The sequence below is a fragment of the Pleurodeles waltl genome, chromosome 10 (assembly GCF_031143425.1).
Source record: "Pleurodeles waltl isolate 20211129_DDA chromosome 10, aPleWal1.hap1.20221129, whole genome shotgun sequence".
NCBI lineage: Eukaryota > Metazoa > Chordata > Amphibia > Caudata > Salamandridae > Pleurodeles > Pleurodeles waltl.
In genome coordinates this window covers 856270756-856542086 of record NC_090449.1, presented here as the reverse complement: position 1 = coordinate 856542086, position 271331 = coordinate 856270756, and the positions used below count along the sequence as shown (strand labels likewise).

General features: G+C 45.5%; 1 protein-coding gene across 4 annotated transcripts; it reads right to left on the bottom strand.

The window, feature by feature from the left end:
* Positions 1-32857: 32857 nt before the first annotated feature.
* Positions 32858-160810, bottom strand: STEAP1 (STEAP family member 1). Of its 4 annotated transcripts, none has more exons than XM_069211554.1 (5): positions 160214-160810; positions 159505-159645; positions 138800-139312; positions 46149-46313; positions 32858-33179 (listed from the first exon to the last, which is right to left on the bottom strand). In XM_069211554.1, the coding sequence occupies exons 2-5, from the start codon at positions 159529-159531 to the stop codon at positions 32922-32924; spliced, it is 963 nt and encodes a 320-aa protein (XP_069067655.1). In that variant the 5' UTR covers positions 159532-159645; positions 160214-160810; the 3' UTR covers positions 32858-32921. The 4 variants fall into 4 exon arrangements, with proteins under 4 accessions (XP_069067655.1, XP_069067654.1, XP_069067657.1 ...); XM_069211553.1 differs by having other exon boundaries at positions 160209-160809; XM_069211556.1 differs by lacking the exon at positions 159505-159645 and having other exon boundaries at positions 160214-160809.
* Positions 160811-271331: the final 110521 nt, after the last annotated feature.

The following is a 271331-nucleotide window of genomic DNA, read 5'->3' as shown; positions in this document are numbered from 1 at the left end:
TGCTTATATCAATGCTTAGCGATGCTGCATAGAAAACAACAATAATTAGTAATTTGCTTAACGCGCATTTGAATTATGACTATGATATGTGAAGTTACCATTGTGTATACGAACTAATGACAATTATGAGTAATGATTGTTTGCATTATGACTAATCAAGCTTATATTAAGTATTTACGATATTGCATTAAAAATCCAAAAGGCCTTAAGTTAGCGTGGATTTAGCTGCCTGGCTCTCATATTAAAAGTATTTTCTTGTTTTTCAGTGTGCCGACTCGCAAAGGGCCATGACCCTGCAAATGTTCTTTTTCTTCATTCTATGTATCAACACAGATTCTGTTCTTATCCGCATGCTAGCTGCTTTAGTATGAATTCTAATACAATATTGAAACAAAAGTAGATTAATGTAATGTACAAGGACGTTAGACCATGGACAAAGGAACTCATGACCCGAGAAGACGTGCCAAGTGGTGAAGAAACCCCCCGGATGTGCCACCTCCGAAGGCGTCAATTATGAAGACCAATCAAAGTGTTATAAATTATCGTGGGGTGACAATTGGAATTACCTAATGTATAATTTGATAGGTTAAAGATAGTGGGGTATAGTGAATTTCCAATAGAATTTTGGGGGAAAGTATTACGAAAAAGGGATAAAAACCCATGTCACAGAAAGGACGTTAGAACTAGGTAGGGAATGCTATCGATTTTATCCAGAAACTTTGTCACTCTGTTTGGTGACTTAAGACTTATTAAATCATCCTCTCCCATAGACTGCCCTCTGCACTTCTCCTCCTTATGAGGGAAGTGTACCCTGTCCTTTAGTTGTGTTTATACCGATGGTGTTTGACTGATGTCCTGAAGACAAAGACTGATCCTGTGTGCTGATCTAAACCTTGGAGGGTAATTATGACAATGCAATTTGTAATTTGTCTGTTTGCTTTTCCTTTCTAGGCACCAACTGCTCTTTTGATAGGGACCATAGCTAGATGTTTTCTAAATTGGTGTTCTAAATTGTTTTGCATGAAGCTCAACATGCTGATGCTAATTTGCGGTTAGGATAGGAAATTCACTCTGACTGACGCAAATAGACAAATGACTGACGTTATGCTTTGCTGAACTAAGACATATATGATTTTGCTGTAATCTAATCTATGTTCACGCCATGTTATGTTCTTATGTTTGTGATTCTTGCATTAATGAAATCTTATCACAGTTGTCATATCGTGACTATGCTCTTATGCTTTTTGGTATTGAGATTAACTCTTCTGCTCGTAGATTGTAATCAATAGGGAATAAAATTCCTAAAAATCCTATCAAGAGGTGTGGTTATTCATGACTGAAAGGTCATGGGTGCGTCGACAATTCGATTAACGTCTTTATTTAAAGTAAAGTACATTGTGGTGATAAATATTGATGATATTATTGATATATTGTTTGACATATTGATCAGTTATCTCGTCCTACGGTGTCTCTCCACTGGGTCACAAGATTCATTGGCCTAAAACGAGTCCTAATGTGTAATAAATTAACATAAAGGGACGCGTTAGCAGTTCTGATAGCAGAGCGACGGTTTGGCCTTTGGGGGCCCTAGGACGGAGAATCATTGTTTATTTTGTTTTTCTGTGACAATGCAAACCGGAGGTATGATGGGTTTCTAAGTTCACCATGACTTTTCCGGGATCTCGGAACCTGCCTAAGTGAGTTGGGGATGTTATCGGCACCATAATGTGTGTGGTTTAGGGTTTTTGCGCTTGCTTAGCTTATGCCTTTTTGCAGGAGATTGTGAGATTTGCGTGCATTTAGGTTAACTATGTGTTATTTAGCAGGAGTAGGCGTACTCCACAGTATGAGACTGGGGAAGTCGGCGTACTTCATATGAGTGTGGCGCTTAATGTTCAAAATTATCCACGTGGTTGGTTGTTTATTTACGGCCCTGTTGTGGTCTAAGACTCCGGAGTATGTTGACAAGTGTAGGAGACACTTGGGTTTATGTTGTAATCGGTGCGGTTTAATAGGTCAATCGGGCGTGGTTGACAAGTCAAGTTTGAGTAGATGCATGTGTGAAACCTTCGATGGAGATTTGGTAAATTCTAAAGTGCACTAGAATAAGCCATTGACAAGTCGAGAGTAGAATTTGCGGGTCGAATTCTGCTTGCGTATGCGGGAACTGATAAGGAGAAAGTAGCGGCTGAGGCTTTAAGTGAAATCTCTGTAAAGTTCTGAAGCAAATGTGTTACCCTTCCTGTAGTAAACCGGCAGATTTGTGTTGTCATTTAAGGTGCTCGCAATAATTTGCATTAGTTTGTGTGGGGTCAGTGAGGAGCGGACAAGCGCAAGACTTTGTCAGCTGCAGTGTGTGTGAGTGTGACGTCAGTGGTGCCGCGCTGAGATAGGCCAGTTGTCGAGAGGGGTCGCGCACAGATTGGCTGCCGTCCGTGAGAGGCAATAGGTGGAGAAAGGTGGGTGAAGGGTGTCCTGGGAACTAAGTCACTTCTGATTAAATACAAGAGAAAATCGCAAAATGAATTTTGTTAAAGCATTTAAAAGTGCTCTGAAGGGAGACACATATATCGTAGCAACTGATGGGGAGCCTACACCACCCGAGGGTACCCCGGCTTACATGGTTATGGAAGAGAAGGGTGTCCCGCCTTGTTTATGGATGAAACAGTGGCGCAAACTAACAGAGAAGGAGGGATGTTTAGCGTTTCCGGAGCATGGGACGTTCAATCCAAAGGTGCTGGAAAACTTAAGGTGGATGTTAAGTATACAGAAACCACCTCCGAGGCCAGCTGAATATTAGGCTCTAGCAATTTGGGATCTGGTGGCTCTTAAACATAGACAAGAAAGGTTCCATAGGAGGCTGAGAAGTGCAGAAAAATCCTATGCTGAGGCTAGATGGGATAACGAGAATAAAATGTGGAGAAGGGGAATTGTTGACGGACTAAAACTGTTCCCAGCAATAACACAGGGAGAAGAAACACAGGGAAAGAAAGCCTCTTGTAAAACAGATAAAGACTCAGGCAAATCTAAAGAAAATAAAAGACCTTGGGAAGAAGAAGATGATTCAGACGATGAGGAGTTTATGGACAGGTTATTACATGACCGTCCACCGCCTTATGCGGTAAGCGATAGTGCTCCAAGCACTAGCACGGATCCTGGGAACCAGACGCAGGAAAAGGGAGTTGCTGATACAGCACAGACTAGTGATACGGCTCTGATACAGAATGGTGTCAGTGTACCCACTGCTCCAGACATACCGATACAGTTGCAACCTCCACCACAGATACAGAGAATCTATCCAGATGTCCCTGTACTTGAGACTACTACAAATTTGATAGTGCCGCCAGACCCGATATACACAAAATCAAAATTAGTGCAGATTGAGTCAACTCCAAAATTACTGTCACAACCGCAACCACAGCTGATACCAGGATACAACCCAATAGCTGGCCCACCATTAGTACCTCTCTCGGGTACATTGGAACAGACCTACGGAGTTGCTGCTCCACGGAGTCTGGGTCCAGGTCAGACACCTGCTGCCATATTGTTCCCAATTACTGTCGGCCCACCAGTGCCATTGTATGCACAGGGCAAAACTGGCATATGTGACCAGGGGGTGATGACTCAAGATGTGACAAGAGGAAGGTCCATGGGAACTCCCCAGATAATGGCTCCAGGAGAGCAAGCAGGGTTTAACTCCCCAGACAATGAGTACAAACACCTCACGTTCTCCGATGATGCATGCAGGGAACATTTCACTGCAGGGTTTCACAGTCCAACAGTTAAATAAATGGCTATAAAAGACTTACACTTCCCAAAAGGCTGCAGTAATTCCAGTCGACTCAGAGAAAGAAAAGAAAGACGAGTACCTAAACCTTGTGAGATTAGGGGCAGAAGCTGCTGAGTTGGTAGAAGGTACAATGGGAGTGAACAGATTGGAATCCTACACGGAGGCAGAATTAAGATTCCTGTGCCCTAAGATTACCAAGGAAGTAGGCAAGGTGCATCAGAGATTAGCGAACCTGGCAGATAAATACAATGTTGATATCAGAAATACTAAACACCTGAAAAGAAGTTACAGATTAGACTTCGACTCCAAAGATTTTGAGCACATGAGGTCTGCGGGGATGAAGGCACATTTGAAAGAGTTGTTGCAAAGTGCGCAAATCTGGGGTGCACTGGAAAAATGGGAAGGCAGGTGGGCAAAGAAAAGAGACAAGGAAAAGAGTGACAGTCCAGGGTCTAACCAAGCCAAGGCCTCCCCTGATGTGGATTCAGTAAAAATATTACCTATGAGAGAGACAGCTGGTGGTGTCTTAGTCCATGTACCGTGGTCCAGAGGAGACATCCTATCTTTTACCAATGATTATCCTAGACTGAGAGAGAAATCGATCGAGTGGTATCACCAAACGGATAGGTTTGTGAAACTTGCAAAGTGTCTCTGGGAAGACTTGAATACCTTGTTTGAGATTATTGTTCCTCCTGATTTGTGGCTCGAATGCAAGAAAGGGGTAGATTGGCCGACCAAGGAGCCGGCAAGGGATAAGGTGACCGGGGCACCCTCTGAAGAAGTGATGAAGTATTATCATAAGGTGATTGAGTTTTTGAAACAAAAGGTGTCGCCGAAAGAGACAGATTGGCAGAAAATCGACGTACCTCTCAAGAGGTTAAAGAATCAATACATGCTTACTATGAAAGGTTGTTAAAGGCATTCAAACACTACAGCGGTACTGAGACTATTGAACCGAAGGACATGAATCATCTTGTGTTTAGATTCATCGAAGGGTTGAGACCAGAAGTTAGCCAGATGATTAAGAATCATTTGATTTGTTGGCAAGCAAAACCGATTGATGAAGTGTTGCAGTATGTGAAATACTGTAGTGATGAGATTGAGTTAAAACAGAAAAAGCTGAAAGAGAAAGTGATGGTGATGCAGATAAGGGCTGCACAGGCAGGAATACAGGGAAACGGAGTTCAACAGATGATACAGCAACAACCACAAATGAATGGTGTGTTTCAGACACAACCGAGAGGTCGAGGCCGAGGGTTTGTGAATCGCGGTCCAGACTTGAATACTGTTGTGATTCAAAATGACATACAAGGGGCGAAAAAGATGTCACCATGTCATGCGTGCGGGGGCGTGGGGCACTGGAAACGGGAGTGCCTGAATATGGTGCAAGATGGTGTTGTTCAGCAAGGTGCTAATGTTGGTACATTACAAAATGTACGGGGCCCGAAAATGAGACATCAAAACCCGAATTTTCAGAACAATCTGGTACAAATGCAAGGGGTACAGCCCATGCAGCAGATGCAAATGCCGCGTTTTCAGTCAGTACAAACGCAACCAGTACAACAGCAGATTCCTGTGGTACCTAGACAGCAAATGCAATTACCAATGGCTCTGATGGGACAGCAACAGGTGATGCTTCCTCAACAGGTCACAGGTCAGGTAATGAGTCAAAATAATACAGTAGAACAGTTCCCATTACGAGGTGAAAATGGCATGAATGGGGAATGGTCAGACGATAGCTCAGACATTGAAGAGTACAGGCTTGCAGCATCCTTAGAGGTGGATCAATGGGGCCCATATGTGGAAGGAAAAGTAATGGGCAATAAGGTCTCATTTGTGGTTGATACTGGAGCTACACGCTCTACAGTCAGGAGTGTAGAGGTTCCAAAATTGCCACTTTCAGGGCGTACCATAAGAGTGGTCGCAGTTGCAAACCAGTATCTGACAAACCCGATTACAGATCCCGTGCAGGTTGAGATCGGCAACTTTCAGGGACTACATAGGTTTGTAGTCTGCGACTCGAGTCCGGTATCCCTACTGGGAAGGGACTTACTGTGCAAGACGAAGTGTTCAATTACCTGTTCCAATGATGGAATCGAAGTGCAGACAAATAGTGATGATGAGGGTGATGAAGGACAGTTCTCAGAAGAAGACGCAGGGACGGCTAATGAGGATTACCCTTTGATTACCCTGTTCCCGATGCTTACCTTGATTGATCTACCCGTTGAATTGCAGGGGACGGTAACAGAGAAGGTGTGGGATCTGACCGGAAAGGAAGTAGGGCTAATAAAAGGAGTAGAACCAGTTAAAGTCCAGATAAAACCAAATGCGGCATTCCTTCGTGCCACAGTATCACATGACCCAAGACGTTCTCATCGAAGTGTCACAAATATTCGCAGATCTTCTCAGACAGGGAGTCCTGAAAGAGGTTTTGAGCAGTCTGTGTAACTCTCCCATAATGGGTTTGAAGAAGCCTTGTGGGAAAGTTCGAATTGTGCAGGACTTGAGAAAAATAAACAAAATTGTGGTAAAATGTTGCCCTGTGGTGCCCAACCAAGCAGTAATCATGTTCCAGGTTCCCTGTGATGCTGAATGGTTTACTGTTGTAGACTTGTCACAAGCCTTCTTTTCGATACCTCTTCATGAGGATAGTCAATTTTTGTTCAGTTTCAAATTCCTGGATAAGGTGTACAGTTGGTGCAGAATTCCTCAAGGGTTTTCTGAATCACCGTCCATCTTCAGTCAGATATTGAAAAAGGATTTGGAGTCCCTGGTACTGCCTTTTAATTCGACCCTTGTGCAGTACATTGACGATTTGCTGATTGCATCCAAAACAAGGGACAGCTGTAAATACGATACCATTGCTTTACTGAATCATTTGGTAAAGAATGGGCATAAGGCGTCGCCTAAGAAGCTGCAATACTGTTAGAAAGAGGTGAAATAACTAGGGCACCTAATCGAAAAAGGGCCCAGGAGAATATCAAAAGAAAGGATAACAGCCATTTTGCAAATGAACCCTCCAACAACAAAAAGAGATGTTGGGATGTTTCTGGGAATGGTGGGCTACTGTCGCCAGTGGATACCCAACTTCTCGATCATCTCAAAACCTTTGATAAAACTGACAGGCAAAGAGATCAAGGATGAGCCATATACCATAACCTTGTCCAAAGAAGAGCTTGAGTCATTTATGGAGTTAAGAGAGTGCATGTGCAAAGCACCAGCTTTAGGAATTCCTGATTGTACTAAACCTTTTCTGTTGTTCTGTCATGAACGTGATGCATGTTCTTTGTCTGTCTTAACACAGGTCCATGGAGGTGCAAATTGCCCTGTAGCAGCCTTACCGGGTTGGTCAAAGTCTTATACAATGCGAAGGCATAGTCAAGGGATACCCCCTAACAGTAATGGTTCCAAATTCAGTTGAAATCCTGTTGCCCCGAACTAAAACTCAGCACATGACAAATGCGCGTCTCACTAAGTATGAGACAATCATACTGGGGTCACGAAATGTTTCGCTTAAACGGTGCACTATATTGAACCCGGCAACTTTACTTCCTGTTGAAAATACTGAAATCAACAATGAAGAAGAATTTGAACATGACTGTCTTGAGGTAACTGAATTATGTACCAAACCACGTGCAGACATACAGGACACACAATTGAAGGAGAATGATTGTATCATGTTTGTTGATGGGTCCTATTTAAGAGATTCCGTTGGAATACTGAGAGCTGGTTATGCGGTGTGTACTATAGCTGGTATCATTGAAGCTTCCTGGCTCGAGAAAGTGTTCTCCGCTCAAATGGCAGAATTAATTGCCCTTACCAAAGCATGCCACGCAGCAGTAAACTTGAGAGTCGCTATCTATACTGACAGTAGATACGGATTCGGAATTGCACATGATTTTGGTCACAGAGAGGTTTCATGACCTCTTCTGGTTCCCCTGTGAAAAATGGTGAACAAATAAAGGACTTGTTACATGCGATTCAGTTACCTCTTGAAATTGCCGTGGTGAAATGCAGTGCTCATGTTAGATCACAAGATTTTGTATTCATGGGAAACGGTTATGCAGATCAAGTCGCAAGGTTTTGTGCATTGAACTGTATATCGTTTAAGGAGCAATGGGAATTGTTACCACAAACTGAGAATGACCCATGTTTGAACCTTGCACTAAGGGTGGTTGACACATTAGATGAGTTAAAGACATTAAAAAGTTGTGCAAGTAAGGAAGAAAAACGCTCTTGGCAAAGGATGCAATGTGTACAAAGAGCTGATGATATGTGGGTCTCAGAGGAAGGAAAACTAGTCCTACCAAATAGCCTTTTATCCCAGTTTGCCAGACTGTACCATGGACAGGCTCACCTTGGGAGGGACGCAATGATCAGGTCATTTAAAATCGATCGGTTCAATCCAAAATTCAGACATGCTGCTGAAGTCATTTGCCACAGGTGCATCATCTGTCAACAGATGAATGCGGGGAAAGGAACAGTGGTAACTTTGAGCCACATTGGGAGAGCCGGCGGTCCATTCAGCAAAATGCAGATGGACTTCATTGAAATGCCTGTTTGTGGAGGATTGAAGTACGTGTTGGTAATTGTGTGTATTTTCAGCCACTGGACTGAAGCCTACCCCACACGTAGGAATGACAGCCTCACAGTTGCAAAATTACTACTTAGGGAGCTGATACCAAGGTTCGGGTTTCCGGTCTCTATAGAGTCAGATAGGGGCAGACACTTCGACAATGAGGTGATTAAACTCCTGTGTGCCGCACTTGATATCGAACAAAAGCTGCATTGTAGCTACCACCCTGAAGCATCAGGACTAGTGGAGCAAATGAACGATACTTTAAAATTGAGAATGGCAAAAATGTTTGCAGCTACCGGTATGAAATGGCCAGACGCATTACCCTTAGTGCTGATGACAATGAGAAACACCCCAGACAAGAAAACGGGACTATCCCCCCATGAAATCCTCATGGGTAGAGCTATGAGGTTGCCAGCAGTACCTGCAAATGCTCTAGTGAATATCACTGATGATATGGTGTTGGACTACTGCAAAGGTTTGGCTGATGTGATTTGCTCTTTCTCTCACCAGTTGGAAGCTAACACATTGCCACCGATTGTCGATCCAGGCCACTCTCTACAAGCCGGTGACTGGGTGGTTGTCAAGAAGCACGTGAGAAAGTTGTGTCTGGAACCACGTTGGAAAGGGCCATATCAAGTAATCTTGACAACCACTACTGGTGTAAAGTGTGCCGGAGTTCCAAACTGGATACATGCCAGTCACACAAAGAAGGTAACGTGTCCTGTTGAAGAGGAACTTGAAGTTTCCGGCACAATAGTTTCAGAAAGAGAAGTCTCAGGGCCAGAAAACAGTCAAGAAGGAACTGAGACTGCCGGAGGGCCCACTGAGAACAGCCTCCTCCCTCAAACAGTGAATGAGTTTGAGAGAGGTGACGGAGTGCCTATCTCAGTAGAGGCAGCAGAAGAACTAAATCAAGTAGAGATCCTCCCAGAAGTAGACAGATACGGGTTAGAACTCGAACCCGGTACAGACCCAGAAGAAGAAGGAGAAATAGTGGAGAGAAATCTGAGTGTGCCAAAATCTCCTGAGCCAATTGCAGGTCCATCAAGTGAAAACACCATAGTACAAGAGGAGGGTACTGTCCAGCAACCTGATAAGACACATCAAAAGAAGACGCATAAGGGTGATAACTGGCCAGAGAAACCACTCTTCAAGATAAAAGACGTACCAAGAGACACAATAATAGAGGAGAACGATACATCCCAAGTGGAAGACCTAAGTGAAGGAGAACAGCAAGGTGAACGAAGACTGAAAAGAAAGAGAGTCGCAAACCGAAGATATACAGGTCCCGAATGGGCGTATGCTACAACATCTGAATGGCAACAAGAATTCCTAGCGTTCTGTTTTGACCAAGAAGTACTGGGCCAGTATTACAGTACCTGAACTGAAACAAAGAAAGACTTGGCTAAAATTTAGAAATTCTGAAAACTGAAAAGAGACTTTATAAATTACCGAATGTAACAGTAGAACCGGATTGACTTTGAGAAACCTGATTATGACAAGCTGCTAACCTGATTTGACAAAGGGGACCCTGGAGCGAGAGAAAACGCTGTAAATACACGCAGAAGAGCAAGAGAAAAAGAATTCTAAATCATCCTCGAGTTGATTGTTATTCTGCTATCTGATTCTGTACAGCCATGGCTTATAATAGAGGTACTAACAAGGGAAGTAAGGTGTGTGGTTGGTTAAGCCTTATAATAGGTATTGTGTGTGCAATAATATTTGTGGGTGTGATTGTGGGAATGCCGTGGTTGGAGAAAAAGACTATTAATGCTACTTCAAAACCTGAAACTACAACACTAACACCGTGGGAAAGATTTGAGCAGGATGCAAGACACTTGCATGAGGGAACTAATTCAAAGGGGAAACTTTCTACTAATGTCTTTTATCGCTTGCTAAATGAGTATGTGGAGACCATGGATGCGAAAGACTGTTATGTGTGCACTAAGATCCCTTCATCTGTGCAGGAGGGAGTTACTTATCATAGCCTCCCTCTAACTTACGGAATTAGCTGCAGCTTGTTACTAACAAGATTTTATAATCAAGAGCATGTGCAATACTTTTATTCAAATCTGGATGTTGTGTTTTCTTTTGTGCCTGTGATTGAATTCTTGAACAAATTAGCTAAGGAACATGATATAAAATTGCATTTTTCAGAACATTTAATTTTTTTAAAGCAAAGAATCATCACTCTTGCTTACAAGCTTCTGCAAATATTTGCATCAAATTAGAGAGCATTCTGAGAGTATTATACTTAGCCTCATATTGTTAAACCTTTCAAACGTGTACACTTTTTTTTTTTTTTTCACTGGAACAACTGTCAGTAGTGCAGTGTGATCTTAAAATTGTATTCACAGCGCACACCCTAACAATGAAAGCTTTTATTTACTGAACCATAAATAGAAGTTCGAACAGTGTTAACATATGGACACATATTACCCAACTGCAGACAGTTCCCTTCTCTGTAAACTCACAACCAAATGGTTTCTGTTGCAGGAGGTTGGGCCTAATTGTGCCAAGGACAAAATAAACATAAAAACTTGTTGCCCTTGACCCAAAACAATATGTCCCGGGCGTTAGGCGACAGGAATTCAACATCCCTATCATTTAACTTGTCTGTAATTTCCTGTTAGATAAGGTAAACACCTTGTTCCAGGTCAGTAAAGACACTGTAATTGATGAGAGATCCCACGCAACCTGTTTTTCTTCTTTATTTACCTCAAGTACGAGATTCAGAACCAAACCCAACAATTTAGTTTTGTATTTACATTTTTTAAAATATTTCATCAACACATATATTTATTTCTTTTTTCTTTTCTACAAGTATTCAAAACATTCTATAAAACAGCAAATCATTACTTTCCCTTTTGTCCTAGATATGTGTACATTAATTACATTCAACTTTTAGATAGGCATGTTTACAATATAAAAAAAACCAAAGACATAACCTATATACATAAACCTTCATTAACTCCCATCTCATCAATAAACTAATTTCCTTTCACAACACATCCTCTGTTATTCCACATTTATACAATTCTGAGTCACATCTCACATACACCACAAATAATAGGAAAAGAGCGTCAGCCTCAACCGCTGTTGTGTTGCGGACTAGGATCACTCTTAAAAGCAGGCAACGCATGTTTCTGTGAGTATAACACTGCTTCTGCATCCACCTTCTTCAGTACCCACTAATAATTGTTGATTTTGTTCTTGGTGACAAATGGGAGAGTTCTTTAAAACTGTTTTTTTAAAATATATTCAGATGGTGACAAATTATCCTCTTCTCTGTCATCGTAATCCTAATGGAGGAAGGAGCAGGCAGGAATGGCTTTATTTCATCCACAACCAACAAAATAATCCTGTCAATTTATCTTACGTCCTCACAAACCTTTCAAACTTTAGACTGTCTGTATACTCCTTACTATTACTTTGTAGGAGCGATACCCTTGCATGCTTGTAACTACATTAAACGGGGATGCTCTTAGATGTTTTCCATTGTACCATGACCCACACCGAAGTGCTCTGTCCATTTAACAGAAGAATGGGTTCCTCTGTTAACTGGACAGAGCACTATGGTGCGGGTCGTGGTATAATGGAAAAAATCTAAGCGTACCCCCGTTTGATGTAGGAATTGCTGCTACAAACATGGCCATGGGCAGTGCAGGGGCCTCCGCCATGGAAAGGCTGGCGAGAAGTGAAGCAGTGATCAGCACAGCAGCATCGGGCTGCCCTGGGCTTACCTTAGGGGTGACTTACATGTAGAAAAAGGGACATTTTGGGCCAGGCAAGTGTGCACACTTGCCAGGTCGACATGACAATTTAAAAATGCACACACAGACATTGTACATAGTGCACTTTACTAGGGACTTAGTAGTACATCAAATATGCCAATCATGGATAAACCATTCACCAATACAATTTAGACAGACAGCATAGGCACGTTAGCAGTGGTAAAGTGCCCAGAGTCCTAAAGCCAACAAACACAAGTAAGAAACAATAGGAGCAAGAAGGCAAAAAGTTTGGGGATAACCCTGCAAAAAGGCCAGGCCCAGTTTCCTGTAATCCACTGTATAAATGTAGAAGGAATAGTAAATTTATGCAGTTCTGCAAACGTACTCCCAATCTAGGGAGTCAAACACCTGTTGTTAATCTAAGGAGAGACATCCCGCATTGGCGAAGGTGTCCCCGGCCGTTTCTATGACTTGGTATAGTCAACATATATTTAGTGAGGTGTTTCTTCGGGGTACAAATCTGCATTGGTCATTGTTTATTAATTCCAGGAGGAGGGGAAGCAATCTCTGAGCCAGCAGTTTAGTGAGTATTTTGTATTCTGAAGTTAAAAGTGAAAGTGGTCTTTTGGGGGCTGGTGAGGTTTAAGCAGAGAGGCAACAAATGCTTGACTTGTAGTAGGTGGTAATGTCACCTACTACAAGTCAATCCCCTGACATTCCAGGTTAGTAGTTTGAAATGATGTTGTGATAGACACAATTTTGGTAAGACAGAGACACATTCAATCAGTAGAACACTATACATATGATGAAGAACATGTATAGCACAAAAATGCTTCTGGTGCAGCAATGAGCATTTCCCCAATCCCAGGTCCAACAGGAAACACCTATTCAACTAAACTAAAGGTAACAAATATAACCTATTAAACCAATAATTGTGCAATCGCTTATGGGGATTGTAAGCACAACTTAATTATCACCCCATTATCCAGGGGTTTGGTATATCCTAATACTGTACAGGGGAGCCTAGGAGTCGCTACAAGGAGTGAAAGGAGGAGGAGAAACAGCAGGTATTTAGGAAGTGTTAAGTGCAGCGCAATAAGAGAACCCAAAAGACAGGGGCCGAAGTACAGTCCTCTGTGGAAAGAGGAAAATTGCCTCATCCCCACGCAGCCCCCACAACATAGCCATAGCAACTTAATCTCTGGGGGTGGAAGTAAAGGCGTCCGCAAATTAGAAAAAAAGGAAAAGAGAATAGACGGACGAGAGGCAGCGTAGGCAAGCATTAATTGAGGGTGAAAACGTTTGGGCTAATCTTCCAGTATTTATTCCAAAAGTACTCTGAAAGTTTAACACCGTATTGAAGTCAGATAACTGTTGTCAATCTGTGGTGTTACAGTTGAAACAACAGCCATACTAGCATTTGCCTCTGAATCAGTGCCAGTGGAAGGGCTGGACGGAAGCTTATGTGTTAGCAGAAAACATAGTTGCCAGCAGTGGTTGCCTGCTCTCTCGGGCCCGTTCCAGGGCATCAGGTTAGTCTGTGCATTCTTTTCTGGTCTGTGTCAGAATGGGGGGCTGCCAAGCAGTAGGGTATTGCCTTTTCAGCAAGTCCCACGCCACCTCCGGAGAGAACAAGGATCGCTGCTCATGTAGGATATTCAGACATACTGGAACATCAGGGTATAGGTGAGGCCCTCAATACGTATCTGTTTTTTAATTGTCTGAAAGGAGGTGCATTTCCTGTGCACCTCCAAGGTGTAGCCTGGAAGGAGAGACACTGTGACATTGTCCACTATTAAGGGTGCTATTTCCCTGGCCCTTTGGAGTAAATGGTCATGGCCCCTTTAGTTGAGGGTCCTTGCTAGCAGAGGATGCGGTTGGGCGCCCAGTGGAAGTTTAGGACTTGGCACTCTATAGGCACTTTCCACTGTGAATAGGGGTGACAGACTGTAGGGGTCTAGCATCATCCAAAACCACTGTTCGATAAACAATGTAGCATTAGAAACCTCTGTACCTTCTGGGTAATCTTATAATGCATATATTATTTTGGCATGCCCAACCGTCGGCATCTTCCACTCTCTTGTGTAACGCTACTATCTGTTTACTAAGATCCACTAGGGAAGTTGCGTGGGCTGCCGGTTGCGGAGCCAGCTCCGAGATCTCGGCCTTTGCTGTTTTCAACCTATCACTCACCTTGTAATGTTCCTTCTATGTATACCAAGATCTGTTGCCAGGGAATCAATGTGATGTTCAATGGATGCCCTCGAATTTCTGTTTTCCTGAAGTATCATATCTAGTTTATCTGATGGAGGAGCCAGGCTCGTGGAAGGGATGCAGTCTTTTTGAGTGCGTGTGGGAGAACCACCAGAGCAACTTTTCTAAGGCAGCTCGTGGGTGCGTTGGGAGGACGATTGTGCATTTTTGGTGCAGCCCATGGTGGCTCGACAATGCTCAGTGTCACAGTGTCACAGGGGTGTTACTTGTCCAGAAATACAGCATGGGTGGCACCAGTGAGGACAATATAAAGAGAGCATGGCGGCATTCAAGCGCACAATTTCTGACAGCGGCAATACTAGTTGTGACGGACCACTACCTGGTGCCTACCTGGCCCAGACTGTGCCCATGTTCACTTTAGTAGTTAGTGCATGTACCATTTGGACCATATGCATCTTAGTGAACAGAGGTCCATTTATGGTGGTTACAGTGCTCCGTCAGGCAGGTAAGGTAGAGGGCGCCCCCACCCTGAAGCTTGAGCCCTATCCCCAGGGGGCCGTCCTCTCAGTGTTACTGGTCCCACAAATGTACATGTGGCAACTCGTACGTCAAATTCCCTTTTCAAACACTCTCTCACTCGCACTTAAGACAACTTCCAATATTTATCTCCCCCAAAGCTCCAAGGAGAAATCAACAAAACAAACTTCGACCCATACAAGCTTCTGTTAATTGAGCCAGTTCTTAAAAGTGGCTCTGAATAACATATGCAAAGACCCTAAACGGCTTCCCAGTTCCCCTGACATTATTGAAAAGAAATGCTTCATTGTTCTTCTTACAGGAACATCGGTATTGACAAGCGATTCACCCCTTTTGAAGATGCGATTCAACCTAAATACAACCTCACCAACAAAAACACCAGTGTGGGGGAAAAGTGTATTTTGTCGCTCACCACTTATTTTGTGAAACAATAGGTTCCGGGCTCAAATTTGTCTCAGAAACTCACAGGTGCTGCTTTCGAATGTCGGGATTTCTGAATCCCAATGCTTTCTAGTCTTGATTTGACCTCATGCCTCCATCATTCACTGATATACTCTTCTAGCCCCTATATTTTACTCTAATAAGTTAATTTTCATCCCCAATGTCTCCCTTTGTCACTGTTTTTAGACTCTTTAGTTTGCCTTCTTCCCTCCTTTCTCGCTGTTTTGCCCTGGGTGAAAATTCAAATGATTAAAGCTAAGTCTTGGTCCCCAAAAAATAGTGCCTGCACCCAGCGGTGCAAATTAAGCACTGCTGCCCTGCATCCATCTCCGCCACTGCATGTCCCAAGCCGGTTGCAAAAGGAGGGTTATATGTGGGGCTAGCTACCCCATTGTGTAAAAAAAAACATCCTAGCTACAGAAACATCAGCTAAAAGGCCAAAAGACATACCGGCCTTGGAGAGAGTGTAATCTCCTTCGAGGAACTCTATGATGTCTTGTGGTGAAGGCCAGAGATCCTGGGAAGCCACAAAGCTGATCCCATCAGCTTCGGACTGAGACCATCGCCATCAAGACATGAAAGCTGAGGGCCATGCATGAGAGAGGCAAGACAGCCCAAGTGGCAGTGGAGATGAAAACTTACAACCTTGCCCTGCTTGTTATCAGTGAGACCAGATGCACACATAGTCCGGACAGAAAAGACTGACTCCAGGAGGAATGCTGATGTATTTTGGGCATGAGGAGGAGAACGCCCCACACAATTCAAAGAATAGCACTTATGCTGTTGCCAGCAGAGCTCTGATTAGCTGGGAAGGCCATGATACCAGAATCATCACTGCGACCTTCTGCACAAAGAAACAAGAGAAAAGAGGATCAACATGAATGTTATCCAGTGCTATGCACCTACAAATGACACTGGAGAACAGGAAAAAAAACTGTTTTTAAATCAGACTCCAGTCCATTCTAGAGAAATGCCCTGAGAGAGACCTTCACCTTACTCATGGGACCTCAATGCCAAAACTGGAGTTACATGAATGCACGTGAAAGGCTTACAGATCTCTTCACCCTGAACAGCCTGGTAAAAGGCAGCAGTGTATTCCCACACAAAAGAATACACAAGGCAACGTCGGTGTCACCAGACCATTCAACAGAGTATCAGATTGATCATGTCTGCATTGCCAAAAAATTCCTGAGGTCCTTGCATAATGTAAGAGTGATGAGAGACGTGGCATCAGCCCATAACCTTGCTGTAGCTAGGCTAAAGCTAAAGTTGAAGAAAGCATGGATAAAACCAACAAACAATGCCTGCGTTATAACACTATCCTCCTCCAAGATGCAAGGAAACAGAGTGACTACTCAGTCACCCCCTGCAACAACTATCAAGTACTGCAAGAAAATCAAAGAAAAAGTGACTTCAAAATGCCAGGAAGTACTGGGTCCAAGGAAACGTCAGCATAAAATATGGATCTCCACTAAGACTCTCTGCAAGATCCAAGCGAGAAAGGGAAAGGGAGCTGCAGTCATCACTAGCCAAACAAGAGAAGAAAAAGCGAAAGTTTAGGGCGAGTACACCAAAACCAACAAGGTTGCAAAGAGATGCTTAAGGGCAGGCAAATGAAGATTAATCAATGGTCTTGCCAAAGAAGCCCAGAAAGCAGCAAGGCATGAAAACATGAAAGCACTCTATGACATAATGAGGAAACTTTCTGGCAGATACAGAGAGACTTGTTAAGGATGAAACTGGGAAGATAATCATGGGTAACAAAGTCCAGCAATGAAGACGGGTGCAGAATTTTGAAGAACTGCTGAACCAGCTGATGCTGCAGTCTTCACCAGAAATACAGCCGTCCGTCAAGGGCTTGCCAATTTCTGTTACAGACCAACCAAGGAAGAAATACAGCAAGCCATCAAATGTCTTAGAAATGGGAAGGGATCTGGGAAGAGGAAAAGGTGCCATCGGACTGGACAGAGGGATATCTCATCAAGATCTCAAAGGAAGGTGACCTGATTACCTGCACAAACTACAGAGGGATAACTCTTTAATCAACCCAGGCAAAGTTTTCAGCAGTCACCCTGAACAGAATGAAGGAACTAGTCAATGCTTGTGAGTAAGTAGCCTCTTAGTAGCACGGTTACCCCCATTTTTGGCCAGTATGTAAGTGTGTTTTTACTGTCTCACTGGGATCCTGCTATCAGGACCCCAGTGTTCATAGTTTGTGGCCTACTTGTTAGTATGTTTTACTGTTTTGTCAGTTTGCTTGACTGTGTTACTGGAGTCCTGCTAACCAGAACTCCACTGCTTATGCTCTGTCTCATTCCATACTGGACCCCTCTTATAAGTCCCTAGTATATGGTACCTAAGTACCATATACCCAAGGGCATTGGGGTTTCAGGAGATCCTTATGGGCTGCAGCATTTCTTTTGCCACCCATAAGGAGCTCATACAAACACTTCTTCAGGACTGCCATTGCAGACTGAATGAAATAATGCAAGCACTATTTCACAGCCATTTTCACTGCACCAGCTAACTTATAAGTCACCTATATGTCTAACCTTCAGTTCCTGAAGGCTAGGTGCAAAGTTACTGTGTGTGAGGGCACCCCTGCACTAGCAGAGGTGCCTCCACGTTGTCCAGGACCAATTTCCCGGATTTCGTGAGTGCAGGGACACCATTATATAGGTCAATACATATATGTAGCTTCACAATGGTAACTCTGAATATGGCCATGTGAGGTGTCTAGGATTGAGAAATTGTACCCCCAATCTGATTCTGGTATTGGTAGGGGGCAATTCCATGCCCCCTGGGGGCTCCACCATGGACTGCCAGTACTGCCATACCCACTTTCTGAGGTTTTCACTGCAGCCCCAGCTGCTGCCACCTCACAGACAGGCTTCTGCCCTCCTGTGGTTTGAACAGCTCAATCCCAGGAAGGTAGAACAATGCATTTCCTTCAGGAGGGTTGTTAAACCCTCTCCCTTTGGAAATAGGTGTTACAGGCATGGGAGGGGTTTCCTCCCAGAGCCTGTGAAAGTGCTTTGAAGGGCACAGATGGTGCCCTCCTTGCATAATCCAGTCTACACCAGTTCATGCTCTGGCACAAAACTGGACAAAGGAAGGGGGAGTGACCACTCCCATGCCCATCAGCACCCCAGGGGAGGTGCCCAGAGCTCCTCCAGAGTGTCCCTTGGTTCTGCCATCTTGTTTTCAGGATGGTCAGGAAACTCTGGAAGCATCTGAGTGGTCAGTGCCAGCAGGTGACGTCAGAGACCCCTCCTGATAGGTCCATACCTGGTTAGTTGACCAATCTCCCTCTGAGGGCTATTTAGGGTCTCTCCTGTGGGTGTTTCCTCAGATTCGATTGCAAGACTCCACCAGGGATCCTCTGCATCCTTTACCTCATCTTCTGCCGTCCGATCAACTGCAACAAAGTATCCAAGAAGGCTACTGCACCTCTGTAACTTCAGCTGCTGCCAGGAACTGCAACAGTTTCCAGGTTGTGCACTTTCTGAGGACTGCATGTCTTCATCCTGCTCCAGAAGAACCAAAGGAATCTCACGTGGACTGACGGAGTCACTTCCCTGCTTCAGCAGACACCTCACTGCTGCGACGACCAGTACTCTGGGTCCCCTCTCCTGATGACGAACGTGGATCCTGGAACACAGGTGGTGGACTGAAGTGACCTTGACTTTCCAAAGGTGGAGGTAAGAGCTTGCCTCCCCGTGCCAGACAGTACCCCTGTGCACTGAGTGTTTTGCAGCTCTTAGGGCTTCTGAGCGTTTCTCCAAGAAATTCTTTGTGCCCAGCGTAGCCCAGGTCTCCAGCACTCTATCCTGTGACGCTCAGCTCCGTGAGTTGTTCCCCGGGGGCATGGGATCCCTTTGTGTAGCGCTGCAATGACTACCATTTGCAACTCCTCTGTTACCGTGCTGTGGGACTCCTGTGCATGCTGCCTGGTCTTCTGAGGGCTCTCTGAGTTGCTGAGAGGCCCCTCTGTTTTCCCCTCCTGGGTAGAGGCATCCTGGTCCTTCCTGGGCTTGGGCAGCACCATTTTTCACAAAACGCATGTTTTTCATTTACCAAGGCTTGATGGTGGAATCCCGCAGCGCAAACATGACTGCATTCATCCATCCGGTGTGGGACATCTGCACCAACCAGGAACCCGTATCTGTCTTCTTTGGTGCAATACTGACTGTCTTCTCACCAGTGGTTCCTCTTTTGCACCTTCATCCGGGTTAGCAGGGGCTCCTGTTCTTTCTGGACTAATCAGTGCTTCTTGGACTTGGTACCCCTCTTCCACAGGTCTTCAGGTCCAGGAATCCATCATTGGTATCTCACAGTCTCATCTGGTTCTTGCATTATCTTCTGTCACGACTTCTAGTGTGTTGTTGGAAACTTGCTGTGTGTTTTACGTCTACTTTCCTGGGCTCTGGGGTGGGGTATTTTACTTACCTTTGGTGTTTTCTTACACTCCCAACGACCCTCTACACTTGCCTAGGTGGGAAACCGACTTTCACATTCCACTATTTTAGTAAATGGTTTGTGTTCCCCCTGGGCCCATTGCAACCGTCTGTGATTTTCACTGCACTATTTTCTGACTGTTTACTTACCTGTTTTTGGTTACTAGTGTATATTTTGTGTATGATACTTACCCCCTGAGGGAGTATAGCCTCTAAGATATGTTTGGCCTTGTGTCACTAAAATAAAGTACCTTTATTTTTGGTAACACTGAGTATTGTCTTTCATGTGTGTGAGTACTGTGTGACTACAGTGGTATTGCAAGAGCTTTGCTGTCTCCTGGTTCAGCCTTGGCTGCTCTGCCTACAGCTACCTCTAGACAGCCTGGCTTCTCAACACTGACTACATTTCACTAATAAGGGATAACTGGACCTGGTATAAGTGTAAGTACATTAGGTACCCACTACAAACCAGGCCAGACTCCTACAATGCTTAGTTAGGAGAACAGCAAGCTAGCTTCCGCAAAGATAGATCCTGCACAGACCATATTGCAACACTGCAGATCATCACTGATCATTTGATGGAAGGGAACTCCCCCTTTTGTGTAAATTTCATCAACTTTTAGAAGCCATTCAACACCATAGACAGAGAGACCCTTTGGAAACTCTTCTTGCCACTACGATGTGCCAGATAAACTTGTAAGAATCATCAGGAACTCTTACAAGGGAATGTCCTGCAAGATACTCTATGGAAGACAACTCTGCGAAGTCTTCCAAGTGAGGACCGGAATCTGCCAGGGTTGTTTGCTCTTGTCTTTTCTCTTCCTGCTGGCCATTTATTGGATCATGAAGACGTCCACAGCAGGGAGAAGCAATTGCATCCAGTGGATTCCTTTGGTGAAGCTCGATTACCTGGTCTTTGCAAATGACCTGTCCTTACTCTCCCATACCCATCAGCGGATGTTGGAAAAGGCCAACAATGTAGCAGCCACATCAGCAAAACTTGGGCTCAGAATTCACAGGGGAAAAGCCAAGATTTTGAAGGCTGACACGGCAAGCACAGCTGTAGTCACTCTCAACCTCAACCTACCTGGGCAGTGTCATAGTCAAGCAGGGCTGCACAGACATTGATGTCAAGGCAAGAATCAGTAAAGCAAGGGCTGCCTTCATTCACTAAAGCAGATCTGGTGTTTCAAGGACCTAATACGGCAATCCAGGATCAGGTTTTTTAACAGCAATGTAAAATTGGTCCTTTTCTACAAAACAGAAAACTGGAGCCCAACAGTGACCACCACCAACAAAGTCCAAACCATCATCAACACTGTCTGAGGAAAATCCTCCAAATCTAGCAGGAAAACACCATCAGCAACAATCACTTATTGTAGCAGGCATTCCAACTCCCTGCCGCTGAAGGATCCATAAATAGACACTGGGGTGAGATAGATTTCACCCTCTGCAAGTCTGTGTCAAACACCACCATGCAAGCCCTATCCTGGAAAAGAGAAAGTCCAAGAAACACTTGACACTGAGGCTTCAAGGCTGACTGCAAGGCGATAGGTTACACCTAGAGTCAAATTGAAAGAAAAGACCAAGACAGAAATGGCTAGAGAGTCCTGGTTGACGGCCTATACCTCAGGAAGGGTAGTAGGCATAAGTAAGTATGCCACTGCATCCAAATGGGTATTTTTCCACCACCCTACACTCCCTAAGTTTATCCTTGCTTTTTCTTTTTGTCACTTTTTTCTTATGCCTCTCTTCATCATTTTTTCCTAACTTTTCTTTCTCTTGCATTGACACAAAGCCTGCTGATGGAAAATTAGTCCTGGACAGTGCCTAGTTTGTAAAAGAATGAGTGCTGGTGCCCGAAGCTTCCCTTAGAAACTTGCTACCAGTGCACTTACATCTCAGCCCACCCAATATTAATGCTGCTACTCTGGACTCCACCTCATGCCTCTGTAATCCTCTACCAGACACTCTTTTCCCGTTTATGTTATGGTGCAGGTGTTCCTCCTTTCTCCCTTTGTGACTGTTTTACTCCTGCTCTCAGGAAATGCCAGATGAGGAATAATAAGTGCAGGCCCCCAAAAAAAGAGTGCTTGTGGCCACCACCAGTAACCACCGTCTTAAATGAAGTACTGGTCTTGGACACTAGAAATGAGTGCTGGTGCCCACTATCTGCATCCACTGGCATACATTTGGCGCTGCTGTCAAGATATTTCATTTAAAGAAATTGTTGTGTGGTGCATATATGATTTTAACATCTCTTTCTCATTAGACAAGTGACCTACCAACCCTGCAAAAAAAGGCACTTCCTATATGAAAACTTAAAATAGCATTAAACGTACACTTTTTGACAACACATGATTTTGTTTCAGTCAGTGGGTACACATCAGTGGCAGCTGGTGATCTTTGATAGTACTGGGGCATACTTCGAGCCCAAATACCACTGAGCGAAGAGAGTGAGCCTATTTCCTCCAAGGGGGGGGGGGGCACTCATTAAATATGAAAGTGCCTTTATGGTGTACCAAGCCAATGAAGCCCAATACTTCCCATGAGCTGAGCCCAACGTTTTAAAACATGTGCAGTGTGCCCCCTTATACGTCAGTAATTACCTCTATTGTGCTGTAACTAGCATTGAGTCATGCGACCCACCTTGTATGCCAATTGCACTCTCTTATGGCAAGGACTCTGCAATATGCTATTGCTAGAATGTTGCCATTGATGTTGCCCATATGCCATGGGTGTACCATATGTTGGAAATTCATTCTAGTAGGTCAGGGCAAGCATTTTGTCATGTTACCAGCCACCTGCCCCTGTATGCCTATGCCTTAGCTGCTGTCCCTTATCTCAAGATTTAGCTCACTCTTTATGATCGGTGCTCCATATGCAAAGAATTACATCCAGTGTGTCAATGTCAGAAATTTGCTATGGCTGTCCCATATGACAAGAATATCTACTGTACTAGTGGGTTGCCACCTGTACCCCTTCTGCCCAGAGTTACCATCAATATGCCAGCAACAGCATTTTTCCAACTGTGTCCCTTATTCCACGAATTATATCCAGTATGTCAGCACCAATATTTTGTTCTGGCTGCCTCTGTAGGCCTCCTGTAAATCAGAGCCAGTAGCAAAACCACAAGCGTAATACATTCACACTCACACTCACTTGCATACACTCATGCCCACTCATTCTTGCAAAACTTCACACTTATTTCGACTCCCCCACTCTCGCTTCCTCAGATGGTCTCCCACTCATTCTCACTCATTTTCTTTCACTTACTATCACCCAGACTCACTTGCATATACTCTTACTAATTCTCAGTCTTATTTATTCTCACTCATTTGACCCACTCATTCTAACTCATCATACTCACTGTTACTGTAATTCATTCCCCATCACTCACCCTCACTCATTCATTTTTACTTACATACACATGCAAACTGATACACACCCTCATACCTGTGCATGCTGTCACACAAACAACACTCACACTCTCACCCATACACACAACATTATTAGAGATATTTTATTTACTTACCTTTAGCTGCCCAGTGCTGTTTGGACCAGTGGGGGCACACAGCTCCGTAACTGCCTCAGGCACTGAAGCAGGAAACTGAAAGCTTGAGCCTGCCCAGTGCCTACAGCATGCTGATGCATTGAGCAAGCACCATCTTATAGCTAGCTGTCCTGTGGCCTCTTGGTTTTTCGTTCCACATTCTTTCAACTTATCACACGGTGGTGTGGGATCAGTGAGGCTCCTGGTTCCAACTCGCACTAGGATACTATTGGGGGAGGGAGGTGACAGCTTAACTGACATGTATCTGCAAGCGCTATAAGGTTGGAGAGTGCAAAGTTATAGCCTAACCTTACAAGTGATGCTGCAGAATGTCATAACTTTTCGAGACTCCGATGCATGTCAGGCCCTAGACGTCGCTGACAATCTGACTGATGGCTGACACAGGTGCCTCTATGCACCTGCCACTGGACAGATCACTGCCTCACACTGACCCTTGACCTTCACTCGCAGCGATGGGCAGCAATTTTTCAATTCTGCTAATACAGAATAATAATGTGTTATTCACAATGTTTTATGGTTGAAAAGGGGCAAACAAAAGGGAGGGCACAGTCCGGACTCCTATAAGGAGGTCGGTTTTCACTACTGGTAAACAGACCTTATAATAGAACAGCAATATAATGTGTTAAAAACTGAAAACCCTGCAAATAAAACAATATGTTACAGGGTTCGTGCACAGAACTGGTCATGTTGTGGCCCATATTCCAAGAATTACCTCCAGTATGTCAGCACCAATAATAATAAAGCAACCCCAGATACGGTGGGGCCTTGCGCTGACTTTTCTTCCATCCGAAAGACATACAAAATGGGCAGCTCGGTCAAAATGTGAGTTTAAACAAACTAAACAGATCAAGAAAGTGAATAAAGAGGAATTCCGAAAGACCTTAACGCTGATGAGTAAAGAACCACAACAATAAATAAATCCAGAGGATACTCCAGAGGTCCTTATCCCTTATGGGCCGTGGGGGTTCCATCCTTCCGTTTTCTGGTGAGCAGAACAGGCACGGGACTGACAATAACCATGGAGGGGTTATCTGAGAACGGGGCAAGTGCTTGAGGACTTTCGGTTCAAGCTTGTTTTCATCTAGTGTGGTATAATTCTGCTGCGTGGAACTGGGCCACGCAGTATCACGTTTCCCACTCCCTTCTCCATTAGTATAGTAAAACAAGAATTGGCAAAGCCAGTATGTCTTGTTTTTTAAGGGAATTAGCCAAACCTTTAGCTTCGGCAAAATGGAAAAAAAAAAGTTTAATCAGAACTTGCTTCGTTCTTGTCACGATTACAGTGCCACTGCCTCATGTCATCATTATCAAGTTCAGGGTAAATGGGCATTAACTTCATTCTTGCCGCGATTACAATGTCACTGCCTCATGTCATCATCATCAGTTTCAGGGTGAATGGGCATTCATGACATCGTTATGGCTGGGTGAGTTTTTTGTGGATCGGTTGAGGAATTTGCCGATTTGTGCTAGTTAGGAAATTCTGTACTTAATTATTAACTACTTAGAATGGCTGTGCGATGTTACCTTTGTATTCTGTAAATGGTTACTTTTAAAGTGATGCACTCTTCAATGCATGCGTAGCAAACCAATGGACAGCCTGTGTACCTTCAGAGGCATTTGAGACACCAATTCGCTCTGAAATGAAAGCCTTAAATCTTTACTTAAACATGCTGGACGGTCATTCGGCTCTAAAATACTGTGCCTCCACTGCTGAAACCGCAGACTTCAGTTTATTGATGTTCTGTACATACCTGTTTTTTTATGGAATTATACCTTTCCCAATTCAGGAATCAAAACTGTGTAGATAACCCAATAGCTTGCCAGAAGCCTCTTTTCTCTGCCACACCACAATATATTGAGGAGATCTGTTGGACCTGGCCGTTTTTGCAGGGTCATCCCCAAACTTTTTGCCTCCTTCCTCCTATTTTTTCTGACCTGTTTTTGTTGGCTTTAGGACTGTGGGCACTTCACTACTGCTAACCAGTGCTAAAGCGCATATGTTCCCTGTGTAAATTGTATTGTTGATTGGTTTATCCATGATTAGCATATTTGATTTATTAGTAAGTCCCTAGTAATGTGCGCAGGAGGTGCCCAGGGCCTGTAAATCAAATGCTACTAGTGGGCCTGCAGCACTGATGATGCCATCCAGATGAGTAGCCCTGTAAACATGGCTCAGACCTGCCACCGCAGTGTCTGTGTGCAGTTTTAAAACTGCCAATTCGACCTCGCAAGTCTACCCACTTGCCAGGCCCAAACCTTCCCTTTTTGTACATGTAAAGGCACTCTAAGGTAGGCCCTAGATAGCCCCACGGGTAGGGTGCAGTGTATGTTAAAGGTAGGGCATGTACTGATATGTTTTACAGGTCCTGACAGTTAAATACTGCCAAATTCGTTTTTCACTGTTGCAAGGCCTATTGCTCTCATTGGTTAACATGGGGACTGCCTTTTTTTTATATCTTTTAAGTGCAGTTTCCCATTGGGAACAGATAGAGATATGGGGTTTCGGTCTCTGAACTCACAAGTTAAAAATACATCTTTCGGTAAAGTTGGTTTTTAGATTGTCAGTTTGAAAATGCTACTTTTAGAAAGTGGGCATTTTCTTCCTTTACTGTTCTGTGCCTCTGCCTTATGTATCCCATGTCTGGGTCAGATTGGCAGTTGGGCTGTTACAAATTTCATCTAGACAGTAACACAAAGGGAGCTGAAGTGTAGCCTGCATATCCTGATGAGTCTCCTGGGCTAGAGTGGGGAGGGAGGAGCTGACACTTACACCTGAAAGGGCTGTGCCTGTCGTCACACAATGGTCAGGCCTGGGCAAGGCAGGATCTTGTCAACAACAGAGACTTTCTACTTGAAGTTTGCGTACTTCAAAGGCAGACTTTGAACACGTCTGGATCAAGAAGAACCCCTGTCAAGGAGAAGAACTGAAGAGCTGGAGGAGTACTGCCCCTTTGCTGTGTGTGCTTTGCTGGGTTGGCCTGCAGTTGCTGCTTCTGCCTTAGAGAGGGCAAAGACTGGACTTTGCTGTGTATTCTGCTTGAATAGATTATCCAAGGGCTTGAACTGAGCTTGCCTCCTGGTAAGAAGTCTCAGGGAGAGCAAAGATTTCACCTACCAGCCTCTGGGTTCACTTGCTGTGGACTCTAACTCGCCAGGTGGGGCCTATTCCAGTTTCTAGGCCCTTGGGAGTGAAAGCTGGTGAAAAAACAAGAAAAACCAAGTGCACCGACTTAGGACAACGCCCGGACTGATGCCGCCGCCGGATCCTGCGACACCGCCTACAACTGAAGCCGTGTTCCCCACTGGAGTGCGATGACCCCTCAGGCCCAACGCCACCTAAACCCTGCCCAAGTCCACGACTATGTGAGTTTCAAAGTGCCGTGTCACCGACGTCCGTGACACCTGACTCTGCTGTGGCACCTGCAGCCTTGTGACGTGACCGTGACCCCATGAGGTAGTCGCACCACGTTATGACCACCGGATAGCGACCTCGCCGGAAGTGCAAGGATCCGATGCTTCACACCGACACCGCCTCACCTCCACAGCAAGGACCCGACACCTTGCACCGATGCCTCCACTCCTTTGCTCTGCAGCACCAGAACCGGTGCAGCTCTGGATCCAGCAGCCCCCGATTCCCAACTCCGTGCACCAGCTTGTATCCTCAATTTCACAAGGTACTGTACCTGGGGGTTCCTGGAACTCCTTGACCGGCGCCATTGGCGTCGGTTTGTTGGGAACGACTCCGTTGTGATGCTGTATTATCACCAAATTTAAGCATTTGTGTTTCTAAGTGCTAAATTGAACTTTAATTGTTACAAATTCATAACTTTGCTTGTGTATGTTGGATTTTTGTCATTTTGGTCTTGTTTTACTCAGATAAATATCGGCCATTTTTTTTTACCATGGTATTGCGTCCTTTCATGCTGTTTTCACTATGTTACTGTGTGTGATTGTACAAATACTTTACACATTGCCTCTGAGATAATCCTGACTGTTTTGCCAAGCTACCAAGGGGGTAAGCAGGGGTTATCATAGGTGTGTATCTCCCTTACCCTAACTAGAGTGAGGGTCCCTGCTTGGACAGAGTGCAAACTGACTGCCAACCAGAGACCCCATTTCTAACAAGATCTTACTCTTAGGACAGGGCAAGACTGTCTGTGTGTCTTTTTGTGTCTATATGCTAATTTGGGGAGGTTAAGGGTGAGTCTGGTGGCTGAGTTCTGACTAGTCTGGAGTCTCCTCAGGAGTTGGGTGGTAATTCCTACGTAGAGCGTGTTGCGGTAGTCCAGGTGGCTGGTAACCACGGCTTGACTGATGTGTTTCCTGGCGTTGATGGGGGGCCATTTAAATATCTTTTGGAGCAGGCGGAGGGTGTGGAAGCATGAAAAGGTGACTGTGTTGATCTGGTGTTTCATGGCGATTTGCTGGCCAGAATGATGCTGAGGCTGACAGCGCGGTCTTTCAGTGTGAGTGTGGGTTCAAGTTTGAAAGGCCATCAGGTGTCATTCCATGGATATGTGTTGTTCGCAAAGATCAGTACATCAGTCTTGTCAGTTTTGAGCTCCAGGTAGTTGGTCTTCATCAGGCTGGCAACACTAGTCATGCATTTGTGTAAGTTGGAGCTCTTGCTGGTGGGTCTTCTGAGAATGAGAGGATGAGCTGAGTGTCATTTTCATATGGAATGGTGTTGAGGCCGAGGGTTCTGACTGTGTTGGCTAGGGCCGTCATGTAGGTGTTGGACAGAGCGGGACTGAGTGATCACCCTTGAGGGATGCTGCAGATGGTGCTCTTGGGTTCTGAGGTGAAGGGTGGTAGGAGGCTTCTTTGGGTTTGGCTTGTGAGAAAACATGCGATCAACTTGAGGGTGTCTCCCTAGAGTCCCTAGGGAGGGACTCTTCCTACCGCTTGGGGACCTAATATAGGTATGGGGTTGTAATATGAAGATATATACACCCATTTGCCTTTAAACCATGAAATGCTAATTTCTGTGCATGTGTTTGTTACATGTTTGTATGTTTGTGTATATGTCTGTGTGTGAGGTTGTGCATGTGTCTGTATGTGTGTTGGTACACATGCAGAGGCTTAGCTTCAATGTGTATTTTTCGGATGTGACACCCCACGAATTAATATATTCTTGACTTAGCACTTGAGTCTGCGGGTCCTCAGTCCTTTCTACTGTCTGTGTTGGTTTTTCTTGTTATTCTGATTTCACTAAGAGATTTTAACTTGTTCATTTTTTGGATTGGGTACTTAAATATATTTATACTCAAGATTTACAAAGATCTTCTGTTGACTCCGACATAAGCTTTTTTGGTATTTAGAAAGCCACGCAAATGTCAATTTACATGGCTTTCTAAGAAAAAACAATGTGCCGCCTAGCATTCCTTTGCACCAGGTAGGTGTTCTATGGGTGGTGCATGAGCATTCCTGTGCATCTACCCAAGGATTTTGACGCAATCCCATATTAAAGATTTGTAAACATGCGTTTGTGCCAAAATTGTGTACCTGCCTGAGGCTGGTGTAACAAGGACAAATATCTTTATTTCTCCTCGTTCTTACCCCTTTGCATGTGTGCTGCATTCTGCAGCATCAATACAAAGAGGAAAAATTCCCGAAGGATAGTTTTTGTGCAGGAAAGTAACCCTTCCTCCCTTGCACTATGAGGCAAAGATGCCTGCATTGATACTAGGCAGCCCAAAGAGTGCCAGCTCATAGAGAGAGCAGAACTGTATCATTTCTTCGAACATATGGCTCAGTTCTGCTCTCTTCAGACAACACAACCCAGGGCAGCACCTTTGGTTGCAGCACTGCATTGCGCCACTTCTTTGTAAATATGCCCCTTAGTGACTGGGTTACCAGAAAAGTAGCATATCTGCACTTAGCGAAGTACACATTGAATGGCTGAACATTTGCTAATTTTTAGAAATTAAAAAAAAATGGCAGTAGTTGACTTGGAAAGCTACGCCAGTCTCAGGATTCCAGGCATACTAGGGACAATCAAACACCCTAACAGTGAAGGGTGAATGCTTGCAAATAGGCTAACAATAGGCAATCCTGAGGACTAACATTCCAAACCATTGTCTTTTGACCACTGTGCCACTCCAGATAGAGTGCCTGATTTAGGATTTAACAGAAGGAGTGAAGGTAGACAGGGTGGTGGAGGACATTACTGCCTGTACTTCGCCTGCCAAATTTAGAGATGTCTGCCAGGTCGATGGTCATCTCTACACATTGACAGGAACTGCTATCATGTCAGTTCCCATCAACATAGGAAAAGTATAATGGATCCCTCTGTCACACATGATGGCTGTCCATCAAACATTTCTGACATTTTTATTTTTAAAACACAAACTCCAAAAGTGGGAGTTTTTTGGGAAAAACAAAAAAACTAGTGATCCCGATGCCAGTTTTTTCTCCTGGTGTGGGTCTAAATTTCTGTTTTTTACAATCCCTCACCTCTAGGATATACCTGTTGGTGATGGACGTTAATAACAAAGCCGTCTGACTGTGTGCTGTAAATAGAGTGGACAGCCTGATGGCTAACTTCTGATGGCACCAACTAAATCAGGCCATCAAAGGAGGTTTTGTACTGACAGAGTAAATTAGAATCTGTCTGTGCAAGACTTGCGGTCCACCTGACTCCAAATCTGCTGTATTGGGCTGGTGGACCCTGAGTTTGGTGGACACTACTTGTTTGCAACAGAGTACCTGTCTGCCAAACTCTTAATCAGCCTCGGAGGCCCACCTAATACAAATCAGTATTCTCCTCATTAGCTAAGTCCATCCTGTGCTTTGGTCACCTCACACATTCACTCTGACTCACTGCTTTTTTAGTTGGGAAATTTGAGTTTCACACCCACCGAATCTCAATGCCCAAGCTTCACCCCTATTCACATGTGTAAATATCTGGCTGAACAATTGTGTTTCTGTGTATATCTGTGCTAATACCTGTGTCTATAGTTATTTTTGTATTTGCTTTCCGATATCTGTGCTAAAGTATACACAAAAGTGATACATGAAATGTGTGAATTAATCACAGCCACTGGTAATTACTCATGCCACACCCCAATCCATTGTTATTTTACACACCATGCCACCTCAGTTTGGACCCAGCTATATGCAAATCAGACTTGACCCTGCTTCAATGGGAACAGTCCAGCGCCGAACTGCCACGTCAGGTCCTCCCTGAACCGGAACACAAGCAACTAAGGACCAGATTCTCCCTACTTAGGGCTCAACAGCCTAATATAGCTTGCTTCCAGTGACACAGTGTTCATGGAACCCACTTCTGGGTGTACCTGCCTCACTTAGGGTGACACACTAAAGTATACAAATGTGATGGATGGAATGCTTGAATTTAAAATCTGTCACTGGTAATTACTCTGGCCACATCCCTATCTGTTGTTATTTTGCACACCATGGGGGTTATTACAACTTTGGAGGAGGCGTTAATCCGTCCCAAAAGTGACGGATTTACCACCAGCCGTATTACGAGTTCCGTAGGATATAATGGACTCGTAATACGGCTGGTGGTATATCCGTCACTTTACCGTCACTTTTGGGACGGATTAACACCTCCTCCAAAGTTGTAATAACTCCCCATGTCTCCTAAGGTTGAACTCAGCCATATGGCAATCAGTCTTGACCCAGCTCCAAGGGATACTCCAGTGCAAAACTGCCAGACCTCCTGGAACTGAAACACAAGCATCCCAGGAAAATGTTTCATCATAATTAGGGCTCATCATCCTGGTATAGCTTGGTTCCAATGGCACAGTTTGCACATGACCCATGTCTGGGCATACCTGTCCCACTTAGAGCAACACAGTAAAGTATACAAAAAAGTGAAGAATGGAATGCTTGAATTAATCACAGCCACTGGTAATTACTCAGGTCAGAACCCAGTCAATTGTTATTTTGCAACCATGCTACATCAGTTTGGACCCAGCCATATGCAAATCAGTCTTGACCTTGCTCCAATGAAAAGAGTCCAGCCTGACCTTCCAGGTCCTCTCCGAACAGGAACACAAACAACCTAGGAACGCTTTTCTCCTACTCAGGGCTTTTCAGCCAGGTATAGCTTGGTTCCAGTGACACAATGTACACAGGGCCCAAGTCTGGTCATACCTGTCTCACTAAGGGCAACTCATTAAAGTATAAAAAAAAGTGATGGATGGAATGGTTGAATTAATCTCTGCCCCTAATAATTACTCAGGGTCCGAACCAAATCCATTGTTATTTTGCACATCATGCTATTTCGGAAAAAATATATAATTTCTTTTGTAGCTAGCTTTGAGGGCAGCTGTGTTCGGTTTGCAGTCACTCTTGCAATAAAACCAAGGTCTTTTTTTTCTGTTCCTGTTGATGACTCAGAAAGGTTCCAATGGATTGAAAACGTATGAAGATGTAGTGTCATTGTCTTGTTTTTAAGCTAAGGGTTGACAATAATTATGAAGAAATCTCTAGCAGTCTTCAAGATAATGTATCATGTGGTTGTTGTCATTCTCACCATGTCGAAAATGTTTTTCACTGTCTAAAAACACATAAAATGTGCCCTTTTTGGGATGTGTCCCAGACGCTTTCTAGGTTTCATACCAAACAGTCCCTATGTCGGACTGTTATTTGATTTTGTACTATTTTTGGTTTTAGCTATTCATTTATTCTGGAGGTTTAGCTTGTGTTGAAACCTCTCACTTAGTATGAATTATTGATTTACTGGATCAACTAACCATCTTTTGCCTTCTGTAATGATTCTAAATTTTAATAAACCTTTATGGTTTGGTATTGATTCCTGTCTCGTGGAGATTGATTTAGAATTTGAGTTCTAGGGCCAATGTCTGTAGTACTCACATGACACTGGGCCTGCAAACTAGGCACTGGTAAATAATGTGTTTTCTCTGACAAGCCTCTACAGCAACATTCTTGCTAAACAGTTATTCTTATGCAATTACACTTATTATCAGCCTCTTGGGAACTCACTGATGCTAGAAATTCAAATAGGCCTTGGCAAAATAATGTATTACACTCCCACACTTGACTCAACACTGCAAACGGTCTTCTTGAAGGAATGCCCTGCTTTCTAGGATTCCCAACATTGTTACCAATAAAAAAAAAATGGGAGTCAGTGAGAGACACTTTTTGTGAACTGGCAAGCCACTCCCATTTTCAGCCATTACCAGAGCATACAGCGGACAGCTGGGATAGCATTTCTTTGTTGGTTGTATTTTAATGATCTTGTGATGAACTACAAATAATAAGTCATGCACCACAGAACAAAACATATTTCAAAACATCTAATACTAAAATGTATCTGTACAACCTGGACAGTGTCTCATGTTTGAGCACTCTGACCAGATTGCAAAGATTTTGCTGTGACGTACTCCTGAGGGAGTAAGTTAGCGCGGGTCTAGTCTTGAAATATAAAGCCATTAGTACCACAAGAGTACGTGACGTCGTGACACTTACTCAAAAATCTATCTTTCGGAATTAGGTCCAATTAGACATAAGACAATATACAAAAGTGATACAAACAAGTCAGCAAACTATTATACATTTATTGACTTCTACAACATTGGAACATCAAGTGAGGTGACACGCATCACAATTTAAAAGTGCTCTGTTGGTTGGTTGTCTCTTTCTTCGTTTCCCATCCAGTTCGGATCTTCAATAATCGCTTGTTGAGACAGGGAAAAAGAAAGATCCCTTTACAAAGAAGTACTAGAAGGGGGAGAAGAACTGCTAACATGAACGTGGGAGGTGTGTACCAGATAAATTGATTCACATCCGCCCATTTATTCCAGGCAAACACGAGTGCATGGGCGGTACCCAACAGAAGTGCAAAATATCCCATCTTGCTCTGAAAGAGAAAATATGGATATATGAGATTTTTCCGAAAGCGTCATTTTCTTCATCGTCCTACATCAAATGTCAATTTATATCTAAACAAAATTATTCGATTTTAAGGTTGCTTAACTGTGTTGGTGATATGAAATGACAAAATGAAAGTGGGGTGAAGCTGAAAAGGAATTTGCATAAACCAGTAAAATGGGTCACTCCAGTTTGAATGGACAGTTTACCACCACCACAGCCTAACATATTGCATGTAGTTTTCTTCATCCGGGAGGAGAGTGAAACCCAATGATCACTATTGGCGGTGCATTATTTCCTGATTACATAGATTGCACTAGTGCTGATTAAATTTTACACCAACGTTTTCAGATCACACAGACACAGATCACACCCACAAGTGCAGTTTTGTACCGCCATTTGCACTGTCATTTGGGGGCCTCGATACGTAATCTTCCCAGCTGATGTCAATTGCATCCATTTGTTGTTTAACACTGTGCAATGTCTTCTTCGACTGTGTTTAATTTTTGGACAAAGTAACAGAGAAAACAACCACACTAATTAGCACCTCAGTGCATATTAGCACAAACTAAGTAATCATCTGGCCTCTCGAAAGGCTGACTGACATTTGCTCGGTGAATGTCATTTTCATGATGTACATAGACTGGTGCAATATTAAAATTACACAATTGCAATACATGTAATCTAGAAATGTAGTTGCTAAATTGCACCTGCCACCGTGCAATTAATATAATCAGCCCCCTCTCTTTATCACGGTGTGGTATGTGTGGATGTAAATTGGTAACACCTACACTAGAGAGATTAACAGCTACAAAAACATAATGGTGCAATTCTAAATTGGTAAACATTGAATAAAACTAAGGAGGAGATCTGCTTGAAATCAACTAGACTCCCAAACAAAGCAAACATTGCAAGATTTATCCCCAAACCTCATTTAGACATAAACTGGAACCTGCACAATAACTTTATTCATTTCCAAACCAGGACCTGGTTCTGCATGAAAAATCAACCAATCCCTTCTATCCAGAGGACAGGGGTGTAATGCAGGCCCCTGCAGGTCCTGCTGGGAAGGGTTGGGGGGAGGAGTGCAGGGGGTGTGAAGGGGGAACACCAGGGGGACCACCACTTTCAAGGGGGCCCCATTCTGCCCAGGGTCAATGAGCAGCTGTGAGATATGGAAGACTTAGGCCCTCATTTCGACCTCGGCGGTCTTTAAAAAAGACCGCCGAGGTACCGCTGTGCTGAAGACCGCCAGTGCAAGCGGTTTTCCGTGCAGCGTATTATGACTGCTGGCAGCCCTCTGTCCTTTTTCGGACGGAGAGCCGCCAGCAGCCATACTGGTGGTCGGTGGGGAAGTGGAGGCTGCTCCACCTCCACCGCCCCGTCATCAGAACACCGCCCACCGAATCACGTCCCATGATTCGGAGTGGTGGTGTTCTGGTGACGGGGTGCTGGTGGCGGAGCAGCCCCCATGCATCCCGTCCCCTCCCGGAGGATCAACGGACAAGGTAAGTTGATCGTCCGTTAGGGGAGGAGGGTGGGAGGGTGTTGTGTGTTGTGTGCGCGCATGGGGGTGTGCGTGTGAGTATGTAGAGGAGGTGTGTGAGTGCGTGTATGCATGCAGGGGGTGTTGTGTGTATGGGAAATGTGTGCGGGTCGGTCTGTGTGCGGGTATGTGTTGTAGTGTATGTGTGCGTGTAGGGGTGTGTGTATGTGCATGTTGGGAGTGGGGGTAGGGAGGGGGTGTGTGTATGTGCATGTTGGGGGTGGGGGTGAGGAGGGGGTCCTGCCACCTTTGGGGGGTGGCAGAGAGGTGGAGGAGGTGGGTGGGGGGAGACCCCTATCAGTGCCAGGGGAGGAATTCCCTGGCACTGATAGTGCCTAACGCCATGGATTTCGTGGCGGTTCCAAACCATCTGAAATCCATGGCGGTATGCAGGGTCCTGATACCGCTAGCGGTCTGGTGATGGCCGCCTGGCTGGAGAATGAAGTCTCTAGCCCATTGGTCATCACCGCCCTGGCGCTCGGAGTGGAGAAGTGGTGGATGACCATGGTGGTAACCGCCATGGTCATAATTCTATTTTGTTTCCAGCCGGCCTGTTGGCGGTATTACCGTCACTTCTCCCCCGTCAGCCAGGGTCGTAATGAGGGCCTTAGTGGCCACTTATAACATTTTGCAGAGCGGCCACATAATTTCAAGTGACGCCACTGTCAGAGGATAGAACTATGCTAAAACTGCGTGTACCGGTACCCAGATCATCCACATCCTTTCTTCAACCATTATCACAGGCCAGATAAAGATGTCTAGTCCTATTCTCACTCAGCAAGTAACTTCATGCTCTCCCACTGCTTACAAATAGAGGGCAGAGGAATTCACAGCTGACTGAGGGAATAGGACTCAGAGTAATGAAAGTACTAGTAAGAAATTTAGATAGTGCCTCCTCGTCCATTCCCTCACTTGCAGCCATAACATGTGAGACGTAGCAAGCAATAAAAACAGACAACTGACACATCGGTAATACAATGGACTTCAGCCAGCCTGGAATGCTTAGCAAATGTGGAGTAATCATCCCAGGTTACTGCCTGGCAAATTTCCCCAATGGATGCTCCCTGCAGCTGCACCACAGTAGAAGCCATACTTTGGGTAGACCTACCCTGAATTGAAAGAGGAGAAACCTGATTCTGAACCTCATAAGCTTTAGAAACCAACAACCTGACCCATCTGCTCAAAGTTGAAGTTGCAGGCTTCACCCTCTTCGTAGCAGAACTAAACGTAATAAACAGTGACTCCACCTTATGAAAGGGCTGAACCCTCTATAAACAGACCAAGATCATGCATTTGACGTCAAGGCAATGCAACCTCTCCTCTTCTAGAGAACCAGGGGAAGGGAAAAATTCTGGAAGAACCCCTTCCTGCTGCAAATGAAAAGAAGAGTTAACCTTAGGGGTAAAAGCCGGAAACAGCACTAACACAACCCCGTCTGGAAACACCTTGCAAAAGGAAAACTTAGAGGACTAGGGTCCAGACGTACAAAGCATTTTTACAGTTGCAAACAGCCCATTGCTTTTTACAATGAATCAAAGGCAAAATGAGACTTGGTAACTTGTTACCGAATCTCATTTTGCGATTCAGTATTAGGAAGGGGCATGTTTAGGATGTCCCTTCCTAATACAGAATCACACTTGTATGTGTGAATGTTTTATGACCAAATAGAGGTGGTAACCCATTCGCAAATGAGAAGTGGTCCCATGGACCACTGCCTACTCTTAAAAAATGCAAAGAACCTTTCAGTTTTCTTTTTGAAAGGCATCCCGTTTTCCTTTAAGGAAAACAGGCTGCATTTTTTAAAAATGTTGCTTTCTTCAGAAAGCAAACACAGACATGGTGGTCTGCTGATTCCCAATGTGTCCCAAATTGCGACCTACCTCATGAATATTAATAAGGTAGGTCATTTGCGACCCACTGGGAATCACAAACAGTGTAAAGCACACCACTGTACATAGCTGTTTGTGATTTCCTAACAGCGAATCGAAAAAAATCGCTATTAGGAAATCACAAAGGGAAGTTTATGTACATCTGACCCAAAGCCCCTAATTCCCCTGATCTCCTGGCAGACATAATAGCCACCAAAAAAAGGTTTTAAACGTAGAGCGTAGAGAAAATCAAATAAATCTCCTCCAATGGCTCAAACAGAGTATCCATCAAAGTCTCCAACACCAAGGACAAATCCCGAGACGAAACTGATTTCTTTGACTTTAGACAGGAATTTGACAGACCCTTCAAAAGACGTGGTGGAAGGCCGATCCCATCCAACAAATTCTTTCAGGGACCCCTGAATGGATTGCTGCCTAGTACGCTCAAAGTGGCCACTGTCAAACCCAGTTCCCAACCATCCTGTAAGAATTCCATCACCATCAGCAAACTCACAGTAGTAGGATCAAGGCCTCTGACAGTACACCATTTAGAAAAATACTTCAAATGCCAATTATAAGAGCATCACGAATACCACTTCCTAGATGCCTGTAAAGTTGCCAGCAAGGCATCTGAAGCCCTCTGACCTTTCAATCCCCTCTTTTCAACCTCCAAGCCATCAAATACAGCTTCCGTAGACTCTCCACACTCAAAATGGGGAACTCCAGAGGTGGATGGAACTATTGTGAGAAGCCAATCCGGAGCTGTCTGCATGCACAACAACAGGGGAAACCAATTGGCACATGGTCACCGGGGAGCTACCAGAATTACCTCTGCTATCAACTTCCATACTCTCACCAACAAGGCCAGGAAAGCCAGGAAAGGCATACACTAGGCCCTCTGGCCACAGGCATGACAGAGCGTCGACTTCCCAAGCCTGGAGCTCTCTCTCCCTGGCACAGAAGCTCAGCAGTTTGGCACTGCCATGTGCTGCAAAAAGATCTACCACTGGAAAACCCCACAGGTGAACCAATTGAGCAAATACCCTCTGATCCAGAGAAAACTCCTTTCAGAAGAGACTGTCCCTGCTGAGCCAATCGGGCATCACATAGGAAAACCCCTGAATATGAATGGCCCTCAATAAGAGCAGAGCCTCCTCAGCCCATGAACACATCTTGAGAGAAATCTTGCCCAGAATACTGGAATGAGTCTCCCTTATCTGTTCACATAAGCCTTTGCAGTGACTTTGTCCGTTCTCAAAAACACAGCCCTCCCTAGGAACTAAACAATAGGAGAGCCCTTCGTTTGACCTCGAGTAACTCCAATTTGAGGAATGGCTTGCTTCGGAGCAAGTCGAACAACCTTGGGCATGCAACCTGGCTCCCCAGGTGCCCCAGAGGGACAAACTGGCACCTGTGGTAAGAATCACAGGAATGAGAGGGTCCAGCTGTAATCCCTTCCCCAGGTTTGCAGGGTATAACCACCATTCTAGATCACTCCTCACCTCTTGAGACAGAAGAATTGGGCTCGCCAGTTTCTGTGACCCTAGATCCCAATCGCCCAGAATCCAAGTTACCAACTTGTGAAGGTGGAACCAAGCCCATGGAACTGGGAAGACCATAGAAGCAATGGCTCCCTGGACCATGAGACAAAACTCCACCTTTGGATTGTCAACAGACCCCTGATGTGACCCTAGAGCTTGGCCACCTCACCTTCTGGAAAAACAAACTCAACCCTGTGGAGTCCGAAACTCTTCCCCTAATATATACCAGATCTTGGGATGGAGTTAAGGAAGATTTTTCTCAATTGATGAGGAACCCATGAGAAAGCAGAACTTCCGACACCCTTTTGGTACAACAAAACCTCTGCTGAGGAAGCCTGAACCATCCAGTCTTCTAAATACCGATGCACAAAGATGCCTTCTGAATATGGAAGCACCACCAACGGGGCCAGGACTTTGGTGAACACCCTTGGAAAAGGAAGGACACAAAACTGATAATCGGCCTCCCCCAGGGCAAATCACATGAAAGTTTGTTGAGCGGGCCTGGTGGGAACGTGGAGATAAGCATCCTCCAAGTCTAAGGATGCTAACCAATCTGCTGTCTTTGTCAGAGGAATAATTTACTGCAATGTCACCATCCGAAAATGCAAAGTCTGGATCCAAGTCAGCCCCCAATATCTTCTAGACTATGAAAATAATGGAATAAGCCCCCATACCGCTCTCTTCTGGAAGAACCGGAATGATTGCATCCTTCTGGAGCAGCAGATCTACCCCTGAAGAAGAGCCAGACGTTTCTGACCCCGTTCAGACAGATGAGTCACTCTGGGCCCAGTGCATGGAGGAAGCCTTAGGTACTCCACTACATAGCCCTTGCTGACTACCTTGAGAAGCCACTTGTCAGTGACATTGTGATGTCAAATCTCCACAAAATGAAGCAGTCTTCATTCTACTGGTAAACCACTGCAATAGTCAGCAGATCTTTTGCACTGGTCCCTGCTTTCTGAAATCCTTTTTGGGAGAAAAAATGATGCGGCTGATACTTCTGTTTGGGCCAGAATACTCGCAAGAAGAAGACCTGGATCTCTTATCCCAGAACCCTTTATAGTCAGCCTTACCCTTATAAAGGAGGGTATGCTTTCTGTCTTTGGAAGCCTTGGAAATAATGGAATCCAGATGTTCACCAAACAACATAGTCCCCTGAAATGGAATCTTCATCAAGGCAGATTTCTCCGCCGCCTCAGTCTTCTAATCCCTCATTCAGAGGTGCTGTCTGGCTGTAGCCTTGACTATATCTGAAGAAATATCAGCCAGCAAGCAGGATTGCTGTTCCGAGCCAAATAACGGCTCTGAACACTCATAACCCTCCTGAATTCCTACAGTTAATCGATCAAAATCCTTAATTACAGATTGTGCTGTGTACGCCGCATACAGGCTAGCCGTCAATGCCAGATATTCAGCTGCAAAAGCTTTCTTTTACCCCACTTCGATCTTCTTGTCTGAAGGGTCAGTAGGAGTACAGTCCTCAGGGTTAATAGACATCTTACTGGCATGGTCGCAAAGGAAAAACAAAACAAACAATGAGAAGTAACTGGTAGTCATGCAAATCGCTCCGATCGCAGATCGATAAAAAAAGTATTCCAGAAACCATGCCTAAAACATGGATGCTGCGTATGTTAACAGTAGTTGGCCGGTGCTTTCAAGGATGGCTAAACACCGGAATAGGCCTGAAAAATGCATGCCTTTAACAAATAAAATCAAGGGAATTCTGAAATGCAAGCCCACAAACAAATTAAAGTGATGGGCGTGAGATGGGTGTGGTTAAAGCCCACAGATTAGATGGCAACAGGTTTGAAGCACTGGAGTGCTCAACCTAAAAATGACAGACTCTGGTGTTGGTAACGTGGAGGTGAAGGACGCTTCCACTCAAAAGGCTTAATATTGGAGTGCATGAATTGTGTATCTTTCAACTCAATGGGGTTGGGGCTGTGGAATTTCTCGAGTCTTCCTCTACAAAAGATCACAGCTTGAGAAGCTGAGAGGCTTTTTATTTGAATGTTTATTTGTATAATGCTCAAACTTGATGGTTTCCAAGAAATGTAAGCCAGATCACGTATGACAGCTCCCAGCTACAAATTTTCCTTATGTTACGTTAGGTTATGACATTTTAACATAGTCATGTGACTGAATATCTGCCATGTGGGGTTGTCTCACCAGTATCTGATGAAAATAGCAAGCTGTTTTTGAGACCTTATTTACTCCTTTCTAAAAATGTAAGTCGATATTTGTGAAAATAAATATATAACAATAAGTACTTCTAGAGCATTACTCACCATATTTGTTATAATTTAAGGTACTTCTCTCTCCTTCTACTAATACGAATTCCGTAACCTCCTAACCTAGCCTACTGCCTCAGAAAATACAACTAGGAATCTCAATATATGTTATACAAATGTAAAGACACTCAATAGTTAGACTAAATGGGAAAAAACATACTTACATATTTGGCCATTTAAAAAACAGATGTGGCACTGTTCCTAGAAACTCACCTCTCAAAATTAGAATCTGCAAAGCTCCAAAGGGACTAGGTGGGAAAAATAGTATATGTGACTGGGTCACCATATAGGAAAGTGGGTGTGCAATATTGATTCATAACCTTGATGGACCCTAACTGTGAGTAAGCCTTTACAAAACGTTGTTTATAGTCTGCATATATGATAATCGGTTTAGTCTATGCTCCTAAGGGAAGCTATGCATAAACAGGTTATTGGTAGAAATGAACCTTCTAAAATTATAACCTAATAATTTACTGTTCAGGACCAAAAGAAGTGGGTTGCAATGGAGACAGAATGATATTACTATATCTACAGAGAGACCATACTCTAATGGATCCATGCCACCTACTCCATCCACGAGACAAACAGTTCTCACTGAACAAAGAATTGATTTCTTGCCTTATCTAATGATTTGCCTACGAACTACAACCCTGTAAAATGATTGACAATGGACTTTCCGATCATCCAATGGTATTGCTGAAGATTGGGCTTGGTATTTTAAGTCTTGGGTATCAGTGCAGGAAAATGCCCAAGTAGACACAGAGGGAAAGAAAACTACAATCTCACCTACAAGACTATATGGCTCATACTGAGCATGCAGTCAATTCTACATACTCTGTAGGTAGCATGTAAAATATACATATGAGGACGACTGATGAAAGAATCAGTGTTAGAAACCCAGTCTATTCTCTCTCACTCACTTTGTTCAACAGCTTATGCATTTGCTGCACTAGTAGTGAAAACTGTGCATCCACTGAATCTAGTGTGTCCTCAGCAGAATGCCTAGAGGTTACTATTACCTTTCCACTGAGCCTATTGTGTCCTCAGCAGAATGACTGGAGGTTGCTTTTACATTTAAGTGGTCAGATATTGAGAGACTAGCCTGTGTATCATCTTGTATCGATGATATTTGGTTGACATCAGTTTGAGTTGCCCCATTACATGTGCTCTGTAGATGTCATGTTTCCCTTGCAGGGTTTGTCTTGATCACACACTTTTCCTAACAAAGCAAATATTCAGTAATAGAGTTAATCCTCTAAGCTACCCTTGCAGGGGTTGGTGACATCAATAGACATGTGAGCAAACCCACCCACTATGTACAGCAAGCCATTTCACTCTTTTCTCCGTGGTACTTAAATCTATTTTTGACCATTGTCAATCGTGCCTTCAAAATTACTATCTTCAGCAAATGTGTCATAATCGGTGTTCTCCTGTGCAGCCTCTGACCTGGTCCATTACAGTACTGGTTAGACTTGTACAGATAAGGCCCTTCAGTAGGTGATTCATATAAATAGAAATGCTGAAGGTCAGCGTCTGCTAAGTTCATCCACTCTAGATTCAATAAATTGGGCTAACAGGCACACAGTAGCGGTGGTTCGCTGTTGATGGTATATGGATTGCTGTCCCACATGCGGCTATTAGGAACAAGCTATTCATCACTCAGTTACAACCCCTGATCTCATACTATGGTGCTCCTGTGCATGACTAGGTCCAAGTTTATTACTCCACTTGACAATCCCTCTTCTCTTCTACCTCTTGGGGTCCATGGTTCTGCTTTGTGCCTCTCGCTGGTCACTCAGCCCATCTATCCTTTCTGTCTTCATTTAGGGGTGGGCAGCCATCAGCAGCTAGAGCCACAACGCTGGTGAATGTTGAACAGCTTCTGTCTGACCCTAATCAATAACTTTGGTCGTTGTCTTGCATCCAAATGTTCCCATCTGCCTTTGGGTCAGAGCAACTGTATTCGGATTCCACCATTCACCAAGCTCTATCACAGCAGCTCTAATCGAATGCATGTTTCTCAGTTCCATCCAGGTAATTTTATTGTGAACTACCAGGGTTAATTGGTGTCCTTAAGATCAGAACATTGTACTCTTAGCCACGCAATAATTCTCACGTTTCATGAATGCTGCAAGATCAAACCTTGTGCACAGGGAGTGTTTATTTGCATACATTTTATTGAGACAATTCAAAAAGATCATTTTATGTTTAAAAAATCTCAAGTGCAGTCCTCGTGACTGACTATCCTCCTGTGAACATGAAATCCAAAGAACAACACTCTTTTTCAAAAAAGACTTGACTTGTTTTATGACATTCTTAAAAGTAATCAATTTGTATAGATTTCTAGCTCCACTCGATAAAATTATAGGGGTGGGGGACTGTAATACTGTCAATTATTTCATCACTACTCCTCAAAATGTACAGTAACTTTGGTTCACTCGGTTTGTCTATTACATAGGAAAGAGGCGGTACTGTCCTTTTAAATGGAGGCTAGGTGGAAGGCCCGTAGAGGTGGTAACAACATATATATACTGGGAAGAGTCTTCTCCCACACTTTAGAAAGTACCTTCCATTTCTCTCGCATAGGTCTTAAGGCAACAGCTCATATAGGCATTTTTTTTTTTTTACTGTTCTATGGGCAGGCGACATTTTAAAATTCTCTTAGATAGCTACTGGGCAAAGCTAGCTTCTATTTTATCTTATGCCCTCAAATATGTCCCCAAAAGTAAATTGTCTGTCTTAAATGTATTTGAAGGGGAGCTTCTGTGAAAGATAGTATCCCTGAGTCAAGCTATTCCCATCCAAGCATTATGCCAAGAGCTTCCCCTCTCTAGTGCCCACACAAGATACCTGGCTAACGTGGTTAGAGGGGCCTATAATTTACTTCACGCATCATAAGGCTCATTAAGAGATCTCTTAAGGAATTCAACTTTTAAGAATAAAGTAGGAACTAATACTTTTAATAATAATCTTGAGATTGCACGAAATTTTAATGTTCTATTGCCCATATGCAGTTATGGACACTTACACAACTAAAACTGATAGGTAGACTGAGATACACACAGGACATTGCACACTGTTCTCAGTTAGTAACTTACAAATCTTATTCCAATAGCCAATCTTTTAAGCAGATCCAAAAATATTTGTTGTTCACTCTGGAACATAACATTCAGCTATTCTGTATCATGCTAAGACTGGGTATTTTACTTTAAATACTTTTAAAATGCATTGGTTCAATAAAGGAGCTAAGACTGTAACTTCTGAATTCTGTATGGGTGGGATTCAAGATATTAAGCGTGTTTTCTTCGTCTGCCCTTGCAAGATAGTGACGGAAGCTCAGAATAATTTTTTTAAACCCTTGTGTTTTAAATATAATATAGTGTTGTAGAGGGCTGTTATGCAAACTCTGACTGAGAGTCTAAAAACTGTTACATAATCCAACAAAATCAAACTTTTGTTTGCACTGGAGATTTCTCTGCGTTTTAGGTGATTTTCTCCTGACTGAAGTGAGGGAGTGGAGGCAATATATGATAAAAGCTACCAAATACATAAATGTATGCCTTAGCAGCATAAATAATGCACTACTTGTGAAATAAGCATATTTAAGAAGTATTCTTGGTTCCCTCTACTTTACTTGACCTATATATCGTGGTTTTAAAACCACAGCATGTCTATCATGTATAATTTTTTTTATAAGGAGTTTGACTTAACATTTATATGTCACTGTTAGGTAGGAGATTGTACTCCTTTTGCCATTGTATTCAAGCATTAACATATCAGATTCTCCACTAGATCAACCATGTATTCATTTATATATTGGTTTTGTAACGCACATAGCTACCCCAAGGGATTTCCCAGCACATAACACAAGACAGGTTGGGTGGAAGAAGGGGCTACAGCCAAGTTTTCAGGCCTTTATGGAAGGCTAGCAATGCGCCGCAATTTTTTAGAGCTTCTGGGAGAGCATTCCACAACTTAGGGCCGAGGTATGAAAATGAACGTCCTTTCAAACCTCAGTCTGTAAATATAGAAAGATTGGAGAAACGAAGAGACCGTGTGGGTTGCTAAATGCTTACCAATTCCTGGATATAACGTGGTCCCATACCTTGTTTTATTTTAAACATGTAGCATAATGCCTTGAATTCAAAGTGTTTCGAGCCCTTAAGCCAGTGCAGTTCACAGAGCCAAAGGGAGTCGGATGCAGATTTAGGCAGATGGGAAAGCAATCTGGTGGCATCATTTTGAACAATTTGTAGACGATGGATGGTTTTCTTGTTGGCACCTAAACAATGTATGTTACAATAATCTAATCTGGATAAAATTAGGGCTTGGACTACAGTTCTTGGGCAGAGGCCAGAATTAACCACATTATCTTTCTCAGCCTTCTGAGAACAGCAAGACAAGTTTCCCTGATCTTGGTTGCCTGTTGTTTCATGGACGTGCCATCGATCACAAAACCCACATTTTTCACCTTTCTGGATGGAGAGGGAAAGGTACCTAAATCAGATGGCCAATGTCTGGGGCCCCAAAGAGCAGGGTTCTTGCCCAAGATCATGACCTCCGTTTTATTCCCATTTAGTTTAAGGGAATTTTTATTCATCCAACTGGAGATTATGCTCAAACCACAATTCAAAGAAGACGAATCTTGTCATTGATATGAAGAAAGGGAAGACAATCTGAGTATCATCCGCATAGAAAGAGAGAGTGAGCCCACGACTCTGGATTAAACTTGCCAGAGGGCAAACTTAAATATTAAATAGAATCAGACTTAAAACTGAACCTTGGGGGACTCCTGAAGTCAAGGTCCGAAGAGTGGATTTGTTCTCTGCCGAAAAGACCTGGATTGTTCTATTGATCGAGAAAGAAATCAGCCATCTCAGAGTTGAGCCTTTCAGACCGAGGGCCTCAAGTCTGTCTTTTAAAAAGTAGTGGTATTTTGTAAACAAAGTCGCACTGCGATCTAATAAAAAGAGTGCAGCAGTACCACCACAGTCCAGATGTTGTCTCAGGTTTTCTGTAACACACAGCAAGGCAGATTCAGTGCCGTGGCCGGCCCTAAAGCCAAACTGTGATGGATGAAGAAAATTGTTAGACTCAATTAAGCTTTTATTTATTCTCTTGTGGTATTTTTCCCAGGGCTAAGTAATGAAACTAACACAGGTACACACACAAACACGTACAATGTGATATTTTTAAAAGCATGTGTTTATTTTATTTTATTTGAAGTAGAATAACACAGAAATACTGGCACAGTGACTATAACCGAGGACTGTTTGATATACGTGTGGAACTCATGCTGCTTGTCAGGTGTTTTCTTATGTTATGGGTTTTAATATATTTTGCGTCTTCTGTTTACAAAAAATACACTTGTCTTTGATTAAGTTAGCCATTTATGCCATTTATTTTTGTTAAACGATTAAGAGATAGTTTGATTTCTGTGCTTACTACTTGTGACAAAGGCATACGTTCACTTAAAACTAAAAATATTTATCTTTTGAATAGTACATCAGATTAACATTACTGCTGTTTCTGAGCATTGCAAAATAAGAGAAGTTACTATTTCCCAGTTTATGGCATTCAATCTACTAACTTCTAAACCCTCATCACACATACCAGCGAAGAGCATTTCCCTCACTGTGACATCCCACTGTCTTTTCTGCGCTTACCATTGTTAAATAAATCTACAGACTAACAATAAATACCACACATTACCTGGATGAACTGAAACTCTCTCCAAGACAACGAGTTGCTCACTGAGGGGATGGAAGCCACAGCTTGAATTGCCAAAATGGCAAGTGCTAAGATTCCCAGGCAGACATAAATTTCCATTCTCCAGACGTCGTGCTCAATCCAGGCATTCTCTTTCTGTTGCTTGACCTGTAAAATACAATGGATTCATTATATCTTTCTCAACAAGTTGACAGTATCATTAAGGAATGCAAACAACGAGGTATATGTCCAATTTATGGTATTTTTGTCGTTATATTACCTTGGGTAACAATTTGTAATTGGCCTGCTCAGTTACAGGCTGTCTACTGGTCTTCCTTGTCAGTCCTTATGAAATGGTGGGTTTTCCCGGTTGTACATACAGCTTGTTTATCCAAGTTATAACATCCAACGAAAAATACTATAGTTTACCTTTTATCCCTCCCAATAAAGCTCCTCTTTTCCTGCTCTTCTGTCTTCCTCGTCCAAGTTCTTATGGTGTGAGGGTGCATCTAATCCCATATTTGAAGTGGCTGGCCCTAATAAATAACCCCTAAATAATAAAATATTTTTACACCCAGTGGAAAATGCAATTCCTCAAATGATGTACAGTCTTCAAGACTTCACAGAAGCTAGCGTTTGAGCTCCAAAGTTTGAAGTAACTACATCATCAACCTACGGTCTATATAGAATTAGGCATTAATTCGTGTACACAAGACCGAGTAAATACCTTTATTGAAGCACTTTTAAGGAATGCCCAAGAAGAGGCTAGAAATGGCAACTCCTTATTAGACTTACCTTAAAATGGGTCTGTAGAGTCCTTCCTGCTTCAGAATATGCCCTGAGGGTTGTGAAGTATTACCATTGACTTAGCATTGGCATAGCTGGCAGCAGACCTTGGTTAGGTATACCATATTAGCCAAATGAACAAGTTGCTTACCTTTGGTAACACTCTTCTGGTGGATACTCTAACCGCAGATACCTCACTTTAAGATATCTCCCATGTTTCAGACCGGATCTGAAGATTTTTTTAATAGGACTCTTCTGAGTGCCACTAGGTCGTGTTGTAATGTGTTGTGGATGTGACAGTGCAGGACTTATTGGATGTGACAGAGCAGAGTTGCATATAGGCACCACCATTGCATGATGATGTTAACTTCTTATTACCCTATTATGCTCTGAGACGCGGAGTCTGAATGATTGTTTATAACAGTGTGCTGAATGTTTCTGATGTAAAAAAGCAGCCACACCACAGAACAGGAAGGTAGGAAGGCAGTGAAGAATCTGCAGCTAGATGGAGTACACACTTGAAAGAGTGTTCCTTAAGGTAAGTAATTTGCTCGTCTGATGGATGCCTCTACTCACAGATTCTACATCTTGAAATGTATATCAAAGTACTACCTTCCTAAATTGTAGAGTCTGTGGAGTGAGCTCAGACCAAAATGTCTTGCAGGACTGGGTTGGTGAAATGTCCATTCTGCTGACCTGGCTGTCAGCAGATTTTAATGCAGAAAAATATTCAACTGAACAAGGATGTCCTTTGTAAGCTTACAGCTCTTTTAGGGTCCAAATGATGGGGCCTCTCCTCCTCTTTTGATGGGAGAGCAAAGAATGTTGGTAAGCAATGGATTGGCCAATGTGGAAGGAAGTCACAAACATTAGTAAGGATGCGCCTAAGTTCTCAGCACTAATTTGTCTGGGACAAAGGTGGAGTAAGGCAGTTACTTACAATGAAAGTGGCTGTAGTTCACTCACATGGTGAGCTGATGTAATCGAAATGAGGAAGACAGTATTCAAGGATAGGCGATGGAGTGAACAGCAATGCATGGGCTCACAGGGCGTACACATAAGAAATGCCAGGCAAAGGCATGGGAGTAAGCGTGTGTCAAACATTTAATAAACCTCATAACAACAGGTGATTTAAACAAGGACAGTTGGTTGGGGAAACATAGAAAGGCCTAAGGGACCAGCATATAATCTTTTGTAATGCCCGCTGCTAGGCTTCACTCTGCTAAAGACAAAACAAACAAAAGGACGCCTGACACCTTTGCCTGTAAGGGATCAATGCTGCAAACACCCCACCAGATTATAAATGTGTTCCATAAATAGAAATTGATTTTGTAGAAGGGCATCTGGTGGCAAGGATGACACAACCACTTCAGGCAGCAATTCAAATGCAGTCAAAGTCCACCGCTCATTCTCCATTCATGTAGATTGTGCAGATATTGGTGGTGGACTCTGCCCTCTTGATGTGACAGGAGATCCTCGCAAAGTCGCTGTCTGATCGAAGGACAGATATTCATGTCCAGGAGTATTGAGTGCACCACTCTTTTGTCCCAATCCGAGGCCATTAAGATGACTTGGATCCAGTAGTTCTAGATCTTTTTCTGGCCTCTGAGCAGGAGAGGAAGAAGTCGAAAGGCATACAGGAGTATATTTTTCTACTCCAGCCAGAAAACGTACCAAACATACAAAATTGTTGGCACTGCAAGTTCTTGATTGTGGCAAAAAGTTCTAGGTAGGGTGCTCCCATTGTCAGAAGATGCTCTGCACCACATTGGGATGCAGATGCCACTTTTTATCACCCAGACTATGGCTGGTCAGCTCGTCTACTCTGCCATTCAGGGACCCTGCAAGGAGATTTGCAATCAGGAATATGCTCTGCTGCTCTGGCCACCACCAAGGATGGAAACCCACTTAGTCCTGCTTGTGGCAGTACCAAATGGTGGTAGTATTGTCCCTGAGAACCTGTACTAGGCTTCCCTTGATGGGTTGGAGGACCGAGTCTGAAATGTCAGGATTACAGCCCAAATCTCCATGCTGATATGGAGGAAAAACCCCAAACTTCACCATGTCCAGGACAACCTCAATCAATGGAAGCCTCTGTGAAGGAATTAGTGAACCCCAATGGGGTTAAAGGTTCTGCTGTTTATGGAGGTGGTCTACAAGTAACTGAGACAAACCAGCCATCACAAGCCAGTCAACGATGTATCAGAATACAAGGTCTCCTGACCTCTGAAGAGGGACAGTGACCACTGTCGTCACTTTTGTGAACACTAGAGGGACACTGATGATTGAGAAGGGGAGCGCAGCATACTGAAAATGCTCCTGGTCTATCTTGAACCACAGATAATGTCTGTGGGACTGCAGGAGAGGTATGAGAAAATATGCGATCTGCAAGTCCAAGAAATAACTTGATCATCTGAGTCCAGAGTAGACAGGATTTGGCCCAGGGTGAGCATTTTGGATTTAACCTTTTGCAGGAAGGCATAAAGGGCTTCGAAGGTCCAGGATATGCTTGAGGCCCCTTGTCATTTTTTGAGGTGAGAAAATAGTGAGAGTGACAGATTCTTCTGAAATTCGTTGTGGTGTGGGAGGGACAGCGAGCAGAGGGACAGAAAAGGCTTGGCATAGCTGCTTTTAACATTCTGTAGGACCCATCTGTTGGATGTGATGCAGGGGTGTGGAATTTATTAAAATATCTACTTGTCCAGGGGACAGGTTGCTTCTCAAATCTACTTGTCCTGTAAAAAGATCTACTTGTCCCTTTGGTGCCATGTAGTGTGGCGACAAATTATGGCAGCAATCTCATTATGTAAGAGCTCTGATAATAGCCTCTCTGATTATGCCAGGGCTTCTACCATAGTAGGGCTTGAATACTTGCAGTTTCAATCCCTACTGTAGCAATTTCCTTATTTTGCCACCTTTCTGCAGATCTGCATACTGGGGCTGGAGGAAGCAGTAAGCAATAGTTCCAGGGCTGGAATGCCTTTGAGTCTGCAAACCTACTAACCTGCATGTTTTAAAGATTTTCACCAGCTTCTCTCTAATATTTTCCCATAATAAGAAAGGTTGGACATTTACTCCTGACAATGGCAGAATTAGAACTTCTTCCAGGGTTGGGAAGAAAGTGGCCGGAGGGAAAATGAACTTGCAAATGCTCAATAGATTTTCACATGAGCAAATCTACACATGCGTATTTACCCATGCTAAAATACAGTTCACAAATATTTTATAGGGGTACGACATGTACCATGGGTGCACTTTTGTGACTTTCTTTAAGAATTTGGGGCCACATGTAGGTAGGTTCAGATTTGCGACCCGCAAATTGCGAGTTGCAAATCCACATCTGTGATGCGCAAGGGCTTCGCAAATGCCCACCTAATGAATAATCATGAGGTGGGTCGCAATTTGCGTCCCCCTTGCGAATAGCGGCCCTCACAGGGACAGCAGACCACCATGTCTGTGACTGCTTTTCAATAAAGCAGTTTTTTTTTTTGTAATGCAGCCCGTTTTCCTTAAAGGAAAACGAGATGCATTACAAAAATGAAAAAATGTTTATAGTGTCATTCACAATGGGGGAGGGGTCCCATTTTGTGAAAGTGTTAGCACCCATTTGAAATGGGTGCAAACTGCAATTGGTTTGCGCCCGCGTTCGCGGTCACAAAACAATCCTACATTGCACTGCGAGTCGCAATTAGGAAGGGAACACCCCTTCCTAATTGCGATTCGCAAACCCGTTTTGCGATTCGGTAACCAGATTACTGAATCGCAAAACTGGGTTTGTGCATCGCAATGTGCTTTTTGCACGTCGCAAACAGCGAAAGTCGCTGTTTGCGAAAAGCAAAAAGCTACCTACATGTGGGTCTTGGTCCCTAATTAGGTCTGGTGTTAACAAAGACATTTTGTTTTTATTAAACTTCTATTTCTCTCTCTTTCTGCTGGCTTTACTGTGAGTGATCGCATTCTGCTCTTCCACAAGGAGCATATTGGCAAACAAAGTAATTTTGTTCAGTGTCAGGAACTACAGTGACGTAACGAAACTGGAGGGTGCCCCTTTGCAAAGAACATGGAGCAGCCCCCTCTCCAGACTCACTCAGGGCAGTTGCTGTGCTGAAGGGGCCCTCTGGAGGGCGGCTGCGGGGCCTTTGTTATGCCACTGGTGGCAACGTGGGCTTTTAGAGTTCAAAAACTTTTTGGGGTTTTTTTGCCAGTGTTTGTTACTATGTTGAGGGCCTGGTAGCTCCCACAACAATAAAGTGTTACAAAAGCCATGTCAAAACAAGACACGCATTGATGAAACTAAAAGACTTATAAAAATATGTCAGATCAGTTGGCTTTGTCAGTGTTTGTTTATTTTCATGCTTCCCATATTCGTTTTGAAAATGGTTACACTGATTTTCCATTAGAAATATTTTTGGGAAATACTAGCATGCATCAACACATTTTACTAAATGACACTTCATTTGCATCTAATCAGAGAGCATTCTGGGAGCATTATTCTTAGCCTCATAGCCTAAACTTTTCAAACATGTGTATACATGTTTTTTTATTTTTTTTTGTACTGGAACCAACGTCAGTAGTGAAGTGTGACCTTAAAACATTTATTTACAGCACTCACCCTAATAATGAAGGCTTTCAAATAATGAACCATAAATACAAGTTCGAACAGCATTATCTTTTGGAAACACATTACCTCAACTGCAGAGAGTTCCACTCTCTGTAAACAGGCAGCCAAAGGGTTTGTGCTGCAGAGGGTTGGGCCTACTTGTCCCAAGGACAAAGTAAACATACAAACTTGTTGCCCTTGACCCCAAACAAGATGTCCCGGGGCTGCCCAATAGGAATTCCACATCCCTGAGCCTGATGAATCACCATCTCAGGAGGAAATGCTGAATCCTGTTCCCGTTAGCTGTGAAAGCATCACAAAAGTCAAACTAAAGTAGATTGTTGACTACTGTAACAGAGGAGGAAGAGTTGGAAGATGGATGCCTCGAAAGGAATGGGTTGTATGCTGCATCACTGGTTAGGTAGGCTGTCTGAGGGAATAGACTCTGTACATTTGGAACTGAGGCAGAAATTTGCAAGGTTTTCAAGGTACACTCAGTAGCTCTGCTGTCTTTAAAACATTCTATCTGAAGAGGCGGGACCTATCAGAGGGCATGGAATGGCCATTAGGGTGGCCTGTATGTCACCAGAGAATCCAGTGACCCACATCCAGAAGTGTCTACAAAGGACAACACTGGTATTGACTGCCCTGCCCAGACAATCCCTGATATCCAGACCTGCATAGATTACATACATGGCAGCTTCTTGCCCATTATGTATCATCTGGGTTAAAAAGGCCCTGCGATCTTAGGATACCACTGGTAAGATTTTGCTGGCATGGTCAAAAATGGCAAGAGAGCCCAGCAGGCAGACTGTGTTGACAAATAACAGTGCTAGAATGGTAGAAGAAAATGTGCACTAGCCGAAACCATCAATCATGTTCAAGTCTCTATCTGGAGGAGTGGCTGAAAAAGAGTTTGGATTCACTTTTGAAGCCTGCAGAAGAAGGCTTTCTGGTGTGGGTCGCTTGTTTAGGAAATTTGGGTTACCAGGAGCCAGATATGATGCCTGGCTACTTGCCTGTTCATAGGCAGGAAAGAATAAGGATTCAAACAAGTAGACAAAGTATTTGTGAGGACGCCAATATATGGAACTAGGGGCTTAAATGTTGCTGGCCCAGGCTGCAGAATTTCAGTCAAAACATTTGTTTTGGTGTCAGTGGAGGGCAGCTGTAATTCTAGTACCCAAATTGCCTTCTAAATAACCACTGCAAATGAGGCACTCTCCTCTATTGGGGGCCCACATGGTGAGTCAGGCTGTATCTCAGGAGAGGTATCAAACCCACTGGCCTTCTGTAAATCTAGGTAGCAATATAATCAAGGGAAAGCAAGAAACCCCCTTTGTCATCGTCATCATCATCATCATCATCAAAATGCTCATGCATACCCTTCTCTCCAACAGGATCAGAGTCAAAACCAAAAAGATAGTGCACCCTCTGCTGGTAGTTGCAACGTGATAGAAGTATAGAGGGTTAGAGTCAGGCTGCATGATGACTTCTAGTGCCTGTGTAATTTAGTAGTGCGAAATTGGTCAAGCACGGTCTGACATTGGTTTAGGGTCAAACACTGGTGTTGGCAAAGGAATAGACTTCAACACCTGTTTAGTCTGCACCAGCACTGGGGTTGAAAGAAACAGTGTGAAGCCTCGAGAAATCTACCCACTATGGTGACTAAGATTTTATTGGGGAGATATATTTTAGGGCCTAATCACCCAGCCTGGGAAGAGAGCTCCAGATGGCAAAGAACAAGTGATTTGTTCATTCTGAAAGTGAACGAGCAGTAAAGATGTTGTTAAATCTTGTTTTTGTCAAGTCACATTTGCTGTGCATTCAAAGGCAGAAATCAAATGTCAGCTTTTGTCTTCTTACAAATTGCTGCTTATTTTATCCTGACAGAAAGTTAGAGGATTTTGTGAAGTGAATTGTCTGACTATTCTGCTGGGCACACAACATTTAGATAGCTTGTAAAGGAACTGTACACATATTTCAAAATATATTTCAGTAAATAAGAAAGCTCTTTTTTCTAAAGTTAGATGGAAAAGATAGGATAAAAATCAATCAGAAAAGTTTACTTGGTGATGTGCAAATGATATTTGCTTAGACCCAATTTCCAAACATTGGCATTTGTAAGCTATATAGTTTTACCAGTAAAACTGTATGTAAGTGGGCAAGTATGTGACCAGTACAATGGAAAATGTCTGTCTGTAAATGACAGTGAACTACCACATCATGCTTTAGTAATTGTTTATTAAAAGCGAGAGTTTGTGAATATGAACCCCGCCTTGATGACAATACCATCAGTAAACTTAGAGGCAAGCCATCAGTCATATGCACCAGGTATGTTTACTAGACGTTTATTGCACATGGGGCAAAGGTTTAGTCTATTAAATCAAACAGAAGAAGTTTTTGTACAGCAGAATGCTCAACTCACATATTTGAAGGTGCTCTCATGTGTGACAATTAAGAAAAATGTGACTCTGAAATAAAATATTTGCCCAGGATCACATAATTTGACACACGTTTAAGGGTCAAGTACATTACAGTTATATCGGGTAGATTATTAAAGTCACTGGACCTGAAGTTTGGTAACATATTTCTGTTTATCGAGGCCTGGTATGGATTGTGGGGCTGTTGTATAAGTCTGTACCAGAGTTGGTATGGGCCCGGTAACAGGTCACAAGGAGACAGACAGTGCAGCGGAGGAACCAGCCGGCAGTAACCCAACTGCAGATTCCTGCACTTCTATGTGGCCTGAAGGCACGCCAGAGGGAGCCGGAAGCACACTGATGATTTGTGGCATGGCATCTTTGAAGGCCTCAATATGCTGTGGGGTCTATGACGACCTGGGAAATACAAATTGGGGGATCCCAGTCTCAGATTTCCTTCAGCTGCATGAGGGATCACTTATTACAATTCTGGACATCAGAAACCAAAGATACACCTTTTGTGGGTATGTGACCTGCATCTGCTGGCTGCAGTCACAATATGACTTGAAACCTGCCAAATCAAATATCATTTTTCCAAAACTAGAAGGCATGGGAAGAAAGAAAATGATCGGCAAGGCACTGGCCAAGAAACAGTCTCCCTCAGGTCCAAGAGCCCATGCCACCTGGGCTATCACTACGTTAGCACATGGAGTGTCTGTCCTTGACATCTGCTAGGCTGCGATGTGGGCATTGGTGCATATGTTCACAAAACACTACTTCCTTGACTACCAGGTCGATGGAAAGGATATTTCACACACTTGGTCCTGAAAAACATTTTAGTCTGATCCTACTACACGGGCCCTCTACCATGGGGCGGTACTGCTTTGGTATCTATCTATTCAAAGATGTGGAATGTGAAGCTAGATGTATCCATTAGAAGAAAAAGTTACTTACATTCAGTAACACTATTTCTGGTGGATACTCTATGTAACTGCAGATTCTACACTGCCCTCTCACTTCCCCGTTCTGTGAGTGCCCTCAATATCTAAAAAGGTCCCTGGTTAGTAATCTGCACACTGCTACGTCTCAGGATGCAGAAAGGGTAAAAATGAGAAACATATATATATTAGCACGCACAGGGGTGGGGCATATATGGAACTCTGCTGTTCCACTTCTACGGTGGAGTGGATCCAATGTGGAGCTGCACAATTGCACCTAGGGACACATGGCAGCACTGCTATAAAAAATATCTGGAACCCGTCTGGTGCCTGTGGGATAGTCTATAGCAGTGGTTCCCAACCTGTGGGCCGGGGACCCCTGGGGGTCCGCGAAGCTCCCTCAGGGGGTCCGCGACTGCTTTGAAAATGAAATAATATTAACAGATTAGGTCCCCAGCTCCACTAACGACTCAGTGGGGGGGTCCCCAGATTCCAATAATGATTCTGTAGGGGTCCCCGGGTTCAAGTAATGATAAAGTGGGGGTCCACAAAAGTCAAAAGGTTGGGAACCACTGGTCTATAGTAAGGAATCTGCAGATAGAAATATCTGTCAGAAAAAGAGTCTACTTTTCTAAAGGATCCTGCATGCTCCAAATAAATAGAAAAGGGTCTATGCAAATAAAGAAAATTCAGACATTCTTTTCTTTCTGTAGTGAGAGATAGGAAGGAGACCAATAGAACCATATATTGTTTACAATGAAAAGTGGAAGGAATCTTAGATTTAAAAAAAAGTTGGATCTGATCTCTGGACAACTTTGTCTTAAAAAAAAAAGAAAAAAAAAGGCAGAAACAATTGAATGGCTCCTTACTCCACAATCCATCCACCTAAACAAATTGCCCTTTCACCAGAAGAGAAAAACAGGATTTGTTTATTCTCATCCTGGTTTTTGAACAAACAAGAAACAGCTTTATTAAAAGGGATCGATGGTAACGAATAGAATTTTTGATGAGTTATTATTATTGAATAAGCACACAATGTCTGTATCATGAAGAAAACGTCTCAGTTTGTAAGAAAACCTCTCAGATCTAAAGTAATGAGAGAGCCTGAAGATGAGGTATTGTGTGTTTAATCATAATTGTGTTTTAAGGAGTGTTGTTGGTTCTCAAATCCCAGCTTTGAACCTCTATTGCCGAAATACTTATTCTGATTAAGCACCCAGAAATTATTTTTGAAGTCCTTGATATGTATATCCTGTGCAAGGACTGAGAACCCAGTACTTTATTTCTAGATCCATCGAAAAACCAACCTTCAACTCTCATCTGGGCACTGAAACACACAACTCAAACTCACCACTGAGTCTTTGGTTACGCAGACAAGCTAGGGTTCTCAGCCTCACCGTCTGTGTTTTGATTTGAGAAGTTAAAGCTCGCTCTTTCAACTAAAAATTCTCTTTGTAATCTCTGTTTTCAAGGCTTAGCCACTGAGCACAACCTCAGTTGGATGGTCCATTTTTCTCTTCAAAGGGCCATTCTCCAAATACAAACCATATACCTGCATGTACTGAACACAGCATGTTCGAGGAAACACAATCCCTACTCTCAAGACTCCTGACCCCAAGCTAAAACGCCCAACAAGTGGTAGCATTTCATATTCAGAGGATGAGTCTTGTTTTTATATTTGCAGGTCCCAAGCTGAAAACATAGCAAATTCATAATACACACCAGACTATTCAAGTCATATTTTTGTTTGCACACTTTCAACAGTTTCGTAACCCAGGTTGAGCATTAGCTTTCATGGTGCTGTTTGAAGAAGCTTAACCAATTATATTTGACTCTCATTATTTCAGGAGATATTTAGACAAAACAGGGTCTTAATGGCCATACAGAAGAATGAGAGATTACGAATGTTACAATAGGAGGCGGTATGGTGTTCCATAAAATAGGAACTTGTGCTGAGACGGAGCAGCCACATAGGACCAATATATTGTAGTGAAGTACAGAGAGAAGGTCTGAGGTGCTACAGCACAATACCCTCATAGGCCAACCTGTGTAATCCGCTTCTTCGGGAAAGACGGAGCTTTTGCCACACATCAATGAACTCTAGGCAGAACTTTTTTTTAAACTGTTTTTATTAATTTTGAACAAATAATTACATAGAATGCGTGTCAACAGCATTGCTCAGGATACATTGTCAATTAAAGGTCAGAGGCAGGTACAATCAGGCAGAGCTTTAAATGCAATCCTAGCTCCAAGTGGGAGCCGGTGTCGTTTCGGGAAAAGCAGGTTAGCATGACAGAATTAAGGAGAGTTTAAGATGATCTGGCAGTGCATTTGAAATCGACTGGCGAAATGTTGGTAACGTTTTGGTATCTCCAAGGAAATCAAGCTTCCAGCATACACTTGCAGGATCCATCTGCCATATTCAGTGTTATTGGCTCCGGGAGCAGTTTACGTAAAAGACACACTCACTCACTCTACAACTACAAGCCACACACATCAAAGTACCAAACCGAGACATGTGCACAAGCAGGTGCTGTCCATATTCCAAACAACCATCTAGCAAAAACAACATCCATCCTCATATTCTAAGATAAACACAATGTTTTGATCTTGTACAAAAATACAAAAGCTACAACGAGACCGATTTTAGTCAACTTCTGGAAAACATGCCACTGTATATACACCCATCAATGAAGTGCATCCATTTGCAGGACTTCTTCCTGGCTCAGGAATATGTTACCTATTTTCCTAAGGGGACTTTGAATGCTAAGGCAAGGAGGTTCTCAAACCGAAGACTCGTTTTGTAAGCAAATGTTAGCATGCAATTTGTTTTCAATTTGTAGAGATGCTGAACACACAATACGTCTTGTGCACCCCTCATATTTTTTATAAGGACAGCAGTGTCTGGTTTTGTAGACCATATTTACCGTATTTGTGTGGTACACACAGTCAGTGTTTGCATGGCTAAGTTCCTCCATGCTTTGCCTGCAGCCTCCAAATGTTCACCACAATATTTCGCTTCAGTCCCCATTGAGGGGTGGAACAGGGTTCACAGTGCATGCCCGTGGGGTGTGTTGTGTGGGTAGCACTCATACACAACACAAGGACAGAGCACTCTGCTACAAGACCTGTTCAGCACACGTGTGCGGTGTGCTAACTGTCAATCAATCAATCAATCACAGTATTTATAGAGGGCACTACGTACCCGTTAGAGTTTCAAGGCGCTGAAAAGGGGGGGAGAGGGGTGCTGCTACTGGTCGAAGAGCCAGGTCTTAAGGAGTCTCCTGAAGGTGAGAAGGTCCTGGGTCTGCCGCAGGGAGGTCGGGAGGGTGTTCCAGGTCTTGGCGGCAAGGTAGGAGAAGGATCTGCCACCGGAGGTCTTGCGTTGGATGCGGGGAACGATGGCGAGGGCGAGGTTGGCGGAGCGGAGTTGGCGGGAGGGGACGTAGAAGTTGAGTCTGTTGTTCAGGTAGGCTGGTCCGGCGTTGTGGAGTGCCTTGTGAGCGTGGGTGAGGAGCTTGAAGGTGATCCTCTTGTCCACGGGGAGCCAGTGGAGGTCTTTCAGGTGGTGGGAGATGTGGCATCGGTGGGGTACGTCGAGGACCAGTCGGGCGGACGCGTTTTGGATGCGTTAGAGGCGTCGGATGTCTTTTGCTGGGATGCCTGTGTAGAGTGCGTTGCCGTAGTCTAGTCTACTGCTGACGAGAGCCTGGGTCACGTTCTTCTGGTTTCCGTCGGGATCCATTTGTAGATTCTACGGAGCATGCGGAGGGTGTTGTAGCAGGAGGAGGAAACTGCGTTGACCTGCTTGGACATGGTGAGGGCGGAGTCGAGGACGAAACCCAGGTTGCGTGCGTGGTTGGCTGGCGTTGGTGGGGGTCCCAGCGCGGTGGGCCACCAGAAGTCGTCCCAGGCCGAGGGGGTGCGTCCGAGGATGAGGACCTCCGTCTTGTCGGAGTTCAACTTCAGGCGGCTATTTCTCATCCACTCGGTGATAGACTTCATTCCCTCGTGGAGGTTGGCTTTGGCGGTGTGTGGGTCTTTGGTGAGGGAGAGGATGAGCTGGGTGTCGTCGGCGTAAGAGAGAATGTTGAGGTTGTGCTGACGGGCCAGTTGTGCGAGGGGGGCCATGTAAACGTTGAACAACGTCAGGCTTAGAGAGGAGCCTTGGGGTACGCCGCAGATGATGTTGGTGGCTTCGGAACGGAAGGGTGGGAGTCGGACTCTCTGGGTTCTGCCGGAGAGGAAAGAGGAGATCCAGTTGAGGGCTTTTTCTTGTATTCCGGCTTCGTGGAGGCGTGTTAATAGGGTGCGGTGGCAAACCGTGTCGAAGGCTGCGGAAAGGTCCAGGAGGATGAGGGCTGATGTTTCGCCGTGGTCCATTTGCTGTCTGATGTCATCTGTGGCGGCGAGGAGAGCAGTCTCGGTGCTGTGGTTATGTCCGAAACCGGACTGGGAGGGGTCCAGGATGCAGTTGTCCTCGAGGTGGTGGGTAAGCTGAGCGTTGACGATCTTCTCGGTGACCTTCGCCGGGAAGGGGAGAAGGGAGATCGGACGGAAGTTTTTGAGGTCGTTGGGGTCTGCCCTGGGTTTCTTTAGGAGGGCGTGGATTTCGGCGTGCTGCCAGCTTTACGGGAAAGTTGCGGTTTCGAAGGATAAGTTGATGACCTTTCGAAGTTGGGGGGGCGATGGTAGAGTCGGCTTTGTTGTAAACGTTGTGGGGGCATGGGTCTGAAGGGGATCCTGAGTGGATGGAGTTCATGATCTTGCAAGTTTCACTGTCGTCTACGTGGGTCCAGGCGGTCAGGCGGTTGGTGCAGGTGGAGTTGTCGGGGGTGGGGTCTGACGGAGGCGTGGTGTTGAGGCTGTCGTGGATGTCGGCGATCTTCTGATAGAAGAAGGTGGACAAGGCGTCGCAGAGTTCTTGGGATGGTGGGATGTCGTTGACGTTGGCGCTGGGGTTGGAGAGCTCTTTCACGATGCGGAAGAGTTCTTTGCTGTCGTGTGCGTTGTTGTTCAGGCGTTCTGTGAAGTGGGATTGTTTGGCGAGTCGGATTAACTGGTGGTGCTTGCGGGTGGCCTCCTTGTGGGCTGCAAGGCTGTCGGGTGTGTGTTCGAGGAGCCATTTCTTCTTTAGTTTCTGGCAGGCACGTTTGGAGGTGAGGAGTTTGTCAGTGAACCAGGCGGCTTTTTTCTTTCCTTGGTTGTCGGTGGACCTCTTGAGTGGAGCGAGGGTGTTGGCGCAGTCATTGATCCACTGTCGTAGGTTGAGTGCGGTGGTGTCTGAGTCGGTGGGCGGGTTCTGGGCGAGGGTGCTGGTCAGCTGGTCTTCGGTGACTTTGCTCCAGCGGCGGTGTGGTGGTAGTTGGGTGCGGTGGTGTTTGATGTGCTTCTTGAATGTGAAGTGGATGCAGTGGTGGTCGGTCCAGTGAAGTTCGGGGGTATGGTTAAAGGTGACGTGGTTGCTTGCGGAGAAGATCGGATCAAGTGTGTGGCCGGCGATGTGGGTGGGTGTGTTGACCAGTTGTCTGAGGCCGAGGTTGGAGAGGCTGTCGATCAGAGATGTGGTGTTGGCGTCGTTGTTGTTCTCCAAGTGGAAATTGAGGTCTCCAAGGAGGATGTAGTCCGTAGAGGTGAGCGCGTGGGTGCTCGTGAGGTCGGCGATGGAGTCGCAGAAGGGTGCTCGTGGTCCTGGGGGTCGGTAGATGAGCGTTCCCCTGAGAGTGGTGTTGGGGTCAGTGTAGATCCGGAAGTGCAGGTGTTCGGCGGTCTTGAGGGTGTCGTCCGTGTGGGTGTGGATTTTGAGGGTGGATTTGTCTGTGTCACAATGATGCCTCAAAAACAGCCATCAAACTCCATATGCGCTCCATGCTTTGTCCATTCATTGGTGCTGAAAGTGCAGCGTTGTTCTCTGTGTACTACCCAGCAGAAACAAGCAGAGCCATGCATCCGTGAATGGTTCAGGCTTTGCTTTGTAACCATAACATTCTTTCAACTGATTTTTTTTTATAAATTAATTTCAGTGTTTTTCCAATGCAAAACAATATTTATGTTTTGTGCTAATAAAATCGTAGCATAGGAGTTGTTTGCTTTGGCAAAGGGTTAAACCATATTGTTGCAGATCTTCAAAAATCATTGAAAAAAACTGTATTAAACTGGAAATATGGTTAAGTCAGGAAACAGATGTTTGTTAATGCAAATGACAGAATCCCTCTCAAAAGTTCCAGTTGAAAATATGTAATGGTTTTGATGCAATACCTAAAAATAATTTAAATTCTCCAGTTAAGGTGTACAACGCAACTATGACTCCCACCCTTGCCATGCACTGTTCACAACATCATATGTGACATTGGAAGGCCAGGTCCTGCATACAAAATGTGACTGATGGGATGAAAGGCTTTGCGCAGCTGGTTCTTTGCATCCTTAAATGATGTGTTAAATCAGTCGCCTAGCCTGTTTTGAATGTGGTGGATGTGCCTGGGACACAAAAAAAGGCCGGGTACAAAAAATAAAAGTGCCCCCAATTAGTTAATAAAATATGTAAAACATTGGCCCACATCTGCAAAACAGGGCAGTTTTGATCTTTATAAAGACCCGCCTTGGTATTTTGCAAGGTAGCAGAGACTACATGCATTTGTGTTCCTGGAGGCAATGTTTGTAGCAATAGCAGGGAAATCAACAGTCAAAATCAGCACACAAGACCATAAAACAGATCCACAACAGCCGATTAAACGTCCACCCCACACTGACCTGTAAGACCAGCCCACCAGGCAGTGCCTGCTTGCCACTGTGGATGTGTGTAGCAGGAGTATTTGGGGTTGACATCAGTGATTCAAATAAAGCAGTTGGTAGAAGCTATGGAAGTTGGGAAGAGGCAAGGGCAATATTTTTTTCAAAGTTTCTGAGAACCGAGGGTGCTTAAGATTTCCCTTAGTGGTAGTCCTTTTATTTTGGGTTATCTGTGAATCTTTCCGTTGCGTCTTGGACTCTGAGGCACCATACAATTATCATTATTACAGGGAGGCTGTAGGATTCTGGTAAGTTTTTAATGAAAATTGGGAGACATGTAATCACCCTTCAATAAGTGCTTGGTTATGGCAGAGCAAAGCGGTGGAGAGAGAGCATACAATGACTGCTAATAGGAATTAATGCTTCCTATCCACCCATATCATTGTGCAGATAAGCTTTATAGCAGGGGAGTTACAATCTATCTTTATGGCTCACATATATTTCATACAATAAGCATCGGAGTAAATATTGCATATTTTCCTGATTGGTGTCGAATTTCAAATTCATCACTTACAACAGGGTTCAGAGTTCTGAGGGTAAAAAGAAGTATGTCATATCACTGGAATTAGTCATTTTATGTGATTAATACAGTAAAATTCGAAATAAAGCCAACAAAACACCAGGTTATATAAGATTTATAGCATTATCCCTCAATAAGCTCAAAAGCAGCTGTCACTGTTGCAATAAATGTGAGAATTAAATATCGCCTTCTTAAATCTTTTAACATTCGGCAAACATTGTGCATCCTGGAGAGTGCAGTAGGCATAGGCCACACAACTAAGTTGAAATATATTAAAAGTTTTGCCGCACACGTTCTCTTGTAGTGGTAAGCCTCCCAGCTTTGAGGTTCAAATAAAGTTTTCTGCCCTCTGGTGTCATACTTGCCTAGAGGTAAAACTGTTTTCCAATGGACGTTTTTCTACACACCGAGGTCGACCCCCTAATTTTCGTTCAATCGGCTGTATGGTAATCAAAGCTCTTTTCATTTGTTGTGTGTTAGGAACGAATCAGGCGATAAATTCAGTTTGTTCCAGTATTTTCAATACAAGTGAAGCAAGTACCTTAAGGCTGTGATTCACCTGAGTGACCAAAGTTAACTCTTTGAACAGAAAGTTTCCGAGAGACTCGACGTAAGTAGATGGAAGATTATGCTAATAAGGTGCACTCTGGGTAAGGCTCAATATCAAAGCCAGCCAGGTTGAGGTCCAGTCGGATCGCCTCAATAGATAAACTCTGTCTTATGCTTAGACGTAATTTCCATTGCTACCCTTCTGATTTCTCCATGATGCCTAAAGTTTTTTCATCAAGTAGCTCTACCACTTATAGAAAATTAGTTAGGATTTTAGAATTGCACTTTTTGCATAAGGGTTTGAGATTGCCTTTTTCAAAGGAGTTAAAAAAAGTGAAAGACCAGCCATCCCGAGGTCACTTTGGCTAACTTATGGTATTGCGGCATGTTGTTTGAAAACTACATGTCTAAATAGCAATATACTTGTACAGGCACCAGTATCACATTATATGATTTCAAATTGAACGGAATGTTAGCACAGCAACACAAAAAAGTCATCACCTTAGCTTTTGTCAACTTTATCTTTAGACTGTGATATAGAAAATTAAGTCATCTTTGAAATCCTATGGGTGTCAAATCCAGTAAAACAATGTATAAGTCAACGAAGTAAGCTTGCCAGCTGGATTCACTGGAGTATGGACTTCTTTGGATCTTTAGTGGCTGTGACCTGAGGTACACATGCCCAGACCACTGCCAATTTCCTTTCTTGAAGGCATTATTAATAGTATGTAAGCATTGAGAAGATTCAATTTCCTTAGTCAAACGTACATCAGTAATAAACATGGAACCTTTGGCTCTTAATTGCTTCATGTCCATGAGGCGTTGACACTAGGTGCTACATTTCAATTCCATGTTATAAAATGAGTACTAACCATATTTGTTAAAGCTTCATAGGATGATAAACTTGCCCAGTCATTTGGAGAGAGGGACCTTAAAAGGTCCTCAGCTATTCAGAAGTTAAAGACAGACCTTTGGAGACCTTTATAGGGCTTTGTTTATGAACAGTGTATCGATCGTTCACATATCAAAAGTTACATGCATAAAAGAGACTAACTTAGTAGACACTAGAATTTGTTGATGATCGTTTAACATGGTGTATAGCCGTTAAATTTTCTGTATTACAGGCGTTACTTCATAACTACACATAAAGTAGTCAACTGTTCATTGTGACCCTCTAGTTTTCTAGGTATGTTTACCTCGTATGACTATCCATCATTCACCCACGTAGAATGGATAGATTCAATCTGTCAGTCAGTTGGGTAGAAAATTGGCTGCACCTGTCACAATGAAGGTTGTGTATTGAAGATTTTCAAGATTCCAACATTCTTCCAAGCTTGAAACTGCAAACTTTGGAGAAGTAATCTGGGCATTAAAGTAACACATAATCATAATCATATAAAACCCATGAGAAGGAGCAGTTATATTGAAAATAGTGAAAGCCAAACACAAAGTTTCCATTATAGAAAATGACACAAATAGAAGTGTGACCTTCATTGTAAAGGAAGCAGAGTGGCTCATATATTGTTTCTGTCACGTATCAGTAGAGAAGTAGCAGGCAATAAACCAACTAAGCCAATAGGTTTTCTGCATGATTCAGTTGGACTCTGTAATTATTCCTCGATGTGATGCACTAAGTGCCACAGGTGTGCTCTGATATCCTGTGCTATCTGTGCCATAGGAACCAAGCTATACTTCCTGGGAGTAACCTAAAAAGCCAAAATCAGTCTGTAGTCGTTTTGTGTTCCCACTCATAGAGAACCTGGTCTGGCAGTTGACCAGAATCATAGCTATTTTGTTTTAGCATATGCCAGGTGCTGGGCAGAAAACCCACAATGGACTGAGATGAGGCCAGAGTAATTACCAGTGGATGACAGATATTCCACCCATCACGTTTTTTGTTTTCCTTGGTGGGCATGCGGCTCATCCGATAGCCTCTCTCCATATATCCCTCTCAAATAGTCATGAGAACCAAAAGCATGCCTATCCACTACCACAGATGGCTGCTGCAGTTGTAAAGTGCCCTATTAGTTAGTACCATCAACTGCAACACCCTGATCTAGGAGGCCACACCTTCATCATAAAAACAGTGTACAATGTTGGTAAGGATTCCCTGGGTGTGACTCCTTCCCATAAAAATGTACAAAGAACAGTTTACACTTTGAGAAAATAATAGGCTGTAACTCGGTAAGGTGTGTTCTGTAATACATATAACTTTAAATAATAAATCACGTTCTAATTGGGAAAAATTTAGTTTCCTCCAGCAGTGACACATTCATCCCTGAACAGTGCGATGCCCTGCAGCAAGTTAATTATTAAAGATCATCTCCGCATTCATTGATGCATCAATTCACAGAAATTGGAGCCTCTCCTAGATACCTGAAAGTAAAAAATGGAGGTGCTCAGTCTTCTAATGAGATCAGAGCTGATTTTCCCAAATATTCTTGCAAAGCAACATAATCAATATATCCTGAAAATGAAAATGAGTGTCAGTGAAATTTACTACGTCCACGTTACATTCTGTCTTCCCATTCATGATTCCATCTAGAGCACTTCACTAAAGTATCCATCCTATTCACTTACCTATAATTCCATGGCCTTTGCAAAAAGCAATGGGAAAGGGGCGCCCCTGTCTAGTACCCATCTCTAGACGGCATCCAATTAAACTTTATGTAGCCAAAGACTCTAGGTAGAGTAATGTTATAAAGGAACGAGGGTAGAGGCCAATCCCAATACTTTTTGGGTAACAAGCAAAAACAGTCATTCAACCGAGCTAAAGACATTCTCATCGTCAAAAGAACACCTCCACTGGCTGATCCAGTATAGAAGAATACTTTAGGAAACACTTTGGGGGTCATTCTGACCTCGGCGGTAAAAGGCCCTTACCGACGGTCAGAAGACCGCCATAACACCGCCGCGGCCGCGGTTAACCGCCACGGTCATTCTGACCCACAACGGCCAAACCTCCAAAATTCCGTCCTCCACTGCAGCCCGCCACATCAGCGGGCAGCGATAAACTGGAGATGACCAAACCTCCACCGTCACGCCAACAGAAATACGCCCATGCCATTACGACCCACGAATCCACACGGCGGTCATTCAAACGCGGTATTCCATTGGCGGTACACACCGCGGCGGTCAGAATACACACACATCACCAAAACACAGCCACATTGGACAATTTGAAATACACACACCTGATACACATACACACACCACTCCCACACAATCAACCAACTATAAAACACACACCCACATCACCCACAAACCCCTGCGACCATAATTACTGAGAGAAGGAGAGAGAGACACAGCAGACAATCCAAAGCAAGACACACTGAGGCACACTACACCATCACACACACCACATAGTAGCACAAAGCACTACTCACCAACATACTCATCATCACATACACCACCCCACACCTCACCCACACCACCCCATGGCACCCCAAAGGCACCCACGCTTTTCGGACCAAGAACTCCGGGTCATGGTGGAGGAAATCCTAAGAGTGGAACCCCAGCTCTTCGGCTCGCAGGTGCAGCACACCAGTATAGCTAGGAAGGCGGAGCTATGGCAGCGGATCGTGGACAGGGTCAACGCGGTGGGACAGCATCCCAGGAATAGGGAGGACATACGCAAAAGATGGAACGACCTACGGGGGAAGGTCCGATCGATGGTCTCCAGGCACAACATCGCGGTCCAGAAGACTGGCGGCGGACCCCCACCCACCCCTCCCGAATTCACATCGTGGGAGCAAGACGTCTTGAACATCCTGCATCCTCAGGGCCTCGCAGGAGTAGCCGGAGGAATGGACTCTGGTAAGTCCAATCTCAACTACTATATCCCCCCCACCCCACCAGCATGCCAACCCACACCCCCACCCTCACCCCCAACCCCCCAGCACACATCCTCCCTGACAATGTCTCACCAGCACAACCCACCCATCCCAACACCAACTCCTGCATGCCAACACAAATCATGGGCACCCATCACCTAAGCATGACCACTGCACTAACCCCCCCCCCCCCCCACTAACTACCCTCACAACACCTCCCTCAAGGGAATGCCTGCACTGGGGACAAGGGCACCCATAACACGCACGCTATTGTACACACAGAAACAATAACCAAACTCTCTTACCCCATGCAGGACCCGAACGACAACACACCAGCCAGGAGGGTCCAGAAGTGTCCATCCCACCACCGGAACAGGCCCACACTGAGGATAGCAGCTCTGTCGACAGTGAACCTGATGACCAGCCCGGACCATCGGGGACCTCTGGGCAGTCGGTTCCCCTCAGGCAGCCACAGGCCACACCAGACCCGACCCCCTCTGCCAACACCAGCACAGCTCCCACCCAGCGGGCCCATGCCTCTGTCTCTAGGACAGCTCAATCAGCGGTGTGTCTGCCACTACAGGGCACCCAGGCTAACCCAACACCCCAACAACAACAGGGACCTGGGGGCAGTGGTAGCGGGCACACCGTCCAGGGGACAGAGGCCGGGGGAAACCGGGCAGCTCGGAGGGCTGCTGTGCGACAGGGGGGGGAGGAGAGGCCCAGGGAACCCACTCTCCAAGAGGCCCTCACCACCATCATGGGGGCATACCACCACTCCCAAGAAACAATGGCGACGGTACTGGCCAGGTTCACTGAGATCCAAGCACAGCAGGAGGAACGCTACATGGGGTTCAGGGAGGAGCTGAGAATCATCGGGACTGCAATGGGGACCATCGTCCTGGCCCTCCACAGGATAGAGGACGCGTTGCGGGACCATGGTGCACCACACAGGGCCCCTGTCACTAGCCCGGACCAGGAACAGCCTACCACCTCCGCCGGCGCTAGTGGACAGGAGGTCCCAACACCTCGACAGCCCCCCAGAACCCCACCTCCTGCTGAAGAACAACCACCCCGTAAGAGGAGCCTGAGACCAAAAAAAAAGACAGAGTAGGATGTCAAGACCCCCGCCAGCAGGACATACCCCCTCAAGTCTTCCCACTGTCCCACATTGTCACCCTGTCCAACCATGAACTGCCTATGCTCCATCCTTCCACAGGCAAAAGGACAATGCACCTGTGAGACTGAGAACTGGACTCTGCCATGGATATTCCTCCACCCCCACCCATCACCCTTAGAATCACATGTACCGATATCTAGCACTGTAAATAAATCACATTTTGCACACAAATCTGTTTTGAGTCATGCTGTATTATTAACAAATGTATTACATATTACTGTTCAATTTCTGTTCTGTCAATTAGTCATGACAACATACCAATGTCAATACGCTGTATTTCATGGGCGAACCAAGCAGAAGTCAGGTACTGAGTCAGACAGCACTGAGAAGGGAAGGGAAAGGCAAAAATTAATGAAAAACATCTGTGGGAAACTACAGAAAGTACAGATGCAGGAGGCTATAAGCAATTGTGAAATGGCGTGGGTGATTCTTACCTGTGTGTTACTGGAAATACTGTTGTATCACTCTGTCCCTATTGTCTGTGTCGTCCTCAGAGTCTTCCTCCTCTTCACTCTCCACAGGCTCCACGGCTTCTACAACACCACTATCTGGACCATCCTCCTGCAGGAAAGGCACCTGGCGTCGCAAAGCCAGGTTGTGGAGCATACAGCACGCCACGATGATATGGCACACCTTCTTTGGTGAGTACATTAGGGATCCACCTGTCATATGCAGGCACCTAAACCTGGCCTTCAGGAGCCCAAAGGTTCGCTCAATCACCCTCCTAGTACGCCCATGGGCCTCATTGTACCGTTCCTCTGCCCTGGTCCTGGGATTCCTCACTGGGGTCAATAGCCACGGCAGGTTGGGGTAACCAGAGTCACCTATTAGCCACACACGCTGTCTCTGTAGCTGTTCCATCACATAGGGAATGCTGCTATTTCGCATAACATACGCATCATGCACTGACCCTGGGAACTTGGCATTTACATGGGAGATGTACTGGTCAGCCAAACAGACCACCTGGATATTCATTGAATGGTAATTCTTCCTGTTCCTGTACACCTGTTCATCGTCATTTGGGGGGACTAAAGCCACATGGGTCCCATCAATTGCACCAATGATGTTGGGGATGTGTCCAAGGGCATAGAAATCAGCTTTCACTGTAGGCAAATCACCCTCCTCTGGGAAAATGATGTAGCTCCGCATGAGTTTCATCAGGGCAGACAACACTCTGGATAAGATCTTGGAAAACATAGGCTGAGACATCCCAGATGACATGGCCACTGTTGTCTGGAATGAGCCAGTTGCAAAGAAATGGAGGACAGACAGAACCTGCACTAGAGGGGGAATTCCTGTGGGTTGGCGGATGGGGGACATCAGGGCTGGCTCCAGCTGGGCACACAGTTCATGGATGGAGGCTCGGTCAAGTCGGTATTGTAGTATTATGTTGCGTTCTTCCATTGTGGACAGGTCCACCAGCGGCCGGTACACGCGAGGATTCCTCCTTCTCATCGCTAGTCCCAGCGGACGGTGCCTAGGAAGGAGAATATGGAGTACAGAGTCAATCCACTCACAGGTACGTACAACACAGCTTGCACAGTACAGGTAAATGTATGGTTTGATATGTTTGTATGTGTGCCATTGCAAGGCCTAGGCCTGTGTGACGCATTAGAAATTAAGCCATGTGGGCCCTTGAAATGGCCGATGCCTGACCTGTGAAGTGGGACAATGGGATGTGAGGTCACTGCGCTGGCGGGGCGCACCGTGGCGGTAGGCGGTCGAAGACCGCTGTGCGAAGACGCATTGGTTAACATTGAAGCCTATGGGTTTCAGGAGCCAATGACGATGTGCGCCGGCGGTCGCGGGACGCACCGCCGCGGTACGCACCGCCGCGGGCTTGACCGCCATTTTCTATCTGCTCAATCATTCGAGACCTGATCATCCACAGGAGAGGACCTATACTGCAAGTGCTGCTGTGAACTCGGTCTGGAAGTGACAATGGCTGCTGCTACTGGTGAAAGGGCCCCCGCCTTCAGTTCAGAAGAGTTGGAGAAGCTCGTGGACGGGGTCCTCCCCCAGTATGCGCAACTCTACGGTCCTCCAGACCAACAGGTGAGTACACTCAGTGCACATTGAATGGGTTATGCCTGTGTGGAGGGGGGGGATGTAAGTTGGTGGGGTGTGGAGGGAATGGGGAGTGCAACGCACGACAGATGAGAGAATGGGAACCATGACAAGGTTGGGGAGGGGGGGCATGTACTCCAAACATGCAGATATGTGACGGTTTCTCTTTCCCACCCTGTACATGTCAAACAGGTGAGCGCCCACCAGAAAATCGATATTTGGCGTGCCATCGCCGAGGAAGTCCGGAACTTGGGGGTCCACAACAGACGGGGCACCCACTGCCGCAAGAGGTGGGAGGACATCCGCCGCGGAACGAGGAAGACCGCAGAAACACTGCTGGGGATGGCCTCCCGACCTAGGAGGGGTGCCAGTCGCACCATGACCCCCCTGATGTCCCGGATCCTGGCGGTGGCCTACCCTAATTTGGATGGGCGCTTGAGGACAGCACAGCAGACACAAGGGGGTGAGTATCCGCACATTCTCCTATCTGTATGCGCATTGGAGGCGTCTGGGTGGGGGAGGAGGGCTGTGGGTGACATTAGGCCCGGACGCTCTCTGTAGTGTAGTCCGCTCCCTTAGGCATGGCCCTGTGCCCCCGCCCCCACCTCTGTAGGGTGCCAAGTGCAGCTACCCATGCTCCAGCATCACACATGTGCGCGTGTGTTGTCCCTAGACCTGTTTGCCTAGTCAGAAGTACTGAGTAGTGTACCCCAAGTTCGCGACTTAGTGCACGAGGCACCTGTGTCTGTCCTCTCCGCAAAGGGTATTGCTAAGGCATGCACTCAACTTTGTTTAATTTCTCCCCCCACCCTAAATCTTTGTCTTCTTGTGTTTTAGCATCATCAGGCGGAGGAGATTTGGCGTCGGAGCAGGAGGGAGCTGCAGGTCACCAGGCCCCGGTGGGCACTGACACAGACACCGAGGGCACCAGTGATCCGGAGGGCGAGGGGAGCACCACAACGGGGGCCGGTGGAGACACCAGCGACACGGACACGTCCTCGTTTGGGAGCTCCCTAGCGGGGGCGGCACCATCTGTGCCCCCCGCAACAACAGGTACAGCCGCCACCCAGCGCACCAGCACCGCCCTCCCAGCAGCCCCTCAGTCTTCGCTCCGTGGCCGCTCGGCCAGGAAGGCGCGCGTCTCCTTCGCCCCAGGCACCTCAGCCCCTGCCTCTGTTACCCCTGCTGCCCTCAGTGCGGAGCTCATTGACCTGGTGAGGACGGTCATTGTTGGGCAGACTACCCTTCTGAATGCCATCCAGGGGGTGGAAAGGGAGGTGCATCGGAGCAATGCCTACCTGGAGGGCATTCATTCGGGTCAGGCTGCCCATCAACGAGCGTTCACTGCTCTGGCCTCAGCACTGACGGCAGCCATTGTCCCTGTCTCCAGTCTCCCTCTTCTATCTGCCTCCACCCTTTCTCTGTCTCCTGTACCTCAACCTATCCCATCCACACCATCAGACCAGCCTGCACACACCTCAACACCCAAGGCCAGCTCATCCAAACATAAGCACCACAGAAAACACAAGCATTCACCCAAGCAACACACAGATGCAGACATATCAACAGTCACTACCACCTCTGTGTCCCCGTCCTCCTCGTCTCCCTCCTCCCTCCCTGTGACGTCTACACTCACACCTGCATGCACCCCAACATCAGCCAGTTCTTCCACCACCAGCAAATCCTCCACTACAGTCCGCACACCTGCAGTCACCACCCCCACTGGCATTTACACGTCCCCTGTGTCCTCTCCCACTGTGTCTGTCACCCCCTCTTCCAAGACACATAAACGCAGGCAGACACCCAAACAACAGCCAACCACCTCACCACAGCCTACGTCCCAGTCACCTGCACCCAAGGACAGCACACCTGGCTCTCATACAACCACATCCTCTTCCTCCACTTCTCTCACCACTACTCCTACCCCTTACCTTGGTCCCAAGAAAAATTACCTCTCCAGTTTTGACCTCTTTCCCTCCCCCGACCCACCCCCTCCAACTGGGAAAAGTCCCAAGGGCACCTCAGCCACCACCAGCCCAACTACTACAGTGCAAGTGGTGCATGGCATGTGGAGTCCACCCTTTGGCGGCAGTAACACTTCGGTGAGCAGCAAGGGGACAGCCAGCCCCCCCCAGGCAAGAGGACCCGGAAATTGAAGGGCCGCCGTGAGCGGACAGAGACGGCTGCCCCCAAGGAGGTGACTCCGGCCACTTCACCAGCCACAGCAGCCAGGGGAGGCAAGGGCCCGAGAGCCCCATCTAAGGAGCGGAAGGACAGCAGGGCAGAGAGGACAACCACCAGGAGCGCGGAGCAGGAGGGCCCCACAAGCCCCATCCCGGCTGCAAGGGACGACACCAAAGGGCCCAGGACTCACTCCCCGAAGGGGCCTGACACAGCACGGTCGGAGGGGGACTGAGCAGGGTGTCCAGGCCAGGTATGACTCCCTTGACATACTGCAAGAGCACCGCTGAACAGGGCCCCGCCGTGAAGACAGGTACCGCTGAACAGGGCCCCGCCGTGAAGACAGGTACCGCTGAACAGGGCCCCGCCGTGCAGAGGAGCACCGCTGAACAGGGCCCCGCAGTGAAGACAGGTACCGCTGAACAGGGCCCCGCCGTGCAGAAGAGCACCGCTGAACAGGGCCCCGCCGTGAAGACAGGTACCGCTGAACAGGGCCCCGCCGTGCAGAAGAGCACCGCTGAACAGGGCCCCGCCGTGAAGACAGGTACCGCTGAACAGGGCCCCGCCGTGCAGAAGAGCACCGCTGAACAGGGCCCCGCCGTGAAGACAGGTACCGCTGAACAGGGCCCCGCCGTGCAGATGAGCACCGCTGAACAGGGCCCCGCCGTGAAGACAGGTACCGCTGAACAGGGCCCCGCCGTGAAGACAGGTACCGCTGAACAGGGCCCCGCCGTGCAGAGGAGCACCGCTGAACAGGGCCCCGCCGTGAAGACAGGTACCGCTGAACAGGGCCCCGCCGTGCAGAAGAGCACCGCTGAACAGGGCCCCGCCGTGAAGACAGGTACCGCTGAACAGGGCCCCGCCGTGCAGATGAGCACCGCTGAACAGGGCCCCGCCGTGAAGACAGGTACCGCTGAACAGGGCCCCGCCGTGAAGACAGGTACCGCTGAACAGGGCCCCGCCGTGCAGAGGAGCACCGCTGAACAGGGCCCCGCCGTGAAGACAGGTACCGCTGAACAGGGCCCCGCCGTGCAGAAGAGCACTGCTGAACAGGGCCCCGCCGTGAAGACAGGTACCGCTGAACAGGGCCCCGCCGTGCAGAAGAGCACCGCTGAACAGGGCCCCGCCGTGAAGACAGGTACCGCTGAACAGGGCCCCGCCGTGCAGAAGAGCACCGCTGAACAGGGCCCCGCCGTGAAGACAGGTACCGCTGAACAGGGCCCCGCCGTGAAGACAGGTACCGCTGAACAGGGCCCCGCCGTGCAGAGGAGCACCGCTGAACAGGGCCCCGCCGTGAAGACAGGTACCGCTGAACAGGGCCCCGCCGTGCAGAGGAGCACCGCTGAACAGGGCCCCGCCGTGAAGACAGGTAACGCTGAACAGGGCCCCGCCGTGCAGAAGAGCACCGCTGAACAGGGCCCCGCCGTGAAGACAGGTACCGCTGAACAGGGCCCCGCCGTGCAGAAGAGCACCGCTGAACAGGGCCCCGCCGTGAAGACAGGTACCGCTGAACAGGGCCCCGCCGTGAAGACAGGTACCGCTGAACAGGGCCCCGCTGTCTCAAGCACCGCTCCGCTGGGCCCTTCCTGTCAAGCACCGCTCCGCTGGGCCCTTCCTGTCAAGCACCGCTCCGCTGGGCCCCGCCGTCTCAAGCACCGCTCCGCTGGGCCCCGCCGTCTCAAGCACCGCTCCGCTGGGCCCTTCCTGTCAAGCACCGCTCCGCTGGGCCCTTCCTGTCAAGCACCGCTCCGCTGGGCCCCGCCGTCTCAAGCACCGCTCCGCTGGGCCCTTCCTGTCAAGCACCGCTCCGCTGGGCCCCGCCGTCTCAAGCACCGCTCCACTGGGCCCTTCCTGTCAAGCACCGCTCCGCTGGGCCCCGCCGTCTCAAGCACCGCTCCGCTGGGCCGCGCCGTCTCAAGCACCTCTCCGCTGGGCCCTTCCTGTCAAGCACCGCTCCGCTGGGCCCTTCCTGTCAAGCACCGCTCCGCTGGGCCCTTCCTGTCAAGCACCGCTCCGCTGGGCCCCGCCGTCTCAAGCACCGCTCCGCTGGGCCCTTCCTGTCAAGCACCGCTCTGCTGGGCCCCGCCGTCTCAAGCACCGCTCCGCTGGGCCCTTCCTGTCAAGCACCGCTCCGCTGGGCCCTTCCTGTCAAGCACCGCTCCGCTGGGCCCTTCCTGTCAAGCACCGCTCCGCTGGGCCCCGCCGTCTCAAGCACCGCTCCGCTGGGCCCTTCCTGTCAAGCACCGCTCCGCTGGGCCCCGCCGTCTCAAGCACCGCTCCGCTGGGCCCTTCCTGTCAAGCACCGCTCCGCTGGGCCCCGCCGTCTCAAGCACCGCTCCGCTGGGCCCCGCCGTCTCAAGCACCGCTCCGCTGGGCCCTTCCTGTCAAGCACCGCTCCGCTGGGCCCTTCCTGTCAAGCACCGCTCCGCTGGGCCCCGCCGTCTCAAGCACCGCTCCGCTGGGCCCTTCCTGTCAAGCACCGCTCCGCTGGGCCCTTCCTGTCAAGCACCGCTCCGCTGGGCCCCGCCGTCTCAAGCACCGCTCCGCTGGGCCCCGCCGTCTCAAGCACCGCTCCGCTGGGCCCTTCCTGTCAAGCACCGCTCCGCTGGGCCCTTCCTGTCAAGCACCGCTCCGCTGGGCCCCGCCGTCTCAAGCACCGCTCCGCTGGGCCCCGCCGTCTCAAGCACCGCTCCGCTGGACATCGCCATGTCATGCACCGCTGCGCTGGGTCCCGCCGTCTCAAGCACCGCTCCGCTGGGCCCCGCCGTCTCAAGCACCGCTCCGCTGGACATCGCAATGTCATGCACCGCTGCGCTGGGTCCCGCCGTCTCAGGCACTGTTTATGGTTCACTGTGCCCACCATGCCTCCTCCTTGACCAGTGGACTCTGTAATCCACCTGAGAGACTGTGGCTTTGCACTCCCCAGGATGGTCCAGTGGGCAATCCACCCACTGTAGAGACTTGAGAGACTGTGGCTTTGCACTCCCCAGGATGGTCCAGTGGGCAACCCACCCACTGCAGAGACTTGAGAGACTGTGGCTTTGCACTCCCCAGGATGGCACAGTGGGCAACCCACCCACTGCAGAGACTTGAGAGACTGTGGCTTTGCACTCCCCAGGATGGTACAGTGGGCATGGTGGCTCCTCGTGGATCTGGCGTCGTGGACTCATGTGGCTGTGGTGGCCCCCCCCTTCACTTCCCCCTGAGGTGCCTGTAGTTTTGACATCGGATGCCCCTGCAGTGTTCTCTCCAAAGGACTCAGGTCTTGTGTGTGGGCTTTGCCCTTGTTTCGCAGAACCTTGGCCCACGGACATGTTAGATTCGTAGGATGTGCAGGACTTGTTACTTCAGTGATACACTGATGTGTATATCTTTTTGGTTTTTGTAAATATTTTTCACGGTTGCTCAATTATTTCCAGGTGCTTTTTTTGTACATGAAAATTTATTCCAAATTTGGTTGTGTCATTGTATTTTTAAAGGGTGTTTGTGTGGTGTCACTATAACTTCCTGCTCTGCATTGGTGTGTACATATTGGGGGGGTGGGGGGGTCGCATATGTGTATGCCCATAACCTTTCTTCCTCCCCCCTCCCGTGTGTCGTAGGTGCAGTACTCACCGTTGACGTCTGCGCCGGAGTTCGTACTCGTGGTAGATGAGCAGGTAGACGAGAGCAGGTATGATGTTCAATTCGGGTTCCATGCTGTCCGGATTCCGCGTGGAGTGTGTCGAGGTGAGCGTTTTCCATTGAAAATGTCTGTTTCCGCCGTGTTTTTATCGGCGGGGCTCCCGCCCCGGAAAAGGTGGCGGATTGGTGGGTCGTGATAGGGTGGGCGGTACATTGTCTGCCGCCTGGCTGTTGGCGGTGACCGCCGCGCTGTTTGTTTGTTCCGCCGTGGCGGTCGGAGTGTTAATGCGGCGGGCTGTGTTGGCGGTTCCCGCCAGGGTCAGAATTGCATTTTTTTTACCGCCGGCCTGTTGGCGGGTTGGCCGCCGCTTTATCACCGACTGCCAGGGTCAGAATGACCCCCTTTGTCACAGGTTTAGGGCCTGATTCAGAGTTTGATGGACGGCTTACTCCGTCACAAACGTGATGGATATCCCGTCTGCCTTATTACAATCTCCATAGGCTATTATGGGATCATAATACAGCAGACGGGATATCCGTCACGTTTGTGATGGAGTAACCCTCTCCACCAAACTCTAAATCAGGCTCTTAGTCTTGTGGACACTCATGGCAAACATCCTCATTGAACCAGAGCTCCTACTACAGTACTCAGCTTATCTGCCAAGACGTTAGCTAGATTCTTCATTCCAGTATGTTATAATCAGAAAGGGTAAGAGGCGCAATCCTCATGGAGGTTTCTTGCCTTGTGAATCATCACTTTCATAGCTGCCTGGAGGTAGGTGACCCACCAGTCTTCAGGATAATCTTTTATATAGTTTGACCATAATTGAAAATAATTAGATATTTTTAGTCTAATGTAGTTTCTTTGTATTTTTTTAAATATGTTTATTTCAATTTTCATGAAAATACATAAACCAACAAAGGCGGTGCAGTCATATACGTTATGCAATATTTTCCAAGTATAGTTGCCAATAGTATTAAATATTACACTAGAATCTTTATTGTGGTTCTTAAGACTCACAGGCATACTGGGCATAGGGGATGGTGCACAGTAGATTATGTGAGAGACCTTGTAATATTTACCTCTGGCTAATGATCTGTTCCACTGTTGTTACAAGGTCTCCCTCTAAGGACCCCAGCTCATAGTAAATTCTCCACCACCTCCATATCTTGTCAAACTTGCGGGGACACCCTCTACTTCTATATGTCATCTTTTCTTCCCCCATATATAGGTCCACCCCACCGCTGCCATTCCTGTAGGTAGGGCACTTCTGACGCCCCCCCAGTATTAGGCAACGTCCCTCTTGGCCACAACCAAAGCCAGTGAACTAAATACCAATTTGGAATGCATGACATCTACATCACCTGGGATCCCCAGCAAAACAAACCACGGGTCTAGTGGGAGCGTTACCTCCAGGATGGCTAAGAGCTCCGTGATGATTGCTGTCTGGTATAATTTTATACGGGGGCATTCCGAAATCGTGTGAATAAAGGTCGCTATAGCCTTTCCACAGTGCAAGCAGCTCAGATCAGACGCCCTTCCAATGACGTGTAGCTTACTGTGATTAAAGTAAACCCTGTGGCAGATTTTGAACTGTATCAGACGTAAGTGTGATTTGATAGCTACCTTACACAGTGGCGGAAATCGCTCCCCTGTGTAGTTAGTCTATTAGTATTGAACCCTCTAGAGGGGCGCACTCGGGTAGCCCTTCAGCCTGCCAGGCATGTCTCAATTATGCATATTTTAGAAATTGGGTCAGGTGAATATTGAATTCCTTTTGCATAATATAGAAGGGCATAATGTCTCCCTGTTCTAGAATGGCCCCAACCCAAGAGATACCAATGGTATCCCACAGTTCTAATCCTCGCAATTTCACAATTTCTCACAGCCAGGTCCCCTTCCAAAGGGGTGATTCTTTGTGATCTTATGGTCCCAGCTTAATGTCTTTGTGGCTTTGCCCCATGCTTCTAGTGTAACCTGTGTTGCTGGCAGCATCGTCTCTGAGCCCTTCCCCCCCCATATAAATGTTACTTCGTATTTTGACCCTTGCATGGGGCACAATCTCCTATTAGTATAGAGTTTGATTCAATTTAATTACATTCAGTTACATTAAGTGTAAACGGCAGTGGTGGAGCTTACATTTAGCGTTAGGGTCAATGTAAATGTTGAGTATGTCTTTGGGGTGTCACCGTTTTGGAAAATATTTTTTTTCATACCATGGCAAAGTGGTGATACTGTAAGTAGCCGCTATATAGTATTAGAATACGTAGTGAAAATGAAGTAGTAACATACAATCATGTGGCAACTTCAAGATGCATTTGGTAATAATTTGTAGGTCAGTTTTTATCGATGGATATCTATATAGAGAGTTCAATGCAGAGACGCCTCCTGCTACCCCTATCTGATCCCAGCAAGTTTGCCACTCTAGGCCGACATTTCACAACCTATTGTTGATCAATAACTTGTGTGTAAACTTTGGTGTAGACTGATAAAGAGAAGTCTGCATTACAGCAATCAAAAAGTTAATTTACAGTGGAAGGAAAGAGTGGAGTGATTCTTAAGAAATCAGGTGGCATGAGAGATAAATAAGGGGTTGAGAGGAAGACAGAGAAACAGTGAGACAACAGATATAAGGAGAGGGAGTGAGAGTCAAGGGGAAAAAGAGAGAGAGATAGAGCAAACTCCAAGAAAGAGAGTGGTAAGAAGGAGAGTGAGTGAGATAGAAGCCCTCATGACAAGGGGTCAGTTATTCCCAATTTGGCCAGTCATCTTGTAACCAGTACAGTCTGAAATCCTACGGTCTGTAGGGTTACCGCAGACCTCTCATGTTTAGCCCATGGATTTTTGGCTGTTCAAAAGAGAGGATATCTCTGGGGGGACTACTTAGCAAGAATGAATGAGAAATTAATAAGAAAAAAGTCATGAAGTTACCAATTACCCCAGAAATTTCTCATTCCTCTGGTGAGTCTAAATGTTCAACTCGGAATCCCCAATAAGTCCAGCCCCTGGAGTTAACTTGACCTCCAATGTTGGTAACTTTGGGGGGGTGGAATTAACACCCCGCATACAGGTATACTGTAATGAGACTAGGAGTGTGGTGTGAGAGAGAGAGGGAGGGAAAGCAAGTATGAAAAAGGAAAGTGATACATTGTGTGCGTGTGGTGTCAGAAAGACTAAAAGAGAAGAGAAAATATTGTGCTGGAAAACAGAGAGGGTTCTTATTATCTCTGATGTGTTGTGCATTGCACATGGCTTTAAAATTACTTGAATTGATGATTTTTCTATGTGGTGAAACTAATACTTCTAACATCGTTTTACTGAAGTAGTAGTGTGTCTTCATTTATATTTCTGCACCAAGCATAACTTGTTCTATCTTACAAACAAGGTTATAAATATTAATGAAAGGTGAAAGAAGGTCAGAATCTTAGATGTAGAAGTAAGAGTTATTTACTTTTCCATCTGCATTTGATGAAAATGATGCTGGACAAGTATTTCATCAGCCTGCCGTTTCCTTATTCCCAGTAATGAGAAGGAACTGGGCCAGCTGATGGTACGCATCTCTGAGTCATCTAACGCAGCTTACACAACCTTTCCTGATTTCGATAACTAAAACTAAACAAGGGCATATGGCAACACAATACAACAAATGATAAAAGGATCTCCTGGCAGCAATTCACTTCGTCACTACTCACTTTGGTGAAGAGATGGGATGAACTTCCATCTCTTCACCAATGCCTACTAACTACTTTGACTTTTGTTCTCTTGCTACTGTCTCCCGACGCTATTCGCCGGACTGCTTATTGATGCTAGGCAAATAATAATTATCTAAATGAATGTTCTCAATTTTCAGAAGAAGAAGGCTGCAATCAGAAATAGCATTGCATAACAATATCCCACTGATGGAAGAGTTCCTTCACCTAAAATCCAATATCCCATGGTTAGTATTTTTTCTCTGTGTTTCAATGATATGCTACTCGAATTATAAACGCCCCTCCTATTTTAATCTTTTATAATGCAGACCCTTTTCCAATTTTGGTCGTTCAGATACAATGCATTACCTGAAGGAACATCTAAAATACTTGCCTCATTTGAGAATGTTTTTTCAGTCACGTTTTAAACAGAAGGTAGTATGCCAAAAACACGCACTGTCCCTAACATCTGAACATTTTATCTTTATTACTAATGCATTTCCTACAGGAAGAAAAGAAAGAGGAAATGTAGTTTTAACGCATCCTCAAAATTTAGAACATAATATGCAAAAACAGTTTTGTGGCAACAAACCCTGTGGTTCACAAAATCGCCAAGTCTTCAAACCCAAAACAGTTTTTTGCAGTTTTCAAGACCTCTTTTGTGAGTCACAAAGACTGTTCTCACTCGGAAAAGGTCTTGTGCGACTGATTCTGAATTGCAGTTAGGAGGGGTGTGAAGAAAAAGTGTTCCATCCTAACTGCAATTCGCAATTGGGATCGATCTGATACTGACTCTAAAGTTGAAGAGGTCTCTCAATCTCAAAGTGGCAGATGTCTGTGCAGGTCAGTTTTCTAGAGAACTAGAAATCTTTTGTTTAAAAAAAGAGTAGCTGTTCCTTTTATTAACTTACTTTTATTACGTTTTATCATGAGAAAGAAACAGTATATTATACAGACAACTCTTAGCACTTTATGTTTATCACTCATAGGAAGATTATACAAAAGGATAATAAAATAGAAACTATGATGTTAGCATCAGATTGACCACCCCATTCTTCTGCAGACTGTGCCCTAGAGAATTTGCCCCAGCCATTTCTCCCATACACTACTATGCTTTCAGGGGCAACTCCTGGCCTCATACACCGACCTTTCTTGTTGGGCACACCACTCAACTCTCCGGCACCATTGGGAGAGAGTAGGAGGTGTATGACCTTTCCAGTGGATAATAATGTCTCGTTTAGCAACCATGAGGGACATTACTATGCATGCTCTGTTGGCTCTCGTGCCCCCTACACACTCCAAAACCCCCAACAAGAAAATGAGGGCACTATTTTGGTGATAGAAGCAGTGTCCTGGGGAATCGGGACCCATATAACATAGGATTCGAAGAAAGCACAGGAGGGATCATTCCAAGCAATAAGGAGGGTCGTTGAACCAGTCGTGGATCACAAGAAGGTTTGAAGCCAGATGATATGGGTACAGGTTTGTCATTCCCAGACCATCCTCGTACACTTTACATTGGCATGTTTCAGTGAAAGCCGGGGCCAGGTGCCAAGCCATAGGAAGGAGGTCACATTCCTGTCTTGGATTTGAAACCACCTCCGTGACATAGTAAGTAGAGTATTCTGGAACATGTAAAGGAACGGTGGCAAGACCATCATTTTATAGAGAGCTACTCAGCCCATTACATTTAATGATAGAGAGTGCCATTCATTGAGGTCCTGCTTGGTTCTCTTCACCAGAGGTTCCTGGGTGAGACTCCAAGCAAGGTCTGAGTGCAGAGATATACAGATACGCAGGTACTTAATGCTAAGGTGGCGGATGGGAATGTCATTTCGCCAAGGGCATGAGCACCGACTATGAGTGGTTCAGTCGGAGACTTGAGGATGCCTCAAAGCATTGAAGGATGTGAAGGCAGCGGGGGCCTGTAAGGGCAGGGTTAGCCAAGCAAAAGCGGACATCATCCATGTATGAAGTGATGCGATCTTCTCTTCCCCCAGCTACAACTCAATGCGGATCAGATGTGCCAGTGGTTCAATCGCGAGAACAAATAGGAGAGGGTCAGGGGGCACCCCTACCAAGTTCCCCATCTGATAGGACGGGCATCAGATAAGACCCCATTAATTTGTACTTGTGCTACTGGGGTGGAGTAAAGGGCCCGGACCAGTTTACAAAAGCGGGGTCACAGCCTGATGCGCATCAAATCCACTGTATAAAATGCCTTTTCAAAATCAAGGAAAAGCAGTGCTCGGTCAATTAGGAGGTAATGCAAGTGGCCAAGGGCCATGTGGAGGTGTCAGATGCAGTGCCTCGTGCTTTGCTTTGGCATAAAGCTGCATTGATCTGGGTAGATCAGGGTGGGGAGGCCACGCTGCAGCCTGGGAGGCTGGTATGGTGGCATATATTTTGACCTCACAGTTGATAAGAGATATGGGCCGGTAAGCCGCGCAAGATGTAGACGGAGGTTGAGTTTTCAGTATCACCACAATTATTGTTGTGTCTAGTTCGGGTAGAAAGGCGCCAGCATGCTCTACCTCTTTATAGAAGGCCACAATTTAGGGACTACAGTTTCTCAAAAGGTAGTGTAATATTCAGACGGAAAACCATCTGGGCCAGAAGTTTTCTCAGAGGCCATCACTGAAAGAGCAGCATTTACTTCTAGATCTGTAGAAGGTTCATCCAATGTTTTAGGCCTCTGTTTGAGATAAGCAGGGGAGGGTCAATCCTGTCTGGAACTGCATGGAGTGTTCCGGGTCGTGCTTAAGTGGAGCAGCAAATACTTTATGGTAATATTGGGCAAAGGTTTCAGCCACGTCAGCAAGCATATGTACTTAATTGCCCTCATTGTCAACAAGCTCAGGAACGATCCTAGAAGTTTGATGGTGGGAGACGAGCCAGTAGAGAAGTTTACCATTTTTGTCACCACAGCTGTATACATTGGCCTAAGTCACGGTTCTGTAAAGTCGGTCCTGGAGAGCCGGGTCCATGCCAGATTTTTAGCATATCCACATTTAGAAACAAGATGTTTCAGAATTCTACATTTTTCTAAATGTGGATATGCTAAAAATCTGGCATCGACCCATCTCTCCTGGACCGACTTTGAAGAACCATGGCCTAAGTAGCTTGCCAGAGATGCTTGGCTGCCTCAGGAGACTGCAGGCGTATTTCACCTCTCTTCGCCTGAGTCTTTTGCAATACTGGCTTCCAACTGAAGGTCACAAGCCTCCAACTGGGTAATTTGGAGCAAACATACTTGTTCACGTGTCCGAAGACAACCCCTGGCGAATCCCCACAGAGTCGCCTTGTTGGCAGCTCATAGGGTGCCCGCAGAGGAGACTGAGCCTTCACTGTCGCTAAAGTAGTGCTGGAGCTCCACCCCCCAGGCACGGACATATGATTTATCCTGCAAATACAGGTGTTAAGGTGCCATACCGGACGTATACCATCTTTGGGGGGCCCAAGATGAAAAAGGATTTGGGAGTGATCGGAAATTTGGATCTGGGTGATGCAGTGGCAATCCAATTGCAGCATAAATATCAAGTCTATGCATGAGTGAGTCTGATGTGCTATAAAGGTATGCATAAATTGCTGTTGTCTCAGATGCCAAACATTACACAAGCCAAGCGAGGTAGTCCAATCAGCTAGGTGACAAGCACTTGTCTGTCAGGGTATGGAAGAAGGCCCGGAGGTATCAAATCAAACTCGGGCCAGAACTGCATTAAAATTGCCCCCTATCTAGGTCAACCCTTGTGGGAGATCTAGTAAGTGGGAGGAAAAGTCTCAGAGGAAGGTATGGAGAGCTACTAGCCGGGCATATATACTCACTAGGTTAGAGGCGCATCCCTCAATTGTGCCAGTAAGGATTAAGAAGCGGCCCGGGGGGTGGGGGGGCGCTTATCTGGTGGGAAACCACCATGGGAAAGGATCTTTGGAGTAATATGGCCACTCCTCTGGATCCCCTGGTATGTCTTGCATGATATAACCTATCATACCCTTTACGGGCCAAGAAAGGACAGCGGTTGCCCAGATGGTGAGTCTCATGAAGTAATAATACATCTGAGGAATGGCGGTGTTCAAAGGTGAGGACTGCTACACATTTCACTCAGTCTAACTGACCGTTAATATTCCATGAACAGGCACGCTAGGGTGTCACGGCAGGGGTGTTGCAAGGTGTTCGACCGCAGGGAGGGGAGACCTCTAATATTGCTGCTCAACTAGCAAATAGCTGAAAGAGCTGTTGTGTGTTTCATCTGGTGCCAGTCAGAGTGCATCCTGTGAACTGAGTTGAAAAGAAACTGTCCGTGTGAGGACCTCTTGAAGAAACAGTTGTTATACAAGGCTTGGCGAATAACAAATCGAACTGAAAAACTTTACTGAATCCCAGCCCCCCAACACCCTCCCCTCCCCATACTTTCATCCCAGAAGCATCTGTCACCCCTTCAATTAATAAAAACTTAGAAAAACAAGCTAGAAACTCAACAGTAGGAACGTGATGTAGTGGACCCCTCCTCTACGAAGGATAAATGTTAGCCATCAACTTATAACTCAATAAACATTTTCAGGTAGATATTGCTCTCACATTCACAGTCAAGGATTGTTGCAGGTTAATGACAATGTAGGGCTACGAGAAAGATCAGAGTCAACATCGCAGTGCGGCTGAGCATGTGGTGGTTTCTCAGGATCGTTTGTATTCCGTGGGTGGGAACTGTCCGCTTCAGAAAGTTGTTGCATCACTGACAAGGATGAAGGGTCTCCTCGAGCCTGGGGATACATGGAGCAGGAATCAGAGGTAGAGCATGGTGTTGCCGTCACAAGCAGGTCAGACTGTGTTGGGGTTTAGGCCTCGGTACAGCGGCAGACATTCCCGAGTCACCAGAGGCGCATGTAGGGGTGTCGGCGGGGACAGTCACTGGCATGCCGCTTCTGTGGAGTCAAAGAAGTGCGTTCTATTTGCGTGGACCATTTGAAGCCTAGCTGGGAAGAGGAGGCGGTATTGGAGACCAATGGCTCTCAGTTTTTGCTTGACCTCTGTATAGGAGTGTCTTCGCAGAAGGACATTGACATCTCTGCAGCGAAGGTCTGGACAACTGCGGTCCTCTGGGAGAACAGCTTCTCTGTTGCAGACGTTTAGGATGTGTACTAATATTGGCCTAGGAGGTGCACCAGGTGACGTTTAGAAGTTAGGACACAGTAAGCGTCTTTGAACGCAAACCAGGGTGATCCAATTTGAATCCAGGCCTCCAGGAAGTCCGCAGCCTGTTGTGGTTCATCTCCTTCTGGTACTCCTATCACTGGTATGTTATTGCATCTAGATCTGTTTTCTGCATTCTCAGCGCGGCAGTGGAGTGCTGCCATATGGGTGAGCAGCTCTGACATTTGGGTTTTAAGAGTTACGACATCATCCTCCACTGTAGAGAGCCGTGATTCCAGTTCAGTAATTTGTGTTGCATCGTTGCGTAGATCTTGTCTGAGTAGGGTGACATCTTTGCTTACTTTGCCTATCTTAGTTTCCACAGCCGACTGAGAGGCTTGAATAGCTTGGAGGATAGTGGTAAGGTCACTGGTGGCAGCAGAGTCTTTCTCCACTGTGTCCTTTCCAACTGCCCCATGCGGACTTGGGCTGATGTTGAACGTGCCGGCTTACCTTTGCCCATGTGTCTATTGTCACCCTCAAGGTGTCAGCCTACTTGCCACTCTAGTTCGGCAACACGAGCAACCGAACTACAAGGGATGGGAGGGACAGTTCTCAACCAGCGAGGTGCATATCTGACGAGCCACACAGTTCTGTCCCCCTCATTGTGGGGTAGAGGGGACTTTGGAAAGAAGAGACGCTGGTCTCACCGACCCACTGTTGACACATATGTGGCAGTCAGGTGGCAGCGAAGGGTCAAGGGGTCCTTATCAGGCCTCAAGGAGGTGGTTGACCTAAGATTAGTAACCTACACTGTGATGGAATGTGTGGTGGTCATCGGATGGGCTTGTGAGATTGGTAGCGTCAGGTTGCACCCATGAGTTGCCGCGTTCACATATATGTTACAGGTCAGGTAGTCCCCAGCCTCACTAAGGGGGTCCTTGGAGCGAGTTGTGGCCGTTAATAAGCAAGTCTGTGTCTCTGCTGTGTGTAATCGGAATTGGCGCAGGAAAGTTAAGGGAGATTACACCATCTCGGAATCAGGCTGCCTACTAGGCAAAGTTGATGGATTAGAGGCGGTCACCGTGTCCGGCTAGAGACGGTGAGGTGATTGAATCTATTCATCACAGTAGGAGCAGAACCTCTGACTAGGGCGCGATCCTGATTTCGGCTGCATGAAACCGGCTTAGGTAATTGCTATGCGAGGCCCTGGGATTGTCTCTGGGGCCCTTCAGCACTCCATGAGCCACTCTAGGTCCAGGTGTCCTCCGCTACAACCACGGGTGTGCAGCATGCCTGCTGGTGGCCCAAATGGTTCCTATTCCCAAGCCGCGTGGATTTATGGCCAGCGATGGCCTACGCTCCAGGCATGTCGTGGGATGCATGCAGGGGGTGGCCAGAGGCCACTTAAAATGCCAGTAGTATTTCAGAAGGGGGAGAGGCACACAATGAATTCAGGGCCTCCTCACCTCCGCCGCACCAGAAGGGAAGCAGCAACACCATGCTGGAGGAAGGCAAGCATCAACAGCCGCACTCACCAATATCTGGAATCGGTCCACGGACCGGGAGCAGCAGGCAGCAGTGTAGGTGGATGGTGAGAGAGGAGAAACTCCCCCGAGGAGCCGCCACACAGAGACCATGTCAGAACTCAGGCTCCCCCAGCCAGCAATGTGCCTCCCCCGGGGCCCTCTACATCTCAGAGAGCCATCAGTCTGTGCCGGCCTCCATCTTGTTGCGTCCTTGCTGTCATCCATCACAGGTCTTTAGCCGGAGCAGTGCCATAGATAAAGCCCACTACAGTTCAGGTACCAGGCAGGGAATGACATGGGAGACCAGTCGGGCATTTTGTTGGGGTTGATGGCTATATGGTGGGAAGGATGACGGGGTGGTCCAGGAGCACTCCTAGAGTGCGACACTCATCTTCGAAATAGGCTCTTTTTCAGAGCACCTGTTTCTTAAAAAAAAATGTTTCCTATATGGGAATGTGAACAAAGGGATAGAGGTCAGCTGTCACCTTAGGGTCACCAACCCTATGTTCATAACAAATTGCAGGGGGGCCCGAGTAGCCACTCTCTCTGAATGAGCATTTTGTAATATGACCTATTAGTATATATGATGCATCACCAAATCCATACTCATTCTCAAGCCAGCAGATTGCAAACTGCACATCCTGGTTTGCAACTGAGCTTTAGTACATGGGACCCTTCATTTCTAACAATTGTCTCCTCATCGATTAAATATTGTGAATGTCTGCAAGCTTGACTTGACTTGGGTCATTGTGGTGAGTTGTTGGTACATTTGGGGACAGTCTGGCACCAATGACCATCAAGTATTCAGAAAAATTTACTAGTTAGGATGTACATTACTCACACAGATCTGCCAAGCGTCATGCCATTGTTTTCCAACTTTTGGAAGTCACAGATAAATATTGTTCCAATTTGTTGCAAGATATTTACCATTAACGTATTTAAATTCATGTTATCATACCTACTTTCCATTCCTTTCTTTAAGCCTAAAGCACTCTAGGAGTTTTTACATGTTTTGAAAAGAATCTCCGAGCAGACTTTGAATACTCTTCATAGTTCTTTATCTACCAAATGCAAGTCCTAGGAGCAAGCTCCTTTAGAAAACCTTCCACATTCCCCCTGATATTCTCTCTCAACTTCAATTTCTATTTAAAAAAAATATAAGCCAAACTGGTTGACTATGTCATCATAACTCAAGTCTTCCATGCTTTTGTTAATTTAGTGAACTGTCTTTGAACAGTTTTCAAGTTAGTATTCTTTTTGTGGGCATATGGTATCCAAAAATGAACAAGCCAGCTGTACTTTTGCCCCTCATGATGTGCCTCTTAAAATTAAAGATGACATAGGCCCTCATTCTGACCTTGGCGGGCGGCGGAGGCCGCCCGCCAAAGTCCCGCCGTCAGGTTACCGTTCCGCGGTCGAAAGACCGCGGCGGTAATTCTGACTTTCCCGCTGGGCTGGCGGGCGGTCGCCTTCAGACCGCCAGCCAGCCCAGCGGGAAAGAGGCTTCCACGAGGAAGCCGGCTCGGAATCGAGCCGGCGGAGTGGAAGCTGTGCGACGGGTGCAGTTGCACCCGTCGCGTATTTCACTGTCTGCGCAGCAGACAGTGAAATACTTGTAGGGGCCCTCTTACGGGGGCCCCTGCAATGCCCATGCCAGTGGCATGGGCACTGCAGGGGCCCCCAGGGGCCCCGCGACCCCCCCTACCGCCATCCGGATCTCGGCGGTCCGACCGCCGGGATCTGGATGGCGGTAGGGGGGGTCGGAATCCCCGCGGCGGTGCAGCAAGCTGCGCCGCCGCGGAGGATTCAATGGGGCCGCGGTACACTGGCGGGACCCCGCCAGTGGTGCCGGTCCGACCGCGGCTTTACCGCCGCGGTCGGAATCCCCATTGGAGCACCGCCGGCCTGTCGGCGGTGCTCCCGCGGTCCTCCGCCCTGGCGGTCAAAGACCGCCAGGGTCAGAATGACCACCATAATCTTTTAAGATAAAGGTCCTTATTGAGGGTTTGGTGAAAAGTGAATTTCATCCCAAACAATGGTGGATGTCTGTATTAAGAGTGCATTTTAGTCAAAGGCACTTGTAATACATTGGATAGGGCATCAGCCAAGTTTAAGGCAGAGTATCCTGTCAACTAAGCTCTAAGAAGGTGCATAGGTAGAATGAAAACATTACTTGTTTCAGTCTCAAAGAAGAACCAAAAGAACCATAAGACCGGTCATCATACTTAGCAAGACCAAACACTTATGGATTCATTTTCCAGTCTTAACCTGTAGCAGTACACCTTTATGTTTAGTTTAGCAGAAGAAATTCAAAGCACCCCTGGCCTCTATTACCCATGTCAAATGTACAATTATGTTTTCAACTTCATTTGATGAGAAATAGACTGAGACACAATTTCCTTGGATCTGATATATAGAAAGCAGATGCGTTTCACAACAGTGGCTGTGGTCGCATCTTACAAACAAAAAAATATATGTATATATATATATATATATACTTTACAGGTCAAGGTAAATTGTGTTTTGCCTTTTTCCCACCTTTGGCAAATTAGATGATGAAGATAAGAGACTGAGGGGCTTACTTTGAAGGTACTCTGCAATGGAAAATTCCCATTATAAATGAGGATAACCCTTTCTCTAGAAGCTCTAATTCCAACCTTAAGAGAAATACCTTTAAACCCCAGTTTGTGAAGTCTGTCTATAAATAGGTCATGACTGAAGTGATTGAATGCTACAGACTAGCATCATATTCACTGTCTAGATGATATTTAAAGAGGAGAGAGAAATTCTAATTTTCATTTGATTAAAGAAACAGTATAATTTTTCTTGCCAGAAGTGGACATTATTTCACCTACCCTGCCCCTCCACTAGACTATGTGGGAGGAACTTCATTCAGGGAGCTCTAACCAACGTTGTTCTATTTAGATTAAATGGAGCATAGCCCAATGACTTAAAAGACTGAGGCCCTTCAACAGGGAAGTGGACAGTTCTGTAACTCATGACTCAATGTCAGATATCTAGGCCCCCTTCTTCAAGCTGTAAATGAGTATGTACTTCCACCACCAGCAAGTCCTACTATATCTCAACCTAATTGTGAGAGAGAGCTTCAATAGCCTCTAGTCTGGACTTTAGGGTGAGTTTTGCATCATTAAAGCTTGCTATGTCCTTCTCCACAATTTGGGGGTTGAATGCCAAAATAGTTAACCTTCCTGATGACTCTACTTTTGAGACCATTTATTTACTGGCACCACTATTTTGCCCCAGATGTTTTTTAAATACTGCAACACACCTGCTTATTGGGCTGAGTTGCATTACCATATGTATAGTAAATCTGACAAGGGCATCATGGTGCTCTGTAATCTTCCTGCTCAGTCCACTAAGTTTTACCTGTCCCTTGTCAACAGAAATGAGCTTGGTAGTGCCCTGTTAATTATTATCTTTCTTTCTGGTTTGGAGCACTGGATGACATCTATGTCAACTCAAGCTCTTGTGAGCCTTAAAATCTTCAATTACTGATGTACATAATTACTGGTTAGTACTGTCAATGAAATCAACAGCACACCCTTCTCCATGGTCATCGTAAAACGTGACTTCATAACGTTCTATTGAAAGCCCAACAAACCCTAAACAAGGACTATTCCTTTTTAAGCTATATCAATTGACCTAGACTCAGGCTGTTAAGTGGAAACTCAATTTTGGAAAAGCCAGGTCTTGATTTTTTCCTGAATAGAGAGTGATCAGAGATATGAACCTGATGTATGAAAGAAGGAAATTACACTCTTTCTCCAAAAGGTGCAGGGATAAGGGGATAACTGGAACAGAAGCTAAGAGCAGCATCAAGGAGAGTAGGGAATGACATGGAGGGTAATAAGGGGATCTGTGTCTGATTTAGGAAGTGCCCTTGTTGCTGAGTGCTCAATGGGTAATTCTTAGGGCCTTGAAGATAGAACATTTCTGAATTGGAAGCCAGTGAAGTGATTGCAAATGCTGTTTGATAGAATCACAAGCTGAAATATTTAACAGGAGCCTGGTGGTTGTGTTCTGAAAAATCTGAAGCTGATCACCAAATAGCAAGAAAGGCCAAAGAGTAAGGAATTATGTTAGAAATTGGTTCTATAGTTGGCAGAGGTTTGTACATGGTCCAAGTAGGGACCACAATCCTAGTCAGGGCAAGTAAGATACACACTAAAAGTTTACCTGGACTCACTGTCTGGTTGCTTGGCACAGAGCAGTCAAGCTAAACACAAGAGGCAATTTGTAAAGTATTTATGCACACACACACAGTAACACAGTGAAAACGCACAAAAGGACTCCACACCAGTTTAGACAAATAGCCTATAGTTATTTATCTGATCTAATTAAGACCGAAACGATAAAAATCCAACATACATAAGGCAAATTATGAATTTTCAAAGATTAAATCAAAATGCAGTGCTTAGAAGACAATAGCTACAACCGGAACTATGTGATCTCGCAAATTCAAAAGTGCAGTCCGGCCACAATAGAGTGAGGGTTGGGTACAGGAGTCACGCAGACCAGCTGACAGTACCTTTGTTGCATTGAGTTGCTGCTCAGTGACTATGCACTGATCCAGAGGAGGGGATTTGTTGCGCTTGCAGGCAATGCATCGTTTCCTGATCAGGCAACATTGCTGATGTGTCAATGTCCAGAAGCGATGAGTACTGGCTCTGATGTGTCGGCCAAGGCCGGGCCGGGCTGCGGTGTAAGTTTGGGTCGTTGCGAATGCGCAGTTGCCGAGCGGTGTCCGCAGCTTCGGTGCAGGCAGCAACAAAGCAGCATTTCTGCAGTGGGATGAGTCAGTTCCAAGTGACGCACCGGTGTTGTTGCATCAGTTCTTGTGTTGCGGCACCACACTCACCTCCAAGGGCCCAGGACTGGATTTGGCAACACTTGGCACCACTTGAGCAGGATTCACAGCAGAGGAGCCCAGGTGCTGGTAGCAAGATGCACATGAAGTCTTTGATTCCTGAGACTTCAGAAACAGGAGGCAAGCTCAGTCAGGCCCTTGGAGAAACTTTAGATTGCAGGATGTAGAGAGTTAGATCCAGTCCTCTCAGTCTCAGGCAAGAAGTAGCAGACAGCAGGCCAACACAGCAGAGCAAGCAGCAAAGTAGCAGTCCCTCCTGACAGCCCACGGTCCTTCTTCCTGGTAGAATGTTCTCAGTCCAGAAGTATTACAAATATATGGTTTAAGAGGCCCAGTACTTGTACCCAAATATGCCTTTAAGTGGGGGAGACTTCAAAGAGTGGTTTTGAAGTGCCCCAGTTCCCTTTCAGCTCAGTTCTGTTTGCCAGGAAGTCTGTGGGGTGTTATCAGTCCTTTGTGTGGGGTCAGCAACTACCCTTTGAAGTGTAAGTGAGAGTCCCTCTACCCTTGCTACCCAGGAAGATCCATCAGTATGCAGCTGGAATGCAGGGGCAGTTGAGTGTCCTTTGTTTATGCCTTTCTGGATGGGATGCACAAAAGGTAGCTGTCACCTAACCTTACACAGACCAGACCTGGATTAGAGGCAGGCTAAGGCACAGGATGGGTAAAGTAAGAAAATACCAACTTTCTAAAAGTGGCATTTTTGGACCTGCAATTTTGACAACCACCTTTACCAAAAGATTTGTTATTAAATTGTGAGTCAAGAGACACCAAACTCCATTTCTCTATCTTTTCCCAATTGGAAAGTACACTTAAAATATGTTTTAAGGCAATCCCCATACTAGCCTGTGAGAGAGATAATCTTTGCAATAGTGAAAAGTGAATTAAAGACTTTTTCACTACCTGGACATGTTAAGCTTAAAAGTACATGTCCAACCTTTAAACACACTGCTCCCTGCCCTTTGGGCTAACCAGGGCCTACCCTGGGGGTGTCCTACATGTAATAAAAAGAAAGGTTTGGGCCTGGGAAGTGGGTACACTTGCCTCGTCGAAATGCTGGGCACACATAGTCCACTTTACTAGGGACTTACTAGTAAATCAAATATGCCAATCATGGAGAAGCCACTGTTACCATGTTTTAGACACAGGGCACATGCACTTTAGCACTAGATAGCAGTGGTAAAGTGAGCAGATTCATAAAGCCAACAAAAACATGGTCAGAAAAAGAGAAGGAGGAAGACAAAAAGTCTGGGGATGACCCTGCAGAAAGGGCCATTTCCAACAAAGTAGCACAGTCGAGATGGGAAGTGGCATGAGTCTGGACCACCATCTTTTGAAAACTATTTGAAGTGAAAGAATGTTTCTCACTAGACAAAGAATGAAAAAGTAGACAGTGGCACTATTGGGAATGTGGGCAGCAAAGGTGAGTTTGTGGTTGAACAGGACACCTAGGTTCCGCGCAGAGCTGACTGGGACTGGTAAAAAGCCAAGTTCCATGGGCCAGCTGCTGGGAGATCAAAACAAGCTGTTGACTGCAGAAAATCAAAACCTCTGTTTTCTGGCCATTCAATTTAAGGAAATGTAAATGCATCTCATCCATCACTGACGCCAAACAGGTGATACCATTAATGATGGAGACAATAAGTATCGTTTGCATAGTAAGTGATACTGAACCCAAGGAATGATAACAGTTCAGCTAGTGGGGACACATAGATATTAGATAAGGCAGGGCTTAATGATGATAGCATGTTGCCCTCTGCATTGCATACATGAGTTGTGTGACTGTTGAAGTGGGCAAACCACACCTTGTCACTAAGGTAGGATTGGGGCCATTTTAAGGCTTGCTTTCCTATAACAAATTCTGTCAGTTTTGATAGTAATATGGAGTAGGACAACGTATCGAAAGCTGTGGAATGGAAGAAGGCAGTGGTGCTTCCCTGGTCCAAGTTGCCTTTTGCATCATCAGTCGCAGTCAGCAAGGCTGTTTCTGTGCTGTGTCCACTAGGGCTAAAGCCAGACTGTGAACTGTCCAAGAGGCCATTGTTTTATAGGTATCCAGATAGCCTGGCATGCACTGCCTTCTTCAAGATTTTAATTGGATGAGGGAAAAGTGAAATCGGTCCAAAGTTGTAAACAAGGATAGGCAGTAGATTTGTTTAGCAGTAGTATGACTATTGCTTTTTTTAATCCATAGGAACAGGTTTGGTGACCATGGATTTATTACATAGTGTGGTTAGACTTGGATCGATTAGGCTGAGAACAAGGTAAATACATTTTGAGAGGGGGAGCAGGGATCCAACAGGAAGCCAGCTTTGATGCTGTTTATCAACTGAATAGCTTGTGCCTCAGATTAAGGAGGAAATTAACATGGAAAGGATCTGGATTATAAAATCTGTTAGAAATGTATTAACAATTGTGAGACATTAGGTTGTTGGTTGAATAGTGGGTGATCTACGTTCAAGCAACAACCACAATCCATATCAGGGTGAACCAGAAAAGTCCCTAAATTAACCTGTGCCTAACTCTCTGGTAGCCTGGCATTAAAGCAGCTAGACGTAACTTGGAGGCAATGTGTACAGTATTTATGCAGTACACAAACAGTAATGATGTGAAAGCATAATTTAAGAAAAATCTCACACCAATTTAAAAATAATAGAGCAAATTTGAGTAAATTATTTGACAACAAAGCGTCAAAAATCCATTCAATAGAAACGGAGACATGAATTTTTAAAGTTAATAAAGACTATAGTACTGTTACTATTATTCTTGTAATCTCTGTTCCATTGTAGTTTCAGCTTTTTGCCTTGTTGCGCCTGTTTTCGCCGTATTTTTGTGCCCCCCAGCGCCTCGGCTCCCCCGAGCCGTCTCCTCTTCCCAGCCGCTGCGTCCCTGTGGCCCTGCCCCCCTCGAGCCACCATTCGTTCCCGCCTCCTGCCTCCCAGCTGCTCCTCCCTCCCACCTCCCCCTCTTAATGGCGGTCGCTGCGCCAGAGGCAAGCCCAGCGCCACCCCCCCGGTCCGCGGGACCCCAGCACCTCCAGACGCCGCTACACTGTCAGCGACCTCAGCGCCCTCAATCCTGGCCGCACCGCAGCATGCTTCCAGTCCTCACCGAGAAGCACCAACGGGCCCTTCTTCACCTGCGACAGAGCCACCCAATCTCCAAAGACCGGAACCAACCACATCCACTGCATACTCCTCAATACCCGCTCTGCACGCAAACACGCCTTCGAGCTCTGGGACTTGCTTGACACCACCGCCCCAGACGTAGCCTTCCTTACCGAAACCTGGTGGAACGACTCTTCGGCGCCTGACATCGCCATAGCCATCCTAGACTGCTACAAGATCTCCTGCAGGGACCGCGCCAACGGAATCGGAGGACGAATAGCCATCGCCCACAAGTCCACCCTCAAAGTCCACACCCACACGGATGACACCCTCAAGACCGCTGAACACCTGAACTTCCGAATACACACTGACCCCCACACCACCCTCAGAGGTACGCTCGTCTACAGACCCCCGGACCTCGGGCACCTTTCAGCGACTCCATTGACAACCTCGCCAACCTCGGCCTCAGACAACTCGTCACCACACCTACCCACGCTGCCGGCCACACGCTCGATCCCATCTTCTCCACAAGCACCCACGTCGTCTTCAACCACACCACCGAACTCAACTTGACCGAAAACCACTGCATCCATTTCACCTTCAAGAAACAGACCAAGCACCACCGCACCCAACAACCACCCCGTCACTGCTGGAGCAAAGTTACCAAAGACCAGCTGACCAGCACCCTTGCCCAGAACCCACCTACCGACCCTACCGAACCAGACACCGCCACCCACAATCTCAGACAGTGGATCAACGACTGTGGCAACTCCCTCACACCACTCAAGAAGACCACCAACAACCAAGCCAGCAGAAAAACCACCTGGTTTACCGACGAGCTCCAAACCTCCAAGCGTGACTGCCGGAAACTAAAGAAGAAATGGCTCCACGAATGCACACCTGACAGCCACGCAGCCCACAAGGACGCCACCCCAAAGGCATCACCAACTCATCAGACTAGCCAAGAGATCCTCCTTCAAAGACCGCCAGGACAAAAACGCACACAACAGCAAAGAGCTCTTCAGCATTGTGAAAGAACTCTCCAACCCCAGCGCCAACGTCAACGACATCCCACCATCCCAAGAACTTTGAGACTCATTGGCCACCTTCTTCCACCAGAAGATCACCGACATCCACAACAGCTTCAACACCATGACCACCCGACCACGCCAGACCCCACCCCCCACAAACACCACCAGTGCCAACCGCCTGACCTCCTGGACCAACATCAACGACACCGAGACACGCAAGATCATGAACTCCATCCACTCAGGATCTCCGTCAGACCCATGCCCACACCATGTGTACAACAAAGCCAACGCAGCCATCGCCCCCCAACTACGGAAAGTCATCAACATCTTCTTCAAAACAGCGACTTACCCGGAAAGCTGGAAGCACGCCGAAATCAACGCCCTCCTCAAGAAGCCCAAGACGGACCCCAAGGACCTCAGAAATTTCCGACCCATCTCCCTACTCCCATTCCCGGCGAAGGTCATCAAGAAAATCATCAACACGCAGCTGACCCGCCACCTCGAAGACAACGACATCCTGGATTCAGACGAAACCACAGCACCAAGACCGCCCTTCTCGCCGCCACAGACAACATCAGGCGCCAACTGGACAATGGCGAAACATCACCCCTCAGCCGCCTTTGACACGGTCTGCCACCGCACTCTAAAAACATGCCTCCACGAAGCCGGAATACAAGAAAAGGCCCTCGACTGGACCACAGCCTTCCTCTCTGGCAGAACCCAGAGAGTCTGCCTCCCTCCCTTCCGATCCGAAGCCACCGACACCCAGCTCATCCTTTCCCTCACCAAGGACCCGCACACCACCAAAACCAACCTTCACGAGGGAATGAAGGCCGTCGCCGACTGGATGAGAAGCAGCCATCTGAAACTGAACTCGGACAAGACAGAGGTCCTCATCCTCGGAACCACCCCCTCCGCCTGGGACGACTCATGGTGGCCAACCTCACTGGGAACCCCACCGACGCCGACCGACCATGCACGCAACCTGGGTTTCGTCCTCGACTACTCCCTTTTCATGTCAAAACAGGTCAACGCAGTCACCTCCTCCTGCTACAACACCCTCTGCATGCTCCGCAGGATCTACAAGTGGATCCCGACCGAAACAAGAAGAACAGTGACACAGGCCCTCGTCAGCAGCAGGCTAGACTACGGCAACGCTCTCTACACAGGTATCCCGGCCATACACCTGCGACGCCTCCAACGCATCCAAAACGCCTCCGCTCGTTTGATCCTCAACGTACCCCGCCGCAACCACATCTCTCCCCACCTGAGAGGCCTTCACTGGCTCCCCGTAGACAAGAGGATCACATTCAAGCTCCTCAACCACGTACACAAAGCACTTCACAACACCGGACCAGCCTACCTTAACAACAGACTCAGCTTCTACACCCCCACCCGACATCTCCGCTCCGCAAAACTCGCCCTCGCTCCCCGCATCCAACGAAAGACCTCTGGCGGCAGATCCTTCTCCTACCTCGCCGCCTGGAACACCCTCCCGACCAACCTGCGGCTGACCCAGGACCTATTCACCTTCAGAAGACTCCTCAAGACATGGCTCTTCGACCAGTAGCAGCCCCCCCCCACCTCAGTGCCTTGAGACCCTCACGGGTATGTAGAGAGCTCTATAAATAGATTGATTGATTGATTGATTGGGCCCAGTCAGAGCTTACCTTCGGACTTAGAGGAAGTTTTGAAGAAAAGTGATCTGATAAGGTTAAGTTAAGCAGGGCAAGGCTGCAGGTGGTGTTTAAGGAGGAGGCGGTGTGAGGAGGAAGAGTTGTTGTCAAGAAGCCCCTGGACGAAGCTTCGGTGAAGATTTCTACATTCAAACGTAATCTCTTTTTTTGGAAGTTGGAAATTTCCATGAGGATGAAGATGGAGGCAGTAGCAGGTGATAGTTCAACGAGGACAGATACCCCTTGGGTAAAGGCCATTAAACAGGATTTGCTGCTTTGGAGAAGGACGTAGAGGGGGCGACGTTTTGTCAGGCTGACCGGCGATGCACCTTGGGTGCATGGAAGAGTAGGTTGGTCCTGGTCTCTTCTCAGTTCTCAGACCATTTTTTTAGCCAACATGTTTTCAAAGTCCCAGGTTTTGGATTTTGCCACCTTTAGCCCACCACCAAGGTTCCAGGACTGAAGGGGAACCACTTGGGGGTTAGGACTCACTCAAACTGGGTCCAGGTGCAGGTTCAAGATAGTTGGAGGGTCTTCTGTCCATGAGGCTCTGATCCGGAGGCCAGCCATTTAGGCCTTGGAGTGACTCTGGTAGTCCTGGTCTCGGGTGATGAAACATGGTTCAAGCAGCAGGACAGGCCTCTGAGGATTTAAGGTAGGCATCAGACAACAAAGCAGTGCTTCCATGTGCAGCAAAGCAGTCTTGTGGAGTACACAGTCGGCCACAGCAGTAGGCAGTCCTCTGGGAGTCCTTCTGCAGGTCCAGAAAGTGAACTGAAGAATGGGTTGGGGAGGGTTCCCTTTTTAATACATGGTGCCTTCTTTAAAGTAGAAGGTTCCAGAGAATTTCCTTCGAAGAGCTTGAAGTTTTCTGCTTCAACCTGCCCTAGCTATTGGAAAATAAAACGAAGTAGAAAATGGAAAAAAGTAACATACAAAGCCAATATAATCTATAGCCCTATAAAGATGGCAACCATGAAGTGGAAGAGGAGACAGGCACTTCCACCAGAGATTGTGCTCTTACAAGCAAAGGAAACAGGTAATGATTTAGAATGGACTATAAGTGTTTCCGTATTCAAACATTTCCATTGTAAATCATTCTGTCCCAGGTGGACTCAAGGTGTCATGTCTCAGTGTTGTGTAAAAGAGGTGGTGCTTTATTTTAAAGACTCTTCAACCAGACCAAATACTGTGGCTCCTCATCTCCTATTAAATGAAATGTTCTGTTGCTCTAATTATTGCAAAAAAAACAAAAAAACAAAAACGGGCCACCGTCTTCCCTACCAGTCAGATCGAGGCATAAAGTCAAAGGTGTTTTCAAGAGATGAGGACATGTGCCTCTCATCTCTGAAATGGTGAATCTCGGTTCAGTTGCAGCAGCAGGATTCCTCACAAGTCATTTGGTAAAATCTGTTTAGCTGCTGATGGTGAAAATTCCCAGACGCGATGGAATAGCATTGGGAGCTTCCTTTTGGGACCCACTTTCAAGTCATAGTACATCTCCCACTCACATAAATCTATTAAGTTTGTGACGCTAAAATTAATTCTATTTCCATCTGGGAGAGGAAGGTGAATTCAAGCACCCTACATTCTTTATACACCTTTACAAGCTACACAAAAAACCTGGCAATACCAACCAGATATGGGAAGTATCATTTTGTTATTCATTAGTATCCATTATTTAATCTCACCTGCCCACAGTTAATTTGATGAACATCAGGAAGAGTGTTAGTATTCACAAACTGTGTCTTCTCTGATTATTTTCCAATGAATTATCTGCCAAGGTTTTTACATCCTTGACTACATCCTCCAAAATGGCATTTCTATTAGCTAAATCACCTATTTTCTCTTCCAATTTATCACAAACTTCCAGAATCTCTCTTTGATTGAGTTCATACACTTTAAATCTGCTCCTAATCTCTAGGGTGAGGGTCTCAATCAACAACTCAACTGGTTGACCCCTCTATGCCTCCGGTGGGGGTGGGTGAGTAGCCACTGGGCCTAAAGTACTTGGGTGGGAGTATCCACCAGACAAGGTCTCCTTTTCCACAAGGAGTTTTACTGTTACCATCAAGGGTTGTTGAATGGCCGTATCGCCTTCGTCTACCTCTTCCACTTGTAGAGCTTGATATTTGCCAGAGCTGGCAAGATTTAATGGAACTCCAGCGGCCATATGAACTGTCAAGGGTGAATTATGAGAGCTCAAGACATTTTCCTGTAGCTCCTCTCGTGGCCCATCCTATTGTGCGTCCTCGCTTAAAATTAATGTCTTAGCTACTACTTTAAAGTAAGTTGAAAGTGAAGGAGTAATCTTTACTTTACGTTCCAGTTTCTCAGACTTTCCTTGACTCTCTCTCAGAATAGACTCTCTTACTGGGGGCCGATTCCTAATAGAGGAAGGATTTAAAGAGGAAACACTAGACTCCCTCTCAGCACTTATTACCTTCACCCAAGCTGGATTCTTTGAGTCAACAATCATGACCCCTTTGTGGACACTTTTCAGCACGTATCTTGTGTTTCTGCCAGTCTCACTCTGATCTCTATGACCCTTTGGCACAGCACTTTTAGTTTTAAATCCCACACTGCCTTTTGCCAATAGCGAACCTCCCCTGGAGCTTGATTCCTCTTCATTGTAGTGCTCCAAACTTTCCTGCTTCTGGACTTAGTTGGCATACCACTAACAGTTCAGTGGACAATTCAACTCCACGTACTCCACAGCTTCTGGGGCTGCCATGGCTTCTGTGACTGCCTTCTCTCCCCCCGGAATGGAATTCTTGCTGCAGCTCTCCAACACCTGGAGGGCTTGTGCGCAGCCCTAATTCAGCGCTCCCCCCTCTTGTTCTCTCCTGGACCCGCTGTATTCGCCATGACTACTCTGCGGCTCTTCCGAGCTCACGAGTGCCTGATACCAAGTACAGCAGTAAGCACAAGCGATGGATAATTTTAACAAAAATGGAACTCTCCTCCCCCTTAAATCTCATGATTTTAAGAAACAGCCTTCCTTGATCTAAAACGCATGCACCTCCGTTTGTGGTATTAGCTCCTGTGACCTGCCACTAGGTGGTCGCCATGTCCTCCCCCACTACTACACCCTCTCTCGCCCTCTCTTTCTCTCTAAAATGTCCCAGAGAGGGCAGAGGGGGACAGCCTTGAATTATTTGTGGCAAAGCTGATTAAGGTAGGAACACAGATAGACAATTCTGGGATATTCTTAAGGGCATTCAAAGGGTACATAGGAACCCCTTGAGGATGAATCCCAAAAAAAGTAAGCCAAGATTCTAGTAAATTTTCATACCTACACCTTAAAATAGCACATTCTCTAAAGTGGATGATTGAAATTGAAGTCATCGAAGGCCGAAGGCATAACCTTCAAAATCAAATTGGGCATTTTACATATTACTTTAAATGAGCAGTGAGAGCTGGGGAAAAGGATGGACCTATTAAGAAAGTTAGGGGCTACAGTCCAGCTGAAATTCACTGCCACTCTTAGAGCGATGTTTAATAATAAAATGCCTAATTTCAGATGCTACAAGGAAGTGGATGACTTTATTAAACCATCTCTCACATCCACAGTAGTTAGAGGCAAAGGAAGGTGATCTTTAAATCCTCGCCTGTTGCTACATTGCTATGAGTATTCCTCTTTTTGGCTTTTCTGGTTTTCTTTCACATTGTCTGCTTATTATTTTATATTGCTATAAAGGTGCACTTTGGTGGGAGTGCTCCCTAATGCCACAGGCCATGAGGAAGCTAGGGTGAGTTCTCCTTAGGAGACGGGTGGGGTGGAGGTAGAAGTGGGGTCTCTGGTGGGGAGCATTTGGGAAAAAAGAAAAAACAATACAATCTCAGATTCCTTAGGTATTTTAATTACCCTTTGGTCTACTCTATACCCTATTTGAGGGTGTTGTTGTCTTCTGGTCCAAGGATGTTGGTTCGGAATATGGTAGCCCTGGTAAACATCCTATCTTGGAATGTGAATGGTTTACAGGTGAAAGGGAGAAGAGTGAGGCAACTGCAATACATAAAAGATTCCGTAGCTCACATTATCATTTTGCAAGAGACCCACTTGACTGAAAGTGAGTGCATTGATTTGTTCAAATGGAGACAATGGGTGCAGCAAGTGGTATACAGACGTCATAATACCATTATAAAGGGGGTGGCTATATTTTTAAAGAATAAACATAACATCTATGTGGCTATATTTTTAAAGAATAAACATAAAATCTATCTTAAAGAAAGTGCTGTTGATAAAGCAGGAAGATGGGTTATCGTCACATTAGTCGGATATGATCAGATGTATACCTTGGCCGGGTACAATCATCCAAATATAGACGATGTAGATTCTCTTAGGGAAATGCTAGCTAACCTACTAGAGTTTTCTGACTCTATTATCGTGGTAGGTGATTTTAATGTAGATTTAAATAGCACTCTGGATAGATCGGCAAAGAGTAGATCATTAACTAAAATGCTATCCCAAATCAAATTAATCATGACTCAGCTTGGGCTGTGTGATATCTGGAGGGAGAGGGTGGGGTCCAAAAGAGGATTTACTTACCACAATAAAAAATACAGTCATCAATCTGGAAATTATTATTTTCTAGTGGATCAAAGAATAAAGAGCAAGGTTCAAGGGATCAAACACTTAAGGGTTCACATTTCGTACCACTCATCAGTGCTATTGGATTTAACCCTAGTAAGTAAAGAAGAAAACAAGAGATGGACATTAGACCGCACCCTCTTGTTGGACAGGAAGGGTGTAGAAGCACTCCATACTGAGCCAGAGGAATTTTTATCATATAAACCTGGGCTTAACCTCTCCATGGATAGTGTGGGATGCTTATAAAGGATTTTTAAGAGGGAAAATTATCAATAAAGCGGCCTTCAAAAGGAAAGCCTATATTAATGAGGTTAAATGTTTGAAGTCTCAAATACAGAAGTTGGAGGAAACATTGCATTAAATGGCTTTCGAGCATAATGAGAGTGGAGTTTTACAGATCTCCTGCAAAATATAAAAAGAAAATTAGCGGGAGTAATCAATGACAGAGTTAAAAAAAAGGTTAGACTCCAGCAGGTTAGCTCAACTTGAATGTGGAGAAAACTGTAGCAGGTTGTTGGCTTGGAAAACCAGATTGGACAAAGTAAGAAAGTTGATTAAGTAAGTTAAATGTAATAATACTGGAGCATTGTTGAGAGATAGTGAGGAGATTGAAAAGGTGTTTCTAGACTTTTTTGAAAAATCGTATCACGAAAATCTAGTGACTTCAGAGGTGGGATGAAGTCCTGATTGAAACAAGAAGGCCTAGAAGACCTAAACATATTAAACAAGGAAACAAATATTCTTCTTAATAGTGTAATAGTGTTATAACTCCACTGGAGGTCAAGCAAGCTATACAGTCTGGTAAACTAGGTAAGGCAACAGGCCCAGATGGCCTACCACATGAGGTCTATAAAGTCTTGAACGACTCCCTGTTGCTGGTTTTGACTAACTTATTCCAGGAGGTATTTGAGAAAGGGTCATCAATACCGCCATCATTGAATGAATTCACAGCTAGACTAATTTTGAAGCCTGGAAAGTGTCCTAGAATTTGCGAGTAGTACAGGCTAATCTCACTCCTAAATTGTGATTTTGAAATCTTTGCTAAGCTATTGACAGGGAGGCGTAATGGAGTGATTGGGGTTGTCTTGCATGAGGACCAGAAAGGGAAGGGCTCCATGAGCTAATCTGTGGTTTAATTGGATCTGTAAATCTGGCCTCTGCATATAAGGTACCCTTTGCGGCAGTAACCCTAGATGCTACAAAAGCTTTTGATCGAGTCAATTGGGTCTACTTGCAGTCTATGTTGAAGCTGTACAACCTAGGTTAGAACTTTTGTAGGTCTCTGGCTTTGATATATCAAACCCCCTGTGCCAAAGTTTTAGTGAATGGGAATCTGACCCCTTCGTTCAGGATAATTAGACAGGGGTGTCCGTTATCCCCATTACTTTTTAATCTTTATATTGAACTGTTGGCCAACAAAAATCACAAATTAAGAAGTTATTTCTCCCTTTAGATGCAATGATTGGGAAAAAAGGTCACTCTTTATGCGGACGACCTCATGGTCTACACATTCGACCTTCAGGGGGCACTACCGGTAATTGAGAGACTGACCCTAAGATTTGGAAAGGTCACTGGATATTATGTCAATAATTTAAAGAGAGAAATAATGGCCCGGAATATGCTGAAGGCAAGCATTTAGGTTAAGAAAGCAATTAGGTATTTAGGAGTTAAAATCACACAAGGTATTAGGATACTACCTGAAGAAAATCTTCTAAGAGTTAGAAAAGAGATGTGTAATCTGATGACGAGTTGGGCTCACTTACCGCTTACTATATACAGGAGAATAAATCTGGTTTAGATGTATATTTTGCCTAAACATACCTTCTTATTTAATGCAACCCCACTCCCTTTTAAGATTGAAGGGTTAGAGAAGTTGCACGGCAGGATTAACAGTTTTATTTGGGCTTCACAAGGGGCATGTATAGCCTGGAAGAAACTGCAGAGGAAGAGGGAAAAGGGTGGCTGGATTCTCTCTGATCTGTGATACTATGCCTACGCTTTTATGCTAAAAAATGGAAGGATGCTCTTAGGCTGCCCAGACAGTTCAGAGATAAGCACTATGTTCAAAGCTATGTTAAGGAATATTTGGGGTGGAGATTTATGTTTTATGTATAAGAATGCTCACCCTAAGTATTACAAAAATGTCAGGCTTAAGATATTACAGGGAATGGCTGAAGTATGGTACCGTATTAGGAAGGCCACCAAACGTGTTTACCATAGCAAGCTTGCACCTCTCTGGGACTCACCAGGTGCTCCTGACTGGCCTAATGATAGATCAGCACTTCCCTTAAAAGAGGCAGGTATCGTAAAGTGGGACCAATTGTTTAAGGAGGGTAGGCTTATATCTTTGGACATGTTCTGTGAACGGGTGGATAATACAGTCTCAAAATTTAAATACCTATAATTTAAGAGCTGGCTTCAAGCGTCAGCAATGGAGATAGGTGGGTCAAATGAACTGGAAGAGACTCTAAATCTGGGGGTATCAAAGAACAAGGAAGTTTGAAGATGGTACTGGCTAATGATCAACATGGCAGAAGGAGACTTCACATTGCTGGAGGAGCTCTGGAAAGAACACTTGCCGGAGCGCCAGTTAGATTCCTTATGGCAAGTATCCTTGAGTCTTCTTTATAGGATTGTCAAGCCTGCCAATTTAAGGAGGAACCACCTTTTCTCCCTTCAAACAGTTTATTGGACCCCCACTCAGGATATCACAGTTGGGAAAAGGCGGAATGGTGAAATGTGAAACGTGTGGATTAGAAAAAGCAGACAATATTCATATGTTTGTGGAATGTCCTGGAATCAAAAATGTTGGGAGGACTTAAGGCTTTAACTGATATTCTTGGCATAAAGGTTCAAGTAAGCCTTTCTCTCATTATCTTTGTCGTTTTGGAAGAGCAGACCAGAATGAATAAAGATGATTTGAAACTGATCTTTTACATGATCCTCTGAGCTCTTAGGGAGATATGTAGGAAATGGTTAAATAATCTCCCCCTGACATCGGCGGACTGGCTGAGATCTATTGAGTACAATCTTAAAATGGGCACAGCAGCTTGGAAAATAGGAAGTTGTAGGCACCTTTGGCAAAGTGGCTGGAACGAGATGGGCACAAGATGGACATTTTATGAGGCGAAGCTGTGAGTACTATCGAGGGTCTTTCAGAGATTTATCCTATGATTACACCCACTTGCTGTATTTTAACTTCGCTACCTGGCCTGGTTTGCCCTGGTATCAAGAAGAAAATAGCAAATATACCTTTGGCATAGTGACTCCTCTAAGACAAGAGTGTTATCGGTATCAGACAAAGAGTTTAAAGGGTAACCTGAGGTGAATGAGGACCAAAAAAAGAAGACTGTTAATTGGTGACTTTTAGGAATATGTATTATTGTGCCATGAAAGACACCACAATTTGAATCCTCCTAGGACCCATATGCACATACCAAACCTAAACCAAATAGCTTTGCAAGAGCGAGGCAGAGCTCAAGCTGTACAGTTGCATCACAGCAATACTTCGTCTTTATGTAGATGGTGGGTGCAACCAGGACATTTAGAGCAGTGGTTGCCATCCTCATGTGGTTGCACCAAGTCAAGATGTGCGTGTCAAGAAGCCCTTTCTCAAGGCTTCCTGAATCCCTGACTTGCAACTTCTAGTTTGAACCAGGAAGTGGACAGTAGCACCAGCTGTTCCCAGCATCTGAATGAACTGCAATAATTTTATGCCAATTACTGTGGGAAGTTTTGTCATTTTGGCAACACAGCCCATTCACAAAGGTAAATTACAATTGTACATGTACTCACATATTGATCTACTCCTGCCCCTAGGTGTAACATACCACATTTTGGCCATTCACCATTTACGTGTAAAGATTTATGCCTATGTGTACAATTACATGCTTTCGTCCCTTTCAATTAGGGGGCAGAACCTCCTACAACTGAATTTATGAGTGTAAAGTTATTATTAGTAACTTTCTGGCTATTGGTTGAGAGAAAGTAAGTATTGGAAAATGTAATACAGTTTACTTTTTTTAAATTCATCAAAAATATTAAAATATAAATGTAAACATTTTTTAAACAATAATTATTAACCTAGACCAATTAAAATACACATTTACATCTCCTTACCTCATTAAATTAAACTTGTATTACATTATAAAATATTTTAAATATATTAATTTATAAATATGAAATTATAAATAATTTTACCTCTTAGTTGCTGGGCCTCAACACACCCCCCTCAAGTGCTGAGCCCTTTTGGCTATTTGGGGTAGTTTGCTCTTAGGCCTTAATAACTTTTTGTCCACATAAGCTATCCACACCAAGTTTGCATCCTTTTTTTCCAACATCTAGGGATTCTAAAGGTACCCAGAGTTTGTGGGTTCCCCTGGGGGAGACCAAGACATTAGCCAAAATACAGCGAAAATTTCCTTTTTTCCCAACAAATTTGAAAAAAGGGCTGCAGAAGGTGGCTTGTGTTTTTTTTTTTTACCTAAAATGGCATCAACAAAAGTTCTACGGTGCTAAAATCACCATCTTCCCAGCTTTCCGGAATAGGCAGACTTGAATCAGAAAACCCAATTTTTCAACACAATTTTGGCATTTTACTGGGACATACCCCATTTTTACTATTTTTTGTGCTTTAAGCCACCTTCTAGTTAGTAACAGAAATGGGTGTGAAACCAAAGCTGGATCCCAAAAAGCTAAACATTTGTGAAAAGTAGACAAAATTCTGAATTCAGCAAGGGGTCATTTGTGTAGATCCTACAAGGTTTTTCTACAGAAAATAACATCTGAAATAAAAAAATATTGAAACTGAGGTGAAAAAAACAGCCATTTTTTCCACGGTTTACTCTGTAATTTTTTCCTGCGATGTCAGATTTTTGAAAACAATATACCGTTACGTCTGCTGGACTCTTCTGGTTGCGGGGCTATAGAGGGCTTGTACGTTTAGCAAGAACCTAGGTATCCAGATCCAATAAATGAGCTGCACCTTGCAATGGGTTTTCATTCTATACTTGGTATACAGCAATTCATTTGCTGAAATATTAAGAGTGAAAATTAGGTATTAAGAAAACCTTTGTATTTCCAAAATGAGCACTAGATAAGATATTGAGAAGCAGTGGTTATTTGCACATCTCTGAATGTGAATTACAGGGCATTTCTCAAACAGACGTCTTTTTTACACACTGTCTTACATATGGAAGGAAAAAATGTAGTGAAAGACAAAGGGCAATAACACTTGTTTTGCTATTGTGGGTTACCCCACGTCTCCCAATACAAATGGTACCTCACTTACATGGGTAGGCCTAATGCTCGCGACAGGAAACGCAACATGGACACATCACTTTTTTATATTGAAATCTGACTTGTTTTTTGCAAAGTGCCTAGCTGTAGATTTTGGCCTCTCGCTCAGCCGGCACCTACGGAAACCTACCAAACCTACGCATTTTTGAAAACTAGACACCTAGGGGAATCCAAGATGGGGTGACTTGTGGGGCTCTCACCAGGTTCTGTTACCCAGAATCCTTTGCAAACCTCAAACTTTGGCCAAAAAAACACTTTTTCCTCACATTTCGTTGACGGAACGTTCTGGAATCTGAGAGGAGCCACACACTTCCTTTCACCCAGCGTTCCCCTAAGTCTCCCGATAAAAATGGAACCTCACTTGTGTGAGTAGGCCTAGTGCCCGCGACAACAATAGATCACACAATGGTCAATGTTGGTCCTTCCATGAGGCAACTGTTGACCCTGGGGTGATCAATTCCTGACGCAGTCACTAGGTACAGGCACTCAAGTGGGATAGTGTTTTTATCAAGACAGGTGAGGAATCACTGGGTGGTAGGAATTTTGTGGATCCCAGCATATTACTGTAGTTTGTGTGACAGAAATGCAAGAAAAAATAGAGATTTTATTCAACATTTCAACTTTGCAGGGTATTCTGGGTAAGAAAAACTTGGTGAATCCACACAAGTCACACCTCTGTGGACTCCCCGGATGTTTAGTTTCAAGTAATGTCTGGGTTTAGTATGTTTTCCTATGTGGCCGCCGAGCCCAGGACCAAAAACATAGGTGCCTGCCTTACAAAACCAGTTTGTTTTATGATATATAATTTTGATGTCTCCACAATACGATTTGGGCGGTGGAATTTGGGGCTGAACTAAATTGGGGCGCTCCCATGAGAGCACTCTCTCTCTGTGTTAGCAGCTGCATTCACCTGTTCTCTGGGTTGAGCTAACCTGCTATTGTCCCACTGCACAGACTGTGCTTGCGAAGGGACAGCAGGACTGTCCTCATCACCTCCCTCATAATTAGTGGAAGAGGAGTTATCGAATGGGACTCCCCCGACTGAAAAATCACCCCCAGAGTCTGTGCCATTGTCTTATTCCTCAGATGCTGTCCCAGTATCTGCTGTCTCAGTCTCTGATCCTATGTCAGAGCTGTCCTCTATAACCCGGGTGAGGGCGTGAGCAGCAGTCATCCAACGAGATGCCATCTCTGCTACTGGCTAAATTGTTGCTCTAAAACACTAGCCTATTTGGACAGTCACAAAATTGCTGGAGTGTGTGTGTGATACGTGCAACAGTAGAGGTCACCTTACCTGCGCTTCTTCCCTCAATCAGCACGTTCTTTCAAGACACTCAAAAAACACCTTGTCACATACCAATCGTCACAGTCTTTAGCACCTCTGGCGCCCAGTCCAACAATCATTATTGGTGCTCCCACTCCCATGTCCTCCTCCTCGGAGTTCCTGACTACCACCCAACAAATGTGCCCTTCATCTCTCCATTGCCGCCCCCTGCATAAACATTTAATTTGTATTATAGCGCAGGTAATGGCTGACTTTACTAATGTACTCAGCTATTTACATAAAATACATATTTGCTCTTTGCAGTAGGCATATAAACCTTCTGCACTTCTTTATGGCATCAAAACTGCCTTGTGTATGCTGCACAAGCAGAATCAAGAAAAACTGTTGACTGCTTCACATCAACAACTAACACTTAGAACAAATCCTGACAACGGAATGAGACATTCTTTCACTTTCTCTCCATTTGCAGAAGTCTTCAGTAGGAAATATTTTATACGGTGATATTTGACTTGCGTATGTTGTTAGTAACACAAAAATACCTGGATTGTGTAATAAATATTACATGGCCGAGTGGTATGAAGAAACATCTGCACATGTTCTTGTAATATTAAAGGAAATATGGATAAGGAAGAATGGTGCAATCAGAAAAAAAAGGTTTCATCATACATTGGTAAGTGCAAAAATACCATTGGATGCCACCTGCCAGCACCTGGGAAATTCCTTTTCCCTCTTCTGAGTCACATCTACAGGTTATAGTGTAGAAATATACACTATCAACATTAATTAGAGATCCCTGCTATGGCATACATATCAGTCATAAGACAATTGGGCTGGTGTAATTTGTTGATCTTCATTAACAATGAAAACATTCTCTGTTAAATCCAGTTGTGTTTTTTTAGTATAGCTGGCTCACATTCAAAGACTTGAAAACTGCACTCTAAATAATGCTTTAAGAAACGAAATCAACAAATCCAGTAGTAACAAAGATCTCTCCCTAGTTATACAATGAAGGTCATTTGCAAGTAAATCAAGATGGGCACTTGAAAACTAACTGAAACAGGCAAATTCAGCATTTCAGATATGTCTTATCATACAGCGGGTAGGCCACATTCTAGTACATACAACCTTTCCCTCTAAGCAGCTGAAATACTAACAAAGAAATTTAAAGACATTTTCTCACGTAATGCATGCTGCATAACATGGAATCTAGTTGAGCAGATAATTCTTTCTATGTTGCTCATGGTTCTTCTTGCACACTACAGCACGATTTCCTACACAGCAAAGTTAACTCAAATCAGTCAGATCCATAAGTGGAACAGACACCATACAGGCTAACAGAAAAGAAGACATTTTCATTCTTTCAACAAAGATGTGCCCACTTTGGGTAATACCACTCATTAACATTGCAGAAAAAATGTTTGCTACTCACATGGCTGGTTTGAATCAGCGGTAGATTGCACTAAAATCAGACAGGTTCTATCAAAGAACAGCTACAAAAAGCTAATGCTCAATATTTATAGGCAGAGTCAGATGAGGCAGCCATAAAAAATAGCTGCTTGCCTGTGCAGTTTCTCGGCATAGAGAAGGAGTTTGATCTGATGAACTGGATTTAGCTTTAACAGAGTATATTTAGAATGAGATATCCAGGTCAATTTGTTGGGACATTAAGAACTGTCTGCAGAGGCACTCATGTGGATTAAATAATAGGTGGAAGGGACTGGCTAAGAGTTAGAGTGGGACATCCAACAGAGGCTATACCCTTATTTCACTTTTATTTGCAATATTTATTGATCCTCTCAATTTCAAGAGAGGAACATATTAAATGTAGTCCCCACATCCTGGGGTCTAAGATGATATTTTTGTACACAAATGTGGTTGCTTTTTTTTGGCCACTGAACAGCAAAACATTTCAAATGTATTTAGGTAACTGATAAATTCTAAAAATAAACTCTCTGAATCTACAATCAATAAATCCAAAAAGGAAGTGATATTTACTATGTGCGCTATTTCATTGATGGGATTATGGGTCAATTTTTGATAACTCTCTACATCAGTGGTTCCCAATCTGTGGTCTGGGGACCCCTGGGGGTCTGCGAAGCCTCCTCAGGGGGTCCGTGACTGCTTAGAAAATTAAATAATATTAGCAGATTAGGTCCACAGCTTTTAGTAATCACTCAGTGGGGGGTCCCCGGATTCCAATAATGATTCAGTGGGGGTCCCCAGGATCCAGTAATGATAAAGTGGGGGTCCACAGAAGTCAAAAGATTGGGAATCACTGCTCTACATCATTTCAGTTGCCTCCTTGCTTCTTTCTCATAGTCCTCGCAAGTTAATATTACAACATTGCCTCCTTTTTCCGCTGGCTTAACGATTATCTTCTCATTATTGCTCAATTGTTGTAATGCCTTTCTCTCTTCTCTCGTTAGATTTTCTTGTTTTTTAAATGCCTTTTTACATCCTAAGGTTTCTAAATCCGCTGTGATCATATCATTAAAATAAATCAATTACATAAATCAATTTTGTTTCCTGGTGTCAAAATAGAACAAAATTTGGATTTGGGTTTATAATTACTATACATGTCGTCATTCGTCTGGAATAATGCAGAGAATTACTTGTGACAGTCAGTATGTGGTTTACTTGACTGAATGTGAATGGGGCTAACAGTATATAGGCAGCACTATCAATCCTTTGAAGAAAAGAATACTCAAACATGTAAGAGAGATACAACATAAAGATCAGAGTTATGCTATTGCAAGACACTATGGGGGTCATTCTGACCGTGGCGGTCATTGACCCCCAGGGTCAACGACCACGAGAGCACCGCCAACAGGCTGGCGGTGCTCTTAAGGGCATTCTGACCGCGGCGGTTTGGCCGCGGTCAGAAAGGGAAAACCGGTTTTCCGCTGCCCTCAGGAATCCTCCATGGCGGTGCAGCTTGCTGCGCCGCCATGGGGATTCCGACACCCCATACCGCCATCCTGTTCCTGGCGGTTCGCCCGCCAGGAACAGGATGGCGGTATGGGGTGTCGTGGGGCCACTGGGGGCCCCTGCAGTGCCCATGCCAATGGCATGGGCACTGCAGGGGCCCCCGTAAGAGGGCCCCACAAAGAATTTCAGTGTCTGCTTAGCAGACACTGAAATTCGCGACGGGTGCAACTGCACCCATCGCACCTTCCCACTCCGCCGGCTCCATTCGGAGCTGGCTTCCTCGTGGGAAGGGGTTTCCCGCTGGGCTGGCGGGCGGCCTTCTGGCGGTCGCCCGCCAGCCCAGCGGGAAAGCCAGAATGGCCTCCGCGGTCGATATGGCGGTGCCCGCCGGCCTCAGAATGAGGCCCTATATGACACAACACACAAAAGATTGGAAAAGTATCAGTTTTTTTTGGTCTGGCACAAATAAAGAAAAATGAACGTGGGGGTGATAGGTCTCTCAAATTGAGACAACTGGAAAGTAAATATATCATCCGATTACCAATAAAGACACCTTAGAGACCGAACATGGATGATGAATTATTTGCCACTTATAAATTGAAGAAGTTTTTAGTTTGATAAGGACACAATTGAGGAGGTATATCAAGTAATATACGTTAGATGTTAATTTGAAGGTCATATGTATGAGTTTCGATAGATAGGCAGTTGCACATTCTTTTAAGAAATGTGAAATGCAAATTTAAAGGACTGCAATTTAGATTATTATCTGAATATCAATAGTAAAAAGTATTCTATATATATGAACTCCAGTAGTGAATTGCACTAGACAAAGAAGGAAGAATGGAAAATGTGATGAGGTGATTATAATAGATTTATATGATAAATCATGAATTTGAGGGTTAATTTTAAATTATATAAGTTCTTTTGAGAATGTTTGACTAGCACTTAGCTGTAATTAATCAAGAAATTCCCTCCATATTTATGCCACTTGCATGTAGTGGAATATATATATATATATACTACTCGCTCGCTCGCTCTCTCTCTCTCTCTCTATATATATATATATATATATATATATATATGTATATATATATATATATATATAAACTATATGTAAATTATATTTTGCCATTATTAGTGGATTATGAACCACAGCATTTATGTTTGTGTTTGCTTTTATTCTGTATTTATTTTAACACTACACCATCCAGAATGCGTCATGGTCAGCGGTATGGAGTGATTATATATAAGGGAAAGGAAAGAGGGACTTACTGACCGTAAGCAAGACTCTATACGAATTGAAACACGTTGGTGGCTGTTAGACTTCAAATAAAGACGCTTTAATTGGATATTGTGGAGTGCTGTGAATACTTTCCGGAATTACTAAATGCGTAGGTGTTCTCCTTTGTCACCGGCACCAGCATTGTTATAGTTAGGACCTAGTTTATATATAAAAAGCGTTTTTGTACCTGCCTATATCTTTGTCGCTGCTTGAAGAATGTTTACAAAAAAACGTTCCAGAAAAAATTGACAGTCCCGTCAGCTGCTGTCTGGAAAGTTGCAGGATCGTCCATCCAGGGGGGCCCCAAAACACTTTTTCCCCATTCATTTTTCCATAGGACAGATTGAACAGCAATAGTGCCAAAACTACTGGACATAATTACACCAAATTTGGCAGAAAGGTAAGTCCTGGTCCAGAAAGCGACCTTATTTATTTTGGAGTAAATCCATTCAGTAGTTTTAGAGAAATTAAAGAAAATCCAAATTTGGATTGGCAACCTCTCCTGATCTTGTGCTGAGAGCTGACTGGCAGACAACACTTCAACGAGGAAGACGTTGAAGAGTTGTCAGCTATCTTGAGATTCGGTTGAAGCTGAGTCCCAGAAAAAACATAATACAAAAGTGGCCAGGGTACGAACACCCTGACCCTTTAGCTCTGGTACTGGGGTCCCATAGAGACCCCCGAGGACTAACTAGCATTTTTTTATAAATTGCCACAATTTGCGGCAGATCCAGGGAAAATCTTTTTTTTTAAATGAAGTGCTAACTCCACGCTTAATCCTTATCAAGCCCCTGTGGATCAAGTTTCAGGGGCATTATTTAATTGTGGGGGGCCCCTCAGCCCCTTTTCGCAGCACCATAGACCACCACATTCCCAGGGCATTAATGAAAGTAAATGCGGGGCACCTAGCCCCCCTACATCCCCGGGGACCACCACCTCCCTGGGCACTTATGTCATTGTTTGCAGGGGGGCACGTGCCTCCCCACAGCCCCGGGGGCCACACCTCCCCAGGACTTTGTAAATCTTCAGTGTCATGGGGTGGCGGGTGCGTGGCCACCCGCTGCCCGAGGGATCACCACCTCCCCGGGGCTATAATAAAAAAGGTGATGGTGGTCCGTTTTGAACCCCCAAGCCCTGAGGACCACCTGGACTATTCTCGCTGGAGGGGGAATCACTGCTATGTCCCGGGGTGCCCACCCCTGGGAAATAGCTGTTGCTGCAGCTTTGAAGCTGCAGCCAAGTCACAGAAAACAAAGTCCAATTTTTTACATCGGGACCTGTCAGATAGGCGCCGCTGTCAAAAAGGAGACTTTTCATCTCTTTTCTCTGCACGCAGGTCAGCGTGCAGGGAACAGAGATGAAGCTTTGCTCCAGCAACCAGGCAAGCAGATGCCTGCTTGCTGGAGCAATGGGAATGCATGGGAGGCCTTGAGTCTTCCCCTGCGGTTCCAGATAGCCTGTAAAGGACTTAGTATAAAAACAAATTGAGAGACCACTAGGTAGGCCTTGAGGCTTCCCCCACAGTCCCTGATAGCCCCTAAGTGCATATTACAAATAACATTTTTTTTAAAGTAAGGGACCGCAGGGGAGGCCTTGAGGCTTCCCCCATGGTCCCTGATAGCCCGTAAGGGCATATTACACAATAAATTAAAAAATAGTGAGGGACCGCAGGGAGGCTGTGAGGATTCCCCCACGGTCCTTGAGAACCCAAAAAGGGCTAAAAAATATATTTTTCAAATTACACGGGTCAAATGTAAAGGTCGCAGACCTTCACAATGAGCGTTTAAATCCAGGTGTGTCCCTGGTCGTTTCCCTCTTTTTTTTTTTTATTCAAATGTTTAAGGCTCATATTGAATAGTGAATTCACTCTTTTTAATTGACAAATACGTTTGTCTTTTCAATTTGTGCAGAAATATCTTATTCTAAGTATATCATTCTTCAAAGCCTAAAAAACTCTCTAGCTCTCTCTTTCCCCCTCTCACTCTCTTTTTCTCACTCACACATCTACTCACAAACGTAAGTAGCCACTCACAGACCCACTCAGAAACTCATGCACCAAATCACAGACCCATTCAAACCCTAATGCACCCACTCACTCCCCACTCAGATCCTCTGCACCCACTCACAGATCCACTGACACCCTCATGCACCCTCTCACAGACCCACACACACATTGACGCACCCACTAAAACACTGATGTACGCACTTTCACACCCAAATGTACACTCTCACAGCAACTCTCACCCCTAGATACACCCTCTCACACCTATTCTCACACCCAGAGAGGCTGCGGCCTACTCCTGCTGGGCACAGCCAAAGTGAGTGCACAGCATCAGGTTGGGTGGTTAGAGGGGGTTGTACCGCAGGGTATGGCTACAGGCCAGATATTGTGGGCAACCTCTGCTGCGCACAGGCGAAGGCTGTGCACGGTTGTGTGCTTATAGTGGGTTGGCCTCAGGGTCAAAGGCCGAGCACGGCAGTGGTTGGAATAAAGTATAGTAATGAAAATTACTATACGTTAAAAAAAGCCAAAGAAATTCACTGAAAAAAAACAAAGGTTACAGGAACGTTATAGTTAGGAAATAGAATTAAAAAAGCCAAAGACATTCATGTAAAAAACAAAGGTTACAGGGACATTATAGTTAGGATCACATTTTAAACGTATGAAACCATAGAAATTCACCAGTTATAGTTGGCATTACTGCAGGTAACTATAACTGTAGCCATCAGGGACCTGCTTGCAGGTAGACAGGCAGTGTTTGAATACTCATATTGGATCTCCAGTGGTGAGGGTAAGAGTCTCCAGCTGTTGGACTGTTGTTGTAAACGTACCTGGGGACTGGTTGGAGCAGAGACCGTGAGTTGAATGCCAGACATTAAACATCGGAGGGGGTCCCTGTTGGCCACAGAGGTTCATCATCTGAGGGGGTCTGCAAAACTGCCTGCATATTGACAATAGCAACCTTCCTCGGTGGGATGGCACGTGAAACAAGCCATGGACTGTGACATGGACTGTGCACTAGGTGGAGGACAAAGGTCAGAAGACGGGGAAAAGGGCTGTCACAGGACTGGCAGGCGAATGGCTTGCCACCCGCAACTGTGTGAGGCACCTAGTAAATGGTAGAAGGCTGGGCACAGAGTCAGGATGTATGGGGTGTGGTGAAGGATCCTGAGAGGATCTCCCAGTCTGTAATGTCAGGGAATGAACTCCAGAGAAGTAAGACTGGCTGGTATCGCTGTGTGCCCGTGGTGAAGCCCATCACCTATAAGGATTGGGATAGAATACATGAGTACTGTGACTTAATGAAAATTATTTTAATAAAAGCCCTGAGAGTGAACACAAGTACTTTGGAGGTATTTGAATATTGTTGGAGACTGGTGTACAAGAGTTGAAGCCACCACAGAGAAAGGAAAGAGAACTAAAGAGTACCCCTAACAAGCTGGATCAAAACTGTGAGTAAATGTGTGGAAGCTTTGCCTGTGTGTTCATATCATTTTTTTAAACCACCATTTAAAATACATTGATGCATTGTTTCAGAAGGAACTCTTGCTGAAACTGTAGCTGAGAACGATAGAGTCATACATTGAAAATAAAAAATAAAAAATGTAAGTGCTAGCACATTACAATACAGTGCATCTTCCACCCACAGACAAAGGGTTATTGTGACTGGAATGTGGAAGTCTGTAATGCATAAATTAATGGAAAGGAGGGTGTAGCTGAGGAAGGATCTGAGGTATTCAGAAAAGAAAGCCTTTAACTTGTGGTGTAACTTTGGATTCTTTTGATCCTTGTTGGGCTCTTCCTTTTATACCATAGTCTCTAATGGTGGAACAAAAGCTAGAAATAGTCACAACCATTGAAATGTGTTTGGATGGTGAGGCAGAGGTTAAAGATTCATATCCAGAACTAGTAACAACCTTAGTGAGATTTTAAAGCAAGAAACTTTGAGAACTGCCAAAATAAGAAAATGCAAAAAATCACTGGATGGTAGGACTTTTGCCATTTGGTTGAAGTCCGAGAGTTTTCTGTCACAGAAAAGGGAAAAAATTGTGGTTTTATTTCACCCAAACTTTGGCATCTGCTGAGGACTGTGGGTAGTAAAGCATGTTTGAATTTATACAGCCCACGTCATTGTGGATGTTCTAGTTTGCAGAAATGTTTGAGGATGGTAGCTACCCTTGGGCGCCCACTGCCCTTGTGCTCAAATACTGCAGACATCCACAATGGAATTTCCTCTATCAAAAGTATTCTTTGGTATGTATTGTGTGGACTTCTGATTAAACCCTTAGAAAACCTGCGCTTCCGATACATTCCACATTCATAAGACCTAGGGGAACATATATTTGAGACAAGCCTTGGACAGAATATCTTCCTGTGTGAGGAAGACTGAAGGAAACTCCATGTTTGTTGAAGAAAAATGATGACAATCTAACAAATGTCTTGTTCAGTGTGTTGTCCTAGCCATCCACTGAGGCCAAGGGTGGTCTGGAACCCAGTGATAAAAATCTTAGTATACATAGATATTAAATTATATATACTTTTGGCATGTTTCCATGCAGTTTAAAGGAGATAATTGTGACCATGATAGAGGTACCCTAAACCAGCATTTTGGGTACATACAAAAGCATTCTTTGGTATGCATCGTGTGGACCTATGTTTAAACCTTTGGAAAACCCGCACTTCTGATTAATTCCTCATTCATAAGACCAAGGGGAACATAGATTTGCATCAAGCCTTGGACTGAATATCTTCCTGTGTGAGGAAGACTGAAGGAAACTCCATGTTTGTTGAAAATAAATGATGACAATCTAACAAATGTCATGTTCAGTGTGTTGACCCAGCCATCCAGTGAGGCCAAGGGTGGTCTGGAACCCAGTGATAAAAATCTTAGGATACATAGATATTACATTTTATATACTTTTGGCATGTTTCCATGTAGTTTAAGGGAGATAGTTGTGACCATGATAGAGGTACCCTAAACCAGCATTTTGGGTACATTCGAAAGCATTCTTTGGTATGTATAGTGTGGACCTATGTTTAAACCTTTAGAAAACCCGCACGTCTGAAAAATTCAACATTCATAAGACCTAGGGGAACACAGATTTGGCTCAAGCCTTGAACAGAATATCTGCCTGTGTGAGGAAGACTGGAGGAAACCTCATGTGTGTTGAACAAATTATGAAAATCTAACATGTCTTGTTCAGTGTGTTGTCCCAGCCATCCAGTGAGGCCAAGGGTGGTCTGGCACCCAGTGATAAAAATCCTAGGATGCGTAGATATTAAAATACATATAGTTTTGGCATGTTCCCATGCAGTTAAGGGAGATAGTTGCGACCTCAATGGAGGTACCCTAAACCAGCATTTTGTCCAATAGACACAAGAAAGTCCCCCCCCCAGACATCAAGAAGTAGACTTGTAGGAACACTTTTAAAGGTGTGGCACGTGTACTGGTATAAGGAAAATTATATGGGGCTTCTTTGTGAATGTTACAAAATGAGGGGATTCAGAAAGAATTCAAAAGAAAGGGGCATTCACAGAGCAAAATAAGCAGGATAACTTAACAATGTAAAAACATATGGTATGTGTTTCTATTTTTATAGCACAGCTGGGAGCAACAGAATGTTGTATATTATGGTGATTGATGGAGACAAAGCAAGATTGCGTACATTTAGTGGGGGCCTACATCCTTGAAATACACACAGTTGCACACAATTACCCACATCATCACATATTAAGTGGCCTGCTCAGAACTGCACAGTTTTCACTCAAGGTCCATGCTGGATTCAAAGTCAGGCCCCCAGGTTGACTTAGTGACTACACCATATCTTTTTCCTTAGTTGATGTAATAGCACATTTAAACAAGCCATTTGCAATTTTATAGGTCTCACATTTGCTTGCGTTAGAGCTATTGGTGTTGTAAATTAACAACTGGACATTTCTTGCCACATAACTTGGTCAACACTACCTCATACTTTGGCCTTTTCCTGCCACATAATTCCAGTGGCCCTGCATAGAACTAAACCACTTCCATTTACATTCCTCCTCTATCTGCATTTTGCATCCTAATTTAAATCTGCAAAGCTTATTCAAATAGATACCACTTTCAACTCCCGACACAAAACACCCACTTAGGAGTAAAAAGAGAAATAAACTAAAAGAGTCACCCAAACATATCAAGATTGTTCAAACAGTCATCATGTAATAAGGATGATAAGTTGGCCTGAATCATGGTCATAATTTCAACAAGGACAGGTTAATAAAACATATACAATTATCATATAAACCCAATAAAAACCTTTTTCAGAAACAAACCTTTGGCATTAGACTGCAATTATAAATTAAGCACTGCAAGCTAAAGGGGTTAAAAGTGATTGTACATATATTAAAAATGCCTGAGATGGCTTTAGAAAAATGGTGCCTCAGTATTCACATTGAACTGCAACAGCGGCATGTTGGAAAGGAAAGCTTTAGGCACCTGCACGTGATTATTTACAAATTAAGCTCTAAGTGAGCTAAAGGCGTTAAAAGTGGCTGTACATGTATAAAAAATGCCTGAGATGGCTTTAGAATAATAGTGCTTTAGTAGCCACATTGAACTGCAACAGACGCACATTGCAAAGAAAAGCTTAAGCCACACGCATGTGATTATTTACAAACTAAGCACTGCAAGAGTGAGCTAAAGGGGTTAAAGGTCGCTGTTCATACATTACAAATGTGTGAGATGGCTTTAGAATCATGGTGCCTTACTATTCACATTGAACTGCAACAGCTGCGCACTGGAAAGTAAAACTTTAGGCACGAGCCACTTGATTATTTACAAATTAAGCACTGCTTTAAAGGGGTTAAAAGTTGTTGTACATATATTAAAAATGTCCGAGATGGCTTTAGAATAACGCTGCCTCAGTATTCACATTGAAATACAGCAGCTGTGTTGCAAATGAAAGCTTTAGGCACCAGCACATGATTGTTTACAAAATAAGCACTGCAAGCTAAAAGGGGTTAAAAGTGGCTGTGCATATATTAAAATGGCTGAGATGGCTTTAGAATCATGGTGCCTCACTATTCACATTGAACTGAAACAGCCACACATTGGAAAGGAAAGCTTTAGGCACCATCACTTGATTATTTACAAATTAAGCACTGCGCTAAAGGGGTTAGATGTGACTGTACATATATTAAAAATGCCTGAGATGACTTTAGAATAAAGCTGCTTCAATTTTCACATTGAACTACAGCAGCAGCACGTTGCACAGGAAAGCTTTAGGCACCTGCACATGATTATTTTCAATTAGGCACTGCAAGATTGAGCTAAAGGGGTTAAAAGTGGCTGTACATGTATTAAAAATGCTTGAGATGGCTTTAGAATGATGGTGCCTTAGTATTCACATTGAACTGCAGCAGCCGTGCGTTGCAAAGGAAAGCCTTAGGCACCGGCACATGATTATTTCCAAATGAAACACTGTGCTAAAGGGGTTAAAAGTGGCTGTACATATATTAAGAATGGCTGAGATGGCTTTAGAATAACACTGCCTCAGTAGTCACATTGAAATGTAGCAACAGCGAGTTGCAAAGGAAAGATTTAGGCACCAGCACTTGGTTGTGTACACAATAAGCACTGCGAGCTAAAGGGTTTAAAAGTGGCTGTACATATATTAAAAATACACAAGATGGCTTTAGAATAATGGTGCCTCAGTATTCACATTGAACTGAAACAGCTGCACGTTGCCAAGGAAAGCTTTAGGCATCAGCACATGATTATTTACAAATTAAGAACTCCGCTAAAAGGCTTAAAAGTGGCTGTACATGTATTAAAAATGCCAGAGATGGCTTTAGAATAATGGTGCCTCAGTAGTCACATTGAACTGCAAAAGCCACGCATAGTAAAGGAAAGGAAAGCTTTAGGCACCGGCACATGATTATTTACAATTAGGCACTCCGCTAAAGGGTCTAAAAGTGGCTGTACATATACTAAAAATGGCCAAGATAGGTTTAGAATAATGGTGCCTTAGTATTTGCATTGAACTGCAACAGCCGCACGTTGCAAAGGAAAGCTTTAAGCACCGGCACATGATTATTTACAAATTAAGTGCTGAGAACTAAAGAGGTTAAAGTGGCTGTACATATATAGAAAATGCCAGAGATAGCTTTAGAATAATGGTGCCCCAGTATTCACATTGAACTGCAACAGCCACACTTTGCAAAGGAAAGCTTTAGGCACTGGCACATGATTATTTACAAATTAAGTACTGCAAGAGTGAGATAAAGGGGTTAAAAATGGCTGTACATATATTAAAAATGCTCGCAATGGCTTTAGAATAATGGTGCCTTAGTATTCACATTGAACTGCAAATGCTGCAGGGGTGTGGAATTTATTAAAATATCTACTTGTCCAGGGGACAGGTTGCTTCTCAAATCTACTTGTCCTGTAAAAAGATCTACTTGTCCCTTTGGTGCCATGTAGTGTGGCGACACATTATCGCAGCAATCTCATTATGTAAGAGCTCTGATAATAGCCTCTCTGATTATGCCAGGGCTACTACCATAGTAGGGCTTGAATACTTGCAGTTTCAATCCCTACTGTAGCAATTTCCTTATTTTGCCACCTTTCTGCAGATCTGCATACTGGGGCTGGAGGAAGCAGTAAGCAATAGTTCCAGGGCTGGAATGCCTTTGAGTCTGCAAACCTACTAACCTGCATGTTTTAAAGATTTTCACCAGCTTCGCTCTAATATTTTCCCATAATAAGAAAGGTTGGACATTTACTCCTGACAATGGCAGAATTAGAACTTCTTCCAGGGTTGGGAAGAAAGTGGCTGGAGGGAAAATGAACTTGCAAATGCTCAATAGATTTTCACATGAGCAAATCTACACATCATATTTACCCATGCTAAAATACAGTTCACAAATATTTTATAGGGGTACGACATATACCATGGGTGCACTTTTGTGACTTTCTTTAAGAATTTGGGGCCACATGTAGGTAGGTTCAGATTTGCGACCTGCAAATTGCGAGTCGCAAATCCAAATGTAGGATGGTGTCCCTGACACCATCTGTGATTCGCAAGGGCTTCGCAAATGCCCACCTCATGAATAATCATGAGGTGGGTCGCAATTTGTGACCCCCTTGCGAATGGCGGCCCTCACAGGGATGGTGGCCTGCTGGAGACAGCAGACCACCATGTCTGTGACTGCTTTTCAATAAAGCAGTTTTTTTTTGTAATGCAGCCCGTTTTCCTTAAAGGAAAACGAGATGCATTACAAAAACGAAAGCAGAGCAGGCAGTGGGCCGCGGGACCACTGCCTGCTCTGAAAAAATGTTTACAGTGACATTCACAATGGGACCCCTTCCCTTTTGCGAAAATGTTAGCACCCATTTGAAATGGGTGCAAACTGCGATTGGTTTGCACCCGCGTTCGCGGTCACAAAACAATCCTATATTGCACTGCGAACTGCAATTAGGAAGGGAACACCCCTTTCTAATTGCGAGTCGCAAACCCACTTTGCGATTTGGTAACCAGGTTACCGAATCCCAAAACTGGGTTTGTGCATCGCAATGTGCTTTTTGCACGTCGCAAACAGCGAAAGTCTCTGTTTGAGACATGCAAAAAGATACCTACATGTGGGGGTTGGTCCCTAATTAGGTCTGGTGTTAACAAAGACATTTTGTGTTTATTAAACTTCTATTTCTCTCTTTCGGCTGGCTTTACTGTGAGTGATCGCATTCTGCTCTTCCACAAGGAGCATATTGGCACACAAAGTAGTTTTGTTCAGTGTCAGGAACTACAGTGGCAATCAGTGACGTAACGAAACTGGAGGGTGCCACTTTGCAAAGAACATGGAGGAGCCCCCTCTCCAGACTCACTCAGGGCAGGTGCTGTGCTGAAGGGGCCCCCTGGAGGGCAGCTGAGGGGCCTTTGTTATGCCACTGGCGGCAGCGTGTGCTTTTAGAGTTCCAAAACTTTTTTTTTTTTTTTGCCAGTGTTTGTTACAATGTTGAGGGCCTGGTAGCTCCCACAACAATAAAGTGTTACAAAAGCCATGTCAAAACAAGACACACATTGATGAAACTAAAAGACTTATAAAAATATGTCAGATCAGTTGGCTTTGTCAGTGTTTGTTTATTTTCATGCTTCCCATAATCGTGTTGAAAATGGTTACACTGATTTTCCATTAGAAATATTTTGGGGAAAAACTAGCATGCATCAACACAGTTTACTAAATGACACTTCATTTGCATCTAATCAGAGAGCATTCTGGGAGCATTATAATTAGCCTCATAGCCTAAACTTTTCAAACATGTGTATACACGTTTTTTTTTTTGTACTGGAACCAACGTCAGTAGTGAAGTGTGACCTTAAAACATTTATTTACAGCACTCACCCTAATAATGAAGGCTTTCAAATAATGAACCATAAATACAAGTTCGAACAGCATGTTCTTTGAAAACACATTACCTCAACTGCAGAGCGTTCCACTCTCTATAAAAAAGGCGGCCAAGGGGTGCTGCAGAGGGTGGGGCCTACTTGTCCCAAGGACAAAGTAAACATAAAAACTTGTTGCCCTTGACCCCAAACAAGATGTCCATTAAGCACTCTGCTGTACACATATTAAAATTTGCTCAAGTGCCTTGGTATTCACATTGAACATGCAACAGCCACAATTTGCAAAGGAAAGCTTTAGGTGCCTGCACGTGACTATTTTAAAGGGGTTAAAAGTGGTCTGAGATGGCTTTAGAATAATGGTGCCTAAGTATTCACAATGAACTACAACAGCTACATATTGCAAAGGAAAGCTTTAGGCACCGGCATGTGATTGTTTACGAATTAAGCACTGCGAGTTTAAGGGATTAAAAGTGGCTGTACATATATTAAAAATGTCCAAGATCGATTTAGAATAATGGTGCCTCAGTATTCACATTGAACTGCAAAAGCCGCACATTGTAAAGGGAAGGAAAAGTTTAGGCACCAGCATGTGATTATTTACAAATTAGGCACTCCGCTAAAGAGGTTAAAATTGGCTGTACATATATATTTAAAATGCCAGAGATGGCTTTAAAATAATAATGCCTCAGTATTCACATTGAACTGCAATAGCTGCGCGTTGCAAAGGAAAGCTTTAGGCACCGCCATGTGATTTTTTATAAATTAAGCTCTACTGTCACATATCATGGACAAGGAGTAAGATGAAAAAAAAGCATTAATGGTAATAATTTGAATTATAATAAAAATAAAATCAATTAACACAGGTGAAATCTTTTAAACTAGAACTGAATCAATAAGATTTATTTTGCGTAAATGTGTTAATTCAAAGATCGCTGTTAAAACAAGCTATACCAAACCACTATCACAAAATTACTCACCAACTGGAAAACTAACTATGCTGCCACAAAATGCCAGCCCAACAGAGCATAAAGTGCTATAATGTAGTAGCACTTTCTTGCACGTACAAAACCAATCTCAAAAGAAAGCACTGCTACATTACAGCTGTTTACTACGATTGCGACAATGTAACATAATATATGTTGTTTGTCACATTCCATGTAAATGAATTTTTAAAAGCAACCTTTAAAGTGTTTATCTGCTTATTTTTTCACCACCCAGTTCCAATTACCGTATAAACACACAGAAATGTGTTGTTAATAATTTATTTATACACCACCGCGAAATGTAGTGCCTTATTACTTGTGCTACCACCTGGACTAAAGTGTTTATATTCAGCAACATGAGTGCAAAACATGGACAAGTACATGTTCCAAAGTAATCTCAAAAGAAAGAGCTGCTACTTTATTGCAGTTCCTATGTGTTATATTATATTTTTTTGTTATAAAGCGCTATAATATAGCAGAACTTTTGTTTTGAGATTGTCTTTGGAACATGTACCCATCTATGGTGTGCACTTATGTTGTTGGATAAAAACTGTGGTTTTATTCCAGGTGGTAGCACAAGTGAAAAGTGCATATAGCGCTATAATGTAGAAGAGCTTTCTTTTGTTACAAAGGCAATCACAAAAGAAAGCGCTGCTACATTATAGCGATTTATTATAGTTGCTACATTATAACATTATATTTTGTTTTTGTAGTTCCGCATAAATGTATTTTTAAAAGCAACCTTTTGTGTGTTTATCTGCTTATTTTGTCACTACGCAGCTCCGTTTACCATATAAACACACTAAAAGTTGTTTTTTAAAATACATTTACACACAACTGCAACATAAACAAACAACCGTATCATAAACAAAAAAACCAAACACTACCTAAATACAATGTAAAAACAACAACAAACACGAGGGAAGACACACGAGCAATCATATGCTTTTAAGAATGCATTTACGTTCATCTGTGACAGAAAGAACAAAAAACAGGAATAAACAATGGAAGTAAACTGGTCTGCATGCAAATAGCTCCAATACTGCTGAGCACAATCGTGCTTTGTAGAGGATAAAAGGAAAAAGTAATCCAGAAAACCTGCTGAAAACATGGAGTTGCGTAGGTTTTCAGTAGTCGGCCAGTGCTCTAGAGGAGGTCAAAATACCTAAAAAGGCATGACGTTTGCATGCCTTTCGCAAATGAAATCAAGAAGATTTTAAAAGGCAAGCCCGCAAACTAATAAAAGTGATGGGCGTGACATGGGTGTGGTTAAAAGCGCACATAGATACCAACACGTTGGAAAAGCATGCTATGTTGAACCTAAAAAGGTTGAGCTGAAAATGCTCCACATGTTCACCTCCATCATTCCTTGTGAACACTTATATTCTTTCGATATTTTCCCATAGGCATTTTGCTGTGTTCCCCATACTGTGTAGTGAGTAGACCGAATGCAAAGTATTGTGGTACGTAGGAAAGATACAGGGGATGAAGGTATTATACAGAGGTGGCACCTTAATTACATTGTCTGTTGTTTAAGGTTCAGGTTTTTCTATGTGCAGGGTTAAAGTGTAATATGATATATAACTTAAATATGTTTGTATTTCTCAACAATGTAATTATTTATTATGGTAAGTCATTGAGGCTCCCAGTTTTCCGTTTTTACTGATTTTTCCAGATAAATGCAGAGAGAAAACAGTGTGTTTCCTGCCTGTGTTTATTTTTGAAAGGTGAAAAGTACTGAAAATTGTGCATTTTGGGAGAGACTCTCAATGCTGTATTTCATGAATTCCAGGTAAAAGCTGCACAGATATACAGCATGGGGAGTTAAAAACCAGTATGAGAATTCCTTAAATACAGGCATAAGTTAGCATACATTTGTAGTACAATGCTAATATGCACTGGGTGTCATGTTTTGTTTCATGTGACTGCTTTATTTGCTAAAACAGGCATCCATGTATGAGTGTGCGTCTAAAAATTAAATAAATGTGGAAATGTACCATTTTACGACTCCTTTTATTCTCAAAACACAAAATAAATATAGATAAATACCAATAAGGTGGCCAAAAAATAATGTGGATAAGTATAGACAAACAAAAGTATTGGGTACACTGTTCCAGAAAAAAGAAGAAGACAGAGGGCAATCCTATAGTTAGGAGCAAGAACCCTCACACATCCCATTGGATGCCATGCTTCATCATTGGGCATGCTCCTCGTCAGACTTGCGCTGGAATGTCTGACGGGGCCCCCATAGAGGAGGCTCTTTGCTGGAGATCTTATTCACTCCTTATGTCCCTTTAGAAAATGATGAGGCAGGAGATGCCACCTTATGAGATTTAACAAATAAAGGAGAGCAGGAAAAAATAAATAAAATTGGCTCAAAACCAAGTTTATCGTCATAAATTTATTGAATCAGCAATATGCTTGGAGCCTGAGGCTGCTGAAAGCAATCCCTCCTCCTTTACCCTTGACCTGCTCTCACAGGCTTTATACTTCACACATTGAGGGTTTCCCCGCTGCAATGAAGCGTGGGAAGGCAAAGCAGAAGGACTGACATCTGGATCAGCAGTGGGTGACAGATTTTGCATGATGGCCTGAAGAAGCAGGGTACTGATTTGAGTTATATCCATTGACAGCAGTATTCAGAGTGACAGCAGCATAGGCTGACAGTATATAATAGCAGCAGCACTCACTTGCAGTGACAAGCATTGGATGCAGTGCATGGCAGCATTCAGACCTGCAGGCACTGAAAGCAAGACTCAGTGAAAGCAGCAAAGCTCCAGGATGTGAAAAAGTAGTAGTAGGACTCAATGTGACAGGTTCAGATGTTTCAGAATATGTCATAAACATCTCTAACAGCGTCTTAAGTAAATGAGTGTGACTACACAACTATGTCAGAGTGGCATTGCAGTGAGAGGGGCATTAGCACACTGTTTTTGCTGGTTTTAAGACTGCGAAATTAACCACTGCGCACTGAACCACTGCTACACAGTGCTAATGTGCATTTGCTCTCTCCTTTTAAACATGATAACATTAGATCATACCTAATAGGATTATTTTATTTACTTATAAATCCCTAGTAAAGTGCACTATATGTTCCCTGGGCCTGTAGATTAAATGCTACTAGTGGGCCTCCAGCACTGATTGTGCCACCCACTTCAGTAGCCCCTTAACCATGTCTCAGGCCTGCCATTGCAGGGCCTGTGTGTGCAGTTTGACTGCCAATTCGACTTGGCATTTAAAAGTACTTGCCAAGTCTAAAACTCCCCTTTTTCTACCTATAAATCACCCTAAGGTCTGCACTAGGTAACCCATAGGGCAGGGTGCTGTGTAGGCAACAGGCAGGACATGTACCTGTGTAGTTTACATGTCCTGGTAGTGTAAAGCTTCTAAATTCGTTTTTACACTGCTGTGAGGCCTGCTCCTTTCATAGGCTAATATTGGGGCTACCCTCATATACTGTTTGAGTGGTAGCTGCTAATCTGAAAGGAGTAGGGAGGTCATATTTAGTATGGCCAGAATGGTATTACAAAATCCTGCTGACTGGTGAAGTTGGTTTTAATATTACTATTTTAGAAATTCCACTTTTAGAAAGTGAGCATTTCTCTGCCTTACAATCAACGTCTGGCTGGGTTCAGTTGACAGCTCCCTTGTGCATTCACTCAGACAAACCCCAAACACAGGATGCTCAGCCTCACTTGCATACATATGCATTTTGAATGGGTCTTCCTGGGCTGGGAGTATGGAGGCCCTGACAGTAGCCTGCCCTTACACAAAGGACTGCCACACCCCCTACTGGGACCCTGGCACACAGGATTGAACTGAAAGGGGACCTTGTACACTTCTAAGCCACTCTTTGAAGTCTCCCCCACTTCAAAGGTACATTTTGGTATTTAAACAGGGCCTCTGCCCCTACCAACTCAGACACTTCCTGGAGAAGAGAACCTGAACCAGACCCTGCATCCTGCCAAGAAGAACTGCCTGGCTGCCCAAAGGACCCACCTGACTGCTTTCTGTGGAGGACTGCTGCCTTGCTGTTGCCCTGCTGCCTTGCTGCTCTCTGGCTGTGGTGAGAAGTGCTCTCCAAGGGCTTGGATTTGTCATTATACAGCACATTTCTGCTCTCTGCCTGCACTGATGCACAAACCGCTACCCAGCGCTAACACTGGCACCCTTGCAACATTGTACAAGGGTGCCTGCTGTGTAGGCCAGATTATTTTTGTGCAAGAAGGGACACCTACATGCAGCACACACAGAGAAAACAAACAAGGAGAAATAGGTATATTTCTCCTCGTAGCATTGTCACTCATTCCCACATCTACCACTAATGGTAAATCTGTGAATGCGCTAACATTCATGGGTGGATGTATAAGAACACCCTTGCTCCAGCCATAGAACACCTCCCTGGGGCAGAGTAACGCAGGGCAGCAACTTGTGCTTCTTGTGTTAGTCCACATTTACCAAGCCAAACGTGGCCATGAGTGGCTTGGTAAATGTTGTTCTCAGTTTTGCATTGCTCTTGCATCCCCTTGCGTATTGCAAGGGATACGTAAATCCATGATAAATATGCCCAAAATCTCCTGTGCCTAAAAGAATAATGTGACCTTGTTTAATGATGCTCCTGTAAGGCACCCTATTTGTGCCATATAAAACTCTGAGAAAAAACAACCCATAAACAAAAAACACTCGATGTGAGAATGAGCTCTACTTGACAAGCAGATGGGGTCTGTTTATGACAGTGCAGGAATTTATTTTATCTGTGCAGGAACTCACTTAAATCTTCTCGCTATTTAGTGGTATTTTTAGAAGCGCAACCAACTTCAGTTTAGGGGTCCTCTACTTAATCGAACAAGCACTGAAATGTTGTTCTCTATCCCAAGCAGTCTTGACCATTTCATTGTTATTTTCCGCAGCAACACTCTAGATACGTCATGCTTTGGCTTAGTTCACATTGTTAAGTACTATGTAGGGGTCCTAGTGGAAATCTATGGGAACCACACCACATTTTCATGCGATGTGCTTGAAGGGATAGCCCAATGGGAAACCATGATTTTGAGAAATTTCAGACAGAAAATGTTTGTCTTTTGGAAAATAAACATGACCCAAGAACGTTTAACCCAGAAAACCATGTCTAGTGGTTTCAGGCTACCTCACTGATTTGCTGCTGGGGTGTGGAAGGGAGGTGTAATATATTCACCCAGATGTCATCCCCACTCAACCTCTGTGAGATTTTAACTCTTGTCTCTGACACAAAGCTTGAGATTTAAAATTCCCCATTCAGGCAGACATTTAAAAGAGGGGAGGCATTTGGACTGTGTCTTTGTGTTTCAGAAGAAGGTGCATTAATTCACAAAAATACAGTTGCCAGATTGAAGTTGGCATAGAACAGAACAAGGCAAGGCCAGCACCAGCTGACTAAAAATTTTGGTCAGCCTAAGAGACAGCAAGGCACAGAAGTTGTGCACCCAGGGTGTGTTTCAGTTGCGGCTTTGAAATGTGTCTGTTTCTTGGATTCTGAGCTAGGCCCCCCCTTTTCACTATGTTTTCCAACCTCCAACAATCACTTGCAGAGATAGTAAGGAGGCACAATAAGTAAACCACACAAGGGCAGAGCAGTCTGGGGCACACTATGCTTTTGCGGAACAAAGCTTTAGTGAGCCCAGTGCCAGGTGCTGCCCATGCACAGTGACGTCCTGCTCCTCTCGGTTAGCCTATTACATGTTCAGCTACCAAATACCCAAAGAAAGAGGCACCCGCAGCATTTTGCGAGGTGGATTGTGAGAGTTCAGGACCCATCAGCCTGCGACAAGGCACAGTGGAATACTTCACCCTATGTGTGTCCCTACTGTGGGGTACATGTCCAGCCTTACCCAAACTGAGCTACATAGCAAAGGTTGAGGAACAAAATGATGCGCGACTCACCTCCGCTGCATGTCTACGGACTGTTAGAGTAAATGCATGACTGTTAAAGTAACTGTGTGACATGATGTTATTGTGAAGCCGTCATCCTGATGCAAATACTGCCTGACAGCCCATGGCTGGCCCATGGCTGGCAAAACAGACAGCCACGAGCATTTTACTTGGAGACTGCCTGAAAGACCATCTTTTGAAAGTCTCTGCCCACACTGATAAGTGCTGGTGCCACGTACCACCAACCACCGAAATAAACTAACTGCTGCCCATACTTCTATTTGCCACTATCACTTTGCACATACTTAGGGCCTGATTTACTAAGGACTTGCACTGCCCTTGAGTGACACAAGTCGTCACAAGGCAACGCAAGTCCTTTAATGGGAGTAACTCTGCGTGGCTTAATAATTCCAAGGGAAAGAAAGGCAGCGCACATCACTGCCTTGCAATACCTAGAGCCAGGGAGGTGTTCCATGGTTGAAATGTGGGTGTTCCCACGCATCCATCAAGGAATTTTGCACAATTCCAGATTTACAAATCGGGATTGCGCCAAAATGGCGCCGCTCCCTGACCTAGGCATAACAAGGCGAAATATCTTTATTTCCTCGTCATTTCCCCCTTGTATGTTCTTTGAATGTATGCTGCATCGTGCAGCACACATACAAAGAGGAAAATGCCTTGAAGGACTGGTTTTGTGCAGGAAGGTATCCCTGCACCATGTGGGAATACAACAAGGGGCAGTGCGGGTGCATAGGGATTAGTAGTGCCTGTGCTCCTAAGGGCTCTACGCCACACATCTAGGGCTGTGGATACCAATGTGTTCGGTCTGGGTTGTGCTTGTTTCTCCCAGAGCAGTCGTACTGTGAATTCCTCCCCTTGCCCAGCTTCGCCCTCCAGTGTTGTCTCTCATAAGTCTAACCCATTTAGCCATCGCTCCGGCCACAGTAGTTGACCCAGCAGATAGTATAGCTCAAAGTCAGGGGCTCCAAGTCCCCCCCTCTCAGGCAGCAGACAGAGAGTCCCTAGTGCCACCCGGTGACATCCCCTATCCCATATCAGTTCACACAGTAGTGTGTCTAGTGTCCGGAGCCAGGATGCTTGGTGAAATAGTAAAGGAGTCCAGGAAGCATCACCATCTTGGAAAGTGTGACCCTGGCCATGACTGGTAGCTTTAAGGAGCGCTAGAAAGACACCTCTGTTTTCGGAGCCCAGTATGCCCTCCTCAGGTTGCCCTCCCAAAGTTCCCTTCTATTCTGAGAAATCTGAATTCCCAGATATCGAAACATTCGGGAGCCAACTGTACATCCTCCGGGCACGAGAGGGGATGCACCACTCCATCAAGCATCGGGAATATATGCATCTTCTGTCTGTTGAGCCGTGAGCCCGAGTGTTTACCAAAATCTTCCAGTATTTCGAGCACCTTCAAGAGCACGACATTCCCATTTAGTACATAAATAAGGAGGTCGTCTGCATAAAGAGAGATGATGTGTGAGATCCTCCCACCTCCTCCCCCCGAGTACACCCCACTCCTGTCCCCTGTTCTTGGAACTCGGCGCCAGCGGCTCTATGGCCAAGGCAAACAGCATGGCCGAGAGAGGGCAGCCCTGTCTTGTCCTCCTGTAGACATTGTTACTGGCGGATATCGTGCACCCAGTTTTGATCCTAGCTGTAGGGTGGGTGTGGAACAAGTTAACCCATCTCCCACACTCTGGTCCCAGGCCCATGTGCCACATCACTGCCTCCAGGAAGTCCCACTGTACCCTGTCAAAGGCCTTTTCCAGATCTACGGACACTATCATAGTTGTGGGGTCAGGTGGGTGTCCCTCATCACAGAGTAGCATGTAGAGCCGCTGCAAATTATTTGATGTGTTCCGCTCAGGGATGAACCTGTTTCGGTCTTCATGAATGAGGTTCCTCATATTTGGGAGTAACTGATTCACCAGCACTTTGCTAAGTATCTTGAAGGCGGTGTTTAGCATTGAGAGTGGGCGGTAGTCAGCAACTGTCACCCCGTCTTGTTTCCCCTTGGGTAGAGGTATCACCAACGCCCCCTTAGTGTAGAGAGGTAATTCCCCCCTCCCATAGGCCTCCGTGTGCATCTCCACCAGTCTCTTCCACGAACCTCTGGTAAAATTTAGGAGGGAGACTGTCAGTCCTGGGAGTTTTCCCCATCGCCAGGTCTCTCATAGCACTCTGCACCTCTTACACCTCTACTGATGCCCCCAATTGTTTACTTTCTGGCACCAGCAGAGTTCGCAGGCGCACACCTCCAGATAGGTGTGCAGCGCATCCCCCTCTGCCGGCAGCTGTTTGCTGTATAGGGTCATGTAGTAAGATCTAAACTCATCATTAATGTGTGTCGGTGCATACAGTATAGTCCTGTCCCGAGCTGTCAGGTGAGTAATTGGCATGCCCCTACTTTCTGGTTTAACCAGCCAGGCCAGTAGCCTCCCCGCTCTCTTCGTAGATCCTGTTCATGTGTGTTTTATAGTCGTCGCAAAGGCGCTCCAACGCCTCATTATGTGCTCCCCGCGTTTCAAAGTGCTGTCGAGGAGCTTCCAGGTCGGCACCTTCTTCCGATTCCCACCTACGTAGGGCTGCTTCTATATGAAGGACTTCGGCTGTCCGTTCTCTTCTGATTCCCATTGTTTGACCCAGACAATAACCCTGGACCACCACCTTCAGAGCCTCCCATTCCACCCTCCTACTGGAGGCCGTCCCCTTGTTTAGTGTAAAGTATTCCGTCTGGCCGTAAGGGCGTCGCAGAAGACCTCGTCTTCCAAGGCTCTGGGGTACAGGCACCACGTCGGAATTGGTGGTAATTTCTCAGCTGTCTGCATCGTTACTAGCAACGGACTGTGATCAGACTGTGCAGCCCAGGTACTCCAAGTGTTTGAAAGTACTGCTGATGCCAGCCGTACAGAACATATGATCAATCCTAATATGTACTTGATAAATGTGGGAGTAGTGAGAATTCCCTGCAGTGTGGGTGCTGTAGCCTCCATATGTCTTCCAGTTCCCACCCAGATCTCCACCTTGTCAAGCCCTTTGCCACTCAGATTGCCGCCGCCCCCTGCACAGGTGGAGTAGAGCGATCCACGTCTGGGTTGGGGACACCACTGAAGTCTCCCCCCCATGAGATAGCGGCCATCCGGGTATCTGGCCAGCCGAGCAGACAACGTGCGAAGGAAGGGGACCTGATCTTGGTTGGAAGCATATAAGCTCCCCAGCACTATAAGTCGTCCGTACAGTCGGCCTTCTACCAATACATACCGGCCCTCCTTGTCTGCGTCTGCCGAGACAGGCTCAAATGGCACTCCCGCCCTCACCCAGACCAGTGCTCCCCGTGCGTATGGGGAGTATGTGGTAGCAAACAGTTGCCCCGGCCAGCGTTTATAGAGGCGATCAGCTTCCACCCTAGTGAGGTGTGACTCCAGTAACATAGCAATGTAGACTCCTCTTCTCTTCATGTATGTCAGGATGCTATGACGCTTTGACACTTTGCCCATCCCCTGAATGTTCCAATTTAAGAGTAGTTGCAGCATGCATGAGGGATTTAGTGTGCCTCCCAACATGGGACCCCCGCAATCCCCCAAAATATCTCCCCGGACCAAACACACCAATCATTGCTTTGGGCATCAGCAACAACAATAACAGGACTATTCCATCCCCAACCCCACAACCCCAGGGCAGTGTGGCAACGGCGGACCGCCTAAACCTGTGTTAACAGTATGTGATAAGCCATAGTCTTCACCCCTCTGGAGAAGTCCAGGGGGAGGTGGGGAGTATGCTCGTCCTATGTCATCGTGATGGTGTCAGTTGTTAGTGATGTCCGAACCACCCCAGATCTGCATACTGGGTGTCGCTCCAATATAAGGAGTTCTGTGCAATGGTGGAAGGTGGCAGCTACTAAATAATGTATTCAGCTGTCTTAGGTGTCACATGAGGAAGATCGCCAAGAGGGTCCACAACCGACTCATGATCTGATGAGTCCTCCGTCTCACCGGCATCCATGTGGCTTGTTGTGTCTCTGTCAGATGTGGGCGACTCTGTCAGGAATGCGGCTGCCCTGATTGCCGCCCGTTTTCCTTTACTTCCTTGCATTGGCTTTTGCCAGAGCACTCTGTCCCTGTGAGGCCGATCCCTGGGGCGGCTTCTCTTTCTCCGGCTTCTAGTAGTGGGGGGCTCGTGCGAGTTATGGTCATCCCTTCCGGTTCTGTACGTTTCAAGCCAGGACCATGCCTCCTCTGGGCGTCCCAGAGATGGGTGTGGCCATCCCATATAATTTTCAGTTTCAAGGGAAATAACAGAGCGTACCGAATTCCTTCAGTCCTTAGGGCCTTCTTCACTTCAGTATAGGACGCCCTTTTGGCCTGTACCGCTGCCGTATAGTCTGGGTACATATTGACCCTGCTGCTCTCCACTGCACAGGGGCCTGTTTTGCGTGCTCTCTGAAGTAGCGAGCCCTGATCCCTATAACGCAGCAGCTTGGCCACAACAGGTCTGTGGGGTCTCCCCGGCACGGGGGGCTTAGCCGGGACCCTATGTGCCCTCTCCAAGGCGCAGAACGGTGTGAGTTGTTGGTTGCCCATAAGGTCTTTTATCCAGGGTTCCAGGTAGGCCACTATATCACTGCCCTCCACTCCTTCTGATAGTCCTACGATTCGGACATTATTGCGCCGATTGCGGCCCTCTGCATCTTCAGCCCTGTGTTCCACTCTCTGCACTCTGTCTGTGAGGTGGGCGAGTTGGGCGTGTTGCACCCGGTGCGAGGTGCCCATCTCATTCAGTTCTCCCTCTGCATTGTCCACTCTTTCCACCAACTTCCGGTGGTCAGTTCTCAGAAGGCCCAACTCAGTCGACACCTTCCCTGTTTCTTGCTGGAGGATGTTCTTAGAGTCCTCAATCGCCTCCAAAATCTTTTGTAAGGTGTCTTGCATTTGGGGGGGGCTGGGGTGACTTCTGTGGTCTCATTGTCTTAGCCCTTTGCTCGATGTGTGTGCTAGCCGCTTGTGATTCCTGCAGTTTAGGACGTTGCTTCCCCATTAGGATTGCTCGGTCGCGGTAGTCAGGCTCTGATCTATGTATTCCCATTCGGGGGGAGGAGGGGGCTTCTTGCCACCCATGTTGGCCCCCTTTCCACCGCCAGGGGTTCCTGGTGTCTCAACGGATCCCACAAAGCACAAGGCTGCCGGGGCTCTGAGCCGCCTTCCTGGCAAACCCCACAGCAGGCGCTAGGTGCTATTACCAGGCTCCCGGAGTCTCAGAAACTGGCGAGCCTTCGCTTACCAGGTTGTCGTCGCCTCTCCCGGGCTCCAGTGTCCATAAGGGGGGTTCTGTTCCTGTTATGCCCACTCTCGCCTTGGCTTTCATCCGCTTTGAGGCTGCAGTCCTCGTCCAGTAGGATCACAGCAGATTGGCCCCGCAGTGCCCTGTATTCTTTGCCGAATGTGTGAGGGGCTTGAGGGCACCTGGGCCAGAGCAGCAGCCTGAGTGGCAGCACGCGGCAACGCTCTGTCGCGGAGTATCAGTGGCCACAGACCCTGTAATGCGTGCCACTAACACACTTGTTTGCTAAGGTTCCAGTTAATAGGCACGCGTGCTAGCCCCCAGGATCACCACACACAAGGCACTCTGTCCAAACATGGTCCGGACTCCTAGCGGCATCCCCTGCGCTCTCCCCCAGTCTGGGCCCGTTGAGGGAGCCCACCGTGTAGCGCCCTCCTCGTCTGCAGGGCCACTCCTGGGATGCCTCCGGCCGTGCCCCCACTCTGGCCCATCTCCCCTCCTGTATGTTAAGGGTCCTCCACTCCCACGCAGGGCCCCGTCAGCCCACCGCTCCATGAGGCAGAGTGGGGAGGAGGCGAAAGGTCTGTCATTCCGCGGGACCTTCCCACTGTCCGCTTCACCTTTCCACCTCTAACTGCAACATTGGAAGCGCCCAGAGCTCCGGTGCGGTCTGCTTCCTTCACAGCTCCGGGCACCAGAGCGCCATTACCGCCAGCAGAGTCACCGGCGATGTTCGCCATTTGCCATTCTAGGGCCATCTCACGCCAGCCATTTTGTGCAGCTGCTCTGTCGTGGCCTGACCCGTCTTCGTTGCGGCTGTCCGCCCCACTGGAGGGCCGTAACCTTCTGTCCTCAGGCAGCTTCGTTCTCCGGTTGCTGCCTTCACTCCCAGTGTGTCACTGAACCAGGGGCAGCACCAGGATCTACAGGAAAGATTGTGGCCCAGTCTGGTCCTACTCCGTTATGCTGCTGCAATCTTCGGCAGTAAGCTCCGTCCCCACAGTCCATCGTTTATATAGTTATAGTATCTTGACCTTCGCCCCAATAGCATACTGGTCCTGAATGGTTCCAGATGCTTGATTCTTGACGTTTGATTGTACATTGGAATTTATTAGAAGAGCACACTAAACTCTGTAAATGATTCTGCGCTTTGCACATCCCTTTGAACTAATGTATACTGGATGCGCTTCTTTAACTACGTTAACCCTGTTAAATTTCCCCACATTTGAATAAACTTTCTGACAGGGCAGCTTCCAGTTTTCATGAAGCAAGGATAATGTCTGAATAGTCTGAAAAATGACCACATTTGCAGACACTCTCTAAGCTTCAGAACCTGTGGAACGTAATTTTTGAAGTGCCTGTGATTTAAATCCCTACAAATCGAAGTACACATTTTCATTTGGTGAAGAGATTAGATCTGAGTATAGTAAATTATGTCTAGTAGAAGAAAGGCCAGGTACTAAGATAAGGAAAGGTGTGATCTATTTTTTTTTAACCATAACAGGAATTATATTTTTAGTTTAATACTTCTTACTAACAATAGCTTGTTTTTCACATAGCTATTCATATCACACTTCTGCCATTTATAAGTGCAGTAAATAAACAGGTATTACTATTACTCAATTTAATTATACTGCATTCACCACCTCAATCAAGTAATTGAGGCTTCATGCTGGCTCTTGTAAACAGACAAAAAACTGATAAGAAACTAAATTTAATGTACAAAAAGTTTCCATCGATTTCTATTGGTCAAGCCTAGCAGAGGCTACTTTCTGTGTTATATATTGTCATTTGGATGAATACCTCATTGTAAATGTGATTATTCACTGCTATGACATACCAAACAGTGATAAACACTGGCTGTCTGCTCCGATGGGGAGCACAAAGAACAGCTTTGGATTGTGCACTGGAAGAAACAGAGGGTTGTGGGTGGCAGAATACCAGGTATTCGTTTTATATTTTTCGGCTGATGAAGAGTTGGTTGAAGAGAAAGTGGTGTGGCAGGACATAAAGGTTGGTTTTTCCAGTTAGGTGGAGAGGGGAAGAGTGATGGGAGTGAGTTGTAGGGGGCCAGGTATTATGTTTTATATTTTTGTGGGGGTGTAATGGTGAAGGCTGTGTGGCAGGTTGGCAGTCCCATTTTTAAAACGTGGGTCGTGGAGTGGAGGGATGGGCAGAGGACGTTGGGTATGGGAAGTGAGAAACCAGGTTCTATTTTGGGCAGAGACAGGTGGGCCCATATAAGGGATGACTCCACATAACTGCACAGATGATGGCAGTAGTAGGAGATTAAATAATGGGGCCACATGTTGGGGGGGGGGGGCTCCTCCGTTAGGGCGTCACCCCCCCCCCACCAGCAGCAGAAGCTGCAAAACATTTACAACATTTACAAACGTTTACAACCTATGTTTAGCATCTGGGGTGAGGAGCTGTGAGGGTGAGTGCTCAACACTCCCCCTAACTGCACATGTATGTTTGGCTGGCTGGCTCGGGCCAGCCAAGCACACATGCACAGTAGGCTCTCTCCAGCCAGGCAACACAGTTTCCGGGCTGGAGGTAGCCTGCAAAGGCTCCCAGTCTGCCTGGAAGCGCCAAGCTAGGGCGTTCCAAGCTAATCCAGGATTGGCCGCAGGGCAGGCTCTGAGCCTGTGCCTGTGTGCAGCCAGCAGGGAACAGAAGCGCGGCGTGGGATCGCACCGAAAAGGGAATTCTTTTTGTTTGTTTAATTTTATTACATTTTAGGCCGTCCCCCCACCCCACCCCTTCCTCCTCCTCCTTTTGAGCGAAGCAAGCCACAACTAGCCACATGTAACATCAAATAAAAGCCTGGTAACTCTGAATAATGGCGATGCTTTTCCCCCGATGTTCTGAGTGACATCAAACACAATTCAAGCTTTGCTCTTCTTGTCTATTTAATGCAAATATCCCAGTTATCCACAGTTACACACAAATAATTGTATATTTCAGGGATGCTGAGAGCAAAGGTCGTCTTAGAAAGCACTGATAATCAACAGCACCTTATGAAAGCACTGTTCTTCACAAAGTGGTACTTGGGCGAGAGAGGGGAAGGTTTTTGGTAGATTATGGGCTTCACACTAGAGGCAATTCTATATTAAAGTGTGAGAGGACACTGTCATGCTCAGGAGATATGTGCCTATTAGTAGCACTTTGTGAAGGAAAATATATCATTCTGAAATGTTTTTCTGAAGCGTAATGGCATTATCTGCAGACAAAATATAAATGTAATCATGACCATCAGGCAAGGACAATTTGAAATTAATATTTAGTCTACTAAATTAATCCTAAGACATTTTTGAACCATAAATCATAACCTAATATCACCACTCTTAAGAGGTATTGCATTCAATCCCCGTGAATAAACAGACTGACTTCAGCTTGTTCTGCCCAAATCATAATCAGTGAATTATTCGAGACCTTTTGTCTTGCAAAATCGTATTCCACCTATTAAGGAGACGTCTTCAGTTTGATTCCTACAGCACCATTCTATATGTGCAACACTTCTATGCACACGTACGGCTCCAAACTCTGCAACTCCCAGCATATCTGGATCTGATTTTATAATTAAGAAAGAGATGGCATACTACTATAGCCTTATAACCTGCTGCCAAGGGCTGTTCCAACCCTAAAACTGACAAAAGGGAGAGAGGACCTCTAACAAATGGTATAGCACGAGGCAGAAGAGCTATGAGGTTATTATAAAATTCTATCCACAGAAGGTAGAATGTTCAAAGTTAAAAAGGGAGAAACAGAAAGGAAACATTGAAATGCTGGAGTAGGAGGCTTATACCTGCCTTTATGAGCCCTGAGCCCTTTCATTGTCTTCAACAGAGCTCCCAACACAAATGTTCTATTTATCTGTAATGTGTAGGAAAAGAAACCTAATTCTTGGCATAAGGGCCCTGAAATGTCACTGTATGGATAATCCTGTCTGTCCAACTTCGATCCTTCTCTCCCTTTTGAGAGATCACTCTGAAGTAGCCATGTTCCTTAATGAATGCTTTACAAAAAGTTAAATAAAAAATAATGAATCACAAAGGTTAATTTATTTTCTATTACATAAGAAGTACATGTTGCCGGTTGGTAGAACTGGTGCATTTTGAGCAAACTGTAGGAGACTTCTTAAATATGTTTTGCGTACATACCTGTTGATACGCCCAGTTTAGCAGTTTGTACCTGTAGGATCGCCTCATTGGGTAGCACAAGCTGTAGATTGCGTGCATTGCAGCAAAGAAAAAGCTGAGCAGGCCAAACTGTTTCCTTGCCAACATCCACTTATCCAACCACTGGGGGAACCTTCGATATTTTGTACCATGTTGAAGCTGCAAACATGCTGCAAACAGTCCCGGTAAGAAAACCAATGCCAAGAGAGTGACAGCAACAACTGGTAATACCTTGTTGATGACCAGGATTGGAATTCTATAAAATTCATTTTTGTTGGCAGTTAGGAAGGGGTGCAGCACCTCCCTAAAAAAAGTGTAGATAAAAGTCAACAGGGACAAAGTAGCTGCAATCTTCACTGGTAAATGCCATTTTGGGAATAGGTGAAACTGGCTGGTTAGGTGAGAAGGGAATTCATAAATGTCAATGTGGGAATCAGTATGGCAGGTCAAACATTCAGGTTCATTTGGAGTTTCCCTCATTTCCATATCCAAATCCTAAAAAAGAAATAAAAATGTAAATCATCATCATCAAAAAATGTTCAGTTTTAGAGTATGACTCAAAACACATATGACATTAAACAAATGGAAATAGTTTAAAGGTGATCTTTCCTCAATTTTAGAGAGGTGTTCTTCAAGGAGTTGGGGCTTGGATATTTAGTCCCAAGTAGCTGCTTCCACAAAAACAAGGCAATGCTACCTCTGAATTGGATGAGTTGGGAGCTTGGACTAGTTACCCTGGACTTCAATAAGCACCATTGTTTCAGGTACACCTAGTGGGTACAAAGTAATTTATGTACCAGGACAGAGAGAAGAGAACAATACTTCTTGAGTATGATTTGTTAGGTGAGTACAGATCGAAGCAAACTCTACTTCTGAAATTTGTAAGGTTTTGTTTAGATAAGCTAGACATTATGCTGTTAATTGTGTTCGCCATTGTTTGGGAAGAAACCTCTTGTAGTGAAATACAGTCTTATTGTAGCAGAATGCTAAGAAGCTAGACAACTGACCCATGGTTGACAACCAGTGCTCTCATAATAAACATGTCTAGCCTCACAAATTAAAGAACTTGTTCAACAGCTGGGGTAAAGGTGCTCCTGGGCACTGCCATGACGCCCATGCTCCAAAGTTATCAAACCTCCTGGATATGGAATTGCCGCTGAAGGTCTGAGGAAGGATGAGGCGAGTATTCAACAATGTTTAAGATTTATTTTTCTTCTGGCAGTGTAACCTTGGACGCTATTTGGGGGGAACAAAGTGACAATTTGCCCAATAAATCATCCTGGGAGGAATGAGATTCAAAAGCAAACTGTGGAAAATCACCCCAAAACTATAGAGCGTTACAGGCAAGCTGGTACAGCACTCTTCTGAGGGAGTAAGTCTGCACAAAAGTTTTTCGTTGGAGACAGGGGGCCTACTGCACAATGAAAAATTTTCTAGTGAAGTACCAGGACTCCTGCCCCAGTATGTCTTCCGTTTACCATCTTCTTTTAAGTGTGTTGGTCTGTAGGAGTCATTGAACATCTTCATTCAAAGAGAAGATAAAAGACTTTGTGGGAAACGTCTTTAAGAGGTGCTGTTGCTTATAGTGACGTCAGAGAATCAAAACTGACATCCAAAACACAACTAGAAATTTAAGATGCTCCACTCCTTAGCATTTTCAGAAGGTGGCTCTGTTAGTGATCACATTACCTAAGCAGTGTATTCAGTGTCTATGCTTTTCTCAATGGTGGTGAAGCCTTGCGAGTAAGAGGGACATCAGTCTTAGCATTCAGGCTGTTGCCATTGTACACCGACAGCAAACATCTCCTTGGTTTTTGCAGCAAGTAGTAGTTGCTATTAAAGCCAGTGCCTTCCCATTGGGGGCATGGGTTCAGTGCCATCTCAGCTTGATTATATAGTAAGAATGCATGAACTCAACCTGTAACTGTTAAGTTTCTGATTATAATGGATATTGGACCTGGGCCTGAAATACGGATGTGGGATTTATTAGTGCTGACTGTCAGTCATGGCCTTCACATGCCTGGTGACAATTATGAAGGGGGCGGAGTGTCACAATGTACCATGTGTTTTTGGTGCAGGAGCAGATTCAATTGGAATTGAGAAGCTGAGACGTTTGACAACAAAATGAGACTTTAGTTTGTTGTGATGTATGTAACTCAAGCAGACCTTTTACAAGACACTGCTAGATGTAGCTCCCATATTGGTGACAGGTGGCGACAGAAAACACAAAAAAAAAAATCACCATATTATTTCCCTTTCATTTAGGGCATGGCCAGGTAGAGTACTTAAAAAAGGTTAAATAGTTATTAATTCATGAATCTTATCATTTCAAGCTCCTTGCTGAATTTAATTGTATGTTGTCCCACAGACACTGTCCACCCTCTATTTCATGATAGTGCTCCATCTCTGTACTGCTTCTTCTGTCCCAGATGGATGGGGTGCAGGCACTGAACTTGAACAGTTCCACAGGTCAGTCGCTTGTAATGTCACCATGTTATATTCATGATGTATTTGTCATTGGGATAGCCTAATTAAGTGGGTATGGCTGCAGCAGCAACCCTCTGCATCCTTCAGTGATCAATATAAAACTAAGGTTTGCTAGGCTTACCAATAACCTCTTAACAATTTGTTGAAACCATATAAGGGCAGGGCAGTGCTAGAAGATTCACCTAGTTATAACACACTTCAGCATCCTTCTTATCCTTCTTTTAGGACCCATGAGTGGTATTCAGAATGGAGAGGTGCAAGGCGATTGCCACAGGATTGATATACTCCAGGAGCAGTTGGTGCTATTTGTGAGTCTCCAACCAAAGGAAGGGCATGAGATACTTTGGTGTGCAACCAAATGAAAGGGTTGCTCCCTTAAAATACTGTACATAAATGGCTACCACTCTGGTTGCAACAGACACCACAATCTCGGCAAATTCAGTCAGGTGAGCTCAAGGACCCTTTGACTCAGCCCCTTAAGTAAATGCTAATAGAGTGCCAAGTAAATAAGGCTACTGTATAGCAATCAAGTTGTTTCATAATTATTCTCCTGAGTCCAGTTAGCAATAGTGTTATAGTTGCATCAATGGTCTTGAGTGACATCCCTGTTTGTCTTACCATCACAGTGGCTTATATTGCAGCCAATAGAGTTGTTTGTGGATAGGGATGGTACAAACGTTTGTTGCATATTTTATTCACCTCGTGGGAGCAATGCAAAGCACATCCTCTTATTTACGATGGTGCAAATAAAGAAGCGCTCTCTTTTTAAAGAGTTGGTCCTTTACAGCAGCCACTCATCTACAATCGGGGAATGGGCCTTGCTGTTTTTTTTACCCAAATTGCACCTACAGCTGTGACAATGACATAAGTATCATAAGAAATACTTCCAGGCAGTATTCAACTCTGTTAAAGGGCCACATAAAGTCCTTTTCTAGCTAATAAGTAATCTCCCTGGTGAAATATGAGTGAGTACTCCAAAACGACAAAGTGGGAGTGAAAGGAATATGGGTGCAAGGTGGTCTGGTTGAGGAAAGTTGAAATGAGTAACCAGAATACAGAATGTGAAAATGTTAAGGCCCATCTGTCTTCAGCTAATCATGCTGAAACAAAGTTCTACCTGGAAGGAGTGTTTGCCTAATAAAAAGCTGTGCAGAGAATCATTAGTGTATCCCGCACAAGGATGTAATTTGAAATATCAGTTATGCATTGATGATGCCATTTAACAGGCCATGAGTGATGTAATGTGTGAAGTCAAAAGCAGGACACGGTGTTGGCGCAAGTTATAGTTAGGTCAATAAAGTATCACTGGTGAATTTCAGTGATTTTTTGGGTTTAAAACATTCTGATATGGGTGACTTGTTACCGAATTGTAAAGTCTCTTTAACCGTTTTTTCAGGATATGCATACGTACACACACACACACATCAAAACAATACCCTTTCAGGCTAAATAATACAAAAAAGTAAGCTGGGAACTCTGGGTAGTCCCAAGGTTCAAGTGAAAGCAGACCCTTTAAATGGAGCACCCTACAACACCATTGACACTCAAAATCTGCCTAACTCAAATGTTTATTTTCTAGCAGCTTTTAGGCATAGGACTAGCACAGTGGCGTCCATGCCAAGCAAGCTGGAGACAAAGCCTTTTGACATTTTTACAGCAAAGTAAAGCATAGGATTAGCTAGTGGCATCCACACCAAGCTGAAAAATGATAAAAGCCTTTTATCACTCCTTTCAGGCTTAGAGTGCTGCGTAAATTATGCAAAAAAAGGAAACTGGGAATTCTGGGTAGTTCCCCAGGTTTAGGCGGAGAGTCCAGAGTTTCTTTTATGGACTAGGAAAGCTATAGATACCAGCACAACATCAATTATAGATATAACACAAAGTTTGAATTCACAACAAATTTGAATCTGATGATTTTAAGCAGTGTAGATTGGTGCACAGATAACAGATCCCATAAAAGAGATCACTCTATCATGGCATTTGTCACCAGCAGAATAAATCTTTAAAGAGCCGATTTTTCAAATATCAGGACTTTTAATCCTAATAGTAGTAACCTTCAGAATAAATGGATTGGCACAATTAGGAGGTAATATTCTTTGAAACCCCGTTGTGGAATGATCCATCAAGAGAAGATCATCCAAGTAATACAATCCTGGAATTCTGGAGTGGGCTCAAATTTGGGTTGCATTTTCTAATATCCTTAAATTGGGAGTCAAGATCTTTGCTATAAATGCTAAAGAAGCATGGCACCAAAAAATCTCCTTGTTTGAAGCCCGAATGGCAGGAATACATCTAGCCTGGGGCACTTAATAAGGGCCCTATTTCAAGCTTGGCGGACGGGAAAGCCCGTCCGTCAAACTCCCAACAGGGTGGCCGCCGCCTATGCTGTGACCTCCATGCCGGAGTTATTAAGAGATTCCTGCTTGGTCGGAGGGCAGAAACCTGAGCAGAAACAGGCTACAGCATTGTCTCCATCTCATAATCGCCGGTGGCAATGCTGTAGCCTGCAGGGTGCACCAGCACCCTTGCAGTGTTCACTGTGGCCATGCCAAGTGCATGGGCAGTGCAGAGGCCCCCCAGGACTCCCTGCACCGGTTCTCCGTGAGCCTTTTCATTGCGTAGAAGGGGGTTGTAAACCCCAGGGCAATGCTGCTTACACTGCGCTGGCGGATTAGGACCGCCACCATCATCAGCGTAACCAATGAACAATCATTTTTAGGAACAGAATTATAGCCCTACTTTATGAGCAAAATCCAACTAGCTCATTTCCAAAAACCAGTGTACACAATTGGGTTTTTAGTTGCAAAGGATGTCTGCAATTGTCTTATTACTGGGAACCCAGTACTCCAGTGTAGCAATTGACTCTCTCATGGTAGAGACTCAGAGCAGTTTAAAGCCTACTCAGGGGAGATGGCGTGGACTAGCAAACCCAATTCAATGGCACTCAACAACACTTATTAAATGATTGTCTAGCTAATGCTTTTACTTTTAGAAAATAAATGTATTTTTATTACACACACTCTAATAAATACAGCACATTAAATGACAAATATGTACACTGAGGTAAATGGAAGTACCCTCATATCACATTACACCCTCAGTGGATGCTGAAACTTATATCCACAATACTCCAACACATAATAAATGAAACACTATGATTTATGGATGTCATCACTCTTATTGCAGTAACCACATGTTATATATAGTTAATTGGTATAGTGGTGTCAATATATGACAATTGAGTAAAATCAGCCACATGTTGTGTTTCATCCTGATAGTACAATTAAAATTAGTAAGCATAGTATTAATAATCAATAACGTTCAGTATTGTGGTAAACATTCATTGTTTACGATCAATGCTGTCAATAACACATGTTCATTTAAAAACCGCAGGTCAGAGTTTTTCTTACACCACTACATGCAGCCATGGGACCAACTACAAGGGGTCCCTGCTCTCCAGAGCCCAATAACAAAACCTCCAGCTCTGTGAGTGTCTGAAACAGAAGAAACCTCTACCATTGTCAATGATTCAATCCCTTGTGGGAGGTAGGGTTACTTTTTAAAACCTTTCTGCAGGCAGGCCCTACAACACATTCTGAAAGTATTGGTGCTGCCCCTGGCCCTCTCTTGGGCACTACAAGCACAAAGAACATTCAAATTAGTCCTAGTGGAGCGTTATGAAGGTGCTCCTCGCCCATTACGCTGCACATTTGAGCCATTGTTCTAATTTTTTAATGTAGCTTTATGCTGTAGTCTTTTTCTTTTTTGGGTGTCCCAGATCCAACCAGGCCACCCACAAGCACACTGCACTTGTGGGGGCTGCAGAGGCCGCCCAAGGCCCATGCAGCCACAGTGAGACCCCTGCACTCTGCAAGAGCTGGCATTATAATATTGCTGCTCTCCCCCGTGCTGGTCGAAGTGAGCGGAAACATGGGCGGGTGCTCCTCTTGCCACACAGACCACACGTGAGGGGTCCGAGAGCAGGGTACACCCCCTTACACCAGCATGGGGAGGGTGAGCACCCCTCATTTGTGCAACTCAGTTGCCTTCCCTTGTTCAGTTGGTGGGGGTCCTGGAAATCTTGACTCTCGGTGAGCCTTCTGTGTTTCTTTGTGCCAGCCCCCATGGGAGATAGAGAAACCGTGTGGTATAAATAAGTATGTGGAGGGGGCCTCATGCATGCCCCCTCCTCAAAGGTAGTACTAGGAGTATTTTAAAAAATAACTGCAGAGTGCCACATGCTCAGTTTTTGGGTTTCTCTTCTCTCACCAATGCCAATTTTTAAAGTACAATATCTCTGGCATTATTGGGCTGGGTTTCTCCATCTTTGGCTTACTTTGCTCCTCCTGTCGTGCCCTAGCGACCAGGTGCATATTCTACCCTTAAGGCCTCCTGCCTCTAAAGGGTGCGTTGCGTGAGTATATGGATTTCTACTGCTCCCTGCTACAGACCTTTCTTCACTCCGAGTGATATTCTCCTCTCATAACATTGCAGGCAGTGTGCCCATCTTCAGTGCCTCATCATAGATCTGCAGGAGGTAGGGAGCTAAGAAATGTCTAAACACCTTGTACAACTCTGAAATGGCCCAATCCAGGGGCTTTGCTCCCATCCAAATTGTCAATGGTGGCTAGGATTTTATTTAAAGTGAGGAGAGATAGAGGAACATCATATGGTCATGATCCAACCATACCAAAGCAATTAATCAAGGTAGCTCTCGTTATGGTTAGCGATAATGGTAATAAATGACCTATATAGGTCTGCGTAGTAAGCAACTAAAGTGGCAAGTATCTCCTTGCCAGAAGTTCACTCAGTCCCATCCCATGTGGTAACTTTAAAAATATGGTTGCAATGGTGTTCCTCCTGAGGACCATGGCTAGAATATGCTCCTCTTGCTCCCTGTACCTACGAGTCTGCATGAATTAGCTCGAATAACGGACAACCCTATCTCCCACTTGTAGCATTGATGGAGGAGTGAAGTGTTTCTCCATTGTTAATAAAATTATATATTTTGGATTGGCATTAGAGGTCCCAGTCCTCTTCAAATTAGTTGGAGTGGCATTCTCACAACTGGTAAACAAATCAGCAGCCTCTTACGGCAATTGGCAGTTTCACTCCTCCTAGACTTCAGACACTATAGAATTAAAGTAAGACAGTGATCAGTAATGTAGTGGTACTTTCCATTGTTGGTTCAAATATCCACATAGACCATGTCAGAAAAATGACCCCACCACCAGTTTGTAGAATCATGTCACGGAGAGAAAAGATTCAGACAAAAGTAGAAATAGTTCTTCAAATGTTTTTTTGGCAGGCAGGGATTTTTCTAACACAGTGGGATGGTATTTATTCCAGGGCTTTAAAAGGATGCCATTGGCAGGTGATCCTAATTTCCCAAATTATTCATTCATACTTTTATTATAGGCTGATGTTGTTCCTGTTCTTTGAGAGTGTGTGGAGGCAACAAATGGCGTCTAGTGGGGTCACATGACTGAGGATACATTTGTGACTAAAGAACAGTTTTCTGGAGTTTATCTCTAGCCAACACAAACCAGAAAAGCCCAGTTCACTTCAACGGACTTCCAACACCTTCTGCTGGAACTTACTCAGGAAATCCCACAGAGCACAAAGGGCATCTTTTTTTGTGGACTCATTTCTGACAAGAAGGCAGCCACATTCACTAGCAAATGTTAGGACTGCAAAAACAAGTCAGTGTATTTCTACTCCTCCTGGCTCTGGTTTAGGTCACTTGAATTTCTGCTACTGCAGATGCTCAGCCAGAGTTTGATGTGAAAAAGTTTAAAGTCCTCAATTCACAATTGTTAATATAATATTAATTCACTTAAGCTGGCTGGTATGCAAAATTTTCCATATATATATATTTTTAACAAATTATATTGACTTTTTCGAAAATATGCGGCCTTCCGGCCAATGACACAGATAACAGTACATGTATACAAGAGAATAAACAACATAAGCATACATCTGCATTATGCATCATAACCCTGCACCCTTTCCCATAGTCACAATACATGATATGATATATAAAAGCCTGTAAACCAATTTACCCACTCTCTGTCCTTCACGTCCCATCCTATCTTTTAAACTGACAAATCTGTAATTTACAGCATGTTGCATAGGTATGAAAGGTTCCAGCACTATACCCCTATAATTTGCCCATGCCTGCCTGACCTTTGAATGTTTCTGGGGACACCCCCGAGCTTTATACACTGCTACTTGCAGGCCCATGCAATAACTTAGGCAACCCTCCCATACTGTCAGGGCCCCAGGGACAGGAGAGTCGCTGCATGCCATCACTGCACTATATCTCGCTTTGCCAGGGTCAGACCAAGGAATAACAGAGACAGGCTGTAGCGATTTAAAGAAGAATGAGATTAGGGTCCATTGTGCATGTCCAGCCCATGACTGTGCCTAGGCATGAAGTCACACCTCTCCAAAAGCAATATAATGCGGGACAGTCCTACATCGTGTGCAGAAATGTGCCCTTCTCCACCCCACACTTAGGACAAACTGGGTAGGGAATCACCTCCATCCACCTCAGCCTGTGGCACATATAATATATAAAATGTAGGTAGTTAAGCTGAATTTGCAAGAGCCGGGTTGCAATAGCCATTGACCTGAGGTAGACCCCGAGGGTCTGTCTGGTCCTCATCCTCCAGCTTGTCCACATCGGCCTCCCATGCTTGTCGAACAGCCTCTACAGGATCTGGGTGATTAGAGACGAGCGTCTGGTGATATTGTGCAACCTTACGGTCACCCAGATCTCCCATGAGGAGTCTGCCCTCTAAAAGGTTAAATCTGGGGAGGTCTGATAAATCAGTTATATAGGGGCTCAATATGTGGCAGAGCTGCAAATAGTGGTGAAACTGGCACTGCTGGAGTTGACAGTCTGCCTGGAAAGTATGAACTTATTTGAGGATCATCCCACTTATGATGTCACCCAATGTAGAAATACTATCAAATCCCATCTTTGAAATCTCTCAAGTGTGGCCACTGGCAATAGCCAACGACTATGCCATAGCAGTGTCCATTGGGTCAGTCTCCCCCACCACCTCACTGGTCGGCGGGATTGCTGCCATTACGTAATGACCACTCGAGTTGCCGGTGGGAGACTCCTGCACTCACCTTCACTATATAAATATGAGGTGACCAGAGTGCCCCCCATTGCCCACTTCTCGGATGTATATGCAGGGTCCTCCTGTATGCCATACCACCAGTCATTAATGACCATAAGGTGCAACACCAAATAATAGTATTCAATGTCCACCGCAACCATACCCCCACAGTACATGAATGAAAACACTTTCCAAGAGTGATGCAGGGGGTGCTGCCCTCCCATAAGAAGATAATAAGGATGGAATTGACAGATCAAAACTGTTGTCACGGGATTGCATATGGACAGTTCATTCTGTAGTAGGTATAGGAACTAAGGTAATGACACCATTTTAAATATTCCAGACCTGCCTGCCAGGGAAAGAGGCAGAACTGCCCACACACATACATCTTCTTTGGGGTGGGCCAGGACAGGACTTAGATTAGGTGAAGTCTTTAATGGCCCTGAGACTTCTTAACAGTAGGTAAACTGACAAGCCTTCGGAGATCACTTGTAGGGGAAGGCAAAGTCCTTCCAGCGGAGTCAGGAAGCAGCAAGCAGCAGGACAACAAGCAGGAGAGCAGTCCTTCCAGAAAAGCAGTCCAGATGAGTCCTTTGGGCAGCGCTGCAGTCCTTCTGACATAGTTCAGTTGTAGGTCCAGAAGTGTCTGATTTTAGAGAGTCACAGACCCAGTATATATACCGAAATGTGGCTTTGAAGTGCAGGAGACTTCAAAGAGTGGTTTTGAAGTGCACCAGTTCCCCTTTCAAACCAGCCCTGTCTGCCGGCAGATCTGTGGGGGTTATCAGTCCTTTGTGTGGGGACAGGCCACTAGCCTTTGAAGTGTGAGAGCCCCTCTACCCTTCTTGCCCAAGAAGACCCATCAGTATGCAGATGAATGCATATGCAGCTTAGTGTCCTGTGTTTAGGGCTGTTGGGGTGGAATGCACAAGGGAAGCTGTCAACCAGCACAGACCAGGCATACATTAGACAGGCTGTAAGGCACAGAGAGCAGTAAGTGCAGAGAAATGCCTACTTTCTAAAAGTGTCATTTCTAAAATATTAATGTTAAATCCAAATTCACCAGTAAGCAGGATTTCTCAATACCATTCCAACCATACCAAACATGACAATGCCATTCATTTCAGACCAAAAATTACCACTTAAAAAGTACATAAGGGAAATTCTAAGCTTATGAGAGGAGCAGGCTTCACAGTAATGAAAAATGACTTTGGGAGCTTTTTACTACCAGGACATGTAAAACTTACAAGTATATGTTCTGACATTTATTCGCAGAGCACCTGTGCCTACCTATCTGCAGTTTTGGCATAAAGGTCTTAAAGAACTGACAAGGGAATCCGTTTGGCACAGGGGCCTTCCTTGAATGCATCCCCGCGAAGTCTGATGAAAGCTCCTTCCCTGTAAGAGCACTATCTGAATGGTTGCGGTCTGCAACGGAGTGAGTCTTAAGGAGGATCTCCATCACAAACTTCTCCACCTGTTCCTCAGGCAGTGTCACCTGCAGAGCATTGACATCCTGGAAGTAGGGTGCAAAGCTCTATGCCACCTCTCTATGGTCAGTGAGTAGTGAGCCTGCCGAGTCGCACATGAGAAGGATAGATGGGGGGAGCCTAGAACCCTGGCACAGCCTATGTAGCAGTTTACTGGACTTATTGCCTCACTGGTAGTTGTGGCTGAGGGCTGCCAGCTAAGACAGTCTAGCCTCCTCTAGGAGGGTCTGTTGATATTGTTGCTGTAAGAGGCTCAGCTGGCTACATGCTTGCTGCCCATCTGCCAGGCATCCCCGCACCTCTAGGCCCGCCATCCGAGACTCCAGATCTTCTATATCCCGTGCCTGACGTTGTCACAGGCCAGTAGTAAAACTAATATCCACCCCCTGCAAGGTGGGCTTCAGGGCCTCCAACAGTGTTGTCAGTGATGCTACCATGCCAGTACTGACTGCAAAATATTCCTTAATGGAGAACTCCAAAGTCAGTTGATATTCTGGGTTCTGTAGATGCCAAGGTGACAAGGGCCACCAGAACACTGGGCACAGAAGACCCAGAAATATCTGAAACTCTATGTAGATATATATTTGTAACAAGGGAGAAGGTGAGGCAGGAGAAGGAGTTCTGTGCCTAGGAGAAAAAGGTGTGGCCCACCCCTATAGGGATAGAGCGCCCTCCAGACATCCACCAGGTCTACAGCTGACACAAATGAAGAGAAATTAGTTTTACTTTGGCCAGGGATGGGCTGCGTGGATGCCATATATCAACACTGCAGTTGCCCCAGTCACTGCAAGTCTCTCTGGAAGGGCTCTCCACACCTCAGTGACCAATTGTATGAAAGACTGATTGGGGGTGAGCAGCATACACACACAGAAATGTGGGGGCTTCACCAAATAATGTCCCTGTCACTGCTGTAAACCGACCATGATGAACCACCCAGGTCCTTAAAGGTTGGAATGGGCTATCGTTCCCGATTAAGATACAAGTACACCTGGATCCACATGCGAAACCAGAGTGGTACACTTGTGTCCAGGCAGGTAAGGCAAGGGACTTTGTTACCCATAGGTAATAAAAAGGCAGCTAAAGGACATCTGCCCCATCCTTTTAGCATGTTTCAGGACAGTGCCCTGCTTGACCTTATGTAATAAGCTGTTTACGTTTGATTACATTATTTGGTCCAGGGTGTCAGTTATGTTAGTGACACTCATAGTATGTTTGAGAAGTAGCTTCAACAGGCAAAAGTGATATAGGGAGATGGCAGGTGAACAAAACATCAAACAACAATATGTTCATCGACAGAAATGACTGAACCAAACCCCAACAAACCTCCCCACCTCCATCCTTCAAGGACCATGTCGCGGAACTGGCCACGACTGGGACCCAATGGGGACTCTGCCGAGCCAGCCCCAGTGGATCCCCAAACCCAACGAGGTAATTTAGCAGGAGTAGCTAAGATACCACTCTCACAGTTCAGCAGTTGCTAATCATTGGAGCGACATCAGTGGGCACCACAGGCTCCATACAGTCTTCCATCGGATACAGAATTCAGGCGGTAAGCAGAGAAGCCTCCCTCTGAGTCTCAGGCCCTCTCCATCTGCTGGGGCCTCTCCAGCCTTTCTGGAGCTTCTCCAGGAGGAACACAACCAATTGTGCTTCTTCAACAGGGTTTTGGTAGATCTATTCAGTCAGTCTGCCTGTGAGGAGTCAACATCCGCATGCAGGGGAGTATGTGGCTTCAGATGGATCAATCATCAGTCCACTGGAAGACCTCCTCAGGTGTTTCAAAAAACAGCAATGGTATATGACCTTCAGCTTAGCTGGGTAAGGCAACATGTACTGAATGATGAGCTCATGGAGGCATTGTTTCGCAGCCAAAAATTAGTTCCGTTGTTGTTGAACCATCCTGGTAAATTCAGGGAATATCACAATGGTATGTGATTGGTAGGTAATCTTATCCTGGAGCCTGGCTTGTCTGAGAATAGCAACCCAGTCTTGATAGTTTAAGAGCCTTGCGATAACTGGGTGAAGCACAGCCCCAGGTGGGGGGTGCTGTACTAGCGTCCTCGCTCAATGACAAAGAATGCCGATAGAGCCTCCAAGGCCATGAGGGAGTGAAGTCAGTCGGCAAGAAAATGTTCCAACGAGGGGCCCTCACAGCCCTCCAGAAAGCCTACAAACTGCAGGTTGTTTTGGTGAGCTCTACCCTCAGTGTCCTCCACTCTCGCTGCCAACTCCCTGGTCATTGCAGTACGCTTGGTCACCACCTGCTGCCTGGTGTCAGCATTGGTAATCGGCTTGACCGCCTCTTGCAAGTCCTTGGTGAAGTAGATTGACATCTGTGTCAAATGTGTCAATCCGAGCATCCAACATATCCCTTGATTGGGTGTCAGCTGCAAAGAGGGCAGCATTATCTGGAGTTGTATACGGTAGTCCATATGCCCCTGTAGTGGAAGACAACTCCCCAGGCACCAGGCTGTGGGAAGCACCACTTCTTAGCTTACGGAGTGCATGAGCCACCACTGACCCGCCTAAACCCTACCATGATCTGACGTGTGGAGTGGCACACGCACCTCCCAGGCAGCAGCCATGTAAACTCACTGTGGAGGCCTCAGTACACTGACCACAGACTCCTTGGGTGATGTAGGAGGGAGAAACTGCTGCAAGCTGCACCAAGGACTAACCTTACTGCTTCTGCAACAGATGCCCCCTGCCCACATAGGGGCCGCCTATTGGGTCTACCCTCCAATGGCTGTGGGCTGCCTAGCAGCCCCACAGATAAGTGTGACAGTACCTAAGCAATATTTCAGATGGCAGCCTAGAGGCAGGGGCAATGAGAGCCCCGCCCGAGGTGAGATGGCCCCAGGAAAGGATCGCTCTCAGCATTTCTGTCTTTGGAGGTAGTTTTGTCTCCCCACAGCAGTAGCAGCAGCTCTCTCCTGGCAACACAAGGGAAGGGAGAAGGGAGGAATGTGATGATGAAATGGGTGGGCCCCTCTTCTTTGTAGCACGCCCTGCAGCTCTGCCCCCCGGCCCTACCACATCTAATCTCCGCTGCCTCTAGCTCCCCAAGCACGCACCCAAATTCCAGTTGCTATGACAGGGTCCACTCACCCTTTGGCTCTGTCGTCCAGCCCTCTGAGCACTATGTGTGTTCCCTGCCACCCACCCTGGTCCGCCTCAGCTTCAGGCCAGCTTCCTCCACTTGGCCTCATCAGGGCCGTGGAGTATGCTCCGGCCCCTTGCTTTTAAACTGCACAACCACTGCCCACTCCTGCCGCCTCAAGTGGTATTGCTGGCACTGCTTCTACGACCAGGGTTCAGTGCAAAGTTCTATGTCACATGACAATCTGAATTGTATGGAAAAGAATCAGGTCCCCAAGTCCATTAGTGGCGTAGATGCAACAATAACAATAATTTGAAATTTTACTATCGCTTCAGAATAGGCTACTTGTTAATATTTTAGTATCTTCCTTTGCCTGCTAAAGGCCATTAAAAGCAGTCTGGTGAGTTCTACAAATCTTATGTCTGCATTTGTAAATCAAAGATCTTTAAAGACACTTTTTTGTAGGTCTGGTGTTAGTCATGACTTTTTGATTTAAATAAAAGTATCTGCATAACATACATACTTATAGGGGCTTTCAACCAGCTCGCTTCATCCACTGGTCTGTCAGAGTACCATTCATATGCATAGGCCACAGGACTGGCCCACTTTAGCCATTGACCTCCATCTCAATTAGTGATCTCATTTTGCTGTTGAACAATCTGCACCAATACAAACTTTTTTACAAAACACTTTCACAAGGCAAATCTAAAATGTGTTAGCCAATGCCAGATCAACTGGCGTTCTCAGTACTTTTTGGTTAACCCTGATGTATTATTTTCAGCTATCTCCAGATAACTTGTTAATACTGCCTGGGTTGAAGCCTAAGGCTGGCTTCTCCTTTTCACCAAGACTCTCAGGACACTTGGTCTTTCAAAACTTTGTCCACTTACTGGCTCACCTAGAGTACTGTCCATTGCTGCTGACAATTGAAGATTGACTTGTTACCAACCGTGTACAATAATACATTCCTTTTCAACCCTCATTTCTATCCTTTACCCCAAAGAATCAAACATACGACCGCAAAATAGCTGTTAGCATTTTACAAAAACCCCACATAAATAAATACATTTTAGCAACTCATAAGTGGTTCTTCAGGCCTTGGTCCACAGCAAAGTTAAAGAAGCATTGGCAAAACCAATGCGTCCCGACTTGGCAAACTGGTTCAATTTATTTTTTTAATAGCACAGTCTATGCCACAAAATGAAGAGAATAAATGAATAGAAAACATGCTACAAAAGTGGCAGCCACATCCTTGTTTTAAGAACTTGTAAATTTAAACGAAAATTAACCACTGCATATCAATTTAATGCAACAGTATGAGTGCTTCCAAACAGGCAGGTTAACTTAGAATAGTTGCAGAAACCTGTTTTAGCTTTAATAACCATTACAGGAAAATCTGTAATCTTGTAATTTGCAAAAAGAAAAGGTAACATTGGACTTGAATTATTGCTACATGCGGACACAGTTTAAACACACAAGGGTGAATAAAAGAAATGAAAAAAGGATAACAAATTTAAAGAAAAAAGCACTGGGAAAGTAAAAGTATTGCCCACCATCCCCGACAATGAAATGTACATTTTGTAAGCAGAAGTGCTCATGTGTTTGGGCAAAATGCTGTCACTCGTAGGGTAAGAGAGCCAATGGCTGAAGATAGGCTGACCCACTACCCCGTGATGCATGCTGCAGTGGGTAAATCAAGATGTAAACAAAGGAGAAGACCAAAAGTAGGTCGCTATGCACTTAGGACATGAAAAAAACATCCTTTCACAGATCAAAATAACACCTTCTCCATAACTTTAGAAAGGAGCCTGAAGCTAATCTAGTTTAATTTGGTTTATTAATTTATTCTATAATTTATACTGCTAAAACAATTCTAATGAGAGACAGGCTCCAGGGTGCATTATAAGCTTGAAGTTGCATCTCTTCACAGAGCCTCACATTTGCTACTAATATGAACTAATTTCTAGGGTGAGATGTACATACCAGAATTGGGCCGTTTGAAACAAGAAAAAAGCATTTTGGTATGTACCGACCCTATTTTGCGATTCGGTAATCTATTTACCGAACCGCAAAATAAGTTTGCAAGTCGCTATTAGAAAGGGGCGCTGCCTTCCTAATTGCGAGTAGCAGTGCGATGTAGGATTGCTTTGTGACGGTAAATGCGGTCACAAAACAATCGCAGTTAACACCAATTTCAAATTGGTGCTAACCCATTTGTAAACGGGAAGGGGTCTCCATGGGACCCTTTCCCCTTCGTGAATGGTAGCGATAATATTTTTTTAGAGCAGGCAGTGGTCCCAGGGACCACTGCCTGTTCTGAATAAATTAAAAGAAAACTTTTCATTTTTGTTTTTGTAATGCATCCTGTTTTCTTTAGGAAGGGTCCTTGCCACGGACGTAGTAGTTACGTCCGGTGGTGCGCGCTGAGGCACCACAGATGTAACCACTACGTCCTGGTATAGGCCCAGGGGGAAGCGCTGGCGCTCCCACTGAGGGCCTCCCCCCACCCCCTAGGGCAGGGCTGGAAGGGGAATCGATTCCCCTTCCACCCCAACCCCCTACGACATCTGATGACGTCAGCACGCCAACGTGCGCTGACCTCATCAGAGGTCAACTCCCGTCGTGCTGGAAGCAATGCTTCCAGCGCGACCCGACGAGAAACTGATTGGTTTCTCCTCGGTACGGGGGTGCAGGGGAGGCAGAGAGGCATGAAAAGGGAAGGAAAGGCTGTTCCCTTCCCTTTTCATGTCTCTCTGTGCATTCCTGGAATGCCCACTAGATACCAGGGATTTTGCTCACTTTGTGTAAACAAAGAAGGGGAGCGACACCTTGGGCAAGGGTCGCTCCCCAAGGGGGGGCATCCATTTCTGCCCCTCGAGGGCAGATCGGCCTAAATTAATTAGGCCGTTCTGCCCCCGGGGGGGAGGCAGAAGCCATTAGACACCAAGGATGTTTTTCTTTTTATTTATATTGATAAGAGGAGCGACCCCTAAGGCAAGGGTCGCTCCCTGGGGGGCAATTTTTTATTAGGCCTTTTCTGCCCCCCTGGGGGCATATCGGTCTATATGAATTAGGCCAATCTTCCCCCAGGGGGGCAGAATCCACTAGAAAAAAGGGGATTTTATTTTTATTTATATTGATAAGAGGAGCGACCCCTTAGGCAAGGGTCGCTCCCCGGTGGGGGGGTGGGCAATTTTTCATTAGGCCTTTTAGCCACTAGACACCAGGGATTTTTTATTTTATTTATATTGATAAGGGGAGTGACCCCTTAGGGAAGGGTCGCTCCCCAAGGGGCAAATTGTTTTTAGGCCTTTGGGGCAGAAACCACTTAGGCACCAGGGATTGGTGTGTGTGTGTATGTGTGTGTTTTGTTTGGGGGGCAGCCGCTTGGGCAAGGGTTGCTCCCCATGGGGGCACATTACTGTTAGCCAGATCAGCCTATTTTTGGAAGGCCCATCTGCCCACAAGGGGGGCAGAAAGCCCACTAGAGACGAGGGATGTTTTTTTTTTTTTTAAATAAGAGGGTGGGGGTATGTCCTCCCCCAAATAAATGGGACCAAAGTTGTTCTGCCTACCAGTGGGCAGATGGGGCAATTACCTCCGATCCACACTCAGGGGCGGAAAGTTTACTAGATGCCAGTGAATTTAAAAAATAAAAAAAATAGTGTGGTGGTGGCTACCAACCAGTATGGGCATGGTCCTGCCCCCACCCCAACTGACGGGGGTAACAGTCTTTGAGCTGTCCCCGCGCACACTAAAACATCTTATCCCACGGTAAGCAAGAGGACATTTGATTATTTTGGGTTTTGGTTTTACATTTGGGCCATGAGAGCTTGGCTATCTCTCAAAATCGTCCCACTTGGAATGGTGAGGGCTGCACTTTTTTGGATTTTGGGATGCTGCCGTGTAGAAAAATCCACAAGACCTAGACACATCTGAAAACTAAACATCTGGGTGAGTCCCGGGTGGTGTGCGCACCATTTTCTTACCCACAATGCCCTGCAAACCTCCAACTTTGCTGGAAATCACACATTTTTGTGATGGAACCTTCCAGAATCTGCAGGAATCCACAAAACTCCTACCACCCAGCATTGTCTCATCTATACTGATAAAAATTCTGCCCCCCTTGTCCGCATAAAAATGTTTTTTTTCAAACTGCCCATTTGGACCCGCTTTGGTTCCCCCTCAATTTCGACATGTTTTTGGCTCTTCCCTGTCACAGAGTCTTGGCACCCCTACACAAGTGAGGTATCATTTTTACTGGGAGACAGAGGGGAACGTTGGGTAGTAGGAAATGTGTCCCGGTGCGGTGATCCCACAGGAAATGTGGGATTTTTTAGCTAAATTAGAGGTTTGCTGAGGATTCTGGGTAGGAAAACATTGGGGGATCCACGCTAGTCACACCTCTCTGGATTCCCTTGGGTGTCTAGTTTTCAGAAATGTTTCGGTTTGGTAGGTTTCCCTATATGGCTGCTGAGCCCAGGACCAAAAACGCAGGCCCCTCCCCACCCCTGTAAAAACTGGTAGTTTAGTAATTGATAATTTTGATGTGTCCACATAGTGTTTTTGGGCATTTCCTTTTGTGGGCACTAGGCCAGATTTTGAGGTTTGCAAAGGATTCTGGGTAACAGAACCTGGTGAGAGTCCCACAAGTCAACCCATCCTGAATTCCCCTAGGTGTCTAGTTTTAAAAAATGCACAGGTTTGGTTGGTTTCCCTAGGTGCCGGCTGAGCTAGAGGCCAAAATCCACAGCTAGGCACTTTGCAAAAAACACGTCAGATTTCAATGTAAAAATGTGATGTGTCCATGTTGCGTTTCCTGTCGCAAGCATTAGGCCTACCGACGCAAGTGAGGTACCATTTTTATCGGGACACTTGGGGGAACAAAGAATAGCAAAACAAGTGTTATTTCCCTTGTCTTTCTCTACATTTTTTCCTTCCAAATGTAAGACAGTGTGTAAAAAGGACGTCTATTTGAGAAATGCCCTTTAATTCACATGCTAGTATGGGCACCCCGAAATTCAGAGATGTGCAAATAACCACTGCTTCTCAAAACCTTATCTTGTGCTCATTTTGGAAATACAAAGGTTTTCTTAATGCCTAGTTTTCACTCTTTATATTTCAGCAAATTAATTGCTGTATACCCAGTACAGAATAAAAACCCATTGCAAGGTGCAGCTCTTTTATTGGATCTCGATACCTAGGGTTCTTGATAAACCTACAAGCCCTCTATAGCCGTGCAACCAGAAGAGTCTAGCAGACGTAACAGTATATTGTTTTAAAAAATCTGACATTGCAGGAAAAAGTTACAGAGTAAAACGTGGAGAAAAATGGCTGTTTTTTTCACCTTAGTTTCAATATTTTTTTATTTCAGCTGTTATTTTCTGTAGGAACACCTTGTAGGATCTGCACAAATTACCCCTTGCTGAATTAAGAATGTTATCTACTTTTAAAAAATGTTTAGCTTTCTGGGATCCAGCTTTGGTTTCATGCCCATTTCTTTCACTAACTGGAAGGAGGCTGAAAGCACAAAAAATTGTTAAAATGGGATATGTCCCAGTAAAATGCCAAAATTATGTTGAAAATGTGTTTTTTTTAATTTAAGTCTGCCTGTTCCTGAAAGCTGGGAAGATGGTAATTTTAGCACTGCAAACCTTTTGTTGATGCCATTTTCAGGGAAAAAACACAAGCTGCCTTCTTCAGCCCTTTTTTCCCATTTAAAAAAAAATTTCAATGTATTTTGGCTAATTTCTTGGTCTCCTTCTGGGGAACCCACAACGTCTCGGTACCTCTAGAATCCGTAGGATGTTGGAAAAAAAGGACACAAATATGGCATGGGTAGCTTATGTGGACAAAATGTTATGAGGGCCTAAGCGTGAACTGCCCCAAATAGCCAAAAAAAAGGCTTGGCACCTGAGGGGGAAAAGGCCTGGCAGCGAAGGGGTTAAGAAAAACGGGCTACATATAAAATAAAAAATTAAAAAATCTGCTTTATTTAAAAGCAGTCACAGACATGGTGGCTGCTGGCCCTAGCAGGCCCCCATACCTGTGAGGGTGGCCATTCCCAATGGGGTCACAAATTACGACCTACCTAATGAATATTTATAAGGTAGGTCATTTGTGACCCCATTGGGAATCGCAAACAGTGTCATTGACACTGTTGTACATCAGCTTTTGCAAGTCGCAAATTGCGAGTCGCTAAGACTCGCTATTTGCGAGTCGCAATGCCTAATATTCGTACTTGTGGCCCCTAGTTCTTGCTAACTCCCACAGTGCATTGCAAAAAGAATGGCCACAAGCTTTTTTGAATCTTGAATGGCTCCTTACCCATTACTATGTAGCGCTCCTGACTACCCAGGGTACATTAGACTGTACGAGTACCTATAGATACAATACCAGCACAAATGTTAGCATTTACAGGATGGCAGGGCTCAAAATGACAAAAAATAGTTGTATAATTATATCAGCATTCCTACTTACTACAGAATTAAGCTCTTTTTTGTCCATAATGTTCTTTTTAAAAAATCCTTTTATATCATCCCAAACTCCACTGTTACTTTTGAACTCCACTGCAGAACACGGTATCTTTTGTTTTCAAACAGATTTCATGAAAGGCCAATCCTAGGTAAATAAACACATCAGAGGACTGTAAGCACAGAGAGTAACAGGGCAGGTTATTTATCAACTAGCTTTCACCCAAACGCCATTTTGGCAAAGAGTTATACCGTTTCACAACTAGAGCGACATAATAAAATCCATGTTTTTTAAACAAGGTTGAACGATATACTTCTGTCAGTTCCACTTTAGGAAGAAACTACAAGTATGGAGTCCCCATTTCACAGCTAGCACGTACTAGTCTACCAAAGGTAGTCTAGTTTAAAGTCACATTCTGACAGTATTTTCAGTACTGAAAAATATACCAATATATATATTTTGGATGGGGGGGTGGGGAGAAAGGTTAAATTAAAAGTCTTACTTCTACCAAAAACTATGAATTATTGAGTTACTTCATAGTGATGTTTGTAATGAAAATAAAATGTAAACATTTTACTTTCCTAAAACACCCTCTAAAGGAGAGAACAACTTTATTTTGTTGTTACGAGGAAACAGTTTTTACGTTTTTTAACAAGCTAAATAAATGGCGCGTCATAAAGCGTGTATCTATTCGAGCCCTCGTTTCATACCTTACATCGTAATGAATGAAGTCTTCTCTGTAAACCAAATACGAAATCCCAACTCTTGCCTGGTAAGCCACACGGTCCAACTGTAGATCCTTGTTCCCTTTTTCACTGCTCTACTATGATCCAGTCACGTGGGTGTCCGGCAGGGTGCTCTCTCCAGACAGGAGGAAGTTGTCGCTTGAGTCACCTTTTTAAGTGGGTTAATGTGGCGGCGAGAACACGATGGAGCTCATTTAAAGGCAGTCAGACCTGTAAGGCACCCCCAGGAGCTTTGCAACAGAACAGGACACACGATAAGAGACGAGTTTCACAACTTCACGAGAACTCGTTCCAGGGTCAGCTGTAACAATTCAAATATTTGGTCTTTATGTAGAGCGGCGGTCTGGGGTTACATTTAGAAGACACCAATGTTTGTGGTAAACACTTACAAAATTTTAAGTGTAAAAGCATGTCTGAATCGGAAACTTGCTTAAATCAACTTTGCGCATATAACTGCCCTTTAAGGCTTTTCCATTATAACCCCGATTCCTGTATAGTTACTGACTCGGCCCGTCCGTGCCACAAAACCGCCCCTTTAGCCTGCTCCGCAAACTAAACTCCCCGATATTTACTTCGAACAGATTTCAACATTGACATTTACTGTAAAATCAAGGACAGCCCACACTTCTTCCAGGAAAAAAACAATGTCACAGGGACACCTAGTGGAATTACAGAGAATTGTCGCTATTTTGCTCAATATGTTAGGAGAAGAATGCTGAATAATAAATATACTAGCTTTTGCTGCTGTTTGAAACCTTGCTTATTTTGTAAACATAAATAAGTATATAAAAAAAGCCATAACGTTAAGTGCCCAAAATTTTTCTTAGGAGGCTACAGCTGACTTCCCTTACTCGCATCACCCAAGTCCCATGGAGGCCTTGCATGCTATAGAGGGAACCACCCGGGCCGTCCTGAGGTGAGCTGTTGCCCCGGATATGCATCTTGCACATACTCTGGCAGGCGTGGCCACAGGCCATATAATATAGGTGTCGTAGACCACATGAGGTCTTACGCCCATACTCTGTCGCCTGTCACAGTGTCGTCTTTGGGCTACCACTATGCCACATGGTATGCTCAGCTTCTCCAGACCTACCCTCCAGCACCGCATTGGGGACGAGGATCTCACCCCACTGTCCTGCTGCTCAGAGTGAGTGCAACCCCTGTAGTGGATCCTATTTAGTTTTAATGGGAATCAGGAGTTTAGTTTAGCCTTTGACTTGCAGGCCTGTGTCCCTGTCACCCAATGACTTTTAACCTACTTAGCTTTCTCTGTTTTAGCACATTTATTTAATTATATGACAAGATTGGAGGCTCCTATTATGCGTTTATTTTCTTACTTTTAATAAACAGCAGCAGTCAAGAAACGTACTATGATTCCCAGAAGGCAAAAGAACAAGAGCCAATGGGAATAAAACATTTTCTAGCATTCGCATTAAGAATTTTTCAATTCTATTAAGGACACGGAGGCGAGGATTATGCTTCTCTTTCCATGCTTTATTTTTAACAGCAGCCAATGAAAACATGGAAAAACAAAAACTACATATCCCAACACTCGCAATATCACGTGATGATCATAGAGGAGGAAGCCTATAAAGTGTTGAACCACACCCAGCCACTCCTCTTTCTTTGTCCAAAAACTCGCAACAGATAAGTCAAAGTCTTAACATGAAACTTGAAAACGAAATCCTGAAAAAACAGAAGAACTGGAATCCACCTTGACTGGAATTAGAATGATACCAGAATGGGCCGAAATTACTTCTCGTCATTTCCTAGGAAAAAGGAAAATTTCAGGCCATAAAAACTGAATACCATAAGGAGATACTTATATCTACTACTAAACAGGGTGGGTTAGCACTGAAATACAGTAACTTGTACATGAACTTCAACAATAAAATGTACCACAATAAAACATATATATAACAGTGCGGAGGGATAATCCTCGCCTCCGTGTCCTTAATAGAATTGAAAAATTCTTAACGCGAATGCTAGAATTATTTTATTCTATGTCAGGACCGGAGGCTCAGATTATGCTTGTTCAAAGCTGATTCACAACCACCAATGCAATATCCACAATAGGTTTACAGTAGAAAGTTTTAAAAGTCGAAGGAGAAGACCAGTCTGCTGCCCTTAAAATGTCCTCTAAACGAGAACCCAAAGCTAAAGACTTAGAAGCCATAGCGCCTCTGGCAGAATGAGCACCAAATCTAGAAATCTCAATGCCTGCTTCATTCAGTAACCAACGCATCCATCTAGCGAGGGTGGCTGACGAAACAGGATGATAAGGCTTAACTAATGAAATGAGCAATTGTCCTCCCATATCAGAACAAACCTCTTCTGTACTCACCTCGTAAGCTCGAAGGCACTGCACCACACAAAGTTTGGGGTTGTCCACAAAACAGGGATAAGAAACGCTCTCCAGATTGCATTTAGTTCTACGCGAAATAGAAAAGGAAACCCCTTCCGGGGAAAAAACTCTCCCAGCCAAATCCAGAGCCCTGACATCTGAGACTCTTGCAAGAAATCAAACATAACAACATAGTGAGTTTAGCAGACAGCTGTTTCCTAGACAAAACTCTATTAGACGGCCAAGATTCTAAAAAACGAAGGACAATATTAACATCCCAAAGGGAAGAATAACGAGGACGAGGGGGGTTTGCCAATCTGATACCCCTCATTAATTTACACACAATTGGAGACTCCCCGATGGGTTTACCCTCCACTGGTGAATGACCTGCCAAAATAGCAGCCCGATTATTATTGATAGAGCGATAAGCTAGACCTGACGCCGCTAGAGAAGATAGGAAATTTAGAACCAGACAGCAACCTGCTGAAGAAGGATCCGCACTCCGAGAACTACACCAAGAACTCCATCGCTTCCAAGCCGAAGCGCATCTCTTGTGAGTACCGGAGGACCAGGAACCTGCAATGAACTCGGAAGACTCTTGCGAAAGCCCTGGGATGCTCCATCTTTCCCTGAAAGACGCCAAGCCACCAGGGATAGCTGACCCGACAGGATTAATGGATGCAACAGACCCAGAGGGTCCTGGAGAAGATTTTCCCGGAAGGGAAGAAGGATCGGATGATCGCAACTCAACTCCATTGCCAACAGAAACCATGCCTGGGATCTCCAAAGAGGAGTCACCAGGACCAACTCCACTTGCTGACCTCTGATCTGAGCCAAGACCCTGGGTATCATTAAGAAGGGAGGAAAAGCATAACCCTGTTCTTGAGACCAGTCCTGAAGAAAGGCATCCGTCTTCGATGCTTCCGGATCTGGTCTCCAACTGAAAAAACATTTTATCTGCCGGTTGAGGCGAGATGCAAACAGGTCTATTGAAAAAGGACCCCACCGTGCAGAAAGAGTTCTGAAAACTCTGGGATGTAACCTCCAATCGCTGAAGTCTCTCAGGTGACGAGAGTTCCAGTCCGCCACCAAGTTGCTGGCCCCTGGAAGGTATTCCGCCACAACTGAAATCCTGTGTTGAAGGCAAAAGTGCCAAAACTGCTTGGCTATCTCCGCTAAAATGCGGGAATGAGTTCCCCCCAACTTGTTGACACATCTCACTGCTGAGATATTGTCCATGCGAAGGAGAATACAACAGTTAGCCCTGATGGGAGAGAGACTCTTGATTGCAAATGAACCGGCTAGGAGTTCCAAACAATTGATGTGGAGGTTTAACTCCGTGCTGGACCATCTGCCTCCCATGGACAATGATCCGCACCGGGCTCCCCAGCCCCAACGACTGGCGTCGGACTCTATTACTACGTCTGGGTTAGAGCTGAAGATGGCTCTGCTGTTCCAGGCTTCCATATGATCCAACCACCAATTCATCACTACACGACACTCCTCTGATAGGGGAACCTGATCCGCATAACTGAGACCTTTCTGAAGATGAGATATCTTCATACATTGAAGGGCTTGGTAATGCAAGGGACCCGGAAAAATCACCTGAATCGAAGAAGAAAGCAGGCCCACCATGCGGGCAATCACCCTCAATGATACAGTCTGTTTGGTTAATAGAGACCTCAACTCTCTCTTGATTGAATGAATCTTCCCGGGAGGAAGAATCAATAGAGATTGTATTGAGTCTATCTGGAAACCCAGAAAGTCTATCCGTTGAGAGGGAACCAGAATGGATTTCTGGGCATTGATTATAAAACCCAGACTCTGAAGTAGAGACACTGATCATTCCAGATGAGACAACAGAAGGTCTCGATCCTGGGCCATGATCAGAATGTCGTCTAGATAAATTATTAACCGGACGCCTTGGGAGCGAAGGAATTCCACGACTGGACGCATTACCTTTGTGAAACCCCAAGGGGCAGAAGACAGACCAAAGGGGAGAACTTTGTACTCGTAATACTCAGTCTCCCAACAGAACTGGAGAAATCTCCGATGCGGAGGAAAAATAGGAATGGTCAGGTAAGTGTCCTTTAGATCTAAGCGGACCAGCCAGTCTCCCTCTTGGAGAACGTCTCTCAGCAAATGGATGCCCTCCATCTTGAAATGACGATATAGTAAAAAAACGTTGAAGTCTTTTAAGTTTAGAACCAGGGGAGAACCGCCACCTTTCTTGTCCACTAGAAACACTGGGCTGACAAAACCTGAAGGGTGACGAGGAACCCTGACAACGGCGTCCTTCTTTACTAGAGCAGAAATTTCTGCGGAAATGAGACTGTGTTCTTGAAGGAAAAAATATACTTGCCTGGGAAGGCATTGTTGATACAGGGACTCGTAAAATTCTACCTTGAAACCCTGCACGGTCTCTAAGACCCAAGCATCTGAAGAAATCAGACGCCAAGCCTCCAAAAAACTCTGAGTTCTGCCCCCCAACATTACCTCTGAACTTACAATCAAGCTCACCTGTGCCTCCCGACTCCTGGGAGAAAGATTGATGGCCTTTTGATCTCCCCCTGTGGAATCTACCTCAACCAGATCTTGGTCTCGACGGGTAGAAGGTAGAAGAGGAGGAGTCGTACTCCTGAAAACCTCCTCTTCCTTGCTGGTAGAAGCCACGTTGAGGGCCTTGTTGGTTGAAGCGTCCGAAGGCACGCCCTCTGTAGCGTCTGGCCCCTCTAAAAAGTGGATGCAGCACTCTCCTGATGGATCCTTGTGCCTTGTCCAAACTGGCATAAGTGGACACAAACTTGGAAAGTTCTTTCATAAAGGGGGACCCAAACAGTAAACCCTGGGCCACGGGCCAGATTCAGATGCAGCGAGGTCTGCCAACTTGGGGTTTAGCTTCATCAGCACAGATCTGCGACATTCAGAAGATATGGCGCAATTGGCATTGCCCAAGAAGCAAAGAGCTCTCTGAGCCCAACCTACCAAAAAGTCCGGGTTGATCGGTTCACCCGACTCCTTCGCCTGAAAGGCCAACTCTAAGATTTTAGTTAAGGGACCGGAAATGTCCAACAGCTTATCCAGGCATCCGCGCCAGGCACGATCTATACCCTTCTTTGGGTCCTTTGCGGATTTCTTGAGGAAAGTGACCAGAGTAGGATCTAGTTCGGGGGTCTCAGTAACTTTGGAGGGAAAATCTGGCCTGGGGCACTCAGATCTCAGCCTAGAGCGAATATCCTTATCGAAGCTGTGTCTAATGTGGGCTTCCAAATAATCCGCCACCTCAGGGGGTGGTATCCAAAGTGAAGATCTGGGGTGCACGATGTCCTCTGGTTCGAATGTCAGAACCTTGGGGGTAGGTGCCTCCTGGTGATGAACTTTCTTCTTGTGCTTACGAGGGGGATCATCTCCCTGTTCGGAGGAGTGCTCAGAAGAAGAGGAAGCTGGGTCACTAACAGCTTTCTTTGGCGATCCTGCATTATAGTCATGCTCCCTTGCCATATTTCTCAGAAGGGATTCAAAGTCTGCAGCATGCGGGTTAGTAACCTGCTTAGAAGCCTGGGTGTTCGTTGAAAGGGAAGATTCCCCAATGGGTTGGGGGCCCGGAGGGGCTACCCAGCCCTGTTGTTCCACCAAACCCAAGAGATGGTGTTTGATGGGTTGAATGGCTTGAGCTAAAGCCTGATTGACCGAGTGACGCACTCCTGCGTCAAGAGCATATAATAAATCTTGGTCAAAAGAACCAGTTGTATCATCCAGATAATACAATTCCTCGGCTTGGTCATCGTAGCCAGCTTAAACAGGAAAAAAGGCAGAACCTCTGTAGAAAAAATGCTCAAACGAGCGTGAAATCGCCTTGAAAAGGCTTGAATATGGGAATCCACGCACTCCGGCACGAGCGCTAAAGGCAGGGGACCCCCTGCGGCAAAGCAAACAAAGAGAATCGGCCCGGCTGACTAAGCGCTCGGGGACTCGAGTGAATTCCAGGCCTCCCGGGGCAGAGTAAACAACACGCGGCTTAGCGCTGAAATATCCGAGGCAGAATGAAACTCCGGAGAGAAGCGTGCACATGGGCTGCACAGCTCTGGATAACGCGCTCACGTAGAGCGCGTGCCATAAAATAATATAATTAATAAAAGGCACCAACACCGGCTATAAAGAGAGGACTGCGCTCCCCTGCTCCCACTCCCCAGAAATAAAAAACGATCCAAACGGACGCTTTATAAGGAGGGAAAAACCGCTCCAATATACAATAACAATTATATATACGTAAAATAGGAAAAAGGGAAAAACCACTTAACTGGCTGCGAAGCTGCAAAGAAAATGGAGTGGCTGGGTGTGGTTCAACACTTTGTAGGCTTCCTCCTCTATGATCATCACGTGATATTGCGAGTGCTGGGATATGTAGTTTTTGTTTTTCCATGTTTTTATTGGCTGCTGTTAAAAATAACGCATGGAAAGAGAAGCATAATCTGAGCCTCCGGTCCTGACATAGAATAAAAACGTAGTCAGAACAGTGTACACCAATCACAATGCATACAAGGGTATTATGACATCACTTGACTGCGAACAGCCCTCTTTTCTTGCTGCTCGCAGTCAAGTTAAGTACCCTTTATGCTTACATGTTCACTTTATATTCGTTATTTCCTCTAATATACGCTTATGTGTTATATTTTTCTCATATTTTATTGTATATTTTGCTTTTCACGTCTTATTACCCTCTTTGCCTAAGTCGGCAAATTGCTGCATGTTTAACTAACGTGCGCGGCCTCGCATGTTTCTCTCCATGTAACCCATAGTTTCCTCACGCGGCTGCCATTCTCGCTGCGTCTGAGGAAACGTCGAGTTGTTTTTCTCCTTCAGCGCTTATGCGTGTTCGCTACCTTCACTCCAACACGCTCCCGGACCGAGTGCTCCTTTTTTCCAACACACATTTGTGTTTCTGCCTTTTCTCCTGTACGCTCTACGGCCGTCTGCCACACACAGTTTCCTGATCTCAGGTGACGCCCATAGGCGGGGCTTGGGCTGTTCAAGCCCTGTTACTTCTTTTAACCCATTCCTAACCTGGTTTATCATTTATTATGGAAACAAATAACTCTCCCTTGCAACATAATGCTGCTGAGGATATCAGGCAGGAGCTCACTGCCTTTACTAAATCTTCTGTTCAGCAGGCAGTATCCTCTTCAATCCAAAAGTTTTCTAAAATTCTGGAATCATCATTTTTGGACATGATTTCCAGATCGATGTTGGCCCAGGCTGCGGCGAATGCAGCCAGCGCCTATCTCCCCATAAAAACCCCACAAAACTAAGAAAACTGGTGCAAAAGAAAAGTGAGGTTGCCTCACATGTGGCAGAGGACGCGGTTCCTCGTAAGGCTCCCACTGAGGAGTATAAAAATTTGGACAATGGGAAACCTAGTTTAAAACATAAATCTAAATTAAAAAATATTATCTCCCCTTTGATTATCTTGTCCATCCCTGACACGGATGACGACATTCCTGATTTGGACTCTGATTCCAATTTATCTGACAACGAAGACGATAGTTCTTTTCCTCCCCCTCCTTTAAAGAAACCCTGGATATCTTCCTTGGACGTTTCAAATTCTATTCCTCTTCTTGACCCTGAAGGTTTCCCGATGTTTGACCCTTCCCACATCCTTCATCCCAACTCTACTGAGTGGGTGCCTGCTGACCATGTTGCTCAATATGTTTCAGCCAAAATTAACTGTCCTTTGGACAAACAAACCAGGGGTAAATTAAAGTCGGAATGTCCTCGCTCCTCTCTCTCCCATAAAAGTTCTGTTACTCCCTCTATTGACCAACCTCTGCTGACATTCTTTAAACTGGGCAAGGATCCACTCAAAGGAGTGGATAAAGCGTGGTCTGCTTGTCAGGACAAATTGCTTGATGTTCTTGGGCCTCTCCCCCGCATTTTTGACCTCGCCGAGGCAGCCAGAATCGATGGCTCTTTCATTGACCCAGAAGAACTCACTTTATGGGTACAGCGCACCTTCTGTCTTCTGGGAAATGCTAATTCCGCGCTTACTCATGAGAGACGAAAGGGTTTACTTCTGAAACTTGATCCTAAGTTGGTCAACTTGGCTACTGTCCTGCCCAATGCACAGACTGATGGTGTACTGTTTGGTGAGTCTTTTATTAAAGACTTAAGCAAATATGTGGCAACATTTACATCTTACATTACAAGACAAAGCTCAGCAATCGCTGAAAAAGATGTTTTCCCAACGTGTTTTTGCAAGGGCTGGCAGAGGAAGGAACCGCTTTGCCGGCAGTCCATACCACAACCAAGGTTCCCGAGGATACCACAATGCGTCCTACCAGGAGTATAGGCTGCAATTCTATCCTCAGAGAAGCAGAGGTTTCCATTCCCGAGGGTTCAGGAATTCAAGATCCTCCTCGCAACCAAGTAAGTCTTCCTTTTCCTTCCATACCTATATGAGGGCGTCTCAGTTTTTTCCTGTCAAAATGGTTGGAAATCACTGCAGACCCTTGGGTTCTGAACACTGCCAAGGCTACTCCATAGAACTCTATTCAATTCCCGTTCAATCTCACCAACCCCCTCTTCCACGTTTTTCCACAGACATGGCACACCTTATTTCTGAAGAAGTACACTCTCTCTTGCAAAAACAAGCCATTGCTCCTACCCATCCCGATCGATCAGGTTTTACCAGCTCCATTTTCTTGGTGCAGAAATAAAACAAAAAGATGCGCCCTGTAATAAACCTCTAGAGTTTCAATCACTTTGTAGTCTATCACCATTTCAAGATGGAAACCATACTCTATCTCAGAGATATGCTCCTCCAACAGGATTGGATGGTCCGCTTGGATCTCCAAGATGCGTATCTAGTTGTCCCTATCCACCCCCACTTCAGGAAGTTTCTCCAATTTCAGTGGTCAAACCAGTATTTTCATTTTACCTCTCTACCCTTCGGTCTATCATCGGCCCCAAGGTGTTTCACCAAACTCATGAAACCAGTAGTAGCCTTTCTCAGGGCTCAAGGAGTAAGACTTATCATTTACCTCAACGACATTCTCATAATGAGCCAACCTCCACAATCTCTTTTATCTCATCTATCCCTCGCATGCTCCCTTCTGTCAAGTCTAGGGTTCATCATCAACAACAGAGACAAATCCATTCTAATCCCATCTCAAACCATAGAATTCTTAGGTTTCCAAATAAATTAAATTTCAGCCACTCTCATGCTTCCTTCAGCAAAGATCAAGACTATAAAGTCAGAAGTTCTGCAAATTCTATGCAGTTCTCAAATTTCTCTCAGAACTTTAGCGAGAATGTTTGGTCTCCTTTCCTCATCTATCCAAGCGATATTTCCGGGCCCCCTTCATTACAGAGCACTTCAGAAATTGAAAATTCATCATTTAAGGAAAGGCCTTTCCTACTCAGACAATATTCCTTTAGACGTCGATTCACGCACAGAGCTTCAATGGTGGATAAACCATTTAGACGCTTTGAACGGAAGGACTATCTTTGCATCAGCCCCAGATCTAGTATTAGAATCAGATGCAAGCCGGTCCGGCTGGGGGGCCCGATGTGGACCATTCTCGACTGGAGGCACATGGTCGTTAGAGAAGTCCAAAATGCATATCAACTGTTAAGAGATGCTTGCCGGCTCCTTTGCGATCAGAAGCCTTGCAAAAAACAAGGTTCGCTGTGCCATCCTACTCAGAATGGACAACATCTCGGCGGTTAGTTATATAAACCATCTCGGGGGCACAAAATCCAAACCCATGGCGGAATTAGCCAAGGCCTTTTGGGAATTTTGCCTTATGAACCACATTTCGGTTCATGCAGAGTACCTTCCAGGATCTCTCAATTCGATTGCGGATTGGCATTCTCGCTATCTTCGAGATTCTAGCGATTGGAAACTTCACACTTCAATCTTTGAAGACATTCAGAGCAAATGGGGCCCTCTAGTAATCAACCTTTTTGCATCACACCTCAATACTCAGCTTCCACAATTCTACAGTTGGCGTCTTGATCCATTGACCTTAGCATCCAATACTTTCTTACAGGAATGGTCCCCTTCCCTCAGTTATGCATTTCCCCCTTTCCTCATGATCAACAGAGTACTTGCTCAACTCAGACGACAACAAGCCTCTTTAGTACTCATAACCCCCTTTTGGCAATCCCAAGCCTGGTTCCTAACTCTATTAGAACTCTCGATAGACTTCCCTGTTCTCATTCCTTCTTTCCCAAATCTGTTGCTAGACCCTCTAGGTCGTCCTCATCCCCTCATTTTGGACAACTTACTAACTCTATCTGCATGGAAAATATCGGGCAGTCCCAATCTCTCCCTTGCATTTCGGCAGAAGCTTCACAATACATTTCACAGTCCTGGGCCCCAGGCACAAAGAAAGCTTACAAATCAGCCTGGTCTATTTGGCACAGCTGGTGTTTGGGATAACACATTGATTCCTTTTCAGCGGATGTGACTTTTATAGTCAATTTTTTAGCGGCAGAAGCCAGCAAAGGTAAGGCTTTCCGTACTATCAATTTATACAGATCAGCTATTTCTTCCAATCATTCTCCCGTTAATGGGAAACCAGTTGGAGAGCATCCTCTAATTTGCCACTTACTAAAGGGAGTAAAGTTTTCTAATCCTCCTTTGCCTAAATACAGTCAGCTATGGGTTGTTAATATTGTTTTGAAATTTCTGCTGTCATGGCCTGATAAACTAATGCTTTCTCTAAAAATGTTATCTGCAAAATTAACCATGTTATTGTGCCTTGTTTCTATCAAACGTCTCTCAGATGTTAAAGCATTGGATATTTCTAACCGTCAATTTACACCATCTGGAGTTTTGTTTACTGTGGTTCGTCGAACCAAAACCAATTTATCCTCTGTCTTCTATACATACTTTCCTGATCATCCAAAACTATGGCCCTCATTCTGACCCTGGCGGATACAATCCGCCAGGGCCAACGGGGGCGGGAGCACCGCCGACAGGCCGGCGGTGCTCCCTTGGTCATTCTGACCGCGGCGCTTTGGCCGCGGTCAGAACGGGAAAACCGGCGGTCTCCCGCCGGTTTTCCACTGCCCCCAGGAATCCTCCAAGCCGGCGCAGCTTGCTTCGCCGGCTTGGGGATTCCGACTCCCCCTCCCGCCATCCAGTTCCTGGCGGTTCTCCCGCCGGGAACCGGATGGCGGGAGGGGGAGTCGCGGGGCCCCTGGGGGCCCCTGCAGTGCCCATGCCAATGGCATGGGCACTGCAGGGGCCCCCGTAAGAGGGCCCCTACAAGTATTTCACTGTCTGCTTGGCAGACAGTGAAATACGCGACGGGTGCAACAGCACCCGTCGCACCTTCCCACTCCGCCGGCTCGATTACGAGCCGGCATCCTCGTGGGAAGGGAGTTTTTCCCTGGGCTGGCGGGCGGTCTTTTGGAGACCGCCCGCCAGCCCAGGGAAAAACTCATAATACCCTCCGCGGTCTTTTGACTGCGGAGCGGTATTATGGAGGGCTGAATTCTGGCGGGCGGCCTCCGCCGCCCGCCAGAATCAGAATGAGGGGCTATGTGTTGGACAATGTTTAAAAGTGTATGAACTAAAGACTGCAGATTTAAGAACTCCTTCCCATTCCCAACTACTACTTTCATTTCGGAAACCCCGCTACTCTGGCTCGGTGGGTTAAATGGCTTATGTCTTTGGTGGGTACAGATACTTCTATGTTTGGATCTCACTCTTCCAGAGGGGCCATGGCTTCCAAAGCTTTCTGGGCAGGCTTCTGTTTGAAAGATATTCTTAAATCTGCAGATTGGTCTAACGACAATGTATTTAAAGATTTTTACTGTAATACTGTCGATAATGTCTCATTGAATGTAATTAATATGCTTTAAACTTGCATAATAGGAGCCTCCGGTCTTGTCATAAAATGTAGATCTTCCTAGTCCCATGACAGAAAGTCTTAATTTTATTAAAGACACGGAGGCGAGTATTATCCCTCCACTTTTCTTAACTGTGTTCATTCTTCCCCCTCCTTTTTTAGCACCATTGGCCATCACTCAACATTCCACTTAAGACATCGCCTTCGTCTTGGATTTCCCCTCTCCAAGCTTCTATGGCACATTCAAGGCTGGACTTCCTGCGTGAGTTACTTACCACGATCCTTCTTGGCTGTCTCGGATATTGAACTTTTGTTCTGACGTTTTATCCTTCCTCATGGCAATTCTTATTTTGTTTACTATTTTTCCATTGTTTAATTCTAATTGACTCTCTTGCAAGAAAAGAGGGCTGTTCGCAGTCAAGTGATGTCATAATACCCTTGTATGCATTGTGATTGGTGTACACTGTTCTGACTACGTTTTTATTCCCATTGGCTCTTGTTCTTTTGCCTTCTGGGAATCGTAGTACGTTTCTTGACTGCTGCTGTTTATTAAAAGTAAGAAAAGAAACGCATAATACTTGCCTCCTTGTCTTTAATAAAATTAAGACTTTCCTTCATGGGACTAGGAAAATCTACATTATTTCTTCCAGATGGCTGTCATATTTATAGTTAGGAAGATGTTTTAGTTTCAGGTTATCAGTGCCACTCTGTAAAGGTGTCATTATCAACGTCAAAGATAAATGAGATACGTAGGTATTCACATTATGTACTTTCCCACTTTCGTGTGACAGTAACATAATGTACCTTTTCAGAGAATTGTTTATCTAATTGCCGCCCCAAGCATGTCTTCTTATCTATTGTTTGAGAACATACCTGCGTCAGTGGTCCTACAAGATCTGTATTAATACATCTCAGACAGACAAGATAATCAGAGGGATTCCTACCAGATGCCATTGGCGCTATTTATGCTACACGTCGCCTTGATGCTGACCCGGTCTTTATGTTACCACAGAGTCTGATCTAGAGACCTCATTCCAAGGTAACAAGGGTTGGGGGGCTCTTCTCATGGACATGGCACTGGAAGATTAGGTTTAACACACCTATCTCTCTTTAGGTTAGAGATTAGGTTCATTATGCTACGGTATTAGAATCTATTTCACATCTGTTTCATATTTCATGTTATTGCAAGATGGTGGGGGTCTTTGTATTAATGACTCTCATTTTTAGTCTTCTGTTTCTTGCATTGTTCATTATCCTAATCATTGGAGCCCATGCAATGTACAGTAGATTGCAGTCTTGTTAATAAAACCTATTGAAAACTTTACTGCATCTCTTTCATTGCCTGTGTATGACTGAGACATGTTGCTCCTGTGAGAAAATATATTCTCCGACGTAATGGAGTAACATGGAGCATATGAAGGCTCCAATTTTTTTTCAGGTGGCAATAAGGTAGTTGTCAAGCCTCCCCACCCATATTCTCTAACTGGACAATTCCGACCCAGGGTCATCAAGTTTGTTTAAGCACCACCTCCCTGTGATGTCACACTCTTGAGTCCATGTGTAAAGGCTGCCACAAATCACCTTTTACTGTTTAGGTTTTTGGTGAGGTACTGCTTGTGAGCTGGGAGTATTGGGCAGACAGTTCCGACTTGTTGTAGGATTGGCCTAGTCGCCTACCAACAAAAAGTGCTGTCATCCATAAACAGAGCAAGATTCAAACTACGACACCCCCATCTTCACATGGCCACTCCGTGGACCTGCACAAGGAGCACCTCAGCGTGTTAGGCGCCCACTGCCATTTGGAGCACCAGAGTGGGATTTTGACTGTGACTCACCAACTAGGGACGAGCCCCTCCACAGAGCCTCCCTATGGTATCATACTTACCAGAGCTAGTGCGCTCACTTGCAGGGCAGATGGTCTGTTGGCCTGCCCCACCTGAGCGGCGTTGCTTCCCAAACAGTGGGTCCAGTGTGAGTGTGTGCATGTGACCTACCGCCTCGCAGCCCAGCCAGCGAACAGTGGCCAAGTGCACCAAGCTGAAGCACAGTCCCAAGCTTGGCATGCCTGCAACTGTGAAGAGATCCAGTATTGCCTGCTAGAGAGTGAAAAAGTATAGAAAAGTACAAGAGAAAAGAAAGGGGAAAGTAATCACAAAATAAAGAATGGAGAAATAAAATAAAAACAAAGGACAACAAAGAGGCACATACAGAGAGAACACAGGAATAAATAAGGCTGAAGCACTGAACTAAAAGCCAAAGTGCACCATGACAATTAAGGGTGTCAACTGGGGCGCTAGGGACGACATGAGCAGGTCACCTCCCCCTCGTCATGGCCGGTGACGCAAATGAAGTACTCCCATAATAGGGGCAGCAACTTAGATACATCCCCCACCAAAATGCACTAGTAGGGTGTCTGCAACCCTTCAGCGAACGTGATGACCCTGGGATGGAAGTGCCCCATTAGATAATATAGGTGGAGAGGCTTCTCAACTACTTTACTGCCACTTGAGAGAACAATGGAGCCTTCAAATGCTCCATGTTACTCTATTACGTTGGAGAAGAAATTTATAAGCTACTCAAGCATCTCCCCAACGCTGATGCAGCGAATGCCTCTGATATGGCAGTCAGAGACCTCAACGCACAATTTGACCTGCAATTAAACCTGGACTTTCAGCGGTTCAAACTCCATCAGGCCCATCAGCGAGAAGGGGAGTCAGTTGACCCGTTTCATGCCTGTCTACGCAAACTCGCCAGCACGTGCACAGCGGATGATCAAACAAAGGCAATAAGATCACAGCTCAACTAAGGATGCCGGAACTAAACACTCGGAGGCCTTAACCTCAGACAACCAAACATCAGCCTAGATGACTTCCTCATAGTGACTATGTCCTATGATCTGTCCAATGCGAGGGCTTCAAGGGTGGGCATCGCCATAACCCAAACACCTGCATTTTTTACCTCGCCGAGGCAGCCAGAATCGATGGCTCTTTCATTGACCCAGAAGAACTCACTTTATGGGTACAGCGCACCTTCTGTCAAGACCCCCAGTGTGAAGGTGAGCGAACTGATGCTGTGTTCACAAAAACAAATATGAACAGACCCAAGCTATCTGCTCCATAACCGACAGGGTCCAAGTACAAATTCTGTGGTTGGGAAGAACACCCCCTAGATGACTGCCCATCTCAGGGACGCACCTGCTTAAACTGTGGCAAGATAAATCACTTTGCAACAGTGTGCCAGAGTGGGCAAAAGGGAAGAGGCATAAGAAGGAGACAAACCCCGACAAAAGCAGTACGACAGCTTGTACTTGACTGAACCCAAACCACCACGCGGTTACCAAATATCAACAGCGGCACAGACAATGACCAGAAGACTCGCCATCGGAAGGTGGAGAGGAAGTCTTCCTCATTTCATTCACAACTGCCCTCAAATGACTCAAAAGACAACAACCCACCTGTATTATAGAGATTGGTATATCAGAGGTCAAGGCCTTCTTCGATATGGGGGTGACAATGAACATCATGGGCATCCAACAATATCACCACCTCAGACCAAAGCTTGCGTTTGTCCCATCACACACCCTGATCTTCAAATTAGGGAGTCAGTCCCCACTACCTATCAGAGGCTGCATAACTGTAAGCGTAAGATCAAACAACCGAGAAATCTTAACGACTCTCTAGGTAGTTGACAAAGAAGCCGACACCCTGCTAGGAAACCACACAGCTGAGGATCTAGGTCTTGTGTCATTTGCGTGCATTGTAAAAGCCTACCAAGTTGACAATCTGCTAAATCAATTTCCTGAACTATTCCAAGGCCTATAGTGCCTGAAGGCCTCACCAGTTAAATTACACACCGACAAATCAGTCAAACCTGTGGCACTTTGCCACCGACATGTGCCTTTCCACCTGCGACCTCTGGTCGAACAAGTATTGGACAAACTTGAAAGTCAGGATGTGATTGAGAAAGTGTCTGGGCTGACGCCCTGAGTGTCCCCGATGGTTATAACTGAAAAGCCGAAACAACCTGGCAAAGTATGTTTTTGCATCGACGTGCCTTCCAATAAGGCAATAAAAAGAGAGAGACATATCACACCTACAACAGGCAACATCACTGTTGACCTGAACGGAGCACAGTGGTTCTGGAAATTAGATCTAAACACGGTACCACCAGCTGCTCCTCCTGGAAGAAAGCAGGTGCAAGAGATTGAACTTTGGCATTCCCTCAGCAGCTAAGATGTTTCAGGATGCCATGCGGGAGACATTGGGCTCCAAGGAGTCATGAATGTATCCGCATGCCAACTCACCAGCTCCCAAGAAGCCCCAGCAACTGTCATCACAGAAGAACCCTGCACTGCTCCATGATCAAAAGTAAGCATGGATTTCAGGAGTTTCCCTGATGGGAGAGTCACTGTAGTCCCGGTAGATAGCTACTTGAAGTATCCAATTGTTGATGTAATTGACTCAACAGCAATCACCAACTCACGTGTTCACTGTTCGGCCTACCATACGAAATTAAGACGGACAATGGACTGCCCTTTCAAGGGTCAGAATGTAAAGAGCTGCTCAAACATCATGGAATTCAACATCGTCGCATCACACCACAATGGCTGCAGTCCAACAGGGAAGTCGAGCACTTTATGCTCACCCCAAACAAAGCTCTCCAAATCACCACTGTAGAAGGGATGAACCCTGAACTCCCCCTACACAGATTCTTACAGGACTACCAAGTGATGACGCACAAGAGCGACACCATCCCAGTTCACCTGGAGTGACGTCGACCGACCTATGACCCAGTGACTGCACAAACCTGGTGCACACAGAACAACGTGCATGTTAGCATAACAAGGCGAGTGGCAGATCGCCCCATCAAGCGAGGTGGGTAGTATTCGTCAGAGACAGAAGGCCAGAGTGGAATTTCAGATCACCTTTTGAGCCTGGGGTGCAGACAGACCTTGAAGTGGAAGGCACCATGAAAACAGCCTGCAAAGGTAGTGAGGTAATCACCAGAAACATCTGATGGTTTTCCAAAGTAAACACACTGAGCTAACCAGAGCCGGAGGTTGGGGAAGTGGACACAATAACAGATGATCCACCCAGGGACAGGAGACTTGTAAGTCCTACTTCAGGTGACAGAACTCAGGAATGTGAAAACGCAGTAGAAGGCAATAGTGTGGACACTCATAACAACCTGAGTGCAGACTAAACACCTAAACGCTCACCCCATCAGCGGTACAACCTCATGCCAAACCCACAGCCAACCCAACCACTTAAAGACTGCATGTTGAATTCTGAGGTACAACTTGATGGCGAGTTGGGAAGGGATGTAGTGAGATGCCATCCTGAGATGGCCCATTGCACCGGTTATGCACCTTGCACATCTTCTGACCAGATCTGGCCAGAGGCTATGTAATAAAGAGGTCGTAGACTGTACAAGGTCTTACACTTGTACTGTTTCCCCTGTGTCATGGTGTCATCTTTGGGCTATTGGGCGGGCCTACGCCACATGGAGTGGTCAGCTACTCCAGGCCAACCCTCCATTACCACACCTGCTTCCTGCATGCACAATGTGCAGAGTTGTAGTGCAGCAAGAGAATGTAGTGAGCGAACCCTCCTTTCTAAAACATTATGAATTGGGGTGAAGGGTGACTCTTCCCCACTAATATTTTGCAAAAAATAAGATAAAGTAGTGCATTCTACACCCCACATTTTACTTACATTTGCTGCAGAACCAGAAAATAAATCCTGCAACAATAAGCACATCTGCATTACCAGCCATCCGAGAAATGAAGGAAACTCCAATCAAATTAAATAAAAAGACATCAGTTCTATCTAACACTTGCCACTGAATGCAGTCAATGTTTTATGTGGGTGAAAGAGTTGAGGGTTCTCTGAAAAGGACATGGCTAAATAAGCTTACTTAGGAATTGTTAAAAATAGGGTCTCTGGTTGGCAGTCAGTATGCACTCTGTCCGAGCAGGGACACTCACTCTAGTCAGGATAAGGGAGTTACACTCCTAAGACAACCCCTGCTCACCCCCTTGGTAGCTTGGCAAAAGCAGTCAGGCTTATCTCAAAAGCAATGTGTAAAGTATTTGTACCAACATACAGAGTACAAAACGGACACCGCACATGTTTAGAAAAATAGGTAATATTTATCTAAATCAAACAAGACCAAAATGACAAATATCCATCATACACAAGTCAAGATATACATTTTAAAAAGAATAAGAGTCTTATGCTATAGAAAACAATGGAAATGTTGTTGTGACACAAAGTACCTGGTTTGCGTCAAAAATACAAATGCACGGGTGAACGTGTGTTTCAGAAAAGTCAGCAATGCATTGATTCTTTACTCGCAAGTAAGGACATGCATTGCTTCTTCTCCGGTCGGGTAGGCGATGGGTAGTTTTTCTCCCTCACAACAGAGCAATGCATCGATTTCCGGACAGGGCACCTCAGATCAGTGCAGATTCACAATGACTTTGACGCCCCGTGACGATGCGTGTGAAATCCGATTGCATGGTGTTGGAAAGCCACGCTGCATGGAGTTTGCGTCGTTATCAGCAGCCGCAAGAGGGTGTTGCGTTGTTTCTCCAGCCGCAGTACGTCAATCCCCCAGCCGCAATCGATTTTAACCATGAAGCGAGTGGCGTGTCTTTATCAGCCGCGTTGCAGGTAGTGCATTGAAAAGTTCCCGTGCCTGTATTTCAGCCTTTATTCTGCCAACTTCACCTTTCAAGAGCCCAGGGACTGGATGGGGCACCACTTGGCAGGGCAGGAGACTTAGCAGAGAGTCCAGGTCAGGTGCTGGCAGAAGAAGTCTTTGATGGACCTGAGACTTCAAAACAAAAGGCAAGCTCAATCCAAGCCCTTGAAGAGTCTTCTCAGGCAGTAATGCACAACAAAGGTGGTCATTACAACCCTGGCGGACGGTGTTAAAGCGGCAGTAAGACCGCCAACAGGCCGGCGGTAAAAAATTTCAAATGACGACCGTGGCGGAAACCGCCAACAAAGACAGCCACTTAACACTCTGACCGCCACAGAGGTACAAACAAACAGCTCGGAGGTCACCGCCAACAGACAGGCGGAGGACAATGTACCGCCCACACTATTATGACAGGCCAATCCGCCACCTTTTCCGGGGCGGATTCACCACGGATGAAAACACGGCGGAAACAGGCATTTCTAATGAAAACGCTCACCTCTACACACTCCACGAGGAAGGAGGACACCATGGAGCTGGAACTCCATATTCTTCCTGCGATAGTCTTCCTGCTCCTGTACCAGGAGCACCAATGCCGGCGGCGAAGATCACAGTGAGTACTGCACCTATAACAAAGGGGAGGGGAGAGGCAAAAGACAGGGACACTCACACGCAACACCAGACACCCCCCCACCCACACCCACTACAACACACACACCAATGCATATCTATACATTACAGTTACACCCCCCAACCTCCCCGGAAAAATGCAAAGACAAAAGGAAATGAGTGTAACCATTGTAATATATCAAAATTCAGTAAGCAAAAATATATATATATACACTATTAACAAAATATACACCACGATTAGTATTCCAGGTATTGCACCATTTATAGTCCGTGGACCACTGGGCCCAAAATGCATGGGCGAGGCCCACACTCGATACCAGATCAAAACAGAGAGAGAACTGCTGGGGCATCAGATAGAAATACAACAGGCACCTCAGGGGGAAGGGAAGGAGGGGCACCTCAGCTGTATGAGTGCACAACCCTAGATCCACGAGGGGGCTCCATGCCCATTGATGTATCCTGGGGAGTGCAAAGCCACAGTCTCACAAGTCTCTCCAGTGGGTGGTTTTCCCACTGTACCATCCTGGGGAGTGCAAAGCCACAGTCTCTCAAGTCTCTCCAGTGGGTGGTTTGCCCACTGTACCATCCTGGGGAGTGCAAAGCCACAGTCTCTCAAGTCTTTACAGTGGGTGGTTTGCCCACTGTACCATCCTGGGAATTGCAAAGCCACAGTCTCTCAAGTCTCTACAGTGGGTGGTTTGCCCACTGCATTATCCTGGGGAGTGCAAAGCCACAGTCTCTCAAGTCTTCCCAGTGGGTGGTTTGCCCACTGCTGCATCCTGGGGAGTGCAAAGCCACAGTCTCTCAAGTGGATAACAGTTTCCACTGGTTCTGGAGGGGGCTTGGTGCCCAGAGTGCTTCATCCTGTGCAGGACAGACGTAGTGGATGCATGTCTCCACTGGTTCTGGAGGGGGATTGGTGCCCAGAGTGCTTCATCCTATGCAGGACAGACGTAGTGGATGCATGTCTCCACTGGTTCTGGAGGGGGCTTGGTGCCCAGAATGCTTCATCCTGTGCAGGACAGACGTAGTGGATGTATGTCTCCACTGGTTTTGGAGGGGGACTGGTGCCAAGAGTGCTTCATCCTGTGCAGGACAGACGTAGTCGATGCATTTCTCCACTGGTTCTGGAGGGGAACTGGTGCCCAGAGTGCTTCATCCTGTGCAGGACAGACGTAGTGGATGCATGTCTCCACTGGTTCTGGAGGGGGACTGGTGCCCAGAGTGCTTCATCCTGTGCAGGACAGACGTAGTGGATGCATGTCTCCACTGGTTCTGGAGGGGGACTGGTGCCCAGAGTGCATCACTCACCCCGTGACGGTCCCTGTTGCGTCAGTGCCCCTGCCGCTCATGGGCTAGCGGGCTTGACTTGGCGGTCCTTGCCCTGTTCAGCGTTCCTTGCCCTGTGCAGCGGTGCTTGAGTTGACGGTCCTTGCCCTGTTCAGCGGTGCCTGACTTGGCAGTCCTTGCCCTGTTCAGCGGTGCTTGAGTTGGCGGTCCTTGCCCTGTTCAGCGGTGCTTGAGTTGGCGGTCCTTGCCTTGTTCAGCGGTGCTTGAGTTGGTGGTCCTTGTCCTGTTCAGCGGTGCTTGAATTGGCGGTCCTTGCCCTGTTCAGCAGTGCCTGACTTGGCGGTCCTTGCCCTGTTCAGCAGTGCTTGAGTTGGCGGTCCTTGCCCTGTTCAGCGGTGCTTGAGTTGGCGGACCTTGCCCTGTTCAGCGGTGCCTGACTTGGTGGTCCTTGCCCTGTTCAGCGGTGCTTGAATTGGCGGTCCTTGCCCTGTTCAGCGGTGCTTGAGTTGGCGGTCCTTGCCCTGTTCAGCGGTGCTTGAGTTGGCGGTCCTTGCCCTGTTCAGCGGTGCTTGAGTTGGAGGTCCTTGCCCTGTTCAGCGGTGCCTGACTTGGCGGTCCTTGCCCTGTTCAGCGGTGCTTGAGTTGGCGGTCCTTGCCCTGTTCAGCGGTGCTTGAGTTGGCGGTCCTTGCCCTGTTCAGCGGTGCTTGACTTGGCGGTCCTTCATTGCCCAGCTGGGCTGGGGCTGGCGGTCCTTCATTGGTCAGATGGGCTGTGGCTGGCGAGGCCCCCCGGGAAGATGGGCTGTGGCTGGCGGGGTCCTCCTGGGCAGCTGGGCTGTGGCTGGTGGGGCCCTCCTGGGCAGCTGGGCTGTGGCTGGCGGGGTCCTCCTGGGCAGCCGTGCTGTGGCTGGTGGGGCCCTCCTGGGCAGCTGGGCTGTGGCTGGCGGGGCCCTCCTGGGCAGCTGGGATGTGGCTGGCGGGGTCCAACCTGGGCAGCGACGAAGGGGCTGGCGGTGGCCTCCTGGGCAGCGACGATGGGGCTGGCGGTGGCCTCCTGGCCAGCGGGGATGATGGGGGTCTTCTCCGCCGTGCTGCTCCTCCCAGACTTGCCGGGTTTCTTCTGCCCCTTCCCCACCTTGGGAGGAGTCACAGCTGAGTCCACACTCCCCCCTGTGAGTGGCTTGGGTGGCTGGAGTCTTCCCCTCTCCCGCCGGGCACTGGCCAACTTCTGGTGCTTCACAGGGGGCGACTGGCTGTGCTGTGGCTCGGTGACACACTGGCTGGCCTGGTGGCCGGTGCACTCCACATACCTGTGACAACAGGCACCACTGGTCCCGGAGATTTTGTGGCTAAGGTGCCAGTTTGGGACCTATGAGTTTGACGGGGGGGAAATAGGTTAAGCGTGGACAGGAAAAGTTGTTTGGAGACACTGGGACGGGTAGCTGGAGGGGGTTTGGGAGTGGAGGAAGAGGTGGTGGTTGTAGGAGGTGTAAGTTTTGTGGCTTTGGATGCAGGTGCATGTGCTGGAGGCTGTTGTGAGGTGGATGTATGTTGGGTGGGTGTGTGCCTGCGTTTGTGTATCTTGGTAGAGGGCATCACAGACACACTGGTAGAGGACACAGGGGACGTGTAAATGGTTGTGGGGGTAGTGAGTGCACGTGAGCGGGGTGTGGTGGTGGGTGTGCTGGTGCGGGACGTAGTGGCTGTAGTGGTAGTGCATGCAGGTGTGAGTGTAGACGAAACTGGGAGGGAGGAGGGAGACGAGGAGGAGGGGGACACAGTGGAGGCAGTGGATGTTGTTGTGTCTGTATGTGTGTGATGCTTGCGTGAGTGCCTGTGGGATGTGTGGTGCTTATGTTTGCCTGAGCTTCCCTTGTGCGGTGAGGTGTGTGCAGGCTGGTCTGATGGTGTGCTTTGGGTAGGCAGAGGTACAGGGGATTGGGTCTGGGTGGAGGAAGTTGGAGGGGGGAGGCTAGACACAGGGACAATGGCTGCCATCAGTGCTGAGGCCAGAGTTTGAAAGGTTTGATGAAGGGCCGCCTGACCAGAATGAATGCCCTCCAGGAATGCATTGGTTTGTTGCAACTCCCTTTCTACACCCTGGATGGCATTCAAAATGGTAGACTGACCAACAGTGAGGGACCTGAGGAGGTCAATGGCTTCCTCACTGAGGGCAGCAGAGGTGACAGGGGCAGGGGCTGAGGTGCCTGGGGCGAAGGTGATGCCCACCCGCCTGGGTGAGCGGGCACAGGGCGAAGGCTGAGGGGCTGCTGGGAGGGCGGTGCTGGTAGGGGGGCTGCCGGTTGTACCTGAAGAAGTGGGAGGCACAGATTTTGCCGCCACCACAAGGGAGCTCCCATCGGAGGACGAGTCCGTGTCGTTGGTTTCAGCTCCTGTCACCGCCGTGGTGCTCCCCTCGCCCTCCGTCCCACTGGTGTATTCAGAGTCCATAGTGTGGCCTCCATGGCCATGTGGGATGCAGCTCCCTCGTGCTCCGGTGCCACTGCTCCTCCGCCTGATGATGCTAATGCACACAAGAACAGGGAGACTGCAAAAAAAGGGGGGGGGAAACAGAAGAAAGACATGTTGAGTGCATGGCTTACCGCTACCGTTGGCGGACAAGACAGACACAGCAGCCCCCTGCACACTAACACAGGCTCTACAGTGCAATTCCTGGGAAATGGCCTACAAGGCTATGGACGACACCTGCACACATAGATGACACAGGTACATGAATATCTGTACTTGGCACTCTACAGAGGTGGGGTGGGGGCCACAGGGCTATGCCTTACGAAGGGGCCTGGCCTACGGAACTCGCCCTGGCCTAGGGAAACCCACAGCCCTCCTCCCCCACCCAGACCCCTCCACTGCGCACAAAGTAAGCTGAACGAGAGTGTACTCACCCCCTTGTGTCTGCTGTGATGCCCTCAAGCGCCCATCCAACTCCGGGTAGGCCGCCGCCAGGATCCGGAACACCAGGGGGGTCATGGCTCGATGGGCACCCCTCCCACGTTGGGAGGTCATCCCCAGCTGAGCCTCCGCCGTCTTCTTGCTCCAGCGGCGAATGTCCTCCCATCTTTTTCGGCAGTGGGTGCTCCGTCTCTGGTGGACCCCCAGGGTCTGGACGTCCTTTGCGATGGCACGCCAAATATCCTTCTTCTGGTGGGCGCTGACCTACATGAAATGTACAGGGGAAGAAGAGAAGTCATTACCAACTGCGCCGTCAAAGTGAGTAGCCCCCATCCCTACCCTTGCCATGTGGCACATGCACCCACCGTCTTTCATGCACTCAGAACTCTGCCCCCTTCCTTCTTACAACCAGCCCTCTCCACACAGGCATAACCCATACAACATGCTCCCTGTGTACTTACCTGTTGGTCTGGAGGACCGTAGAGTAGCGTGTACTGGGGGAGGACCCCGTCGACGAGCTTCTCCAACTCCTCGGATGTGAAGACAGGGGCCCTTTCCCCAGACGCACGTGCCATTGTCTCTTCCAGACCGAGGTCACAGCAGCACTTGCAGTGTAGGTCCTCTCCTGTCGAAGATCAGGTATCGAGTGATTCAACAGATAGAAAATGGCGGTCACATTCGCGGCGGTCACGTCCGCGGCGGTGCGTACCATCACCACCGGCGTACATCATCATTGGCTCCTGGGACCCATAGGGTCCAATGTTAACCAATGCAGCATTGCGCCGCGGTCTTCGACCGCCTACCGCGACGGTGTACAACGCCAGCGCAGTTACCTCACATCCCATTGTCCCACTTTAGAGGTCAGGCAGCCGCCATTTCAGGAGCCCACATGGCCTAATTACCAACTGCGTCACACATACCTAGGCCTACTCTCAACACACATACAGGACAGATTTTGTGTATGAATGGTGTTCTGTGTAGACTGTGGGTACATACCTCTGAGTTGTTTGACTCTGTGCTCGCTGTTGTCCTTCATAGGCACCGTCCGCTGGGACATGTGAGGAGATGGCGGAATCCTCCGGTGTACCGACCGCTGGTGGACCTGTCGACAATGGAGGAAAGAAATTTGATAATCACCTACAGGTTTGACCGCGCCACAATCCAGGAACTGTGTACACAGTTGGAGCCAGACCTGATGTCAGCAATCCGCCATCCCACAGGAATCCCCCCTCAAATGCAGGTGCTGTCAGTGCTCCATTTCCTTGCAAGTGGGTCTTTTCAAACAACTGTGGCCATGGCATCAGGGATGTCCCAGCCTATGTTTTCCAACGTATTGTCCAGAGTGTTGTCTGCCCTGCTGAAACACATGCGGAGCTACATCGTTTTCCCTCAGGTGGAGAATTTGCCTCCAGTGAAAGGTGACTTCTATGCCCTTGGACATATCCCCAACATCATAGGTGCCATTGATGGGACCCATGTGGCTTTGGTCCCCCCCCCATAGGAGTGAACAGGTGTACAGGAACCGGAAGAGTTATCATTCCATGAATGTACAGATGGTATGTTTGGCCGACCAGTACATCTCCCATGTGAATGCCATGTTCCCTGGCTCAATGCATGATGCCTACATCATGCGGAATAGCAGCATCCCTTATGTGATGGGTCAACTCCAGAGGCACCGTCTGTGGCTATTAGGTGACTCTGTTTACCCCAACCTGTCATGGCTACTGACCCCAGTGAGGAATCCCAGGACAAGGGCAGAGGAACGCTACAATGATGCCCATGGGCAAACTAGGAGGGTGATCGAGCAGACCTTCGGCCTCCTGAAGGCCAGGTTTAGGTGCCTCCATATGACAGGTGAATCCCTATTCTACTCACCAAAGAAGGTGTGCCAGATCATCGTGGCCTGCTGTATGCTTCATAACTTGGCTGTGCGACAACAGGTGTCTTTTCTGCAGGAGGATGGTCCAGATGGCGGTGTTGTGGCAGCTGTGGAGCCTGTGGACAGTGATGAGGAGGAAGCAGAGGAAGAAGACATGGACAACAGGGACTCAGTCATCCAGCAATATTTCCAGTGAGAGACAGGTGAGAATATATTCCTGCCTACTACAAGTACTTTTACACTTCCACCTCTATCCTGTCTGTCGATTTCACCCAGTGTATGGTCACTGAGTTGTCACTTTCCCTTACTGTTTCACAGGTGTGGGTCTCAACGTGTGTCATCTGCTTAGATTCCTCATGGACTAGAGCTGTGTGACATAGGTATGTTGACATTACTATTTCCTGAAATTTTTGTCACTGTAATTGCAAATACACTATTTCGAAATCACAGACAGACTCCAGATCTTTTGGTGCTTTAGGTGTGTTTATTTACATACAAAATATTGGAGGGGGAAGTTAAATGGTGAGGGGTGATGGCGGAGGAGGGACCATGTCTATTAGTCTCACAGGTGCATTGTCCATATGGGCATAGGAAGTGGAGCTGGGGCAGTTTCAATATGAACAGGGTGACAAAGTGGGACAGTGGGATGACAATCAGGGTGGTCTCATTTCTTGGAGGGGGTCTTGGCATCGTGCTTTGTCTTGTTCCTGGATCTCGGGGACCGTTTGCGGGGTGGTTCTCCCTCTGCAGGGGGTGGGGTGCTGGTGTGGTGGTCCTGTGGCAGTGCCTCCTGTCCACTAGCGCCGGCAGAGGTGGTGGGCAGTTTATCGTCCATGCTAGTGTCAGGGGCCCCTTGTAGTGCCACTGTGTCCCTCCTGGTGCTGAGTATTTCCTTCAGCACCCCTACGATGGTGCCCAGGATGGAGCTGATGGTTCTGAGTTCCTCCCTGAACCCCAAATACTGTTCCTCCTGCATGCGCTGGGTCTCCTGAAACTTGGCCAGGACCGTTGCCATCGTCTCCTGGGAGTGGTGGTATGCTCCCATGATGGAGGAGAGGGCCTCGTGGAGAGTGGGTTCCCTTGGCCTGTCCGCCCCCTGTCACACAACAGCCCTCCCAGTTCCCCTGTGTTCCTGGGCCTCCGTCCCCTGGACCATGTGCCCACTGCCCCCAGGTCCCTGTTGTTGTTGGGGTGGTGGGTTATCCTGGGTTCCCTGTAGTGGTGGACGCACAGCTGATTGAGGTGTCCTGGGGACAGAGGTATGGGCCCGCTGGGTGGGTGCTGTGCTGGTGTTACCAGAGGGGGGAAGGTCTGTGGTGGCCTCTGCCTGTGTGAGGGGAACTGACTGTCCCGAGGCCCACGATGGTCCGGGCTGGTCATCTAGATCCAGGTGGACAGAGGTGCTGTCATCACTGTGGGCCTCTTCTGTGGGTGGAGTGGAGATGTCTGGACCCTCCTGTCTGGTGACGTTGGGTAGTGGTCCTGCAGGGGTGGAAAAGTATGATTATTGCATCTGTGTGTGTCATGGTGTGCAATGGGTGGGTGACCATGTACCCCAGTGCTGGCATTCCTGTGTGGGGGCTTTTGTGATGATGGTTTAGGGGGGTGTATGGGTATGTGCACTGGGCATGCTTTAGTGATGGGTGTCCATGCACTGGTGTTGCATGCAGGGCTTGGTGTTGGGATGGGTGGTTTGTAATATTGGTACATTTGTGAGGAGTTGGAGTGATAGGGGTGGGGGTGACGGTGGGGGTATGTGATAGCATGCAGGTAGGGTGGGGGATATGGTAGTTAAAGGTTTGACTTACCGGAGTCCATTCCTCCACCGACTCCTGCGAGGCCCTCAGGATGCAGAATCGCCAAGACCTGCTCCTCCCATGTTGTTAGTTGTGGGTGAGGAGGTGGGGGTCCGCCGCCAGTCCGCTGAACCTCCTGGTGGTGTCTTGAGACCACGGAACGCACCTTCCCCTGTAGGTCGTTCCACCTCTTCCTGATGTCCTCCCGATTTCTTTGGTGTTGTCCCACTGCGTTGACCCTGTCGACTATTCTTCGCCATAGCTCCATCTTCCTTGCAATTGAGGTGTGCTGCACCTGTGCTCCAAATAGCTGTGGCTCTACCCGGACAATTTCCTCCACCATGACCCTGAGCTCCTCCTCCAAAAACGTGGGGTGTCTTTGCCGTGCCATGGGGTGGTGTAGGTGATGTGTGGGGTGGGGTGTGTGGTGATAAGTGTGGTGATATGTAGTCGTGTGTGGTGTTCTGTGCATGGAAGTTGTGTGGGTGATGTGTTGTGTGCCTGTGGATGCTAGTTTGTGGCTGGTGGTGTCTCTCTCTGGCCTTCTCTCTGTAATAGTGGTCATAAGGGTTTGTGGGTGATGTGGGTGTGTGTTTTATATTGCAATGGGTGTGTGGGAGTGGTGTGTGTATGTGTATCAGGTGTGTGTATTTCGAATTGTCCAATGTGGCGGTGTTTAGTAGAAGTGTGTGTATTTTAAACACGGCGGTGAGTACCACCAATGGAATACCGCGGTTGTAAGACCGCCGCGTGGATTCGTGTATCGTGATAGTGTGGCCGTATTTATGTTGGCATGACGGCGGAGGTTTTTATTTCACCAGTTTATCACTGACCTTTGGTGTGGCGGACTTGTGTGGGTGTCTGAATTTTGTCGGATTCCGAGATGTGGGTCATAATAGCTGTGGCGGAATTCCGCAGCGATGTGTTGGCGGTCTTCTGCACGGCGGTAAGCGGCTTTTACTGCCAATGTTGTAATGACCGCCAAAGTCCAGTCTTTCTCCCCTTTCACAGGCAGAAAGAGTAACTGCAGGATAGCCCAACAAAGCACAGTCATAGGCAGGGGCAGCACTTCTCAGCTCTTCTCCTTGGCAGAGGTTCCTCTTGAATCCAGAAGTGTTCTAAAGTCTGGGGTTGTGGGTCCCCTACTTATACCCCTTTCTGCCTTTGAAGTAGGCAAACTTCAACGGACATTCTCTGTTGTTCACAAGATCCTGCCTTGCCCAGGCCAAGCCCCAGACACACCAGAGGATTGGAGACAGCATTGTGAGAGGGCAGGCATAGCCCATTCAGGTGTAAGTGACCACTCCTCCCTCCACTCTAGCCCAGCTGGCTTATCAGGATATGCAGGCTACACCCCAGCTCCCTTTGTGTCACTGTCTAGAGGAGATTCACATACAGCCCAACTGTCAGTCTGACCCAGACAGGGAATCCACAAACAGGCAGTCACAGAATGGTTTAAGCAATACAATGCCCACTTTCTAAAAGTGACATTTTCAAACTGACAATTTAAAAATAAACTTTACCAAAAGATGTATTTTTAAATTGTGAATTCAGACCCACCAAACTCCAAAGGGAAACTGCACTTAAAACATATGTAAAGGCAGCCCCCATGTTAACCAATGAGAGAGATAGGCCATGCAACAGTGAAAACTAAATTTGACAGTATTTTACTGTTAGGGCATGTAAAACACATTAGCACATGTCCCACCTTTAACGTACACGGCACCCTGTCCCTGGGTCTTCCTACGGCCTACTTTAGGGGTGCCTTAAATGTATAAAAAGGGAAGTTTCGGTGCCACGTCGAATTGGCAGTAGAAACCTGCACACACAGACACTGCAGTGGCAGGTCTGAGCCATGTTTACAGGGCTACTCATGTGGGTGGCACAATCAGTACTGCAGGCACACTAGTAGCATTTGATTTACAGGCTCTGGGCACCTCTAGTGCACTTCACTAGGGACTCACTAGTAAAACAAATATGCCAATAATGGAAAAGCCAATTACACATATAAATTACACAGGAGCACATGCACTAAAGTGCATTGGTCAGTATCAAAAACATTAAAAATAGAGACAAGCACACAATCAAAACATGGGTAGCAAAGGCAAAAAAGACAGGGGATGCCAGGTCTAACACGTGTCCTTCCCCAGTTGAAAGTGAGGAGAACTACCCAACCTCATAAGAATTCTCTTCACGAAGGTGGAAGAATCTGGACAGACCATCAGCATTGGCGTGTTCTGTTCCAGGGTCGTGTTCCACCGTAAAGTCCATTCTCTGTAGGGAAATGGACCACCTCAAGAGTTTTGGATTCTCACCCCTCATCTGCATTAACCATCTGAGGGGCCTGTGGTCGGTCTGAACCCGGAAGTGAGTCCCAAACAAGTAGGGTCTTAGCTTCTTCATTGCCCAGACCACAGCAAAAGCTTCACGCTCACTAGCACTCCATCTATGTTCCTGGGGAAGTAACCTCCTACTGATGAAGGCTACAGGGTGATCTAGGCCCTCTTCTTCTAACTGTGACAACACTGCTCCTACACCATACTCTGAAGCATCAGTCTGCACAACAAATTCTTTAGAGAAGTCAGGTGTCTTCAGCCCGGGTGCCGTTCACATGGCTGCCTTCAGGACATCAAAACCTGTCTGGCAAGACTCATTCCAGATCACCTTCTTTGGCTGCTTCTTAAAAGTTAACTCAGTCAAGGGAGCAACAATACTGCCATACCCCTTGACATTCTTCCTATAGTAGCCTGTGAGACCTAAAAAGGGTCTCACCTCAGTCTGGGTCTTGGGGGACTCGCAAGCCAAAATAGTATCAATCTTTGGCTGTAGGGGTGCCACCTGTCCCATCCCCACCTGGTGTCCCAAGTACACCACATAACCCTGCCCTATTTGGCACTTGCTTGCCTTAATAGTGAGGCCTGCCTTCTGCAGGGCCTCTAACACTTTGTAGATGTGCTGCAAGTGTTTCTCCCAAGTGGAGCTGAACACAGCAATGTCATCCAGGTAGGCTGCACTGAAATCATCTAGTCTAGCCAGTACCTGGTTAACCAGCCTCTGAAAGGTGGCAGGGACATTCTTCATCTAAAAGGGCATCACCTTAAACTGGTAGTGCCCATCTAGAGTAAAAAATGCAGACCTCTCCTTAGTCCCCACAGTCAGAGCAATCTGCCAATATCCAGATGTCAGATCAAATTTAATTAGATATTTGGCAGCCCCTAACTGATCAATGAGCTCATCAGCTAGGGAGATGGGGCGTGCGTCAGTCTTAGTGACCACATTGAATCCTCTGTAATCTACCAGAACCTGAGTTCTGGAGTGGCACCAGGAGCAGCAGCTATTGGGACCAAGGCCACAGGGCTGGCCCAAGGGCTACTGGAATCCTCAATATCCCCTAATGCTAACATCTTAGATGTTAGTCCTAGCCTTGTCAGTCGCTCTGTAAACCTTATGTTTTACAGGAGGACTGCCCCCTGTGTCCACATCCAGTGTACACAGATGAGTGACCCCTCAAATCAAGGAAAATAGGGAGGCAACTGTCCCAACACTTTGCAACAGTCCCTCTGTTGCTCTGGGGTCATAGAGGGGGAGAGGTTCACACCCTCCACAGACTCATCTTTCTCCTTAGCAGACAGGAGGTCAGGAAGAGGCTCACTCTCTTCCTCCACCCCATCATCTGTTGGTAGGAGCATTGTCACCTCTGTCCTCTCAAAATGAGGCTTGAGTCGGTTCACATGTAGGACCCTAAAAGGGTTCCTGGAAGTACGCAAGTTCACCAGATAGCTGACATCTTTCTTGCGCTCTACCACCTCAAATGGCCCAGTCCACTTATCTTGGAGAGCCATAGCCTCTACTGGGGCCATTACCCACACTTTCTGGCCATTCTGAAACAACCAGAGTGGCATTCTGATCATACAGGTGCTTCATATCTTCCTGGCTTGCTTCCAGATTCTCTTGATCGCGCCCCCTGAAGCGAACTGTCTGGTTTCTAAAAGCCAGCATGTAACTGAATACATCCTGTGGGGGCCTCCTGGAGGCTTTCTCCAAGCCTTCCCTAAGCAGAATCAAAATTCCCCTGACAGGATGGCCATACAGTAACACAAAAGGGCTAAATCCAAGACCCTTTTGAGGCACCTCCCTGTAGGCGAACAGAAGGTATGACAAGAGGATGTCCCACTTATGCCTCAAGAGCTCTGACAGACCCATGATCATGCCCTTCAAGGTGTGGTTGAAATCTCTCAACCAGACCGTTACTTTGGTGGTGGTAAGGAGTGGTGAACTTATGTGTCCTTCCACATTGACTTCATATGAGTTGATATGAGGTTGGTACCCCTATCAGATACTACCTCCTAGTGGAACCCCATGCAGGTAAAACCCCCATCAATGCACGGCCCACCACCGGGGAGGTGATGGACCTCAAAGGAATGGCTTCTGGGTACCGGATGGTATGGTCCACCAAGACCAGGATGAACCTGTTGCCCATGGCTGTTTTGGGATCCAGAGGCCCCACAATGTCAATACCAACCATTTCAAAGGGGGTGCTCACCAAAGGAAAAGGTTGGGGGGAGCTTTACATTTCCCCCCACTCTTGCCTGACAAGTTTGGCAAGACCTACAGTGTGCACCTGAGTGCTTGCACATTTGGGGCCAGTAAAAGTGGGTGACAAGCTGTTCAAAGGTCTTGTTCTGCCCCAGATGTCCAGCTAAAGGCAGATCATGAGCCAGGAAGAAGGCTCTGAAGAACTGGGTTACCATCAGCACATGGGCTGACATGGGCTCAGCAACCTTAGGCTTACTATAAAGGAGTCCATCCTCCCAGTAGATTAAATTTGACCGACGCTCCTTGCCAGATGCCTGGTCTGCAGCTTGCGGCCGCAAACCCTCCAAAGTAGGGCATGTCTTCTGTGCCTCACTGAATGCCTCCCTGGTGGGTCCCCCTTCCTGCTGCCACAGAGTCAGCTCGGGGACCTCCCCCAGGTTAGCCACCTGTTCCCCTGTAGGCTCTGGCACATCCCCCTCTGGTTCAGCCTCCTCCTGGACCGTGGGAACGTCTGGGGCTGGTTTCTTGCGCCATTTGCCCTTCTTCCTCCTGGAAGACACCTGGGCCACTCTCTTTAGGCTCCAGGGTCTCCTGATCACCCTGATGGGCTGCCATCGACCGGGTGGACATACACACCCACCCAGGCAGACCCAGCATCTCCAAGTGAGACCTGTGTTCCAACTCCTTCCAAAGGGAATCCTCCAAGTCATTGCCAAGCAGACAATCTACAGGCATGGTTGAAGTCACAGCTACTCTCAAGGTACCCGAGACCACATCCCCCAATTCAAAGGGAACCTGTGTCACTCTGCACAGGCTGTCTGAGTTGTCTACCACAACTACTTGGTGAAGTACATGGGGATCTATCCGCTCCTCAGATACCAGGTGACTTCTCACAGTAGTCACACTGGCTCCTGTGTCTCTCAGAGCCTCCACCTTCTGTCCATTGATGGTCACCCACTGCCTGTACTTCCTTGTGTTCTCAGGCACAAGGGTTCTCTGGACCATCTCACTGTCCACTAGTGAGACAAGGGTCATCTCAGCTGGCTCCCACCCGCCTGGAACCAACTCCCCCCCAAGCGCTACACTGACCAAACTCTGTGACTGAGCATCAGTGTGTGCTGGTGTCTACTTGGGTTATTTGGGATCTCCCCTCACATGACTCACCTGGTCACATGCATAACACTTGCAGGGACCCCCCTCTGCAGGTTTCCCTTTAGAAAACCAGGGATTCTTTTCAGTTGGGGGCTGGGAATCCTTACCCTGGGAACTAGGTTGGGGCTGTTTAGAGATCTCCCCCTTTTTACCCTTACCCCCTTATTCTTCTGAGAGGGACCCTTACCACCCATGGCATGGTCTCTCCCATACCTCCTTTGGACCCTGGTGCTCTCCCAACAGTCTACTTCCTGTGCAAGCTTCCTGGGATCAGTCAGCTTGCTGTCAATTAGGTGCTGGCGGAGCTCTGGAAAACAAAGACTGTGTCAGTGCTCCTAAGCAATTAAGTTGTAAAGCCCCTCATAAGTTGTTACCTTACTGACCTTCACTCAACCATCCAGCGACCTGCAAAAAGAGTCAACACATTCTAACCATGTTTGGGATACCTTCTTCTTGTAGGACCTAAACTTATCCTTATACTGCTCAGGGGTGACACCATATCTTGTGAGTAGGGCATCCTTTATAATAGAGTAGGTGAGTACCTGAGGATCCCCTAAGGATATCAGAGTGTCCCAAGTGTCCCTCGCCTCTACCTCAAAGTGCTTCCACAGACCCGCCCCCCCAATGTGCTTCAGGGACCATGTTCATGTGGAGAGCTGACCCATACCTTTCAAACCACAGATAGATGTCCTCTTCCCTCTTGTAATTCCTTACTAAGTCCTTTGGAATGTGTACCCTCCTCTCAGGCTGCACTGAGGTACTGCTGCCATCATCTCTGCTACACTGGCTTCTCTGATCCAGTTCTTTTAAACTGAGCTCATGAGCCAGGAGAATCTTTTTCTCTTCTATGGCCAACCTTCTCTCTTCCGTCTCCATTGTGAGCTTTTCTAACTCCAACTGGTGAATTCTCTCTGCCTGTATGTCCTGCAATGTTTTAGCAGTCAGACCCTTGGATGACACACTGCTACCTGCCCTGGAGACCCTTCCCCTAGGCAGAACAGGTACATCCACTCCCACATTTTGAATACTCTGCACCTCCTCACCCTCATCCTCCTCTTCTGTGTGCTGCTCAGCCTCCTTGGCTGCCAGCCAGGCCCTCAATGCCTTTTGCAGCTCCTCCTTCCTGACGGAGCTCCTGATTGGGCAGGCAAGATCCTTACATACTGCTGCAGTAGAGCAACTGTGTAACTTTGCAGCTTCTCCAACGCAAAAACAGCTCCTTCTGGTGCATCCCCAGATTGAAACATGTTGGTAAGGTTAAAAAATGCAAAGTTCCTAGAAAAACAGAGAGTTCTCAAGAGAAGTTGAAAAATCACAAAAAATAAGGAAGTTTAAAAAGTTTAAAATAGAAAAAGCAGAAACAAGTAGTATGTGGTTACTGTAGGAAGCTGGCCTGGTGTGTGGTGGGTACCTAAGGTACTTACACCTTATACCAGGTACCCCCTATTAGTGTAGTGTAGGCAGTGTCTAGAAGCCTGGCTCTCTAGAGGTAGCTGTGGATGAGCAGCTAAGGCTTATCTAGGAGACATGCAAAGCTCATGCAAGACCACTGTAGTCACACAGCACTTATACACATGAAAGAAAACACTCAGGCCCTCACTAAGAGTATTGCGGTCGCATGACCGCCAGACTCGCAGTGGTGGTCCCACAGCCAACAGGCTGGGAGTGGGGCTGCCACATTATGACCGTGGCGGTTGGATCACCATTCACAGTGGTTTTCATCCTCCAGCAGCGCCGCCCTGGGGATTATGAGTCCCCATACCACCAGCCTTTCCATGGCGGTTTACACTGCCATGGAAAGGCTGACGGAATAAGGGCCGGCTCCAAACACTTTTTCTGCCGGCCGGCCCTGCGGTGAACTCCTAATATGGCCGGCAGGGCTCAGGCCCTACTGGCGTCCTTAAGGTGGGAAGAGTTTTGCTGGTGGCAGAGGCCACCCGCCAAACTCATAATGAGGGCCTCAGTGTTACAAAAATAAAGGTGCTTTATTATGGTAACACAGTACTGAAAATACTATAGAGGTAAGTAATACACAAGATATACACTAGTAGTCAGAAATAGGCATAAAATAGTTAGAAAACAGTGCAAAACAGTGTAAAACACAATAGAGAATAGTGACCCTCGGGGGAGCACAAACCACATACTAAAAAAAATGGAATGCGAGAGTTGGACAGCACAAAGGTAATTACCACAACACCCCACAGCGACCGGGAAAGCAGGAATAAATCACTACAATTTCCCCAGAACACCCACTAAGAAGAAAAAAAGAGAATTGCAAAACCTAGAGGCGACTGACTGCAAGAAACCAACAGTGGATTCCTGAAGATGAAGACCTGTGGAAAGAGGGGACCAAGTCCAGCAGAGTCGAATGGGGCAGGAGGTAATAAGGTAGGTACACTCGAAATTGTGGCATATGATGTATCTTTATTTAACTCGTCTGATGTAAGGAATAGGCAGTTCATAAGCTGCTTTCCTCTCTTCTGTTCCTTTAGGTTGTATCCCTTCTGATAGGCTCACGTGACGAGGAATACCTCTCTCCTGGTCAAGATCTTGCTTGGTCCCCCTCGGAAAAAAGAAACATGGACTTGTCTCAGGTAAGTTGTTCTAATTGCTTTGGTTTGGGGGTTTGGGTCACTGGGGAGGTGCTCGTGGAGGTAAGTGGGGTATGAACTTCAGTAGTGTATATAGTTCGGGGTTGACTTGTCATGCAAAACAAAAGTGCTCTCCATTGTTCTTCTGCCACCACCAATCTGGATAACTATGGGTTGGTTTTCCCCCTGACTGACCCCTTATCCTCCCTCTCCCTCCCCTCGCTACTCATAAATAATGGCTTCTTTCTCTTCCAATACAGCCGTACCTGGTTTAACCACATTCCTCCAGGAATGTGGCGTGGCTGTAGCGTTGTGTCTCTCTCTCCTTGTTGGTACACGCTGCTGTCTGGCTTCGTCTCTGTTCTTTGTTCCACTCTCGGCCGTTGCTGTGGTTCTGGTTTCTACTCGGCTGGTTCTGCACTTCCTCCTCTGGCCTTTTCCTCTTTTGTTTCTCGTTTCCCCTCTCGTCACTCTTGCGTCTCTGTGTACTCCCCCGCGTACGTCTCCTGTATACTACCCTCTTCTGGGGTCACGTCCCAGAACCACTCCTCTTCCTTGCGGGAGTTTCTCTACATCGTGCCCCTGGGATACCATACAGAGGGCTCCTCTTTGGTCGCATCCTGGCCCATTTCTATGTTCGTAACAGGGTTTCCATCACAAGCCCCTACTCACCAAGCTGAGGATCTAGAAGTTGGTCGATGCTGAGGAAGGAAAGTCCGCACTGCAGCCCTGGAGTCAGAGTCGAGTTCCTGGAGGATGCAGGTGAGGTCCCACGCCAGAAGGAAGATTGCAGTTGGGTTTACGTGTTCCGATTCCACCAACAAGCCTTGGCACAGGCAAAATTTGCAGTTGGCAGAAAGTGGTGCTTCCAGGGACCAGCAAGGCCAAGGAGGGCTCAACTCAGGAGGGGTAGTCAGAGGGGGCCCTCAGCATCACAGAGAGCCCACAGAAGCACATGCATAACTCACAGGAGTCCCACAGGACAGGGACACAGAAGATGCAAATGGAGCCCATGCAGCACTACGAAAAGGAGTCCCACGCTGCAGGAGAGCCACTCAAGGAGCTGTGCTTTACAGGAAGGAGTGCTGGGGGCTGGAGCTACACGATGCCTGAAGACCCCTTGGAAGAAGTGACATAAGCCTTGGCAGCTGCAAAAGGTGCAGTGCATGGGGGTACTGTCCTGCGTGGGAAGGCAAGGGCTTTTCTCCACCCAGGTGGGACAGCTGGTAGAGAGGACCAGCTGGACCACTTCCGACCACCACCCGTGATGCAGGATCCACGCAGCTCCACAGGAGAGGGGATCCACGCAGCTGGTCATCATTGCTGTTGGCACCTGTAGATGCAGGGGAGTGACTTCTTCACTCCAAGGGAGATTCCTTCTTCTTTCCTGGGCAGACTGAAGACGGGCTATCCTCAGAGGATGCACGACTAGGGAAATGTTGCAGAAGCTGGAAGGAGCCGTGGAAACAATGTTGCAGGTGAAGTCTTCGTCTTTGTTGCAAGTTGTTGGGTCCTGGAGACTCCAGATACAGTTTCTTCGGTCAGAAGTCAAAGTGGAGGTTGCAGAGGAATCCTGCTGGAATCTTGCAAGCCGAATCTGAGGAACCACCCAAAAGAGAGACGCTAAATAGCCCTGAAAGGGGGATTGGTCACTTAGCTGGGTGACCACCTATCAGGAGGGGGCTCTGACGTCACCTGTCTGACCTGGCCACTCAGTTCCCTACCAACCTTCAATTCAAGATGGCAAAACTCAGGGACCCTCTGGAGGAGCTCTGGGCACCACCCTTGGGGTGGTGATGGACAGGAAGGTGGTCACTCCCCTTTCCATTGTCCAGTTTCACGCCAGAGCAGGGACTGGAGGTCCCTGAAACGGTGTAAACTGGTTTGTGCATGGAGGGCACCAAATATGCCCTTCAAAGCAAACCAGTGGCTCAGTGAGGCTACTCCTTCCAAGTACAGTAACACCTATTTCCAAAGGGAGAGGGTGTAACACTCCTCTCACAAAGGAAATCCTTTGTTCTGCCTTCCTGTGCTTGAGTTGCACAAGCAATAGGAGGGCAGAAACCGGTCTATGAGGTGGCAGCAGCTTGGGCTGCCTGGAAAACCTCAGAAGGCTGTAGGAGCAATGCAGGGGGTCCTATCAGGAGCCCCCAGAGTGCATGGAATCATACAACCAATACTTACAAAAGTATTGGATTATGATCCCAATATGTTTGAATCCAAACATGTCTAGGTTCGGAGTTACCATTATGTATCTGGACATAGGTAGTGACCTATTTCCAGTACACGCTTAAAATGGTGTCCCTGCACTCGCGAAGTCCAGAAAGATGTAGTTTGTGTGGGAACCTCTGCTAGTGCCCTCACACACAGATACCTGCACCCTGCCCTCTGAGCTGAGAGGGCTTACCATAGGAGTGACTTACAGTGACTTACAGTGACCTGTAGTGAAAATGGGTGCATGCACCCAGTTCAACCAGACTGCAATGGGAGTCCTGCAGAACCCTTTGCATGGGATCCCTATGAATGGCAGAATAACTGCTGCAGCCTATAGGCATCCCCTGGAACCCCAATGCCCTGGGTACCTGGGTACCATGTACTAGGGGCTTACATGGGGCCACCAGTGTAGGAAAGTACCATCTTGCCTGGCATGTTACCCCCATTTTTACATGTATGTAAGTTTGTGTTTGCCTGTCTCACTGGGATCCTGCTAGACAGGACCCCAGTGCGCATAGTTTGTGGCCTGAATGTGTGTACCTGTGTAGTGACTAACTGTGTCACTGAGGCTCTGCTAACCAGAACCTCAGTGCTTATGCTCTCTCTGCCTTTAAAATTGTCACTATAGGCTAGTGACCATTTCACCAATTCTAATTGGCACACTGGAACACCCTTATAGTTCCCTAGTATATGGAACCTAGGTACCCAGGGTATTGGGGTTCCAGGAGATCCCTATGGGCTGCAGCATTTCTTTTGCCACCCATAGGGAGCTCAGACAAATCTTACACAGGACTGCCACTGCAGCCTCCGTGAAATAACGCACAGGTTATTTCACAGCCATTTTCACTGCACTAAAGTAACTTATAAGTCACCTATATGTCTAGCCTTCACTTGCTGAAGGTTAGGTTGCTCAGTGTGAGGGCACCCTTGCACTAGCAAAGGTGCCCCCACATAGTTTAGGGCCATTTCCCCGGACTTTGTGAGTGCGGGGACACCATTACACGCGTGCACTACATATAGGTCAATACCTATATGTAGCTTCACAATGGTAACTCCGAATATGGCCATGTAACATGTCTAAGATCATGGAATTGTCCCCCCATGCCAAATCTGGTATTGGGGTGCCAATCCCATGCATCCCTAGGGCTCCACTATGGACCCCGGGTACTGCCAAACCAGCTCTCTGGGGTTTTCTTTGCAGCTAACGCTGCTGCCAACTCACAAACAGGGTTCTGCCCTCCTGGCGTCTGGGCAGCCCAGTCCCAGGAAGGCAGAACAAAGAATTTCCTCTAAGACAGGGTGTTACACCCTCTCCATTTGGAAATAGGTGTTAAGGGCTGGGGAGGAGTAGCCTCCCCTAGCCTCTGGAAATGCTTTGAAGGGCACAGATGGTGCCCTCCTTGCATAAGCCAGTCTACACCAGTTCATGGAAGCCCCAGTCTCTGCTGTGGCGCGAAACTGGACAAAGGAAAGGGGAATGACCACTCCCCTGTCCATCACCACCCCAGGGGTGGTGCCCAGAGCTCCTCCAGTGTGTCCCAGACCTCTGCCATCTTGGATCCAGAGGTGTGAGGGCACTCTGGAGGCCTCTGAGTGGCCAGTGCCAGCAGGTGATGTCAGAGACCCCTCCTGATAGGTGCTTACCTGACTAGGTGGCCAATCCTCCTCTGAGGGCTATTTACGGTTTCTCCAGTGGGCATTTCCTCAGATAACGACTTGCAAGAATTCACCCGAGTTCCTTAGCACCTCTCTCTTTGACTTCTGCCAAGGATTGACTGCTGACTGCTCCAGAACGCCTGCAAAACTGCAACAAAGTAGCATGAAGACAACCAGCAACATTGTAGCGCCTATTCCTTCCGGCTTTCTTGACTGTTTCCTGGTGGTACATGCTTTAGGGGCTGCCTGCCTTCATCCTGCACTGGAAGCCATGAAGAACTCTCCCGTGGGATGTCGGAATCTTCCCCCAGCTCCAGCAGGCACCAAACTTCAGCGTCACCGGTACTCTCTGACCCCTCTCATCCTGACAAGCGTGGACCCTGGAACAAGCGTGGACCCAAGTGACCCAGACTGTCTAGTGGTCCAACTGTCCAAATTTGGAGGAGGTAAGTCCTTGACCTCCCCTCTCTAGACAGTAATCCTGTGCACCGTGTGAACTGCAGCTGCTAGGGCTTCTGTGCGCATTTCCAAGGAATCCTTCATGCACAGCCAAGTCCAGGTCCCCAGCACTTGGTCCTTCATTGCTCAACTCCCTAAGTTGACCTCCTTCTTCGTGGGACCCTCTTTTGTAGTGTTGAGACGACTGCTGTGCTCAGTCTTCTTGAACTCATGTTCAAGTACTTCTGTGGGTGCTACCTTCTGGTGCGTGGGCTCTCTATGTTGCTGAGGGCCCCCTTTGTCTCCTCTCCCAAGTGGCGACATTCTGGTCCTTCCTGGGCCCAGGCAGCACCCTTTTTCTTCAACGCAACTCTCTTAGCTAGCAGGGCTTGTTTGCGGTCTTTTGCCAAAGAAACAACTCTGCATCCTCCAGCTCTCCGTGGGACATCTTCTGCACGAAGGAGAAGTTTGTAGCACCTTTCGTTGTTGCAGAATCTTCAGCTTCTTCCATCCGGAGGCAGCCATTTTGCACCTTCATCCGGGGTTTAGTGGGCTCCTGCCCACCCCTGGACACTTTCACGACTCTTGGACTTGGTCCCCTTCCTTTGCAGGTCTTCAGGTCAAGGAATCCGTCTTCAGTGCTTTGCAGTCTGTTGTGGTCTTTGCAAAATCCTCTATCACGAGTTTAGTGTGTTTCTTGGGAAATAGTAATACTTTAGTCCTACTTTCCAGGGTCTTGGGGTGGGGTACCTTGAACACCCTTAGAGTTTTCTTACACTCACAGCTACCCTTTACACACTATACTAGCCTAGGGGTCCATTCGTGGTTCGCATTCCACTTTCTTAGTATATGGTTTGTGTTGCCCCTAGGCCTATTGCATCCTATTGTATTCTACAGTGTTTGCACTACTTTCTGATTGTTTTACTTACCTGATTTTGGTTTGTGTGTATATTTTATGTATTTTACTTACCTCCTAAGGGAGTATATCCTCTGTGATATTTTTGGCACATTGTCAGTAAAATAATGTACCTTTATTTTTAGTAACTCTGAGTATTGTCTTTCTCATGATATAGTACCTATTTGATATAAGTGGTATAGTAGGAGCTCTGCATGACTCCTAGTTCAGCCTTAGCTGCTCTGCTATAGCTACCTCTATCAGCCTAAACTTCTAGAACACTACTAATCTACTAAGAAGGGATAACTGGATCTAGCACAAGGTGTAAGTACCATCAGGTACCCACTATAAACCAGGCCAGCCTCCTTCATAGGGCATGTACCAATGTGTTTTACATGTCCTAACAGTGAAATACTGCCAAATTTGGTTTTCACTGTTGCTATGCTTATCCCTCTCATAGGTTAACATGGGGGCTGCCTTTAAATATCTTTTAAGTGCGGTTTTCCTTTGGGAACATACAGAGATATGGAGTGTGGGGTCTCTGACTCACAATTTAAAAATACATCTTTTGGTAAAGTTGGTTTTCAAATTGTCTGTAAGAAAATGCCCCCTTTAGAAAGTGGGCATTTTCTTGCTTAAACCATTCTGGCTCTGCCTGCTTGTGTATTCCCTGTCTGGGTCAGACTGACAGTTGGGCTGCTTGTGAATCCCCTCTAGACAGTGACACATAGGGAGCTGTGGTGTAGCCTGCATATCCTGATGTGCCATCTGGGCTAGAGTGGATGGAGGAGTGTTCACTTACACCTGAATGGACTATGCCTGCCCTCACACAATGCTGTCTCCAACTCCCTGGTGTGTATCTGGGGCCAGGCCTGGGCAAAGCAGGATCTTGTGAACAACAGACATGTTCCTTTAAAGTTTGCCTACTTCAAAGGCAGAAAGGGGAATACGTAGTGGACCGAAACCCCCAGATTTTCAGATTTCTTCTGGAACCAAGAGAAACCTCTGCCAAGGAGAAGAGCTGGAGAGCTGGAGGAGGAGTACTGCCCCTTTGCCTGTGACTGTCCTTTGCTGGGTTGGCCTGCAGTTGCTGCTTCTGCCTGAAAGAGGACAAAGTCTGGACTTTGTGGTATGTTCCTGCTTGTGAAGAATCTCCAAGGGCTTGGACTGAGCTTGCCTCCATTTTTGAAGTCTCAGGGCCATCAAAGTCTTCCTCTGCCAGCACCTGGACTCTCTGCTGAGACTGTTATCCTGCCAAGTGGTGCCCTATCCAGTCCCTGGGCCCTTGAAAGGTGAATCTGGTAGAACAAGGACTGAATTCCACGCACAGGAAACCGTGTGGGAAAACTTTGGACGGGCACCAGCTGCAACGTGGGTGTAAAAACAACACGCCACCCGCCTCACGGCTGAAATTGATGTATCACTTGCATTGCGACTGGAGAACTGACACAAAACCCGTTTGCGGCAGGTGAAAATGAGTATTGCAGTTATCCATCACGGCCGGATTTCTCTTGCATCATCACTAAGCGTCAAAATCATCGTGAGCCTGCATGGATCCGAGGTGCCCCATCCGGAAATCAATGCATCACTCTCTTGCAGGAGAGAAAAACGATGCATTGCTTACCCAACCAGAGAAAAAACTATGCACGGCCTCACTTGCGAGTAAGGAATCCATGCATCGCTGACAATTCCGATGCCCCCTCATCCATGTGGCTTTATTTTTTATGCAAAACAGGTACTTTGTGTAAAAAAAAAAATTCCATTGTTTTCTATGGAGTAGATTTTGGTCTTGTTTGATTTAGATAAGTATTACCTATTTTTCTAAACTGGTGTGGTGTCAATTTTGTAGTGTTTTCACTGTATTTTTACACATTGCCTGTGAGATAAGCCTAACTGCTTGTGCCAAACGACCAAGGGGGTGAGAAGGGGTTGTCTTAGGAGTGTAACACCCTTACCCTGCCTAGAGTGAGGGTCCCTTCTTGGACCGAGTGCAAACTGACTGCCAACCAGCGACCCCATTTCTAACAGGCCCTGAATGCAGAACTTCGGCCATTTACATAAACATTTAATTTGTGTGCTATATACACAAGGTTCAACTTCGTATTGCAAATCTATTTTTTAGTAGATTCATCATCAATCTTGCAAAAACAAAAACATGCATAGTATCATTTAAAATGAAGCAACCCAACTGTGGATGAAACACATTCTTGTATTATGTTGGTGGAGAAACTTTGTGCAATTAAATTAATTTTCATTAACTTGTGACTCTGAGACAAGCACCTATCTAATCCTTCACAGTTCAAGCATTATGATATGATGTGTCCTTACACATATATTCACTTACATGTGTACATATTTCTCCACATGGTGCTACCACTGACAGTTTTGTGGCTTAGCAAAATGTATTTGGTGGTGCCCCATGACTGATGTAATTTTTAACAGTCTTCCAAATGTTCTTTCTAAGATCTATGGCACTATTAAGGGCCTGATTATGACCTTGGCGGACGGGATTACTCCCTCTGAAAAGTGATGGATATCCTGCCAGCCGTTTTACAAGTTCCATTGAATATAATGGAACTTGTAATTCGGCGGGCGGGATATCCGTCACATTTGGGACGGAGTAATCCTCTCCGCCAAGGTCGTAATGAGGCCCTTAGTGAGGTATGTATGGGAGTTCTATAGTTCATATCTGTAAACAAAGCAACGGAGTACTATACAAAATGAAGAGTTTGCAGTAAGTAGTGAAAAGGAGGGGGGATGGGTCACAAACTAAAGATAGGAAGAGAATTCTGTTATGAGAGTTGTGGATGCAATGAGGGGTGGAACTTGAAGGGGTGGCTATGAGATCTCTTCAAAGGAGGCCTCACATCTGGGTTGTTATCTTGTGATGAGGAGGTACTTCAAGAAATTGTTTTCCAGCTCCGAGCAGAAGTCAAGATCCAGATAGTGTTAGCACGTCTGACCTTAATAAGTAAACTTACAAGGGGACGCAACATTTTGACTCGCAATTAGGATGTTCCTATCATAGCTCCAGTACATGATCAATAATCAATACCCGATAATCAATAATCATTTGTAATCAATATAATCAATGGAGTCAGTAATTGTCACGCACCATGACCTTTCAGTCATGAATAACCACATTTTTAGTAAAGGTTTAGAATGTTTATTTCCCTATATTAACAATGCCAAGGTCATGTAGATTAATCTCAAAATCAAATGAAACACATACAGAAACAACACTGGTTGTCCAAAGTGGCAGAAGAAACTAAATCTAATCAAAACTTGAACTACAACACATTCTAAGGTTATGGTGCCAATCAGTAACAAAGTCAACTGTGTCATCGTTATAACATACATGTAAGTCAGCAAAGAAATTCATCAAGCATTAGTCCCTGTTATCGTAAGTCATTAGTGATAATCCTTAACTAACACCAAATTAGCATCAGCATGTTGGGCTTCATGCAAAACAATTTAGTAACACAAATTTGAAAACAAAACATCTAACTTTGGTTCTATCAAAACAGCGCAGTTGGTACCTAGAAAGAAAAAGCAAATATGCATAATAATCACAATTCAAATATACCTATCCTTAGGGTGGATAAGCAAAGCAGAATCAGTCTTTGTGCTCAGGGCATCAGTCGATCAGCAGGGCATCAGGCTTCACCATCAGAATTTAAGAAAGGACAAAGTCTTTAAGTTTTAAGTTAAGCACGTCTCTTGTCAAGACGCAATGAGAAAGTAGTAACCTCTCGGTCATGAAAAAATGACTGTCTTCTCTCAGAATGATCTTCCTTCCCTCTGTGCAGTGTCGTTAATTCAAAGTTAGCTAACCTACCCCCCAAATCCATATTGGTCAGTTAATCGTATGTTCGCACTCTGTCCAATAAAACTAATATCCCAAATCTATGAATTCTAATATTACTTCGTTCTCATATTGTTGATTGTTTCATTAGTAAGAACATCATCTCCTAGCAGTTGGTTCTCACGAAAAGCTTCCGTTATGAGTACATTTAAACAATACAATAGAAATTCAACGTTAACTTACTTGGTCAGCTATTTTAGTAAACTCTAAGAAATACAGCTTTTACATAGGCCTGGCAAGTAGGCCAAGACACTCACTAAGTTACGGCATACATTATATATAGGCAAAAGCTACAATTATAACCCTTAATATGACATATCACTGCATTAGTCTAACATATATTCAATATTTCATATTATTTAATCATTGATTAGTACATTTCGTTAACATTGGTGGCCATTCTTCGTGATCACATTATCAAATGTGTGCATTATTTTTCTACATTATTAAGTTTTCTACACAAACTTATTATTCAAAAGCACTCAATAATAATTTTTATTGAAACCCCTGCGCTAGCAAGAGAATAGACTGACAGCCTGTGTCGGTGTTACAGAAGTGCCTTAGGTGGCACAGTGGGCATTCCATCCTTCTTTAGTTCCTTCAGTGCACTTTTGCACTACACATGAGGCAATCAGATGTTTCTGTCCACTTCCGTAAATCTGATAACGATGGCACAATTTTTTCACTCCATTAATCTCACATAGGCATGTATTAATTTACATGGATCCGTGACCCCATGGAATTTCAAGGAATACCTTAGCCCCTTCACCAAGCTGCAATTGCAGCTCTGGAGTGAAAAACCTGCCATGCAGTTTTATTTTAGATGCATAATTTTCATGGGGAGGTTTGGTGATCTTTAACCAAACACACGTTGGATTTCAAAAGCACATCTGACTAGTATTTTGGATTAAGCATGTTCAATTTAAAAAAAAACAAAAAAACAATTGCAATTCACGATAATAAAAAAAAAAATAGTAGGACGACAGTGTTGTGATTTACAGCATAACTATGTTAGAAAATTCATTAGAAGGGTTCAAATTGTAAAGTCACTGGGGAAACACTAAAGAGGTTTCGGGACAAAGACTCCAACACCCTTGTTTTAGTGTAAAAGGCCATTTATTAGGACAGGCTTGCTTATCATAAAAACACATGAAAGTAACCAGAACTTAAATGTCAACTTTTATCTTTTAACCTTGTAACTCCACTTCTTACATCCTCAGTTCAGTCCACCACTTATCCTTCGCTCACCCAATTTCCCCTTCCATTCCCACACATCCCCCTTTTCTTCGTATCCCCTGCCTGACTCGGGCCTCACCCAGTCTGTCATCCTTCACCTCCTTCTTTTCCTCCCTGGAAGGGTAGACAAGCCCGCATCTGACTCTCAACCCTCCCCCATCTACTGCCCGCACCAAGCATCTTGCCCTAAAACTGTCATGAAAGTTCACCCCCATCCCTGACCTACTGCCTCACACAGGACCCATCATTCTCAACTTCTTGCCTGCAGGACAGGTGGGTGGCTAACCTTTGCGCAGCGTGACTTGCTAGCACTGAAGAGGCCAATCCTCCAGCCCCCACCTCGCTATATTGCCTCCCTGAAGACCCACCCCCCAGCCTTTCCCTGTCCTAGCCATCTCCATCCGGCCCGAGAGCTCCAGCGAAAAGACTGGACATCCGTCCAGTTCTTCGCGGGGCCCATATCGGGACATAGACTTCGACATCCTTTTTTTAGTATAAAAGGCCATTTATTAGGACAGGCTTGCTTATCATAATAACACATCAAAGTAACCAGAACTTAAATGTCAACTTTTATCTTTAACCTTGTAACTCCCCTTCTTACATCCTCACTTCTATCCACCACTTATCCTTCGCTAACCGAATTGCCACTTCCACTCCTATACATCCACCTTTGCTTTGTATCCCATGCCTGACTCGGCCCTCCCCCAGTCTGTCATCCTTCACCTGCTTCTTTTTCCCCCCTGGAAGGGTGGACAAGCCTGCATCTGACTCTCCACCATCCCCCATCTACTGCCACCCAGCAGAGACCCAGTTGGTGTTTTACTGCCCCACCAGCAAACCCACTGCAACACTTCATGCCTTGCCGTCCGTTTCACAACACCAACATTTTTCTCCCCATAAGTTAGTCAGCAGGAAACGCAACTCCATCATGTAATGTGCATTCACCATTTCCGAGAGATGTACACCGTCATCCCTGAAAAACACCTGCTCTGCTTCTTTTATCCCTTCTTGCGTCAGTACCTTAATATCCTGAGCCCAGCAGAAAACCCGCATAGCCCTATTGAGCTTCCTCCGAGCCCGCTCAATAGCCCCATGTTTTTGTGCTCCATGCCATTTCCTCCGTGGCACAAATTCTGTCCATACTAGGCAAGTCCCATGCAAGTCACGTTGCATGTGTTGCAGTAGGGTGAGCCCAGAGAGACGGACCAGATCATTCTCTCCCAGGTGTAACACCAATACAACAGGACATCCCCACATCAGCAAAATCGATGTAATAAAAGGAAGCAAATTGCCCCACCTCATGCCGCTCTTTCCCCACCACAGCACCTTGTGCCTGATACTCGGGTGTCCCAAGGATAGTCCATAGACCTGCTGCTCTGCAAATTTTGCCACTCAATGAATAAAAGAGCCCAACCAACCACGTGATCGCTTTATGGTTCTCTGGGCCACTCACGCAACCTGAAAAAGAAACAAGAGTCAGAACGATAACCACAAGCCCCCCTTCCATCTACGAAACCACACTCCTGCCAATCGCTCCCTACTCACAAACTTGCCTGTACCTTTTCCCCCATGGCTAATTAAGCCCTTACATATCTCTCACAGCATTTCGATCGCCACCATCCAATGCGCCTGATCCTATCCCAATCCCACCCCAACCTGGCTGCTTTAGTCACTGTGCCAATCCTAAAGGAGTGAGTTCCACAATTACCTGCCTGTCTACCCAGGCGCCTCAGACTCGTTCTCAGAACAGACAACAGCTAGAAAGCTGTAACCTTCGTGCCATTCTCATGAATAAACACACTTTCCCTCTGACTCACCCTGTTCTCCCTGAAAGAGTCCCATTCTTGTACCGGGCATGCTTCCAACACTCCCCCTTGCTCCAGCCATATCCACTTATCCTTACCCAATTGATCTATCTTTGATCTTGCAAGCAGATACCTAGCCTCTCACCTTGACGTTGCACCTCACTTACTTTTAAGCCACCAGCTTTCCCCACCACCAACAATTCAGACACACGAAATGCCCCCAAAACATCCACATCATACATAAATGAAATAGGGCCACCTCATTGGCATTGAAACAACAAACTGGCAGCACGTACAAGATCTCCAATTGTAACTGAAATGTAATGGCTTCACAAACAAAAGCTGATCCTGTGCGGATTCTCCCTCAGCCTTTCAAAATGTTTCCCAGAATGTCATTCCTCGCCGGGTCCCATCCAAAGAACAACTTCCCACAAAAAGACACTCCTGCAAACCTGCCCCCAATCGTGGCTGACGATAAACCCTTCAGAATCTAAAATACAACAAAATGATTCACCCTGGCCTCTAGCATTCTTTGTTCCTGTGTCCAAAACTGGCCCCTGTAAACTAAAAAATCCTGAAATTCCAACCATGCCTGGCGGTAACTCCTAAGGGTTAATTCTGCTAGTGATCTCTCCACCAGTCTCATGACCATCACGCACCCAACTCCCTAATGTCTGCCGGGACCGCTGTCTTGTGCTCCTCTGCGCCAGGTGCCAACTGCCAACTGCCGGAGACACTGCCACTGTGAACGAGACAGGGAATCTGCAATGGAATTGTTTACCCCAGGAATGATATTCAGAGTTAAGCAACGCAACATAAACCTCCTGAGCAACCGCAGCACCCTAAGATCCTTAGCTCTCTGTCTGTTCACCAACTCAACACCCTCAAGTTGTCCACGTGAAACATCACTGACCTGTTCACCAGTTCATCTCCCCATATCGACAAAGCTACCAGCAGAGGAAAGAATTCCAAGAAGGCAAAGCTCCTCCCTTGACTCAACCATTGTGCAGGCCATATCTCCGCGCACCAATGACCATCCCAAAACAGTCCAAAACCAGCTGCACCTGTTGCGTCCGAAAAAATCTGTACCTGCCAAACAATGTCCTCCTCCTGGAAAGACATGGAGACCCTGTTAAACTGTGTCAAAAACAGGTCCCATACTTTAATGTCTTCTCACAGACCTATGGTCAACCTAATCCTGTGATGTGGGAGGGATGCACCTGACATTGCCAAACCCATGCGCCTGCAAAAAGTCCTGCCCCCGGACCACTCTACATGCAAAATTCAGAAGACCAAGTACCTATTGAGGCAAACACAGTTCAATTTTTTGCTTCATTCTGATCCCCCTCAAGAATAGCAGAATCTCCTCAACTTTTACCGCCATTAGGTGAGCTTTGAACTCCCTTGTGTCCAGTTCAATGCCCAAAAAAGTCAAAACACAACTCAGGCCCTCTGTTTTCTCCAGGGCTAAAGACACCCCCATATTCTTGTGCCAACTGCTTAAACTGCAGCAGTGCCCTGCCACAAGAGTCTGACTGCGCTGTTCCTACCAATAGAAAATCATCTAGATAGTGTGACACCGTCCGATGTCCACTCACTTGAATGAAAACCCACTGCAGGAAGGTACTAAAAGCCTCAAACAGTGCACAGGAGATCGCACAGCCCATGGCAACTCTGTCCACATATGTAGCACCCCCAACTGCATCCCTAGCAAATCAAAATCATCTGGGTGAAAGGGGAGCAGCCGAAAAGCTGCCTTGATATCACACTTGGCCAATTCTAAGCCTTTCCTGCACCCCCAGATGAGCTGAATAGCATCATCCACTGTGGCATATACCACCCTTGTATCTTCCGGCGTGATGAAATAATTCACTGATGCCCCCTCGGGCCATGACAAATGATGCCTAAAGTCCCCACTGCTCTTTATTGGTACCACCCCCAAAGGTGAGATCATCTCAGGTTCTCCATGGGTCGTTCATGAAAGGGGCACAATCCTGCCTTCTGCAACTTCCTTGTTCAATTTAGCCACCACCACCTCTGGCATGGCCTTAGCTGACTGCAAATTATCTGCCCATCTCTGTCTCTGTGGCCCTTGATATTCCACCCGGACACCATCTCTGAAACCCCATTCCAACTTTAGTGCTGTGTCCGTATCTGGGTACACGCGCAACCAGCAGAGTAACCTCTCCAACCTAATTGGAGTTAGGCCCAGGAGCTCCTTGTCCTCCCCCGCTTCTGGTAGACCTCCACTGCTCGGCCGGACTGGCGAGTGAAAAGCATTGCATGACTGGGTGTTTACCCCCACATTTTGAACATTCATGCTTAAATTTACAGGGGTGCCTGGAGTAAAACCCCTTCTTGAAATTCCAACATGCTACTGAGGTAGATACCTGTGCCCTCTGAGGCATACCCACCCCCCTTGAGCAGGACACTGCTGAATGGCTTATATACTACCGGGAGGCCACTAGCTGTGTGTGTGGAAGCTGCAGAATGCAAAGATGCCATCCATTGCATCCATAATTCAGAATCCACGCCCCCCCAGGGCTTCTCAGGGTTTATGCTAACTCTGGCTCTGAACTCCTCTTCGTAGTTCAGCCTAGCAAACTCCCCCAAAGTGTAGTTGGGCTTTCTGAATAATATCCATGTACTTAAACATGGCAATGGCCCTGTCGAGATACTTCTCGCAGTATATACTAGCCTAAATTAAAAAGGCAGAGGTCTAGTTGTGCATAGTTATTGGAACACTAGGCCTCCGCGGCAGTTCCCACTCTTTCTCCTTAGAACCTTCTTTCGCCTGAATATTCCTGTGTAAAAGCTTGAAAACATCAACATATTCATGTTTCCATATCCTCACTGTTGTCTTGTCTGCCACATGTGACCCCAACGGCATAGCGAGTCCCATGTATGGGAGCCTCTTCTTATGTCCCGCCCACCCCTTGTCGTCATCTACCTTTTCCCCGCTTACCACTACATCACCCCCTTTGTCTTTACCACCTGCATCTACCGCACCGGTATCAGGCTACAAATGTATTGAATCCTCACCCACCCCTATAGATGTGTATTGTGCCGCACTGGCCTTGCCCCTCCGTTCACCCCATGGTGCCCACCAGTCTCTTTTACCTTGGACCCCACGACCAGTTGTTGCATTGTCCAGCCTTGGTCCGCGCCTGCCTCCATCCTTGCGGGAGACCTCGTACACATGAGCAGTAGATGTTGAAGCCTGCAAAACATTAACAGAAGAGGGTGTTGTGCCGCTCCTGTGCCCCTACCCCTTCCCTTGCCCCCCCGGCTCACCTCTTTTTCTTGAATCACCCTCTCTTCCCAATCGTCAAGGTCCTCCTCATAATCCAGATCAATCATTTCTTCTTCATCCACACCCATTCCTTCTTCAGCGCCAGCTGCATCTACCATCTCGTATTCATCAGCCAACCTGAAACCCTTTTAGTGTAAGCCAGGCGTGTGCTTCGTGCGTTACCATGGTGTTGAGATGGTGGCCGAAGACCCCTCTATCTCTTCTGACCAACGTCCTGGGGCCGTGTTGCGCCCCATTGGCTTCACCACCTTTCTACCAGACTCTGACGCTGGCATTGACTCTCCACGCCACCCTTGGCCTTGTGCGCCAGGTGCTCCCATCACGCTGCCTATCCCACCAGCCGCACCAGCTGCCTGAGCTTCCCCCTGCTCCTCATGTGGAATCCACACCCAGCTACCCTTCTCCACCCTGTGCCCTTCATCCTGGCCCCTACTAACCCCCACTGATTTCCTCTTTGGATTTCTGGACTTCCCCCTCTGCCTCCCCCCTCTCCTTACATAGCTTGTCCCACCTGAGTTCTGTCTCCACCACCAACTTTCTCTGCTCTTGGATCCTAACCTCTATGTCAACTGAGGACCAGTGAATAGTGAGGGGGTGTTGTGCCTCAAACATCTCCTTTGTCCTGCTGCTCTCCTCCAACTCCCTCCCTTTGGGCAGCTACCTAACCCTTGTCAGGCAATGTCCCCCCGGGAACCCCCACCCCAGCACTAACTCTTTTCTCCTTCCCCTTGCTGCCCCCCAGCCTCCGCCACTTTGCTAATCTATTTTCCCTGACTGGGGCCCCAGCCAACGTGAGGTCTAGGGGCTGCTCCAGACCCAGAAGGTCATTCCCTTCTTGTTCTGCCTGCAAGGTAGGCTCTCCTGCTCCAGGCCCCGTGCCAGGAGGCCTGTACTGTCTCCCAATGACCCCCCTTCCCTCAGGTCCTCTCCCTGCAGCTCACTACCCACTCTAGGTCCTCCTGTGGCTCCCCTTCGGTGGAAGCAGGAGGGGGGTGTATGTGCTGCGTCCCGCCCCTTTTTGGGCTTCTTAGTACTGTCTTTGCGGGGGAAAGGCACGCGGCAGTCGCCGCCGCCACCCCCGTGACGCCGCGCGCATCATACCTACCCAGGCGTAGTCCAGGATGCCAGGCCTGAGCAGGTCACACCGTCCGGCTTCGTCGAGCAAGCGAAGCGCAGCCAGTATTGCGTCTATATCGTGGCCCGCGTCCATGATATGACGCGTTGCGCTTTAACATTACCCTTTCCTACTTCTTCAAAGGATCGGTCTAACCTCTGCGCTGCGTGACTTGCTAGCACCGAAGAGACCAATCCTCCAGCCCCCATCCCACTATATACCCTCCCTAAATTCCCTCCCACACCCACCCCCAGCCTATCCCTGTCCTGGCCATCTTCATCTGGCCCGAGAACTCCTGCAAAAAGGCTGTACTGTGTCCAGCTCTTCACGTGGCCCATAAGCCAAAAAATAATGAAGGATGTGCATGTTTTTTATAATGCAAGCATAGGTTTGGATAAGTTCCAGTTAATGACTTATGTGTATCACAGGCATTTTTTGTTTTTCTTTATGGCTAAATTTATCTTCATTTTCTGTCGCAGAGACTGTGAAACTGCATGTGATCCACCGCCTCATGTGCCGAACGAGCAACGTTTACCGCATGAATTTTCAAACTAGTTGGACAATACTTTGTAGCTGTTATCTTGTGCGTCTTGTTTACTTCAGAGCGTAGCTCGTGAATGAATATCACCCAGATGACTGTAAACTCATACGTGTAAAATCGAATTATGTGTATTGTGTGCAGAAATAATCATGCAGTTTCTCCCACCCCTAAAAAATATTGTGAAAAGAGTTAAATAGTGACATTCTAGATCATTTCTCAAAGCCGGATTTAAAAAGTTTAGAATTTAGTCACATAAATATTATGTTGCTTGAGACTTGCGAGGTTGTTCAGGAAAGATATGTGGTGCAAATATAAGTTCTTTTTGCAATCATATCAGTAGAACGTGGATAGCTGTTAGACGCACTAATGTTATGAGATTAACAGATACCCCTTATTTATTTCTAACAAAAGTGTGCCAAGGTATCGATCCCTTCCTTTTATTATGGTCGAGCACAAAGCTCTCTGTCCCTGGTGTAATATCTCTATGGACTTTTAACCACACCCATCAGTTTGGTTGGTTTGTGGGCTTGCCTTTTAAAATTTGCTTCATTTCATTAGTAAAAGGCATGCATATGCCTTTTCCGGTGTTTAGCCCTCCTCGAACGCACAGGCCAACGACTGAAAACATACGAAGCTCCATGTATTCTGTATGGTTTCTGGACTACATTTTCTCTTTATTTTGCAGGCAGCATGATCTCGCTGGGCAGTAGTTGAGCGCTTTGAATGACATTGACCGTGTTACATGGCTAATCGCACTTTTGCCGGTTAAATGGCTAATTGCACTTTTGCGGGTTACATGGATAATTGCACTTTTGCCGATACTTTTCACTGCGAGCGAACTTCTGTTTCCTTTTGTGTGTCTCCTTTACACTTCATGGTGGCCGTGGGCTCGCTTATGTGAAACTGTTTTACTTTTCAGTTTATGTGGCAAGAAAAGTCCAGTTAGGAGTTTAAAACGTGAATAGTTCTAACTTGAGCAAAAGCGAGACCTGTTGCATTGCAAATGCTTGTTAGATTTGCTGTCTTTCCTCATCGGACCGACGCACAATCACTGAGAACACTTCAAATGGTATAGCATTTATAAAACTGTGGTGCTTTGAAATGAGGCACATCTGGAGTCACCCTATAATGTACATAAACTTGTGGTGGCGTCAGCTGGCACCTTCCTGCACAAAAACAATATTCAGGGGCATTTTCCTCTTTCTAAGTGTGCTGCAGAATGCATCACATTTGGAAAGAGGAAATAATAAATAGAAACAAAGATATTCTCCTTGTTGCGCTTCATTTTGGAATGCATTGCATCTTACCACATTCCCAGGTTTATCAGTTTTGGCAAATCTTGGAATGCATCAAAAACCATGGGTGGATGCGAGGGAACACCCATGCTCGTCTCATGGAATGCCTCCCTGGGACAGAGTAATGCAAGGCAGCAATATGCACTGCCTTGCGTTACTCCAGATTTATCAAGCCACTCTGGACCATGCAAGGTGGCCTTGCATGGCTTGATAAATCTGCTGTAGGTTTTGTATCACCTTTGTGCCCCCTTGCATGGCACAAGAGCGACACAAAACCATTACAAACATGCCCCTAGGTGAGTATTGAACCCCAAAAAATATTGGGGGGAAATTAACAGTGAGTTGTGACTGCACTACATGAGAATGACCAGACCATTGACAGCAGTGCACACTGTAAGCAGGCTGCAGTTAAAGGCCTGTGCCCCCACATACCCCAACCAAACTGGGGAAGAAGGAAGTGTTTCAGAACAAGACTGGTCACTGTGCAGCATCCTAGAATTTCAACAAAAGTGAACTTTTCAGCTCTTACCACAGGGTCAGACACAAATACTCCAGATGAAATGGGAGGCATCCACTTGTACAATGGTTTGGTGGGCAAGAGTTGAGAGAGAAGGCTGTCGAGATGGGGCCACTCACCTGAAAAGCAGGATGTCTGCAGGGGCGATGGTATGCCCCCCGTCCTCCAGGAACACCTCTCGGCACTTCCTGGTGGACACAGAAAACCCGGCAGGTGTCCCAAAAGGAAAGGGGGAGTGGAAGAGAAAGAGACAAAACACTGCCACGTCTTGCCGGTCGAGCCAGGCACCCTGTATCTTCGGGGGCAGGTTGTTGTTGACAGAGTGATAGTAGAGTTAGTGCACTCAGCTTCCTTGAAACTGAATCTTTCTGATATGGGCATGGGAGCAGTAGAAGAACACCGGGATGCTCAAGCACTTTTCTTGGATAGTAACTGTTGGCACAATTACTAACACTGCATTACCAAAAACCCAAACTGAGTACCATAACAATAAGTACTGCAACACTAGGGCTGGCTTCACAGAGATTCACTGTTTCACACTACAATTAGAACTGTGGTTGCACTTATCATGCGCAAGAAAGACCAACAAGGGCATTAATTATATCGCATAGAACTTTCCTGCATGCATAGGGTTAAACTAAAAGTAACAAAAACAATCCAAGAAACACAAATGTCCACTCTGGGTTCAAACAGTTGGGGTGGCACAGTTTGGTTTGGTTTCACTTTGTGTGTGAAAAACCCTTCAAAAAGCAAATTCCTGAAACCTTAAACACAGGCATGAATGACACAATTTAAATCTAAGAAAAGTCACGTAAATGCTCTTTTAAAATTGCACTGTCACTTTTTGTAGTACTTGAGCTCAAACGGATTTCCTGAAGCACATTTAGGCAAGTAACTACAATAATAATGTAGAATGTTCAGAAATGCATTTTTCTCTTCAAGATAAGCACTATGCCAAAATACGAGGTCTGAAATACACCAGCTGTTCTAGGAAAGCGCAGCGCTCAAAGAACAAACTCCCCGGAAAATACTAGTCTCTTAGCTTCAGTTTTTTCTGGAGTGCTGGAGGAATGCCTGGTATCAGCTTGTACAGGAATGAAGAAAAGAATTGCCTCAAAAGTCCTGAATATGAGGATGAACAGCAGGGGCTGGACTGCCAAATCAGATGCTGATATCAGTAAGCAAAACAAAGCCAAGCAGGGAGGCATGCTTCACTCTGCTATTTATAGCCAATCAGGAAAGCAGTTGATTTTCCACATGTGGATGAGTCACCACACCTATTAGAAGCACATGTCTACACCACACCCAATTAGAAGCACGTCTACACCTGCTCACATTAGCAAACAAGCATTGGTAAAACAAGCATTGATAAAACCAATTGTGTAACACAGCACATTATGTTTACTCAGAAACATAAAGGTTTAACCAAGACCAGAGATATGATTTAACCCTAATCCCTGGGGATGCTGACAGATAATGCAGGAGGCACCTTGGGGATTCCTGACAAAGGCCAGCATCCATGTTTGAAGGGAGACCTTGGTGTTGAGGTTGAAAAGGTAACTAGCACAGTGGCCATGGAAAAATGGGTAGTAGTTTTGTGGAGTGTTTTTTATTCCATGCTCAGAGCTGCATCAAAGATGCTGAGATGAAAACTTAGTGTGTGAACAAGCTTGCGGAGGTGTTATGTAAAAAATGATAAAAAAAAGTGAGAAGGGAAACCAGGATGCAGGGACCCTTGGTGGAACTACCCATTCCAACATTGATTGTCCCCTACAGGGAATTTTACCAAGCAAGACAGCCAGGATGTCATGGCTGAAAGGGGGTTCAGCCAACCAATACATTTCCTAAGAGGAATGTTCAGTTAGTTACACTCAGAATGAAGAGGCAGTGGCGCTAGTTTGAAGTTGCAGTAAAGGGGACCAGAATGTGGCAGGGGGCTTATTTCTTATTGCTAATTTATCCAGAACAATGTCCCCTGTTGTGGATACAATTCAGAGGTAGTTTTGGTGTTCAATGGCTTGTGCATTTCTTGAAATCTTTAGCACCTTCCTAGATTGGGTCTGAAGTTGATTGTGGTGTCAGAGCAGATCATACACCATCTAGATGATTTCCTTTCCATAGGGAGAAGGGAGGTCAGGGAAGGTGTGCAAACCTACTAATGAGTGAGGTGGTGCAAAAACCTGGAGTCCTGTTTCTACAAAAAACAATAGAGGGACTGGCTACCATGCTCCCCTTTTTTGGAGATATAGTTGGAGTCAGTGGTGATGGTGTAAGTTACTAATGTAAGCTAGCAACATTGAGGTCTATGTCATAGGAAGTGATGAGTAGACAAAAGTTTGATTTGACGGAGCTGCAGGATGTCATGGGCCACTTGAATTTAGCTGGGAAAGTGGTAGTGCATGGACGCCACACCACAGAGAGGGTTATAGAAGGAATATGACAAGAAATGGAACTGGGTGAGGTTCTTTAATGACTACAATGGTGCGACAATGTGAATGGACACAGACCCCTGTTAACGGGCAATTGAAAAACTGTAGGATGCTTCTGAATTAGGCATCACTGGCCCAGACTGCAAAGTACTATGGTATGCTGAAAGGTGGCAATATGACTGGAAAAAACTCAGCCAATGCATTGCATTTCTGAGTTTTGTTCTTGGGGCTTTGGTAATGGAAATGTGGGTACGTGACTTGATCTTTATGATAAGTATCAAAGCAGCAGAAAGTGTGATCAATAAGTTTCTTGCAAATCACAGTGCATTGACAATGGGGGAAATGACTCATGGGCAACTTGATGATGATCTTGACTCATATATCCAGGGGAAAATCTAAATGACTCTATTATCATTTCCCAGAATTGTTTTAATAACCACATGGACCTATTAGTTTTTGAAAATGATTCTTTTGATGTGGTTGCCACCCTCATGTTTACAAATGGCCATATCTCCTTGTCACCATACACAAAGCGTTGATGTTTGATTGCATTTTTGTTAGAACTGGCAGCCTTAGGGTGGTCTTACCCCAGACTGTTTGTCTTTCACCTACTGTTTTTTAGCTGTATCTTTTTGTTGGTCTTAGGACTCTGAGCACTTTACCACTGATAACCAGTATTTAAGTGCATGTGCTTCTCTCCTAAACTTGGTAACGTTGGTGTATCCACAACTGTCATATTTAATTTACTTGTAAGTCCCTTGTAAAGTGGTATGCTATATACACAGGGCCTGTAAAATAAATGCTACTAGTGGGCCTGTAGCACTGATTGTGCCACCCACTTACGTAGCCCTGTAAACATGTCTCAGGCCTGCCTCTGTAGGGCCTTTGTGTGCTGTTCACTGCCACTTTGACTTGGCATTTACAACCTTTTGGCAAGCCTTGAACTCCCCTTTTCTTACATATGTCGCCTCTAAGGTAGGCTCCACGTAGCCCATAGGGCAGGATGCTGTGTAACCAAAAGCAGGACATGTCCTTTTACGTGTCCTCGGAATGAAAAAATCCAATGGTTGTTATTTTGTACTGTGAGATTTGCTCCTCTCATGGGCCAGCATTGGAAATTACTTAATATACTTTTAAGCTGTAATTCCTGGTCAGAAAGGTGTAGCTGCATCATGCTTCATAGCATTGGAATGGTAATGATAAATCCTCTTTACTTGTTAAGTCGGATTTATTATTACTATTTGAGACATGCCACTTACAGAAGGTGTTTTCAAAAAATGAGGCAAAACCCAATAACTCTTGGACCTGGGTACATAAACATTAGAAATAATATATGGTCAAAAAAGGGGCGTCTTCCGTTGCGAGGGATTATACTAAGAAAAGTTGGGAATTCAAAACCAGTCGCCACTTTTGCTATAATTTGAAATATGCAAAGTGATGATTTGATGGAAAGATTTTAAATATGGTGAAGACTGCAAAGATATGGCATCTCTTAAAATAACTACAATTGTAAAGAACTGTTACTATTGAAGATGACCAATAATTTTGGCAACTATTATCAAGAAACAAATACACTAAATCTGAACTAATAGGTGCTACCAAAATAGAGAGATTTCCAGTCCTGATGATGACCCGTTGTTTACATCTATACACAGGATCGAAACCTCGACAAGAATTGATTGTGGATTGATGTTATTTTATATATATTGTTGTATATAACACTGACACCTTTTTGTTTCACAATATTCACTTTTACTGTGTTTTTATGTTTAGGAGCACCTAGGATTTTATAATAATCATAAGAAGTCTGTGGTCAGATTAAAAGATTGTAGTAATTGACTTGATAAAGAAAACAAAATATAAATTAATCTAAGGATACTGGATGAAATAAATGTAGTTCCTTCCTTGAGAAATTAATTTTACCGTGGAAGTCTAGGTAACTTTAAAGTGGGCATTTCTGCGCTCTCACTGCTCTGTGTGCCTGACAGCCTGTCTACATTACACATCTGGCCTGAGTGACAGCTACGCTACATTTGTGCAATCCCTCCAGACACTCACAACACAGGACACTCAACTGCATCTGCATTCATTTGCATACTGATGGGTCTTCCTGAGCAGGGAGGATGGGAAGGGCTCACACTCACACTTTAAAGGGTAGTCGCCTGAGCCTCACACAAAGGACTGATTACGCCCCACTGATAGTCTGAAGGTAGGTCTGGGTTGAGAAGGGATCTGTGCAATTCAAAGAGATCCTTTGAGGTCACCCCCCACATCAAATGCACTTTTTGGTATAAGTACCGGATCTCGGACCCCCTGAAAACAATTGGACCTGAAAAAAAGCTCTGCTGTAGTAAAGACTGCTGTGCTGTAAGGATTGCCACTCTGCCATGGTTGACTCTTCCCAGGAGCTACTACTCTGCTTTGCTTTACTGCCCTGCCCTGCTGCCTGCTAATCTCTTCCCTACCAAGGACTGAACCCAGAGTAGCTTCAAGAGCTTTCAGGTTTGTCCCCTGCTCTCCTTGAGGTCTCAGGAACATCAATGACCTTGTGCATTCATCTCAGTCCCTCCAACCATTTGGAGCTTACCTGTGACCAACTGGCACATCAGAGAAGAGAGTGCAGGGCTTAGTCTCAGCCCCCCCACACTGTTCGGAGCGTAATTGTTATCCACTGGCACATCTAGAAGAGAGCGCTGGGCTTAATCTCAGCCCCCCACACCATTCAGAGCCTGCCTGTTACCCGCTAGCACATGGCAGAAGAGAGCGTGGTGCTTCATCTCAGCCCCTGCGCCGTTCTGTGAAAGTGAACCTTCCCTGTTTTGTTTTGCTCACGAGTGATGGAGGAGCAATGCCTCTGGGCTTGCGAGCGCTGAAGGAGAACTGCCTCTATACTTGTAAACATTGAAGGAGCTGCTGTGACCCAATCATCTTATGGACCCGCATTCCTGTATCTGTGAGTGCTCATGGAGCAGTACTGTGGGAGTCCCTGATCTGCATGTGTGCCACTGCCCCAACTTCCTGATTGCCCAACACCCAGACAACTGTGCACCTCACCTCCAAGCCATACAGCAGTGCGACTTGCCTTCCTGCAGCACAGGGCCCATGTGCGAGGCCCACCGACAGCCCTGGGCGGCTGCGTTTCTCCACCAAATGTAGTATGGCAGAGGGACTCACTGAGTCCCATGACATACTTTTTTTTACATTGTGTCACTCTCAAGGAATCACTGTAAAGACTCTAAAAGGAGTCCACTGCAATTAAGCAGGACTTTGGCATTTACCCTTTTTAAAAATCATATCTAGTGAAATACTGATTGGATTTTTGTTGTTTTGGTCTTATTTTATTTCCATAAATAATCCCTATTTTTCTAAACCTGGGTGAAGTCTTTTTGTGGTGTCTTCGCGGTGTTATTTTGTGTGTGTGGCACACATTCTTCACACACTGCCACTTATGATAATCCTTCCAGCTCTGTGCCACACTACCAGAGAGATAGTACAGGTTATCTTAGATGTGTAAGTAGTCTACCCTGACTAGAGTGTTGGGTTCTGTTTGGTATAGGTGCATACCCTAGCCAACCAGAAGCCTCCATTTCTAACAATTTTCAATTATTATTTCTTATCTTTCTCTAAACTATCCCTATACAATTGTTGTAATAATCCAATAACACAAAAAGTGAATCAGTTCTTACTCATACCGTACTCATACCTGAGGTCATGCCACCCACTTAAGTAGCCCTTTAAAAATATCCCAGGTCTGCCAAGTTAAAATAACAGGGTGATGGATGGAATGCTTGAATTAATCTCATCCACTGGCAATTGCTCAGGGCCACATCCCAAACCAATGTGTTTTGCCCACCATGCCACCTCAGTTTGGACCCAGCCAAATGCAAATCAGACTCAGCCATGCTCCTCATGGAAACAGTTCAGCTCAAACAGCCAGGCCAGGTCTTCCCTGAACCAGAATACAAGCAATTTAGAACTGCTTTCACCCTAGTTAGGGCTCTTCCACAAGGGATAGCTGGGTTCCAGTGACACAGTGAGCCCGGGACCCATGTCTGGGCATATCCGGTGCTCTTAGGGCAACAAATGCAAAAAAAACGAAGTGGTAGTTGGAATGCTTGAATTAATCTCAGTCCTTGGCAATTGCTTGGTCTGCATCCTAATCCATAATTTGTTGCCTGCCATGTGACCTCAGTTTGGACCCATGCATATCCAAATCAGACCCTCCTCATGGAAACAGGCCAGCCCGAATTTTTGGAAAGATGCAATTTTTCTGTTCTAAATTTTTGTTGTCTGTAGCGTGTTCCTGGGTCAAATAATGAATATTATTGGCAGTTGGACATTGTTTATTCCTTACTGATAGTCATATAATGAAGGGATTAGGTATGCCTGAATGGTGCATCAATTGGCAAGATGGGAGAACAGAGTTGGGCATAGCCCCACTTGCAACTGAATAGGCCGTGACCTACCTTCACACAAAGGACGTCACCACTGCAATGTTCATGCAGCCAGCTTGGAGCCAGGGTAGGGGAGGCAAGAAACTTCATGGACTTCAAAGAGAATTCTCTAGTAACTTCCCTCTACTTCAAAGTGAGCATCAGGTATAAATAATGGACCTTCAGACCCAACTCTTCAGTACACATCTGGACCTGTGGAAGACTCAGAAGAAGGACTGCTGTGCTGCTTTGCTGCAACAAGGACTGCCACTCTGCTGTCCTGCCGCTGGACCTGCACCTTGAACCCAGGATCACCAGAGTGACTCCAAGGGTTAGTTGGCTGGACTCCTGATCAGAGCCTCAGGAACAGAACAGCCACCAACAAACTTGTTTCCAGCACCAGGACTCTGCCTGCCAGCTGTGAGTCTTGCCCTCCCAAGAGGTGCCACCTAATCTTGGACCTTTGGAATGGGTCTGAAGGAGCTCTGCTAGCCCAAATTTGGTCCCAGACAGAACCGACAAAGTGTGGGGCTTCCCCTTGCAAAACTCCACATCGGAACTGCTGTGGGATGCTTCCCCATCACAGACCTTCTCATCACAGCCTGCAGCCTCTTATGGATGGCATCTTCGATGATGATGCAGAACTTGCCATCACAAGCTCTGCAACTTGTACAGTGGTATACAATACGCCCAGGGCCTGTAAATAAAATGTTACCAGTGGGCCTGCACTTATTTTCCACCCATTAAAATAGCAACTTAAAACATGTTCTAGGCACTTTTTTAACTTGTCTAAGTAGTGTGCTTATGGAAGTTACATTTTCAACATGTGTGCAAGTTTTGCATTTATTACATTTCTCAAATCCATCTTTTAGTTTAGCTGAATTTCTGCTTCATCTCTTATATCACTTCTTACTAATCGATCTCTCAAAGACCTCACTCCACAAAAGTCACTTGCTGCTAGACACCAAACCTCCAATAATTGACAAATTGCAATGTTTGTTCATCATCTTTCTCATTCTTAAATGGTGAGTGTGGAACGTAGTAATAAATCTGATCTTACTGTGTATGCTTTCCCTTCTTTTCTTGTTGTTCCTCCCAAATAGAGCACCTTCTTAACTACATTTTAAGACTCTCTCCTATACTACTCTAGTACCTCTTCAGAGTACCCTTGCTGCTTAAACTTTCTCTACTATATATTTTGCTGCTGCATTGTTTAATTCCTGAGTATTGCAGATTCTTCAAGCTCTCAATAGTTCTCCATAATGTATACTCTGTTTCAATGTACTTGTAAGCCCCTCTTAAAGTGGTACTACATGTACTCAGGGCATATAAATTCAATGCTAAAGAGTGCTTCCAGCACTTATTGTGCCACCCACTTAAGTAGCCCTTTAAAACAAGTCTCACGTCTGCCATTGCAGCCTGTATGCAATGTTAAACTGCCAATTCAACCTAGCAAAATAAATCTTTTGCCAGGCCAACACCTCCCTGATAGGCTCTAAACAGTCTGCAGGGCAGGGAGCATTGTGTTTAAAAAGTAGGTCATATGATTTTCTGTTTTACACATCCTGGTTGTGAAAAACTCCAAATTTGTTTTTCACTGCTGTCAGGCCTACCTTTCTGATAGGGTAACATTGAGTTACCTTATTACATTTAATAAATGATAACTTTTGATTGCGAACAGGTAGCAATATCTTGTTTGTCTCAAAAGACTTGTAATTTAAATTCCTCTTTAATGGTAATGCCAGATTTTAAATTACAATGCTGAAAATGCCACTTTTAGAAATGTTGCATTTTCTGGTCCTAACCATTTGGTGCCTGTGTCCTGGGTCACATGACTGGGTGTAGTTGGCTTTGTACATTCCTCCTAGACAGTGAGACAAAGGGAGACTAGGTGTTGGCAGGATGGGCTACCCTGGCAGGAGAGAGAAGAAGTGCTAGTCCCTGCCCCACTTGCATTTCAAAGGGGCTACCTCCAGCAACCTCACAAAGAACTTGACACTAGTCTTTTGTCAACCTAGCTCTCCTGGAGCCTCAACAGAAGAAGGGGAACAAATTCCAGTGCCAGATGTAGAAAGGCCTAGATGTTGTTCCCACTTCACAGGCTGGTGACAGATATAAATATTACACCCTCAGACCATTTCTCCAGTTTACTCCTAGGTCTGAGGAGGATTCCCAGAAGGACTGCCCTGTACTTCAGAGGACTGCCGCACTGCTTGAAGCCTGCCCTGTACCCTCAGAGGACTGCTGTGCTGCTTGATCCCAGGCGTACCAGAATGACTTCACTAGCTAGTTTGTTGGCCTGCTGTTCTAAACTACAGAGACACATAAAGCTACAGACCCTTGAACCTGCACTTAAGCCCTGCCTGAAGTGAGTTCTGGCCCTCAAGTGGTTCCTCATCTGTCTTGGACCCTCGGAGGTGGTGCTAAATATGCCCAAACAGCTAAAAACTGAACTTTAGGAATTCTGAGGACTGACCACAGACAGCCTGGGAAGTACCTGCTTGCCGATCCACCCAAGCTGCATTGCCGATTGGCTTTGTGGTAGCTCCCACTATGTTCTTCTCCCCTGCAGAATGTCCTGTTCAGTTGTTCCTCTCAGGAAGGGTATCCATCCCTGTGGAGCCCAAATCAGCTACAACCTGCAGATCTGTTCCACTGCAGATTTGACTACCTAAAAAGTGACAAAGTCCAAACATGGAAATCTTCATCACAACTTCGTCCAGTGGCTCCTCCTCATCCCCCGCTGGCTGCCATGCCCACTGAACGTTTCCTTCTCAACAACTTTTCTTCAAATTTTTTAGGTTTGAAGATAAGCTGAGACTGGCCCCAATCCACCTTGTGTATTTGAACTGCACTTCATTATGTTTGGCCATAACTTTTGACTTTTCTCTGATCTCACGTGACTAGATGTCCACAGTTGGGGCTTTGATCTTTTAGGTGCTATTTTGCACTAAAAATTTATATCTAGAGTTCTAGAGATTGGATTTAATTCATTTTGGAGTTACTTTATTTATAAACATTTTCTAAATTTTTCTGAATTGGTTTGGGATTTTTCTTGTGTTGTGTTTTCACTTGTTTACTGTTTTGCCTGCTGCATAAATACTGTACATGTTGCCTAGAAGTTCAGCATGACTGTTTTTGTGCCACGCTACCAGAGGTTTAAGCACAGATTGATTTAGTTAGTTTTGTAATTAACCCTGACATCAGTTGTGGTTGTTGCTTGAGAAGCGTCATCTCCCTCTTTAATCAATATCCCAATCTCCTTCCTGCACACTATCTATTTTCCAACAAAAAACACAGTTTTCTGAGCAATGTCTGAGACTGCAGTCTAGAAAAACATGACTCTTACCTGGCTAGTATCATTTCTGACACGAAACCATCCACACCACATGACTCCTGTCTTAGAAAAAACAGGAGTCATGCCCACCACCCCAATGGCCAGCACAGGGGACCAGGGTCTCCTGGGCATGGCCATTGCACCCAGTGCCATGTGGGGGGGACCATTTCAGGGCTCCCAATGGCACTTAAGAAGAAATATACTTACCTGGGATGGGGTCCCCCATCCTCCGCTGTCCCTCTGGTGTGGGTGGGGGTGTCCTTGAGGCCTGGGGAGGGCACCTGTGGGCTTATTCCATGGTGTTCCACCATGGAAATAGGCCCAAAGGTCCCCTAACGACTGCCCTGACCCAGGCGTTAAAAAATGGTGCAAAGCAATCCTCCCTCCCGTGTGTGATTTTAGCACAGAAGGATAAATATGGTGTTAAGGTCATAGAGTCATTTTTTGCACTCACTGGAATGCCTACTTTGCATCTCATTGATGCAAGTAGGTTTCCACGTTAAAAAAATGACTTTAACTCCATAAATTTGGCGCTAGATGGGTCTAGCGCCAAAGTATAAATATGGAGTTAGTTTTGCACCGAATTTGCGTCATAAATGACGCAAATTCAGCACAAAACAAGTATAAATATGCCTCTTAGTTGCTGCAGCTAGACCCTTGTTGCCAGAGTCTTGGATTTAACATGCTATGCCTGTAAGTGTTCAAAAACTTTCTTCTTACAGAGAAGCATTCTGGATAGTATCTGAGATCAATAATTTAGACTTTTGAGATTTGTACATTATTATTAGCATCATCTTCCCAAGGATTATGACCTCTGTTTGCACTTACTTCTATACGAGATGAACATGAAGAGTTCTCAAGTTGTACAGACTCTGTTTATACTTTCATTTTATCCACTGCTGACCAACCTAGAATCATTTGCATGGCTGTCGGTGGATTCAGGAAAGGAAGGAGATTAACATCATTCCTGTTTGGTCCGATTTACCAGGTTAGTACAAGCTGTGTCCAACCTGCTATGGTCACAGAAAAATACAGCTTTAGGATCAAAATCAAAAACAAAGAAAAATGAGAGGACAAGGGGACTTTTTTCCATTCATTTTGGATCTTCAGACTCAAAGTTGGGACCCCTGAACCAAAAGCACTTATTTGCTGACTGTGACAGAAAGGTTTCTCTTGAGATCTGTGTAACATGACTCGGGGCTAAGTCCCCATGGCTTGCAAAATAAATATGTTATAAAAGTGCTATAAGGGAGCATGAAAAGCATCCCCTGACCAATTTGTTTATATTAGGTGGTTCAAACAGACCCACAATGGTAAATTTGAAAAACAAAGAAACAGGTTTTAAGTACAGGATATGTGAAACCTGTGGCTGGGTTTGAGAGCCCATAGTCCTCGATCTGCCCCACAATTTAGGGACCCAAACTGAAAAATCTAGAGTTTTTTAATTGACCTGGAACCCAGAAAGGAGGGCAGCTCAAGAACCCAAATTCAAAAAACCTGAAGCGCTCGAATTACAAGCATAGTCCATGGATCCAAATTAAAAAAAATATACAAAAGAGCCTGGATGAGTGAGCTTTGTCTTTTGTCATCCACGTTAAGTTCGCAGACTCAAACCCTGTGACTGGGTTTGTGAATCCTGGAAAGCCTTTAGAGTTTGTGACTCCGGCCCTTGGGTGCAGGGACCTCAGGGCCTAGCCAGGTTAAATCTGCGTGGCTGACACCCACTGCACAACCATGTACTGTGCGCAAAGGAAGTGCCCACCTGCAGAGGCTGGGTGCAGGTATGGGTGCATAGCTTTTCGCTATGTGCAGCAGAAGTTGTCTTTCCATGGGGGTTTGGAAGATGGCCTTGCTGCCTGCATCTCACTCTTGCTGCACACTGCAATCAGCTCCATCAGCTGTATGTAATAGAGTTTGTTCATTCATCTCCGAGGCTTTGGCTGAGGAACCGGCCGAAGGCTGTGAGCAGCGGGAATTAGGTACATGACAGGTAAATCGAGTACATCATAAAAAAAGCAGGACTGTTCTGAAAATAACACTGTTAAAGATGTGCTATGGTTCAACAAACATAGACGAGAAAAATCGTTGAATCTCGCCACTTAAGGCATACAACACAAAACATACACTGTAGCTTATGCCACCTGCAGGTTCAGTTTGCAAATTTGCTGATGGAATGTGAAAAAATGCCTAGCAAGAGAAAAACATGACAGGATGCGTGAGATATGGTCTGCATTGTGTGTAATTGGTGAATTTCAGGGTTATTTTGAGTCAGTGTATTCGCTGAACCATGACGAATCTCTAACTGTGTTTTTCAGTTAATATTAATGTGAACCAATAACACACATTATTTCGAATAAGTACGTGCACTAATGAACACACATTCACACATTTATTGCGATAGAGCAAAGGTGCATAATTAACATAGTGATGCACAATTGACGCTGTTTCCTTACCTTACACATTCACTTAAAAATGCATTTGCTCAAGGAAACAACTCTGCTAAAAAGTGTACTAAATGTGTTTGTTCTTCCTTGCGTGAATTTTAGCCCCTTTTGTTATAATTTGGTTTCCTAGTTTTGCCTCAATACATTACTTAAAAAAAAATGTATACAATGCCAAAATGTAAACCATAAATTCAAAAGTGCATTGTTTAATCTGCTTTATTATTGCCATTGTTGAATGAGTATAGAAAAGTCATAACTCTCTACATTCAGAAAGGTAATAAATGGCTATTACACACTGAACATCTGTATATACACCAGCGGCTGCTGCCCCAAATATCAAGGGAAGGGGCAGGAAGATGACGGGGATGGGGGAGAATACATTTTAAAGAAAAAAAAGACTTACTGCTGCGGCACCAGAAAAGGCTCTACAGCAATCCTGGCACTGGTTTCATGCTCAAGCTAGCATGAAAACAGCCTCAGGATTGGTCTGAATGGCTCGGACCGCCGCTCAGATATATCCCTGGGGTCTGTGCAGTTTCTCCAGCCAGCTGTGTACACAGTTGGGCTGGAAAAACCTAAGTGTGCATGCATGTTTGGCCAGCCGTCTTAGGCCGTCCAAACACACAAGCGCACTTAGGCCCATATTTATACTCTGTTTGCGCCAGATTAGCATCATTTTTTTTTTTTTACGCAAATCTGGCGCAAACTTAACACCATATTTATATTTTGACGCTAGACCCATCTAGTGTCAAAATATCAGAGTTTTTGTCAATGAGATGTAAGGTAGGCGCTGCCGTCCAAAAAATGACTCAAACACCCGTTAGCCATATTTATCCAACAGGGCAAAAATGACACACAGGTGGACCTGAAAAATGACGCAAAGCCCGATTTGCGTCCAATTTTACCGACTGGGTAAGAGCAGGCATTAAAATGGGGCAAACACACCACTACTTAAGGAAAACACACACAAGCAACATCATTGCTCCAGAAGGACCACATGGAGGTGATGCAACGCAGAAAGCAAGAGAGGGTCTTCACGGCCAGGACATCCCTCCTGGACCTCAGGGAACAGGATATCATCCTGAGGTACAGACTCAACTGGCAAGCCATACAGCAGCTGCTGTGCCAAATTGGCCACAGATAACAGCCATCCTGCAGACACCACACAATATTCCACCGGTGACCAAGCTGCTAGCTGTCCTGCACATGTTGGCAAGTGGCTCATTCCAAACAACGGGTGCCCTGGCTGCCCTCATTCTCCACCTTCCTTCCCAAGGCCCTTGATGCCATTATCTCCCTCACACCCCGCCACATCACCTTCCCCAACACACAGCAGAAGCAGCAGGAGACCAAACAGGCTTCCCGCATGTGCTTGGTGCTATTGACTGCACCCATGTCCGTATTGTACCACCTGCGGCAACAGAGCATCTATACCGCAACAGAAAGCACACCCACTCCATAAATGTGCAGGCCATTGTTGATCACCAGGGATTGTTTACCATCATCTTGGCCAAGTATCCTGGGAGTGTGCATGAATCCTTCATCTTTCACCACAGCACCATCAATCAGCACTTCCAGGACAGACGATTTGGCAATGGCCTTCTTGTTGTTAAGTCCATAAACCTACCAATATACACATGGCACAGCAACCCTGTAGGACACACAATACATACACCACTACATTGACACATGGGCAGGAAGGCACTGAGGTGTGACACAGGTAGTTATGTTGGACACCCTGACACAATGGGATACACACCTATGGACAAATGACAGCTGCCAATAACAATAGATGCCAGAGAAAGCACACCCACTCCAAAAATGTGCAGGCCATTGTTGATCACCAGGGATTGTTTACCAACATTTTGGCCAAGTATCTTGGGAGTGTACATGATTCCTTCTTCCTTCGCCACAGCACCATCAATTAGCACTTCCAGGACAGACGATATGGCAATGGCCTTCTTGTCGGTAAGTCCATAAACCTAGCAATATACACACAGCACAGCAACCCTGTAGGACACACAATACATACACCACTACATTGACATGTGGGCAGGAAGACAATGAGGTGTGACACAGGTAGTTATGTTGGACACCCTGACACAATGGGATACACACCTATGGACAAATGATGGCTGCCAATAACAATAGATGCCACTATAGAGCTACAAGGGACCAATGTCAAACCACACAGTGACAATGACATGGCCTGCACTGGAAGTACAACTTGGAAGATGAACAATTTACTATTACATTAGTCCAAATAGTCAATCCCACACCCTCCCAAGCAATAAGTACTGTGGAAAGGGAGAGCAATGTGTGTTCCTGCAGGTCAAACACCATGAGGCACATAGCATGGTGATGCTGACTCACATGTAGGTGACATGAAAATACTGAGGCAGTACCAACATCACACACCACTCCTGGGGTGACATTGCCAGCTAGCAATAAGGAAGTGGTCTGTCCTATGAACACATATTGATGTGACACTAATGCAAACTGCACACTGCTGCGCATACTGAAATAGCCAATTCTCCATCTAAATAACAGATGTACAGGGAGATGGCCCCTCCTGCACAGATACATCCACCTCCACAAGGCAGTTAGCCAAGTTACATGGAGCAAGTTCGGTAGTATAGGTGCACGGTTGCACATGAGCCACTGGCAGAGGGAACCACAAAGCTCTACATAGAACGAAGTCACACATGGGACAATTGTGCATTGTCAGTACTGAACACCTCCGTGCTGCCAACTTAGGGAGATGTGTTGGGCTTTGCCACCAAACCCAATCAAAGGGCCTCACTTTTGGTTTCCATCTGCAGTGACATATGTCCAAGTGGATGGGATGTCCAGGCCGTGTAGTGCAACCATGTTACCACCACATTGGAATCTATTGTGTGTGTGGAAGTATCATGGCTCCTCCAGTAAACCATAGATATTAGGTCAATGAGCCAAACACAAGTTGTCAAGTCAAACAATCCAATGCAGAAAGAACCTCTCAGAAGCCCAGGATCTCACACAATTCCACTAACACATATGAGTCACAGACGACACAAGATATCAACGGCCATGCTACATGACATTCCTGGTGCAAGCAACAACAAAATACTTACTCCTATTTTCTTTTTCAGCTAATCAGGGTTACGGGATCCAACTATGGATCATGACCCCATTCCCCAAGCCAAGCACAGCAGCAGAGTGTGCCTACAATGAGGCACATTGGAGGACACGCACCATTGTTGAACGGACCTTTGGCATCCTGAAGTCCAGATTCAGGTGCCTCGACATCAACGGAGGCAGCCTCCTATATTTCCCAGAAATGGTCTGCAAGATCATATTGACTTGTGCCATCCTGCACAACATTTGTGTTAGGAGGAACATCCCCCTATATGAACCCGAATAAGAACTGCCTGAGGAGGAGGAGAAGGTAGATGGTGATAGGGAAAATGAGAGGGAACATCCAAACACAGAAGCCTTTGCAGAAATAACGCACACCATTCAGAATGGATAGAACATGGCATTTTGAAGGAAGTCATCTGTAGTCCAGGTTACTCTCCTGTTATGGCTTTGCAGAAAGCAAATAAGAATAGTACAGGATCTGTAAAAGATAACCAAATTGTCATTCTATGCTATCCTGTGGTATCGACCCTTGCTGTGATCCGGTTCCCAATTCCACTAGAATCTGAATGGTTCATGGTCATTGACCTTTGCCAGATGTTCTTCTCAGTTCCCCTTCATGAAGAGAGTTTGTTTTTCTTCGCGTTCGTGTAGAGTATACAGAAAGCCTGCCCTATTTCAATTTGATGCTTTAAAAGAACCTAGAAACTCTGCAACAACCATGTGGCTCAACCTTGGTTCTGTACATCAATGATTTACTCATTGCATCAAAGAAGCTTGTAGGGAAGATACTATTGCTCTGTTCAATCACTTGGCTGAGAACGGGCACACGTTTTCCCCGAAAAGTTGGAGAACTGTCAGAAGGAGGTAATGTACCTGGGACATCAGATAGGAAAGGGAATACATTGAATGCCCCCTGAATGCATTGAAACAGTTCTTAAGATGGAATTGCTGACCACACAGAGAGAAGTATAAATGTTCTTGGGTATGGTTGGCTATTCCTTACAGTGGATCCCAAAGTTCTCCTTTGTGGCAAAGCTTCTACTGAGGCAGACGCACACTGATGTCAATGACCTGGTACCAAAGTATAAAGAAAGCATGGAAGCCTTCGAGGAGCTTAGGAATCTACTTTGCAGCTCCTCTGTTTGTGGAATTCCAAACTACACAAAATGTTTTTACTTTTTTGCCATGAGTGAGATGGGTGTTCTTTATCTGTGGTGGCGCAGGCCCATGGGGAAATCAAGCACCCCACTGTGTAGTTTTCAGCTATTTTTGATCCTGTAGCTCCAGCAGTATCTGGTTGCAGCAATAAGCCTTAGCATTCAGCAAACCAAAGGAATAGTTATGGGTTATCCACTCATTATCATGGTTCCCCATTCAGTTGAATTTCTCATAACTTGTACCCACATGCAACATTTAACCAATATTCGCTTAACTCGCTATGAGAGTATTATTTTTGTTGCTGAGAATGTTTCTATTAGAAGATGCTTCTCTGTTACCCACCCCAGAGGGAGGCGAAGAGGAAGATTTTTACGATGACTGTGCGTTACCAAGTTATTCACAAAGCCAAAACCTGACATATTGGATGCCCTCTTTCCCGAATCTGACCATACCCTGGCTATTGATGTTTTTTTTTCAGAGACGGAGGCTGCATTTGGAGAGCCCCATATGCGTTATGCACCCTGAGTGGGTTGATGGAAGCCTTTTACCTGTGCCATGTAACGTCTGCACAGGTATCAGAATTCTTTGTCCTCACTAGACCCTATTGCACATTTGAAGGCTCACGTTTATCAATTACACTGACAGCCAGTATGGATTTGGTGTTGTGCATGGCTTCAGATAGTTATGATTGCAGAAAGAGTTAATGACTTCTGCCTGCTCACGCATGATTGTATATCTCCACCCTTCAGTTACCAAAGGAAATTGCTGTGATGAAATGTACTACACATAGGAGTGGCAATGACTTTGTCACCAGAGGCAAATGCTATGCAGATGCGATTGCTCAATATTGTGCTCTTAAGTCCAGCACCTTTCACACAGATGAGGATGCTGAGGAATAAACCATGTTCAATAAGTTGGTGAATACTGTACAGACTTTCATTGAGCTAGGGGAGTTGTAACACACTCTCCTGGAAATTGAAAATGCCAAGTGAGAAAGGATGAGATGTGTAAAAGAGGCTGGTGACATTTAGGTTTTATTAGACCTGACATCTTTGGAGTGATTTTCCCCTAGCTTTTTGTTTTCAACCCTCCTGTGTTGCTGACTTCATTTTTGCTGGTTTAAGGACTCTGCACACTTTACCACTTTCTAGCCAGTAATAAATTACTTGTGCTGTCTCCATAAAAGCTGGTAGAATTGGCCTACACCTAATATTTAATTTTATGGCAAGACCGGAGACTCCTATTATGCAGTAGTCTTTTCTTTATTTTTAATAGCAGCTCCAGTCAAGAACAACTACAAATCCCATAAGGCAAACGACAAGTAGCCAATGGGAAAAAAACAGTAGTTTAAAACAATGCACCAATCACCATCGTATCCATGGAATAATACCGATCCTGACTGAAAACAGCCCTCTTTTCTTGCTGCTCTTCAGTCAAGATAAGTATTATTTGATTTTATCTGTTCCTTAGTGCGTGGCCGCTTTATCGGTGCGCGTTGTTTTAAGGTTGTTCTTTGTTTATTGTCTTTATTAAGTTCGGCTTGTCAGCCGCATGTTATCGGCGTTATATTTTTTCTAGGTGCGCGGCGTTTAACGATCTTCGTGACCGTTGAGAGCGCTTCAGCGCGCGCTGGCATTTTTCAGCCTGCGCGCGTTGAAGGAGCTTAATCCTTACCTTGGCTAAACAGCTGCGTGTTGCGTCGGCATTGTCTTGCCTCGGAGGAAATCGCTTTTCGTCTGGCTGACTCGGTCAGCTCCCGGCACATTTTCCTGTTAACTCCGCCTGTGGGCGGAGCCGGGTATTTCTTTCCCTTCTCTTTGAGAGGGGTTAACCCTTGCCTGACTCCTTGATAGGAGCTGATTTCTCTGTATCTAGCATGGACAGTGTGCAGACACAGATTCCTCAGGAGGAGGAGGAGGACGTTCTGAAAGAACATTTGAATGACTTTATTCAGTCTTCAGTGGACCAGGCTATGGTTGCCTCTTGGCAAAAGCTTTAACATTTTTTAGAAAACTCTGTGGTTAATATAGTGTCCAAGGCCATGCTGGCCCATTCTGCGGGGGAATGCAGAAAGCGTCAAATTTCTTCTAAAAATGTAAAAGTGACGCAAACTGAAGTGACGGTGTCTCACACAAGGCGGAGGACGTGGTTCCTCATGGGCCTCCTAATAAGGAGGGGTTGATAGCTAAATCGGTGAAAAAATGCATGGCGAAAACAAAACACTTATCTGTTCCTATTAAAATAACAAAAATTTTGGACACGGACGATGAAGGGAACAGTCCTGGTTCGGAAGTGGATAGTTCTGAGGAGGACGTTGGGGAGTTGCTCTTTCCTCCTCCACTCAAAAAAGCCAAACTTACTTCAGGGTCCACTGTTGTTCTGGATGCAGAAGGGGTGCCCATGTTTGATCCGGGGGATATACAACATCCAAATTCCACGGAGTGGCTTCCCGCGGAGCATGTGGCGGATTACGTCACTGCCAGACTTCGCACCCCTCTGGATAAACAGGTCCGGGCGAAGTTAAGATCGGAGTGTCCTCGCCCGGCTCTGTCTTCTAAGATAACAGCGACTCCAATGATTGACTCCTCACTACTAACGTTCTTCACCAGATACGGAAAAGATCCCCGTAAAGGGGTAGATAAGGCTTGGTCCACGTGCCAAGATAAACTGCTGGACATTGTGGGTCCCTTGACCCGCATATTTGATATGGCGAAATCAGCTCGGCTGGATCAAGTGGCCATTGATGCTGAAGAACTCTTGTTATGGGCTCAACAGGCCATATGTCTGCTGGGAAATGCTAATTCCTCTATTACTCATGAACGGAGGAAGGGTCTCCTTCTTAAATTGGACCCAAAGTTGGTTAATTTAGCTGATTCGGATCTGGGGGTAAGAGCAGAAGGCTTGCTATTTGGTGATTCGTTTATCAAAGAATTAAGCAAGTATGTGACCACCTTTTCTTCGATTGACAAGGCACAGCAATCCTTGAAAAAGATGTTTGCCTCTCGGGTTTTCACCAGGGCCGGCAGAGGTAGGAACCGCTTTGCCGGCCGAACCTACGCCAACCAAGGTTCCCGCGGCCCATATCAGATCTCCTATCAAGATTACAGGCCCCAATTCTACCCACAAAGAAGCAGGGGCTTCAGGGCTAAGGGAGGCCGTAACACCAGAAACGCGGCACAGCTCGGTAAGTCAGAATTCTTTTATTCCGGTAGTGGGGGGTCGCATTGCGCTATGTCTGTCAAAATGGGAGGAGCTTACAAAAGATCCTTGGGTTCTAGACACAGTGCGAGGCTATGTTATAGAACTATTTGCAGAACCTTTTCAAGAGGTTTTTCCTCCCCCTCCTCAATTTTCAAGTCAAATGTCAGATCTAATCTCGTTGGAAATACAATCTCTATTGCAAAAACAGGCTATTACTCCTTGTTCTCTAGATTCTTCAGGTTTCCTCAGTTCCGTTTTCTTAGTTCAGAAAAAGAACAAGAAAATGCGTCCTGTCATCAATTTGAAACAATTCAATCAGTTTGTCCTTTATCGACATTTCAAGATGGAGACTATTCTTCATCTCAGAGATACTCTTCTTCAAGGCGACTGGTTGGTAAGATTGGATCTTCGGGATGCTTATCTATCAGTTCCCATTCATCCCGTGTCGCAGAAGTTTCTCCAATTTTACTGGGCAGGTCAGTATTATCGTTTCACTTCTCTTCCCTTTGGCCTTTCCTCCGCCCCTTGGTGCTTCACAAAACTGTTGAGGCCAGTGGCGGCTTTTCTCAGGGCTCGAGGTATTCGTCTGGTGATTTACTTGGACGACTTTCTAATCATGAGTCAGAGTCAAACTTTGCTGCTGTCGCAAGTTCGTCTTGCTTGCGCGTTGTTAGAGGGTCTGGGCTTTATCGTAAATTACGAGAAATCTTCTTTAGATCCAGTTCAACGAATAGAGTTCCTAGGCTTTTTGGTAGATTCAGTATCGGCTACTCTCCTTCTTCCGTCATCAAAGATCAAGTCCATAAAATCCGAGATTCTCCTGATTCTTCGCAGTTCTCATATATCCCTCAGATCTCTGGCAAGAGTTGTAGGTCGGCTCTCGTCCTCAATTCAAGCGATTTTTCCAGGGCCTCTTCATTATCGGGCTTTGCAAAGACTAAAGATTCGTCATATTCAAAAAGGTCTAGCTTATTCTGACGTTATAGCTTTAGATCAAGATTCTCGGGCAGAACTCCAGTGGTGGATAGACCATTTAGATGCCTGGAACGGCAGAACTATCTTTGCATCAGCCCCAGATCTTGTATTAGAGTCAGATGCAAGTCTGTCGGGTTGGGGAGCCCGGTGTGGTGCAATCTCGACTGGAGGTTCATGGTCTCTAGAGGAGTCAAAATTGCACATAAACTGTTTAGAGATGCTTGCAGGCTCCTTTGCAATCAGGAGTCTCGCAAGGGACAGGGTTTCGTGTTCAGTTCTGCTCAGAATGGACAACATTTCGGCGGTACGCTACATCAATCGGCTAGGAGGCACAAAATCCAAACCTTTAGCGGAATTAGCGAAAGGGTTTTGGGAGTTTTGTCTTCAAAACAAAATTTCAGTTCAGGCCGAATATCTGCCAGGCAATCTCAATCTGGTGGCGGACTGGTACTCCCGTTTCTTTCGGGATTCCAGCGATTGGATGCTCAATTTACAGGTGTTCAACGCATTAGTTCTCAAATGGGGTCCCTTCCACATAGATCTCTTTGCTTCACGGTTAAACGCTCAACTTCCTTGTTTTTTCAGTTGGCTGCCAGACCCTCTAGCTCTAGCCTTCGACGCGTTTTCTCAGGATTGGTCGTCCTCCCTGAATTACGCCTTTCCTCCTTTTATCTTGATTCCCAGAGTTTTGGCTCAAGTCAGACATCAACGAGCCTCGTTGGTCCTCATAGTTCCCTTTTGGCACTCCCAGGTTTGGTTTCCCTCACTCCTGGAACTGTCAATCGAATCTCCGATGTTGATACCCTCCTTCCCGGACCTTCTGACCAATCATCAAGGTCTCCGTCACAGTCTAGTGCTTCAAGAGTCCCTGACCTTATCAGCCTGGAAAATTTCAGGGAATCCCGATCTGGCGTTTCAGTTTCGGCAGAAGCTGCAGCCTTCATTGACCGGGCTACAGCTCCTGGGACAAAAAAGGCTTATAGATCAGCTTGGTCTCTCTGGTGTTGCTGGTGTGTGGGAAGACAAGTTGATCCCACTACAGCGGATGTATCTCTGATGGTCAATTTTCTGGCGTCGGAAGCCAGTAAAGGTAAGTCCTTCCGTACTATTAATTTGTATAGGTCTGTGATTTCTGCGGCTCACGATTATTTTCAAGGAAAGCCTGTTGGTGAGCATCTGTTGGTTTGTCGTCTTTTGAAGGGAGTAAAGTTTTCTAATCCACCGAAACCTAAATACAGTTTTTTATGGGATGTCAATACAGTACTTAGGTTGTTTGTATCTTGGCCTGACAATCCTGTGTTATCTTTGAAACAGTTGTCGGCTAAGTTAACTATGCTTTTATGTTTGGTTTCTTTTAAACGGTTATCTGATGTTAGAGCGCTAGATGTTACTGCTCGCTATTTTACTCCCTCTGGTGTTTTGTTTAATGTGGCGAGACGTACCAAAACTAATCTTTCTTCAGTTTTTTATCCCTTTTTTCCTGATCACCCTAAGCTCTGTGTGGGTTAATGTTTAAAAGTTTATGAGCAACGGACAGCCGATCTGAGGAATTCCTCTTATACGCAGTTACTGATCTCTTTTAGGAAACCTTACAGGCCTGTGTCCTCTCCTACTTTGGCCCGTTGGGTCCGTTGGGTTATGTCATCAGCTGGTATTGATACCTCTGCTTTTGGGGCGCACTCAGCTAGAGGAGCCATGGCATCCAAAGCTTTTTGGGCCGGTTCTCGTTTAGAGGATATTCTCAGGTCGGCTGACTGGTCTAACGATAATGTATTCAGAGTGTTTTATTGTAAACCAATTCAACATGCTTCTTTTAATGTGATTGAATCGCTTTAAAATTGCATAATAGGAGCCTCCGGTCTTGCCATAAAATGTAGATTTTCCTAGTATGTTACGAAGGAAAGTCTTAATTTTATTAAAGACACGGAGGCGAGTATTATCCCGCCTCTACAGTCTCTAATTTTTCTGTTTGTTACCCTCCCTTAGCTTCTACTCCAACACAGCAAACCTCGTAGTGGAGACTCTTTTGGTGCGGTATCTACTTCATTGTCGCTTTTCAAGAATTACCAAGACACGGATCGTCAGAACTTGCCGGTTTTTCTTCAGAGACTTTTGTTATATCTTCAAGAAGTTTTCTCGCTTTGTTTGGCATTTTTCATTTGTTGTCTTATCATACCATTGTTTACTTCTCATTGAGTATCGCACAAGAAAAGAGGGCTGTTTTCAGTCAGGATTGGTATTATTCCATGGATACGATGGTGATTGGTGCATTGTTTTAAACTACTGTTGTTTTCCCATTGGCTACTTGTCGTTTGCCTTATGGGATTTGTAGTTGTTCTTGACTGGAGCTGCTATTAAAAATAAAGAAAAGACTACTGCATAATACTCGCCTCCGTGTCTTTAATAAAGTTAAGACTTTCCTTCGTAACATACTAGGAAAATCTACATTTACTTGTAAGTCCCTAGTAAACTGGTACTACATGTCCACAGGGCATGTAAACTAAAAGCTACTAGTGGGCCTGCAACACTGATTGTGCCACCCTCTTAAGTAGCTCTTTAAATAATTTCCCAGGCCTGCCTTTGCAGCATGTATGTGCAGTTGTAAACTGCCATTTCAACCTGGCATAAGAAACCTTTTGCCAGGCCCAATCCATCCTTTTTAATACATATAAGTCAACTCTTTGGAAGGCCCTGGACACCCAAGAGGGTAGGGTACAGTGTATTTAAAAAGATGGACATGTGCTTTTTAATTGGCTGTAACTTCCAAATGGGAGCATGTGACCAGTTCATGTTTGGTGTCTTTGGGATGTTATTGAAAAATCCTCACTTGTGGTGAAGTTGGATTTTTAATTATAATCTTGAAAATATCACTTTTAGAAAGTTGGCATTTTCCTGCCTTAGCCATTTAGGCCTATGTGTAGAAAAGCTTTTTTGCAATTTCAATTTTGGCCTGTTAAGAAATGTAAAATAGCCTTTTTCTATGTACACAAGGTCTCTGCGGCATCGCTAACTGCGATTTCTGCCCAGTAGAAATTGCAGTTTTTGATTTGCAAAATAGAACATCACAAATAAGGATTTCCTATTTGCGATTTCCTAACCACATGTACAGAGCATTTACTAAATGCAAATTGGGCATTTAGGAAATGCAATTATCACTGAAGTGGATCAGGTGGTAACCAGATGTAGACTATAAAAAGGCACCCAAAATGCACCAGGCTCCCTCACAATGGCGGCCCCTCTATGTGTTGGTGAGGCGAATGCATATTTTGGCTGTGAAGCAGAGAATGAGGCGGAGGCGGGAGAGAATATTTAGGATGAGGGTCACCCTGTTTGAATTGACTGAGGAGGAGATTATTGATAGGTATAGACTCAGCAGTCAGGTAATACTGGATCTGATAGTTAAGCCGTCAGCTACAGGCCCCAACACTCCGAAGCAATACAATACCCACCACATGTGCACATATTGTGTTGCCTACACCTATTAGCGTTGGGCGGTTACCATGGGGCTATAACAGTGGCAGAGGGTGTCCCAAAGTGCCTCCTCCAGGTTTTATCTACGGTTGCATGACCTCACGATGAGCAAGATTAAATCATACCAATACCCCCCAATCATTGCAGCATACAAAACACATGTTCTACAGGGTAGCACAGTTTCCCAATGTAATTGGCTGTGTAGATGGCTCACATATTGCCATATGCTCCACTCAGCAACAGAATACATCTACAGGAGTAGGAAAAGCACACACTTAATTATTGTGCAGGCACTGTGTGATGCCTCCTGTATCATTACAGACCTTGTCACCCGATTCCCAGGTAGCCCCCCTGACTCCTTCTTGTTCTGCCACAGTGGTATATATATATATATATATATATATATATATATATATATACCTCCCTCTTGTAACATCATCAGTGTGCACCAGGAGACAGGATGTCCTGAATTGGGATTTCCTACTAGGAAATTGCAAAATTGTGATTTCCTAATTGTGATTGTGACTTCATAGGAATCACAGTTGAGAAATCACAATTTTATTACATTCCCATTTGCGATTCCTAAATACCGTTTTCTTCTGGTTTGCAATTTAGGAATTCCAAATGGGATTCTTTGCACACATGAGCCTTAGTGCCTGCAGCCTGCCACTGGGACACATGACTGGGCGTAGCTGACAGTTGAGCTTTGTGTATTCCTCCTAGACAGCCCCACACAATAGAGAACTTAGGTGTGCCTGGTTGTGCCATCACTGGCAGGATGGGAGGGTGGACCTGGAGATAGCCCTACTTACATTTTAATAGGCTGTGTCCTTTCTCCACACAAAGGACTGCATACTCCCTGTAGTTGGTCTAGAGCCAGGACAGGGGAGGAAGGAGTCCTGTGCACTTCAGAGTGAAAGCTCTAAAAGCTTCTTCCATGTCAAAGGAGGCACCTGTTATAAATATTAGACCTCAAACACTAACTCTTCCGTACACTTCTGGACCTGTGGAGGCTCTGGCAGGGAGAAGGACTGCTGTGCTGCTGAAAAGACTGCCACTCTGCTGCCCTGCTGGATCACTGCCATGCTGGACTGCTGCCTTTTTGGATTGCTGCCTTAATGTCTATGTCTGAAACAGAGGGATTGAACCTGCACCTGAACCCAGGACTACCACAGTGACTCCAAGCACTAATTTGCTGGCCTCTTGTTCAGAGCCACAGGGACATGACAGACTCTCAATCATCTGAACCAGCACCCAGATCCAACTGGAGCATGCCTCTGACCACCAAGTGGTGCCTTCAGGTCCTGCACCATTGGTGTGGCCTCAGTGGAGCAGAATTAAAATTTTTGGACTCTTCAAAATCGCAGATGGGCCTGTTGGTGCCAAAACCTTGTTGCTCGCACTGCCCCCCAATGAGAAGTTCCATCAACTCGACCCATAGTGCTACAAGTTTGACTGCTCATGAGGAAAGCCACAGCAAATCTCTGGCGTGACCGTTTATGATGACAGCAGGAGCTTTCTGCTACAGCGATGACCATCTGTGATGCCAGGCCTGCTCTTAGAGCTACATCGACTTCCCTGATCCTCGCTGCCTCCTTCACCGTGAGCAGAACTCTTTGCTCTAAACTGAGACGGTAACTTTTCAGTAGGAATAACCTGGTTCCTGTATCTGATCCACGCTCCAAAGCGGTCGGCCTGAAGTTGTGACTTTCTCCCAGACTCGCCCAATCAGATAGTTGTGAGTGGTACTGTGGGCTTTTTGGCACTATCTTCACTTAAATCTTTAAAATTGCATATCGCCAGTTCTACTAATTGGATTTACCATTTTAGTCTTGATTTACTTATTAAACTTTGCTCTGTTTTTCTAAATTGGTGTGGGATTTTTCTTGTGTATTGTTTTTATTTTATAACTGTTTGAACTGCCACACAAATACTTTACACATTGCTCTACAATAAGCCTGACTTCCCTATGGCGAGCTACCAGATTGCTGAGCACAACTTATTTTGGGATTGCTTGTGCCTCACCCTGGCAAGAATTGTGATTGATGCTTGAGTCCGGTTTCAACCCCCCCAGCCAGAAACCCAATTTCTTACAGGGGTCCAGTGATGGAAATGCAGTCCTCCCCTAGTCTAGGCTACTGGCTATGGTAAAATAAATGCATGGACCAACACATGCGGGGAGAAACAGGATGGTGTCAACTCTTAGGCTGTTTTGGCATAATCTGCACTTTCGATCAATGACAGAGAGTTTGTGTCAGCACTGTGTAATCTGCATGAAGCAAAATGTGGACAAAAAGGTTGTACTGACCATGAGCAATATAGGGAAGTCTGATGGTCTCTTCAACTGTCTCCAGATTGATTTTGTGGAGATGCCCTGTTGTAATCAGCTAAGGTCCATCCTTGTGATCATATGCTTATTTGCCTGTTGGGTTGAGGTATATACCACCAGGGTATGTGACTGTTGCCATACTACAATTGTGTGAATTAATCCTGTTTTTTGGGATGCTAAATCATCTTGAATCACACCAAGCAAATCACTTCAAAATCAGGTAATGCTGTTGCTATGCACAGCTTTAGGGATAGACCAGAGATTCTATTTCAAGTACAGACCACAAGCTTGCAGCATAGGATAGAGACTGAATGGAACTATCAAGGCAAACTTGGCCAAAGTCTGTGCGCCTATATCTCTTAAATGGCCTGATGCACTTCCTCCGGTATTGATGAGCATTCAAAGCACGTCCTGCAGATTGAGAGAATTGGCTCCTCTCAAGGTGATGATGGGAAGACTCATGCGAATCCTTTCCATTCCAGCTCTTGACCTTGTGAATATCATAGATGATTTGGGGCCAGATGTAGCAAGGTTCCAAATTGCGAGTTGCAATTTGCGAGTCCCAGCGACTCGCAAATTGCAAATCGCAATTTGGCCTGCAGAAAGGTGTCTCAGACACCTTCTGCGAGTCGCTATGGGGTCGCAAAGACCCACCTCATTAATATTAATGAGGTGGGTCGCAATTTGCGACCCCATAGCGATTCAGGGCACTCACGGGGATGGTGGCCTGCTGGGAACAGCAGACCACCATGTTCGTGACTGCTTTTAAATAAAGCTGTCTTTTTTTTTCAAAGTGCAACCCGTTTTCCTTAAAGGAAAACGAGCTGCACTTTGAAAAAAAAAACGAAACCTTTAGTTTCGGTATTTTTCAGGGCTGGTAGTGGTCCATTGGACCACTGCCTGCCCTGAAAAATTATTTTTTTTGCCAGACACAAAGGGGAAGGGGCCCCATGGGGACCCCTTCCCGTTTGCACCTGGGTTACCATCCACTTCAAGTGGATGGTAACTGCGCTTTCATTTGCGACCGCAATTGCGGCCGCAAATGAAAATGCATACCATTGTGAGTCGCAAATAGGAAGGGAACACCCCTTCCTATTTGCGAGTCGGAAATGCATTTTGCGAGTCGGTTCCGACTCGCAAAATGCATTTCTACATAGCAAAGTGGCTTTAGCGACTCGCAAACGGCGCTTTTCACAGTTTGCGACTTGCTAAAGCTTTGCTACATCTGGCCCTTGGTTCTCAAATACTGCAAGGGATTAGCTGATGTGGTGCAATCTATCTCTCATCAGGTTGACGCTGCTACTCTAGCTGTTTGAGAGTCTCCAGGTCATGACTTGAACTCTGGAAACTGGGTTCACGTGAAGAAGCAGAGCATAGGAGAGGCCTGTACAAGGTGATCCTGGTCACCAACACTGTTGTAAAGTGTGCTGGTCAGCAGAAATCCCAGTAGCTTTCACAATAGGGTTATGACCATAAGGTAGAGATAGGAGTTGTATCTTCTCCTGGACTAACATTTATTTACTTGGTCTGATTCAAAGTAACATGACTCAGCGATGTTGCAAAATTATATTTGTTGTTTTGGAAATTGCCATTTCTGCCTTTGTATTTGGGTGGATGCTAGATATTTTTCTGCTGGGAGGAAATGTTTACCATATTCCTGTAAACACAACCAATAATCTTGGTGTAAGCCAAGAAGTGCATGGGCGGCAAGCCTTCACACGTTCCTCATGTTGAAAGGGTTTATAGCTATAATGTTTATTTTCGAATATTAGCTGAACATGTGAAAATCATGCAAGTAGAGGAATGTTTTGTTTGCTCTTATCACCTGGCTTCTGCAGCTGAGAGGGCTGCCTATTTCCATCTGCCATTGTCGTATTCCTTCTCGTGTAGTTTCCCTTAATGTATTCTATCAGCAGAACTCCATTAAATTGTTCTATTCTGACTATGACAAACCATTAGAAAAACACTTATAGTAACTGATGTGTATTTGTGGTTTACTAAACATGCCTATCATTTAATTAAGACTTTTAAACGAAGGGATCAGCATGAGTACATTATGAAATTATTTATCTCTGTGACTAACTTGATTGCTGCTAACCAAAGCCTTCATGATTTAACCTGTAAAATTAATAAAGATGACAGTATCTTTGAAAACAAACTAAATGAAAGGAAAAGACTAGACGAAGAGAGAGGGAGCAAGAAAGTTAGAACAGAGGATATTGTTGGAAAGGGAAAGGACATTTTGAAGGAGCTACCCCAAGAATAAGCATTGATGTTGCTGTGAAAGGAACTTTGTGCATGATAAGGAAACAGGAGAAGAATAAGATTGTTCAGATAGTGGGTTGGAGTGAGTGTAACAATAGTTATCTAGTGAAGGGTAGAACCTTTGCTGAATTAGAGGTAAGTATCAAGGTTATCTATTAAGTATATAAACAATTAGCTTGTTCGCAGTTACCACATAATTGGATAGGTAGTTTTTATGCATCTTTTTTAGTCTTTATCACACTAATGAGTTAGATTCCCTCCTTGACTATATAAAGCGAAGTAAGTGAGACTTCAAGCAGATCCTTAGCGATATCTTTGGAGAATTCAGGCTTTCAGTAGGAGTTGCAGTAAATAATGTTATGACTAGAAAACTCTCGACCTTAGCTGATAAACCCATGACTAATACTGTGGATGCTTATTCAGTTATTAATTGGGAATTGCTTGCTTTAAGAGCTATAATCATGCAGGATCACGTTGCATTAGGTTTGCTGCTTGGGTACAAAGGCGGAGCCTGGAAGGTAACCCATGCGATAGAATGTTGTGCATATATTCGAAAAATAGTTAACCAGCTTATTAATTATGTCACTAACATTACAAATATCACTCAATAATTAACTGAATTGGACGAAGCAGACACCTGGTAAGCAATAGATTCAGTATTTGGATCGGCTTGAAGAGGATTTGCTGAGACAGGCAATTAGTTAGGGAGTGGAGGAATAGTGAAATTGTTTTTAACTTCTCTCTTGAATATACTAATTGGTGTTGCATGTGTACTCTTTCTCCTAAAATTCCACAAAAGAATTTCATCAGGCAATAGGTTTTAAGGTGGGTATAAGAAACTGTCATCAATGAGAAGAATTGACGTAAAGGTTGAAGAAATGCAAAGTGAACTGTATGATACTATGAAAGATTTAGGCAAACTAAAAGAAAAGAACCCCAATCTGATGAAAGCTGCGTTGTAATAAAGATGTATATGTGATGATTTTCTAAGCTTTCAATGTGTTTGAAATCGATTTTGCATTAACAAACCAAGAGCGTACTGCCTTTCATTTTGAAATTACGCCACACTGCACCCCATAATTCTTGTTGCCATTGTTGCCTTTGCTCTAACTGAGAATTGTGAGCTTTTCCAGTCTTTAGGGTTGAGATGGAAGGAAGGACAACCTAGCTGTTGCAGACAACTCTGTATACAGTGTTGCAATTCACATCACCAGTATCGACTCTGGGAACCTCTGAATCCAATGTAATAGTATATGAAAGAATCTTTGAAATTATCTGTAGTAAAATGTTTCTTGATGCCTGTTTCTCATGGGTGCATATCCTGAGAACTGTGTATTCATGTAGTAATGGGTGAAATCCTTTGTCTAAAGTTCTATAAAAGGACTTGCAGTTTCAGTGTCTACAGAACCTCAATTTTTCCACTCCTAGAAGGCGAATTTATGCTGGATTTACTATTTAACTTTACTGAGTTCTTGCACTTATGATCTGTATTTTTGCTGCTAACCTGATCAATGATATTTCATACAATTTGCCTTGTAGTTTTTGACATAAAGCCTTGGAACTTTGACCCATGTTTGTGGTTCTTAGTGAGAATATCCCGGTCTTAATTCATTACTGAGCCTTACAAAGAGATAGAGACAAGTCCAACTGAGGAGCACCAAAGTCCGTTTAGAGACTATGTTAGCGCGTCGGACTTTAATAAGTAAACTTAGAAGGAGACGCTAATAGGTTGATGAACCTTTTGACTCGCTTTGAGGTTTTCCCACGATATATCCCGTACATGCACAAATCAATAACCAATATTAATCAATAACATTAGTAATCAATGAGAGTCAGTAATTATCGCACACCATGACCTTGCAGTCATGAATAACCACACCTTTGGGTAAAAGTTAGAAATTTTTTATTTCTCTAAATTAACACTGCTAAGGTCACGTAAGTTAATCTCAAAATCAAATGATAAACATACAGAAACAACACTGGCTGACCAAAGCGGCAAAAAAAGCACAATCTAATCAGTGCTTGAGCTACTACACATTCTAAGGTTACAGTACAAATTAATAGCAAGAATAGCCGCGCAAATGATATTACATACCTTTAGGTTCAGCAAAGAAAAGACATCAAAATGTTATTACATATAGCGAACCTCATCAATGTAAACCCTAACTAACATCATGTTTGGGCTTCATACAGAACAGTTTAATCAACACAAATTTGGAAAAACCTCTAACTATGGCTCTGTCAAAATAGTGGTTGGTACTTAGAAACAAATGCAAATAGACATTGCAATCAATGACAGTGACGGTATACCTCTCCTCAATTTGATCAGCAAGCTGTGACAGTCTTCGTCATCAGGACATCAGTTCAGTCAGCTAGACATCAGAATTCAGCATCAAAGTTCAGAAAAGGCAAAGTCTCTTTAAGCAATTAAGTTAAGCATGTCTCTTCTTAGGAAGGTCAAGAAAATAATGGTTTTACAGCAAGATAGAAAATGGGCAAATGGTGTCTTCTTCTAAGTGCAGTCCTGCTAAGTTAGATTTCCTAAAACTACTTCCCATGTCCCTATTGGTTAGAAAATCGCATGTTTGCAGTTACTCCAATGAAAGTAAAACTTCAAATCTACACTTCTACTAATACATGGCTCACATGTCGAAGATCGGTTCTTGTCTCTTCCGACCTCCTCATTGCGCTCATCAGGTAACAATATTGTTGCATCTTATACTCCAGTCAGTATAATCATTGTCTTCTCCTGAGAAAGTCAGCCTCACACACATTACATTAAACATTGTTGCACTAGAAAATACATCATCTCCTGGCAAGCAGTTCTCATGAGAAAGACTTTTTCCCATGAGCTCTTGGTCAGCACAGTGGAAAATCACACATTAATTTTCCAAGCATCCATTTTATAAGTCAATTAAGCAATGCAGTTTGACATGTGGCCGTGGAACTAGGCTAAGACCTCGCTAAGTTAAGGCCTTACGTTTAATAAAGCTAATAAATAATACATAACCCTTAATATGACATATTACTACATCAATCAAACATAAGCTCATCATTTCATATTAATAAGCCATTAATAAGTACACTTCGCAAATACTGGTGGCCGCTCTAGTGGGCGCACCTTCAAATGCGTGCATTATTTTCCCTGACGTTATTAAATTTTCTATGAAATTTCAACACTCGGGATCCACGAATAATCATTAATAATTTCATTAAAACTTCTCCATTAACAATCCCTCCTCTGATGACTAAACGTGTCATCACATTAAATCTTCCTTCACACGTTTTTGTATCAGCTAAAATTCTGTCATTTCAATCCCTTCATAATTTTGTTCCCTTCTTGAATTTCTTCTAAACAAATTTTCCCTTTTCATTTCTTCCCTCCTCTGATTATTTGTTGTCTTCTTTAATTTGATCTTTTTACACAATTTATATATTCCCCTATGCTCCAATTAACCAAATTACAAAAATCAATATCCCTTGTATTATTTTCAATAGTATCCCTTTCCCAATGTTTCTTAGCCAATTTCCCACTGAAGCAAATCCTTTGCCAACTTTCTCCCAAACACCTGGTTCTTTCAGTTCTTTCAAATCAGCACTATCATTAGTCAGATTAGTAAGTAAGCTCCTAATTTCTTTACTAATAACAGGAATAAATGAGCAGCAATGCCTAGAATTAAGCATTTTGCAAACTCTGCCATCCTTAGCTAAAAGAATGTCTAATGCAAGGCGGTCTCGAAGAGTCATAACTCTTTCCGCAGCTAATTCCATATCTATCATGAGTATGGCTCCTAGTAGACAACTTTCAAATCTTTATCAAATTCAGAACAACTCCTACTGAAGGCATAATTCCTCAAAATATATCTCCCACTATACAAGAAGGAGACTCTGTCTAACGTGATGCAATTCAGTCACTTTCGGAAATTTATTTATGTCATCGAGTTGGAAAATCTTTGGGAAAACTATCCCCAAATAACATGTCCCATACCATCCTCTTGGAAGACGGTAATAAGCATTAGGCCCACAGATGTAATATATGGCAGGAATCGCTGGATCCTGTCCATTCAACATAAATGTCCATTTACTCTTAAACAAAAACACATGTCTACATTCACTCGTTCCCACAAATAAAGTGTCAGTGCGAGATTTAGGTCTATAGACAGGTTACACCTCCATGGACCTGTGTCAAGACAGACAAAGAACATGCATCACGCTGATGACAAAACAATGTGAAAGACTTCGTGTAGTCAGGCATACCCAAAGCTGGAGCTTTGCACAGACTCTCTCTCAATTCAGAAAACGCTTTCATGCAAGCCTGGTCTAACACTAGGGAATCAGTGACTTCTTTATGAGTCAGCTTTTGTAGGGGCATGGAAATTACTGAAAAATTGGGAATCAATTGACAACAGTAGCCCACCATCTCTAAAAACATCCTGTCATCTCTCTGTGTGGCTGGTGGACTCATCTGCAATATTGTTGTGACCCTTTCTCTAGATATTTTCCCTGATCCCTTCTCAATCTGGTGACCCACATATTTCACTTCTTTCTGACAGTATTGCAATTTAAGTGGTGACATTTTATGACCATTCGTTCCCAAGTGGTTCAGTAAGGCAATTGTGTCATACTTGCACTCGTCCCTTGTTTTGGATACAATAAACAAGTTATCAATGTGCTGTACCAATGTCGATTGGAAAGGCAATTCCAACAACTCCAAGTTCTTTTTCAAGATCTGATTGAATATAGAAGGTGACTCTGAAAACCCTTGAGGAATTCAACACCAACAGTAAACTCTGTCCAAACATTTGAAACAAAAGAGAAATTGGCTATCCTCATGAAGAGGCACAGAAAAGAAGGCTTGTGATAAGTCTATGACAGTGAACCATTCAGCATCACATGAAATCTGAAACATTATCACAGCTGGATTTGGCACCACGGGACAACATTCGATCACAATGTCATTTATTTTTCTCAAGTCCTGTACAATTCAAACTTTCCCACAGGACTTTTTCAAGCCCATTATCGATGAATTACATGGGCTGCCCAACACTTCTTTCAAGACCCCTTGGTTTACAAATTCTGCAATTTGGGCAACCTTTTTAAGGATATCCTGGTGCATGTTATATTGGGGAATCTGAGGAAAAATCGCATTCGGTTTTACAGGAACTTTAACTGGTTCAACTCCCTTTATCAGACCTATCTCTTTAACCGTTCCCTGTAGATCAGGAGGAAGCTCTTTCACTGTGAACACTGGAAATAAATGAATCAGAGGGTACTCCTAACTTCTTGTCATATACTCTGTTTCTGGAGCTGGGTCATCTTCTTCATCACTATTCGTCTGTATCTCGATTCCGTCATTTGAACAAGTTATCGAGCACCTAGTTTTACACAGCAAGTCTCTTCCCAGTAGGGATACTGGACTTGAATCACAGGCTACAAATTTGTGCAATCCTTGAAAGTTGCCAATCTTAACCTGAACTGGTTTTGTAATTGGGTTGGTCAAATACTGATTCACTACTCCTACAATCTGGACTGTCTTTCCTGAAAGGGGCACATTTTGAACTTCTGCAGGTTTTACTGTAGAGAGTGTAGTTCCTGTGTCAATCAAGAATGAAACTCTGTGACCCATGACTTTTCCCTTCACTTAAGGACCTTTCTGATCTACTTCTAAGGAAGCTGCGAGGACACATTTCTCTTCATCCGAACTTTTGCTCACCCAATCATCATTTATTCCAGTCTCACTCTGTAATGGTAATTGGTGTACTGTGTTATTACTTTGATTGGACCTCTGACCTATGACCTGTTGAGGAAGCATCACCTGCTGCTGTTCCATTGGGGCTTGAGGTATTTGAATTTGCTGTATAGGCACCATTTGAACCTGCTGTTGCATTGGCTGCAACTGTGTCATTTGTACACATGGCATTTTCACCTGCTGCATGGGCCAAATAATTTGCATTTCATTCACATTATTATTAAAATTTGGATTATGACCTCTCATTCTCGGTCCTCTCATGTTTTGGAACGAATTGATGGCACTTGTTTGCTGAAGACACCTTCCTGTACCAACATCGGACACTCCCGCTTCCAATGTCCGACTTCTCCGCAGGCGTGACAAGGCAACAATTTCTTAATTCCCTGCACATCATTTTGAACCACTACAGTACCCAAACCACGACCCCGATTTACATTACCAATTCCTCAGCTACCTCTACCTCTCATCTGATTTTGAAATACCACATTTTCCTGCTGCTCCTGCTGTGGTAGCTGTTGTGGAAAATTTCCCTGTATGCCTGTTGTGCAGCTTTAATCTACATCACCATTGCCTTTTCTTTCAGTTTTCTCTGCTTCAACTCAATCTCATCACTACAGTACTTTGCATACTGCAACACCTCATCAATTGGCTTTGCTTGCCAGCAAATTAAATGACTCTTAATCATCTGGCTAATTTTAGGACTCAATCCTTCCACAATCTGAACACAAAATTAATCATGTCTTTCAGCTCATTTGTCTCTGTACCACTGTAATGCTTGAACGCCTGCAACAATCTCTCACAATATGCATGTATTGACTCTTTCACTTCCTGATCTGTCCTGTCTATTCTCTTCAAGTCAATGCTTTTGGGTGAAATTCTCGTCTTCAGGAATTCAATCACTTTGTAATAATATGTCATTACCTCAGGAGATGGCGCACCTCTAACCTGATCTCTCTCTGGTTCTTTTGTTGCACTCCATCCACACATCAGCTGGATCTACTATCTCTAATAGAGTGTTCAAGTCTTTCCAAAGGCATTTTGCAAGTTTCACAAACCTGTCTATCTGCTGGTACCATTCCACTGGTTTCTCTCTCAATCTAGGATAGTCATTTGTAAAGGACAAAATGTAATTCTGCTGCAAGGAACATGAACAAAATTCCCTTCTGGAATCTCCCTCATTGGTAAACTTTTCACTGGATCCTTACTCTGCTGCACATTTGTAGTCAGCTCCGCATAATCCCTTTTACTCTTATCTCTTTTCTTTACCCATCTGCCTTCCCATCTGTCTAATGCTCCCCAGGTCTGGGCATTCAGAAGTAACTCTCTAAGGTCTGCCTTCATTCCTGCAGATCTCATGTGTTCGAAGTCTTTCATGTCAAACTCTAATCCGTAACTCCTTTTCTAATGTTTTGTTTTCTCTATTTCTATGCCGTACTTCTCTGCCAGGTCTGCCAGCTTGTGATGCACATTGCTCACTTCCCTTGTAATTTTTGGGCACAGATATCTCAACTCTGCTTCTGTGTAGTACTCTAATCTGTTCACACCCATAGTTCCCTCAATGAGCTTACCAGCTTCCATTTCTAGTCTCGTGTGTGTAGTTCAAGTACTCCTCCCCCTTAGGAGCACTCTGCAGTGTATTCAGCCTGTCTAACCATTCAGTCAATTGCTGGGCAGTAAAACCTTGCAACAAAATGTTGCTAGCCTGGGCTTGTGGCACTTGATGCACCACTACATTTGGGGTCTGCATTGTCAGTAATTTGAGGTTCTGAATAGCATTCGATCCTATCACAGTATCCGGAGGAACTCCAAATGGACTAAGGTCTATCAAGGATCTCGATCAATCAAAGGTCTGTCCCACAGGAGAGACTACTCGAATATTCTCATTAGGTCCTCCCCTCATTGCATTCTAAATCAGGACTCCCTGTCCATCTGCACTGGTTTCTCTTGTGCAAACAAAGGCACAGTTGGACCAATGGTGACAGGTACAGATACAGCATCTGGGCTTTGTCTAACACTCAGGTTCTGTGGGTGTGTAATTCCTGCATTCTGGCATTTCAGCACAGACATATCTGACTGTGTTCCTGTTATCGGAGTGTATTTCGGCATAGTTTGTGACTGCATTTGAGGCAGTAAAAGTGGAGTTGGCTCTGTCAGAACCAACATCGGTTTTTGGAAAACCTGTCCTGTTGGCACTATTAGGTTTGTGGCAGTTTCCATAATAGGTACATCAGGGTAAATTCTCTGGACGTTTGACTGTGGAACCTGATTGTGTACTACTTGAGTAGTAGGTGCCTCAAGACTGCTCTGCATTGGTCTCTGAGTCATAGTCGGATTAACCTGCACCAGACTTATTGTTGGGTTAATCTGGGTCAGAGCTGTAGGATTCATACTAGTGCTCAAACCACTTTATTGTGCTGCATATGGTGGAGGATGATTTCTCAATAACTGCAAGATAAAATCATCATCGTCTGACTCTTCCTCATATGTCAATGGTCCCTTAGACTCCTTTGGTCCCCGCTCCCTACTCTCAGAAGGGCTCCTGTTTGTTTTTCTGGTAGCTTTCCTTCCTTCTCTCTTCCTGTCATGTGTAATCGCTGGGAATATCTTAATCCCCTGTAAAGTCTTGGTTCTCCAAAATCTCTGAACATCGTCCCAATCTAGCCCCCCTGGGAGTCTTTTTTGCCTTTCTCATCCTCCTCTCAAATTTCTGTTGAGGTCGCTGTGTGACCACTAACTCCCAGATTGCTAATTTCTCAAACTGTGCTGGTCTCGGAGGGGGTTTCAGATCATACAGCACCATCCGCAGATTCTATAAACTCCTCAAATTAAATGTTCAGTGGGCAGGAAATGCTAAACTCCCATCCTTCTCTGTCACTTTGCTCCATTGCTTTAACCAAAGGTTGGTGCAGTGCCCTTTTCTTGGATTACAATGTAAACTGGAGTACCTTCTGTTGATGCAATATCCCCTATATTTGTTGTAATGTACGTATCTCCCCATAAAGGACTCTTTAAAGGTTTGAAAAATTTCATTTTTGCGACCTTTATTTTCTCTAAATCAAATCAGGAAATGACTTTTAATCTCAGAATTCTCTTCACCCACCTTCTCAACCAATTGCGCTTCATGGACGGTTGCCAATCCGTGTGCGACCCTTCTCACTAACCAACCCATCCCAGTGTGGCTCCAATGACATCACACTCACACGTACTGTGGCTGACAAAGTCTAACAGCTTGTCCTCCCAAACTCAGATTCTCACGAAACGAATGCAAATTTATTGTGAGCACTAAACAAAATCAAAATCCAATTTGTCCGTTTACTACAGGCTACGTAACACAACCGCTTCAGAAACCTTACAGATTTTTTCAGTTACTGCGTTTCGCTACTTCTTCTTTTCTCAGTTTCCCTGATTCGCAAGCAAAATTCGACCCACAAATTTTGCTCTCAACTGATCAGTGGGTCTGTCCTGGCACACAAAGGACTCACCAGATTTCAGTCTTAAAATTCTTTCACTCAGTTTGACTCTCACTCTGACTTGTCGACCACGCCCGATCGACTCATTAAACCAGACAAATTACAACAAAAAACAAGTGTCTTATACTCTTTTTAATATACTCCGGAGTCTTAAGCCACGCAGGGTCTGTATACCAACCACCACGTGGACAATTTTTTAGCACAAAGCGCCACACACATGTGAAGTACAACAACTTCCCTACTCTCACACTTTGGAGTACGCACACTCCTTCTACAACTTAATTTGGAGAACGCAAACTCTCTATACCCTCACAAACATCACAATTCACCTGCGATTTGCATAAGCTGTGCAAGTGCCAAACCTACTTCATTCACACTATCACTAGAACACCAAGAACATCCCCAAACAATCATTGGCAGGCGCCAGGATTCTGGGGAAGTAATTTTAAGTACACATTTTCTCTCCAATTTATATCATTGAAACATAATAAATCCAAATCTCAGTGATGATGAGCTCTTAAAAGACAAACCACGTAGCGGACCTTTATCATGGGCTCTTAAGGAGATAAACCATCAGTCTGCTACCATCTCTGTTAGCGTGTCGGACCTTAATAAGTAAACTTACAAGGACACACAAATAGGTCGATGAACCTATTGACTCGCTTTGAGGTTTTCCCACTATGTATCCCGTACATGCACAAATCAATAACCAATAATAATAACATGAGTAATAAATGAGAGTCAGTAATTGTCACACACCATGACATTGCAGTCATGAATAACCACACCTTTGGGTAAAAGTTAGAATTTTTTGTTTCCCTATATTAACACTGCTAAGGTCACGTAAGTTAACCTCAAAATCAAATGATAAACATACAGAAACAACACTGGCTGACCAAAGTGGCGAAAGAAGTGCAATCTCACCAATGTTTGAGCTACTACACATTCTAAGGTTACAGTACAAATTAATAGCAAGAATATCTGCACAAATGATATTACATACATTTAGGTTCTGCAAAGAAAATACATCAAAATGTTATTACATATAGCGAACCTCATCAATGTAAACACTAACATCAGAATATAATAGCATGTTTGGCTTCATGCAAAACAGTTTAGTCAACAGAAATGCTGAAAAATCATCTAACTATGGCTCTATCAAAATAGTGGTTGGTACCTAGAAACAAAAGAAAATAGACATAGCAATCAATGACAATGACGGTATACATTGACTGTTGGTATTGACAACTTAGAGTTACACTCTTAAAACAGTTGTTACTGAAATCATCAGTTTTAGATTACTTATGATTTGTAACAAAAACTCTGCTACAGAATATACTTCTACCTTCAAAGTTAGGTGTTCCTAAATTCACTTTCCAAATTGCACAAGCAACTCAGAGTCATAGAAATTGTAGTCTTTTATCACACCAACAGCGTGCTATGATAGAAAGTACTAAATAAACTTCTGTGACTTTAGCAATGACAGTTGGTTACCACATCTGCACATGATTAGCACCTAGAGCAGGGGTCTCCAACCTTTTCTGTAGTGAGCTCTACTTCTGATAAAAAAAAATCATGGTGAGCTACTGAAGGCTAAGCAACCTGTGTTGTCCCCATGCCCAGCTAAATTGACTTTAAGTCTAATGTCCATAGAGCCTGATACTAAGGTTTGAATAAAACACTCTGACTAGGGGCACTATGACAGTGCTACCATGTGTGTCACGGAGAGCAGGGTCCATTGGAATGTGTGAACATGTGAGCTTATGAATGCGATATATGAGTACAGGAGACAGAGAGACAGTGTCATATGTACTTGTGGCATAGGACATATTTCTATCAATATGTGGCACCGTTACATGCATAACACATACATGCAACCATTTTTCATTTATAACTCTAGCACTGTGTTGAGAATATTAAACTGAAGTGTTAACTTTGTTTATAAGGTTTCCATAGAACTCATCATTAAAATTTTCTCCCATTTCCAAGTGTCACATTTACAAAGGCCAGGCATCTTACTCTCAGTGGCCTGTAGACATGGTGCCGTATTTATAACAGAAAAATACATTTGTTTCAAAGGGAGGAATTTTAAGTGAAGAAACATGCTACATAAAACATTAAGACATAACTGGTTTAATTAAATTTGGAGAAAAACATTAAAACTTAGGGCCTTATTTGGATCTCGGCAGACGGGTTACTCCATCACAACAGTGATGGGTAGCCTATCCGCTGAAGTATAAATCCTGTAAGATATAATGAGATGTAGATTTCTGCAGACAGGATATCCATCACCATAGTGACAGAGTAACCCTGCTGCCGAGATCTAAATCAGGCCCTCATTGTTTCATAGAGAAAGTTTTCTTCACTTTAAATTTCTCCCATTTAAAACAAAAGATTACTTTTCAGTTATAAATATGGCACAGTGTCTACTCAATCAATCAATCAATCAAGGATTTATAGAGCGCACTAATCACCCGTTAGGGTCTCAAGGCGCTGGGGGGGGAGCTACTGGTCGTAGAGCCATGTCTTGAGGCGTTTCCTGAATGTCAAGAGGTCTTGGGTCTGGCAAAGGTGGAGCGGTAGGAAGTTCCAGGTCTTGGCGGCTAGGTGAGAGAAGGATCTTCCTCCGGCGGTGGTGCGGCGGATGCTGGGGATGGAGGCGAGGGCGAGGCTGGCGGAGCGAAGATTGCGGGTGGGGGTGTGGAATATGAGTCTGTCGTTGAGGTAGGCTGGGCCTGTGTTGTGGAGGGCCTTGTGTGCGTGGATGAGGAGTTTGAAGGTGATCCTTTTTGATACTGGTAGCCAGTGAAGGTCTCTGAGGTGGGGGGAAATGTGGTCATGGCGTGGGATGTCCAGAATAAGGCGGGCGGATGCGTTCTGGATTCTTTGCAGTTTTGTTAGGAGTTTGGTTGTTATTCCTGCATATAGGGCATTTCCGTAGTCCAATTGGCTGCTGACCTGGGCGTGGGTGACAGTTTTCCTGGTTTCAATGGGAATCCACTTGAAGATTTTGCGGAGCACGCGGAGAGTGTTGTAGCAGGAAGAGGAGATGGCATTGACCTGGTGAGTCATGCTGAGTGTGGAGTCCAAGATGATGTCTAGGTTGCGTGTGTGGGTGGTGGGTGAGGGCTCGGTTCCTAGGGAGGTGGGCCACCAGGAGTAATTCCAAGTTGAGGGGTTGGTGCCAAAGATGAGGATTTCTGTCTTGTCTGTGTTTAACTTGAGGTGGCTTGATTCCATCCAGCTGGCGATGGCGTGAAGTCCATTGTGGAGGTTGTTCTTTGCAGTTGTAGGGTCTTTCGTGAGGGAGAGGATGAGCTGAGTGTTGTCTGCTTAGGACACTATGTTGATGTGGTGGGTTTGTGCAATGTTGGCGAGGGGGGCCATGTAAACGTTGAAGAGCGTGGGGCTGAGCAAAGATCCTTGGGGAACGCCACAGATGATTCTGGAAGCTTCTGACAGGAACGGTGGGAGACGGACTCTCTGGGTTCTGCTTGAGAGAAATGACGAGATCCAGTCGAGTGCCTTGTCGCAGATTCCAGCGTTGTGTAGGCGTGTGCAGAGAGTGTGATGACATACCGTGTCGAAAGCTGCGGAGAGGTCCAGGAGGACGAGTGCTGCTGTTTCTCCTTCGTCGAGCATGGTCCTAATGTCGTCTGTGGCAGCAATAAGTGCAGTCTCAGTGCTGTGGTTTCTGCGGAATCCGGATTGGGAAGTGTTGAGTACCTTGCTGTCTTCCAGGAACCGGGATAGTTGGCTGTTTACAATTTTTTCTATGACCTTGGCTGGGAAGGGGAGGAGGGAGATAGGCTGGTAGTTCTTCGGGTTGTCTGGGTCTGCCTTTGGTTTCTTTAGCAGGGCATTGATTTCTGCGTGCTTCCATCTTTCTGGGAAGGTGGCTGACTCGAAGGAGCTGTTGAAGGTTTTGCAGAGGTGGGGGGGCGATGATAATGTTTGCCTTATTGAAGATATGGTGTGGGCAGGGGTCCGATGGTGATCCGGAGTGGATGGAGGCCATGGTGGTGGCGGTGTCCTCTATGTTGATGGGGGTCCAGGTGAGAATGAGGTGGGTGTTGCTTGGAGCGTTGGGTTCTTGGGTGTTTGTAGTCAGCTGGTGGGTCTGGGGTTTGAAGCTATTGTGGATTTCTTCTATCTTTCGATGGAAGTGGGTTGCCAGTGAGTTGCAGAACTCCTGTGACGGCAGGGGTTCATTGCAGCAGGTCCTGGGGGTGGAGAGCTCATTGACGATGCCGAAGAGCTCTTTACTGTTGTGAGCGTTGGGGCCCGGGCGAGAGTGGAGATCAATTGATCTGTTGATAGTTTGCTCCAGTTGCGTCGGGGGGGTTGTGTGCGGTGGTGGTGAGTGACTGGTTTTTGGTAGGAGAAGTGGATGCAGCGGTGGTCTGTCCAACTGAGTTCGGTGGTGTGGCTGAAAGAGACGTGGTTGCTGGCTGAGAAGATGGGGTCGAGTGTGTGGCCTGCGGAGTGGGTGGGTGTAGTGAAGAGTTGCTTGAGGCCGAAGTTGGCGAGGTTGTTGATTAGGTTGGTGGTGTTCATATCGTTGTTATTTTCTAGGTGGAAGTTTAGGTCACCGAGGAGGATGTAGTCTGTTGAGGCAAGGGCTTGGGAGCTGATGGCGTCGGCGATGTCATCACAGAACTGCGGCCTGTCCAGGGGGTCTGTAGACCAGTGTTCCTCTGAGTGTGTTGTTGGCGTTGATGTGGATTTTGAAGTGGAGGTGCTCGGCGGAGTTGATGGTGTCGTGGGAGTTGGTGGAGACTCTTATGGTGTTTCTGTGGACTAAGGTGATTCCTCCTCCTGGTCTGTTGATTGGGTCTCTTCTGGTGATCTTGCAGTTTTCTGGTATGGCTATGGCTACGTCTGGTTCTGAGGCCGAATTCATCCAGGTTTCAGTGAGGAATGCGACGTCGGGCGAGTGTGTGGTCAGGAGGTCCCAGAGTTCAATTGCATGTCTGTGGACGGAGCGGGTGTTAAGTAGGATGCATCTTAGGCGGTTGTCTGTTTTGATTTGGAGTTTGGAGGTTAGGTTACAGGTGAAATTGCAGGCTTTGCAGGAGAAGGGTCCTTTGGTGCGTGTCGGTGTGGACTCGAAGCAGATGGAGGAGCGTCCTGGATTAAGGGCGCAGACAGGCTTGCCTTTGGTGCGCCAGTGGCGCGTCCGGTGCGCGCATCCACTGCGTGTCTGCGCTGTGGCTGCCATAAGAGGGGAGGTGGGAGGGAGTGGCAGCTGGGAGGAGGGAGGGAAACCTCCAATGGGAGTGCGGGGGACGGGGCAGCAGGAGTCAGGAGAGGGAAGAGCTCCGAGGAGGAGGGAGGGGGCGGGGCCTTCCGGGAGAGGAGAAGCCAAGAAGCCCAAACAAGTCCAGACAAGCCGAGACAAGCCCAAACAAGCCCAAAACAATGGCAGCACTTACCGGAGCAGTGGTGAGGAGGAAGCGACCTGACTGCAAGGATGCAGGGTCAGAGGTCGCTTCTAACCTTGTGCTGCGGCCGGCATAAGAGGGGAGGTGGGAGGGAGTGGCAGCTGGGAGGAGGGAGGGAAACCTCCAATGGGAGTGCGGGGGTTGGGGCAGCAGGAGTCAGGGGCGGGAAGAGCTCTGAGGAGGAGGTAGGGGGCGGGGCCTTTCGGGAGAGGAGAAGCCAAGAAGCCCAAACAAGCCCAGACAAGCCCAACAAGCCCAAACAAGCCCAAAACAATGGCAGCACTTACCATGAGCAGTGGTGAGGAGGAAGCGACCTGCCTGCAAGGATGCAGGGTCAGAGGTCGCCTCTAACCTCGTGTTGCAGCCGGCATAAGAGGGGAGGTGGGAAGGAGTGGCAGCTGGGAGGAGGGAGGGAAACCTCCAATGGGAGTGCGGGGCGGGGGCAGCAGGAGTCAGGAGCGGGAAGAGCTCTGAGGAGGAGGGAGGGGAGCGGGGCCTTCTGGGAGAGGAGAAACCAAAAAGCCCAAACAAGCCCAGACAAGCCCAAACAAGCCCAAAACAATGGCAGCACTTACCGGAGCAGTGGTGAGGAGGAAGCGACCTGCCTGCAAGGATGCAGGCAGGTCTACTGGCCACTGGGAGCAAAAGGCCTGCTGCTTGTAAATGTGACACTTTGAAATGGGTGAAAATTAAAATGAAGAATTAATCATTAAGGTAACTTTTCATTTTCTCCCTTTGAAAAGCACTCAGAAACATCATTTTGTTCACACACTCCACTGCAGAGTTGAAAAGACTTTTATTTAAGAGTTAAATACTTCACTGATTCAGCTCTTCACCTCTTTGCCCCAGCAGTGTATGACACAGCACTGCTCATTATCAGGCCCTGCTATCTGCAGCCTGATGATAATAATGTAAATTAAACACAGCCTTCCCTTAACTTTTAAAGACAAGCATTTGCAATGCACTGCAATGGGTCTCGCAGTTGCTCGATTTAGTATTAGTGAAGTATTAGCATTGTAAATTCCTAACTGGATTTTTCCTCCCACATAAATTGAAAATGAAAAGTAAAACAGTTGACGTAAGCAAGCCGATTTAAAGCACCACAGCCGCCATAAGCATGAGCTTGAAAGAGAAACACAAAAGTAAAAGAAAGTTCTCTTGTAATGAAACGTTTTGACAGTCATGCAATTATCGATGTAACAGGGTTGATGGCCAAGGCGGTACATAACTGCCCCCAGGAGGGACAAACGTAAAGCCTTTACCATTGATAACAAAGGATTTTTGAAAGGCAGACCCATGAACGAGTGATAGTGATGAGCATGCGGTGGGAGGGGTTAAAAGCCCACAGATAGATTACAACACGTCGGAGTGCTTGCATGCTCAACCTAAAAAGGGCTCTCTCTGGACAAAGAGCTACTTTTCTGCCAAATGTGGTGTAATTCTGTCCAGTGATTTGGGCGTTATCGCTGTTCAAAATACCTATGGAAAAAATTAATAGGAAAATGTGTTTTGGGAACCCCCCTTTTTCTCAGCCCCCGCTTGACGGATCACCCCAAAACCTTCCAGACAGCAGCTGAAGTGAGAGTTGTTTTTTTTGGAAAATTTTGTGAACATTCATCAACCCGTGCCACAGTTGTTAGCAAAACAAAACCCCTTTTTCTATAAAACTATGTCCTAACTCTAACTGCACAAACATATATATATATATATATATATGTATATAGATATATATATATATTGATATATAGTGAGAGAAACACAGACAAAAAGAGAATGCATAAGCCAAACAGTTTATACCTGCAGATGTGCCAGGGGTACCTCACCATTTATAGCCATTGTCGACTGTAGGTATTGACCATGACTGATGGAAAGGTAAGCCTCAAGTAGCCTCATGATACTGAACACCCTACATTATCAATGGTAATAAACAGCTTATTACTCTCTGGGGATCTGCTTGTTTTGTATATGTCATTAAGTTTTCATGTTAAGAAGTCGAAACAAAGGTATTTAACTAGAACCATAGCACAGAGCTGTGTAGTGAGTAGAAGTGTAACTAAATAATTCATTGGAGTATGGTCAGTTGTTATTCTTTACAAAGCGATTGTAGCAATGAAAAATAAACAAAATAGATAATACAAAACATGTGTTCATTAATGAGTGATAAAATGTAATCTCCAGGCAGTAAACACTTTTTTTGAACATCAGTTACTGCATTATGGAAATAACGTGATTTCGGTAGTGTTGTAATGCATATGGGAATGTATGTTGATTAAACACAATTGCCAGATTAATTTGATCAGGCCACATTTATTTGGTATGGCATGCACACACACACACACACACGAAGAAATAAGAGCATTTTCTCAATGCTATTTTTATCAGTGCATCACAGCTGATTTAGCGACTGGTAAACATCACTGTAAATTAGAAATATAACCACTAAGAAAGCATTAAGAGTACCGGTCTCTGAACTTGAATCCAAATGTCTTCAGCATTATCCAACTGACAGTGAATCTCTAAAGGTCATGAAAGAAGATGTTCAGAGATGGCCAAACTTCCGCCTTAACTGAATAGCCTGACACCCTGCAGTAGCATTTTTGTTCTGACACAAGACATGTGACTTATTACATTTCCTTTGTCATATTAAGATATGCATTACTCTTTCAGAGTGTGCTTGGAGAGGTTGCATTTAAGACTTTATCACCCCTCAGTATTAGCTTTCAGACCTCCACTCTGCAGGCCACTAAAAAGAAATGGAGAAACAGAAGAGCAACCCCTTAGATAATGTCCCTCCTCCCCAAGCCCACTGGCAGGGTAACATTATATGGTTTTCTGACAGGGAGGGCTCTATGTTAGTTAATATTCTCATGCAACCCTCTGTAATGTTGGAACATGCTTTCAATGTCTGAATGAACCATCTGTGTGTTGGCTTGCTACCTACAAAGCACTGTTTTGAACGTACTGCCCACATAAATCTAGTGTAAACTAACTGCCACAGAAAACTGTACAAACCAACAACATTTTCTTCAGTGGATATTTTTTTCATCAGATTGAAATAAAATCACATAAAGCTTTGACCTAAAATATGAATAACTTCGAGATACACAATGTTGAACAGTATATTTTTTTTTAAGTAAAAACTAAAATAAAAAATGGGCTTTCACTTTCTGCACTATTTTCGACGGGGAATATGTGCATAACCCCCATAACTCCTGATTGGATTTTACTAAATTATGAAAAATGCCATTTAGTTTTACATTCTAAAAATAAATATAAAAATGTAAATTGATCTAAAAGTCAGCTTCATGGAAAAAATTATAATTCTAAAATCGGGTTTGATGGAGCAAGGGCTCCTATAATGCAACTAGGACACTTTGAATCAAAAGTATATAAAACAGTAACTATCAAACTATATTTTTCAAAATTCTGAGACGATGTGAATGTTTTTATAAATATTGAGCCAGTGGGCCCCAACCGGCGGATGAGACCTTAATGTTGGCCCCATCGCTGTGCAGAACAAGGTCCTCAGAGCTGAAGAAAAATCAACAACAAAAACAAGCCCTCGAGGAGAGATGAGATGGCTGCACTACCTCACATTGAGTAACCATCTGAACAGAAATTGGAAAATAAGGCAGAAAAAGTTTTTTCTTTTTATTTTAACAGATTGAAAGGCCTTGCAAGCATTCTTGCTTCGCATTTCAAGGAGGAGACAAACCTGAGAAGATTTATGTCCCCAATAGAGGAGATAAGCAATGCCCTTTATGCAATGTCATGAGTGCTGGCAGGGAGTGGCCCCGGAGAGAACGACTCGAGATGCGATGCAAGGCTAAGCAAGTTTCACATCATTGTCTCTAGGTTTAGCTACATTCTACCAGAAAGGGCATTATGTGGCTTTTATGAGCAGTGAGATAAACGACCGGGTGTTTCTTTTGTGAAATAAGCTTATTTTTGGAGCCAGAGATCAACGAGGACAGTCCTGGAATAGAGCCAAAACAAATATCGGTGACATGGGAGGACAAGGGATGAAAGGAATGCTGCAATAAAACACAGGCAGCTACCAGCCTAAAACATCCATAATAAAAGGGGAGCAGCAAAGAAGTAACAAAAAAAGTCTGTCACAGCAACAGATAAAGAAACTAAAGTGGAATAATACGGTAGTTGGTCACTGCTCTGAAACAGAAAAAAGAGGGAAAAAAAGGCAGACCTGACCATTAGCAAGGCAGAATTTTTTAAGGACACTGCATCCAACAAGTGAAATTGCTTTAAGCCATAAGAAGTATACTAAAAGTATACACAAGGTTGAACACTTACGCTCAACCTAAAAAATGTGACCCTGTGCTTTGCTTATTTAAAACTCAAGATGACCTACTCTAAAGTTGTCTGAGAGCTACTGGTAACTCACGATCAACTGGTTGGAGACACCTGGCCGAGAGTGAGTCTGCCCATCCTCACACCTCTGCTGTTTAAGTCTAACTTATATCCCTGTTCCGATAACCAAACTCACTGCATTTCAAACTTCCTTTTATATTTCAAACCATGGCACTCCCACTCCATTTCCAATACTGCTTACGCACTAAAATGACTGCTAAACATAAAATGTGGCATGGAGGGTGCACACCTACAAGGACCATTTCACTCTTATTGTGTGTCTCAGAGCTAGGTGCTGGAGCGCAGTAAATTCCAATCTTTCTTTAATGCACAATTCCATCAAGTTGCAACTTTACAATTAGCTCATAAATATTGAAAGGGAAATCTAAATTATCTTATTTATACATTTGGAACCCCTAAAAACTTTACTCTCACTATTGGACTCAAACTCCCTCGACCTTCAACCAAGCCTTCTATGTGTTACTTGCAACCACATTATGCAGGAATGTAGTTTGGTCAGTAAGACTGGGGAGGGTGAGCTTCACATTTTCCAACAATCAAGCTGGCGTACAATGTCAAAATACATCATACAACAAGTAGGGCAAATGAAAGGGACTAAAAGGATTAAAGGGGCAATGGCAAAGGAAACGAATGCTGATTAGCAAGGACAGTAAATGAAAACAAATGTGTATTTTGTAAAATAAACAACATTTTTGAAGATTTTTAAAGCAGAGAGGGAGAATGTGTGTGCATTTATGTCTGTGTTTATGTAAACATTTCTTGTGAAATCCAACAGACACATCAGCATATCTGTCTAAAAACATCTGTACCCAACTATCTTTCCAGAAACTACATTTATTTGGGGGGTTGTACCACCCCAAACACCCACTCTGAAACTATGCCCCTGACATTATGATATGATTAACCAACCTTGTATCAATCAGAATTTATAAAGCATGGCTAATCATCTGATAGAGTATCCAGGTGTGCTACACATCCCAGTCTTTCTTGAGTACATGGTCCCACAGTGTTTCAACTTTACGGCCATTCAACCCTATATTCTAGAAAGGGGAGATCCAAGGGTTATTTTTAAATTTCAAACTCCATTTTCCATAGTTTACACTTTTCTGTGCCCATTATGCTCGAACTACATCAGCCTTCAACTGAACCTTGTAACTGTCACTGATCCCAACAGCTATTCCTAATTCCCCTCTGCATTTAAAAGATTCAAGTAAGAGTCAATCTGTGCAAAGACTTCACCCAAACAACCAGTTATTCACACATACCGACAAAAATCTCATACGTCTCTATGTTTCAATGGAGAAAGGTCTGTTTTTTAATCTTGACAATACTTAAACGAGTCTCACCATATGTGGCAACTCCATGTACATTTAAAAGTCAAAATAGACCCTCCAACAGGAGGTGAAATGATAAAACAAACAGCCAAAATGCTGAGAGGGCAATACTTATTTGGGAGAGGCCAATATGTTTAAGTCCCCAGCAGGTCTTAGGACTGGTTCGGCAGACTTTTTAGGTCGAGCCTCAAGACCTGTTGTATATTCATTGTGGGCTTCAAGTCCGCCCAATTGTTTTTCATTTTTCTATTTCAGTGTCCTTTAAAAATCCATGCTTTCAAGTGGTTAATCTATCTTATTTGTCCCTCTTTTTTGTAACTTGTTCACTCCCCTGGGGCAGTGCTGCATTACTTGTAACCTTCTCCTTGGCCCAATATTAGCATCAGTTTCGACTACATTTCTGTTTCTCTACGAGCATTTCACACCAGTGCTCAATGTATTCAGTGGCTCCGAGACACGAGCTTGATGTTTCCAATGGCTTTGTGCTCCCGATGTTTTCAGTGGCTCGAGCTCCAAGTTCTCTAAACAGGGCTGTAATTCTTATTCTTATCTCGTCACATAATATGTCAGAAGAGGGCCCGCTTGAATTTAGCTTCTTTGACTTCAAAGTAAAAGGATTTCCCCATACCACAACCCCATTCTGCTTCGCTGTTTCAGCTGTCCCACCACCCCTTCCTTTTGTGTGTGTTCGCTTGTAGTCCTACTTTCCTTTTGTGTGCGTTCGTTTGTAGTCCTGCATTTATGTCTATTGCCTGAAAGCCACGGGATCCAGCCTCGACCACCAAGGAGAGATGGAAGCAGTGAGGGCATGAACATGGAAAAACAAACCTGTACGCTAGCATTGATCCTCAGGACCCAAGTCCCAATAGGATTGGATGTGTTAGCCCACTGCTCCTTTCCCAACTCCAAAGATCAGCCTCGGCACCAGAGCTGCTGGCCCGCAGCCCGCATCAATTTGGTACGGACCCAGAATGATGCAGGTAAGTGATGGCCTACGCTGTGGCCTTCTGTTTGTCTGTGTTAGATGAGCTTACCAGTTTTTTGGCTCTTGCGAGGATTGGACAGTTTGTTCTGCTGCTTGATTCCATTTGAAAGCACATGTCTGTAGCTGTTTGGGAGTCAGTCTGTGGCACGCAAAGGTATGCTGGATGGGAAAAGGTAAGCTACTTAGGAAACCACTTTTAACACTATTTCTTCCAGTATCTAGTAACTGAAACAAAATCTCTGTTGCTATTCTCATTTAAAGATATTTTATTGCTTATCTTTGAATGCTTTTTTCTGAAGGCTCTACAGTGAAAGAAACTCTCTCCCTTTTGATGAGAAAAAAAAATGCACAAACACAAAGCCTTTCTCAATGCATGTCTGCCCTCTATAGGTCATATAGACAAGGTAAAGCAGACTAGACTGAGAAGGCTTCTTTGGTGAGTTAGAATGGGCTTGTTCTTACACAAACTACTCCTTACAACAATGAGTGTTAATAGAGAATACTGGAGGTTTGAAAAAAGTGGTCTACTTTTGAAAGAATGTTTATTTTAGAGTATACATGTGTTCATTTCCAGAAAACTGATTCTAAGAAACTATGACAGTCTTGTGTTGGATTTTTTGCTACAAAGCTTTTATGTTAAGGCTGTCAACAGCCTTAACATACTGGTAGTCTGCACTGTGGACACGAGAGGTGAGCTTGATGGGCGGAGTTGTGGAAGGGCTAGAGGGGGCAGACTCAAAGGGAATGCATGGAAGTGTTAGTGGCAGAGCGCACTGAACTTTCTCTTCCAATGCAATGAAAGTAAAATGTTCTTTTGCTTTGTGTTGAGCTCACTGTTGATGCAACTCGTTATTGGCCATATAACTGAACACAACTATTGCAGGTGGATAAGACATCCATACGTTGCATTCACATAATACAATCCTAAGTACTGACAGACCATAAACGTTCACATGTCACTCTGAGTATCCTTCAAAATGGCTTGTTCCTCCATAAAAAAGAACACACCTCCTAACGTTCTGCGAGTGATGCAGTTCTGTATTTCATAAAATACTATGCCTTACACAAAAAAATCAAGAAGTTTGGGAATCAAAGATTGTGAATTAAGGCTTATTGGAGAGTGGTTGTGAAATCCCGTTCTTCCTCTGACAGGGCACTCACTTAGAATCAACAGCTGCGAACACTATGCTAAAATCAAACTTATGACATCATCAATACACTCCCTTACCACATGCAGACTGCCCCTTTGGTGTTAGGGACATCATTATTAACAGGACTAATTTGAATCACAGGGCGTTCGCCCAACAAATTAAGAATGGTGTCTTTCATCTGATAGGAAATATAGGCCCTCATTTTGACATTGGCGGTAAATCCCGCTTACCGCCGTGGTGACGGCTGCCAACATACCGACACGGAGGCAACATCGGTTTGCCAAATTATGACACACACAAACCAATCCAACAGAATACTGCTACATACACAAAGGTCAGTGCTAAAGTAGTGGTATGAACACCCATAGCATTACGCCAAAAAACAACACCCACCACATTATGACCCACGAACCACCACGGCGGACAATCAATAGTGGTAAATCATTGGCAGTACACACATGCGCGCACAGAATGGCAACCCATATACTAAACTACACTAAATTGGCCAATACCAAAAACACACACCTGACACTCATACACACACCACACCCACCTACCCACCCACATCACTATAAAACACACACACCCACATCACCCACAACCCTTTACTAATACACATTATTGCCACCAGACTGACACGAAGACCACTGCAACAACTAGACACACACACTGCATACACCCACACATCCCTCACGCACCCCACTTCACACACCCAATCACAGTACCCAACACCCACACCACACAACACCCATGTCCCCACAACAGCACCCCCGTTTCACAGATGAGGAGCTGCGGGTCATGGTGGAGGAAATAGTCAGGGTAGAGCCACAGCTGTTTGGAGCACATGTACAGCAAATATGCATTGCCAGGAAGATGGAGCTATGGTGGAGAATCGTGGTCAGTGTGAACGCTCTGGGACAGCATCCAAGAACAAGGAATGACATCAGGAAGAGGTGGAACAACCTACGGCATGGGAGGAGCAAGTCTTGGCATTACTGTATCCTGAGGGACTCACTGGAGTTGCCGGAGGACTGGACACTGGTGAGTCAACATTTACTACTTATCACTCCCATACCTGCATGCCATCTCACCCCCTCACCCTCACTTCTATCACTCCACTCCATCCCACACACTGCACCTACACATAAGACTAACCCCTATGCCAAGCTCTGCATGCTATACCAATGCATGGACAGCCCTACCAGCCCTGAATGGACACCCATCACAAAAGCATGCAAGGAGAACTAACAATCAAATAAAAAATCACCATACACAAACATAGGTGGCAGGGCAACAGCAATGATAAAGGGGAAGATAGGGATGTACAATATGTCACAGACAAGAACCATAATACATCACCTACATCCCCACAGGTGCCCCAGCCAATCCCAGTGGAGAGGAGGTGCCACGGCAAGCCAGTCCCCCAACAGAAGATGCTCCCAGTGATGACAGTAACTCTGGACTTCCGGATCTGGATGAACTACCTGGCCCATCAGGGATCACTGGTCAGTCGGTCACCCCAGCCCACTCCCAGTCCACCACAGAGCCTCCCCCATCAGTATCCAACACCACAGCAACCACCCAGGACCCCACACCTCTGTCCCCAGGACACGTCAATCAGCAGTGTGCCCACCTGTATGGGGACCCTCGCCCTCAAGACAATCAGGGACCTGGGGTCAGTGGCAGTGGGCAGAGAGGACTTACAGGCTCTCAACATCACCATGATCTCCATAGTAGGGGTGCTGGCAGACATGGCCAATATCATGAGGGAAACGACAGCACACCAGCAGGCCCCTACCACTAGCCAGCCCACTTCCAGATGAGCTAGTGGGCAGGAGGCCCTGCCACAGGACCCACAGGCCACCAGCACCCCTCCCCTTCAGAAGGTGAACAACCCTGCAAATGTTTCCTGAGACCCAGACAGAAGCCAAAGACACTTGCCAAGCCCAAAGACCTCCACCAGGAAATGAGACTTTTCTGTTTGTCCCCCTTGTGTCCCACCCTGTCTCCTTGTCGACTTTGAACTGCCTTTGCTCCCCTTCCTATGGCCCCTTGGACACTGGACCTGTGCTACAAACAAACTGAAACAATACCCTGGACTTTCCTCTACCATCACCCCATTCCATTGCACTTTTCAGTCAATTATTTGCACTACAATATACACCCTTGAACACAACTTGAGTGACACCGTTTTATGTGTTGAAAATGTGCATTTATGGGAACAGCCACATCTAGTGCAAATGATCTGAACACTGTGATAGCATACAAATATTGACCTGTAGCTGTCTGCAGTAAACACATCAGGACACTATTGTCATATCACCAACATCTGTAAAATAACAAGCCATAGGTGACAGTAAGTTGAGATGCAAAGGAAGTGAATGCCTTCATGATACAGCCACACAGAAAACATCAATAGTCAGAGTAATGGTCAGTTCCACTGTCTTACCTGTGTGTTATTGGAAGTATTGTTATATAACTGATGTTCTGGTGTCCTCATCCTCATCCTCATCCTCTGCCTCCTCAACCTCACTGTCCTCAGGGTCCACTGCTGCCACAGGGTCATCTCCAGTCCCCTCCTCCTGCAGAAAAGGCACATGTTGTTTGAGGGCCAGGTTGTGAAACATGCAGCATGCCACTACTATCTGGCAGACCTTCTTGAGTGAGTAGCACAGGGATCCACCTGTCAGATGCAGGCATCTGAACCTGGCCTTCAGGACTCAGAAGGTCCTGTCAATTATTCTCCTGGTTCGCCCATGTGTATCATTATAACGGTTCTGTGCCCCTGCCCTGGAATTCCTCACAGGGGTCTGGAGCCATGATAGGTTTGGGTAGCCAGAGTCACCTGCAAGTATTGAGGGACAAACATTAGCCTTACACAATGCTATGGGGATAACACCTGAAGGCATACACTGACATAGAGTGGATGGGGACTCTGGCTCACCTATTAGCCACATCCTCTGCCTCTGTAGTTGGGCCATCACATTTGGGATGCTGCTGTTCCTCAGAACGAAGGCGCCATGCACCGACCCAGGATACTTGGCAGTGACGTGGGAGATGTACTGGTCTGCCAGGCACACCTTTTGCACATTCAGTGAGTAGAAACTCTTCCAATTCCTGAACACCTGTCCATTCTGGTGGAGGGGACAAACGCAATATGTGTACGGTCATTCACCCCAATAATATTGGGAATATGTCCCATTGCATAGAATCCTGCTTTCAAAGTGGCCAAATATTTCACCTGGGGGAAAGAAATGTAGCTGCACATGTGTTTCACCAAGGGAGACAATACCCTTGCCAGCACGATTGAGAACATTGGCTCTGACATTCCTGCTGCCAAGCCCACTGTCACCTGGAAAGAACCAGTTGCCAGGAAATGGAGCACTGATAGAACCTGCACAAGGGGGGATCCCAGTGGGATGACGGATAGCTGATATCAGGTCAGGCTCCAATTGGACACACAGCTCTGTGATTGTGGCTCTGTCCATTCAATAGGTCAGTATTATGTGCCTGTCCTCCAGTGTAGCCAAGTCCACAAGGGGTCTGTACACAGGGGTTTGTCTCCTCCTCCTACACATCCACAGTGGTAGGTATCTAAGGGACACAAGAGTGAGCAGGCTGTCACGATTTGAAGAATGGAACCACTGCCTCAGTGTGAATACAGCATTAATGTAATGGGACAGTGGAAACGGCACAGTATGTGCAATTTTCATAAATGACGCAGTTATGGAAGATCTGTATGTAGTTCACCACCATTAAATGGCGACCGCCTGTCCTGTATCTAGGGACAGGTGGAAGTGAGGTAACTCTGCCGGCATTGGGTGTCGTGGCAGAAGGCAGTCTTGCACTGCCGTGCAATTCCTCATTGGCTAATATGGGGCTATATGGAGTACAGTGGCCAATGGGGATCAGCGTCGGCGGTGATGGTGTACACCGCCGCGGACGTGACTGCCATTTTCTGTCTATAACCTCACTTGATTCCTGACTTTCCACAGAACAACACCTACACTGAGTGTGCTGCTGTGACCTGTGTCTGGAACCTACCATGGCCTGTGTGACCGGGGAAAGGGCCTCCAGACCAACAGGTGAGTACACCTTGGGCATGATGCATGTGGGAAGGTGGCATGGAGATGAGTGTGCAGGCATCGTGTCATATGTGGGGTGGTATATCTGGTGGTAGTGTACATGGTGTGCGCCGGGTGATGTGTGTGCCAATGGATTTGGGGGCCATATGTGTGACAGGCTGGATTGTATCTGTAATGCTGTCCTACTGTCTGTATTACCTCTGCAGGTCATCACCCATCAAAAGAAGGGATTGTGGCGTGCCATCACCAAGGACGTGCGGACCCTGGGGGTCTACAATAGGCAGAGCACCCACTGCAGGAAATGGTGGGAGGACCTGAGATTCTGGGCACAGAAGACTATAGAGACTGAGCTGGGGGTGGGGTCCCAACGAGGAAGGGGTGCCTGTCAGAACCTGACCCCCCCAGATGGCCTGCATACTGGCGGTAGCTGGATGGGCGCTGGATGGGCGCTTGAGGGCATCACAGCAGCCACAAGGGGGTGAATACAGTGGGCATTACTACAATCAGTGGTAGGTGGCATGGGATCCGGGTGGTGGTTGTTAGTTAGTGGGTGCCCCTTAATGCCGGGACAGACATTGCAACATGATCCATCTCAAGGGTAATGGGTGTATGGCAAATGCAGGTAACCTATCTCATTTGCATTCCATGTCAGTCATGGCTTTGTGGGTCCCAGGAGGTGTGCAGTTGGCGGTGTTTGGCCCTCATCTTGCTGTGGCATCTAGCCAGTTCAATGCCAGTGCAA

Excerpts from the sequence above, each read along its gene's own strand:
- STEAP1 (XM_069211554.1), bottom strand. The coding sequence starts at position 159,531 with ATGGACAAAAAAGAGCTTAATTCTGTA. Across the intron at positions 46,314-138,799 it reads TAAACTGGGCGTATCAACAG|GTCAAGCAACAGAAAGAGAA; the intron begins GTATGTACGCAA and ends TGTATTTTACAG. Across the intron at positions 33,180-46,148 it reads GAGAGTTTCAGTTCATCCAG|AGCAAGATGGGATATTTTGC; the intron begins GTAATGTGTGGT and ends TTTCTCTTTCAG.